General features: G+C 41.5%; 1 protein-coding gene and 2 long non-coding RNA genes across 34 annotated transcripts; 2 read left to right on the top strand and 1 right to left on the bottom strand.

Moving 5' to 3' along the window:
* The first annotated feature begins 19977 nt into the window (after nucleotides 1–19977).
* LOC146669408 (uncharacterized) lies at nucleotides 19978–24289 on the top strand. Its single transcript, XR_014911855.1, has 3 exons — nucleotides 19978–20232; nucleotides 20329–20460; nucleotides 24073–24289. It is a non-coding gene; the product is annotated as an uncharacterized LOC146669408 (long non-coding RNA).
* Nucleotides 24290–39694: 15405 nt separating this feature from the next.
* Nucleotides 39695–188736, bottom strand: magi1b (membrane associated guanylate kinase, WW and PDZ domain containing 1b). 32 transcript variants are annotated; one of them, XM_085405949.1, is made up of 40 exons: nucleotides 187889–188736; nucleotides 119722–119838; nucleotides 96575–96694; nucleotides 94662–94904; nucleotides 91579–91804; nucleotides 90642–90724; nucleotides 90024–90059; nucleotides 86752–86809; nucleotides 85717–85850; nucleotides 84496–84615; nucleotides 81699–81884; nucleotides 80917–81576; nucleotides 70345–70376; nucleotides 69211–69255; nucleotides 68735–68779; nucleotides 67649–67693; nucleotides 67175–67219; nucleotides 66809–66853; nucleotides 66558–66602; nucleotides 66062–66106; nucleotides 65193–65237; nucleotides 64296–64340; nucleotides 63751–63795; nucleotides 63385–63429; nucleotides 63134–63178; nucleotides 62684–62728; nucleotides 62229–62273; nucleotides 61947–61991; nucleotides 61427–61471; nucleotides 59132–59378; nucleotides 55125–55216; nucleotides 54169–54361; nucleotides 52346–52723; nucleotides 50487–50690; nucleotides 47838–47931; nucleotides 47655–47739; nucleotides 46652–46795; nucleotides 44502–44640; nucleotides 40358–41327; nucleotides 39695–40318 (listed from the first exon to the last, which is right to left on the bottom strand). In XM_085405949.1, exons 1-40 carry the CDS (start codon nucleotides 188196–188198, stop codon nucleotides 40048–40050), a joined length of 5862 nt encoding a protein of 1953 aa, XP_085262075.1. In that variant the 5' UTR covers nucleotides 188199–188736; the 3' UTR covers nucleotides 39695–40047. The 32 variants fall into 32 exon arrangements, with proteins under 32 accessions (XP_085262075.1, XP_085262099.1, XP_085262068.1 ...); XM_085405973.1 differs by having other exon boundaries at nucleotides 187901–188736; XM_085405942.1 differs by having other exon boundaries at nucleotides 39695–41327.
* Nucleotides 127350–129386, top strand: LOC146669407 (uncharacterized). The gene is made up of 2 exons (XR_014911709.1): nucleotides 127350–128247; nucleotides 128630–129386. It is a non-coding gene; the product is annotated as an uncharacterized LOC146669407 (long non-coding RNA).
* Nucleotides 188737–220931: the final 32195 nt, after the last annotated feature.

Genomic DNA, 220931 nt, shown 5'->3' with positions numbered 1-220931 from the left:
CAAAGTTTGGTCGCATGGCAACCAGTATTACTTGTCAGCTGGTTGCTGGGTGAACAGGCTGTGGGTCAGGTGGGGTTCCCTTTCCTTTTGTCCTGTTTTTTTCCTCTTTACATCACTTAAGTTTTAATCAGTGTTAAAGGAAACATAGTTCTTCTTAAGATGGAAATTAATTTGTGTACCAAATGTATTGTTGAGCACTCCAATATTTGTTGAGATATTTCACATTAAAACACATGTGATGCTAAATTCATGATCCCACACCTGTTTGCATACGGACAGACTGACATAGCTACTGTGACATCACCGCTGGCTTCTGAAAGTCTTGAAATGAGCGCTGGTTCTCAAAAAATGGATGTGACTTTGACATGGCATGGTCATTCACCAATGATGTGATTGACAGTTAGTTAGCCAATAAGCATGCTCTCTCTTATGAAGATAATTCTCCATTTTGAAACATGGTATGACCAAGATTTACAAAACATACTAAAATATTTTTTCAGTATAATCGAAAATGAGTGACTGACCCTGTCAATTTAGCAGGAAAGTGTTAAAGAGGTCGACACAGAAAGGCATTTTCTTGTAGACTTATATGTGACTTATAAGTATTTTTGCAGCCACAGCTATCGCCATCTGGTGGTCTTCAGCTGAAATGCAGTTTTATGTCACTTCTGCATTGGCTTCACTTTTCTACATTATTTTTTTTCTGTGTATGAATTCAACACATAGCATAGCATAACCAATGCATTGATTGAATAATCAAAATAATCAAATGATCCATGTATTTTCTTTATACTGCCCCCTGGTGATAGTGTATAGGCATAACATGTAGTCATAGGTATGAAAAGCTCTTTAAAGCTCCTGCTGACTACCCATGCATGATTATGCTGGTTGTGTTCATTACATGAATTCATTCAGGAGTCTTTGAGATATTACAGTGGACTCCAAAAAAAGTCCACTTGGCAAACATTGCCATCCATTAAGCCAATGTTTTACCATAGCCCAACAAGGCAGAAAATACATATCGCTATTTCTTGAGGAGTTATTTTGTTTGCTGAATATTTTGTGATTCCATTGCATACGTCTGTTTGTGCTTGTGATTTCTAAAATGGAAAAATGTCTCAAATAAATACCTCAGAGCTTCCATTTCTGTGGCCTGTACATAATATACATCAGTATAATCCACAGGCCATGAAACAGATGTATTCCTAGGAGAAAAAAATATGGTTTCTGTGGCTGCACACTTACTACATCTTTCAACATGAGACTACTTGGACTTCCAACAGTACATTGGTAAATAACCAGACACAGAGACGCATGGCTTCCTAAGACCTGCAGGCAAAGACGGGCAACCGCACACAAACACAAATGGGTGCACATGTTCAAGCTAAGTCACATGCTCTTATTCTTTAACTAGCAAAGCAGACAGCAGGCACTGAGAGTTTTACCAGGGAGGAATGGAGGGAGGGGGAGGTGATCCTGTAAATGGGCTTTTTAGGATAGTCTCAGGCAAGTTTATGTTGGGTGAGAGCTTGAGCGAAAACATTGTTCAACATCTGAAGTGCAATTAAGGCTTTGGTGGAGCTTTCACAGACCACAAGATAGAGGTCTGGATTCTGCCCAAGTCGTACAGCAGCTGTCAGCAGGTCTCTCCAAAATCAGAATGCTTCCCAGATTCTCTGGCTCTCTGTGGAATGGCAACAATAGACTTCATGCCAGAGACCAAATTAATCACTCCACAGATTCAAGAGGGGAGGGGGATAGTCATCAGAGGTGTAGTGCAGCACAGCTTGTGTAGCACTGTGACAAAAGGTACCATAGTCATACAGTAGGGGATCCAACCTCTGTGATCCTTTAAAATCCAAAAAGCTTTCTTTAATGAACTCTTTTGTTTACAGAGGAGTGAGCAAACAGAACCACTTCATCACTAAGTCTTTGTAGAAGGTAATCCATTCTTTCACACCAATATTATGATGCATCCACAGGGTGAAGAGTAAAGTCTGCAGTAGGAGGTTCTGGACAACTATGGTGTTATGATAAGAGTTTTAGTAGTTTGGTCTTATTCACGTTTGAGAATGCTTTTTCTCATGTGAAAGTGACTCTGCGTATTAGTACACACAACAAATGTTTCAGTCATGTGAAAAAGTAGGAACATCAGATGGAAATTGTTGGCTTTCAGGCCACCACTTCAACTTCTTTGAAGCCGAGTCTAAAAATAAAGACGGTATATCGAGACAAATTACATGTAAAACTGACATTTTATGGTGACTTTTTTATTTGACATGACACCAACTATGAATCACACCGATTATGAATCTTGGTGGTGGAAAAGTCTTGGTTTGAGGTTGTTTTGCTGCCTCTGGAACTGCAGCTTGGAGTCACTGGTTTAACTATGAAATCTGCATTATATCAGACAGCAATTTAAGAAAAAAAGATACTTAACTAGTTGATACACGGTTTCATACATCACAGTTGCAGACAGGCAGGCGTAAAGCCCCACTAGCAGCTGAACACACGAAGGCAGCACAACAAACTTGGAATCTTAAAGACTGACAACCAGTATTGATGAGGAATTTTGCAAGGTTAGTAAAGCTCCTGTTTCAGCAGCATTTAAGTATTCCATAGTTATCACACATGTTAACCTGGCCAGCACACATGCTAACGTTAGCTGTTTAACTATTAGCACTTACCTGATAGTCATTATTAAGATAGTTGGTAGTAAATTGATAATATTAACATGGGAGTTAGGCAGCAAATATTTTCCTGTCCACCTGTAACATCAAGAGATAGCTTTTAGACAGATATCAACACATGATCTTAAATAGTATATAGTAGCATACGTTGAGATGTTTGCACAGACCAATATTGTTCTTTAATCGTTCTTTTTTTTAAATGCATGCCTCTTTATTTCGTCATTGTTATTTTTGTCATTAATTTTGATATGTTCCCTTGTGTTGTGATATAGCTGAGGCTCGGGTGGTAGAGCAGGTCATTTACTAAACAGAGGGGCCGCGGATTGACCCTGGACGCATTCGTCGGAGTGTATGATTGGATGAATGATACTTGTTGTAGAAAGTGCATTGAGTGCTTAAAATTTGTAGAAAGGTGCTATATAATTCTTGGTATCAATGGTACTTAGTATAAAATCTAGTATTGTGACAACTGTATTAAAGATAATGTGCAGATAAATATCTGTCTAAACGTTGTGGTTAAATCGAAAGATTAAGGCGGTGTAAAGAAAATCCATGGATCACCGTGTTTGATTTGTTTTTTTCAAACAGAAGAGGACATCTTAAGCGCATTAGCATATCCACCCTCCATTTCACCAGAAAGCAGAAATGTGGAGGTAAAGTCAAACACTTTTCAGTGAGGTGTTATTTGTCTGTGAGCCTTGTTCAAAGGGGGATTCCTTGTCTAATTTTTCCACATGACTGTATGTCAGAAACTTGTAATTGTGTTTAAAGACACTGACACTAAAACCTGCATACTCTGCATCGCTGTATGGTTGTGGGATATGTATGGGTTTTCACGTTTTTGTTTTTTTTTCATTAACAAGCCACTCATCAGTCTGCAGTAAGATCCATTTCTCCTCTGCTTCATCTACTTCTTTGTCATATTGGATATAGTTTAGTGTTCTGGGTCAAGGATTCTATTTTGTGCCTGTCAGAGCTTGTAGAATAGGCTAGCCTAGGTCCTGCTGGCAAGGCCATCATATAAGTGGGTCATCTGGGACCTAGAGGAGCCAGCAAGCTCACTATAGCTGACAGGCACACAGCAGTGTGCACCAGTATGCAGCCAGATGTCAGGGGGAGTGCTTTACCACAGAGAAAATTTGCGATAATACAAAGAAATTTTCAATGAAAAGGGTATGAAAAAGGTCTGTGTGTGTGAGAGGGGGGGGGGTTAAGGGCTTATAATAGGGGTGCATGATTCTTCTACAAGGAGGAAAATTTAAAATGTCTTTGTAAATATAAAAATTCTCTCAACTTGTCACCTGAAATGTTTCCATCGCGGGGCCATAAATCCTGGTCTGCCTTAATCTAATCTTTCAGAGGCCATTTAGGATTAGCTTCATCAGCTAACAAAGAAATAATTTTTTGGCCAAATCAGATTTCATCAATCAATAATCGCATCATGGAATTAACACAGAGAGGTGAATGGTACCAAGGCCACAGTGACTTTGACTGACAGCATGAAAGTGGAAAATATGAGCACACACACAGAAATATCTCACTTGCATTACGTCATGCTACACACAAAAGATTTATAATGCTTATAAATGGAAGCAAAACTTTAGTAAAATAAAAATGTAGTATTTTATTTGCAAACATAAAAAAAAGAACTGGTGGAGTTAAGATATGAAATCCAACTCAAAGAATGTAGTTAAACATATTTCTCACAATACAGTAGAACCACAAAAACCTTGTTCTACAACTTTTAAACAATCCAACATGATGTATGCTGCACTGTAATTATGAAGCATAAAAAATGGTAAACAAAATGACAAATTTGGTATAAACAACCAACCAGCAATGCAGCTTTTCAAGTGCAAACTGCAACGTTCAATCTAAAAGAAAGAAGGAACCACCAATTTGTTGTTGTCAGCTTTGTCTTGGCTGCTCTTATTGGCTCCATATGCAGAAGCTGTGAGTCACCTCTTTAATGATTTCATGTTTTTCTGTTTTGTTTTTTTCCAACAGGATGTAAAGCAGAATATTCATGGGATATACACAAAAGGCAGCCATCTTTAAAATTAAATTAGAGCAGTCGTAGCAGGCTGATCCTGATTATATCTGGGATCAAAACTATAGAAAAAACCCCAAAAATCTCTGTGGCCAGAGGGTGGTGGATTAGATCTGGGCTTTGCTGTAATGTCATTAAAAGTCAAAAATCTGCAGCTCTAACACAAATGTCTCTATATGTTGTTGCACGAGCACGGACAGTCACTTTAATTTTGACTCTTGTTCGACACCTGGCCGTGCCGTTTTGACAAATGAAGATCTGTGCTGAAAAAACTGTTGTAGAAAAATTGGTCGTCTTCTATACTGTGCCTTTGTTTTGTGTACCTTTCTGTTTAAGACGTCAGCGGTACAGGTAATATCCCATTTCAGAGATCTAGGATTCCTTTAGATTAAATGCTAAGGAAACAGCCATTCCAGACAGACACAAAGGTAAGAGCACTGCACTGCAGCCGAATAAAAAATATGTCACATGGACATGCTATGACAGCTTGGCTCTTCGTGCAGTTCAAGTGAAACGTCCAAAATCTGCAAATGAAATCGCAGATGTTTCATACTTCATTGCTTCTTATTGCCTCCAGATACACAGGGGAAGGCAATCGATCCAAAGAGATCAGGACTGCCCACACTTGCTCTGCTCTCTCCGTCTTCTTTGTCGTGTTTTTTGCATTTACTCCTACCTGGATCACCCTGAGGTTCAGTTTCTATCCTGTTTAAGCGTTGGCGTCTCATAGCTGAGGTCACATCATCACACATTAGTTTGAAACTAGTTGTCATCTTATTCGAGCCTCACAGGTGACTTTTAATTCTAGTCGGTCTCTTTGTAAAATGCCTCTGGTTTTTGTTGTTGAGTAAATCCAGACATTCTGAAAGTGTGACTCATCGCAAACAACATACTCTATTATGGTACTCTCTTATTATGTGTAAGCGTGTTTTGTTGTGGGGGCCGTGAACATCAGCGAGCCAAAGTAAGGTAAAAATTCTTCATATCAATCTCATTGTGGCACCTGTTTCTTCATTTTTGAATGTCTTATTATGACAGGTATGACAAGTTAGACACAAAGACAAAGCTAAAAGTTAAAAGGCAGCGTGTGGAGTTAAGAGAGGTGGAAAGCTGCTCTGTTAATGGCTGTGTAGGCGGAGCAGGCCTCTGTTTTCGACATCAGACAGTGCAAATGTAACCATTTTCATAAGGAATGCACAAATATCAAGGAGTAGGGATGAAAGTTTAGGCTAAACCAAAGAAGTGTGCCACAATCGGCTAATGGTGGTCACATTTGGGCTGGCTTTTAATCTGCACTGCTGGGATCTCACGTCATTTCCCATATGAAAACGAGCAACACTGACGGGTTTTTGGCAAACAAAGAGAATTTGAACATATTCATGAGCAGCACTGTGGACGCAAATCAATTTACACTCCATTTAATGTGAAACCATATGAGAGGTAAGCCATTTTAGAGCATAAGACTTACATTAAGCCATACACTCGGTGTTGACAGGAGCCAGTCCACAAGAAAATAACTTTGGGAAGTGAAAGATGGAGACGCTTTGCCTGCCTCTGTCCCAGACCAAAAGTTTGTTCAGCTGTTATTAGAATTAGAATAGTGTTTCAGGTTTTTCTACTCTATTTCATATATTTGGGTTGCTATTTTATCAGCCGTTCTTTATTAGAATTGGAGAAAATTTTTCAGAGCTCTGAAAAGCACGTGTGGCATCATCCCAAAGTTAAATCTGTGACCTGAGCGGGAAAGCATGGGCCAGTGTTAGAAACACAAATGCATGTCTGCAGTGAACCATACAAAGCAAAAGAAAACCTCAAAGCCAGATTTTTTTTTACCACTTAAGCGCTTAGTGAGCAATTTTTCAGTAATTTCAATTGATCAGATGATTACTGGAGTGGTTTTTCAGATCATACTTTAATATTATAGCAGAAGCTCAAGCAACTGTGAGGAGAAAGCCTTGCTCCTCTGTCCTTCTCATGCAGGTTTCTGCTCTCTCCATCACTTGCTTGCCATCTGTTGGGCATCCTGCTGACACTATTTTAGCCCATTTCACAAGGGTGTGCTGACCACAGCCTTTGTAGTTTGTATACTAAATGCACAGCAGAGAGGGAGCCCTTTTGGACGTGTGGTTTTCTGAAACAAGCCATCTGCAACTGCTCTGCTCTCTGTGCATAGCCTGAGGAAAGAGGACAGACACAAACAAAGCAGATTCATATACTGTATGGCCCTCCACAAGGAATTCATTCTTTTTCTAGTCCTTACTTTGGCTCATAAAAATGCTTTTGTTTTGGTTTTTTTCCTCATCTCAATTAGAATCTCTGTTAGAAAAGTCCTTTACCTCAATATGAATATCTGCTTTAAAAAGAAAAACTGAGGCACATGAATGGTCAAGGCCATCTCTCGGCTTTCACTTTGTTCCTTTTTCAGTACTTATTTCTTTATTCTTTTCTCTGTATGAGCCCAGTTTTAGTATTGATGATGAATGATGGTCCATTATTGTTATAATTAAAGTTGTAGAATGGTGAGCAGTAGCACCAGGGAAACGCGATTAATGTTTGACCTCCTGGAATCAGCTGCCTCATATCTATAGTTCTAAAATATTTCAGGAGCTTGCAGTCTGGATTCAGATGTGCTGCGGGAAAACAGGGAAAAGTGCCCAAGTGACTAAGTGAGTGCACTATGGGAGGTGATGAGAAAAGAGTCACTGCTTCACTATTTATCCAGGAAAAAAACATCCACAGAGAACAGAAAATTACAAACCCTTTCATTTTGCAGCTGGGGCTTAAATTGAGTATCACTTGAAAACCACAGCAAGAAAAGATGTCATGCAGTGATTCCAATTGAGGACTTCTTGGTAAAACCAGTAAATAATTGTTTTATACGACAATAGCACATGCATAAACATGTCAAAAGTCACTGTGGAAAATCATTTTTATTGTAACACTGTCTCCCCAAAGACTTTGGCCTCTGGGGGAAACGGTGTTCTGTGTCAGAGTCAAAGCAACTACAAAGACCTTCTCAAGTCATTTTAATTCTAAAGTTGCTGATATCAGCTGTTAACTCTGTAAAAGTTGGTCATTCAAAGCCAAACAGAAAACTTGAGTTCCACAAAACTTCAGCCCACACTGAGTGAAGCAGCCACAGTTGGCTGCAGCTTTTTCTCTCTCATCAGTGTTTGCAAACTTCACTCAGAACACCCCCCAGAGCCCAAGTGGCTACACGAGGACCGGTCCATCAAATGAACAACAGATGAACCGAATTATACAATTTCCATCTCATTAGCAGAAAGCTCTTAACCTGGTTATTCCTCTAGTTTTGTTTTGTATCTGATAAGACAGTCGCTGAGTGCCCTGCAGGGTAAAGGGCAGATATGTGCCAGGCCAACTTCCCCTAGCACGATTACTAAGCTTCCATCCGACATTAAGGCATCCCCAAAGAGTCAGTTAAATAAGCTTTAACAGATTTATTTGCAGGTTTTCACATTTGTCCACGTAGCTACGGATACCGAGGGGAAAACCTGTACGTGGCAGCACAGTGTTGACACAGAAACGGGTCTTATTACAGTTTGCCAGTATTCATCTAAGTCTTCATTTGTTTTCCCACACTTCTGATGAAACGGCTCTGGAAAAACATTTACTGTTCTCAACATGAAAGCATGGATTTATCAAACACCCATATGTTTTAGGTCTGTCTGTTGTGGAATTTCACAGCAGTTATCACACAAATGTCCAGCAGTTAATTCTAAAACACTATCTTTGTGTCATTTCCATTACTTCACCCTGCAAGTATGAAATTCAGTCATCATCTCTAAGTAAGAAAGTAGGAGAGGTGCTGCCAGATGAAGCTGCACTTTCATACTTATGTTACTGTGTGTCATAAACACCATCAGAGAACTTTCCATACGGGCTCCATGCGGGGCTCCAGATACTGACATCAGCCACCTTCTTTCAGTCTCTGGTTTCAATAAAAGTGCAGAAATCAACTCAGAATTCCCCCTTGAATCCGCGACATCTGTTTTTCAATGCTGAGATAGGCATGGTCGTGCTCTGCATGCTTTGATGTTGTTAGCGATACATGACATGTCGTTCTCTTTTACAGGTTTAAACACCATCCAATAAACAGGAGAGATGACAGAGATAATTAGGGAGAAAAAAACAACTGAATTTCTGCTCAACATTTAGATTTAAAGCCATGGTTAAAAAAAAAAAGGAAATGGGGAAATGAACGCTCACATAAAAGGAGTAAAAATGTATCTGTAGTTAAAGATATACAGAATATACATAATGGAGTTTAATTTCATAGGCTCAGTGTTGTTGGATCTTTGCAGCGTCTTTTAGCCAGGCTGTCATTTCCAGCCTTTTAATCAGTGTTTATATGAGAATCTGCCTGTGCCTGATAAGGGTTGGATGTAGTAGCCCAGGGGAGCATCCTCCCCTCCCATCCTGCTCGCTGAATGGAAATCAATGAGATTACATCTTCAAACACAAAAAACGGACCATATTACTATACAACCACATCCCATGGTCAGAGGAACTATGGATACTACTCATCATAATTTTTCACAGGAGTCAACATCCACTGCCACCCACCCCAAACACCAGCATCCCTCAACACACCCCTTCGTAATTTGGCAGGAGTGGCGGCCCCGCTCTGCCGGGTGAACAAATCGTTTCCAGCTCAGGTCCCATTCGGGATGTTTGAATCTGAGAATGACGGGGGGTCCAGATGTGCTTTCAAAACACATTGTAAGCCTCTTTGTTTATGGAAATCGCAATCTTCTTTGAAAAATGCTGATGCAGGGTTTCTTTCTTGAAAATAATACACAGAATCAGTGACTGTTATCAAAACCTCCTTGGTTTAGCAGCAGAAACATCAAAATGTGCATCTGAGCAAAACACAAAGGGTTCCAACTCCACGTTTCACTGCAGTCTCACCAGTGAGTGAAACATTTTATTGCCGAGTTTCCCAACTGTATTTTTAAACGCTGTTAATTATGCTTTGTAAGTACCCTTCATCTCCTTCAGCTAACTCGACCCCATAAGGAGGAAAAAAATCAGAAAGTCCCCCCCAGAAACGATACTTTTCCCTGTTAAGGAATGAAAAAACAAACAGAAAAAAATCCTGTGAACCTGGGTTTAGTCTTCAAAGAGCTGGACTGTTAATCCTTGCTCATAAAATGTATAATATTGCAGTGTTTTCATTCTAAGCTAGATTGTGTGTCAGTCTGCTTCTAAAACGGGTGTGCTTGCGAAATGCTACCATATGGCAGTGTTTCTAGGAAAGTTGAATGAAAGGACATGAGATGAGCTCACAAGTGGAGAGGAGCTGAGCCATATGGTCTGTCACACTAAAAAAAAAAGAAAGATGATATGATAGAAGTTAACATTTATGGTATCCACTGAAATGCAAGTGCAGATAGATGCGAGTGTATGTGTTAGGACACATCACATTACATGTGTGCCAACACATGGAGGAAAAAGACGAAATCACTGGGTCAGAACAGCTACTATTTAACATCCTTTTTCTCTTCAGAACATAGACTCTTGACTAAAGATTGATATTGTTTTTCTGGTTTAAAGCCTTAACATTAGCTTCGTGGCTGCTGCACGCTTGGAGTTTTGGGGCTATGAATAAACATATTGGAGGAGAGGGTGTATATAACATCTATATTCTGTTGGCTTGTAACATATGGAGCTTTTAAAGAGTAGTTGCATGCCAGTCTGGTGAAAGCTATATCCTTGAGCCTGTCATTGAATCCTCCATTAGTTACACTCCAATGGACCCACAATGCATTGGGTGTTTCTTCTCCACTCACCTTTTTTCTCTATCTATGTGTTTATACACCACTCTGCCTTTTATCATTTGTTTTTAATAATGTCTGGCTCTCTTCCACAGTTGCTCGTTTATTCCCCAAGGCCACCACTGTAGATGGATCCACATGTTGATTTGGCCAGGTTTTACAGATGTCCCCCCTTGACACAACTCCCCCATTTAACTGGGCTGGGGACCAGTAACAGGAGTACACTGGGTTATGACCTGTGAGGCTGAGTTTATGTCTCCTCCTGGTTTCAAACCAGGGATCTTTTCCATGTAAGGCACATGTGTTAATCACTACAATACAAAGCCTCTGGAAAGAGTTTTTTTTTTTTTTTTTTTTTTTGCTTATGGTGCAATCATGATCAACTGATCAGGCCTGTGGTGGAAAAAAATGTCTCTGTTTATTGTTATATTTTCTCTTTTAAAGAAATATTAAGGTTTTGGAACTGACTCGCTCACACAACACACAAGTACAGAGCGTATACACACATACCCACAAAAAGGTGTCCATCTGTGATGCCATTACCTACATGCTTCTTTAGTTGTAACTCAAAAATCCTATTCTATGCAGCCTTGGGGAAAAAATCATTAGGGCAAATATGGGGTTAAGATTGTTGTGCTGACAGATCTTTATTTTTCAGTCAGATACATTTGAAAACATTACTGAGATTAACAATTGCTGGGTGTCATTTCTACAGCGTAGCCACCACTGGTTAACACCTGACAGCATATGACATCTAGTGCTACAGCACCTGGGGTGTGAAATAATTTATAGGATTTTCAAGTTTAAAGTCCTATAGGTAGAAATGGCAGGATCACTTGGGACCCGCCGTCTCTGCCTACGCCTCCTCTGACACGCAGGAGAAGCTAAACAGAAAAAAGTATCTCCAAGAACACAAGTTTGTGGATTTCCGTCATGACTGCCATACAGCTTGTAGATTTATTGTCCAATTACTTTACTTATTTACTGTGGCTTTTTAGATCTAGTTTGGGTATGAAGATTGATGAGGGTGTAATGCTTATTTTTTTGTAAAGCTGTTTATTTACAGCTGCCTTCTCATCTCCCACTGTTTTTGGAGCTCAGCATAATAATAATGTGTCCTAAAGTTAGAATGACAGTACGTGTGTAAATCCAGTAAACAAGATCAGTTGACAACGAACGGAAGAAAAGGGGGAGGAAAATGGGAGGATAGCAAGTAGGAGGCAATGAAAGAAAACAGGAGGGAGAAAAGGAAGGCAAAGAAGAATATTCTAATAAAGCACAACTTCAGATGTGACAATAGTCGATTTAATATGGTTATTTAAATCCAATACATTCACTTTGAAATAGGTAATTTATTCAATCAGTAACTACCGAGGAAACAAAGTGGATGAATAACAGACTGTATCCAGACGTTTCAAATGTCTAACATGAAATAAAAACAAGGACTTTTTCTGGTCTTTTCTGTTTCTTGTTGCCAGTAAGTAAAGATGACTTTATCAAGCTGTAACCTCCAGGACTGAAAAATGACACTAATGCCACTAGGGCGATCGTGGCTCAAGAGTTGGCAGTTCATCTTGTAATCGGAAGGTTGCCGGTTCGAGCCCCGGCTTGGACAGTCTCGGTCGTTGGGTCCTTGGGCAAGACACTTCACCTACTGGTGATGGCCAGAGGGGCCGATGGTGCAATATGGCAGCCTCGCCTCTGTCAGCCTGCCCCAGGGCAGCTGTGGCTATAACTGTAGCTGCCTCCACCAGTGTGTGAGAGTGAATGAATTGTTTTTTTGTCTGCTTATTTAGTTGGTTTTTGTTTTTTTGCCCTTTATCCCCGTCCCTCTTCTCCGCTGTTTTTTCCCCCTCTTCCTTTCTCCCTTTTCTTTTCCTCATTCAAGTCTGTCCCGTATCTAGCAAGTGAAAATAAAAACGAAATAAAACAAACAATAAAAGGTAAATTTGGTAAAGTAAATCCGTTGGGCATCTTTCTTCGCCTTTAGACAATAATTCTGATGGCAAAAGAACCAAACGGGACAGGCAAAAAGAAAAGAAAAAAAAGAGAGAGTGAATGAAGAGTGGAATTGTAAAGCGCTTTGAGGGTCTCAAAAAGCGCTGTATAAATGCAATCCATTATTATTAATGCCGAAGTGTGAAAAACTTCATTTCCGCAATGGCTGCTGGTCAGATGAATTTCAGTCAGATTTCAATTAGAAAGCAAACATTTTGTAGCACTGGAAACAACAAATCTAGATAAGATAAGATAAAACTTTATTAATCCCTCGGATGGGTTCCTCTGGGAAATTCGGTTTCCAAAAGCACAGCACCGACAGAAGTTACAGAGTTACAGAATATTATATATATATATATACACACACACACACATATAAATACAGAGACAAATATAAATAAAATATACGAAGGGGATAAATAGAATAAATAGGAATAAAAATAAAAATACAAGTGAATTGCACATTTCAAGTATTGAGGTCTATTGCACCATTGACTATTAACAAAAGTATTGCACAAAAGGTATTGCACAGTGAAGTGAAGAGGCACTACAGCTTAGTTGTTCTTACAACATATTTTAAGACACACAAACATGGAACAGGAACAGAAAAATAGAAATGTACAAAACGGGAACACGACTGAATAAACCTCCACTAAACTGGCACTGAGTGCCAGATGAAAGCCAATACTGAAAAAGGACACCATGGACCCATGTTTGGCATCACCTGGTACCAATCTGCAAGTCCATGTTTTAGACTGAACCCCATTGCTCCAGACTCCAGTAGATGGTTTGTTTATTATATGCAAGAAATGCTGTAGAACTTCATGTGTTTACAACCTCAAAATGAATCTGGGCTGCTATTCTGTCATTACAAAAACCTTCTGCCACACACTGAATTCCTTCAGATTTAAAACGGGATCTCCAGCTTCCTGACAAATACATCAGAACATATGTGCTCTGGGGATTGTTTGACCACAGCGTTGCTTGCGTGTCTGAAAATATTACAAAAACTACAAAAATGCAAAACTCGTTTGTAATTACACTGTTGAAAGGAATACAAGCATTTTTCTTTGTTTGTTTGTTTTTGTTTTTGCTTTTTGTCAGCACTTCCAACATTGCCCATGTGGAATCTATGAATCTCCATTGTGGTCATTCCCATTTTTAGCACTGCTGTAGTTAGTTATATAATGAAATAGTTTTAATCAGGCATATTCTTTCATGTTGTGAGGGAGAATAGCCACATATGTGCCTCTCTCTGTGAGAACACAGAAGACTCACAGGACTGAAATTGTGCATAACGAGCCGTGATCATCGAACCACAAACCACCAATGGGTTTTATCTGTCTGCTGCATCCATCAAGAAAACCCCGAACGAGGTCAAAAGACTGCCAAACACTACTACACTACTACGCATTAAACCTTTTTTTTTAATGCTGTAACCCCTATAGACATGGTTACTAGTATTTTCTTGTTTTTACCTGGTATTATTATTTCCGACACCCCTTGAACACACTTTGATTTTCCGTAGTTCAGTGAATGCAACAAAAGCACGTTGCTGGGCTTTGGAGTTGACGTCACGCCGCAATGCATTGTGGGAGCGCGGCACCATTTTCGGGGTCTACGAATCAAATCAAACACACTGTGTTGGAACGACGATTACAAGATGCTTAAAAGCAGCTCAAACGAGAATGGACTGTATAGAGACCGATTGCGTCCAGAGGCGAAGCGGCGGTACTTGCAGAAAATAGCGTGCATTGGAAATGTGGACCCATATGAAATACGGCCGTGGAGTAGAAACCCTGAAGACCAACCGCTATTGACGTAGCCTGACATATTTCATACCTTATCTGTGGAGTCAGCGCGTACAAGTCGTCATTCAAACAAAGGTAAGTCAGCTCGAGTACTGCGTGTGAAATGCGTTTGATTTCCCTGCAAACATTCACATTACTGCAGCATAAATTCATTCATGAGGGGAAATTACAGTGAGAACATGTGGAGGCTGTTAGGTGGATAACATAATGAGTTCAGTGCACTGATGTGACACTGTCCTGAAGGATTTAGTTATTCTGTATGGTTAAAGAAATTGCACTATTCATATTTATTATAAATAATCCTAATTATACATCTTGCTTCTATATTTGTATCCTGTGTCACTAAAAATACTTTTTATTTTAGTTTTATACATTGATTAATGACCTGCAGAATCTCCTTATCATATTAAGTGATTCATAATTGTCACTTTATGCTTTCTCCATCTCTAAAGTGATGACATCCTTGCATTACATACTTTAGGTTCATTTTCTGCAGGCAGGTTTCTGACAGAGAACAGACAGATTTAGACTATAACCTGCAGCGCTCTATAGATGGATACATAAAGAAATGCATAATTACATGTATGTGCTAACTTTCTAGACACTTTGTTACATTTATGATAAAGTAGATAAAACACATTTGTGTTGGCCTTGGCTCATAGTTCTTGTCTTTAAATGAACTTTGTCTGTGTGTGTTTCAGGTGCTGCTCTCTCAAAGACTGAATGAACCAGCATTGCAGCCATGGGTCATTGTGAGCATCACAGGGAAGGTTGAAGTCGCCCACTGCAGCTGTATGGCCGGAGTCGCAAAGACCTGCACCCACGTCGCTGCTCTTCTGTCTAAAGTAGACGGAAGAGTGTTGATCTGTGGCACAAGGACTGTTACAGATGAACCTGCATACTGGGTTTTGCTGGGTAATATTACCAAGATACAGCCAGAGGTTGGCCATAAGATAGACGACTTCTCTTCAGCTGCCCAAAAAAAGGCTCTTGATCAAAACATACACAGACCATCTGTAGTGACAGGTAAAAGGAGCCGTCCCCAAAACAGAAAAATCCCACCTGCTACTGTGGAGGAGTTGTCACTGCTATAATGCCATCATGTTTTATCTAGGGGTCTAGATGTATGCCTGTAGTGCACTGCTGTGTAAATAATTTGCATTTACTGAATATGTACTGACTGAGTCCTGCTGTTCAAAACTTGAATAAAGAAACAAAATAATTTTGCCTTTTTTTTTTTTTAATTAAAACCACTTTATAGAACATCACATCAGTTACAGTGTAGAATCCATGTCATTTACAGTTTACAAATGACAAAATGTTTACACCAAATCATGAGTGTTTACATGATATCACCCACTACTAACATTACTTTATTTACTGTAACTTTTGAAAAAATAACAGCACAATACTTAAGAACATTTAACAGGAGCAGGTTTCATTCTTCTCTGGTTTTATTATCACACTGTTCACCAAACGCAGCAAACCTTCACCATCTTATCCAGGAGGGTCACCTCTTCACCCTGACATGGAAGAAGTAATCTGATTGGCATGGTGGTTTGTTTGAAGCAGGTCCCTCGTGTAGCGCTGGAACTCAGTCATGATGTTTCATCCATTTCATCGGCTGGTTTGCTGCAATAATGCCAAATAATTAGCAACTCTATAAATAGACGGTAGTTCTGCAAAATCACTCAGTAGGATGTTTGTTCTAATTTGCTACGACCTCAGAGCGCATAGAAAATAAAACTAATAGGCTATAAAGAGTGATATGAACATATTTAGAACTTACCGGAATGAAAATGTCTGGAGCACCAACAGATATTTGGAGATGGAAGAGAACTGCACGTCAGCTCGTCTCACAGCTGCTCTCCAGGCTAGACGCCTTCGTTTGCTAACATCGATACACAAGCCGCTCATGTTGCTTCCAGGTTGGGAAAGAATGAAAAGATAAACCATTTTCAACCTTATTCTCTTGCCGGTCGTGCGATCGAACATTGCAGCCGACCACACAGCAAATACGAACCGTGGCTGTTGTGTGTGCTCCCTTTTCACTTGCGCTAGACCCCCAAAATGGCGGATCGGGCCAAAATCCTTTCCACGCCCACCCCCGTGACATCACGCTCCAAAGCCCTATTAAGCTAGGCAAAACGGAGCAAGACACCGAGAGCAAATAACAAGCTACACAGTGAGTCTTTTGGTATAAAATAAGTGTTATAAAGTATTTTCAACAGTCTCTAACTTAAAGTTATGTACTTTTCAGAGGCCTTTATGTGTTTTACTCTCGACCAAAACCAGGCAGAGCGTGTATTTGTTTCTTGGGAATTCCGGTGAGTTACTAGAGATGATAAGTTAGCAGGAAAACTTATGCTAATTTTACATGTGGTAAACACTGCAACAGTGCGAATTCCGTATTGTCTAAAAAAAGCTAAAACCAGTCGGAGTACTTGAATCGTGTGTGAAATGGAATGTCGTATTTTATTTTATTGTCTATTTGATTGGGCATCTTCACAAATGTGCAAAACTAATGCAGGATGCACTTTTCTTTTAGCCATAAATGTTGTCCAGTGCCTTTCCTGCACTTTGTAATTTCAGTTATAGGTTAATACATGTAAATAAGTTATTTAAAACTAGTTACGTTACAAACATTTCATGATGTGATTACATATGCCTTAAAAAGGGGTATTTAAATACAATTGATTGTAATGCTGTAAAGCAATACAAATGGAATTCGTAGAGACAGAACAATGTTAAAACAACAGTGTACTTGATTTTGAAAACTTTATGAGATCTCATTTTATTTAGAAAAACTGTTAAGAACTATTTTGTTTATTGCTCTGTACTGTATGTGCAGACTGGTTTTTTGTGATCCTGGATCTAAAGTGGTTCTGGATATGGATGGCGAGCCAGACCCTGTGAAAACTCTTGGCGAATCCAAAAGCAGTGTGGCCAGCTGTTCTGGATGCAGGGGTAGAGCTACAGTCTGAATTACTTCGAATCGCAGGATTTCAGATAAGCAAGAGCAAAAACTGCTTACTTCATACGGATTGTTTCTCTGGGAAACTATTGAACTCCCAATATCCTGCTCATCAGGAGTCAGGTCTAAAGAGACTACTTATTTTATTTTATTTTGTTGTTATTTTCAAAAGAGCGCTCTTCTCTGTTGATTTTCTGTTAATTTTCTATGCTGTTTACATTGGATTATTGCACCACTGTAACATTGTAATAAATCTGCCGGCTGTTCAACACTCAATTCTCTCAAATTTATTTTACTCCTCTCGAATCTAGTCTATAAGTTTAATCCTACTATACTAAGCAGGTGTTACAATGCCATCATACAATTAATTCCCTTCACCTTTTGCAGGAGCCGAGTCTCCTTATCTGTCAGTGCTGGTGGACCGTGCGAACAACATGCCCAAATATTAGCGAGCAAGAGAGTGTGGAAAAGCAAATGGAGCCGGCTGACTGACGGTAACACATTAACCAGGCTTAAATGAATAAGCGGATGTGTTATGTGTGACGATATGATGAACGGGGCCAGGGCTTTCTTTGGAGGATGTGTGGCTAATTCTTCCTTCCTGGCCTCACTACGGGCTGCTGCATTGTGTTAAGGCAGATTTCATCAGCAGAATCTGGCTTCCACCACCATAAGTGGAGGTATGAGACGCATTTTTGGCCTGAAGTTCAAGGTTAGCTGACACAAATCTTTAAAGCATGTACTTAAGGAAAAAAGAGAAAGGGAAAAGCTTCACACAAAGTACAGATAACCTTTAGGTAACCTTTATCGCTATCGAAACACCTACATATGGATGTGACCGCAAAGTTCTGTAAAAAGATGACTTATTTTTTTCAGTCACAGGTACAAGCGGAGGAGTGACGTTTTCAGCTTTTTACTTCTGTATTTTTGTAGTGCACACCCCAAAATATTTTTGCATTAGTCATCTACAAGCCACCTAACATCCTTGTTTCATTTCATCTCAGTGACAGCCACCTCTAAAGTGTGTTAGAACAGCATTCTCCGGGCCTGCTGACAGCATGTCAGACAAATCAGCAACCAAGGGAGAAAGATGAGTTCCTTGAGGAAAGGTTGAACTGATAAGAGCGACAAAAGCAGAAAGATGGAGTTGGGATGTGCAAGGGAGAGGACAGAGAAAGTTTATTTACACTTTGCTGGAGCAGGGATGAGCTCACAGACCAGCTGCATCTTACGGGGTGTGCTTGAACATGAGTGAGGGAGGAATGAGAGGGGTGGGGTGGGATGGGGAGTGGAGGGGGGTTGCCAGATCAAAGATCATCTCTCATTCCCCAGACTCGGTCCTGCAAATGCAGCAGGGAAGTGAAGCCACAAATATGGCATCCAAAGCCATGGGGTGAAATATATCTAGTCTGTGAGCTTCTTCAACAAGACCATAAACACAAAAATGGAAATGATGTGAACATGTGCAAACATGGCTTGGGGTCACAGACAAAACCAAAACTGGAACGGTTTTGTCAAGTCTATGAAATGAGCAGTTTGGTCTCAGAGTTAAAGAAAGCGTGCAGCCTCTGAATCGCACAAGCAGCAGTCTTTCTGCACTTCTAAATCTGTTTGAGAATACCCGATGAAAGAGTTCACCTGCATACAACTGCAAAGCAGTGCACGGTGATTGTAGCAGACAGAAAGAGGTGACAGCAAGTGTTTGTGGCCGGTTATAGTACCGGCCATTTTTCAGCACAGGCAGACAGGACATGGTTATTCGTAATGAGCAGTTCTCCATTCTCAGGCCCTGTGTGATATTCCCACAGTGCAATGTTGTTATTTCACATTCCACAAAGGTATTGTTCCATTTTTGTGCCGAGGTATACACCAGAGATTTCCCAGTAAGTGGTGTAATGAGCAGGGGTTGACAGGGTTTAACAGGAGAATTAGTGCCTGCAGAGTCAGTCAGTTGGGGGCAGATGAGGTCCAAAGCTGTGGGCTTTTGTCTCCATCAGCAGCTCCCAGTTACCCAGTCCAGGCACTACAGGGAACTACTGAGCCCCAAGCATTTGGTATTTGCTCTAGCGCCAGTATTACCAAGAGGTCTTTTTTTCCCTTTTTCTTTTTTTACATTTCCTCAACAGAAACTGGCTTCAAATCCGCTTAACCTTGTCTAAAATCTGGATCTCACCATAAACACTTCCTTCTGAAACCCAGTGGAGTGGGTGCAACACAGTTAAGCTAACCTCAACCCTTTGCACAAACACAAACACACTGTGAGCAGCCACGAAGATGTGGAAAGTCCGGTTATTTGAAAATCAGCTAATCCTATACACTGCCCGATGGGGAGAGCGGGGCTTCAAACCAAAGTCTCCCACAACTTTTCAGTCCAAATAGTCCAACGTACACTAAACTAACCTACACATCGTTTCCACCCTGATCTAAACGTCCGCCCACAAAGATGAAAGATAATTTGTCTAAATAGCTTCACTCCCGGGGTGGGAGGCTAAACTGAACCTGGTGGTGTGGCAGAGGACCAGAGAGTCAGATGAAAAGCTCCGTAGGCTGATAAGGAAGCCTGGCAGACTGCATGATGAGAAACCTGGCCTGTAATGGAGTATTGGCGATTTACCGGGTCTGCATGTGTGCAAATGGCTGCGGCTAGATTGAGCAACAAGACAAGGCCACCTACAGAGAGACAGCAATAGAGAGAGAGAGAGACAGAGAGCAAGAGAGAAAATCAGAGGAAGGGGCTGTGCAGATAAGACGGGATTAGATTGTGAGAGCAGAGAGAGAAATTGGTCAGCTCAAGCAGTAGTCTTTTCCGCTTTGTAAACTGCTCTCAGAAAATACACAATATCCTGACTGTGCCTTCTTAATCAACTGATTTAAGAAAGGAAAGGCTTCCCATTTACCTCAAGATAAGAAGGTAAAAAATATCATTTTTCCAACTCTCAAAATATTTCTTCATGTTCGTCTGTAAATGCAGCGCTGAAAAGACTTTTTATCTGTTTAACGCCTTCAGGGAGCAGAAGACACTGGGCTGGCCTAGGAATAAAAATAAAGACATATCTTCAAAGAGCATCTCAGTGGAGTCTTCGTCTCATTCTACATTTTCCATACCTTGTGGCTAGAATACACAAGCTCACAAAAAGTGGTAAGCATACAGTACGAGCGGGTATGAATTTAAGGAGGAAACGTGAGTGAAGGCGTGAATATAAAAACAGCTTTTTATGATCCCTGAGACGTTGGAAGATTGGAAGTACGGTGAACACGGAACAAAAACGTGCCGAGCAGGAGGAGGAAGAGAGGAAAACTAAAAGTGGAATAACATAATAATGTTTCCGCGTCTTCGCCGCCAGTTTATCCAGTGTTCTCAGCCTGATCGTACCCGCCTCACTGTTCCTCTGTTTACGATCAGGCCCCATAAATTCACACATAGCACAGACTCACGCAAGCTCCCACTCGCCCGCTGTTTGTGCTGCTGGCATCCTTTTACAGTACTGATAGTTTGAACACCCAGGGATTATGCCTTCATAAAACACTCCTTGTCTAATTAACAGCCTGAGAGACACATGAAAGGGAAAGGATTTTTTTTCCCCTGCCTCTTCTTCCCTTTTTTCTTTTTTCTTTTTTTTGCTCCTCTGGCCTACCTTTTCTGGCAAATTTGGAAAATACAAAATGATAAAAGACAAAAAAGAGAAACAGCTATCATGTTAGGATACAACATAGGAGATGTCCATCATTTGCAATGTACACTTGTAGTGTGGATTGCATGTTTTGTCATACTGTTGTACTCTGTAATCGATGCTCTCATTCATTTACTCAAACATTCATCTGCAGAGTCAGCCATATTATGTGCACTAGCTAAAGCTGCCTGTGTCAGCATCTGTGTGCAAAGTCAAGGACTCAAATGCATAACTTTAATACAATTAAAAACAGGTCACAAAGGGCGCCTGGCTCTACTTTAGCCAGGCTAAACACAGTTTCCACATTAAAAAAAGTTGTGTATTTTAACCTTCTCTGGGGATCTACTTGGTATTCACAGTTACCCTTGAATGGTCATAGAAGAAACTGTGGTTCTTGGCACCTCTACTGTATGTTTGCTTAATTTTTAAGCCCCCAGATATTGATACGTGGCTGCACTGCACAACCTCAACCCACTCCGTGTCATAAATAAGAAACTACAAAAGTGGATGAGACTTTGTTCCTCAGCATCCTCCAAAATGAAAATGAAAAATATATTTAGAAAAAGAGACTGCAGACACTCTGTAGAGCCACACTCCAGACTCTTTTCACCTGGTAAATGATGGCTTTCCTCACTTCAAAGGGCAAACGCAACAAAACTCGATGACCCTTAGAAGCTCGACTCATCATCCACGCGGGCGCTCTGCAAGTTTACCAAGCTGTATGGGTGTTAAACATCTGAGGGCTCCTGGCAAACATCATCAGCTCCATAGAGAACTCACTTACGCCCAGAGCCTCTCACGAGTCACACCCCATTAAGATCAAAGGTCAAACGAAAAAGCCTTGTAGACCTTGAGAAGTAAAGTAGCGTAGAGAATCACCACACAGACACACACAGAAAACATCCAGGGTTAAGTCTAGAGACTCCAAATCAGGAGGTCTGCTAGTGCTCAAGGGCCACTTCATCCCTCGTGTGTGTGTGTGTGTGTGTCTGTGCTTGAGAACGGGGGACGCTGACTCAGCGTGGAGCGGCTTATTTGACCGCAGTCAGTCTCGTGGGAGCGTTCAGAACATCAGGGGCCAAACTGCTCTGAGAGTCATGCGATAACCTCTGGTGACCTCTTTGTCTGACATCATCACTGACAGATAGATGTAAGCGGGGCGCTGGAGTGACTTCCCTTATATACACAAAGGGGAGATTTAGGGTGTTTGAAGGAAAAGAAGGACCTTGTGTCAGCTCGTGCAGTCAGGCAGTTTTCGCTCTAGTGTTTTTAGCGGTTTTTGTTTCTTTCACACAAGTGGATATAGAGCATTTTCACAGTGACAGCTCTAATAAAAAAAAGAAGGGAGAACAACCTCTAACTTGCTGCCAAAGTCAAACCCCAGAGTAGGAAGCAAAGCCAAAAAAACAAGTGCAACAGAATGTCTAATAATAACAAGGCCTAGCTACCGTAAACGCGTTGACATCACACTGCTGCTGTTCTTATGGGTGACTCTGTACCAGTGACACAAATCAGACCCCACTCCTTCACTCAGCAGACGTCACAGTGCTATTAGTCCCACAGTGCTTTCGCAGGCATGTGACATCAGCAGGGTGAAGTATGGGCGGGGAAATTTTGGGTTGGGTACACTCTTTATGAAGATACGATCTTCTGAGAAGCATCTCTGCGAGTGTTTTGCTCACTTTGTACAGAGCTGTCTGTACTTTCTGTCCACACACAGAGGGCCAGACAAATACACAGCGATTAGAAGAAATGATGCACATAGCGAGCGTCAACATAAGCAGAAATTAAATAAACGTATCCTTCCTGAGAGAACTGCTGTGTAAAAACATGCAGAGAGAAAAGCAAAAAAGGGTTTTTTTCTGCACAGCAGGCAGAGCAGAGAAATGTCCTCTGGGGTTCTTCCTCTTGAGAAGTCCCCATCAGAAAGTGGACAAGCTGGTCAATGGGGGTCACGGAGCATGCTCAGTGCTTCTTTCCCACAGAACTGCCTCAGTTTATATCCTGGCTCCTACATACCGTGTAATGCTGCCCAGAGAACTGTCACTTCCTTGAAACCACTGGTCAGCGAAGTCAGCGATTTTATAACACATTGTTGGCCCGAGTTTGCCTTGAGAATATTGCCAAAACACAAAACCTGTGATAAGTTGATAGCAGTGTCTTTCTATATTCGGGGGGGGGGGTCAGTAGTTATAAATAACCCCTTCCCGTGCGCCATTTACTCCCTCCGTCTCAAACTTGTGGCTCCGTGAGTCGCTCCAGTATGTATGTCCCCAGTCAGACATGCATGGGGAAGTACACGTTTGAGCTCACAGGCGTTTCACACAACACATCCGGCTCCGCCAGGTATGAGACAGACCACGTTCTCGTCCAGCCACAGCCCTGTCCTGTTAATCACCAGCCCACCACCCTTGCATTGTCCAACACAGGGTGGGATGTGGGTGTGTATTGGCAGTTACCTTTGACCCACTGGAGCAACTTATGCACACACCTTTCACAGTCTTCATTCATCCCTTGACTGCCGGGCGTCAGATCCTGGACACACACGTGCTTACTCACACTTACCATCAGAGGATACCCTGGAGAACGGAGAAGAATTCATGGAAGGAACATGGACTCTCTCTCCTTTACACACACACACACACACACACACACACACACACACACACACACACAGAAACTTGTCCAATGCTCGTACAACATGAGACGCATGCGATATCATCACTCAATAACTTTTATTGCTCAAGAAAATATCCTATGAATCAGAGTTTGCTGGCTTAAGATGCGGATTTCTAAACAGAAGCAGGAAGCGCTCCTGTTTGTTCTTCTGATCTTAGTACATGAAGTTTTTATGATTTCCCAACTGAAAGAGATCAGTCAGGATTTCTGGTACAAAACAGAGAAAAAAAATCCCCACCCCCTTTCCCAACTTTCTTACACCCCTTTAAAAACTATTGAGACATCCTGTGGAGGATAACCATACTCACACAAAAATGCACTACAGTCACACGGTTGCCAATAACAACATTAAATCCACAAAGAAATCGAAAATATTAAATGCAGTTTCTTTTTCTCCATAGCTGTGCCCTCTGTGATTCGCTGCCATGCCTCTACAACTGCACTGCGAGGATTTCCCGTGTAAATCAGTAACAGGTACCAGGGAGATATTTTCTGTTTGAGCCTCAGGTGACAAAGCTGATTCCTGAGAATGGCAAACTTAACAGTAAATGTGGACTTTCTCAGTCATTGACTGGCTATTGCCTTCTGTATTTTTACTGTAAATGTGGGCCTCTTACAATGGCAGTGATAATAAAACCACTTTTCACTCCAAAGATGAATAAACAAAAACTGTCTTCTCACTGCTTTAATTTGCTAATGGCTGTTATCAAATACAGAATTAAAAGGCACACATAATGCCCTCAAGGATAGTTGTCACAGAGATGCATTCTTATAAACATTGCCCCCTCTCCCAAATCACAGCGACAAACGATGTTCTCTGTGTTTGTAGAAATCAGAAAAGAAGGGAAGATTAATGAAGAGCGCCTGGTAACTCCTGTATTTTACCTGTAAGCCTCCTTGATTTATCTCCTCTCGCTTGAGGACTCAAACGGGCCTCTGTCTTTCAAATTGAAACTGAAGTTATTTCTTTTGGGCTGCAGCTGCCATAAAAGGGTGCACAGATCACTGGTCCTTTTAGATTATGGCCAGGACAACTCCTGAGATGTGAAACCAGCTTTTTAGCTGTTAAGTTCTGAATTCAGCAGCAACTTTGACTCCTGTGTGGTTCTGGTAGGCAGTCAGTCTATCAGATGTGATAACTGTATTTGATTTTCTGAAAATATCTGAAGATGGAAAAAAAAAAACCCACTGAACTGAAAGATGAATAAATATTTTGTAGAGCTGAGGGAATCTACGAAGTGTTGTGACTTTATTGTTCCAGGTCAAACCTTTTTCATGCTTGGAATTTTACTGGAGAAATATGAATCATTGTTCTGAAAGAATACAGTAATCTCTTTTCTATCTACATTTTAATGTTGCTGCCATTGAAAATAGAGAAAGTCATCTCTTTGCTCCAGGATCTTCCATAGGTATAACTTTACTAACCTTAGTGAGTTTGATTCACAGTTGTTGCTACTCAGTAATTAGCCAGTCATTCAGTTGCATATATAACTTAAGCTGACAGAGATCCGACTGGGATCAAAATGTTAAAGCTGTAAGTAACAATGCAATTTTTTCACAGGGAGTGATCCAGACCATGATGTTTAAAGCTCCCTATTTTAACTCTTTTTCACCTTTGGATGTGTATTAGAGGTAACTTTTGTCATATTCCACCCATGCTTCCTGAGCTAAATGACTGGTTCTGCATCAGAAGTTAGTGAAGATAATCTCTGGGCTACTCTTGGAAAAACCCGGAACCTCTTCCTGTGCTAAAACGTGTCACTAAGGGTACAGCGGAGGTTGTCTAATGTCATCTTTATGGGGTAAAGAGTCAACAGTTCAAAAAATCCTTATTCATCTTCTACTGGGCCGCTGTGCTGTCCATTTATTCTACCTTCAGTTCGATGTTTAGTTCAGATCTGTTCTAAGGCCGCCCTCTCTTTAAGCCAGCTTTCTCCCAATTGGGTGTCCCTCACAAATTTGACAGCATTTAAGGCTAGGTCACCTTTCACAATTAATGTGTTTTGATCATAGCTAACCCAATGTATTTTAAATATACGCACAGCTGTAGCTCAGGGGTGGAGAGAGTTCTCTACCAATCACAAGGTCGGTGGTTCAGCCTTGGATGCTCCAGTCTGGTTGTCTAAGGAATTTTACTTGGACCTCAAGTTGCTCTCCGGTGCATTCATCAGCAGTGTGTATGAATATATGTGTGAAAGAGTTAGATAAGTAAGCGTTTGTGTGAATAGGTTAATGAGGCATGTTTTACGGAGCACTTTGAGTGCTCAAAAACAGTAGAAAAGCACTATATAAGAGCTAGTCCATTTACCATTTAAAATTTTTATAGTTAGGTATATATGCTGACACAACAGCTTCCTTTCTACAGTTAAAAAGAAAAGAAAAAAAAATAACTTACTAGTTTATCACTAGATCTTCCCAGCTGTAAAAATCTACCTACTAGTTGGGATGCAGCCTGGTTTTCTGAAAGGACCGCCTTTGCGTGCCCACTCCAAAGAACCCAGTTTCCTCTGGTCAGCCACTTTACACCAGTAGAGCACACTGAGCAGGAAGTTTACAGCCACCACAGTCAACTCAAAGCATGCCTATCTTTGTTCAAGCAACCAAACAGTCTTTGTTCTGCGCAACAAAGGAGAAGCCTTAAAAACAGAGAGCACAGAGAGTGTCTCAGGACTGTTTGGTGCCATGATACAACTCAATACTGTGCAGAAAACAACTACAGTCTCCAGATCTCCACAGCCTCATCGTTCATTATTTCTGCTTTGTATTATGCAGCAAGCCATTCGAGGTCAGAACGCAGATGTATATCTGATTTGTGTTTTTCTTGGCCGACTGCAGCCTTATTAGCATGCTGTGGAACTTCTTGCAATTCCCTCTGTGGTGGAGATCAACTGTGTGTATGTATGTTGCACTGAAAAACCAATTTAATTTGTGTACACAGTATATATATACTGTATGTGTGTTGTATATGTTAATGCATTCCCAGATTTGCAGCTTTAAGTCAGTTATTGCCTTATGTTCTCTTAACTTTGTGTGGATTATGCATTCCAACTTTATCTCATTGTGTTTATGGGGCTCTCTAATACAAGCTGTCACTCCACATGAATCTTTGCTCTTAACCAGAACTCCCTACAAAATGGTCCTTACAGTGGAGCTGCTGTTATAATGGGAATAAAAACTCTGAAAGGGCCCATGAGAAATCACTTAACTTGTGTTGGCTCAGCATAATTCTGTAGTGGGTTCTGCTGATGACTGTGTGTCCGGTCCTCACAGCCTGTCGTTAACTCTGCCGTGTTAAAGATGAACTAGCACTTTGATGTAGTGATGCATAAAGGGCCATGGAAAACGCACCGTGCAGTGGTCGGGTCATAACTCAACTTGAAAGCAAACCATGTGTTAATTGTCCGTGAGTGTGTTTGCTGGATAGACGCACAGTGTATATAGGGAGGCATGCAATCATTCTTTTTCATGTAGTAAACACCGAATCGACCCACGCAGGCCTTCCAGCCCTCTTTGCAGCCTAAGCTAGAAGACTTTTATATCACTCATTAAAGGAAACAGTCTAAGAGGCCTTATACAACCTTTGGCATTTGGCAATCTGTGATTTGAGTTTGCAGAGCTTCCAAAAAAAAGAACATGTAGTGTGCTCAACTCCACTGATAAGATTCATCCTCTTACCCTTGTACAGTGAGACCAGTGTATTACCAGATGGTGTGTGTTCTTTAAAATCCAAACAGGTCAACGGAAAATGGGAAACCCTGAACCACCGAGAACTATGCATGCTTCAAAAAGCACTTGAATATCCAAACACAAGCAACAGTAGAGGGCGTCTCACCACAATATCACTGACCCAGAGTCAGCATTTGCCCCAGTGGAATCTGCTCACACTCTGTTGGACTGAATCAATACTGTGAACAAAGAAGCTTCAGACGGTCATCTCCTCTCCAACCCTGGCTTTGATGAATACAGTCAAACACACATACATGCACAGAAATTCCTTCGGTGACATATTGATCCGTTTCTCTGATGGAGTCCTTGGCCTCAGATGTGTGACACAGTGGCAGGGAACCCAAGGTTTTTATAATGGAGAACGGGGGCGGGAAACGCAGATTGCTCTTCTTTTCGAGCATCAGTCACACTCAGCTTCGTGAGTTATGGTTGGCGAGGCGACGGCATGTTGACACCATTTGCCACAAATCTGAAAACAGTCTGTTCACACAGCTTTGAGGGCATAAGACTGTGATGTCTAAAACTGGCCACAAGATGCCACTGTGGGACACAAACCTTAACTGATGATTTTCCCTGCTGAGACAGCATTTTATAATCAATGCTTATGTTTATGTTTGTAAAATCTTTTCATTTATAAATCGGATATAAAGTAATCTGTCTTTTTTCAAGACAAGTGGTGGGTTAATTCTTTTTAACAAGTGCAATGTAACCACAGTCTTCTGTAGCAACTACAGTATTTAAACGAAAGTCTTTTTTTGGCATATCCCACATTAGAAACCAAAGAAAGTTGTAGTTTTCACTTTATTTTTTTTCAATTGTTACCAATACATAAACTGTCCCAATTGATTTTCAAGAAAGCTGATGCACAATAGGATCAATAATTTATTGCCTGTCTATTTTACCTTCAGAAATCTGAGTTTCATGTCATATTTTTCTTATATATTCATATAAGACTAAGAGTTTGTGAAAGTCTAATCTATTTTTATTAAAGTTTAAAATATTCCAAAGGAAGCATCTTAAATTTCCCGTATTGCAGCGGCTGTTTTTGTTTACAATTTTAATTACGGTTATGCTTTCAAACCCTAACATACTTAACCAAAGAACGGGTTGCCAACCCAAAATTGCAACAACCCTGATGAACAACAAGAGTTTTACTTCTGCTAAGAAAGCTTTGTGATTGATATGTCCATCTTTTAGCTAGAAGTGATTCATTTTTTGAGTTTATCTGAAGCCTTGAGTTTAATTTTTATCATTGTGGATTATGGCAACATTGTACATTTTGGATCGTATCTTTACAAATACAAACAGTGTGTGTACTTGCAGTGCTGGCCTTGATTGTCTGAAGAAAATGTAAAAACTAATCTGCAGCTGGATATCCTTTTTTATCCAGGAATGCCATTCGTGGATAGTATGAGAGGAATCTTCAGCCTTGTTGGAAGTATGCTGCGCTTCTTTAATAATGTCAAGTTACCAGTCATAATATAATAATTGTACCAATTTAAATTACATGAGTCATTTCACAGAAGAATTAGTGGAAATGATTAACAAGTGTGGGATATGAGGATATTATTATTTGTTGCTCTCTAGGCCTGGATTTTATAACGGAAACCATAGCAACATTGTGCAGGTTATACGGTTACAAACACTGAGTCGTTGCAGCTCAACTCCTTATGAAAATGTGTGTAAGTAATTAATGTATTCAGCTAATCAGCCGAGTTCAGATAAGCAGCTTTTTTGACTTTTAATAAAACACCTGCATTAAAGATAAATTGCAGCTTAATAACTGCTCGTTAAAATGCATTTGATTTTTACAACATTTTTGCATTTTGTATGCATTTTCTAGAAGATATTGGGATTTTAGTGTTGTGCCTTTAAAATAAATATCCTTTTTTTCAAATGTTTAATTATTAAATACAACCTGATCTATGACAGACTAAGTTAGGTGGCAGTGCAAAATCTTTCACACTGCCAGAACATTGTGATTTCGTGTCCTCAGCTGCTTCTTCTAGCACTAAACCTGCTTCTCTTCAGCACTGTCTTTGAAGTGTCACAGGAGTGTTCTGGGAGTTTTCTGCCATCTCATCAGCAAAAAGGAAAACCAGCACTCATCCACTCAGAATAACAATAATGAAGCCACTTCAGCTGGATCCTCCACATCAGCCAGGTCAAACTGTAGAGCTCTTACTCCCTCTACTTATGTGGCCAACCGGTGTTGTTTTTTTCAGCCGAGGGACAAATTACACTCTGTGAGAGCTCATTTGAAGACATGACTGTAAATCAAGATTTTTTTTTCTTAAACAAAAACCCAACATCACCGAGACACCTAGTGGCCAGCTAGTGAAACGGTTTAGTGTCTATCAAGACCCTGAAATAGTTTATCACAACCTCATATAGCCTGAAGGAGCAGCAGCTGTTTGCAGGAGTTCTCATTAGGAATAACACGAGTTAGTCTTCAAACACCTGCCACCCCATTTAAACACGCCTGTCATAGCCTAATTACAAAAAAGCAGTCAGCCAGTAGGAGATCCAGATCATTTTAAATATTACAAATTCAAAACTTTGTGTCATATACAGTCCAAAAACGACTCCTAACCTAAAATACGTTTTTTTGAACTTTGGATTCCAGTGCTGTTCTTAGTGCATTGGTTTGATGTACAGTAAGTATTAGAATATTTGATTACAATGTAAAAATGTCAGCGGAAGAAATGTTTGCTTTTGCTGGAATATATTACAGCCCATTGTCCAAAAACAACTGGACCCTATACGAAAATTTACAAATTTTATAAACTCATGTTTTATTAAGGAGAACGTTAGAAAAAACATATGAAATGTTTAAACGTAGAAAATATCCCAGTTTACAAAAACATTAAACATCTTTGAATTTAATGGCAGTAATGTGATTCTCAACTTTTTTGAGATAAAGTCAGTAAAAAAAGAAAAAAGAGCAAGAAAAGTGAGCGGTACAAAAAAGAAACAGCTGGAGGGAAATTAGGTTAACAGGCAACAGGTCAATAACATGCTTGGTTGTAAAAAAAAAGAGCATCTTTGAGAGGCAGCATTTCTCAGAAGTGAAAATTGGCAGTGGTTCAAGAATCTGCAAAAAAAATTAATAAATAAAAATAAACATATCTTCAAATTTCAGAATAATGTTCTTCAATGTACAATTTCAAAGAATTTGAATATTTCATCATCTACATTACAAAATATCATGAAAAGATTATGAAAATCTGAAGAAATCTCTGTGCATGCAAAAAATCCACATTGGATACCCAATATGGAAATGTACCAAATGTCCCCAGGCGACCTCTGAGCATTGGCTCAGAAATCACTGTCCGTGAACATAATTTTCTATGCCATCCAAAACGCAGGTTAAAACTCAAAGATGCTATGATGTGAAAATGGTTCAGGAGAAAACCTCTGCAGTCAGTCAAATCCACACTCAATTAAAAAGCTTATTTTTGGTCCTCATAAACATAAAGCAACCATTTCGAATGACATGCAACTGAAATATATGAAATCAAAGATTAATTACATGGAAAATGTACATGTAATCAGATTACTTAAAGTCAACATTTAGGACATAAATGTAGAATTAGTTTTGGAAAATATGGATGCCCCATCCCTCCAACTGAAGAGGAGAATGACCATCTGGTCATCAAAATGACTATTTTTCCTTTTCCTTGTAAATCTTTTCCTTTTCCTACTCTTTTTTTTTTTGTGTGCCTGATCTAAAAACGTTGCAAATCACATTTTTGGCATCCAATTCATAAATGTGTTAACGTGTATTTTTAGGTACATTTTCCCAGGTTAAACATTTGATATGGTTTCGGTTTTCTATTGTAAATAAAATATGGGTTTTAGAGATTTAATTGCATTGCATTCGGTTTTCGGCAAATTTTTGAAAGCAATTTTCCTGCTACCCCGTAGTCTAGTGTCCTCCTCCACCTCTGGAGGTGTTCTGGGCATGTCCCACCAGAAGGAGGCCCAGGGTTGACCCAGGACACGCTGGTTATATCTCTCAGCTGGCCTAGGAAGACTGGGCAGAAACAGTTGCAGGTAAACAGTTTCATCACCAAACCGAATTACCAACTGTCATAAGATCTGAGTTGCTCATTTGTGGAACCAGGAAAACATTTTAAAACAGTCACAGAAGTATAAATTGTATGTACATGTGTTGCCTGAGCATTACAATAAAAAGATTTGGCATTATTTTTGGAAACAATTTTCCTGGCACCCCCGTAGTCTAGTGTCCTCCTCCACCTGGTTTCAGTCTCCACTCCTGACTCTCCTCTTCTGTCGTGTCCTACGTATGTGGTACTGTAACTAAGGCCAGAATTCTACTCTGCTTTGCTCACTTTCTCTCCAGTTACCTGAGTACCTTGTACTTGTGCTCGTCTTCTCCCTCCTTGAAATCCCAGTCTCACTCTGTCTCAGATACTTGCCAGTCTTGGAACTTGTGGGAAACTGGAAGCTTAGACTTTTTGCTGGAAGAGTGGAAATATATATATATATATATACATACATACATACCGGTACTTTTTCATTGCTAGATAGTGCCAATATTTATTTCTTCCATTTCCACCATACAATGATGCATAAAAATCACAAATCGGTGCATTAAAATTCACCAGATGGTGGAAAATTAAGTATCTGATGGTCAAAATTTCTTGAAAGACTGTAGGCCCTAATGTGTTTTCCTCCAAAGCTAAAGCCAAACCTACACTGCTGTTGCCAGGTGCTATTTATTAATGTATGAAGGTTACCAAAAAGAAGTATATTCAAGCATTGCAAATATACCATTTGGTATCATCTGCATGCCGAGTAATGGAATACAGGTGTTTGGTACTTGAATAAAGGGATTTAGCCTTGAGAAGTAGTCTCATCCAAAAGATGTTTAAGAACAAGCCCGGGTGTAGTTGTGAATTCAGTTCAGACACTTCACCCGTTGCCTACTGGTGGTGGTCAGAGGGCCCGGTGGCGCCAGTGTCCGGCAGCCTCGCCTCTGTCAGTGCGCCCCAGGGTGGCTGTGGTTACAATGTAGCTTGCCATCACCAGTGTGTGAATGGGTGGATGACTGGATATGTAAAGCGCTTTGGGGTCCTTAGGGACTAGTAAAGCGCTATATAAATACAGGCCATTTACCATTTACCATTTACCATATGAATTTGTATAACACTCAGAACTAATAAATCCAATGTAAAAGGCATTACTAGAACTTGTTCACCTCTATGTGTATGAATGAGAATAGTCTATCTCAGGTCTTTTTGTTTCCTCCTTTTCCAAATTCCTCACCCAGTTAGCAAAACTCTCAGTACTCCTTTTGTACGTTGCCAAAGTAACGCTCACTCCCTCTCTCCTCAGCTCCTTTGAAGCAACTTCAGAGCATCAATATTTAACCTGACATTGTCAAAACTAAAAAAAGAAATGATGCTGAAGGGAAGGCAGCGCTTTGAAGCATGTTTGCCTGTAGACCTGCGCCGAACATGACTGATTTCCTCTCCGAGTTTGTTGACAACACAGGCAGGCAGTGCGGATCATACAGTCGTAACACACACATTACAGTCATTACTGAGGAAGTGCTTGATTAAATAGCAACTAATGGGATTTGGTGTTAACCTGATGGATTGCTCACAATGGCACAAAACAGGAAGGCTACATCACATGCGTGACGGACTGTTCATGTGTCCTCCTTCTGCTGACAGGACAGGGCGGCCAATCTCACATGTAATACTGACAGAAGGACCAAGTTGCGTCCCGTGAGCTCATTGCAAAGTAAAACTCAAAGGTACCATGAACAGAAGTGGCAGATTTGACTCATACAAATGAGTGTGAATAGTGCGGCGCAGAGTAGAGGAGGAAATCTCGAATGAGTTTGCCGCTCGCTCTAGCTTCGCTCATTAAAGTTGAAAAATTAATGACCATCGACTATGTTGTCGTGCATATTCACCCCCCACAAACCAAGATGTTATATTACCTTTCAAACAAAATATTTCACAGTGAGCATCAGTAGCTGTGCACATCACCATTCAAATGCACTTCCCTGCACGTCAGCACTTTCAGAAGCACCAGACTTTCAGACTAGATACTGTGGCTCTGTTCAGAGTGCAAACATGTGGGCGTGAATGCATGTCAGCACCGCATCTGGATGAGGACATGAGTGAAGGTTACATGTAGGGCTACTGGTTCGAGCTTTGGTCTCGTGTGTGGTTTTAATCAGTATTGTCTAGTATTAATATTTCAGTATGCATTTCTCTTTTTTTTTCTACAGTTGTTCGGGGTCTATGACACACCCAGATGTGACCCCATAAACCTTTGAAAACAAATGCATAAGACATAATTCACGTGCATCTTTTGAATGAGAGAAATACATTTTCATGTGTGACAACTGATATCTGGAACATGAAGGTCCCAGACCTAATTTGACAAGGGCCAAATTGTGGGCAACGTTCTGCTAGGAAACGTTGGGTCCTGCCATCCACGTGGATGTTACTTTAACCCATCCCACCAACTTTATCTTAGCATTTTTGCAGACCATGTACACGCTTTTCATACTCCATATGCATACTGTGCATGCTCAAAATATGGTGTAGAAGAAAGTCTTCCTGAAGTAACCATGACCAAATGGCCTCACACAAAGTTTTTCAAATGAATCATTCAACAGTGCAACAGGAAAGCTGACATCTCCACATGCATTTCTTATGAAAGTATAACTATTTCATTGCCTCAGCTCAGAGCACCTTTCAGTGGGCCACTTCTCTTCTGAAAGGGAAGAAGACAATCTGAAAATTCTATTATTCTTTCCATGAGGTGTTAGCCATACCTCTGATCAGGGGAACTGCTTGCATTCAAGGGGACACAGACCTGAAAAAGACTTGACGCACGCTAACTGCACAAAGTGAGAGATTTATTTATTAGACACTCACGCATGGACACGTTTGAGCAAAGGAAAGCCAGAGGTGATGCCTCAAGGGAAGGCAAACGTTCAGTGTCTTGGCATTGCTGAAGGAAGGGTCATTCAGGGGACACGAACCCTCCACTTATGAAGTCACATATGGGACTTCAAGATCAAATCACAAGTGATATTTTGTCAACTTAAACAATCAAGACTTCCTCTAGATGAGCCCTGATTCTGATGCATGCCTCAGCTCTTGCGTGCTATTACTGGAGTCCACCGATCCTCTTTTTAAGAAAACAAACAAGTTTCAATATAATCACACGCCTCACCCACAGCAGCAACACTTGCACATAAATGAGTACTTACAGTGCTGTGAAAAAGTCTTTACATTTTGCTTTAATGGAGTCAGACTTTCTTGTACTTTTTAAAGCTGTCTTGAGCAACAGTTCTCCAGGCTTTCAAATCGTCTTTCAAAGTTTTTCTTTGGACATTGGTTGCTTTTACACTCATTTTCAGTCCAGTCTTCGGCCATTTTTCAGATGTAATTTCCTTTTTGTTGTTCATTAACCCTTTAAGACCTACCATAGAACCAAGGCCGCCAGAGCTTACTTTATATTTTTACATGCTGTAGTGCCATTTTAGGGAGCATTTCAAGTTGCTATACATCAATACAACTGTTATAGCCCACATTTTAATAATATGTATGCATTAAGTCCATAGTAACGACATAAATTGCAAAAAAGTGCAATAAACTACAAAAAAATTGAAAATCGTTTTTGATTTTTTTACATATATTTCTACTTGGAGAAATTTAAGAGGTTTATCCCTCAAAACTTTAAATACAAAAAAGTTGCAAAAAATAGTTTACAACAACAGGAAATTTATTTGGAGTGGCTTCATAGTTTTATTTTTGAGATACACCAATTTTTATATACTGCAGGAAAAACGAAAAAACAATCTTATGATGCAAATTTGCAAAGAAAACAGCATGTGCATCAAAATAAACTATTTTAAGCAGTGCAATTTGAGTTCTAAGCATCACAGAAACTATTCAGAAAAGCATAAAGTTAAACATGACTTATAAAAATACCAGTATAGGCTTTTAAGGGCTACAAGTAAAAAACTACATTTTCCGCGAAAATGACGTCACTTCCGGTTTCGGGCAGGTAATGGCGAACATGCGATCGTTTATGCTGACGTCTATTTCAATGTGGGAAGTGTTATGAACAGCTGATCGGATCGAAACATACTGAAAGTCATGCCTTTAAGAATTCGAATAGGAAAAAACAGCAAAGACCTGACACAGGACCTGAGAGACACACTCGGTGTATAAATGCTCAGTCAACAATCTCTTTATTCCATACAACACTTTGAGCATTACAAACGTCCAGACGGGAGATGTGGACAGGAGGGTGTCCGTCAGATCTCGAAGTGTCTAACCGTTTTGTAATTCTTATAGCTTCAGCCCCCTCCAAAGTCATAAAACCTAAACATCCACATTCTTTCTCTTTCAGTGAGCCTAAGTTATGACCTCGGCTTCCTGTGCAGTATGTTCTGTTCTTTCTAATCAGACAAATAAGGCCATGATTCTCTGAAAACAGTATTTCTTATAAATCAGCAGTATAATGCATCATAAAACAGTGTAATGATTTCACAATCTTTAATCCAAGGCATAATGTGGCCTGTAGCCGTATAATGATTCAACAATTCTTTGATTAGAAGTATAAGGTGGTATAAGATAGTATAATAATCTCACACAAGAAAACAGGACTGTTCAGGAAAAGGAAAAAAAACACCAATTATGTATAAACTAGCTCTACGCTGCTGATTATTTGACACAATGCTTGTGGATTTATTTTTTAACTGACTGATTACAGCTGGGACCAGGCTCCTCACACTTTGCTTTTGAATAGATAGCTTTAACTCTTTGAAAAAGATAAATAAATACAATTGTGAAACTTTTTCTTTCTTCTAAGTGAAATCATCTTGGTCCTCAGCACACAGCCAAAAATAACCCAGTGCTGTTGTTTTCGCTTCTCCCCCCAGCCTTCGTATGTGCACGTTTACAATTCTTGTCTGCTGTCAGCTTAAGGGAAGAGCCCGTTGCATTAGTGTTGCCATGGCAACAGGGCAGTAGAGGATCTCTAAGGTCAGAGCAAGAGCACCTGAAGCTTAGCTGATGGGAGAAAAGAGGCTGTCGGTGAACACTCATGTTGTTATTGGACATTTTATTACTGCTGCTTCCTCCTGCCTGACACTGACATGATAAATTGTCCCAAGACACGTGTTGTTAATCATTTCTGGGATAACACAAGAAATAAAACCAGGGGCTCTGCTCCTGCGTCAGATGATGGAGAGTGGAATAGGTCTTGATAAAGAGGGGGCAGAGATATTTAAAGAGAAGGGAGAAGAGATTTTCGGTGCTGGAAAGTGGATTGCATCCATTATTTAGGAATGGTTTCCTCTTCTGTGAGGGGACAGGGAAGAGAAATGTGTTTGCAGGATACAAACTCCAGCCCTCTGTATTCTGTAGAAATACTAAATAACACATGCTTCTCTAATAGGGAAAAATGTCGGCATCCAATGAAAACAATGCAAATCGTATAGCCTGCATTAAATATACTCAAATGGATATTTGCAACTTGGATTTTTGCACTTACTAAAAAGTGAGCCGAAGAATTTCCATGTAATGCTTCCACACTAGTGCACATCCCATAAATGTAGCTATGCAAAAACAGTTTCAGATCATTGCATCAAAAGGAGTGGAATGCATTGAGGCTCCCTTGAATTGCACAGAAACTGGGCCAGAAAAAAGCTCTGATATGTTACCGTTTGATCACGATGCTTTAACTCTGTTTCACATTTCCTCTTATGAGCTGCACAGATTGTGTCCACAGGGTAATCTTGAATGCAGATTTTTGAACATATGGCATTAAGTACCTTGGCATGTGCTGCAGGAAAAAGCAAACTTCATATGATGCAAGCTCAGAAAATCTTAAATTCTCCCCATATTTGTGTAAACATACAGTTAGCTCCATAACATTTCTTTTTCCTGGCTCATCTGTTTTTTTTCAACAGCAAAGTGGGCTTAAAAGCAAACGATCAATGCGACTGAAGTGCAGGCTTTCAGCTTGAGTTCAAGGGGCTTGCAAACAAACCGGAACGACAGCCATTTCAATAGTGAGCTCTAAAGCGATGGGACGATTGACTGACAAGGGGTTTCATAGACAGGTGAGGCCTGCTGCTGCCATTTCATTTCAGAGTTGATTCCAAGTCTTACATTTTGTAACTCTCAAAACGAGATTCAAAGTGAGGCTGACGCAAGAGACTGAATAAAGATAAATTTGAAGAAAAAAAAAAAGCAAAGAAAAAAAAAAGCCTAATATCGCAAAAATGGACGACACAGAAGACAACTGAAGCAGATGACTGCAAATTCTTTCCTCTGTAATGAAAATCATTCATAACTTTTAGAACACTCAGAGGCATATCACTGTAAAAGAGACGCCTTCGGAAATTGGAATACAGAGTTTCATCTAAAAACAAGCTTTGGACAGATGAAACCACATGATGGGAAATAGTGGGAGGAAAACAGTATGGAGAAGGAAAAAAAACATCATGATCTGAAACATATCACATTATCTGTCAAACAAGGTGGAGGCTGTGCGGGCATGTGTGCCTGCCAGTGGAGCTGGGTGACTAGTGTTTTTCCCTGACAGCAGCAAGTAGCAGGAGGAATTCTGAAGTTGCTCAGATTCATCCAAATGCTGTGAAAAAGAACAACAGACGTTGCTTCACATTTCAGATGGATAGTAATCCAAAGCATACTGCAAAAACAATCCAAGACTTTCTCAAGGCAAAGAAACGGGATATTATTCAACTGCCAAGTCTGCCTTGACTACAGCCACCTTCAGCCTGAGGGAGGAAACATTTGGTGACATCTATGAGTTTTAGACTTGAAGGATTTATCATTAAAAACAGATTTATTTCCTGTTTATTACCATAATCACCTTTGAGGTCTTTGAGAAGTTGGTGAAAATTCCTTTTTTCTTTTTGTAAATTAAAGCTGAAGTCGGTTCAAATGTTCAAATTAAATCCACTGTGGTGCAACACAAAAGGGTGTCATTGTCCTAATGTGTAGGGACAAAACTGTATGAGCATCTCATGCCTTAAATTAGAGTGTGAAGAAGGTAGATATGAGAGGTCATCCCGATTTCTTATCGCTGAATGTTAGGAAATGTTAAAGAGGTTAAAATGCACTTGTGTATCTTTCAGGGTTTTGTTTTTGTTTTTTATTGCCGTGGTGAAGTATATTGTGAATTGGTATTTACCGCTCACCCAGGGTGACTACTTGGTTTTTATCTAATCTCCACATTGTTTGTCCCAGCATCACCACCTTCCTTCTGCCGTCACCGTCCTGAAATAGACACGCAGCATCCCCGCTGTTTGTTCTGTATCAAATGACAAATCTCGCAACCACAAGAGTGGATGGAGGAGGAAGGGGAAGGACCGTAGAGGGCGATGGGAGAAAGAGGGCACTGAAAAGGCACAAATCAAAGTAAGCTGTGAAGAGGAGTGAAGGAACATTTTTAAGATCGTCCTTTTGGGCTTTGATGTTGGGGAAAGGACAGAAGCTCTTTGCTTTACTTTTCTTCAAAGGCTTTATCTATATGCATGCACTTTTGGCAGGGCTGAGATAACAATGTTAGTCTCCCCACTGTTTTGTTTTCTGCCTGGCAAAATGAGAGCTCAAAAAAAAAAAAAAAAAAAAAAAAAAAGCTGTTAGTGTACATCTTTCTTCCCATCCAATATCTGCATTTTTTTCATGTTACTTAAGCAGGTCAATCAATCCCAGAATGACTCCAATGGCAATAACAAAGGAGAAAAAAGATAAAACAACTGTTCATTTGTTGAATATATTATTTTATTTTAACATCATCATCATAGTTTAACTTTTTCATTTTCCCTTCCTTCATTTAAAATGATCACCTCTGAATGTACACATACTGCAAACTGTCAAAAATATACAAACAAATGCAGGCTTGTGCTATAGTCTGGTCAAATGTCTAAAAAACAGTGGCACTGGAAGGAGAGAGAGTACGAAGGCAAGAGAGAGAGAGACAGAGAGACAGAGCGAGAGAGAGAGAGAGAGAGAGAGAGACATTGAAACCGGTAAAGACATGCACAGCATCATTGTGAGCACCTGTTATGGTGACCCAGGTGCGCAGTACTTCCAAGGGATCTTTGTGGAAAAGTACATATATTTCATCATCTGACAGTGGGGCACACAAACTGCCCTCCACATATCAAACCCGAAACAAAAATGTTGTTTGTTAATGGAACTGTTGTTAGGCACATCATTGTTTTTTATGGTTTTATATTTTCTGGAAAAGTCTGAGTATCTGTAAATGTAGAATACTTTAACAAAACAAAGAAACAAAAAAAAAACAACAACCCCAAAACAAAATGAGAAAACAAAGAAAATCAAATATACAGTTTAAAAAAAAAAAAAAAAGAGGAAAAAAAAACAGCTTTCAAAACTACGACCTTGTTAGTAACTCAGTGTTGTTACAGTGTGTGTGTGTGTGTGTGTGTGTGTGTGTGTGTGTGTGTGTGTGTGTGTGTGTGTGTGTGTGTGTGTGTGTGTGTCAGCATGTCTACACAAGTTGGGTGCGTTTCTGTAGAACAAAGTGGTAGTGATGGTGAGTATTTGAGGTGTTTTGTGGATGGTTGCTGTGATCAGCTGACAGCTGTCCAATCAGATGCTCAGGTCTTTGGGATTCTCCTTGTAGGTCTTCTTGGGCTCAGGGAGCGTGGGCTTGGATGAGCGACTGGTGTTGGTCTTGTTCTTGACCGTGCTGTAGTATTGCGTCACTTGAGCCGCCACAAAATTGTCATCGTCCTCTTCATCCTCCGAGTCGTCCCTTCTGAAGCTCCTGATCGGGGATATGTCTCGTCCGAGACTGCGGGAGCGGTACCAAGGTTCAGGGGTGCTGTCTCGGCTGGGGTAGCGCTCATCCCTGTCAAACCTCTCAGTCGAACGACCCCTCAGCTGTGTGCTGTCAAACCTCTCAGTCGAACGACCCCTCAGCAGCGTGCTGTACTTCTTGTAAGCTGAATCTGAATCTGGAGTGCGTACTCTGGGCAGGGTGATGTCTCTCTGGTTGCGAGACGCCATGTCCTTCAGCAGGTTATCCCCCCCTCTGTAGGACCTGTCCAAGGTAGAGGCTTTCATCAGCAGGCTATCTTCTCCATAGAGGCGGTCTTCCCTGCGCAGTGGCGGTGTGACCTCCCTGTTTAAGCGGTCTAGGGCTGGGGACTCTCGCAAGATGCTGTCTTCCAGACGGAAGGTGGATTCAGGAGTTTTGATTGGCTCCTTTAATACAGGCTCATCCACAATAGGCTTCTCGGTGCTGCGGGTCTGTCTCTCTGGGGAGCGATACCGGCGGTAGGGGTCTGAGGATTGGGCCCGGCGTCTGGTGGGGGACTGCTGCCGAGTGCGGTAGGGGGACCGATGGCGATGAGGGGAACGATAAGGGGAACGGCGAGGAGAGCGGTAGGGTGAGCGACGGGGTGAGCGGTGGGGCGAGCGGTTGGGTGAACGGTGGCGGCGGTGGCGCCTGTCTGGAGAACGGCCTCGGCGCTGACCCCCATGTCGGTCGTCCAGGACGTTATCTGCACTGCGCGACCGGGTGTGCCCCTTATGAGGTGACCGATGGCGGCTGCGGTGGCGATGGCGGCCATCACTTTTCTTGTCATCTTTCTTCTTGGGAGTGTTCTTCCCTGTCGACTTTTTGCCCTTGTGTTTTCCCGTGCTGGTTTTCTTGCTGGGGGAGTGGTGGCGGTGGTTGGAATGTGTGTGCCTGCCAGTGCCGTGGGAGCGGCGGCCTGGCTCCTTCTTGCTGCGGGATGATTGTTGGGGTTCTGGTGGGTCGCTTGACTCTGATGGTGCACCGTTCGGGGGAAGAGTGTTCACTTCCGCAGCGTTTTGTACCCCTGAGGCTGGGTTGGCTGCGCTGATGTTGTTGGTGCTGTCGTCTGCAACACATTGGGACATACAAACGAGGGCAGGGGGATCAAACATGCATCGACACACTAAAAGCTTCTATCTGCTTTCACATTTATCATGCTGAGTCACTCAGACATGAAGCCGAGAACACTTTCAATGGAAGCCATTCTGATGTTAATACCAGCAAAGATGGCAAGTTGTTGGATGGCACAGCAGCAGCCAATGGTAAAACAGTGTAGCTTACACAGATTAAAAAAGGCAGTGACAGAGTTATGAAGCAGCCATTTCTTGAAGAAACCCACAACAAACCTGCTCCTTGGTCTAAAGGGGGAAGTCACCTCTGTGAAGCAGAACGCCGGCTTCTCTGGTGGCTGGACCGGATGCTGGTTACAGTCAGTGTAACTGCTGCTTCATACTGATGATGCTGCTAGATTTGACTCATTAGCCATGCTCTTTCATGTACTGTCAGGGCACGTTGTAAATCTTTAGAATAAATTAAATGGTCGTGATGAGATCCAGAGACTAGAAGTTGCTCTAAGTGCATTGCAGTTGCAGCGGGTGAAATTTAGCATTTTGCTAAGAAAAAACAAAACTGTATGGAGCGCTTCCTCTTGCTAAATCTTCAACAAAAGCTGCGACAACAATGCTTTGATCAATATGGCATTTTTAAGACAAAACTTTACAAGTGCTGAGATGGCAGAAGAACCATTCACTGTTCTAAATACTTCACATCGTCGGCCCTGAGATATAGTGAGTGGGAGTAAAACTCTGGCTCCTGTCAATTGAGTAAATAGTCTCCACCTGTAAATATACACTTTTTAACATTATAGCTTAGTTTGAAAATGTACTGCAAATGATTCTGGAGACCTTCAACAATGGATCATGGACAACTCGAGGAGAAGAGTTGACTCCCAAAGAGAACCACTGGTCTGAAAGTATCAAAACTAATTCCCAAAGATAAAATAATCTGCATTTTCACTTTTGACTTGTTTCCAACAGGTTGACTGCAACTAGGACATGAATGAAGTATCCAAAAGAACGGCTATGGCAGCGGTGACACTGGAGATGTAGTTGGGTGAATGGATTTGTATGCATGAAGCAGCGCACAGGCACGGTTGAACTGAAGCGACACCACGCACATCAGGACATAGAAGAAGAGAGAGAGGAAGACAGGAAGTGGGAGAGAGAGCCGAGATGAGAGGGGAGGACAGCTACAAACCGTGGTCTGATTTTGGAGGACAGAGGCCTCCCCCATCTTGTCATTTCTCATACATGCAGTGAGATGGGGAGCGACCATCCCTGAAGGAAGACAAGAGCCCAGCACAATACGAGAGGAAAGGGAAGATACACAGAAACAGAAAGGAAAGAAAAAAAGAAGAGCACAGTAGTTTAGAAAAATATGGAACCAACTAGAAGGAAGAAAAGGAGAATTATTCAGTGTTGATTCTTAATGAAAAAAAATGTGTTTATTTGATCATCGACCCATTCAGAATAAAGAGACAGTCCAGGAAGTTGCCCAAACCCAGTGAAGACCATCAGTTACAGAGTAAAGTCCCCTGGAAACAAGCGTGCACACATCGGACATAGGAGTTGCCACACCCACCCACAAACAAGCGCACACACACGCCTTAGACACGTTAATGAAGAAGCAGCAGAAAATCAAAAAAATGAAACAGTGAGACTGGTGCACAGACACACACACGCACGCACACACGCACGCACACACGCGCACACACACACACGCGCGCGCACACCAGCAAATTAAGCAGTTTTACAGTGCTGATAGAAATCAAAAGAAATACTGGCGAGACTGTCAAAGGTTGTGCCAACTAAAAAAAATAAAAATAAAAATAAAAATAAAGATTTTTAAAAAGTACAAACAATGATCCAAAATATACAAGTTCACATGATGTCACATCGGTGCAGGTTTTGACAGCACATTCTCAGCTCAAATAAACTTTACATTGATGAACTTTTCAAAACAGGCAAAATGTATCCAGTCAAAAAAAAGCAACAAAATGAAAAAGAAAACATTTAAAATGACTTGTGACTATCAAAACTAATCAATACGATTAGAAAAAAAGGAAAACAGAAAAGAAAGAAATGTTCCATAAATATTATGGAAAGTAGACAATAGAAGGGGGAAAAACAATTTACACTTTTGACATGTTCATGCAGCAATAAACTTTTATCCATTAATATGTGGCTTTGATTCATGGCTCTGTACACTGAACAAAAATACTTGTAAAAATGCCTCTTTTTTTTTTCTTTTTTTTTTTAAAATCATCACTATAAAAAGTTAATATAACTGGAACGAATCAACGTCTTTTTAAACGGGGATGGGTGGAGTCCCTATCTTCACAGCTTTTCCATAACACTGACAGTGGGTGCAAAAAAAAAGTCCATGGATGAGTGAGTAATGTCAAGCACAGTATAGTGAGATTTACTGAAAATGGCAAAGTGGGAAAAAAAAGTCTTAGACTGTCTTTTTCTTCGCAACACAGTTCTCACTTGGAAAGGAGTTCAGTAGCTTACATTCACCTTCAATAAATATCATAAATATGTTTGTCACATCCTATCCAAAGCTGTGAAAGGTCCCATTTTATCACGGGATGCCACGGATCAAGTTTTCTCTTCCTTTTAATGCTAAATTAGCATGTAATGAGAAATGAGAGACATCCATATTACTTCTCACCCACAAGAAACATTGATTTTCTTTCCTTTTTCTTTACTACTCAGGTCAAACCCTGTAAACAGTTTCCTTTTTTTTTTTTTTTCCATGTAGCACTGAAAATCAGACCCACCACCTTCCTGTTAAGTCCCAGCAGAGTGCTTTTGCTCAGTGCCCAGAAGGTGAAAAGTGACAGCGAGATGACATGACAAAACTGAGAGCAGGTGACAGCAGGAGGGGGTGAGAGCACCCACAGGAGCAGCCTCGACCCCCTCGCTCTCCCACGAAATCCCAAAAAAGCCCAGGAGTGACCGCCACCACAAAGAGACCAAAAGCGCGAAGCAACACCCCCCACCCCCCTGACTCCCCTCTCCCATCCCTGGTAGGTTTGCTCCAGGGAGGGGTGAAGGATCCTTGGGGAGGGGGAGCGATTTAGTTCCTTCACCTTCAACCCACCACCATCCGCTTGAGTGTCCCCTGGCTCAGGGTGTGAAGATGGGCGAGAAGGGAATGTTTTCGTAGATTGACCCACCATATTCAGGCACAGAGCCGTCACCCCTCTTGAGCACCAGATGGACTCGCCGGCCTCCATTCTTGATGAGCTCGATGGCTCGCGCGTGCTTCATGCCCTTGGTGCTCTCGCCGTTGATCTCCAAGATTTCGTCGCCGACCTAGTGGGAAGGAGACCAGGGGGGGACAAGAGTGACAGATGAAAATGGAAAAGAGAAGAGGTGAATCAGAGGGAAAGGTGAGAGACAGCAGGAGCCCAAATAAGGGGAGGAGACCGCAGAGCCACACGCGGTGCAAAAGAAAACAAGTGAGAGGAGGGAAGAAGGTACACAAGGAGAAAGATAAGGTTCAAAGGGAAACAATGACACGAAGGGAAGGGTGGAGGGGATGAGGAGGAGTTAATTATCAAATCTGCTGAATGGTAATCTGCACAATAAGAAAACAAGTATATATGGAGGGCAAACTGCATCAAAAAGCAGCAAGCGTGACACGGAGAGTCAGAGAGGGAGAACGACAGAGAAAAAACGAGAACTAGAAGAAACATTTTTGCTTCCTGATTCTTTGAATCCACTCCTCAGGTTATCTGTCAGTGCTGACTGCGTTAAGGGAATACTTCTCTGGCAGAATACGGATCTCTCGCTGACACCTCTCCCTGCCTCACAGAGCTGTGACTATTAATATCTCTGCTAACAAGGTGCACAAACACCAACGGCCGGGTCCATATATGCATATACTAATGTGCTAACGAATGTGCGCACACACACACACACACACACGCTCCCACACACTCCCTAACTGCAGCATATTAATATATATGAAAAACTATATCTCAGATTCTAACAGTGTCTGCCAACAGGCTCCCTCCGTGCAAACGCACAGTGAGAGAATAAATAAAAACACCTCACACTTCATCAAGCACTCCGGGGAAAGTGCTATTATTTATGTACAATTAATCAGATGGAAAGGTTAAATATTGCAGTTTCATCACAGCTTTTGTGGCATGTATGAATGCCACTTTACGAGCTTGTCGTGAAACATAAATTAAAATGTGCATATTCTGTTTGCGTGTCTTCATATTACAATCAGTGAACCGTCTGCATGGCGGAGCCCGGAGGTGACTGTTTGCGAGTCAGTGAAGCATGGCTTGCAGTAATTGGGGGTACATTATGCAAAAGCTATTATACTAATAAATAATATTATTGCGATGGCTGTAAGGTCTACAAGGCTGCCATCAACCCCCCCCCCCCTCCTGCCCCCAGCTAATCAATAAAGTCAACTGGCTTGTGCTGCACCTGAAGGCAAGGATTTATAAAATTATAATTGGTATTTATAACAACGGTTACAATCAGCAGTCGTTTTTCAGATATGCTGTTATGTGCACCCCCGACAAAAGATAATTTTATAGCGTTCAGGCAAGCTGACAGATTAAGGAATGAGAAAATTTGACAAATAGTTAAATTAAACATTCATTTTAAAAACACTCTGGATTACTAAGGAAAAAAAACCCCGGAAAGAGACGTAATTTTTCTTAGCTAAATTGCAGAGCTAATGTCTCGCACAGCTCCACCAAAAATAATGAAGTCCGAACATTTCTCATTAACATTACAATTATTCCACTAGAACGCTTTTTTCAGATGATTTCAAACTATGCTGACAAATGCCAAGACGACTATATTACAGAAAATTAACTAAAACAACCGAGGGAACTGTCCGCCGTTATTTCCAGACAATCTGTTGGCTGTTTCCAAAGAAAGCAGGCTGTTAAAAAATAAAACTTATTTGGAGGTATTCTAGCTACTGAGGGAATATTGGCATCCCTGTTGACACAGCTGCATATAACCTTAAATTGATAAAATTACATCACAGTTTTCCATAATTAAGTATAATATTAAAGGGGTACAAGCAGTGGTTACATTTCAATAGGCCGTCCAACATTTCCTGTAAAACAGCTCCATGTTATGTGGCTGCAAAAAAGGCTGTCTGTCATAAATTTGTATGGTCTAAATATGAGCACAGACGACGAGATTGCAGTGTTACTTGGGTAAGTGCTGTTTTTCCAGCACTAGTTCTTATGATGGTCAAACTAAACTTCAGTGTTTGGTGGCGTGACCCTTTCAAGACCCCGAGAAAACAACCTCTGAGCTTCTGCGTTTCCCATTTGTGTGTCCATACCATCATCTTTCCGTTGCGAACAGCTGCTCCGTCCTCGGCTAACCTCAGCACGTACAGGTCCATGTTGTACTCGCGGCCTCCTCGCAGGCTGAAGCCGAAGCCTTTGTTGTCTCGCTCCAGGTCCACGGAGTAGAACTCAGAATCCTGATGGAGTCAGACGCCATGTGTGGAGGGAGAGAGAGTAAGAGGAGAAAGGAGATGTTTGCATCAAAGTCACCTTTGTGATTCAGGTTTCAAGTGTGCGCATGTGTCTGCGTTTGTGCGTGCTTGTGTGTGCGTGTCTCCTTTGAAGGGGGATCCTATTTCAGAGGCAAGGGACAATTGCCACCTTCAGGCAAGTCTCACCTTAACAGTTGTGCTACGCTTTTCCCCTTCGTGTGTGTGCGGGTGTGTGCGTGCGTGCGTGTGATTGCGTGTGGACATGCATATGCTCAGGTGTAAGGACGCTGAATTATTGATGCTGTGGGCCCTGGCCTGAAAAAGTAGAGAGGGCGCAGACGAAGAGAGAGGAGGAGGTCTGGGAACCACACAAGGACGGGCAGACAGCCTCAGCAGCTCCTGTCTTTACGCCCTCCTAATCTCCTCTGCTGGAGGATCAATGCTATCTGTGAAAGCCATCTCCACACCAGCAGATTAATTCAGCGGTGAACAGAGTGGACTGAGGGGCTACTTTGAAAGCAAACAGGCTTTCCTTAATATGCACACTCAGATAACGCCAGCAGGTCGGCGTAAAGAGATAAATAAATAAAAATGCACTTGGTTTGTCCTTGGGAAGGTAAGTGGGTATATTAGTTGATAGATGGAGGGACAGGGGAGGGGATGAATGACTGTTTAGATATCGCGAAACAGCTGAATGGATGTATGAAGAGACAAATTTAGATTAGATGTGGGTAGAAAAGTTGATGGAGTGTAGAGGACTGGCGTGTTTTGATGGAGACATGAAATGGATGGGTGTCCGCATGACTGATGTAACTGCTAAGACTGCGGCGCCTCTCTTCCTCACCTGAGTGCTTGGGGGTTGCTGCGTGGGGGGCTGGGGAGGGGCGGCTTGCGGGGCAAATGACTCCTGTTTTGGTTTAGTGTTGGTCCTGAAACAGAAAAGGCGTGACATATGAGGCCTAAGCAAGGGGTCGCTCCAAAAGACATTTCATTATTAGGCAAGTCTGTTTTCTGCCGTGCTCCTCACCTGGCCTCCGGTGCGGCCTGTTGCTGAGCGGTGTGAGTAGTGGTTATAGTGGCGATCTTCTCTGCATTCGTCAACAGAGATGCGTTCGATGACTCTGCGGAGGGCGGAAGAAGAGCAAGTATATCGTCACATGAGATAACACACAAAACAAAAACAAAGAACGAGAATGATTGTGTTTTTCAACCAATGAGGAGACGGGGGAAAAGGCTTGTAATTGAATATGCTGTCATTTTGTATAGACATACTCTAACAGAAGCCTCTCCAGTTTCCTTGAAAGCCTGGGCGATATAATTTAATTTCACATGTGGAGACATTTCATTGTTTTCCTTGTGTCAACCCGACCTACAGGGTCCACCACGAGGCTCGAAACCAGTTTCCAGGCTTCTTTCACCACTTAGCCATGTTCCCGCACACTTGGGTAATACTGCGGTTTGTGCCATCAATCATTTGGTAAACGTCCAAAGGCTGTACATCACATTTAGGACTGAAACTAATCCTTTCTGCCTCTGAATTGTCAAGTAGGGAACATCTACGCCAGTGGCATTAGAGCTCGTGCTTACTCCGTCTTTTATCTCTGCACTGATCCACTCATTTTCAGTTATCAGTGAAAAACACCAGACAGGCCGTCATCACGCGACACCTGCTGCATAAAGAAACCTTTGTTTTATCTAACGACCTCATCCTTCTTGGCCATCTACCGGCATCCTACATTCGATTACAACTCTGCACCTCCCCTTCCCCAGTCTGCTACTCGCCATTCTTCTCATGGTCACTTCCCTTCTCACCTATTAATCTCCTTTCCCTCCGGTACTCCACTGGAGCCTGGTGGCTCAACCATTCCTTTGCCCGCTGCTCAAGATCTACAGTGTCGACCACTCGAGCGGGAGTGCAGGTGAGGTGAGCTTCACTTGAGACGGCAAAGAGGGGAACCACGAGGAAAACCTTCGACCACCCTTTCAGTTTTGCAGTCTCACGTTAAACTCCTGTAAAAACACTATCACTATCTTTCCCTCTGCCTGATTTGCATGAATCACTTCCTTCTTTTGTCGCCTCTCTTCATTCGTCTCTCCTCCGACTGCTTTCTCTCCGGATATTACTTCTATTCTGCGTGCGACCTACTGCCTGCTTTCCCCTTTCTCGCTTAACTAAATAAATAAGTAAATAAAACGTGCACAGAAAAGGAACTGAAGCGTTCTGTAATTCGTCTGTGGCTTTGACCACGCATTTGCCCTCCAGCCCTGAATGGCGTGAGCCGGGAAGGACAGCAGGTACAATCAATTCAAGGGAGGTAAAGAAAACGAGCACTACAGAGGGTAAAAGGATACGAGAGCTACAGATTACACTTAAAATACAACATGTGCTAACAATAAAAATCATATCACATACAGCACGTCTAGCTCTCTTTTCTCACACAGTGGAAAGAATGAGGAGGGCTTTGTCTGTGCTCCAAATTTATACTGCAGAGACATCAGCTCTGATGAAGGTATTAGTTTCTTGTACACGTATTACTGAGCAGCAGCAGGGAGACTCCCATGCTCGTTTCCTCGACACTGCAGGCGTACCGAGCATCAGCTACTACAAAACTCCATCTGTGCTCTCACACGGTGAGGGGGTTGAGCTGAATCAGACTTCACCTTTAGAGGAAGCTCTCGCTATGGCGCTTGTTCCCATCAGAAAGCTTAAAGATTGGACTGATCCACAAAGAAATTGGCGATGCTCAGCCATTTGTAAACGGAGGCAGCCAGAACAGTCATTCAGAGGCACAAGTTTAGAAACACAAGCCACCATCTCTGCCCGACACTCTTTCTGCCTCTGTGTCAGACGGCGTCTGGTTGTTTGACACATGCACATAAACACAAACCAGAACTTTTCCGATAAAGCATATCCAGTTATTCCTCGCCAGCGCCTTCTCTCTTGCTCTGTGTCTTCTTGGCAGAGCAATTTTGGCTCACTGTTCTCATCAACTGCTCTGAAGGGAGAAACAAAAAACCCTCTCCATCCATAAGAAGCGAGGCGGAAAGCAACGAGCGGCGGACAAATAGCTCCTATTCCTACCAGTGTGCAGGTTGACAGGGAGTATTGCCTTTCCATGAGCACACACACACGCACGCTTAATTAAATAGCATTTGTGAAGCACGCTAGGGTGATATGTCAGCACAAAACACAGAAAGTTCTCAGCTGCACAGCGCAACATACAATGCACACAAACTTTTCCTTAAATCCACTTTGACAGAGGAGACACACCCACATGCACAGAGGAAATTCAGCATCTCTCGGTGCCTGTCTCGCTCGCCCTCTCTCCGCTCACGCACGCATACACACCGAAATCTAAACGGCTCTTGCATGTTTTAAAAATGCGGGCACGCCAAAGGCAGGAAGCTAAAAAATACCAAAAAAACAAACAAAAACCCAGCAACCTCCCAAATATCCCCAAAGAATCACTCCTGTCAACACTGCGGAGGCGTTATAGTCACTTTGAAAGCCACTGAAGAAAGTGCACTTTACATAACGCCAAAGGAATACTTAATAACAACAACGACAACCCAGGAAAGTGAGAACAAGTCTCCTCAAACATAATCAGGAATCTAATAATAGCTGATATGAGGAAAAAATTCGGACCTGGTTTTGGATTCACTTTTCTCTACTCACCATCTCCAGGAATGATGCGTAGTGTAACTGTGTTTCCAGCCTCCTTGATGAGGTTGACGATGTCCGAGTGGGACTTGTTGGTGATCGAGCATCCATTCACAGCCAGGATGCGGTCGCCGACTTTCAACTTCCCGCAGCGGTCTGCTGGGCTTCCCTCAATGATGCGTCCTATTTTGTGGGGCATGGCCACACAAGCATTTCCAGCTATGGTCAGCATCGATGTGGATGTGTAATGCATGCGTGATTGAGTGTGTGTTTGCGCGTGTAAATGTTGGGGGATTGTGTTTGGTGAGAGGAGGAAAACGGGAGGGAAAAGTGGGGAAGGAGCAGAAGAAGAGGACCAAGAAGGGTTAAGGTTAATTGACCCGCAGCCAACAGTCAGCCAAGCAAAAGTCACTGAGAAGAAGAAGAGGATAATATGCAAGCACTGGAAAAGAAGGGTCAATTTAAATGTGCACTGCAAAGAAATAGGAGGATTTGTCTTACTATTTTCTCTAAATAGTTTTTCCAAACGATTCTCAACATCTAAAAAACTCTTGTTAAGTTAGAGCTCTGTTTCATCTACATCCCAAACACCTGCAACTGCAGAAAGTTAGACTCTGCAAACATACATCAGAGCTGACATCTCACCAGCTACCCTGAAGTCTCTCTGTTTGTTTCACTCTGCAGGCCGACATCAGTCACTACAGACTGACGCCCCCAATCACTCATTACTCTCGCCACCCTCTCCCCTCCTTACTTTTCATTATTATTCTTCCATCCTTCCCGCTGCATTCACACTTTTAATACACAACAAACTCATCTGATCCCAACCCGTTTCTGTCCCCCTGAATAAACCTGACCATCTAGGACTGTGAAATATCAAGAGCAGCGGAGAGATAAATCTTCCTTTACACGTTAACTGAAATGAAAGCTCATCTACTAGCCTATGCTTTCTGCTTTGGCCTGTGAAAAGGAGCTTCACTTTACAAAAAGAAGAAAAAAAAAGCCAATCTGTAAAGCTAAGCGTTCACAGACCTTTCCAGTGCTGTACACCCACACAGGGAGAGAAGAGCATGGTGCAATGTCCTTCTAGTGTAGGTAGGAAGCCATAGCAGCGAGCAAAAAACGTACCGGTACATGGAATACGAGTAGAAAAGATGCAGTGCTACGAGTTTGTAAAAGCAACGCTGAATCTGATTTACTTGCGTTGCTGTGCAATATCAAACAGAGAAAAACGACACCATTCACCAGCTAAGCAATGAAAAAGAACCTCACAAAAAAGAAGAGAAAAGAAGATAAAGTTTGAGTAAGCGAATATCTCTAATCACATGCTGGAAAATAAATAGAACCCATTCACGTTGATCATTTCCCCTATTTATCTTTCTTGCAGTGCTCATTCTCATTAAACTGCTATTAGGATTTTAGTGCCAACCTGCTCCGCACAAGCCATTTAAGTTCAGCTGAATAATACAAGTGGCTTTATGTAAGACCTACTTCACTTGTGATCAATTATGAAAGCCTTATGTGAGTGTGAGCAGCAGCTGCAGGCAAAGAAAGGGTTTCAGTGTCTTGGTTTGACAGGCTCAGATGAAAATGAGAAAGAAGAACCACTTCTTTGAAGAGTGTTGATATTGATCTGGTGGGACTGTAAATAGCCAGACTGTGCACTGGCTGTCAGGCTATTTAGCGTTCAGTGGTTTTTATAGAGGATTCAAAGGATTCCCGTAGTGCAGACGAGAAGATAAAAGGCCCCGGTGATGAGGCAAAAGCCAAAGTGTGATTCGGGTTTTTGCTGAGTAGAAGTGATTTTTGAAATAACAGCATGAGCCGCCATCAACGGTGCGCTGGTGGTGGTGTTTGCGGGTGCTCGTGCTTACCGAAGGTGGTGCCAGCTTCGGGCCTCGACACCGACGAGACGATGACGAAACCGAATCCTTCGTTCTCGCCGCGGCGGATCTCTACGTCGTAGGGCTGCAAACCGGATGAGACGACAGCGGGGGTGGCGATGGGCGGCTGAGAGGAGGTGGTGGCGGCCGCAGCGGCGACCACGGCGCTGCCGCCGCCCCCGCCACCCACTCCGCCTCCTCCACCGCTGCCGATGCCAGAGGTGGAGCCGCTGCCGGAGCTTACTGTGTTGAGGGAGTTCTGGCTGCCCTGTGGGGTGCGCTTCCCAGTATCTTCTGTGAGACTGGGCGCCTGGGTGCTGCTGTGGTGCGAAGACGCCGGCGATGGAGGCATGTCTCCCTCTGCTTTAACTAAAAATGGCAGGAGGAGGAGGATATGGTGAGAAAGATACATAGATGAGGTGCAAAGTGCAAACAGGAGGGTAAGAAAAACACAGATATAGAAGATTAACAGTAAAAGATCACAAGGGAGGTGAAACCAAAGGTGAGACATTCAGGAGACAATCATGTACAAAACAGAGTGAGAACCTAATGTAATGAAAGCAAAGCTGTGCAAAAACATATGACAACATCCCTAAACGTTACGTGAGCAGTACAGTATTAAAGGAGGCAAATAACAGATATTTAGCTCCTCTAGCACACCTAGTTTATCTTATGATTAAAAAAAAAGGACAGCTTTGGAAGAAGGCCTCTTCACCAATCTCTGCTCTCATCTGTTTCCAAGAAAAGATGAACCGAGGACGTGTTCTGCCTGCTCTATCTGGACATTTCATTCCACATTTCATTTCCTGTACAGCTGCTCAAGGAAGGCGCCTCATATTCTCGACGCTCCGAGGCAGACAGGGAGCAGCAATGCACTAATGTCTGGCTGCTGTCACTGGGCCGAAGGTTGGCCACCCTCTCCATCATATTTATGGGCCTTTTTTTTTTTTTTAAAGGAGCAGAGCTGTGTTGACCGGAGTGAAGTCAGCGGTGGGGCGTGGGTGTTAGCTCGTGGTAGCGGCTGACCACTTCCACACCCACACTAAATTCTAAAAAGGTGAAAGGTTGACCTTAGATATATATTAAGAAGGCCTCTGGGCTCCTGATGGAAGTATGACTGACATAAATGTGGCTGTTGGTAAAGCAGGGAGTGCATTTCTAAAACTGAACAATGTTTTACTGTAAGCAAAGCTGCAAAAACCGAATATAAATGAAGCCATCTCAGACTGCTCTCAAAACTGATTCAATACACATTAAAATTCACTGATAATTCTGAATCCTGCATAAAGGAATCTAAATAGAGAAACAAATGATGGTCATTTTTGGACTATTGGTCAACAAAGCTACTAGCTTAACTTGAAACTACTTGAAATTGGATCCTGACTGTTTATAAGAGGATGAAATTAACTGACTTAATAAAACATGTTCTGATTGGTTGCACTGTGGACGGATATACCCGTTTGTCTTTTGCAGTACACTTTAAAAGTTCTGCAGTATTATTTGTCACTGTTATTTGAAGTAAAATCAGTAGAATTCAATAATAAATGGACTGCCACATTCTTACGGTACTATTTTCTATCCATCTGTGTATTTTCACAGAACCACATATTGGTGGATGATGTATCAGAATCAGTTTTCCTTTCAGTATCTTACACACTTTGCTATGTGGACTGGAGTAAATGACCTACTCTACGTCCTGAGCCACAACAACCTGAGTGTATTCTTGGACTTCAGTAAAAACCCTCTCTTGGACCTCTTAGGAGGTCTTTAAAAAGCTTAAACTACTCCTCCATCTCGAGCTGCTTGCTTCTCACCAGCGTAAGTGCTTTTGCGCCGCACTGTGAGGTTGACATGGCCCTGCTTGGCAGCCTGCTGCATCAGCTGGACCACCAGTTGGTGCGACTTTCCCACCACCGCCGTTCCATCCACGCATATCAGCTCATCACCGGATCGCAGGCGTCCATCTTCATCTGCAGCCCCGTACTTGACTATGTGGCCAATGTAGATCTGAAACGCAGCAGACGAATGAGGTTGCCGTGCATTCGAAACCACGCGTCGACAAAGACTGCGCAGCTATACGTTACGCCGCACCTTTGCAAAATAAATGCATGGAAAGCGATCAAGCGGTATTCTAAAAAGAAAAAGTACGACATTAAAGTGCATGACATATAAAAATGTGTCGATTTTCTCAGCGGCCATAAACTTGGCATGCTGCACAGCTACAATTTAAACTTCAGCATTAAATCTTTACTATTCTCTCAAGCCTGTAACAGCAGTAACCCAAGCCAAGCTCTAAAGTAAATCATTATTTCTTTTTCCCCCTTCAAGAAAAGCAGGGGGGGGGGGGGGGGGAGACGCAGTGCAGGCTAGTGTAAACAAGAACAAACAACTTTGACTCTTTAAAGGAAAAGAAAAAAAGAAATGGTGTGTGTGCAGGGTTTTTTTTTCTTCCCTGACTGGTTAAGGCTACATTGGTCAGATCAGAGAGAAGCAATCACAGATATGAAATTGCTGAATTCCAATACACAAGCATGGACACGCACACAAGGGGAAGATAAGAACTGTTGTGTTGAGACTGTTGAAAGAAAATCCTATAGCTGCTGCTCCCACTAGTGCTGGGAATATAGCATCCTTTTCATCATTCAAGCTACACAATCTTGTCAGTTTATCCATTTCTTCGGAGATGTACGGTGAAAAGTGAGGAAATTGAAACGCAAACTGGAGAGATTTCAGCCGTGAGATTGAAAAAGATTGAGGGAGAGAGACTCACAGGCTCTCCTGGCTCGTTGCCTCCGAGGATCCTGAAGCCGAACCCCGTGTCCTTTCTCCACAGGAAAATGTCCTGCTCCTGGAAGTCTGGAACTGTGAAATCAACAAGCTGCCATAAACACTTATGCACAAGCACAGTTGGCCTTGTGGGATCTCTATTCCTGCACCGTGATGCCTTCAGACATTTCATTTAATACCCTCAGGTACACAATAAGCCAACCACAGTGTGAGCATAATGAATACACCTGCTCTTCTGAGACAATCAGATATGTTTGTTTATGTCAGCATGTAAATACTGTCATCATTTGTGTTCAAAGCTTTGTCACTGTGGTAGCACACTGCACAAAGACAGTAAAAAAAACAACAACAAAAAACGAGCCATCAAAAGATAAAAAAGATCTATTTTGGGCCAAGAGTATAATTTTAGAGCGAAAACAAACTGAAAAGACAGGCTGAGAAAAAAAGATATCGTGTCCATCGTTCCCATAATTAGAAACGATCAGATTATAATTCCCTTCTGATCGTTTCAGAGTATAGTTTCACTTTCTTGCAGCTTTTTGAGACAACCTTAGAGATGCTCAAATGGGCTACAGTGTTTGTCTTGTGAGGTGATGTGTGACACGCGATGCATCATTTGGCTATGCTGGAGTGCACCTTCCACCTGACCCCCCCACCCTGAGTATGGCTAGTCACAGCACACTCGTAGCCACGAGGCAACCGTGTGCGTACGCTAGTAATTCGAAAGGTGTCGCGATATAAAAAGAGGCATCGCACCGCAGCGAGTGACAGCTCATGGTTAATGTAGCAGGGGAGACTGAAGCGAGCTCAGAGCCCAGAGGACAGGAGGAGATGATTTGCATGCGTGTGGCCTTATCCCATTGTACATAGGAGCTTCTTTGCTTTAAATACGCGGCTTTGAATCCCCATATGAGTACGTGTGCATGCATTTCCATGGGCGCAGATGTGTTATGTGTGCAGACAAACATCTCTCAGGGAGATTTCCTTTTTTGCTCCAGCTGAAGCTGCTGCTGCCAAGGCCGCTAAAACCACTAAGAGAGGGTGGGATGGCAGAAAGCATAAGCAGTCTGCTTCCAATCTGCTCCTTCAGTCAACACTTAAAATCCCCACGGAGCGCAGCTATCTCTTCCAATCTATCACAGGGTTACTGTGGAGGAACCAGAGGAGGAAAGAGTCAAAGGCTAACTGTCGCAATCTGCACCCGCACTCAGGAAGGTCAACTGCACACGCTGCTCCTGCCCATTAATAGACCCATAAGTGATCCCCACAGTGAGGCAACTGGGCATGAACGGATCAATATTTTCCCAAGATAGACGGCCCTATTCAAAGCTGTGAGTGATGATGTTACAAAAAAGGAGATAATTTTTTTTTTTTTTATAACCCCAAAATAATCGTAATGAAGCCCAACAAAAGCACGAGCAAGCTTCCTCCGCTTTTACAGCAGGCTAATGCTGTGCGAGATTTTGGGACGTTTTCTTCCTGCAAATGGAAATCACTCCCTGCACGGTAAGTTTAAAGACCTTGATCTCGGCAGAGTTTTTCATTATAGTGAATGCTGCATGGAAAAATGTCTCTGCCCTATCCAAGGCCTGAGAACTATGGAGTGAGTTTTATGGAGAGAGCTCAATGAAGCGTGAGGAAGTGGAGGTTTTACACCTGCTGTTCATCCCGTGCTGTTCAAGGTATTTCGCCTTGTGACTCTATACCTCAGAGTGCTCAGCTTTCTCTTATATTTCTCTTTACATCCCCTTCAAATGTTTTGATCAACTCTCCTATTATTATTCTTTGTTTTTGCTTTTCTAACATTTTACCAGATCAAACTGGCTGGGCAATTTAGAAATCCCCTATTGGGATGTCATCATATGAGGGCGGGTATGTAGACAACATCCCTCCCACCCTTGGTTGTGGATTCTTTCACTCCATTTCTATTATTGTTATTCATTTATTTATTACAAAATCAAATACTATTGACTCAACTAATCATGGCAGCTTTCCAACAGGTGTCTGAACCACTGCCTACGCTCAGCCCTTCATTTTTCATTCTTCTTCATCTAAATAATGAAAATCCTCAACAAGTGCGCCTGGAAAACTGATTAGATCTTTAAAAAATAAATAAATGAAAGAATAAAAACCCTTTGCAGATGTCTCTCTCTTTTTTTTTTTAACTTGACAATGAATATGATGGTTATTCTTTTTAATTAGTGCAATCCCCTTGCTTTGCCAAGGCAGGGGGTGGGGAGGTTTACAATCCGCCAACATCTACTCCACTCTTGTACTAATTATACACCATGTGCCTCTTAAGGGAAGTCTAAAATAAAAGTGTGTCAGTGGTGCTGTTGTCTGGCACTGGGTGAAAGCGGCAACTAGTAATTTTAAGAGGACACAATCAACAACACACTGGAGGCCTACATGTCTACAGCTAGTAACAAAGTAGCATGCTAGCTCTTTTGGGAAATACTATTACTATTCAGTTTCTTGTGGAGTCTCAGTTTCAAAGATTGACACCACTTTGATAGCTGAATGCTAAATGTGAAAGAAAAGCCAATTAGCTTAGCTTGGGGGAAAAAAACCAAGGAGATGCTTGCCATGGCTATGCCAGAAAAAAAATACATGTACCTGTAGACATAAAGCTAGATTCTAGTAATTTTACAAGACAGCCTATATACAAATAAATGTAAACTGCTTTCTTTATTAGCTAAGCTCCTCATCTACCATCACGGACATCTATCAGCAGTTTTCCTTCAAGGCAGTGACGGAGTACATATGAAAATATGTAGGTGAATTGATTTTACATTCTACAATGTCCTCCCAATGTAAGGTTTATGCCCTAAATTAACAGTACTGATAACTTCCAAAATCTTTATTTATATTTATTTATTTATTTTTCTGTAATGGTAAATCCACCAGCATGCACAAGCTCTTTTATCTAAACCAGCAGTGGGGAACTCCAGGCCTCAAGGTCCGGTGTCCTGCAGGTTTTAGATCTCACCCTGGGTCAGCACACCTGAATCAAATGATTAGTTCATTACCAGGCCTCGGGAGAACTTCAAGACATGTTGAGGAGGTCATTTAGCCATTTAAATCAGCTGCGTTGGATCAAGGACAGGTCTAAAACCTGCAGGACACCGGCCCTCGAGGCGTGGAGTTTGACACCCCTGATTCTAAACCATATATTTAACCTCCTTGGACCTGGCGTCCACATATGTGGACATCGCATTTTGGGTTATTTAGACCAAAATACTCAATTTTGCTCTACAAGGGCCTGATATCCACGTACGAGGACATTATACTGCTACTGTTCTATCGAAATTTTAAACGAATATCCTCATATGTGGATCTCATTTTTCTTAGAAACAAAAATTAGGTAAAAAAAATTAATCTGGTAATTCTTTGTTTTTACATTCATTGGGTCCCAATCAGCCCAAATATCAAAGAGAAGTTAAAAATGCATGCTGTGGAAGAGTTCGGGTCTTAGGAGGTTAATGCCAAATGTCAATATTTTACATTAAAGAAAGCTGAAAAAATAGCAAAGCTCAATTATGCTCATTAATTTGCACCCCTGAACAGAAAAGTTTTACTGGTTGATCAGAACATCAGACTTTAAAAAAAATGTATATATAATTTCTGACTTCTCTGTGAAGTCCAGTGTGCCAGCTCAAATTTGGGTATAAAAATATGAATTCAATTTGTCATTTGCCTAATAAATAATAACAACAAACAAATTTCTTTGACAGACTCCTACAATATTTATGTTTTATCACAGGCGGTATAATATAGTTGTTAATCACTATGTGTAGTGGAGCATTTGAGCGCAAGCCAGTCTTTAGTAAAACATAGATCAATAAATAAATATAAATATCTGACCCAGCTTACTTACAAGCACAAAACGTTCCCCAAAATGAGCAGTACCACCAAGACACCAAGGGTCTGCACCGAGCCAATACCCCATGCTGCCCTCATCCAACCGCCACCAGAAATGAATATACTTACGCCTACTTTCATACATGCTCCTGGACTGGGCCCAAATCTTAAAGGGGTCCGGTTTTCTCTGGATGGTCCCGTCTCCTGGGGAGTCCTGGATTGGGAGTCCCGGCAAAGGCTGCGAGGGAGGTGGGGGCGCGTTGCTCTCACTGAGAGCGGGTGCCAGGGAAGAGTGCACAGGCGAGTCTGTGTGCGCGCTCCGGTGGCTGGAAACACTATGCTGGGAGCTGTTCTGGCTGTCCTTTCTTGACAACTGCTGTTGGAGAAGCAGATCAATATCATTTGACTGTTTCAAATCTTCTGCACAGGAGCATGGAAGCTGAACTCAAAAATGACTGACAGGAGGAGACAAAAACATTTAAAAAAAAAAAGAAGGTTATTGCATCGTCAACAGCGGAATAGAAAATATGAATCTGGGTTGTGGTTTGTGAGAGGAGGAACAGGGACAGCGGAGATGTGAATACAGAGCAATTCTGAATTAGAGTTCAAAAAGATTAAACATGGCTTCTCCTTGGGGTGAAAGGAAGCACATTCTAAGAGTATAATGTCAACCATTGTCGTATTGCTCCCTTATTTAACACAAAGAATAATCAAGCTGTTTTATGCAGAGAATTCTTTTAAAGCTAACAAAGAAGGAGAAAAAAAAAAAAAGAGGACCTCAATGGTTTCTCATGATTAAGTCATTCAGCTATGGGAGAAAACTGTGGAACTTACAAGAGTACATTGCCTATTCCTTTTGTTTAACAGAGTGGAATGTATTAAGAAGGAGCTGCATTCCGTGCTGTATATGGAGGGATAGTCACAATGAATAAAGCACTCCAGGGTTTTAAAAAGAAGAGAGGACTTTACTGGTGAAGGTAGAAATGTAAAACTGCTTATAAATTGCCACTCGCCCCTCAATAACATGCGCACTTAAGCATCTGTTCGAGGATTCGAGCTGAGTAAACCTCACAATCCCGAGCTCAGGCACAGATACGCTGCGAGTATCGGTAAAGATCCTGTTTGTCATCCTTGTCACAGCATCTCTCCTTTGCAAGCATCACATCGTCACCATTGGTCTGCAAATTCTCCACCGCTGCGAAGAAGCCAGCGACGTGAAAGGGTTACGGGGCAGAGCTCGTGAAAGAAAGGCCGATATTTTAAGACGGTAAGCGAAAATGACAGCAGTTCAGTCTCTTCACGTCACGTGACTGCACATTACTTTGGACGCCGAGGACAAAAATATACCAGGAAAGGGTGGAGGCAAGTGGATCGTCTGTTCTCAAATATCAAAGTGTTTGGCCTTCAAAGTGCAGTCATGTCTTCACACTCATTACTCGCTGAATCACTCTCCTACACCTCTGCAATTCATGTTTATATTCATCATCCTTGTTAGACATAAAATAAGCTTGATGCTTTAGGAAATATTAAGTCGGGGCTGTGGCTCCAGCTGGAATGCTTACTCTGCTGGTGCTGCAAATAACCTCACTAGGGTTTGTGGTGTACTTAAAAAAATAAAAATAAAAAAAATCAATAGAGTCATATACTTAATCAGAAATGCAGGTCGTGTTGATGCTAAAGTCAGACCTGAGGACTGATTCTCAAAAGAAAAAAAAAAAAAAAACCCAGGCCAACCAATCTGTGTTTTTTTCTTGTTGTTTGATGCACGGAAAGTCCAAATCCTATCCCCCTCTTAAATGAAAACAAATCTCCTATACTTGATGAATCTATTAGATTTTGACCTTCTGCAGTCATTGCGTTGTTCCTCGGTGGCCTGCGAGTAGTTTAATACATGGGTTTGTGCTGCTCCAATAACTTATTAAAGAGACAGAAGATGGGACGCGAGAGGCATTGGTAGGTGGGGCAATGAAAGCAAATCCTCACTGCTTCCTAAGACTCAGCTCAGTCCTGCTTAACGTGACGCATCACTGGTTTAGCACACATACAACTTCTTAACATAACATGCATTTAAAAAGCATACCCATCACCTCGATTATCTGCTATAGAAATCCCATCATAATCATATACCCAGCATTAATATCATCACACATCCCAACAATTTTCTTCCCTAGCTAACTGAAATCAGATAGGGTGGTCTCTATAAGTAGAAGCCAGTGGAAAATCATCCTGCAAAACTATTCTATACTATTACTGTACTTTCACTCAGACACAGCTAATAGTGACTTGATGGTTTAGCACTGGCAACTTTTCCATCACCTCTGTTACGCTTTCAAGAACACCATCACCATTACCTAACTAGCACCACCATACATGACATCAATCTCCCACCAAAATTCTGTACTGTATCTAAATTATATCACATACCCTTCTAGAGTAATCGTTGTATGGAGGAGCCATCGCAAAATCATCCTGGAAAAAAAAATAATGATAAAAAAATGAAAATTGCAAAAAGCTCCTGAAATATGTGCAGAAAGTGGTTTAGGCATTGTCTCAACAAGGCATCAGATGAAAAGCAGCATTTTTGGTCGACAATCTGTTTATATTATACTCTACACCAATATAAGGGCAAATTCTGGCTTTTAAAACAGCACACTTATAACTTGAATGATGGTCCCTATCTTATCCTTAAGGACAAGGCATCTAAAACAAATTGAACATTATAGCTCTGTCCTGCTATGGCACCAATAGTTTTTCTGCAGCACCCAATCAGCCTCAGATATCCAAACCTGTTAAAAACATTATGATTTTTCACATTTATCAGTGGGAAGTTGTTCATCAGCTCTATTATCTGCTGTAAGAATTCAATTACTGTTATCAACCCATCACCGTTATCCAAACCGGTCATTCCCAAAACCTTCACCTTCTCTAAACAAAGATCACATACCCTGCTTCCATAAGCTCTGTACCGAGGATCCATCTCAAAATCATCCTGCAAAACAAAATTGGCAATCACAGATTGAGTCTACAAAGTGCTTTAATAATCAAAGTTCTAAACTTCGAGCATTTTAGCCTCATACACTAAATGCAATGTTAAACATTATGTAATGCTAAAATGATCATCGGCACCTTTTTCGTTGTGTCATTTATCAGCCTAGGATTATCAAACCAACACCAATATCACAACTTATTTCTAAAGCCTTCACCCCATCTGAACAATATCACATACCCTCCTACTGTTATCTGTGTATGAAGATTCCGCATCAAAATCATCCTGCAAAACAAAACAAAGTTTAGCTCCTTGACTCTTTATTGAAGCCTCTTGATCTTGTAATATGTGCAGAATTTGGTTTAGCATTTGAAGGGCATCATCAAACGCAATGTTAAACATTATGCTAAAGATTATGCTAAATATTATGTAAGGTGGGATGCTAAAATCTACATATGTCATTCAGTATTAGTGGTGCTGTCACAGATATACACTATATCTGTCCATATGTACTACTAAATTAAGAGCAATAACTATATTAAAATATTAAAATTAAAATATTCTGTTGAAACTTCATGCATTAAACCCATGATCTTTGGCACCTTGCCCATTCCCTCTATTGTTTTTATAAGCACCATCTACGCACACAAGGTTATTCGCGAAAAGTTTCAATGTATCTAAATGACATCACGTACCCTTATTCTGTTATCTCTGTATGGAGGAGCCATCACAAAATTATCCTGAAAAATATATATTTTTAAATGGATACAAATGAATACAAAAGAAGCTCCTGAAATACATACAGAATGTGGTTTGGCAATAACTTGCTTAAATAAGCTATCTGGGTAGTAGCATTGGTTGCTTCCAAAAAAAAAAAAAAAAAAAAAATGCATTAATGTGTACAATACAATCATGAACACTGACTGTTAAATTATGTGCTTGTAGTGAGATAAATGTTCCTCTCTGTTATTGAGCCTGAAGGATGCAATATCTCCCCAAAATTAAAAGATTAGCTGTGTCATGCCAAGCTGCCAACATCATCACACAACCAAAGAGTAAATACAGTAAAAACATTATGCATTAACACATTTATCATTGGGAGCTTAATCCTAAAATCTTCACGTCATGTAAACAGCATCACATACCCTCCGAGTGTTATCTCTATATCGAGGACCCGGCTCAAAATCATCCTGCAAAACAATATTGGCAAACACATTTTCAGTTACATACAGTCTGCAGAATCCCTCTATTAATAAAGGCATTACATCATGCAGCATTTACACTGCTCTCCCAGGCACCTTATCCATCACCTCTCTTATGAGCTAAGAATTATAGAACCACCACCAATGACGGCTCATTCCTAAAACCGTCACCCCATCTAAACAATAACACATACCCTCCTAGTGCTATCTGCGTATGAAGATGCCACCTCAAAATCATCCTGCAAAAGAAATTGGCAAACATGTCCAGTCTAATAATGCCTGAATGACACTTCTAAACTGCAACAAGGCCAGTGTAGCACCCGAGCTCCATGCTATGGCTCCATGCTCATGTAATATGTACATTTATGTAGCACAGCATTAACAGTCATAAGTAGTTTGTTGAGTCACACATAATATCGTTCTGTGTGAGACAATTTAAGCCTGAATGCATTAAAATATGATCACTTTGTATTAACATTATAAGAATACCATCTCTATCATCTGCCCAGCACCAGTATGATTACACCTCACTCTCAAAAACTTTAAATGGCATCACGTACCCTTCTTCTATAATCTCTGTTTGGAGGAGCCATTGCAAAATTATCCTGAAAAATAATAATAATATAAAAATTAATACAAAAAAAAGCTCCTGAAATACATGCACAATGTGGTTTGGCAATAACTTGCTGAAATAAGCAAGGCTGTCTTTTAAAGCACATTATCTGGGTTTGGCATTGGTTGCTTCACAAAAAAAAAATAAAAAAAAATAAAAAAATCATTTTTGTGTACAATACAATCATGAACACTGACTGTTAAATTGTGTTCTTGTAGTGAGATAAATGTTCCTCTCTGTTATTGAACCTGAAGGATGCAATATCTCCCCAAAATTCAAAGATTAGCTGTGTCATGCTAAGCTGGCATCAGGCCTGACTATGTTTTTTTGTCTTTATGGGCTACAGAATTAACAGCAATTTAGTTTTTGTGTCGCACACAGACAACATCACACAAGCAAACAGTAAATAAAGTAAAAACATTATGCATTAACACATTTATCCTTGGCAGCTTAGTCCTAAAATCTTCACGTTATGTAAACAGCATCACATACCCTCCTAATGTTCTCTCTATATCGAGGATCCGGCTCAAAATCATCCTGCGAAGCAAAATTAGCAAACACATGTTTAGACTATAGGACCCTTTTATATTATCAAGAGGAGGGTTCTATTTTAGTTTAGCAACTAGACTTTTTGCAATGTATTCATGATTGTGTAACATAGGCAGATTGTAGTTTGCTAACATCTTGCTAAAATAAGCAAGGTCTTCCATTAAAAAGCATCATCTCAATGATGGCATGCATTGCCACACCTGAGAAGCTAGCATTTGAACTCTAAATGGCTCCTTCCTTTTTAACATGATGGTATCGGCCTCCAACAGGAATGTTAAAGTTTAACTCTGTCACCAGCAGGAATGACTCATGTTCACTGTCTTTATGCACTGTAACACAAGGAGTCATAATTTCTTTGAGGTGTGACACATAAATAGCCTCATACACTAAACGCAATGTTAACCTCCTAAGACCCGAAGTCTTTCATGACATGCATTTAAATGTTTTCTTTGCTATTTGGGTTTATTGGGACCTGATGAATGTAAAAACAAAGAATTACCAGATTTTTTTTTTACCTAATTTTTCTTTTTAAGAAAAATGAGATCCACATATGAGGACATTGGTTTTAAATTTCAATAGAACAGTGGCAGTATAATGTCCTCGTAAGTGCATATCAGGCCCTTGTAGAGAAAAATTAAGTATTTTGGTCTAGACATCCCAAAATGTGATGTCCACATATGTGGACACCGGGTCCTAGGAGATTAAACATTATGTAATGCTAAAATGATCATTGGCACCTTTTTCATTGTGTCTTTTGTCAGCTCAGGATTATGAAACCACCATCAATATCACAATAACTCATTGCTAAAACCTTCACCCCATGTGAAGAATATCACATACCCTCCTACTGTTATCTGTGTATGAAGATTCCACATCGAAATCATTCTGCAAAACAAAAATTGGCAAAGACATGGTCTGTTAGACACAGTCTACAGGGTCCTTCTAACAATATCAGAAAGAAAGATCTGCACTAAAACCAGCCCAGTTTAGCACTTGGCATTTTTGATATAGAGTCATGCTTGTGTCCTTTGTTATTTCAGCATTGTCTTGCTGAAATAATTTAAGACTTTCTTGAACCCGCCTTGAATATTATCTGTGAGAAGAATCCACATCAAAACCATCCTGCAAAAACAAATTGGCAGCCATGTTCTATCAGACAAAGTTCAAGCAGGCAAAGTTTAGCTCCTGGACTCTTTATTTAAGGCCTCTTGATCTTGTAATATGTGCAGAATTTGGTTTAGCATTTAATGGGCATAATCATGATGGTGGGATATGTTCCTCTAAAACCTAGATATGTTGTTCAGCATTGGTGGGGCCGTCACAGATATACACTTATACAGTGCAATACCATCATGAATGATAACTTGAACTGTATGCCGATCACAAGATGGAAGGTTTCCGTTTCATTTAGCCTGAAGGTACAGCACCCAAAGGGAGTCTTAGTGCGGTTCTGAAAAATGAGCAGCAGGCCTAAATTGGGTTCACTGTCCTTATGTACTACTAAATTAACAGCAATAACTAGAATGCAGGGCCTCACATAAACAGCATCTTGCATTAAAATATTCTATTGAAACCTCATGCATTAAACCCATGATCTTTGGCACCATGCCCATCCCCTCTATTATCTTTATAAGAAGACCACACCGTACCATCTACGCACACATGGTCATTCCCGAAAAGTTTCAATTTGTCTAAATGACATCACGTACCCTTATTCTGTTATCTCTGTATGGAGGAGCCATCGCAAAATTATCCTGAAAAATAAGAATGTGCAGAATGTGGTTTGGCATCGTCTTGGTGAAATAAGCACGTCCCTCCTTTAAAAGGAATGATGTGGATCGCTCTAAAACCTATACATATTATATTGTAATCCAATGCTGTCACAGAAACAGCTTTTTAAAACGATTTGTTTTTAATGAGATTGATAGTTCCTCTCTTAATTAACCTTGAAAAACATTGGGTTAAGCAGAACTTCAAAGTTTACCATTGTCCTACTAAGCTAACAGCCAGCTTGACTTTGGTTAACTGCCTTTGTGTACTACAGAATTAACAGTCACATTTACTTTTCTGACAACCAGACAGTTAGTAAAACCAGTATGAACATGATTATCACTGACAGCTTATTCATTGCTTTCATCCGTTATAAGAACACCATAGCCATTGTCATTCACAATACTTCCACCACCTCTGATTAATATCACATACCCTCCGAGTGTTATCTCTGTATTGAGGACCCGGCTCAAAATCATCCTGCAAAACAATATTGGCAAACACATTTTCAGTTACATACAGTCTGCAGAATCCCTCTATTAATAAAGGCATTACATCATGCAGCATTTACACTGCTCTCCCAGGCACCTTATCCATCACCTCTCTTATGAGCTAAGAATTATAGAACCACCACCAATGACGGCTCATTCCTAAAACCGTCACCCCATCTAAACAATAACACATACCCTCCTAGTGCTATCTGCGTATGAAGATGCCACCTCAAAATCATCCTGCAAAAGAAATTGGCAAACATGTCCAGTCTAATAATGCCTGAATGACACTTCTAAACTGCAACAAGGCCAGTGTAGCACCCGAGCTCCATGCTATGGCTCCATGCTCATGTAATATGTACATTTATGTAGCACAGCATTAACAGTCATAAGTAGTTTGTTGAGTCACACATAATATCGTTCTGTGTGAGACAATTTAAGCCTGAATGCATTAAAATATGATCACTTTGTATTAACATTATAAGAATACCATCTCTATCATCTGCCCAGCACCAGTATGATTACACCTCACTCTCAAAAACTTTAAATGGCATCACGTACCCTTCTTCTATAATCTCTGTTTGGAGGAGCCATTGCAAAATTATCCTGAAAAACAATTTTTTAAACACATGAACACAAAAAAGCTCCAAAATACATGCACAATGTGGTTTGGCAATAACTTGCTGAAATAAGCAAGGCTGTCTTTTAAAGCACATTATCTGGGTTTGGCATTGGTTGCTTCACAAAAAAAAAAAAAAAAATCAAAAAAAAAAAATCATCATTTTTGTGTACAATACAATCATGAACACTGACTGTTAAATTATGTGCTTGTAGTGAGATAAATGTTCCTCTCTGTTATTGAGCCTGAAGGATGCAATATCTCCCCAAAATTAAAAGATTAGCTGTGTCACACTAAGCTGCCAAAATCATCACACAACCAAAGAGTAAATACAGTAAAAACATTATGCATTAACACATTTATCATTGGGAGCTTAATCGTTAAAATCTTCACGTCATGTAAACAGCATCACATACCCTCCTAATAATCTCTCTATATCGAGGATCTGGCTCAAATTCATCCTGTGAAGCAAAATTGGCAAACACACATTACTCTGCAGGGTCCTTCTAATAAAACCTCAAATGAAAGTTATAAAAAGGGTCAGTTTTGTGCCTGGTCTCTGATGACAGAGTCATGGTTATGTAACATTTACAGAGTGTAGCGTGCGATCAACTTGCTTTAATAACAAGAGGCTTTCTTTAAAAGTCATGATCGGGATGGTTGCTCCAAAACTTGCATATATAATGTATCATTGGAGCTGCTCTCACAGATGTGTGGATCAACCATACTGTATGTAATAGCACCATCATGAGTGCTGGCTTTTCAACAGCGCACTGATAATGAGATCAATGGTTCATTTCATATTCAGCAAGAAGGACCCAGCATTCAGAAGGTCCAAAGCTTGTTGTGTCACACCTAAGCAGCCTCGTAGAGCTGAAATGTATTATGCAATAACACCAGCACTACTGGCATTTTATCCATAACCTTTACTATTTGCTGAAGACACCAGAACCATCATAAACCCACCACAGCCTAAAGCCGTTCTAAACATGATCACATACTCTACTAGTGTATTTTCTGTAAGGCTGATCCAGCTCAAAATCATCCTGCAAAACAACCCCCCCCCCCCCCCCAAAAAAAAAAACAAAACAAAAAACATGCTCAGTTTACAGACTCTTTCCCAGAACAGGTCAGGTCAGCACCTGGACTCTTTAAGAAGAGAGTCCTGCTCGTGTAATATGTGAGGAATGCCGTGCATTATTTTGCTGAAATAAGCAAGGGCTTTCTTAAAAAAAAAAAAAAAGGCATCATCAAGATTGTGTCATGTGTTGCTCTGAAATATGTTTTTGTTCTTCAGCATTACTGGTGCTTTGAAAGACGTGGGGATTACTCCTGCACTAATGCACTCCATCATGATTGCAAGCTTTTGAACTGTGTGCTGATAACAAGATGGATGGTTTCTCTCTTATTTAGCCCGAAGGTACAGCACCCAAAAGGAATTTTAAGTTTTTCCAGTTTAGCTCAGTCAAACCTTCTCCCCATCTTAAAAAAACATCACATACCCTCCTAGTGTTAACTCCGTATGGAGGATCCAGCTCAAAATCATCCTGCAAAATGAAATCGGCAAACACGTTTTGTTAGACACCGTCTACAGGGTCTTTCTGGTAATACCTGAAATAAAGACTTTTGAACTGTACGCTGATAAAACGATGGATGGTTCCCATCTCATCTAGCCTGAAGGTACGGCACCCAAAAGGAATTTTAAAGTTTAGCTCTGTACTGCTCTGTCACCTGCAGACTCATGTCTTTATGCACTGCATTATGTAGTGACATAAGAGTCATGATTTGATTTGTCACACATAAATAGCCTCATACGCCTAAACACAATGTTAATGTTAAACATTATGTAATGCTATAATTATCACCGGCAGCTTATCCACCATCTCTTTTATCAGCTAAGGATTATCAAACCAACACCAATAATATCATAACACCTCATTTCTAGAAACCTTCCCACCAACTAAACAATATCACATACCCTCCTACTGTTATCTGTGTATGAAGATTCCACCTCAGAATCATCCTGCAAAACAAAATTGGCAAATACATGGTCTGTTAGACACAGTCTACAGGGTCCTTTGAATAGTGCCACCAAGTAAAATTACTGAAAACATTCTGGTAGCTCACTGCCCAGACTGTCCTGTATTTATAAAACAAAGTTTTGGTTATTCATAGATTTTTTTAAAAGTTGGTTATAGATAAATATTTTAAAAAGAAAAATTAGTAGTAGATAGAAAAGCTCCTTTTTTTTTTTTTTTTACTAATATTTAACAGTTTATGTCTTACGTAACTGCTTTGGTGTAGTGAGAATGGCAATGGTGAAAGTCTTTAAGCTGTAAAACTTATGAAAATACAGTTAAAAGTTTCCTTCACATTTTCCAAAGCCAGATTAGATTGGAGTCTTTGCTAGGCCATTTCTGCCCCCCTCGCCTTATGTTTAACATCGCTTCTCTATAAAACTGTAAAATATCCTGCACCTTTAGTGGTGCCTACACAGTGGGGGGGGCTTACCCATGCTGTGCGCATCATGAGTGACGCTTGAACTGTACCACTTATGCACAGCTATGAGAATACCATTAACTACCCAACGCTAATACTACAGCACCATCATTTCAAAAGCACCACTGCATATCCTCCTAGTGTAATCTCTGTGTGGAGAGTCAAAATCATCCTGCAAAACAATATTGGCAAACACGCCCTCAGTTGCAAAGTCTACAGGGGTCTCTCTTTTAATAAAGACATTACAGGATGGAGCAGTCTCTCAGCTGTGATCATACATCAATGCTCACACTGCAAACTTAGCAGCAACCCAGCTCACGCGGTGCATCAAAGCTCCTCGTCCCATCCCCCGTCAGAAGGGGGGGGGGGGGGGGGGGGGGGCTGATGTGAAGCTACAGGAATCCGCCCCCGCGCAGTACAGTATCCCATGTCCACAAACCGACCCACAACATGAGCACAAGTTGCAGCGCACAGAGAGGAGTTAGAGATGAGGTGGGAAAGGGAGAGATGATGATATTGAAACATCCCTCAGAAAGATGCACACATGTGGTTAGAGGACTGAGGTGGACAGAGGTGGATGGATGTAAAAATTAAGATTAAAACAACTACTTACCAGTTTTGGGCTCTTCTTTGCAGGTGCCACTCCTGTGAAGCCAGACAGAGAAACAGAAGGAAAAAAAAAGAGAAAGAGAAAAATGTTACCAAAGGAGTTAGAACATTTATTTCACATTAAAATAAAGGGGAAATTTAAAAAAAGACATGGGTGGGGGAAAAAAGATTAACGCAGACTCCCCAACATTGTCACAACAGAGCAAATCTAGCTCTCGTCTCATTCTCTTTCCTTTCCTCTCTTTCCCTGCTTGATTTCATTCGCTCGCCCCTCCGTGGCTTACGTTTTGGAGGAGGGGGGGTGTGGGGGAGGTGGGGAGCAGGCAGCGCGATCTATCTGCATCGCTGCCTCGGCCAGCGTTTTGGCTTGACTGGTGCGGCAGAAGAGCGCGGCCAGCGCCGGGGGGCTAACCCAGCGCTCCCGAGACCCTGGCTACCCAACGGAGGCGCGCACAAGTGAGCGTGTGTTTGAGGGAGGACGAGTGAGAGTTAAGGGGAAAGACAGGATCCTGGAAAGCACCTAAAGCGAATAAAAAGAAGATTGTCAAAGAGGAGAAAAGCAAGCTTTGCTCCGGAGTTCCTGGCCGTAGCATTACCCATGGAGAAGGAGTCCAAGATATTGAACATTAAATTATAGGCAACCGTCAGTTCCCCTCTTACTGAGACCATCTTCCTGTGTCCGCTGAGCACCGCACTCCGCTGTCAAAGGCTCCAACATCTATAGGCAGTTGGCGCGTCCTCCCAGTCTTTCCCTTCCCTGCTGCCTTTTCCTTTTTTCCCTGTCCCTGTTCCTTTCTCTCTCTTCCTCTCTCTCTCTCTCTTACTTCACTGCACACTGTCCTCCCTCCCTCCCTCCCTTTTCTTCCCTCAGCATCATCACCCTCCCTCCCTCTTCTTCTTCTGTACGCTCCATCCCAGCCTCCCCTCCCACCCCCACATGCTGGTAAACATCTACGCAGCTACACATGCACTCTCACAGGCAGGCTTCTGACACAAATCAAGGTGTGCTTATGACAGCCACGCTGCTTCTGCCCAAGTGAGCAGTGACCAGAAAATATCGTTTGCAGCAAGATCGTTGTACCCGACAAAGCGCGCGCACAGACGGAAAAGACTGACAGATTACTGAAATACCAACACAGCTCAGCTCCGACCAGGTAAATGCGCTCCTTAAACACATCGCTCCCTCGGCTCTGCGTGAAAAAAGCAGCAGTGTGAAGTCACGGATATGAGAACGCGTGGAGGAGTGCGTGAAAGAAAGAAAATACAAGAAGTGTGGTTTTATTTCCCTCTACAACGTTACAGTTCAGCAGCGAGTGGAGTGCTGGCCAAACACAAGCTCCTCTGACATACAAAAGATGTGTTAAAGCACGCACAAGAGTAGGCTGTGCTTCATCTGCGAAAATGGGCCACTACTGTGTGTCAATCCTTTAGGGAAGATGAGAGGATAACATCTCACACACACACACACACACGCACACGCACACGCGCTCTTGTCTTCTTTATCTCTCAGACATCTGGGTTCATTCACAACTGACAGCTCCAGCTGTGTTGCGTCTGCAGTTCTTCCTTCTTTCCCCGCTACTCCCCTTTTCAAATCGATAGGAATCGTTCATTCAGAAGTGCGAAACAATCTGATATAAAAAAAAAAAAGTTAAAAAAAAAGGATGCATACTAGACATAATCCCACTGAATCCCAAGGTTTTCTCTTTGGACCGAGGAGGCTGTCAGTCAAGGACTCAGGACAGTGTTTTACTATCCTTCATCTGTCCACTGCAATTGATCTGCCGCTGCTCCCTCTCAGTGCCTCTTAGCGGCTCTGCAGCCACACAAAATTCAGAATTTCATAATGTGCAGCACATGTTTTTTGCTTGCTTATTTTGATTAACAGCTTTAAAAATTGAAAGACAAACTGAATATGTTTGTTATTTAAACAATAACAACATGACAGGCGTTCATTTTTGTGCTTGCAAGCTGCATAGCGATATTTCTAGTCTTTTAATGATGCTGTACTCTAATTAGTTGCAAGATACTCCACTAGGTGTTTTGACAAGCGTGCCACAACTTCCTCAGTCTTTTGTTGCCTTCGACTCAAACCTCACTTGAACATCAAATTCCAGTTTAATAGACTGAAATCTGCAAGTGCATGAATTCCATTTAGAGTTTATGCTTTTGTTTAATATTCCAACTTTTTGGAGAAACTACATCGGATAGGAAAACCTGAGATAAATCAATTATTGAAATAAATGTCGGTTTCAATCATAAAGCAAATAAAAACAGGGAAAACACAACTGTGCAAAGGTTAGCTTTACATCTGTGTGCGTCTCTCAGATCAGAAGGGATTGTGAATGTTTGGGCCAACTTCCGGTCCTAATTACACACACGAGGAGGGAAAGAGCATTTTTAGACAGGTGGGCAATTTGGCCTGGCCGGCAGACTGACAGCCTGAGTGAGAGAGCTCAGCTAAATCCTCAGCGCCTCCAGCTCTCAAATAATGGACCAGAACCACTGTGGGCCCTTTTGCTCATTTTACTCTGCTTAACAAATCTTAAACACAAGTGGCACGAGACTCTTTCGTAAGAGCCAATAATCCAACTACTAGGATTTTTCTTTTTTATGATTGAAGATATCAACAGAGCGGCGTGAATTTCAAAGACAGGAAAGTAATGAACTCTACTGCATCTTTGAGGACTGTGACAGATTAATTTAAGTAGCTTGAAGTAATACTTTTGTTTGATTGCCAGAGGAAATAAAACACCTGAAGTTGAGGGAAGATGACTTGGTTTTCTTTTCATATGAACACCCTGAGTTTACCACAACAAAGAATTTTAGGCAAAAACTAGCACAGTTTAAAGTAAGAACTGTTACTAACAGAATCAATATATAAAAATCGAAGCACTGACACACCAAGTCAAAATCTGTGTGCAAAAAATTCAGCAAAACAAGCTGCCAAAGGTGGGTACAGTCTGACAAAAGGCAGTACACCTTGTACACGACCCTGCAACAGATAGGAACTGTTGCACCAACCTGGCAACCCAGCAGTTACTAAACGGAAGCCATTACTAAGCAGATTATGTTGTCTGTCCACAGTGCGTGTCTGTGTGTATGTGCTACTAGGTCTCGGCGAGGAGTGATGGCTTCCAACAGGCAGGTCCATCTGTCACCGTGGCGACAGTGCCTGGTGACCGTGGGGAACTGACAGATGGTCTCTAAGCAACGCTTGTTGTGGTGAGCTGCTTTCTGCTGTACATTGAAGGAGTGAAAAGCTCATATCAGCCGTGTCCATCGGCATCCTGAGTGTGACAGTCATGCTAAGTGCAGCGTTACTGAGGATCCTTCTATGTGTGCCTGTGTGTAAATAGAGAAATTACAAGTGCCAGTGTGGCTAAATAGCAAAGAGGACCAGGTTGAACAGGTTAAAAAAAGAAAACGCAGTGGAAGGTAACAGGTTTTCTTATGGGGAAAGAAACTGTCCTTTTTTCCCTCTTTAAATTAAAAATGGTGAACTGGGGAGTGTTTCTCTTCTAGAACTTTAAATCTGGGGTGAAATCCCCTCCTCCCACAAATGCACACATCCGCCCAGGGGAGACCCCAGCGCAAATTATCTGCGGAGCATTGTCATGGAAACAAAAAGATGGTGCAATGTTGGAGATTTACGACTCGCCCAGTGGCTACAGAGGTGTGAAGACATGGGAGATTGGTATGGGCTCGGAGAGCGAGAAAGGCTCACTTCGTCCCCGCCGTGCAACAAGCAATGATTCACCAACTCGAGCCCCTAGCGAGCCAAAAAAACGAGCAGAGGTGAATCGTGGGCACCCGGTGGGCAGGCTGCTCCCACGATCATTGCTTTTCTGAACTGCAATGCTGTTCGTTATGGTGCCACTGGAACGTTCAGTCAGCAGAATTTTTAATGCGAAGTGGGCAAAAATACAACACTTCCTGCCCATACAGTGAATTGATTTCCTGCTTTAGTCTGTGCAGGGAGCCATCATCAGCGTTTATCTCTTTCTAATGGCTGTGAAGAAGACTGGAGACACTAAACGAGTCTTATGAATGTGCGTGCCGGTAACTCTGAGTTTGTTTATGTGGGTTATGCAGTTTCACATAATTGTGTTCCCGTCTATCAGTGTGCGCCCTTAAAGAAAACAGATCCGTGGAGTGCTTTTTGACAGGAGGCACTTACAAGCCATCAGTGCACTTGCCCACCATTACGCCAATAAGAGCCATCTACAGTGACAACGACCCACTTGGTGTTTTTACCTTCATACCTTCCTTAATCCTAAGGTTACCCTCCTTATGTTCCTTGCATGCTGATGGAAAACACATAGGGAAACTTGTATTTAAACTGTGATTGTCTTTAAGGGTACATGAAGTCACCTGCATGCTGCATAGAGATAAATAAGGGGATTTTGCCCTCTTGCTATAACACCAAGGCTTCGATTACAGTCTTTTGTGGACCCGGACATGCTGGAGACACCACATCTCCTGTAACTTCTCTGACGTCCGTTACCTGGTTAGCAGGCACGCGGATGTTTTCACTGACCCTTGTGGTCGCTTTCAAATGAGGAAATTTACATCACTCGGTCCCAAGTGAACTCTAGTGGACTTGTGAATGCTGTTTCTAGGATGATTTGTAAGTGAATGCTAATAGAGTTTTCCAAGGAGCCATGCAGTTAATCTAAAGTCTTGGACACGTCTTTGGGCCCCTCATTTATTCAAAGGAAATAAAAGAAAGTAACTTTACAGGCAGCGGGGGTTCATCAAATACTTTGACACATGAAATAATTTAAACCTCTTGGCTGTTTCACTCCTGTAACCCGTTGCTTGCTACGGAGAGAAAGGGTCCATATCTCACTTTGAGAGCAGAGACGCAAGAGGCCTGATTGCCAAGCAGGGACTGTTGTGTCACTGATGATTGATGAGTCATGAAGTAGAGGGAAAGAGAGGAAAAGACAGAGAGCAGAGCATCATGGGGGTTTCTACACTGCTCTTTCATCATCTCTCTGATCCTCTGACATCGTTCCTGCCACCAATTTTTTCCCCTTCTCCCCTCATCCACTGCGGCTCCAGTTAATTAAAGGAAAAGCCTAAAGCCTTGCCCCTACGGTAAGGGACTCCATGGGCTCTGTTATGCTTTACGGGTTTTTTGCTGGCTTGTTTTTAGGCCTTTTGTCCCCTTAGAGGAAATGGTCGGAGCAAATCAATGCAAAGTTGTTTTCACTGATTAGATTTATCCTATAATTAAACCTTTCCACAGTGGTTTAAGAGGTGTCTTTCAGCATGACAATGTCCTCATCCATAGAGCTCGAGGAGGTTACTGAATAGTTTGCAGACTATGATGCAAATGCTGGTAATCACATGATATACCTTTTACAGTCACCTGATCTCAATTCAATTAAATACCATTGAGTGACTTAACACGTGTTGCACAGCATTGTCCACCACCATCAAAACACCAAATGGGGGAATTGATTGATACACTGTATTAGTGGTTATTTAATGCTTTAAAAATAAGAAATTCAGTAACCTATTTTGTTCTGGACATAAACTGCTGTGGATGCTGGGAGGAGGCGGCACTGAGACAAGAGCACGCAGAGCAGAAGGGAGAGAATTTTCTCCTCTAATGTTAATTTAATTGGAATACCAGAGGAAAGCGCCATCAGAACATATCAACAGCCAAGGCATGTTGTTTTTAATTTGTTGGAAGAAAGTTTTAATTTGTTGAAGCTTCCGAATCAAGAACGTCACAAAAGCCACTGTATCCAAACCTTTATTATTAACCTTATGATATTTTTGTCCTTCTTCTTATTACTAGGACATCAAGCAGAGCTTTAATAATCCCTCTCAAAGAAAAAAACTACCAAGAAATACATGGAACTGTCAGCTTAACGACATTCAAATTACCATTTTCATTATTTCATTGTAATTAGTATAACAGATTTCCACATTTCCAAAACTGTCCCTTGTATCTGGGCTTCTCCACTGTTCACACAGTCACTTTAGCATTCACCTTGACCACAGTGGTGTTGAGAACTCCCTTTTTATGAGCCAGTTTAAAGTATTGTTTTCCTAAGTCGTTCCTCTATTAACACCTCCGGTTTCCACCATTCTTCCGCCTCCCCCTAGCCCGTGCTGCCAAGCTGCTTCCTGAGCGAAATGTGGGTAAAACCTACGCTTACATTATGTTGTCAGATTACAAGTAACAAGCTGTGTCTGTGCTGTTAGTCGATTACTCACACCCTCATCGGGCCTGCTTGTTTGCAACCCTATGCTCATTTGCGCTGCCATTAGTAAACTACATTAGGTTATTATTGAGCTGAAGTGGCTGCGCCTGTGTTTATAAATTTACACTGTGTTAATAGATTACCCGGAGGACTTTCCACTCCCATTGCTCCCATTTGCCCTGCTTAGTGAATCAGGCCCTTAATGTAAGTTGATTTTTCCTTTAATTTGTCATCCAGAGGTACGTATCCTTCCCCCTTCATGTACATTGGTATGACCAGTTTGCTGCTAGCCCAGCGCGCATTACCGTGCATTCCTGCCTAGATTTTCAAACAGGTAAAAAATGAAAGAAAATAATGCAACTCTGCATCCATGCTGAGACAAATAGACGTATTTTTTTTTCCTGAGCTGACTAATGACACGAGCTGCCGGAGCTGCTAGGAAGCTATGTTTCAGAAAAACTGCACCGAAACTAGTTTTCACTGACAAACAGCTATACAACAGGTGTATGCACTCCTATGGACAAAAGAGAGTGGGGTAATGGAAATTAGCATCTATGCAACGGCAAGACATCAGGGGCCAAAATGAATTATGCTGGTGCATCAGTGGGGGAAAGAGAAGACAGGCAGGGGAAAATGAGCCCATTACAGGAGTGTAATTAGACAAATGAAAGCACAATGGATTAGGAAACCTGACTGAGGTAATAAATCATTCCTGCGCGCTTATAGGAAGTACATGAGTGTCAAGTGTCTAAAACCCACTATTTAACCTACGAAGCACTGTTAAAGTGTCTCCACGCTGACCCATAGCTCTTCCTCCAAATCTATTAAATGAGGGAGAGAGGCAAGTGAGAGGGGGGGCATACTGTTGCACGCAGCGGCTTTAACGAGTTCGCTTCTTCGTGCGCTAGTCCTCAGGGATTGGCTCCCATCTTTACGTGGGCGAGCAGATGTGAATCTCCATCCTGGCAGTGGGGGAACAGAAACGGAAAAGGAGGGACGGAGGGGCGGAGGAGAGGTGGATTTCCACCAATTAAGGCTGAACCAGAGACTTTCTGCCTTTAATCTATAATTGGATGCATGATCATGAGACTGGCTGAGTGAATGCCTGTAAGCAAGCAGCGTTTGGTTGGAAGGAGAGAGACACAGAGAGAGAGAGGGAAGCAAAGAAAAGACGTATGTGTATTATAAGCAAAGCTGACATCAGGACCCCAATTAGAGGCCAGTGTGCTTTGCTGCTACTGGTGGAGTGATCCTGATTGAGACAGCAGTGAAGAGAGTGTGAGCAGGACAGTAATTAAGGCACCATGACTAGAGCCTTAGATGATGTGCTCCCCAGAGTGTAAATGTAAAAAAAAGAAATACACATGACAATCGAATGATGAGCAACACACACACACACACACACACACACACACACACACACACACACACACACACACACACACACACACACACACACACACACACACACACACACACACACACACACACACACACACACAAAATGTGCAGCCTAAACATGCTTAAAGACTCTAAAGGATGGGAAACGTGTGGGAGGAAGGGATACACAGTGGGACACTGTAAGCTTTGATGGAGAAAAAGGGACCCAGGTATTCGCTCATTCTCTTAAACTGATTTAGCCAGCCATAAGATCTAAACAAAGTCTACTCATCAATCCTGCCACAAAAAGGCCATAGGAAAAAATGATTTGTCCAGTGAGAACACATTGGAGATGCGATCAAAAATGGTGCTAAAGCAAACATTCAGCGAATCAGCAGAGAATTAATTAGGGGAAAATGAATTGTCAACTATTTTGTTAACTTCAAAGTGTCATTGCTCAAGTTATTTATCAAGACAATAAACATCAATAATCTGTGTCTTCCAGTATTGGAAAGGTCAGAATTTGCTTTGATAAAATTGAAAAAAATGATCAAAAGCAAGCTACACCTCACATCACGCTACTAGATTGGCGCTACATCATGCTCACATACCAGTATCCCTAAAAGAGCTGGAATTTAGTTTTTGGGTTTCATGTGGTTTATTCTTGACTAGCTAGCACCCAGGAGAGAACCACTGCTGTGCACCGGGTATTTTTAGTTGTCTTTGTGAGTTTATTCTGCAGGCTGCTGTCTGTTTAAATGAAAACTCATTATATATTGATTTCAGATTCACGGCCAGAAAAAACATCTGAGGATGTCTGCTTTATTTCCAGGAAACTTAAACTTACATTTTCTTTCCTTCTTTTTTGATAACTTTTATTCTTGCATAGACTTCATAGCTTCACAGCTCTCAGAATTCAATTGTTGGAAAGACATGAGATTTCTCAGTACTAATGTCAACATGACTGGAGTATTGTCATGAGAATTTCTGATGTCTTGCTTTTAGGAGCAGAAACATGAAAATCAACATAAAATGCAGTCCAAAGTCACAAAGACTGATTTAATTTGGAAAAAAAAAGTTTAGATGAAGAAGGTGAAGAACTAATCTAATTTGTACCTTTGCTGTCCTATTTCTACGTTAAAAGTTAGATATCTGATGTTGGAGCCATCAAGTCAGCGGATCACTTTCTAATAATAATCTGAAGGAAATGTGTTAGTTTCCTGCTTTTGTATCCACCCTTTTGTAAAAACTCTAGTGCAATAAAAGCCACCATAAAGCGCATTCAGTAATGTTGGTTCGCTTACAATGCTCCTCATACTTTATCCATACCATCCTTGTGTTTCCTCCAGTATCATTCTACTGTCATAGTCTGTCTGTGTCGATCGCAGCCAGCCAATGCATTTACAGAAGCCCAATTAAACTGACGTCTGTTTCCTTGACAGCCCATTAAGCTCCTGCCTGAGATGAGATGAGGCCGAATCGCTTTACGTGCTTGTGTACACAAGCGTGATGAGGAAATGCTACTCTCATTACCAAAAGCCAGAGAGGAGGGTAGAGAAGCCGTTTGGTCTGCATAGTTTTTGGAAGGTTTAGCCATTTGTTGAGAAGTCAGACAAACAGACTGTGGCAGAAAAAGATTGAGATACAACTTCAGAAAGAGGAAACAGAAAAAAGATTCCATGCGAGATTACAGTGCGAGCTGCCTGCCATTCATCTGACCAATTTCCCTTGGCAGTTCTGAGCACTTAACCTTATGACGGAGATAAACTGCATGCGTGTACACAGACACACACAAAACCTTTTAGTAACTAGAATTAATAAGCCCTAAAGCAAGCAAAAGGAGAGTCTGGCAGAGAAAATGGTCCAATTACTTGTATCACACGGGGCGTTTAGAGCGGCGGAGGTCTGCGTGTCTGAGGGGGGATTGGAGGGAAAATACTGAAATTCAATCATTTCAGTTTTATCCTATTCACAGTTGCTTTGTTTCCATTTAGTGCTCCTCTGCTACCGTGATTTTCAATCAGAAGCCATGACAAACGCTGAGTGGCGCATGGCGAATTACAGGCATTTACACGCGGCTGCACCATTTTCACAGCACTAACGTTGACCGGCTAGCACCGAATTTTTTTACGTTAAGGGCAAAATGTCGCGGGCTTATATCGAGGCGGAGAGCCAGGTGGGTGGATAAAAGGCATGCCGGCACAATTGGTGGCATCTTCAAAGTGATGATCTTGAACGTGGGACTACACTAAAACCCCAAAACACACTAGACATTCTCTCTCCCAGCAAACACAGCAAAAAGAAACAGAGCAGACTGCAAATGAACAGAGACACAGAGAGAAACTGAGTTTTTCTTTTTGAAAAGGAGCGAGAATATTCATACTCTGACCTCAAAACACCAACTAAACCTGAATTTCTCTCCTCTGTTTATCCCTCTTTCGATACTTCTCCCATTTAACCTTTTAGTCTTCCTTCTCCACTTCCGCCTGTCTTCCATTTCAGGAAAGCAGCTATAACTGGCTTGTCAGAGCCGATAACTGTAAACACCTCGCTCTCTCTTCACACTACACTACACCACATCCTCAAATGTTATTTCAACTTCCTCTGCGGCTCCTTCCTTACCGTAATTATCCTTCTATCTTTCCTCCTTTGCAATCTCTTGTATGCTTCCACCCTCTATTTGCATGAATAAATAAATGTGTGTCAATAAAAGAGCACGGTGAGCGGGAACAGCCTGTAAGGCAGAAGCCTATTATTTTTTTTCTGTCAACAGCATCAAGCAGATGCATGCGAAAGGTTTCTTTTGTTTTGCGCTGCTTCAACATATGGGCACATAACTCAGAAACTGCTGCATTTCTACTTGACACCTGCTCCCAACACGTTCCTCATCTCCATCTGCTGTCACAATTTACTAGACGAATGACAAATTTACCGACACGGCGAGTGAACGCAAAGAGAAGTTAGCCTTCACTCACCTCTTTGCACCAGCATGGTGACCTCACTGCCTTTGGGACACTTGCTGAGCAGGTCAACCACCTGGTTGTGGGACATGCTCTGCACATTTCTCTTGTTCACCTCCACGATGATGTCGCCCTCCCTGAGACCGCGGCAGCGTGGGTAGTCCACGATCTGTTTCACTCTTTGCCCCCCACCCCCGGGACTGTCAGCAATGGTGAATCCGAAGCCCTTGTCTCCTTTCTCCATGTGTACGGTGATGAGCTCTGGCTGCGTTGCGATGGATGAGGCCAGGGTGACTACATCACTAGGGTAGCCATGCTGGGAAGAGGTATCAGAAGCCACCTCTGTGGAGGGGCTGTGGGGTCGGGGGAGGCCGTTGACGGGGACCCCGCTGTTGGTTGGACCATTGTTGTTGTTCTGACTGCCGTGGCTGGACGGCGAATCGTAGCTGTTAGAGGGCTCCTGGCCGTTAACGATGATGGGCTCCTTGTTGTCGAGGATAGCCACTGAGGTAACCAGGCTGGTGTTTGGGTCGTCGGGGTCAAAAGGCAACGGATAGCCACGGCACAGCTCCAAGTTGACCATGGAACCAATTGGAATCGATTGGAAGATCTTCACAACTTGAGCATGGGTGTAGCCGAGCACACAGGTGTCGTTAACACTCACAATCACATCACCTTAAAGGGGTGAGAAAGAATGAAGTCCATTTATTTTTGTCAAGTAGAACATCCATCCATGCATATCCAATTCAGGGTCACCTGATGCAGCTACCCTTTGTTAATAAATACAGGATACTTACCAGTCTCCATCTTGCCATCAAGGGCGGCAGGGCCATCTAGGACTAGGCTCTTTATCTGCAGGAACTCATCTGGCTCATCCCCTCCCACAACAGTAAAACCAAACCCCCTACGACTCTTCTTCAGTTTGGTATTTATGAATGTCCCCTTCAGCTCAGATCGGTTCCTGGTAAAGAAAGGCTTCCCTCCTAAAAACACAGACACAGATAGCTCAGCTTTCACCACATTGGATGCCACAGCAGATACTCAAGAACTGGGTTAAGCAGCAGTTGGATTCAGTTTGCAAAGCCCTGGAGCTACTAAACCTCCTCAGGTAAAGAATTATTGCTACAGTGAAGAGCCTTTGCTCGCTTGTGTCAAACCATCTCTGCGCAACCATCGCAGCAGGTATCATTAAATGCACAACAAATCTTCTCTGATTGGTGTTTGTCTTGAACAGGCAAGGACAACTGTCACTGCTTGACGATTGCTCACATGGTGCAAACAGGTCAAAACAGACCTATTACAATAAAATGATTAATCAGGTTAAAGGGAATGTCTGTCCCGTTTGTAGCAACTGAAAATAAAATAAATTCATAATTATAATAAAGGTCAATCAAATGGACCAATATGGCAAGGCCATGATGATCCACTTGGTAAAAATAAATCCGCTTGGCATCTTTCTTGGCCTTAAGACAACAATTCTGATGGCCAAAGATCCAAACGGGACAATAAAAAAAAAAAAAAAAAAAGTTAAAGGGAATGAACAGAATCATAAGCATCAAGTCAAACTGAAGGCTTAATCCCATTTGGCAACTACATTAAAAGTTCATATAGAAAAGACTGAGTATGGTTGAATGACTTTCTTCAGCACATGCAACTCAGTGAAACATTGAGCAAAACCGGAAATAAGAAGCCCGAGTATAGACATGCAAAGCCTTTAAATCTGAACTCATCTACTGTTATCGCTGCTGGAATCAGTCCATATTAACTTTTTGATAATAATGATCATTTATTACTTATAATTTTAATTTACAACGTGATGATGTGATGGGACAAAAACAGTTTAGACAGGAACTTATTTCAAAATAGTATGACACCACTTCAGCTCTTTGAATGTCTAATATGCAGGCTGCTGTTTGCTTTCACTGGCGGTTTGGCATTTGAAGACACAACAGGCGCACCAGATATCTGTAGCCTGAATAGCAATGACATTGCTTCAGATGAAGGTCACATGACCGTCGTGTTCGCATAAGCGATGTCTCCGGCTTGTTTCAATCAGCTGCTGAAATCTCATCTGAGAAGACATCTGTATCACTCCACACTGGTTGTGAGGGTTTAACTGAGACACATCTATATGAAAAAAATTTGACAGTGATCTTGTGAAAGAACAACTGCTCAAACGACGACAACGACATCTAAACTCGATTCTCTTTTTCTTGACTTTGCTATCTAATTATACGGCATTAAGGATAAAGTTTATCTTTTCTACTAGGAATGAAAAACAAACAGATGAATACACAGGCACAGGCTGAGCTCCGCTTCTCTATTAAAGGACACGATGCATGCCAAACGCACAATACTTCGGATACACAAATGATTGAGGAGATGTTGGCAGAGAAGAAAATAAGAAGAGAGAGGATGATGAAGACTAAAGGAACGTCTGTGTGGTGACCTGCAGCACCACATTAGGTCATGGCAGTGCTACAGCTTACGCATTCAATGAAAAATGCATTACCCTTGGAGTCGGTCTGTGCCCTTGTGTTTTATTGTCTACATGCATGTGTGTTTTCATGCTCAGTGCCTTTTGAATTGGATTTTTTTCCCCTAGACTAGGGAAAATGTAACTAAACTGTGTGCTGATATGGGTGGCTTTATCCACCAGGGATCTAGAGATGTAAGAACAGACCAGGAAGCGGGGGGAACATGAAAAGCAAGTGTGTTAGATTAAAAGATTTCAAAAGTGATGTCTTTCTATGGAGTAATATGGAGTGCCGGCACAGTCGAGCTAGCAGGAGTTTGAGACTGGGGGTGTGGAGGGAGGGGTAAGACAAAAAGATGGACAGCACCAAGCAGTTAAACCAAAGCAGAAAGCTGGGTGGGACCAGACAAAAGGCAGCGAGACGACAAAAGGCAGCGAGACGGCAAATGTGCGCTATAAAATAAAGAGATCGATGAGGGAGAAGGAAAAGGCTGCCGACAAAGCAGCAAGAGAGAGTAAGAGGGAGAGACAGGGTGAGGCAGTTAATTCTCTGCCATGGCTGTGCTAATTAGACAAGCTGCTAGTGGGAGGCCGGTATAAAAGGAACTGGCAACCAGGAGAAGGAAACCCACTGTAACGGCGAGACTCTCTATTTGTGTGTGTTTGTGTGTCACTAAATGATGGGTGAAATCAGGCCATTATGTGGAACAACACAGCAGAGGTTTCCTGAGAATCAACACGTTGCCACGATAAACACAGGCAGAGGGACATTTATGGAAGGGCACTCGGCAGAGCGTGTCTTCGTAAAAATATGCAGACTGGACGCAATTTTGTTTAGTGCACGTGTCACGCGAGTTCAATTTGACTTATAAAAAATGCATGATGTGATTTATACAGAGAGCAGCTTTACAGTGTCAGTTCAGTTCTGGTCCTCCATCACGACAACTCAAACAGGGCCTGAGGCGCTGGCACAGGAAAACAAACTAAGCTGTAAAAGATGAATTTTGTTTAACTTATAATAAGTCGCTCTGGGTGACGCCGCCTGGAAACAAAAAAGTTATGCATAATCCTCATTTCGCTTGGTTGCAGGCTTTAGCTCTCTGAGGATGACAACTTACGTTTTTGTCCCATCGCGTTGGGCACTGCGGGCCCTGTCTGAGGGTCCCTGTAGGTCTCCTGGTGGTTGGCAGCATAGCTAGCCAACGGAGCCCCTGCCATCGTCGAGTCTTCGATCCATTCTGCAACAGCGAGAGGCACATGTTCTCGAGATGGAGTCTAGACAGGTGCAAAGTTGTCCTACTTGAACGAAACTGAGGCTAAGACAACACGTCCTGCTGTGCTGTGTGCTTGCAACAAAGCAAATGCAGCTCCGATGAAGCCGACAGAACTACTGTGCAGCGTGTTAATTACAGTGGATGAAAGATTGATGTGGAGCCTTCTACCCACTACAGATTCATGTTTCACTACTGAGCTCAGTATGAACACAAGCATTAATATGGTTTCGCATCTCTCTTCTCAATAAAACTGGTGGTGTGGGAAACCAGAAACAACTGATTCCCTTTTTCTTGACTGCCTACCACCTTTGATTAATCACCTTGCTAGCCTGCAGTTTGTCATAATATTCATAACAGATAGATGAAGTAAACACGTGTTTGAAAAACTGATTGGGTTGTTTTTTTTTTTTATCTTTTACAGAGAGATTCAACCTTCAATTGGGGGGAAAAAAAAAAATCAGCAGGTGAATCTAATGTTTTATGCTGAATGAGCAGAATGTGGAGTGCAATAGGAGAATTCCCTCTTGAGTTGACCTGCATTTGCAATTAATTTCACTGTAGGGTGTCCTGTGAATATGCAAAGAAAGGAGGACAAGAGCATCACTGAGCTACCCGTTGCTTGGTTTTGGGCAGCTGTCTCAGAAGAAGTGTTTGGGAAGAGTTCTTATTAGTGTTACAACTGGCAGCATTTTATTAAGTAACACAAAATTAAGGGTCTCCACTCCAGCTCTTAAGCAGGCAGGTGGGAGCCAAACTTACCTGTCGTTACCTTCGTCCAAAGCAAACGAGAATCAAAAGGTAGCACAGAAAACTGAAATTAACTTCAAAAAGGCTGCGTGGTGCAGCCGCAAATAATAGTTATGCCTTTATGGGAGGGCACTTAGCAAATCATAAGGCAGGAGCTGGCAGCAAAAATAAAACCGTAGCAGTAATAGGCATTGGCAGATAAAGTCACACTCGCTCATACTCACACAGACAGACACGCAGAGCATGCAGGCAACTCATTTATACACATGAATAAGAAAGAAAGAAAATGACGCCCCTGGTGGGGGCTTGTGAACGAACCTCGGATGTAGCGCTCACCTTCAGGTGGCTGCTGGCTCTGGGGCTGAGGCTGCTGAGGCTGCTGCTGTTCCAGCTGCCTGCGCTTCTTAGCCTCTAGCACCGGATTTTCATACTGGGTCTTCCTGTTGATATGACTTTGGGACGGTGGACGGAGTGGATGAAAAGAACATAAGAATACAGAACAAGATGTAAGGGGGGGTAAAGATCAGCAGGAGAGTAGAGCACAGCAGGGACACGGAGAAGAGGATAAGGTAACAGCAGAGCGGGAGAGGGTCAACAAAGGGCGAGGGGATTGGGGTGGGGAGTGGAGAAACATGGCGATAAGCTTTGATTAATACATGGTGGCACAATGCACACACACCCACGCTTACACAGAAACCTCTCTTTGAGATGCACATGACACAGCCGTGCCTACAAATCACATCAAATAAATCCTTTTGTGCTGATGGCTTAATTTCGCTGAAACCACAAACATCTTTCACATTACAGCCTGGGAGGTTTCCTACTAACCTAACTAGCACTGAAAAATGGAACCTGAAAGTGCCAAATTATACAGCAAATGAAGGAAACTGTGAATAATGTATATTAGAAAAAATATTGCAGAAACAAAGAGGGGGGGGGATGCCACAGCCTTGGGCCCACAGGTGCTGCTTTGAACAACATAAAAAAAAAAGAAAAACTCAAAAAACCCAGCATAAAACATATTTGTATTAATGCTGAGGCCCAGGGGCTTCACACAATATGAGATACGCACATATGTGCTCGCACAAACACGCTCGCTGCATATTTTTGTTCATTTATTTCCGAATGTTAATGACACAAACAATGGCCTACATTTTCCAGGACACAAAAGGACTGAAATAGCTGAAGCAAGAATCTGGCTGTGATGTCTTCCATTAGCAGTGAGGTTAAGAGTTTTTGTTGCTTGAAAGAAAAGAAAAAAAGAAATGTGTGGATGTACTTCTATTTATGCACACGAAGAAGAAGCTGGGAGCTATTTCTAGATTTTTCTGCGGCGTCAGCCTGTGCACTTACTCAACATAGTAGACTCCATACACTGGATCATCTATTTTCTCCCATCCTGGAGGAAGTTCTGTAAAGAAAAAAAAAAAGATAATGAGACAAAGGAAGTAAGTAAATCTTGACTTGCAGGAAGCCGTGTATTGAGCCATTTGTGGCAAAGCCAGGAAAGACCTTTTGCCACGCCATTGTAATCGGCCCGTCAGTCAGTCTCCGAGGCCAGAGCAGCTCAACAGCTTCACAGGCTGTCTGGCTGTTCTCACCTCTGTCCCCCTCACAATGCTGACATTTCCACCCATCAGATAAGAACAGAACAAGACCCCCATCGGCACAGGTGGATGTATGAATGCGGGGAGGGGGGTAGAGAGATGAAAGGCACATGAGAAGGAAATCGTGAGAAGGAAGTGGACAGGAGCACGGGAAGTGGGAAGAAATACAGGGAAAAAACGGCAATGAAGAAGAGGCAGCTAAAGTTATAAATGACAGGAAGCAGGTGGAAAATTCCAGGCTTAGAAACCTTTGTGCAAAATACATTGAAGCTAAATTCTGTGAGATGATTGGTTGGTTTCTCAATGAACGACTTCTCTTCTTTTCTTTCCCCTCATACAGAAGAAAAACAACATTCTACAGAATATCACACAGAAACACACGTCTCTAATCAGTGCGCTGGAAAGGTATGGTCGAAAAGTACCTGTCCTTGGCTAAACAAAGGCTCTTTAGTTTTCACATGGATCGCTAAGTGTCTGGTAGAGATTGTTGCAGATTTGACTTCACATTCGTCTCTTTGTGGGCAGAATTAAAACCTGCTTGAGTAGAACTGAAAGGGACACTGTTCACACTGATGTAAGGACACGTGTGCGAACGCTAAAACACGTGAAAAGGTGAAACTTAAAAGATGACCATAGAAAGACATGAATATGATGCCAATGTGCAATCATCCAGTGGTGCAAACTTGCTGCAGCGCAAAGCTGTTATCTTCAACTGAGCCATCTGATTCACTTCTCCCGCCTGATTACAGCAGCATTGATTACTGGCCATTCTCCACACAGATAATGTCAGACGCTTCTAATTGGCTACAAACAGAGATTGTCCGGTAATCCTCTCCTGTGACGAATAAGTTCTACATATTACCATTATAATTATTATTATTGTATATATATTTATATTTCTTCATACATTCTTATATATTTCTATACTGTGTATTTGTGTATTGTGTATTTTGTTGTACAGTTGTTTCATTTTATTTTATTCCTTCCTAGTTAAATTTACCCTTTTTAATTTTCATATTTATTTCCTATCTTATTCATAGCCTTTTTTTTTTCCTTTAGGTCACGAGCAGTTGTGTAAGCATTTCACTGCATATCGTACTGTGTATGACTGTGTATGTGACAAATAAAATTTGAATTACCCCCAGCCAATTTCTGCTCTGCCCTGCGTGCAAGTAGATGGTAATTACAATCATCCAACTTGGAGAGCTTCCCTCTGCTTTTTAATAAGGAGGACCTCGGCTGGAGTGGAATCAGCTGCAGATGCAGACACACAGAAACACGCCGCCGCGGTCTACATATTAATTTATCATTTGTAAGTGAAACCAGAGCCAACAGCTCCGTGCGTGTAAGCGGCTCGGGCTTCTGTGGGTTCCGTCTTTTTCTACACCTGCTGAAGTGCATCTAAAAGCACAAGCGGCAAAGAAGAAATGCAAGGTTACGGGAAAGAGATGTCGCGAGGGTGAACGTGCAAGGCGAGCACGGTAAATTATCATTTAGATGTTTTGAACTGGAACGTTAAATGGAATGCGGTCCCGCCTGGCGTCACGCACAAATTTGAATCACCCACGTTATTTCACACTGCACTAGTTCCAGTCCGGGAGGACCACCTGTGTGTGTGTGTGTGTGTGTGTGTGTGTGTATATAAGCGCACAGAGAGGACGTTCTGTGCTGCAAACCTACTGAAAGCCTGGTTTCGCTGTGTTTGCAAACACAGATGACAACAGCAAAGACAAAGGGAAAGTCGTCGCTCATTAAGCCGTGTTTTGCTCTCACCCAGTGTCCCTCTTCCCACTTTCTAGAACATATTGTGATTTCGAGGGGGAGACGAGCGTGATGAGTTACGCGTTTAACTGTTCGCATCTCATTCTGTTGATATAGAGCTGTGATTGATTTCTCCGGAGGAAGAGTCTGCCACAGAGAGGCACTTCTCGCGCACGTGGGTGTACGTGAGAATTTGGGCATGCGTGCCGGCGTTCATAAAAAGGCTTTCGTCTGCTCGTCTCCTTCAGGGGCAGGATTTAATTGCGGTTTCTGTGCCCACCTGCATCGGAGGGCGCCGATCGATAATTATTGAGCATGTTCATCCAGTTGAGGATGTCTTGTGGACAGGGTTGGGGGGGGTTGTCTGACCTGAAGATTTAAGCGCTGTTGATGCTTAGCAATTGGAGTGGGTTTAAAAATAAAGAAATAAAAGCGTGATAGATTCTCCGTTTTCCTTGGCAGCATCTCATCAACCTGTTTGGATCTGGTGTGCTCTCTTTTTCCTGCTTTTATTGCTTTTTGCTGGAAACACCTTCTGCTGCTCGGGAAAAAAAGTGCTGGAGAGACTAAATCGAAGCCGTTTCTCTGTAGTTGAACCCTTTCATATTACATTTAACCATTTTAAACAGTGCTAATATAGAATATATTTACTAAAGCAGTAATGACGGTGATGAAAACATCCTACATTCATACAGATTTTCATCACAGTATTAGATGTGGGCGTTTATATTTTTCCCCCCCTTGTATTGCACCGTGTACCCCCAAGTGAAGTCCAAACATGTCAATCATTATTCTGATATATTTCCTCTAATGGAATAATTCATTACAGGTGCATAACAGTGCGGGGCATCATCTCCAGACACCATTTATCCTGCACAGGTGGCCTCACCGCTCTGTCTGAGAGGCTAGTTAGTGTGCTGATGGGCATCAGAACAAAAAGACCTGTAGCTGTCTGGCTCAGACAGGCACATTAGGAAACCATCATTACAACAATCTTCTCTGGATCAGCTTTTTGCCTCTTATGTCTGATATGATGGCCTTCTGATGTGGGAGTGTTTTGTAAGGCTGTGTAGTGGGTGCATGGCTGGTGGCATGGGGGTTTGATGACAATTATGTTCAAGGCCGCATACAAACGCACATTTAAAAATCCCACGTACTAATGGAAGGGCAGACAAATGTCATGATGTGTCATTTCTGAATGATTAAAGTCACAGTAACCTAACTGATACATGTCAAAAAGATGAGAGAAGTTCCTACCTAGGTCATTATCCAGCTCCTCTGTATGTACCCCTTCTACTCAGTTGAGTGGACGGCACAGCAGCGCCACAGGATTGTTGTTGGGAAGGCAAAGGCAGGGGGGGTGGATTGAAGCAGAAAGACAAACATCTGTGAGTTAGGCGGCTGTAATAACAACATCTGGACACTGGGTGGCAAGATTTAACCAAAACCAGAGCAACAACCTCTGAAAAACCATGTTTACTAAAATCAGGCGGCACTAAAGACTGGATCTCTGAATGTGGTTTGACATCATAATGGAGTTGAGCTTGTGACCTTTTCTTTTTCTGTATACTGTAACAATAGACTACAAAATTGGGGAAGGCAATTAATGGAAGTTGTAGGTCTTGTTGCTCCAAGAAACAGCTGGAAGAAGAGCAAAGGTGGCACCAGCCAGTGGACTGCACACCATTTGCTGTGACCCAATACTGACACCTAAAGACTAAAAGGGTGAACCTCTCAGATGTGTTATGAGAGTCTGAGTTTTTGGGTGCGGTGTAGAAAAACATGCTCTAAACAACGGAACAAAACAAATGAAAAAATATCACCTCCTTTAGCTTACAGAAGATTTTGCACAAACATTGACAGACAGACACGTACCATCATCTTCAGATTCTTCCAGGGGTTTCTGAGGTTTGTCCAGGCACCGAGGGTCTATCCAGGAGGTCGTCCTTGTATTGTGGCTAAGCAGAACACACAAGACAGGCCAGACAAGACAAATTATTAGAGGGTAGCTAATAGACGTCGGAAATTTGACCCTGAAACAGGTGGAATGAATGATTTATAAAAAAGGAAAAAGTGACACACGGCACTTGATCATTAACTGAAAGCCCTGAAAGTCTGGTCAATATTGCTGAGAATAAACAGGAAACATTTAAATCTGAGCAAATTGGAATGCTTTTACCATGTTAATAATAGTAAAAAAAGAACATTATGATTGTTCATTTTAATGGGTGTAGAGAAGAATAACACAGCTGGAAGGATCCTAAAAAAAGAACAATATAAACGCAAGTAAGTTACAGTGGATATTTAAAGTTTTATGCCTCATATTAAGGAATTTCAAATCTATTAGAATCTGTTTGACAAGTAACAACAACAAGGAGTAAGGCATCATAGATGACCAGGTAATCTGTAATAAATTTCTTGCAGACTTTAAATTGGTTAAAGGTTCATGGCTGTAGGAGCGATGCAGGAGGAACTCTTTGGTATCCTGAATTATGCTTCATGTAGCCGCCGGTAATGTGCGCTGCATTCTTTAAACTTTCATGCTTCCTAAAGCCTTCGAGTACTCTCCACAGCGACACACGTCTGTCACATTAAGATGAAACCTGGATCTGGTTTAGACGGTGCAGACGATGGTTAATACAGAAAGAGAGTCAGCCATGAGAAAATGTGTCACGTTAGATAAAGTCATGTCCCATTTTAAACAGAGTTTAATCAAAATGAAAGGAAGCTTCATTCAGCCACATTGACAGTGAACACTGATAATATCTGATTTAAGAGTAAGCACTACTGGAATCCGACCTTTGGTACTTACTCTATAAAATAGACCTCTCCGTTCTCGGTATAGGCCATCTCCCAGTTGTCGGGCAGAGGTCCCAGCGGATCCTCTGGGGGAGGATGGCTCAGGTGAGTGTGTGTCTGCTGTGTGCTCTCCGTGATGGCCGGTGGTGAGGGGGTTGTCCCAGCGTAGGACAGGTCACTCTGGCGGGGGGCGAAAGGGCGCACCGAGTGATGAATCTCGTCTAATTCACTAGAGTCTCCTGGAGGGACAAAAAACCCAGAACACACACAGCCTGGTGTCAAAAATCTGTCAACTAAAGGACGCCAGTAACACTTTCAAGGAGCAACAAGTAGCTGTGAAAACAATGAGTTAACCTTGGGACAATGGTGCGCTCCATTTCAAGCTGGGATTTCCAAGCTACCAGTTGTCAACTGGAAAGCTCCCACCAAACCCAACTCAGCAATCCAACATGGCAGCAGTGCACGTAAACATGAGTGAAACTGTAAAACTTGCAATCTGCTGCACTACTGTTGTGCATCTGTGACTCGCTGAATGAGCCACACACAGAGCACTGACCGCACTTTACTAGGATGCACTCAATTAGGAAATTCCATTTGCTCTGGAAGATGGCCGAGGCAAATGGAACGCATCACGAGATCAACTAAAGAAAAATTTATTAACAACTGTCTTCAAACAAACAAGTGCTCCTGTTGATTACACCGTTTTTTTAAGTATCGTCACAAGATACAGCCTATTATGTAACCTTAAAGTCTGTGCGGTAATAGAAAAAAAACATACATTTCCTAATACATTAAGAATTATTGAAACATCATTTGAATGGGAGTTTGGAAGAATTCCAGTCATTTAGTGTATTTCTGTAATGTTTTAAATTTCCACAGGAATAAAAATATCACCTGCCTGAGCAGTCTGAATAATTTAAAGACTAAAATATTTGAAAAAAGTTTCATGAGGCTGTAAAAATCCACAACTAGATGACAAGAAAGCCTCATGTCAGTGAGTTTTTGCATCTACTTATTGAATGAAATCAGTTATGTTGCTATAGCATGTTTCCATTTAGCCCAATAACTTCCTAAAGACAGAAGTACTTTGGGCTTGTTTCTTTCCTCCTTCAGTAAAGAATGCTGAGTGGGCAGTTCACGCCTTGAAAGTGCTAGCACCTTGCTTCCTGCCGGTTCATTTCCACACTCACACTCGAGTGGCACTTGTCACACAATCACAGAGAGTTAAACAACTTCTGGTGCCACATTTGAAAAACACATGTCAGCCACAGCTTTAAGGCGGAAACTCCTTAAATTTCCTACTCACCGACTAACAAGGAAATCCCAAAAATTACTCCAGTTCATTTCTTTAATGTCAAACAAGCAGCACTGCTGTCATTTTACCAACTTAAACTTAATTTAATGGACTATTATCCCCCCAAAATCAATTTCACATATGGAATCTGCTCAGGTGTCTAATGCTCGCAGCCAGATGGCACTATTTTACATGTGTGGATGCAGATACGCAGGCAGCAGATGTAGTCAGAGCCAGAGACCACTTACTCACCAATCAAAGAAGTTCTTGTATTCTGCAGCCCCTCTCCACAGCAAAGGGCTCTTTCTCTCTCCACTTCTTTTGTGCTTTCTCCTACTTCTTTTCTGAGCTTATCCTTTTTCACAGTATAAAAACCTCCCCTGCTTGTTTCTTTCTCCCTTTTCAGTCGTTGCTTTTTTAGACTTGCCCTCTTTCTCAGTCACCTCCTCTTTCTATTTAATTTCCTGCTACCTTCTCTCCACTTCCATTCGCCTCCCACTTTATCCATCACCTCTCAAATGATTTTTCTCCCCCGCTTCTCCTCTCCCAAAAATTAAAAGTGAAAGAAAGTGATTCTCAGGCTGATCTGCAGGGTCTGTTTGCTTTGGTGTCCAAATCAGCTGAAGGAGCGGTGAGTCCCGTGAAACAAGGAGGAGTTAAAAACAACCACAGATGCTAGGTGGTTACAGGCAAAGTGTGAGAAAGAGGAAAGATCTCTTTGAAAATGCAGATAAGCATTTATAAGTGTCAGATGTGATGTATCACTTTGGGTCTTCTCTGTGAAAAGGCGGCAAATTTAATTTAGCTTTGGGTCTGCTGCCAGCCTTCTGGGTCCATTCTTTTATCTTCTGTCCAAAGTTGTATTCAAATGAATGTGAGACAAAAATGCTGCTCTTAACACCTGGCTTCAAAACATGGCTTACACGCATCTTGAGTGACCATTTGCTTTTTGATTTCAGGTGCCAAGCTCACACCCTACTTGAGAGAAGGACACACACATCTGTGCTGAGCTGGCCAGAGAAGATGAGTGCACTGTGTGGTGCCACAGCTTGTGTACACAGCTACCAAGGCGTTAGTGCGGGCAAATCAACTGTGCTTTGGTTTGGTATTCACATTATTTTATTTAGTATTTGCTTTTCTGGCTCCACTCATATAGTATTCAATACTATATTGGATAGAAATCAATTATCAGTTCCTCCAGGAAACACTTTTCAGATTAATATTTTTTATGGAGTTAAAATGAAATAAAAATGAACAGGAAATCATTTGAGATGCTTTAAAAGATCTTATTTTGTCAGATCACTTATCTGAAGTCTAACACCAATTTATGTAAAGGAGGGTTATCTGCAAGCAATCAAGTATTAATGTACTCAGTGTACACGCAAAAACAGTGCTCTGTCAGTGTTCCCTTCATGACTCAATAATGGGATATTCTCGTCTCATCAGTTTAAAATTTTAACCAACTATAGTTGTTATTCATTTAGAGTTATTCACTTCAGTCTCCCTCATGTTTTGCTAATCTGACTTGAGTAAATGTACCTTTGCAGATGGTTTAAACCGTGGCTCTTATTATGCATTTGTTATAGCAGAGGGTTATTTTCTTCAACATGGCAGCGTCCTGACAGAGCCATACATGGTCATTTATACACGTGCTGTTGTACTCTTCACTAAAAGCAAACAGCAGAGTGCTTCTTCAATGCACAAAATCATAGAGATACAATGCTCAGTGTTACTCGAGTGTCAATCTAAACTTATAAGAGACTCTCCGCCCATCCGATTTCCTCTCCTTCCTCCGCACGTACCTGTAAAGCTGCTGTTCATGTCATGGAGGTCCTCGTCGTCCTCCTGCTGCTGCTCTCCAGGCACTAATCCAGCATTGTGCATGTCATTGTAGGACTTGGAGCGTCGGGGAGTGGAGTGCTGTGAGCCCGGCAGGCTACTCCTGAGCCCGTCTGGCAGTGGGGCATCACCGCTGTTACCACTACTGCTAATCACTTTCCCACTGGGGGGCTGCACTGGTGGCTTGGGTGTCCCATAATAGTTACCTAGGTGATGAAGGAGGCAGAAGGGAAGATGGGCGGGGATCAGAAAGACACAGAAAAGAGTAGTGGGAGGGCATAAGAGGAGGGGTCGAAGGGCCTTTTGTGTGTGAGTGAAGTGTGTGTGTGTGTGTGTGTGTGTGTGTGTGTGTGTGTGTGTGTGTGTGTGTGTGTGTGTGTGTGTGTGTGTTGAAGGGGGTTTAGTCACAGTCTTTGTATACAAATTGTGAAGTTGAGTTTGTCTGTGGGAGAATGCTAATCTCCAAAGCAAAACTGCTTTTGTTCTTTTTTTGTGTTTAATCTCAAAAAAGTTTCACAAGCAGCACCCCCCCTCCCTTTTTTGTTTTATAACTAAACAGTTACTTTATTTCTCAAATCACTTTTTACTGCTATAGCTTAATTAGGCTGATATTTTCTAAGTCAACCTTAAACACCAGTTTCTCAGATAACAGATACTCTGACACATGCACAGCACCTGCTTTCCTCCATAAAAAATCCTCTCCATTTCTTCAGTGCCAGTGCAACATTTTGGTTTAACTGAAAAATTCAAATTCAAACACACAGAAAATCACTCATGCTCATCCAAAGAGTAACCAGGCAGAGGTAAAGAGACTGTACCATCTGCAGACCAGCATCTAAAGCCACAGTCTTAATGAGCGAATGGTGTTTGCTCCAAAATATAAGTAAGCTATACTGAGCTAGTCTAATTATTTTGCATTGGCTTGAGTACAATTAATCAACCATGCTCACAGACCTAAAGGATAAAATAATTAAATTCTAGAAGCCGATAGTTACAGATGATTCATAGTTTGAACTTTACATTATCAGAGGTGAAGATATAATAACAGCGAAAAACCTGCAGTCAAACATGATGGAATTATCCAAGAGGATAATGTTTCTGCTTTTCTGTAAGAGCAAAACACCCAGGTTTACACCATGCACAGACTGAAGAAGGTGGACTGATGTTTACATACTATAGTTTCAGTTGTCAGTTATTATACGCAGTCTCGAACCACATTTTAGATCCTAACCAAGCTTCAGACTTTACTCTCACACACTTCAGACCTGTCTGAGTTTGACAGGCATTTCAAAACATTATGTAATAGATATGATGGGAAAAGCAAACTACATGACGGTTAACTTGTCATGTTGCAGAGCTCTGTGTGTGCCCTCTGCTTAGTAAAGACACGGAGGCTTTTGTGCTCTCTGCAAGTTTCATTATGGGCGTATCTTTGTGTGGAAATAAATAAAGTTTAAAAACTCGCTCAGAATAAGAGTAAAAGCTGTCTGAGATTTTATAAAATGGGACTGTGTTGAACAAATGTTCTGTGTAGAAGTATACGCCTGTGCCTTTGTATCTCTTCCAGGAAACTGTTAGCTCAGTACGGTATCTAAATGTTATTCAGTTAATTTCAACCTTTACACTGTGTCTCTTATTCAGAAAAATAGCAAAAGCTCCAACAAACTACAAAACGAGTCTTCTAATACAATACAAGCAGCAGGTTTTAAAGTGATTTAAACCCTGTTTGTGTTATATTGTTGTTGGTAGAGATGGGAGGCTCGATCTGCTGGTTCTACTTCTAAGATTCACCTGTCCAGGTGTCTGCAGGACAGTGGGGTTTTTTTTCTTTTATAGTTGGCAAGGTCCAACAACTACAGCAACCTTTCTAATTTACCATCATATGTTCCTATCTCCAAGAGGGTCCCACTTTTCTCCAATTCCAGGAATTGCTCTACTGAGAGGAATTCGTAGTCCACGCCAGGAACTTCTCCTTCACGTGGGGCACGGGTAGTACCTAGACAGAAAAACAGAGAGAAACGTAAAGTTAGACGACTTCTTTTTTTCCCATTTCATTATGTGACATTTCATCACCTTGGGAATCTGAGTGCTATGATGTCAAATGAACTGCCATGTGAACCCTTTGGGATTTCCCACACACACTCGTTCCACCTTCCTCCCCATAATGCTAATCTTTCTGTTCCTATATCCTCTCGTTTAAGTTGTGCATATATATCCACATGCATTAGAAGCCTCCATCGCAATTGGTGCAGAGCGAGTTGCAAACAGCAGAGCCTAAAAAGAATGATTATCAATTGTCTGCTATGATGTTATTTCTCGGGTGGGGTGTGAAGTATTGTAGTGGCACCTCAGTGAGAGCCTGCCATATGTGCCGGGGTGGAATGGGAGTGTGTGTGTCTGTTTCTGAATTGGCATGCAGCCTGTGAAATTCTAGCACTTGCCTTTAATGGCTGCAGACAGTTGGCCGGTGTGGCACCAGCGGTAAACAGCTTTACACATGAAACGCTGTGTTTCTATTTAACCATTCAATGTTTGCCTGACTAATGCGATTTCCACGCTATTGTACGCGCCGCTCTGAAGTTCTCTTTAGCGTTATCTCACTCTCTACCTAATTGATTTTATCCTACTCCAAAAATCGAATTATTCTGGCACAAATAAAAGCATCCAGTGCCCATGGCAAAATATCTTTTTCTTCTATTTAGTGACAGCAGAGGGCTTTCCCTGCTTTGCCTTCTTCCCTTGAAACCCCTTTCTTCCATCTCCCGATCTGTCTTATCTTGCAATCATTTTGTCTCCAGTGGGCTGCTAAGCAATAAGCTGGTAAAAATAGATGTGTGAGAATACGGGGAGAGGCTCCCACTGCAGCCACGTTCGGTGACACTGGTGATAAATCACAGATGCGCACATCCTAACTCGAGCAAGCGTACAATGCACACAGAGAGTTTCCACGTCTGAAGATAATGAATCCCTTATACAAATATTCTTGACGTGCATCAACTCAATCATCTATTACAGTATATCGCCTATTCTATCACGGTTATATGCCATTGTATGAAGGACACAGACAGGGATAATCTTCTTGTGCATTACCAGAATTCGCAAGTAGCGCCCGCAAACATCTAATCGCTTGCGCACCAAGAGGAAATTGATTTAAAGTCAATCGGATACCAGTCGCTCTTTGCACGTTCCCAGGCAGAATTTCTTTTTGCCGAATGTCAACCGTAAAGAGTGCTCAGACAAGCCGGAGTGTCCAGCCGACTGTCAGTTCGCTTCGCATACAAAAGCGGCCATTGATTCGACTCCATTTAGACGGTGCTGCTCTTAGAAAACTAAATAGGAAGAATTGTGACCAGTGTTTCAAAGGGGGTGTTAAAAAAAAAAAAAAGGGAGAAAAAAAAGCAGAGCCTTGGCTTATACCCAGGGTTGAGACACTGTTATCGCTATAGGCCTAATTAATTCAATATCCCCTCCCCACAAAAGCTCCATTGACCAAACTGTGGAATGGTACGAGCAAGAAAGACAGGTTGAGAGCCGAGCATAGAGACTCCTGCGACTGTGCTAAGAGTTAATGTAATCCAGCTGCTGGTGCACACAACGAAGCCTCGGAGGGTGTTCATCTAAAGCTGGCTGCCTTGGGGCTTAATGGTTTCAGCGTATTCACGAGTTGAGTTGGGTAGGTGGGTGTTATGTAGAAAGAAAAAAAAAATTTTCATCATTAGCATTTCAGGAAGATGATCAAGGAAAAATGGTAAGACACTGGCAGTCACACTGTAATGCTGCCGCTGCATCAAAAACATCCCTCCAAAAAACTTAAAGCATTGCAGCCTGCAACTGTATGACACACACAGCAATGAAAAACTGTTTTTTATAAGGACAGAATAGAAACATTTAAGTCATTTATGCTTCTACAAGCATCCCGGGCCTGAGTTTCTGCTAATGAGAGGAATAATACAATGTGGGCAGGAAAGTTGCTAACTTGTGAGAGAAAGAAGTTTGTTTTCCAGTTACAACTTCTTTAGCTTCACAACTTCCTTGTCAAAAATAGGACCACATAGTTATGGCTCCATTAGAGAAAGCATGCACGATGTAAGGCATGACACGCCAGCATTTACATCACGCACAGTCGGTTGACCCTCTGAATGGTACTTCCTGTGGTCAGTTTTGGAAAGCATCGATAAAGCTGCTCACCTAAACTGTTCAACTTACATTCCTGCAGGATACTGAGCACTACCCATTAACACGTTGCATCCCACTTCAAGATACTGCCACACTTCCCCTGAATACTGAACTTACCACTAACTGTGTGGAAATTCTGCAAAACACTACATTTCAAGCAATGTCAAGTTTCTTTTTCTGAAGTATGCAGTGGCTGTGACTAGTCAATCCCAAACACCTTACCTAATATCAATAGCTTCAAAACATGTGTATACAACAGCCATCATAGAGGTTGTACACAACAAAATGAAGGAATTGACGTCTTTTTAAGAACAGAATTCATCAGCAATCCATTTATAAAATTAGTGAGAATAAAAAGGTCCAAAAGCGAACACATAACCTCAACCTCCAAACACAATCTCGACAGACCGAGTAGAAGGTTTTTAATTTTATATTAGATTAGTGTGTCAACTACCTTAATCTCGCACAGCTGAGCTAACACTTATTTTAGGTGAAACTGCAAAAAAGCCAATAAGCCTGTGTTTGAGGGTCAGCACGGAGGCTTGGGACTAGTTTTATTCAGCAAGGGGCTCTCTGCTGTGATTGGTGAAAATATAATAATGCATATCTGACTGAAGGGTATTTAGACCTGTCCTCACAGACACTTCACTACAAGGGCAACTATCACTGCTACTACTGCAAATGGAGTAAAAGAAGCAGTACTATAAGAAAAAACACTTGCCCATAGTGAGAGCAGGGGTCCGTGTGCATGTCTGCACACAGAGCAGGTCAACAGCCTCAAAAATACTGTCGCTGTCATAATGTGTGTTTTTTTAAAAAGTGTGGCTTTAAAGCTCTGCTGGTTTTTAATTTCTCCATTACCTGAAAGTGCTTTCACTAGAGCTTATATTTGTTTGTTAATATGTGTATGATTGTTGTTTAGAAATATGTACACGACTTTTATTAATTACACTTGTTCAATTGCTCTTTAATTCACATATCTAATCAATGGCAGTGCATTCGGGTGTGTAGATATAATCAAAGCAACCTGCCCGAGTTGAAACTGAGTGTCAGAATGGGGGAATAGAGGTGATTTAAGTGGTTGGTGCTGCCAGATAAACTCTTGTGAGCATTTTAGGAACTGCTGATCTACTGGGAGTTTCATACACACAACAATCTATAGGATTTACAGAAAATGGTCTACAAAAGAAAAGATTTAATGAGCAGTGATTCCCTGGGTGAAAAGTCTTTCTTGGCGTCAGAGGAGAATGGCCTGATTGTTTTGAGCTGTCAGGAAGGCTTAAATAATGACTTGTTTCACTTTTTGTATTCAGAATAGCATCTCTGAATTTGCAAAACATCAAATGAAGCAGATGGTCTAAAAGCAGGAAACCGAGGCTACATATTCACATGGGCTGGGACATGAGAAGATGGGAAAACGTTGACTCGTCTGATGAGTCTCGATTTCTCCTGCAACATTGCTGGGGTCAGAATTTGACATAAACAACACGGAAGCAACCGGTTCATACTGCTGGTGCAATCGGTTGGGAGATATTTTTTTTAGCACACGTCGGGCCCCTTAGTACCAACTGACCCATCTTCTGGTGGCTGCTTCCAGCAGAATAACACACCATGTCACAGAGCGCAAATCATTGGAAAGTGCTTTCTTGAACATGACAGTGAGTTCACTGCACTCAAATGGCCTCCACAGTCACTGATTTCAATCAAACGGGGCTCCTTTGGGATGTGATGGAACGAGAGATTCACATCGTGGATGTGCAGCCGACCAATCTGCAGCAGCTGTGTGATGCTGTCATATCAATATGGATCAAAATCTCTGAGGAGCATTTCCAGCATCTTGTTGAATCTCTGCCATAAAGAATTAAAGCAGTTGTGAAAGCAAAACTGGATTCAAACATGTACTTGCAAGATGTAACTAATAAAGTGGCCATTAAGTTATATGCAGTATTTTGTTTTAACTTGGGGCCCACTTGCAAGCAAGATCTTGATCACAATTAAACTTCTTAATTAAATAAATAAAATAAAAATACATTTGCATATCCTCCTGGTAAAACAAACCACTTTGTGTAGGATCAAGACTTTTTGCGCATGTTTGTGTGAACATATGGAGCTGTGCCTGACCTTTATTCCTTCCTGTCCGCCTGACTATCCGATTGTCTGTTCCTTCCCACAGATAAGAAACCAGCAAGCTGAGCCCAGCAGAAGGTTGACTCAGATACCCACAGTCAGAAGCAGTCTTCTGGCTCATATGTGAATGGCAAACATGCGCGCACACACACACACACACACACACACACACACACACCCACCCACCCCTTTTGGCCTGTAATAGTATAAACAGGTTTGAGAAGCAGACACTTCCTACTCAGTGTCCTTGTCATAATCAGCAGCTGTTCCCCCTCTGCCAGCCAAAACATGCATATGTAAGTGCCCGCACACAGACAGTGGGGAGGGAGGTGTCACCAAATGGCATGGTCTACGGATAACGGGGGTGTGGGTGGAGGGTAATCACCTAATGGAGCTTTATGCAACGATCTCCTTTGCAGCACACACATACACTCATAAACACCGCTTCATTATCATAACAGCTACAGAGGGGGCGCTGCCCTGTCTAAGCCGTGTACCACCTATGGCGATCGGATCAGACTCTACGAGGAGAGCAACTTAAATTCAGCACATCTGTACTTATTGGGTGCGGGGTGGAATGGATACTGGCCACCTTTGCTAAAAAAATGTTTTTGAAAAGTCAATGATCATATTGCTTCGATGCCCCTTAACTTATTGGCCAAATAATTAAGAAAAGTAAAAGCAGAAGGTAGACAAGAAGCAAAAAGGGAGACAGAAAAGATATACTGAAAGCATTCAGATGAGGCAAATAGTCAACATGGCACCCAAACTAGAACAGGTATTTCCACCCAAAAAATTTGATAAAATAAACAAATAGTGTAAATAAAAGTGGTACTAATGATTTTAACTAATATTGGATCAAAACATGGCTTATGGCAACTTAACTGTGTGAGAGCACAACAAGATGAAAGTCCTTTGAAAAGGAAGTTTTAAGGCTTTTGAAACATGAACACATTTATTATCGGCTTACTTTAGTATTTCAAAGCGTTCCGGCAAGGCCTGTAAAACTTCTGTGATTTTTAATGTTGCCATCCTCAACAGTTGGCAACATCATGTCCACTATCAAACATGGCCATGGCTGGCTTTATCAACTGTGAACCTAATTGTAACCAAGTGACAAACTTCACTTTGTACGTTGAGCTTAAAAAAAAAAAAAAAAAAAAAGGTAAAATACCATTTTCAGGTATACAATTGTTCCTGGCTAACAGAAGGCCCCTTCAGACTGAATTTCTCAATCATTTCAAAGTGAGGACATTCTGTCAATCAGACATGTGTCACCTTCACTATAACAATCTTCAGTAGTATCATCTGTCGTTTGTGAGATTTCATAGGACTCCGTCTGACCTATAACGCACGAGGTCAGATTTGTCAAACCTCGGCACCTTAATTCTGATACCAGATTTATGACTGAGGATTTCAAATTTTGAAATGGATCCATAAACTTTAGTAAATGGATTAGTCAACTATAACTGACAGCTCAACTGTCTGTAGTCAAATATATAATCAGTCATTTTCTGTTAGATATGAATCGATGCTGTCTTCATGACGGGATTAATTTAACCTACACAGGGATGCTGCTGCATCAGGGAGTGCAATTATTTCCCTGTTTGGTTTCCTCTATTTGGTGCAGCAGGTGTGGAATACAGTGGTTCCTCGCTGTTTCGATTGCTTTTGGTGCAATTTTGCACTTTTTTGGTGGTGGTGGTGGTGGTGGTGGTGGTGGTGGGGGGGGTGTTTTGTTTGTGGTTTTTTTTTTTTTTTTTTTTTTTCACAGCACATTGTGTTCTGCGTCCTGATCGACTGTAGACCATCTTCAGTCAATCAATCTCGTGCCGTGTCTCCTGTACAGAACAGAATCCGTCCAGCTTGTCAAATTTACATAAACCTTTGCTAGCAGAAGACAACAAACGCAACAGTGTTGACGTCAAAGGATTATAAGGCGCATTAAGTTAAACCAAACAGTCAGATAAGTCAAATTTTACTCATTCTTCTTGCTTCCTCCACTTCCGTACCATTGATTCATTAATGTTGAATTCTCTCGCAGCTGCTCTGTTCCCACGTTCTGGACCTGAAATCAGGGCTTGATCTTTGGTGTCATTCTATAATACTGGACTTGGTTTGAACTTTGAGAGCATTTAAACAAGAAACGTGTGAAAATGTCAACGCCTGTCTGAGAAAAGTGTAGAAAGTGTGCAGTGAGGGGTTTTACAGCCTTAAAACATCTATAATAATTGTAAAAAATAAAGTTAGCTATTTTGCGGATTTCACCTATTGCGGGTTATTTTTAGAACGTAACACCCGTGATAAACGAGGGACCACTGTAAACCCAGAGGAACTATTTCTGGAAACAAGTATCAGCAAGGCTTTGTCAAAACTCAGATTGAACGTCATTATTCTGAACTGTTGTAATGTGTGGAAGTTCCTTCCAGGAAGTTTGTTTTTCGGGGGGATTTTTTGTCAGGGAGTGAGCAAAAGCAACATACAAAAGGTATATGGTGAGGTCAGTGTGTGCCTCAACGTTTGTATTCGGTTGCATTTAGGCACCAGCGTTGATAACGCGTTCATCTTTGCCGTCTGAACAAAAATTAGATTCATCTCTAAAGAAGGCAGTTTGGACAAAGTGAGACTGTGAGAGAGGTTAGAAAGCAGTCATTTCTTTATTTTGCTGTGCTTTAAATCAATCATTTCTGTCAGTGAGCTGCGAATATCACAACAAGACACATGAGCACAGCTGTTATCTTGTGCACGCCAAGCTCTTAATGGGATAGTGTTCAGATGTGCCGTGCTGAAAGTGATGTGTAAATGTTCGTAACACACTCTTCCAGAAATCTATTTAGGGTGTGCATCCAGCGAAGAAGCCGCCACGTTCAGATAGTGTCAAATTAACCGAAATGACTGCACGTTCTTACAGCAAAAGCATTGAAGTCCTCTGACTTTGAACTTTACTACATTCTAATAGGCACAATCAAAAACGTATTCACTCACTACAACAGTATCTGCTTCAGGGTCTACACAGCCCATCACCGACGAAACTAGATCACTCCGCTCTTCATTCAAGAAACACTCCCTGTAATTCTTTCCATTTTCTCCATGTTCCTCTAGCATTACAATTAGAGGTTTCATAGGCAGATAAGCTCATGAACTCTGTGACCTCCCAGTCATCATCCTGAAATGTTTAACATCCCTCTTCCACTATAGCCTAAGACTCCACGTTCCTCCCTGCAGCAACTCCCCCAGCTCCTGACTCCAAAACAAGCCCATTGCCATTTTCTCGTAGCATTGCAACACTCAACATTAGTCAGCGTTCCTTGTAAACACTTGGGAAGATATTTGCAATGACAATTTTGTTGTCAGTGCTTTGAATTGAATATTGAATTGAATTAAGTGCTGTCAGGTTTCCAGTGTTGTCCACCTTACGGCTGCACTGAAAACTACTGATACTAGCTGAAGTTTTGTATAAGCCCCCCCTAGTTTCACTATATTAAAGTTGCTAAAACCTTAGTGATAAATTCCTAACTTGGTAAGCAGATAACATTTCAGGGCTTCTTATTTGAGTTGCTCTTGAACCTTTTCTTGAATGATGCAGTGTTCAAAAGTTGTTTATAACACTTTTAAATCAGCTATTTTGATCGTGTAAAGATCTGGATTGCACATGCATGTTTCTGTTGGCAAGTAAAAGTAAAAGAAACCTTCATAATTCTTGAACATCTGAAGTTTAATGTATTTACAAAACAAGTGAATGACGACTACTTTAGTGACCTTAGTAATAATCAGAATTTCGCAGAATCGGGTTTATCAGCAATCAAGGGCATAATGTTGCACGTGCACGTCTTTCAAACCACAATCAATAGATGACAGCAACTAGCCACGACCCTCACTGTGACCTTGGCCTGCCCACTTTGTCTAAACTGTCACTCGGCTTACAGCAGATCAATATCAGACTGCCTCCTTTTGTGCCAATGTCCCATTATCCAAACTGAACCGGGGTGTTCAGGGTTCATATTTTGGTTCAACGACGAGGAGAAAAATAATTTGATGTGTAATGGTGACACATATTACATACCAAAGGAAAAAAAAATCAAGACTTCACACAAGATGACTAACAATAACTGTCTCTTTCACAAATACACGGCCTAAGAATTTACATGGAATCTCATTACTTATCAAACAAAACATGCATGCAGTACACCTTATGATTTCCTGCTCTAAAGCAAAAAACTGATATAATGATCTTTACAAACTAACTTCAAGCACAGCTGACACTAGTGCCAGAGAAATCCAAGCAGCTCATCCATATTTAATTGATGGTAGACTATTTTGAGGGATCGTCTCCCCAAAGCAACCAAGTTGCCAAATAAGTCGGGACGCTGTGTGGAGACTGAATCTAATGTTTTATAATCATTTATAAATCACTCGTGTTTTAATTGGGAAAAAAATATTATTTTGGGGGGGGAAACCCAACTTATTAAACTAGGTGATATGTTTGAGTCCAATTTTGACAGAGCCATATTTAATAATAATTATTAACCACCTCCTCGAGAATATGCATGGTAGACTTAACTGTTGACGAGGCAGTCTTTCACAGCATGGTGAACACTTCCACACCTTCACCTCTAAAAAGCTCAACCTTCTATAAGACACTAACCAATTATTGTTACTGACCTGTTTCTTAATAATGTCATCAGCTGTAAAATGTCCAAATAGCTGCTGTTTTGATCATTTGTCTCCATCTCACCCTATCCCTAATATCCTTTCTCACCCCAGCCCTCTGCATGTCCTCCTTCACCGCATCCACGAGTCTTCCTCTGCTCTTTCCTGCCAGTTTCCTCTTCAACATCCTTTGTCTAGTGTATCCAGTACTCTGTTCTGAGCGCGTCTGAACCATCTCTTGCCTCTCTAACTTTATCTTCAAATTGCTCAACCTGAGCTGTCCCTCTGATGTACTAATTTCTAATCCGCTCCCTCCATCCCCTACCGGGTCGGCATCCTGTCCAAACCACACATCATAGCAGGTCTCACGACCATCATGTGAACCTTCTTTTTCGCTCTTGCTGCCATCCTTCTGTCGCAGATTGGCACTGGCACTCATCTCCACCCACTCCACCCCACCTGCACTCTCTTCTTTACGCCCCTTGTGGACTGTCCATTGCTTTGGATGGTTGACCCCAGGTATTTAAACTCTTCTACCCTCACCACCTCTGCTTGTTGCAGCTTCACTGTTCCACCCATCTCCCTCTCATTCACACTCACAGCTATATGTATTCTGCCAACGTTCATTCCTCTTCTCTCTAGTCCATGTCTCCATGTCTCCAGGCTCTCATCCACCTGCTCTCTCCTCTCACTACAGATCACAGTGTTGTCTGTGAGCATCATAGTCCATGGAGACTCCTGCCTGGCCTCATCTGTCAACTTGTCCATCACCACTGCAAACAAGAAGGGGCTCAGAGACTATCCCTAACATAATCCCACCCCACCTTGAATCCATCCGTCACTGCTGCCCCAGACCTCACCAATGTCTCGGTGTCCTTGTACATGTGAAGTGTCATCTTTGGGGTATTTTTATAAACCACTACATTCTGTTTTAATTATATTTTATGTAGTTTTTTTTCTAACCTTACTGGATACAAGGTTGGACACTAGGTTTAGCAACATTTGAGAAGTCAGTGCATGATATCTCAGTTAGATTTGAGAGTACAATGACACAAGAGCATGACAACACTGTTTAATTATTCTTCACTTAAACATATTCCACAACACTATGAAGGACAGAAGTCTATGAGGACTTGAACCTTGATGAATTATATAGGAGACAGAAGACCTAACATAGGAGATGTTCTAGTAGACAGTAGCTGGGCAACAACTGAGTCAGATGATAGTCAGTGACAAAGTAAAAGACAAAAGTAATCTTAGCCATATTTCCTTAACACAATGACATTAAGGCAGATGAAAAAGAAGTAGAAGGAGGCTCTACAGGCACGCACACAGCTTCTAAAAATAGCCACGTGTGATAAATCTGTTTATTTCCTACACTTGCATTCCCCCAGAGCAACAGAGGACCCTGGGCACATATCCCCCCAGGCCGAGGCCGGGCCTTTCATTTTGGTGGTGACCTACATTTAATTCCTTCCACAAGGACAACGCAGGGCTTGACTCCACGGATGACTTTGTCATCATAGCTGGGAGCTGGGAAGTCGCCCTCCTTGACATCTTTATTTGATCCAGTTTGAAGCTTTAGTTTGGCAAAAATCATTAGGGCATCTTCAGCCCGCTTAAATCTTTAAGCTGTCATGGTTTAAAAAGAGGCAAAAGAACCAGGCTGAAATATACTTCTTTGATATTACTATCAGCTGGTCTTTTAACTCTTAACCCCTTGGACGCTAACTTGGAGTAACCCTTGAGCTTTTTTCCAAAAGCAGTTTCAGTCATATTTCAGGCCTATGGTCTCTGCCTCTGCAGCTACCCTTGGAAAAACTCTGAAACTATTCTAATGATCATTAAATCATGTCTTTACTGATATAGCAATAAAGGGTATGGAAGGGTCTTCAAATGTTGTCCTTAAGGGGGAAAGATTTACAGCAAGAAGGTTCTTAGTGCAAATCTCAAGGTTTGAGCGTTTCTAGATGATGGTGATGATGAAGGTCACCATGGAAATATAAGGTTCAACTTAAAAAAAAAAGCAGTGACCCAGGTCAGGATATCCAAATAACACGATTATAATAGTTCTAACCTTGAAAAACTGTTCCACACAATTACTGTGTACCTGATATTTGAATTAAAAGACTTATAGGTCAAGCCTGTCCAAACGGCATTTCTTTATGAATTCTTTCACAACGACATCCAAGACAAATTACTGCCGCACACGTGCCGACTTTTTAAACATGTTTTTGCACGTGATCGATACCTGCCTAATCTGCAACAGCCACACCAGAAAGCAGAAGTTATTTTGTCACTGCTGATGACGCAACAGTATTGTTAAAAAAGCAACATGAACTGGGTTAATGCACACATGTCACACTGTATGGTTATAATTAGCAATAGTGTGCACACCGCAGCAATTTCTGTATAAAAAATTTGCAGCATCTATGTAAAACCATGATGTATTTGATTACACACACGCACCCTTTCAAAATAAAATAATTTTTGATCAATCACAACAATAAAGACATCTTTCTTTATTCAGTGCAATTGTTTAGATATCAGATATATCAATAAAGGATACTGTGCCACAGACAGGCACAAAGGAGTGTATTTGCAGGCTGTAGCAGTTCAGGTGAGCGGTTTAGGAAGCATGCAGAGGGTTCTTTCACGTAGAGATAGCATGAGAAAATACATTTAATGGTTTTTTTTGTATGGAGTCATTTTAAAAACTGACAGCATGATTTTTGTATTTTTGGTTTGTTTGTTTTTTTTACTGGAAACTGTCAAATTGACTCCAACTAATCTGTATTGGTGCTGAAAATAACTTATCAGTTTTGTAATGGGGCACTTCAGGGTATGCCCACACTATATCAACAGACACGCTATATCAACAGAATGACCAGTGTGACCTAAAAAACAAATGTCATTCAAACATCGAGGTTCAGAGAAACAACATACAGATTAGTGGGTTTCTGGATTTAGAAATAAAAGCAGCATATTAAAACAATCATTGTTTGTTTCAACACTTTCACCACTGAAGTGATCAGTGCTGTGAGTGAAAAGTAGGCCATCATAAATGTGTTTGGCAATGATTCATTATCATAATTGTTCTATTAATAGAGCCAGCTGTTCTTATTCGGCTTCTGTGCTGCCATTCAGGTCACTCAGGACAGGAGTTATTTGAAACGGTGCATTTTAAGTGGTCTGTGACTGACACATAGACAATGGCGCCACTCCTAAACTCTGACAGCATATTTGGACAAAATGTTGTTTTTCTACACGTGATAAGACACACACACAGACACAATACAAGGCACAATGTATTCCAGGTTATATGTATGAGCTAGGGTAGAGCAGAAGCTGTTATCTGCAAAAGTTGGTTAAAACTTTCATGACACGACTCAGTGGATAGTCCACAGGGACTTGTGATGTTCACTCCCTCTGCTTCCATTCCCTCCATCACTCCTTTCTGCTTCCATCACTTCTCCAGTTCATTGATTAAGACCACAGGCTCCACCCAGTCTCTGATCTGCTCATTTGTGATTTCTCTGTCTGCAGTACGCTTGGCAGTTATAACAGCAGCTTGTGTGGTCGGGCAAAACTCTTCCTGTTTCGCATTTGAATGGTGGAGAACTGTGGTTCTCCTCAAGTCTCACACCGGGTCCCACTGTAGGCCCAAATCTGTTTTTCTGCTCTAATGTTGCTGATGTCATACAATCCAGAAGTATAATTACAGCTTAATTCATTTTGGCTACAGCACTTATGTAAATGACCAGTGATACCGAAATCCAGATGTGAAGGATAAAGAGGATTCGCTTATGGTTTGCGTCAAGTAAAAGAGAAGACATTGTTTGTGCCTGGCTACTGAGATTAATACAATGCATGCTACCAATATTAACTCTTTCCCCATCAGATGCCTGCTAGATGTAACCTTTGTCCCTTTTCTCAACAGAGTGGTCCTATTTCATGGCTGCTTCACAAGTTAGTATAGTCAAACCACAACTTTATTGATATATATCAGGGGTGGGGGAACTCCATGCCTCAACGGTCGGTGTCCTGCAGGTTTTAGATGTGTCCCTGATCCAACACAGCTGACTTAAATGGCTAAATAACCTTCTCAACATGTCTTGAAGTTCTCAACAGGCCTGGTAATGAACTAATCATTTGATTCAGGTGTGTTGGCCCAGGGTGAGATCTAAAACCTTCACGACAACGGCTCTCGAGGCCTGGAGTTCCCCACCCCTGATATATAGTTATGTGCCAAAACTTGGGGGAGGTTGCCAGATGTCATCTTTATGGGGGTAACAGTTAACACTAAAAGGCATTCTGGTTAAAAATCTACACCAAACATTTCAGATTTTGGTCATTTTTTAGTCATAGGATGCTAGCAGCTGCAAATGAACTCTTGACCAGCTATCTTCTAGCAGCAATGAATAGCAGGTTAGAGAGGTCATGCAAGTTCATGTCCGTAAAACTCGATACACCAGGATCTTTTTAAAACATCTTCATAGACAAATATGATTGTCTTGACGTCACATGAGGCTGATTACCAGGGGTGGGCAATTCCAGGCCTTGAGGGCCGGTACCCTGCAGGTTTTAGATCTCACCCTGGGTTAACACACTTGAATCAAATGATTAGTTCATCACAATTCCTCTGGAGAACTACAAGACATGTTGAGGAGGTAATTTAGCCATTTGAATCAGCTGTGTTGGATCAAGGATACATCTAAAACCTGCAGGACACCGGCCCTCGAGGCCTGGAGTTGCCTACCCCTGCTTTATATGTAGCCCTTTTTACTAGTCTCCAACTCTTCCAATCAACTAGACAAGGCACCTAACACATAAACCTATGGGACACAAAGTGCCTATGGTTTGTTCTTATAACTGTGACAACATCCAGACAATTTATTTTTTAGTCAAACTCATTACAAAAATTCCATAATCGTTATAAAAGAGAAAAGCTTATTTTGGAAAGTATTTACGCATTTTGCTTTTGGTAGATTAAACACAAGACAAGAATAAAGGGGGGGGGGGGGGGGGGGGGGCACCACACACACAAGGTAACTATAGCCAAGTTTTCAGGGTTTTTTTCCTTCAAACGGGCCACATTTTGTTGATTCACTGTGGTTTATTAGAGCATCTGCTTTGATTAAATAGGTGCCAATTTAAAGAATACTGTATGTAGCTGGTGGAAAATGACAAGGAAGCAGCACGGATTATGGGCCTGCCTCAGAAATCTGGCTACAGTCTTAGACCCAACTGTTGTGCAGAAGCTATTACAAAAGCATTTCCCTCAGTCTCCACAATAAACATGCTCTCATGTCAAAGCTAGCCGGCTAGTCCACATTTTCCAAGAAGATACTGAGGCATGTCTTCATGGATAATTTTCAAGACGCGCACAAGCACACACACACACACACACACACACACACACACACACGTGGGGGGGTAGCAGACTGGCGCTATAGTCCAAAACCAAAACAGAGCCATCCACCATCTTGGCCAGAGCAAGCCTGCCAGTGTTTTTTTTCCCTTCTTTTTTCTCTTCCCCTTTTGGTGTAAGAATGCACGCACGCACGCACACACACACACACACACACACAAATGCAGGAGGGGTCACAAGCTGACTGGGGTTTGTCACCACGGCAGGGGGATAAGGCCATCTGTCTCAGTAAAGGGTTAATCCAACCAAAAGCACAAGCCACAAATTCCAGCATTTTCCAATCCTCACATTTCTGTTTACATTACATCTTTTTTGTTTTGCTTTATGTTTTTTGACTTTTTTTAGGTTTGAGGAGAGGAGCAGTTGCAGTCCATTGTCCAGGCTTTCAAACAGCCCCAACACCCCAAACAATCTCCCTTATGTGGTGATGATGGGCAAACAAATATTAAAAGGGACCATTTTTGTTGGGGTTTTCTAGACCTATAGTTGCTTTTCATTTGCGATTGACTGCTTTGAGTCAGGGGAGGTAGTTTTCGCCACTCTGGTTGGCTGAAAGAGGTATGCAAATAAGAGACAACGCACACATAAAAATACAAATACACACACCACAATCAGATCAAAGCAGGATTTCTCTTGACCCGCTATGTTCTCCATTCTTTCCCTTTATAAGAAATTCATTCAGCCCCATATGATTCCCATACAGATAGATGAGGACCAGGTTAAAAGGAGAGAGCTAATAAAATCCACTGCCAGTAGTGCAGTGTGAAGCTAAATCAGGCAGAAACCTGCCTGAAAATGCCCCTGCGCACACACTCACAGCCGGCCTTTGTCTTTTTTATTCCACCCATAAAGGAAAAAAGCACCATGGGCTAGCTACTACCTACAGCAATATGAAAATGGAAAAGAAAGGCTCTAAAACGATCCATTTAGAGGGGCGGGGTGGGAGCAGGGATGGGGATGGGGAGGGGGTCATCCAGACATGAGATCGAAGAAAAAGAAAAAAAAGAAAGAAAAGAAAGGTTGGGGGGGAGAAAGAGGAAGGATGAAAGAAAGGCAAAAGCTAACCGTAGCATCCCAGAAGCTGCAGACAGACAAACATACAGGCGGCAGTTTGCTGCTGGAGGCAATGGCTTCCAATGTGATCACACATGTCAACAGATCACACAGCCTTAACAGAGCCATCACAGGGCTGAAGAGCTTCCACCACAAACACACATACTGTACATTCACAAACAGGAAGTGACACTTTGCGCACACAAACACACACGGGGGCAGCGTGTCGGGCCACAGACAAAAATACACACAGACACGAGCATACCTGAGACAGACAGACACAGACACACACAGCTTCCGTTTGACCACAACACATCAGCCTCCATTACTGCCAGCGATGTGCCTCCGTCTCCCTCGCTCTGCTCCTCATACCTTCCGCCTGATGCACAGCCATCCCCATCGCCTGCCTCTCCATCCCAACCCCCAACCATTAAATCACAGCAACCCTAGGTGTCTCTTCTGCAAAGAAAACTCAAATCAAAATACCTCAATCAGGGAGCCTTTGAGGGGGGGGTGGGCTTCTGCTCCTTCCACTACAGTCCACAGAACAACACCACGTCAACAGGAGACAGGAGGAAAAAAAAAAATCCAATCAGGTGTAGATGAGGAATGAGGAGGGGGGAGAGAAACAACCCAAAAAACAAACAGTGCAGCTCCACCGTTCCTTCTCCTTTCCACCTTCTCCTTCCTTCTCCTGTGTGTCTGTCCTCTGTCCAGCTTTGTGATGCTAAGCTAACTTGAGCTAAGCTAAGCAGCATCCACACACTGACTTATAATGCGCTCCCGTCTCATACCCACACACACCAGCGCTGAGCTGAGCTTCAGTCTCTCTCTCGCTGACTGAGCCCCGCTGTTTTCCGTCTCGCAGGCACCCACATGCACCCGCCCACTTCCCCCTGCTCCCTCCCCTCCTCTTGGCTATTCACCCCTATTCTTTCTTGTTCTCATAGATCCCATCGGATCCCAACGACACCTCTTGTTTCACCGCTCCTCTCAGGACACTGATGTTCTTATACACACAAACACGTACGCTTGCTCTGGCTGTTGAACAAGTTCCTGGCAAGTCATCCTTGACCGACATGTGACGAGGAACCTTTTGCAGCAAATAAAGATGTGGAGTTAGGAGGTGAGATGAGAGCTGGCCACAGAGGAATGGACTGAAGTGAGACTGAGGCTGCATAAATATATATGTCAAACGCAAAAGAAGGAGCTAAATAGCCTAATTCCTACACTGCTGATATTTATAGAGGTTACAAGTCTGGTAGATAGATAAGCAAACTATAACACAACTAATCAACCGGGATAACTGCAGAACAATCCCAAAAGAACGAGTTCAAAGGTCCTTCATGTGAGAGTCAAGCTGAAATATGGACAAACAAGAAAAAACATATTTAAACTTTCCAAGTGGAAGAAGCTGCTATGTTGTGCTTTGTTGTTAAGGAAGGGGGCTGGGAAATGCAGTGCAAAGATATACAATGGAGTAAGGTCAAAGGTCAATAAAATCTGCATGCATGGAAATCTCACTTTATTTTGAGTGTGGTGTTGATGGACTGCAGAGCTCAAAAGTTAAATTTTAAAATGTAATGAAGGAGCAACTGCCATCAGGAAAAAAAAAACAAAGTAAATCACTGCTGGACACTTGCATTGGTGCGAGATTTAGCAATAATATTAGCATTTAATCTACAAGGTGTGCTGCTTCTTACGCTCCAAGGGACTTCATCTATCACAAATCCCCTTTATGGCAGCAATCCTTTGATCCTGATAATGGTTTTGTACCCCGGAGAAAAAAATAAAAAATAAAAACCATTTTGCCTATTCGGCAGTTACTGTTTCCTGCACAGTTGGCTTCATCTACCTGCAGCATGCTGGGAACCCCCCATTTTAAGTGTGCTCCAACTAATACAGAGATGCTGTTTTGTGACCTAGAGCCCTACCCCTGTGGTTTAAAAAAACAAAAGTCAGCAAAAACAGAAAATAAATCTGTACAACAACAATGTTCCTATGTCTGCATGAAGCTACACCCAGCAGCTGGTTAGCTAAGCCTTGCAGCCGTTTTTGAAATGAGCAGACACAAATACTGTTTTGGCTACCGTTTCCTCCTCCTCCCAGTTGTCGGGCTAAGCTAACTGTCCCCCGGTTCTATAGCTTAACTTCTGACATAAAGAGATAAATGTATTTCAGAAGATTCTTTTAATTCGCAGATGTCAGCAGGTGTGGTGTGGATGGACTACTGAGATAATGCCAATGTATAGTTCTGTGTCAGTACAAAAGTTGCACTCAAGTATGGCCGTGGTGTAAGGTGTTTGGAGAAGTCCAGCGCGTGGCAAACTTGGCTTTGAGAGATGGTTGAATTCAACAAAGAACTGGTTTAACAGGAAGGATTAGTTGTTGAACAGACATGTTCGAATACACTTAGGAGAGCTTCCCTTACATAGTGCGTGACAGATACCGGACACACGGATTATTTGACTGACATGCATCCTCTTCTCAGGAAAAAAAAAAAAAGCCTCAAGTTTAGATCTAGGTCTTGTTTTTACCTTGTAGTGCCTTTACTTGACTTCATTTGCTGCTTAGAAAGGGCACCGCCACTCTCAGAGCTTTGTGCATTTCTTTTGCTTTGTTGAGGTACCACTGTGTGATTGCATCTCCGACTGCAATTTTTAAAGTATGACTAGAGAGGCGGCTTGTGTGTCCGTTGTTGACACAGACGAAAACCCGCTCGTATTGGACAGGACAGTGAGCTCTGATCCAACCACAGGTTATACATCTAAATGCTTATTCATGTTTATGTTAGCTTGACTAGCTAGCTAGAATCAACACTGATTTGAGTGTGTTTGTCCCCCAATCTTTCCATCCCCTCTCTCTTTTCTCCTCTCTGCCCATCCCCCCCGCTTCTTGCCCTCCTCCCACACCCAAACTCCACCCTACCCCCATCTCGATCCCCACGGCTTCAGCCCACACCTCCCTCCAAGCCGTCCTCTTAGCCTATATACGGGTCGTCCAATTGTCTGCACTGCCAGTCCCGCAATTCATCATCACTCACACACACACACACACAGACAGACACACGCACGTGAACACAGACTTGTGCAAACCCTGTCCATTTGAGGAGCGATCCCCAAGCCATCGGCATCACAACAACTACAGCAGACAATACTGCTTACTTGCCTTGATGCAGGCGAGATCAGAGCTCCCTTTTCAAGGCTTGTCGACACAGAACGGCGAGATTTAAATATCAGGTATTAAACCCACAGAGCAACCGTCTTCTTCTTGCTACTGCTCCGATCGTTGTAACTGGCAGGGAGGAAAAAAAGAAGAGGAAGACAAAGACTGATACAGAAGGAGAACGGGAGCAGCAGTGGCAGCGGGAGGACGAGAGGCAGTGGTGTCATGAGTTGGGGGGGTCAGGAATGAAGAGGAGGAGGATAGAGGGAGTGGAGGGTCGGTGGGGATAATGGGAGACTGGGAATGTTTGACGTACAGATGGGATGACCACAAGGGAAGCAGATAAATGCCTCGGCAGATGGGGGAGGGTGGGAGTGCTGTGCTTCAAATATTAACAGGGTTATAGGGACAGCTGACTTTTTTGGACATGCGAGTGAGGAAACTAGTTTATGGACAAATGACAACAACAACAACAAAAATTCTCTTGCACTTCTTGTTAGTCATTTCTCCAACCATGTTTTAAAAGTTCATTTTTATCTGGTTTTTACCCCTTAACTATATAATTAGTCCAATTCCACTGTGCCTTTTTAAAACTGCTGGTTGGATGGTAAAATAGCCTCCAATCATTTTTCTATGAAGCGAGTGTGTCTAACTGTTTTTTCTGAAACTGAACATTAGGATATTTACACCAGCTGCTTATGTTTTTTTTTTAATAAAGCTACATTCAAGTTTAAGATATAGTGAAGTGGCGTATGGACAGCAGACAGCAAACACGCACTGAAAACTGTTACAAAATACTGTTTAATCCCTCCGTTGTTGTGTAGTTGTTTAGGGAACCAGTGTGTGTGATATTCTTGCCAATTTCCAGAATAAATCTTAAATCAATTTCTTTACCTTGCTAAGAACCAAAGCAAAACCTGTTTTTCCATGTTTTTTCTAGAATGCACTGACTTTGGAACGACGTCACTCCCGAGTTCCGACATTGGAGCTCTAAAGAATCTGGATCCTGGCGTTTTTCTCGTCTCCCTCACCCAGTCGCAGCAGATAGCTCCCCCTCCATGAGCTTTCCTGTTAAAACAGAGTTCTTCCTTCCCACCATTGCCAAGTGCTTCCTCGCAGCGGGCCACCTGATTGTTGCGGTTCTCTCTCCATTTATTGTACAGTGTACCTTACAATGTAAAGAACCTTGAGGCGACTGTTGCTGTGATTTGGTGCTATATAAATAAAACTGAACTGAGCTAAATGTCAAGCAGCTCACAGGTAATACATGGATTTTGACCTATAGTGCTCTGACAGTGACAGGAGGACTATAAAAGTGTAGAAAGGTTGATTAAGCTGCGATACAATTTTTGCCAAATTACACCAGACCTCTCTCTCCTTCTGTTTCTCCACCTGCTGTTTGCTTTAAAAAAAAAAAAAAAAAAAAAAATCACACGAGCACAGGAACATGTGAAAGCGCCTTGATCAAGGATCCGACCATTATAAACAAAGATAAACACTGACCTCACACAACTGCAGGTCAAATGCAAACACACCCATTTCACAAACACGTGCTTTTTGCTCTGACTGTGATGGGCATAAGGATACATTTAGTCACTGCCCCATGCAACATGACCTCAAACAACACAAAGAAAATATTAAGCTGTTGCAAAGCATCTCTGAATTCAATATTCTGGTAAAAGATGGACTCTCCACTACGAGCCATGACAATGAAAACTTTAGAGTCCTATTAAACATGTGGCCCGGAGAACACCTTCATGCACCGTTTGCTGCCAACAGCAGCGAGGTTTTTACTGGTGTGCCTCGGACCACTCCGTAATTAAAACGGCTGGCCCCTCCCACCCTCTACCAGTGTCTAGCTGACATATGGCAGTGGAGGTAATGCAGACAAAGTCAGATAGTAATTTGTGTGAGAGACCATGAATAAACTAATTAAAGAAAGCCAGCTGATAAGAACCATGAACATTTTCATCCTTTGGCAGATCCTTTTCAAATCCAATTCCAAAAGAATGAACTTAAAATCCAATATGGCGAGGACATGGAAACCATTTAGCTGTTGAATAACGCTGATTAACACTTTCATCGCAATTTGCATACTGTGGATTTTAATTTATACTAAAAAACAAAACAAAAAAAACAAGCAAAGTTTTTATTGTGGAAATTGTGAAATTATGTAATATTGCTATTGTGAGACTGATGGATATTACTAAAGATCACTATATCACTGCACCACAGATGCAAATATTAAAATGCTGAGTAGAGACATTTGCAGACAAGCCAATCATTTATGCAGTTTTGCTCTTTCCCCCTCGCTTATTATAAGTCAGGCATTCTGTAACCACGATAAGTAGGGATTTCCAACTCGAGCAGCAGGATAATGATTCACTATCCTCTGATTGGTCTAACTGGACCACTTTCAATGTCCTGTGCAATTCAAGGTTAAGTCAAAATTGGCAACAGGCATCAGGCATAAATCTACTCTAGGAATATCATCTGTCTATAAGAATGCTATTATGTTGTTTATACAATAACGCCACATCATTAGCACCAACACTGTATTCAAGTGGTTTTTTTCCTGGAGCAGAGAATGAAACTTCAAATGTCTAATTCCACTTTGAAGCAGTAGATATGAGAGAAATATGCGGCATTAGAAAATAAATGTGCTTTCAAATAACTGTTGCTATATCAACACTAAGAAAAAACACATCAAAGACACCAGGCCTCTATTCCTGGATTATCCAACCAGAGAAGATACTGGTTAGTGATAGAGGGATGCTGATGAAGCTACAGGTACTATATTTACTGCCTTTATTGATCCAGTGGTCATGAGATACTACTAGGCTATTCATCGTCTTATATGCTGGTAAAAAGAAGGCAAATCTACTTTTTGAGGTTTGCGAAGACATGTTATCTATCATCCAAGAGGCTTCTTAAGTAAAAAACAAAAAGGTGAATAGAGGTGGTGGCTTATGATACCAGCTATCAGCCACTTACAATGCAGTCTTAAGACCTCCTCCCAGGTTCTTTAACTCCAACACTCACACCTAACCTAAATGGATCTCAATAGGCAATATGATAGAGTGGGGCAAGGCCCTACATTGGTTTCACCTTTAACCCCTGGTTATGCTAATGACACCCCTTTCTTCACACCGTGGCTTATGTGATGACTCACATGATTGATAGGTCAGGACCACCTCCAAAGACCGCAATCCCCACTAGGGGTTAACGCTGCATTCCAGAAACCACAGAACTCGGGAGTGACACCACTCCTGAGTTAGCATGTTCCCAAAAACACGAAAAACAAGGTAGAGCGATCCAGGCTTTACTAGCAGTTCAGCAAAACACTTGTTTTTTGCACTTAAAAGCACATTCATGGATATGGCCTGGTCAGTGCTCTGAGTATGGCACAACAGTGGCATTACAGAGAAGTTTCAAAGTTCTATGTTCAATGCCGCCATCATGGACTGTTAACTCTGGGCTGCTCAAACTTTGTGAGTAGGACATCAGAGTTGAGAGGGTGTTCCTACTGAGAGCAGGAAAAAAATCCAACTTTCAACTTATTCAGGAACACACCATAAATGTGTGAATAAGTGAAGAATATTCTTGGATGAGCGGTAAAACGTCTTCACAAACTTGACCCTACACAGACTACACTCTCCATTGTGGAAACGGCAGATATTTTTTCCCTTGATCTAACTTGATCTAACGTTACTTGACAGGATGGGTGGTGCGTGCAGCATGCCTAACTTTGTGTCAACTAGTTGATGATTAGTTTGGAAAGAAGGCAGAAGAGCAGGATGAACAGAAATGTTGTGTGATTAAACAGATGAAGTCATGATTAAGGTTTTTCAGGAACAGGATATGAAGCAATCAGTCCTGCTAATTGCACGGCCAATATTGGTTTAAAGACAAACAATCAGGCTTAATTAGAAACAGCGGTAAAGGGTCTGTGTGAGGCAAGCAAACTCATTCATACATGGATCTAAAACTAATGAAGCCTGGATGTGAGACGGCGGTTTGCAATGACCTAAACGAAGAGTTTTCTGATTTTGTTTGGATGCTTACACAACACTGTCCCCTGGTAATGGTAATACGCTACTGCTTAAACAGTATTTAGGGATGGTTAATCATGTGCAAAAGACTGATCAATACTGATGTTCTTTAAGAATATCGTTGCTGATGTGAGGAAGAGGAAGAGCACTGGATAAATGACTGATGGTCACGTACCCTAGAATCTTCTGAATGTATACTGTATGTATGTATACTGTACTTGGACAGACTTTGATGTATGCGTTTGTATGATTCCTTTAATTATGTGTTTTGATGCAAGTCTCATACATTTCTTGAATGCATACTTATTAAAAAGAACGGAATGTGAAAGACACAAGAAGGATTCAGCAAAAGACATGTCATGAACTCACAAGGCACAGCGTGACGGTAGAGGTTGTCTCTGATGGTCTGCTGCAGTTCGTGGTCAGGCGAGGACTTCTGGAAGCGCTGGCTCAGATACTGCTTCAGGTCCTTGGTCAGCTTGCTTCCTGTGATTGTGAACACAAATGTATCAAAACAACTGAAGTAAAAAGCAGGCCAGCACACATAAAAACATCACAAGAGCCAAAATGACACTGTTAATCCACAGCGGAGCGTCAAATGACCACACCGCTTGGCTCCTGTGAAAAGAAATACACAGGTTTGTCCTGCAACTACAGTAAAGCTTGATGCTGAGCGAGTGCACAGCCGTGAATTGTACACTTGCCATCGTCACTGAGAGGGGGTAGCTGGCCGCTCACTCTCGCTCCAGCAGGCCAGGACCAGCCAAATCTAAGACTGCTAGCACCATGGCTAACACAGAAGCAGCCCTCCTACCGTTTAGCCATCTGCACCTCAGACACACATTAGGCAACTAAAGGGCAGCATGAGGGGAAAGTGTCCATATGTGTGTGTGTTTGCTCCCGAATCTGTGCCTGTGTGTGGTTATCATAGATACTGTCCACGTTAGTGGCAGTTCCACGCCTGTTCAAACGCATCACATGCAGTCTGAGAACATAACAGAAAAAAAAAAAGAGCCGAGATGTCTGCCGTCACCCTAAACAGACTGAAAAACTGGGTTTTATACTCAATTTATACTCGATGACAATTTCATGATCGAATTTTGTGACAAGACTCCTTCAGGCAACAACAAACATCTTATTTTCTTCATTAGTGTATGTCCCATTACTCATTATACAAAAGATGTATCTCCCATCTTTCCATGGCTGCCGAGACCATTTTTGGTTGTCTTGGGCAAACAACCAATCATAAAAGGCCCTGGTTTCTGTTTCCATGGAAACTGTGTGTAAGTGTGTATGTGTGTGTACATGCGTGCCGGTGTGTGTGTTTAATAAGATGATTGAGATTGTTACCAAAGTACAGAAGAGCATTCTGCATTGGTTAGCAGAAAATATTGTTTTTGTTTTTAATGATGTAAACCTACAATGGAAGCACACCATGCACAGGTATGGTGCGCCTGCCTTTTATTTGATTGTGACCAAATATTTTGTCTGTGATGCATGACAATATACATGAAGAAGCACAAAGTAGATGCAGAAACATATGGGCAAATTATCAAATTGTGGTTTGGAAGCAGTCGGGTAATTAAAATGTCAGCATAGAACACATTTAACTGTTGTTCCTCTGAATTTGCAGTTATTTTTCCTCATCTTCATTTTTCTGTTTTAAATAAAAAGTTCAAATTTAATATTTCTCTTAATTTGTATAAAAAATAAAAAAAAATTTTAAAAAAGCGTCTGTAGATCACACTCCTTACTAGGAGTTAATCCAACTCCATGTATTGAAATGTAATTGACTCCGTTATAAATAAACTGAGGTCTTCGACCACTGCAAAGGTGAACCGTTATAAATCAGTTTTACTAATCGATGATGCGTAAGCTGTCTATAAAAAGAGGTCAAGTCTTCCATCACTATCTGAGCTTGCTGTTGGGAGGGTATGCTGCTCCTGGCACCGTCCCATACAGACATATCACTCAGTTGTAATCCTCACAACAGGTCACAAGCTAACTCTCACGCCAACAGAGAGCCTAACGCACTCTCTGATGTGCTCATGTACACAATTACTAGAGGGCCATGGGTACTCCTTCCTGCCAGACTTCAGACTGATTGTGTAACCCAATGTGAAATTTGGACTGGACTCCCTGCAATATCACTAAAAGGTCACCCAAAGTGAATGATGGCACAACATAGTACAATTTAGGTTTTTCCTAGTAATGTTAACTCAATATTGTGGTATATTTTTAGCCATAAAGAGGTGTAGCCACTAATATGAATCAAGATCCAAAAATGCTGAATTCTGCAGTTCCAATCAGGCTCAAAACCAAGTGCTCATCAAACTCAGCAGCAGCTTTTGTGCATCATCAGTACACATTATTTTGGCTGATTAAAAGATGAGTCACTCTTTCAGATGAAGCAGGCCGGCTTAAGAAAGCTAGCACAATCCTTTTACGTGGTTGGTGATGGGTGTGCCATCAACAGCACCTCAAGGAGCAATTGCATAAGAGCTAATCCAGTTACATTGAGTCTGTCCTCCCCCAACTCTCTCTTTGTGTGCCATTATCTTGATGGAACAACGATGCTTTCGTAAAAATGAGCAGCCATCCTTCAAAGTCACAAAAGTATGAATAACAAGACCCTAAAGGACTGCCAGAGTAGTAAATGATAAGAAGATAATCAACATGTCCCAATGTAATTAAGTAGATAGCGCTATCTGTCATCCTTCTGCTCCTGTACAGAGCTGATAATTAAGGCTATCCACTGATCCCCACCTGGTGTCAAAATATGGCATTTAACAGTAAGCATTTAGGGGAAAGTCTGACCCAATTTCAACTACCTGCATAGACCAGGCTGGTACTAAAGCTCACCATTACAAAGAAGCTGCTTAAGCCTTTTTTCCCTAAAACTGAAATTACCTGCTAGAGCTCCATATTAAGACTCTATGCCAAAAGTCAAGTCCTAATATATTTCATCTGGCACATCTGAAAGGAACACAATAAAACAAAGCAAAATAAAAATACAATTAGGATTTGTTCAGGATACAAGATCCAGATGTGAGAAGCAAATCAAGTCAACTTAGATGTTACTTGCCTTGGAACTCAAGGCAAATACAAAATAAGGAAAAAACAAAACTCTGAATCAGTCTCTTTTCAGAAATCACAAGGCCCACAAACTATTTTTTATCTAAAGTCTGCATTTGGCAGCCAAAAGAAACATACAGCTAGCTAACAGTAGAACCTGGCTGAAGGAGATGCTGATAATATTTACATCTTTTCAAACTGTCGAGCACAAGCTTCCCATCACACGTTAAATTATTCTTTTCTTCTAATGTAGTTGGACACTACGAATTCTCCTGACATTTAAACCTTGAGTGGCAAAGTTAATTTTAAGGTCCACCAGAAAGGACAGTAGAAGTACAGCCAAACCCCCAATCTTCCTGCACACTGTGGTACTATTACTTCCATGCTTTAAACGCAAGCCAAATAAAAGCACACCATCTTGAACAATGTTCTACAAGAAGTGCAGGATGAGTGACCACTAGCTTTTCCTTGGCCGGTACTTAGATGTCTGCTGGGACCAAGTATGCATGAGGTTCGGGAGTCAAATGAACCTCTTTCTGCAGCTACACGATGTACTCTGTTGTTTCTGGTATGAGGTCAAATACCATTCGACCACATTTCCTATTGCCTTTCCCTTCCCAGCTGAGTACTTTAAAACCACTATCCTTAAGTGATCCAACAACGTGAGATTCTTTTGTGTCTTTTGCCTCCAAATATGTTTTGGTTGATGAAACGGTAGGAAAAAAAAAATCCACTGTTATTGAGTGGATAGTGTACCAGCAATCTGTCAGGTCAACATGATACCTCTCATGATCACCTCTCCTTAAACCTTAAAGACAGCTAGTCAGCTCCTTAAAAAGACTGCCAAGTATACATTTAAACCATTAACTGCTACCAAGGTGCTGTTTTGGTACCATCTATACAATGACACAGCACTCTGGCTGTGATGGCAAATAGCGCCGCTTCTGTATGTAAAATGAACATCTTAAAAATCTTTCAGTTTTAGTTTTGAGCTTTAATTTCAGATAGTTTTAATTCTGATGCCCTGATGATTTTACCTGTAATTCAGTTAACACAAAAACATCACCGAACTCTATGAACCTGCCATGATGGAACAAAGAGCAGGCAGGCAGCAGACTAGAATTCAGAGACCATTTAGCCCAGAGGCCACCCACCCAAATCATACTGCAAACACATAATTAGAAAAGACGTATCCCTAAAACAAAGCCCACCTGTTATAGATTTTCCATAATCCCACTGAAACAAGCGAGATTTTCTAACCGGAGACGTGCAATCTACAACAGAAGGGAGGTGAGCGAGAAGGTTTTTTATACAAAACAGAGAGAGGCAGGGTCTGTCACACAGAACGTGAACATCAGAGTAAGCCAGGCAAAACATCAAAAGAGTTTTTAGACATAGCTGAAATGTGGAAAGCCCCTCTACTTTCCAGGCATCTTCCCCCACTGAACCCAGCCCGGCACCCCTCGGCTGTGATCAGCCAGCCAAGTCCCTGCTCAGACATGCATAGCCAGCCGTGGCACCAGCTAGACCCTCCACTGGCAGTTGACATCTGTATTCACAGCATGGAAAAAGAAAACTTCATTGAAACTCGATCCTCCTTGCTCGCGGGGCAGCCTTAGTAAGAAAGGAAAGGTTTGACCGATTTCTGCTGATTTAGTAATGGGAGGAGTCACGCACCCGTTACACTCTAGACAAGGAATGGCATTGCATAGTGGGGGAGCCCCCAAAAAGCTGGCTCGATATCCAGCAACCTACAGCTACACGTTGGCTACATAACCCTGCTGCTGATCCTAAAATTAATCTTACATGTTTGCACAGTTTTAAAGTAGCTGAGGCTGTCCATTTAGGACTTGGGCTCAGGCCAAAATCCAAACGTACTTAAAGTTGATTACTTTTTCTGGAAGAATCCCATAATGGAAGTTTGACATGCTCTACATGTAATTCCAGACAAGTACTCGCATAAGAGAGTGTGTTTTTCCCCGCTCACATTACTCTCAATAACTTGCAGAAAACAAACTATCATTTCTAATTTTCTCCGATGTGGCAAGAGGAAAAAGATGTCAAAACAGACTGAGTGCTCATGCCACAGCTCAAGGAAACATAGCACTTATAGGCCAGTTGGTACATCTTTCTGTCCACTTTGATACAGAGTGAGAAACCTCGGCAGCCGTTGGATTGATCATCAGTTTTCATCGATGCTGCTTGCAGGTAGAACCCACCATCTGATGGTGATGCCCTCACCTGATTTTTAACATTTTGCAATAGTCTGCATTGTGATTTATCACCTTTTTGTTCAATTGCAAATTATGTCCATGAAGTTATTTCATAGCTGCAAAATGACTTTGTAAAACATATTAACCCTGGTACTAAAACCTGCAGTAAGATAGAGTTTATTTACAGTTGGACATCAGCATGCTGGTCTTATTATAACCATAAATTCCCCACCACTCTGACTTAAATGCATTTCCTGCACTGCTTAAAAAGGCTCTTTGTGCAGAGGCATCTAACGATTTTGACCGCAGGTTCGGTCTTCGCAGCGGGCAATGGTAGATGCAATCGTCCTCTTAACACAAAGCAACACAAAGTGACAAAGCAGAAAACACTGTCATATGCCAGCGAGGATGCCAGCCTGTTTTACACTTAGCCAAGCCAGACTTGGCAGTGCCACCATGTTTGGCTGGGCACTGGGTGTCGTATCGATGTAGAATACACAAAGAGTCTGGCACACAAGGTAACAAATAACTTTTTTTTCCTCCGTCCTCCTCTCACGAATTGTCTTTTGAACATCAAGGGGCATGTTGCCAGGCAAAAGCTATGATTAGACCTAAATCCTCCCTTTCTCTGGGCTGTTTATTGTTAAATTTAGTTCCTCCAAAGTGGGACATAACCGGCTTTAAAGTCAAATGGATTCATGCCATCCCAACTTGACCTACTACAAGTTAAATTTAGCTATGTACACAAGCTGCCCAGAGTCATGTCTTATATAATCACCTCTTAAGTGAGCAGTCCATCCATGGCTCTAGTTAATCAGATAATCGGGGCTAATCAGCATTTAATTGATTTAACTCAGCAGCTATCTACACTTAACATTTTCATCACCCCTGATCAAAGCTTAGCCATATGTCATAATGATTAAGAAACAGGCAGAGAAGTCAGAGAGAGCCGAATGTGACCCTCGACCAGTGACCTCTAGATAGTTCACATCCATATTATCACCGATAACTAAACCACCATGGTTAGGTCTGTGTGCACCAGCGGAGATTATGTAGATCCCTGCGGGTGAAAAACATGGTAAAATGAGGATGGCAGAAATACTTTCCCTTCTAAGTTTTTTATTAAGGTCGTTGTCAAGATATTACTATAATGAACAGCCCTTTGAAAAAGAACTCCCAAACCACCAGGCAGAGATTTCACATTCACAGAGCAGACAGGCATGTGTGTCTGTGCGAACAAGCCCGTCTTTGAACTCAACACTACCCCCTAGGTTGCTCTATTAGATGTGGCTTGCATCACAGCAATAGATGGGCTCTGTATCCATAGCAACAGCTGCCAGATGAGTACAGGCTGTGGTAAAAGGTGGTGATGGGAGACAGCAAGGCATAGTCTGCTGCCCCCCTCTGGACTATCAATGCTTTACAAAAATACAAGAAAAAGCAAAAAAATGGATCAAGAGCCACATTAAGAACAGTGACACATGGAACTGAGTTTTTAATGTAAATGTGCTGCTCGGTGCAATATAAAGAAATTACGACTTACTCTAAACGTATGCATGGCTACTTCACATGTAAAATATTGCTTGAACTGATAAAAATGTCAACAAAGAGACTGAAATACTACAGCTACAAAGACTTCACACTAAACAAGAACTAAAATGAAGTTTAGAGCTTAAAGGTAAAAGAAAATAAATAAATAATCTGCTGCAATAGTTACAAGATGAGCTACATGAACCATAAATCTGAAATGCCTATAGTGAGACATCGGTACTATAACCTCACGGACAAATTACCGATGCAAAACTGAATGAGGTGTGTGGATGCTAAAAAGATTAGTTGAAAAACAATGTTGAGATGTATACCTTACAGTTAACTGAAAAATGTAATCAAGTCTGCACATCAGAGGTACTGGGAACTCTGTGAAACTCAAAAGTGGTCTTTGCAGTGACTAACTGAAGTGAAAAGATCACAGACTGCCTTCAGCGCTCTGAGACGTGAGTTTAAGTCAATCTGTTGGGTTTGCAGTTTTGTGTCACGATTTCTTTAAAAAGAACTGCTAGCGGCCTCGCGTACGCAACCATGCGATTGTTAGACACAGCATTATGGATACTGTTGTACTCGTGCGTTTGCAACAAATCGCGTGAATGTGTGACTGAATGAGTTTTCGGTCAGAGGTAGGGGTACGCCGCTTCTCAATCAATGCCTGCATGAGGCAGCGGAGATCTAAATTGAGGACTAAATGCACTCAGATGCTGAATAATGTATCTGGATATGACTTTGACTGAATGACAAAGCCATCTGTTTTCTCAGAGGAAAATCCATTTTCACCAGCATTTTTGTTCCCCCTAACCAGCCCAGTATAGCAAGAAAAACATCAGAGCCCATCAGGAAACATAGGTTGTCCTCATAATGTCAGAAACGGTAAGAGTGTGATATTATACCCCTTTCGTCAAACTGACAGGTCATTAATTATTCATGAGCTCCGGAAGTTCCGGAGCTCCGGAAGTAATTAAATTATTCATGAGCTCCGGAAGTAGGAAGTAATTAAGTAATAAAAATATGATATTCCTAAAAATATGATATTCCTAAAAATATGATATTCATAAAAATATGATATTCATAAAAATATAATTGATTATTTAGAAAGTTTCTTATATATCAAAATAGCATTCTTTTATTTGTTTAAGCAATTAAAAAATTTTTTTATTTTTTTATGCTCAAAAAACGCCATCTGGTGGCGGGTCAGTGTGTGTGTGTGCGCGCGCCCGCGCGCGCCCGAGGCTGTGTGTCTGGGCGCGCGGGGGCGCGCCCGTGTCTCCGGACCGTGCTCTCTCGGGCTCCGTGCTCATGTGTTTAAAAATGTATTAAACCATATTAAAATTGTTTAGTTAAACTTGTGCTTTTGTAACGTTCAGTATGGCCACAAACACATGCTGCATGCCTTGGGGGAAAACTTTATTTCGATTTATATGCATTTGTAGATTTAGAATAAAACTCATACTCAGAAAAAACTCGCGATCCCCTAACCCTAACCCTCCTTAGAAACATAAGCAGGGAAAACTCCTTAAAAAACCCTCCGCGATTTCTCCAAAACCCTAGAATAACTTGTTAGCTACCCCTCTATTCCCAAAACCTTATATTCGATAACAGGGAAAATCCTTATTCTTTTTTCTTCAAAAACTTCCCTCTTACAAGCAAGCTCTAAAATTCAACGCACACTCTAAGTTCTACCTCGCTCTTAATCTCCGATCCACAACTTCTTGCAGAGCACAATTTTTTCCTGCTTGTTCGCTCCCCGCTCTGCTCCCGAATGCGCTGCTTACCTCGTTCGAAATTTGCGCCGGAGACCAACTCCCCCCCCTTACTTCGCCCCGCTGCCAATCACATAACTATTGCACCGCTCCCTTCGCACCCCGGTTAGCCAATCCGCTCCAGGTCCGATTTTTATGATCTCCCGCTCAGGTTAAGACTACCCTCGAGGTCCCAGAAGACCCCTGCCTTCAGCCATATCAACAACTGGAACCGCTCAGACTGCTTGCGAGTTCGCATAGGGAGCGGCCGATTTCAACAGCAACTTGCGTCTCTTTCCTTATCCGCATATCATTCGGTAAGTGTTAATCTTCCTCTCTAACTACATTTTTGCATTTTCCTTTTTACCATTCTGTCAATCCTTTCATTTAAAAAAATAAATAAATATCACAATGGTTTGTAACACGTACAATACACCATCCATCCATCCATTTGCCTCCACTTATCCTTTTTTCAGGCTCGCGCGGTGCGCTGGAGCCTATCCCACGTACAATACACTTTAAAATATATATAAGCTCCACTTTTAACTCCCGTAAAAGTTTATACATTACATGTCTACATCACCTATCATGGCCTCATCAGGTATCTCATATCATCTTGTTATTGTTATGTTATGCTCCTTTGATATTTTGCTAGTTTGCGTGTTTTAAAACTCTTTTTGTTTTTCTTTATATTTTTAGACCCAGATGTGTTAACCTGATCCCTGCGAAACACCAGCTCTGCGTGGATTTTGACCGCGAGTGACCGGATGTTGTTTCCGGCCTGAGGTTGCCTGAAGGCTCGTTTGAAAGATTGCGCCCGAGACCAACTCCGCCTCCAAGGCATGCCTACCTTTAGCTGCCACCAGTGAGATATCAGAGCCGGGCTCCACATATCCAATCAGGAGCACGAGCAAGACAGCTTTTGCAGACTCTCCAGAAATATACAAGTCCTTACCAACTGCTCTGCAACCCAGTGTTTCTGGTCCCCTCACTAACATCGCTTTTTGAGATATTTTTTATGAACCACCAAAAAAGCAATTTTACCCCACAGACTGGGTCTGAGGGCAGCAGCGGGGACAAATGATTGTAATGAAGCGACGGACATTTCATGGCTGGTCTTGCATAATCGTGAGTTATTATGTCATATGGTGATAAGTACATAGTTTTGCAAGAGGCATACAAGCACTGTGGAAAAAGTAATCATAAAACTGTTTTTGTGAACACCCTACGTTATGCTTTAAAAAATGTGATACATGTAATGTGATCATCAAAGAACATGATTTTTTTTTAAAAACTTTTATTCTTATGCTTTTAAAGTATGTCAGATTATCTTAAAACACTTATTTGTATGTTATAATGTTTTTCTTACACCATGTGTAATTTTTATAGACACCTTATTCATTGTATCAATGTGTAATTATGTATCTTTGATAAATAAATAAAATATTTAATCTTGTATTTGTGTACTTTCTGGTGATTCAATAAAAAATTAGTCACATATCGCTCTGATAAACACAGATGGCTGAAAGAAATGTTTGATGGAACAAAGGAAACAAGTGTCTTGCTGCTAAACTTTTAAGTCACCATGGTTTAAATGAGAAAGTCTGTATGTAAAACATGAAAAACTCCATATCAATGATATCTACAAAGGTGTACTCATTTCTTTGTAATGGTACTTTACTGTTCCAATGAAACAAAAAGAAAATCTCATTTTTAAAGTACATTTTTCGGCCATCCTGACCTATTTTCAGGGGCAAGAATGTTGATGTTAGACTGTGTTTTAAATCAGGTTGTGATCTTAAACTAACTATCACAGCACTGATTTCAGTTGTAATCTCAATTAGAATCCCAATTTGGCTTTTCTCCAGTCAGTGTTATGGTGAAATTTAACTTGTTCTTTTGTGTAATTGCACATGGCCCAGCAAAGGACCCCTTAGTAAACTGTACAGCATAAGTTTTCAATTCACTTTTGTCAGAAAACTTCACAGTATGAGAAGTTACAGCACAGTTTCTCCAAACGTGTGGTTCTTTTTCAGCCAGCGTGCTTTTAGAGCATCTACATTAGCTCATGTAGTAAAAGTACAATCAGTAAGTGTACTTTAACATTTGAGATTCCGAGTCACTCTTGCTTAGATCATGTGAACTATATCATGAACCTTTTTTTTTTAACCGCAAATCAGAAATGTTGGTAAATTTAAAAAGGAATTTAAACGTCAGCTTTGACATAGACACAGACTTTATTAATGCCACACTCAGGAAATTCACATGTTACACATGATTTAGCTCACCTGCTAAATCCCCAGAGCAATAACCACATCAGCATCATTAGCCTGAGTGTTGATCCTCCAGGTGAGTGAGTGGAGTTGAGAGTGTGTGTGTGTGTGTGTGTGTGTGTGTGTGTGTGTGTGTGTGTGTGTGTGTGTGTGTGTGTGTGTGTGTGTGTGTGTGTGTGAGAGATCAGAGGTGAAGCTGCTTTCTGCAAAGTCTCATCAACAACCAGGAAGAGTCTAAAAGCACTAAATATGAAACAGACCATTTACCATACCCAACACTGAGCTCCTGCACAGTCAGATGGAGTGAAACATAATGTCCCAGTGGTGTTCTGTTGGATTTAGCAGGTGAGCGTTGTTGCCAGTCAAAACCTTTTTGGAAACTCTTTACAAGAATCACTGTAATTATTTGTTTTACTTGAATCAAATGTATTGGTTTATATACCTGAAATAAAACTTTTTTTTGGAAACCCGTTACATCAAATAAAACTTTCTTGGAAAAGCATTGCAAGAATCAATCGAGTTATTTGTTTTACCCCATTCAAATCTATTGGTTTCATTACATCAAATTAAATAATTTTGGAAACCCGTTACATCAAATAAAACTTTCTTGGAAAAACTTTACAAGAATCAATGTAATTATTTGTTTTACTTGAATCAAATGTAATGGTTTATATACCTGAAATAAAACTTTTTTGGAAACCCTGTACATGAAGTAAAAGGTTTTTGATCTTGTAAGTTCTGGCTTTAATATTTTCAGCTGATAAAGTGAACTTCATACAAACTCTGTGTTAGAAAAATCAAACTGTGTCTCGTGCGGGTGTATTGTGACTGCTCCATCACAATGTATAATTTGACTTGTGAGGTACACACAACAAGGCCAACAAGAAAAAGTGAATTAGAGATTCATTATAAAATACAAAAAATAAAAATAAATAGTGCACAAATTTAAAACAAGCAAAACACCTATGCAAGAGTAACTACTAATGATTTACAAATACTTGTCATATACAACCAATACACTCAGAGAATTTTACCATATCAGTATAAAGCTCTCTGTAATTCCTGGACAGTTCGTGAAATAATTTAAAATTAAATCTGCACTTCAGTTAACTATTCTTTTTTTAACAACAGGTTTATGTCTTAGATCTACGGATACAGCTAAAACACTCTGCTTGTATAATGCTATATTCTCTCCCAGCTTATCCTTTTCTCACAACAGGGTGATTCCCAAAGTACGAGTCAATAAAACAATCACTCTAAAAACCAGAACAGAAAGATAAAGTTGCAAAATAAAAGATTAAGGATTGTGTTTTTATAGCATGTAGTAAACTATCCCCTTTTTCTAACACAGAGTTTGTATGAAGTTCACTTTATCAGCTGAAAATATTAAAGCCAGAACTTACAAGATCAAAAACCTTTTACTTCATGTACAGGGTTTCCAAAAAAGTTTTATTTCAGGTATATAAACCATTACATTTGATTCAAGTAAAACAAATAATTACATTGATTCTTGTAAAGTTTTTCCAAGAAAGTTTTATTTGATGTAACAGGTTTCCAAAATTATTTAATTTGATGTAATGAAACCAATAGATTTGAATGGGGTAAAACAAATAACTCGATTGATTCTTGCAATGCTTTTCCAAGAAAGTTTTATTTGATGTAACGGGTTTCCAAAAAAAGTTTTATTTCAGGTATATAAACCAATACATTTGATTCAAGTAAAACAAATAATTACATTGATTCTTGTAAAGAGTTTCCAAAAAGGTTTTGACTGGCAACAACGCTCACCTGCTAAATCCAACAGAACACCACTGGGACATTATGTTTCACTCCATCTGACTGTGCAGGAGCTCAGTGTTGGGTATGGTAAATGGTCTGTTTCATATTTAGTGCTTTTAGACTCTTCCTGGTTGTTGATGAGACTTTGCAGAAAGCAGCTTCACCTCTGATCTCTCTCACACACTCACTCACTCACTCACTCACTCACTCAACTCCACTCACTCACTCACTCACCTGGAGGATCAACACTCAGGCTAATGATGCTGATGTGGTTATTGCTCTGGGGATTTAGCAGGTGAGCTAAATCATGTGTAACATGTGAATTTCCTGAGTGTGGCATTAATAAAGTCTGTGTCTATGTCAAAGCTGACGTTTAAATTCCTTTTTAAATTTACCAACATTTCTGATTTGCGGTTAAGACTGTGACATGTTTTCACCATTTGAAAGCCAGAAGAGTGATCACTCTTGAAGCCTGGTTGCTGCAGAATACTAGGACTACTAGTACTAGTTCTAGTACTACTGCTACTCCACAAAGCACATTGTTCAGGAATTTCACAAATTTGCTTACGTCTAATGTGTTGGCTTACAGGTAAACTTGTTTTGCAGATGGATAGGATGAAAACTTCCAGCATCACATAATGTTTTCCGATCAGTAGGTTTGGAGTAAAAAAGAACTGGACATATATTTGTCTTCTTTGGGCTACTTTTATGTCAAGAAAGTTAACTTATTTAGAACTGTGATCAAGGATAACACATAAACCCTTGCAAATGTGATGGTAAAAGAGTCTAACATCTAGGTGTTACATGGTGTTGCAGGTGATAAAGATCCATAAACTACTTCCATTTGTTTAGAGGTGATTGCCAGTTTTGTTGGGATTTTTAGAGATACAGAGATCCTGTTCTGCTTTACTTTAAAAAAAAAAAAAAAAGGATTTTCAGAGCTGTTGATATATTAATCAGTGTTCATAGAAACATGGATCAACCCTGTTTTGACAGTGAGAGTGTTACATTGTGACAGTTTCCATAAAAGTCTGCAAATTCTCTGAACAGGTAGCCATGAAGCAGCCATTTTTTTAAAAGATTAATTAAACTTAATATTATTTGTATGGCCATATCACAACAACAGTATAGCCTTAAACCAGGTTTGGAGTAAAGAGAACTGGACATATAGTTTCTTTTTTGGGTTACTTTGAAGTGAAGAAAGTTAACTTGTTTAGAACTGTGATCAAGGATAACACGTAAAACGTTGAACGTTTCAATATAAAAAGTGTACAAACTCCAGAAAAGTGGCAACTGAGGTGGCAAAATTGCAGGCAATTTTCACTTAAGTAGAAGTACAGCTGCTAGTGTCAAAAACACTCGAGTAAAAGCTTGATAAAGTATCGGGTCAGAAATGTGCGCAAATTGAGGAAGTCAAAGTAGTAACCTAACTGAACCTTGTGCTATAATAAAAAAATAAAATAATATTAGTAGATAGGACTACAAACTTAGTCTGGTGGTAAAAGGCACAAAGGCCTCAGGGGGACATTTGGCAGCCAGGGTTAGAGCTCAGACACCTGGAGCCTGGGGGTTGGGGCTAACAACACTGACTGGTAAAAGAATCTAACATCCAAGTGTTACATGGTGTTGCAGGTGACAAAAAGCCATAAACCACTGTTTAGAGGTTGTTGTGGAAGTTTTCCGTTTAATAAAGCCTGCAGACAAGCGATGAGCGGTAGCTAACATTCTTTAATCAAGACAAAGAACAGAAATCAAGCTTGGTGAGGGACTGCCATCGCTGGGGCAGAGGGTGAGCAGAGTCTCTCACTGAGCCTAGCATGGCTCTCAGTTTTGTCTTTCCCGCAAAGAAAGTTTCACACTGCCTTGCTATCTTTTACAGTGGAGAAAAGACAAAAAGACTCTTCCTGTGGAGTTGTCTGCTTCCCCCCAACTTCCTTACCAGACCCCACTATCTGTTAAACTGTTTAAATGGAGTGTGAGGCAGACATGCTAAAACAGTGACCTAAAAGCATTACCAATAAACAATGGGATCAATACATAAATGAAAGAAATGCAGCTGATAAAAAAGCCATAAACTACTTTCATTTGTTTAGTGGTGATTGCCAGTTTAGTTGGGTTTTTTTTGAGACACAGAGAGTGAGAGATCCTGTCCTACATTACTTTAAAAAAGAAGATATTTTCAGAGCTGTTGATATATGAAGCTCTGAGCATTGAGTGTTGCATTGTGAGAGTTTCAGTAAAAAGCCTGCAAATTATTGCATTTATACTGGAGAGCAAAGAAAAATTAAATTCTACTTGTACTATGGAAAATCAGTTTCATAAAAGCTACATAAACAGAGCTGAAGAAGACTGCGTTTGTAAAACTAGCGGTAACGTGTGAGAATTATAAGTTATAAGACTGTTTCTGCTATCGATACAATTTGTGTTGTTAATCCTAAATGATTCACGGTGACAACATCATAAGAACAAGGTCATTTTACTCCACACACACACATTTGGAAAATCACATAGTTTGACCATAAAAATTCCCAGAATAATTAGTATTTGAGATTGCTGAAGCAACATCACTAAAGAAAAATATCCTTGCATGTCACTTTCGTTTAAAAATATAAAAAATGTGAAGTTTTTTTTTGTAAAACATAAAAACAACAAAACTTAAGACCTTAAGAATCTCCTTATGAATTTTGTGAATATCTAGATCATTGGTGTTTGGATTTGAGGGTCAACAGGGCGAACACTGAGGCTGGGTATTAGAAATACAACATGGCAACATGAGACATGTTAACTCTGAGAACACTAACATCTAGATTAAGGTGTGAGAGGTAAATACATAACAGAAGCTAAAAAGGACTTGCTTGTCTCTAGATGAGTTAAAATAAATTGAAAATAAACTGATTTGAACACGTTTGATGCATTATACAAAAAAAGGTTGATGATATAGTTCACATGATCTAAGCAAGAGTGACTCGGAATCTCAAATGTTAAAGTACACTTACTGATTGTACTTTTACTACATGAGCTAATGTAGATGCTCTAAAAGCACGCTGGCTGAAAAAGAACCACACGTTTGGAGAAACTGTGCTGTAACTTCTCATACTGTGAAGTTTTCTGACAAAAGTGAATTGAAAACTTATGCTGTACAGTTTACTAAGGGGTCCTTTGCTGGGCCATGTGCAATTACACAAAAGAACAAGTTAAATTTCACCATAACACTGACTGGAGAAAAGCCAAATTGGGATTCTAATTGAGATTACAACTGAAATCAGTGCTGTGATAGTTAGTTTAAGATCACAACCTGATTTAAAACACAGTCTAACATCAACATTCTTGCCCCTGAAAATAGGTCAGGATGGCCGAAAAATGTACTTTAAAAATGAGATTTTCTTTTTGTTTCATTGGAACAGTAAAGTACCATTACAAAGAAATGAGTACACCTTTGTAGATATCACTGATATGGAGTTTTTCATGTTTTACATACAGACTTTCTCATTTAAACCATGGTGACTTAAAAGTTTAGCAGCAAGACACTTGTTTCCTTTGTTCCATCAAACATTTCTTTCAGCCATCTGTGTTTATCAGAGCGATATGTGACTAATTTTTTATTGAATCACCAGAAAGTACACAAATACAAGATTAAATATTTTATTTATTTATCAAAGATACATAATTACACATTGATACAATGAATAAGGTGTCTATAAAAATTACACATGGTGTAAGAAAAACATTATAACATACAAATAAGTGTTTTAAGATAATCTGACATACTTTAAAAGCATAAGAATAAAAGTTTTTAAAAAAAAATCATGTTCTTTGATGATCACATTACATGTATCACATTTTTTAAAGCATAACGTAGGGTGTTCACAAAAACAGTTTTATGATTACTTTTTCCACAGTGCTTGTATGCCTCTTGCAAAACTATGTACTTATCACCATATGACATAATAACTCACGATTATGCAAGACCAGCCATGAAATGTCCGTCGCTTCATTACAATCATTTGTCCCCGCTGCTGCCCTCAGACCCAGTCTGTGGGGTAAAATTGCTTTTTTGGTGGTTCATAAAAAATATCTCAAAAAGCGATGTTAGTGAGGGGACCAGAAACACTGGGTTGCAGAGCAGTTGGTAAGGACTTGTATATTTCTGGAGAGTCTGCAAAAGCTGTCTTGCTCGTGCTCCTGATTGGATATGTGGAGCCCGGCTCTGATATCTCACTGGTGGCAGCTAAAGGTAGGCATGCCTTGGAGGCGGAGTTGGTCTCGGGCGCAATCTTTCAAACGAGCCTTCAGGCAACCTCAGGCCGGAAACAACATCCGGTCACTCGCGGTCAAAATCCACGCAGAGCTGGTGTTTCGCAGGGATCAGGTTAACACATCTGGGTCTAAAAATATAAAGAAAAACAAAAAGAGTTTTAAAACACGCAAACTAGCAAAATATCAAAGGAGCATAACATAACAATAACAAGATGATATGAGATACCTGATGAGGCCATGATAGGTGATGTAGACATGTAATGTATAAACTTTTACGGGAGTTAAAAGTGGAGCTTATATATATTTTAAAGTGTATTGTACGTGGGATAGGCTCCAGCGCACCGCGCGAGCCTGAAAAAAGGATAAGTGGAGGCAAATGGATGGATGGATGGTGTATTGTACGTGTTACAAACCATTGTGATATTTATTTATTTTTTAAATGAAAGGATTGACAGAATGGTAAAAAGGAAAATGCAAAAATGTAGTTAGAGAGGAAGATTAACACTTACCGAATGATATGCGGATAAGGAAAGAGACGCAAGTTGCTGTTGAAATCGGCCGCTCCCTATGCGAACTCGCAAGCAGTCTGAGCGGTTCCAGTTGTTGATATGGCTGAAGGCAGGGGTCTTCTGGGACCTCGAGGGTAGTCTTAACCTGAGCGGGAGATCATAAAAATCGGACCTGGAGCGGATTGGCTAACCGGGGTGCGAAGGGAGCGGTGCAATAGTTATGTGATTGGCAGCGGGGCGAAGTAAGGGGGGGGGAGTTGGTCTCCGGCGCAAATTTCGAACGAGGTAAGCAGCGCATTCGGGAGCAGAGCGGGGAGCGAACAAGCAGGAAAAAATTGTGCTCTGCAAGAAGTTGTGGATCGGAGATTAAGAGCGAGGTAGAACTTAGAGTGTGCGTTGAATTTTAGAGCTTGCTTGTAAGAGGGAAGTTTTTGAAGAAAAAAGAATAAGGATTTTCCCTGTTATCGAATATAAGGTTTTGGGAATAGAGGGGTAGCTAACAAGTTATTCTAGGGTTTTGGAGAAATTGCGGAGGGTTTTTTAAGGAGTTTTCCCTGCTTATGTTTCTAAGGAGGGTTAGGGTTAGGGGATCGCGAGTTTTTTCTGAGTATGAGTTTTATTCTAAATCTACAAATGCATATAAATCGAAATAAAGTTTTCCCCCAAGGCATGCAGCATGTGTTTGTGGCCATACTGAACGTTACAAAAGCACAAGTTTAACTAAACAATTTTAATATGGTTTAATACATTTTTAAACACATGAGCACGGAGCCCGAGAGAGCACGGTCCGGAGACACGGGCGCGCCCCCGCGCGCCCAGACACGCGGGCGCGCGCGGGCACACACACTCACTGACCCGCCACCAGATGGCGTTTTTTGAGCATAAAAAAATAAAAAAAAATTTTAATTGCTTAAAGAAATAAAAGAATGCTACTTTGATATATAAGAAACTTTCTAAATAATCAATTATATTTTTATGAATATCATATTTTTATTACTTAATTACTTCCTACTTCCGGAGCTCATGAATAATTAATGACCTGTCAGTTTGACGAAAGGGGTATAATATCACTCTCTACGGTACTCAATTAAGTGCAAATCAGATCTTTTTTGTGAGAGGTTGCTACACAAATTGCTTGTTTGCTAGCATGTTTCTTGAAAATCTTCACAGCTAAGTGAGTCTCAAATTAGGTGCATCACTTTGCAGCCGAGGCTGTGAAAGCGCAGAAGATGCAGGACGAGATATGGTCTTTTTGGTGCAGCGGTGAAACAACAAATACAAAGTTTGGTACTTTGACAGATGCACCTCGTTGAGTCCAGATCAGAAAAAAAAAAAAAAAGCATATCCAACACGATCAGGGTTAAGTCTCTGACACATTTTCAATCCTGTCTATATGGTTTCGTGTCCCAGAGCTGCTTGCCTGTTTACTATATTCCTAGATTGCTTTCATTGATTGCAGTCCTTCACAGAGGGGAAAGAAATCCTCAGAGGATTTACATCAGCATGTGGGGCGGCAAAAAAAGGCTGCAGTAGAGATATCACTTCCTCATCTGCAATCTGACAGTGGACTGTGAGAAGCACATCATGCAACCATTCACAGGTTTGAGCACTGTGTGTGTGCTGCATGCGAGTGACGTCGAGTTGGTATTTGTAAAGACCATTATTTACACAATATGAGCACCTGTCTGATGTGACAAACACCAGCAATCCGCTAGCCAAGGACTCAGACACTATAAATAATAACAACAGTGGCTGGATCCAGATTTGTGTGGGTGCTGAACAGTGCCATAAGTTCTGTGTTATTAATATTGCTTTGATGCCTCCTACATACAGTATGAGCCTGTGCGAACAAAGAGGCTTCCAGATTAGGCTTGTGAGTGAGAGGACCCATCATGCATGGATCTGTATATATTTACAGTCTCCATGATCACCACAGAACCAAAAAAAACAAAATAAAGTTAATATGCAAAGTAAATCAACATCATAATAACTGCTTAATTAAGAGGTTCATTTATTTAAAGCCAGGATTTACTCAGCTAACAATGAGATTATTGACTGACTGACGTAAAAGCCTCTGAGACAAGTATTTTGGAGAGGCAGAATTACAGCCGTGTCACAAGCAAACTAGTAAAGCAAAACACAAAAATGTAAACAAGTCAGGAAAACATCAAGTCATAAAGAAAATAATAAAGAAAAAAGAAAATCACAGAGAAATGGGAGGCTTATTGTAAGCGTGTTCATATTAAAGACAGACCCAGAGTGAGGTACGTCCCTCCTGCCTGTCTACAACTGTACAACCAGCTGTTGGGATTCCTTGTGTTCATTGCAGATTTCCTGGCTTCTAATTGGCCACATGGGGAAGACTCAGTTATTCTCTATGATTAAACAATGTCTGCCACAGTCGGCCTCACCTCGGAGCCCAGGGCGAGCTCATTAAGTCTGCCACCAGGGGGCACATGTCACTCAGGATCATTAAGTATGAGAGACTGTGAGTGCTGTGACTGTACAGCCTGTTTGCTGATTGTTGGCTGTGTTTGCTGATGCCTTCGGTTACAGGTGTGGCCACGAATAACAACTGTAATTACAACAGACACCTAAACAGATTCCCCAAAAGAGTCTCCTGAGCTGATCTGACAACATGCCGAGTTCAGAGGAAGAGGAATCCCACAGAGCGTTTTAAGTGAATGAGAATTTGTTTTTATATAATTAAGCCTGACCACCCTTTGGAGTCTATCCCAGCTGCCATACAGCAAGAGGTGGGGTACGTCCGGGACAGGTTGCCAGGATAATAAGGATAATTCCAGTGTTTATTACGTGATTATTATTATTGTTTGATGCACCCTTTTGTTTGCTTCTGCTAAATTGCTTTAATAAAACATCCTGTGTTTAAAAAATCCCCATCGTGGACATTCACTTTTAACTCTTTGTGAAACAGGTAAAACTTGTGTATCTAGTTAAGTGTTCTTACAGGTTTCAAAACCCAAAAACTTTTCGGGATTTAAATCAAATTGGAGATAAGATGCTATAAATGCAAACAAGCTGGTATGCATGCATTTTTGGGAATGTGTCTGCCAACAAAAAAGTAGACAAAGTCAGTATAAACAAGAAGGTTCTTGTCATGCAAAATGTCAGTTCAATGTCACGTGTGCCCTTTCTGTGCTGGGCATCGTAGATTTATGGATATAAACTTCTTTCTATTACATATCTTGAAGAGCAGACCACCTCTTCCGGTTCTGTCTCATCTCTTTCCCCTCTTATGCAATTCCTTACTTGACCCGCCTTACATCATTAAAATACTAATTTCCTTCCCTCTGCCACATCCTTTGAGCCATCAACATCTACATCCAATCCTCCTCTTCTTTTTCCATCCATCTGTCCATCCATGTCTCATGCCTGAAGAGGGCATGACTGACCCACTTTCCCATCGCACTGCTGACTCAAGACGCGCTCAAGATGTTGTGTGAACGCATTAAAAAAAAAACAAAAAAAAAAAAACAAAGGCAACGCAGTCTTGCTCATGCGGATGAACACTGAAACGAACTACATCTGCTGGCCGATCTAATTTTAGAAACAGGATGAGAACGCACACGCGCGCACACTTGGAGACATACAGTGTGAACGCGAGAAACACAAACTTATCCGATGTGCACCATGCTGATCATCACTTTGTCCACCTTTGTAACGCTGTGTGTTATTCTGTTGTGGAAACGCTGACAAATGTTATCTGAATACCATAGTTAAAAAAGAACAAGTATTAGAAAATACCTACTTACACACACACAATGAAATTTCAGAGTTGTGGGCTAATAGGGCAGCAGTCACTGCCGGTTACGTCTACAGTCGTTTCTGGGTCAGCATCAGGCATGGCTCATCCAGCCCTGCATCCCTTAACAGCTGACTCCAGGCCAGACAGGATGACACGCACACACACACACACACACACACACACACACACACACACACACACACACACACACACACACACACACACACACACACACACACACACTTACAACCAACAGGGACAGATGAGCATGAGCAGTGCATTGGGTATTAACAAGACATTTACTAAACACTCAGAAGCAAACTGTCATAGCAAACAGCAGTACACCAAAATTCATTAGTTAAAAAGTGAGGCGCTCTCATGCATTCAGCACCAAACACACACACACAAAAAAACCAAACTCTTAAGCCCGAGTGCCTGCACAGGCAGCAAGTTCTCATGCATCAATTACTCCACATCACACTCCTGCCTCGTGAACGCATGTGTCCTTGCACGAGTGCATCATGCATGTGTTCATCTGCTGCCCGTACGGTTATCTACGGTTATTTCCCAGCTGTATAACATAACGAGCAAGATGAAGCCCAATGAACCATGTGCTGCACTTTGTCTATGTGTGCGTGTGTACGGAGACACTTAAAGTGAATCTGCGTCTATCTGCGTATGTAACTCGAGTTGTTCTAACACACACAGAGCAGGAGGAGAATGTGCAGAATCCGACTGCACACATGCACGCACAGAGACATGTGTAGCACTTAGCACCACAGTATTACACCAGAGGCTCAGGCTGGAGAGAGCCCAGGTTTGAGGACACCAGTTCACCGCCTTAATCCACTGCAAAGGTCCAATTCCAAACCACGATGACGAAGCACTGACGAACAGGACACATCCCCCCAACGCCGCCGCCGCCGCCCAACACTGTGCTCTGCCCGTGTCGCAGCTTCTTCTCCACTGCTTCCTGTCAACAGGAAAAGCTGAACTGCTCGACTGGCTGTCAAATGTGAAAGCTCAGATTTTCCTTTAAAGTGTGCTTATCATGGACAGACCATTTCATAACCGTAATTTAAAAACTGCTGCATTTCTACCACCACCACGTTTTTCTTTGAAGGAAATTACTGGAAGAGGCCATAAAGTAAACACAAAGACATGCATTCAAGGCCAACACTTTCTCACCCTCTGAGATATAAATTACCCTGTGGAAGGAGACCACCAAACTGAGACGGTATGCCTTATCCAACTGAAAAAGAGCCTGAAGGTGGGGCATCATGGTACCACTTATCACAAGCAGATTTCATCTCTGCAGCTGGGGCACAGCTTCAGTCATGCCATCATATTATGCTTGGACTTAAAACAACTAGCATCTTCTTTTCCCCAGCATGTGCACAACTTAAAAAAAAGTAAAAAGAAAACAAATCCTACACCACACTGCCTAAGAATAACCCTTAAATCATCCTCTCACCTAATCTTAAACCTGTCAGCATGGACGCTGTCCAGATACCACCTTAAATCTCCCAATTTTAGAGCCAAGACGTGACCATGTGATGAATCTTTGTGATCAACAAAGACGAGAGAGAAAAGAAACTCCTTGAAAGTATTTACTCTGAAAGTGTCTTTAAAAGTTACTCTAAATATGTTACAAATCATCTCCACTATATAAAAACATACTTGAGAATATCTACAATTTGTTTGTTATTCATTAAATCTTTGTTGTTTAAAACTCTTTTGGAGCCGTCGGAGCGGCCATGTTTTTTTGCACACAATGCATTCTGCGATGATGACATGTATTGGTTGTCAGCAGTATGGGCGCTTTTGTTCAGCTAACCCGTTTTGTTTTTTTATAGTGTAGCAACGATATTAATTAATTTGCCTATTAGTGACCTGGTTACGACCTGGTAGACCAGCACTATACTGGTCATGGAGGCTAACAAGGGCTGCCCAAAGAACATCTGGATTAAGACATACGGCTTCAACGTTCTGGTGCACTGTGTTGCATGGAGAATCTGTAAAAACAACGATATCGTAATTTCACTGTATAATAAAAATTAGAATTATATTAATGGTTTTTTTTTCATGTGGTTATATGATACCATGGATAGTTGCTGCCATAAAATTGAGCTCTTTAAAACAAACGCTCTCAGTCGCCGTTGCCATTGGCAAGCAGTAGCCGCACAGACACCAGTAGTTTTCCCTGACTCTCTCGTCCTCGTGTGACGGATCGTTTTCATCTTCATCTAAACTAAGTGCTGGTTGACTATTTTCATCCTCTGTCTCGGTTTGCTCTGGTTCAAACTGGAAAGGTTGAACAGAAGCCATTTCCAGTGCGCTGCCAACTGTGAACTCGATGCGGTGCAACCGTATGACGTCACTACCCAGAGTGCATTGAGAAGTAAATAACAATGGCGGCCTACTGGTAAACTAGTTTTATATAAAATGTGCTTAAAAGGAAAACATTTGGAGTATTTTAATACCACATATATATTATCGAAAGCACAGTACATATTTTAGAGCAAACATGTCTTAAAAGCCGGGGTTCTTTTTAAGTTCTAGTTGCACAGGCCTCAATCATCCGCTGCATATACTTTATGTATGATTAGAATCGTTGTGTGATTGCTGTGTCTCAGTTTGCTGTAGTATAAGGAATAAATCTTCATGTATATAAAGACCTTTACAGCTACCTCACTTGAAGTTGAATTTCCTCCTAAAATAAACTTACGGACAGCCTATTTAATCCATTAAGCTGACTTTTCCTTGTGTTGCTGGCCAGTGGTTTAACATAAGTGGTTATGGTTCTGCTTATTATAATACATTTAACCCATATTCAGTTATTATCAGTGCAAACTGCTTAATAATTATCATATTCCTTGAGATGATTTAACTAAAATCATTTTGTGTTCATTTTTGGTAGAAACGTAACAAAGAGGCCCAGAGCATATGAGCGAGCAGAGTCGCATGGATGATGGATGATGTTTATGTTGTCATTAATGGATTACTTTTTAAACAAAAGGCAATCTATTATGAAACGGTGCCCTTTGAATTTCTGCAACAAAAATGCTGGAGCTAAAATACTTTCAGATGAAGGACACTCGGTCTTAATGCAGCCTGATAAGAGCAAAGTCGAGAGTCCTGCAAAGCAGTGAGCCACTCAGCCGTGGGAGAACATTAGTCAAACTTGAGGATGAAACAGAGTGGAGCATGGCAGGTCTACGTTATTGGCAGACAGGGAATCAGCGGGCTGAGAGCCAGTCATCACCATCAACTCTTTACATCGTGCACCATCACGTGTTTGAGCCGTGCAAAAGCATCCTAACGCGTGCAACTAAACGTCAACAGCTCATCTTTCACTGCGACGGCTCGGCAGGATAAACACTGGATCGATGCTAAACATCGCTCCTACGCACAGATACTAGGTTACATTTTTGCATCAGTGTGAGATATTGCAGGTCAGGTGTCAGCCTCCAGGTTTGAATCAGTTCATATCCGACAGAATTGGTCATTCAGTGATGTTAAGTGGTGCCTAAGTAGACATTTTCTACCTCAAGTCCATCCACGGAGCATTTCCAGATATTTGGTGAATGACAAGCAAAGCAAGGGACCAAAATTTAAGGTCTCAGCTGCATGTTTCATTAGCAACAGCTTAAATTTTAATTTTCATCTTTGGCTCTCTATGGATGAGGAGCTGTGCTAGCAGCCTTTTCAAAATTAGGGTCCGTGAACCAGTGAAGCTCTGGGGATTCTCATGAGACAGCCCAGTTGGAGGTAGATGGAGACTGATGGAGGGGTGATGGGGAAGAAAGGTACAGGCGAGGGCAGTGAGAAAGAGGTGAGCACAACAAAAACCAAGAATTTAAAGTTTTAAAGTGACTACTTCCATCTTGCACATGAAGCTGTGAACAGTTATATACTGTTAATCTCTGAAGACAGTCGAACTGGTTCAGGCTGGGAGGGCACTTGGTAAATCAAAAGTTAGCAGCAAGGCAGAGCAAGTGAAATATTTAAAGAGAACAATATCTCTAGTGCCAAACAGGATGGAGTTGCTGTTGGAAGGCAGTAAAAGTAAAATTGGAGGGAGAGCAGAGACAAAACGCAAAAGCAAAAAAAAAAAAAAAAAAAAAAAAGTGAAGGACAAGCAAAAACAGAGGAAGAGGAAGGCAAAAAGGCAGGGAGGAGAAAGCCTGGAAGGATGCCAGGAAAGGGAGTGTGTCACCGATGTGCCCCCGTTACTCAGGGGAGGATGCGATAGGTTGACCGGGAACGCCCCACAAACTTTACATGCCGAAGCTCCCGAGGTTCTCGTGTCGCTGAAGTCACCGATTGGACAAGAACAACTACATTACAGGCTGTGTGTGTCTGTCACACTGTTAACTGCTGCTCAGGCTTTACCTGACACACAGCAAAAGTTGACTAATAATTGACTCTGAATAAGAACTTGCTTTTTAACTCTGAAACCAGTGAGATTCAAAGTGAGAACAAGCATCAGGCTGCCACCTGGTCACCTGCCATTCAGTAAGATCCCCGTAAATATACTAAGAACGATATTTCTCCCAGTTTACTTTGTTATACAACAAATGACCCTTAATGACTTTTCATTCAAAAAAGATAAAGTTTAATTTATTCATGAATGTACAATAATAATCATTAAAGTGTCTTCAATTTAAATTCTTGACAGATTTCTTTTAGCAGTCCCAGATGCCAAAACTGGCTTCCTGGGATCTCTCAAACTGCACTGAAATTGAGAGATGCGTTCAAGGTGCTATAAATGTGTAGGCAAATGCTATATTCATGAGATAAATCAGTGAAAACTGCTGTATAATTCGCCTCTTCCCCTTTAGACAACTCCCCATTGACAGCTTTATCATGCTGCTGCCCAATGTTTGATTTTTCCGCGGTTCTGTGGCCAACCTTGAAAGCTCAATTCTCACAGAGACCCTGGATTTCATGAAGATCAGAAGAATGGGATAAAAAATGTACTAAATATCAGTAACAGTGACAAAGTGAGCATGGTTGCAGGCCTTGTCACTGGATACAGGCAGATACAGTCTAAATATTATCATAATCCCCCCACTGAAAGATAAAGAAGTACGGAAAAATCTGCTCATGTTCACGACTTCCTTTCATTCTTCTGGATACAATTCATGGAGTGAAGTAATTTCTACATTGTTCTTCCTGTCACAACATGTGGATTAAAGGAAGCGTGTTCTGCTGAAAAACTGCATTCGTCACAGTTTATTTTCAACTACATGTGCAGGTGTGCCACATGTGCAAGTCAAAAACAATTTCTCTTACCTGATCGCGTGGTTGAAGAAGAGTCATGGTCATTTTCAAGGATCAACAAGAAAACCAGGAAAATGAAAAAGAGAAAAAAAAAGTCAGGTTAGAGTTCATGCCGAACCGAACTTACAGTAGCTTCTTCAAAGATTCTGTCTCAACACATCACGTCATCAGTTATGCGGCATCGTGAGCAGCTGCGATACTAGTTTGCTGACAAAAATCCATCTTCAAAGTATTCAAAGCTGCTTTTGTGGTTGTTCTCACTAAAGTTGTGAAAACATTTAATTCTGTGGCAGAAAAATCGCCAACAAATTTATTAGAATTGCGCCACTGAAAGATGTTTTTTCCTTAAATCAGGCTAAAAGGCACCATATTCCTCAAAATTCAGAACCAGAATTGGAAAAAAATATAAATAAAAGGTTAGCAGCAAGACAGAAAGAAAAGTGCATCTTAAAATTTTAAAATAAATGTATGATAATGATTGTATTACACTAAGATTTAAAGTTGATGTAAATGGTTGCATGTTCTGTAATAGTGGCTTGGAACATCAGCATCAGTGGGATCTACCGTGGGAAAAAAACGTAATTAACTTAAATAACTTTGATTTACTATGATTGTTTTTCTCTGCACATTTGCACTTTATTGATTTATACAAGATGAATTTGGATTTTTTATGCTTAAACTCCCAGATCGTTATATTTGCCCAACCAGTTTTATTGTTTGCTGTGTACTTTTGATTGGCAAATATCTGCCATTTTGTGTACATATGTTCAATAAAGCTTTTTAGGGGGGGGAGAAAAAAAAAGTATTTTGTGATTTCCCCCCCCCAATGATTCTCGCCATTGTACAGTGTTAACTTACCAAGTTTACAAAACACTGGCAGTGGAAGTAGATACACCTATGGTATAAATTTTAAAATCCTAGGTGACTTCCTTCACACAGGTGACTTTCTTATCACTTTCACAATATTTTCAGAAAACCTGAAGTTGACCTTGAGGTTTCAGGTCACTGAGAGTCAATGTCGTTGAAGATTTTTTAGCAGATACACCTATGGTATCAATTTGACAGTCCTGCGTCACTTTGTTCTCAAGATAGCGCGTTCACAAACTTTGGCGTCCACGTCCAGACCAACAAAACCCCAAGTCAAACAGTGATCTTACAGTCTTTCTGTTATACTACAGTATCAATATACTTTGGGCACTATGGGATGGGAATCGATTTTGTGGTTGGTGAGATAAGTCTGGACCAAAGACTAACATACACCTGCTTAGCCGTACATTAATTCAGCAATCAGGCAAATGTGTAGCAACAGAGAAACTCAAAAGCACAGATCAGAAGTTGTAGAGGTTTACATCAACCATCAGAATGAGGGAAAATGTGATCTCTGTGACTTTCAATCTTTGTGACCTTGCTATAATTGATTGCAGCCAGATAAACTAGATTGAATATTTCTGACCTGCTGGGATTTTCACAGCTACACTCTCTGAAGTTTACCCAGAATAGTGCAAAAGCAAATATCCAGTCATGAGCAGTTGCACATATAGACAAACTTGTAGTACCTGTCCTACAATTGTTCTCACTTGCAATTTACCAACTCTGTCTGCTTGCGTGTTCAGAAGCTCTAGTAAAATTCATTGAAAAGGCCACGATCAGCAAAACTGCTGAGGAAAGTAATGTTTACACATAAACTGAGGTGTCACATGGGCCATAAGTGAGTTCTCATTATGCTGTGGTTCAACACAGCAAAGAATATCAGTGTCATTTCGGAAAAGCAGAATTTCGAGGGAGGTAAGTGAATAAAATCCCATTACAAATCTTCACAGCCTAAGAAATTCTAGCCTAGGTGAGCCAAGACAAACACTTAACGGGTCCCTGCAGCGAACGCCATCACAGCATGTCATCACTGCGGGCCCTGGCGAGCCGGAGGAACGGCAGATGAAAATGTGGGTCGTGCTGGAAATTGAATTTGTTTTAATTAGGTGGTGAGGGCTTATGGTGTTGATGTTAGCGCTCATGCTAAGTCCCGGATGCAGTCAGAAGAGTTAGCGTTAACTTGAGCAATGTGCGGGAGCCGGCCCCAAAGCTAACATTACGCAGAGCCAAGGCTGCTGAGGCTTAGAGCTGTGTTTACCTTGGAGTCTGGCTGGGCAAATGGAGAGTTATAACTCAGCAACGCTCGGCTCATAAAAGCTAAAGAAAGGCACAAAGATTCACCAGCATGAAGAAAACACAGTGGCACACCTAGAGCAATGACACAGTGGTGTTTAAACAGTAGCCGACTGAAGCGAAACCACTAGACATAGACAGGTCTTAAAAATCAAAATGAATCTGCCTCCCAAAAAGCAGAGAATAGACGTCGTTGCACTCACAAATCAAATCCACTAAAAACACTAATTAAAAAAAAAAGACCAAACAGAGGAGGAGGAAGAAAAATCAGATAGGGAGAGGTAAGTGCCTCGTTGATGAGAGCAGGTTATGAGTGTTTGCGATTTAAGCCTCGTTCCAGCAATTAATATTCTTCCAAACTGGGGCACGCTCACCAGCTCTGCCTACTCAAAAAGGTGGATCGTTAATCATCGTTTTGGAGGGGAAAGCAATCTTCCGCCAAAGAAAAACGAAATCTTCCGGCAACTGTGGGCAGGTAAGCCCCAATAAGTGTTGGGGTATTGCGACAAAAGACACAACACAGCTGATGAGAGATTGAAAACCAGGAAAGAGGAACAGACTGAGGGAGAGAGGAGGAGGGCGCCGACGCTGACAAGCCAATCTAGAGGATTCATCAAGCAGACGGGGAGACTGAGAGAAACAGACGAAGGAAAAAGGAGAGACAACCAGAAACACAAAGAGGTCAGGTATCATATCACTTGCCACACACTGTCCGTCAGAAGGATCCCCCCCTGCTTCCTCCGCCTCCTCTGAGACAGTCAATTAGTGGTTTAAAATGTTGTCAAAATGACACTGAGTATTAATCAGTTTATATAAATGAAAGACAACATGAAAGAAGCCTCAAAGAGTCGTATTTGAGTGAATATGAACTCAGGTCACCACAGGCTTGCTTGTACATAGCGGCTTCCAAATATTAACTATGGGACAACAAGGACCAAACCCCTCTTCTTTACCTCGATCTCACACTTGATTTCTCTTTGTAAGCACTGGGAAGAAACAGAAAGAGAAAAGCCCAGCACCAGTAACATATGGGAGAGTGAGCAATACTTCTGGTTTTCCGATTCTCTCCTCCTTTGCTCTGACTGTAATAACACGTTAACCTCTGGGGAACATCAGGTTGCACCCACGATTCATAGGTTTCTGAGTGTATGTGAAGTGGAAATGTGTGCAAAGTTCAAGGTCAGGTCACAAATATGTACCCAGAATTTGGGAAGTAAGAGGAAACAAATTGCTCCTCTTCAGGAGAAGTTTCCTAAATGTTTAGCTACTATTAGTGCAAAACCTCACTCGGGTCATCTGAACACCACAATGTTACGCAGGCTTTACAAGCTGGCTACTTTCCAGCTCAGAGGAGCGGATGTTTTCACTCTTCAGCCATTGAACTAAAAATACTACTATGTCTTAAATTAAGTCACTGCGTGGTAAAATACTAGCTACTGCTACCAGAAAAAGGACTTGCAACTTCGTTTCCGAGAATCGAAATGGTTTTGGTGACACAAAGAAAGAAACGCAGTGATGGTCACTTGTTGGGTGAGGAACAAGAGGACGAAAGAAGAGAAGGAATGCACAGAGGATGTGAGTCAGAGAGCAGGGGAGGAAAGAGAAGAGCTGAGGAAGAGGGTGAGCAGGAGAGCAAGCCACTTGTCCCCAAACAACTGAAACAACCCAAAAAACAGAGCAAGCATGGCAGCCTACCATGACCTTGCTAATGGAGTCTAATGAACCACTTTAGCAGATCCAACCATAGACACAAAATAAACATCTCCCTAGTGCACTTCTTTAGTTTATTTCTTTAGGGTGCGGTGGGGGTGGGACTTTAATTTGAGGTCAAACATGAATATGTGCCTGAAAACTTTGCAAAAGCTGTTTTCTTTTGTGTCAAAATCTTTCAACCAAGAACTATTAAGGAGCGAAGAATTAGTTGTCCATTTATATGCAAATGAGCTTCAATCAGTGACAGCTCACTGAAAAGGATGAATGCAGTGAGGTGTGGCTAACCCCCGAATCCACTGGAGAACTTATTTTTTTGGGGAAGGGGTGTGGATGAGATGGTTGGGTGAGGGACGGGAGGTGAAACAGAGCACACAGTGATGGAGTTCTCTACTGATGAACCAAGACTTATTCCAGGCAAAACAATAAGGCTGTTATTGTAAAAGTAGCGGGTCTAGGATGTAAATGCATCAACATGAAAATATTAGAGAGTCATATACACAACTGATCAAGGAACTGTTTTCTGCTGGTGAGATTTTTGTAATTAGTAGTCTTCAAAGGTTCAAGTGCAATAGCTGAATAGTGTATTTATTCATTTATTTATAACTTGTCTGCATATACTCACTAACTACTAGTTAAACTGTGAAGAGCGTGACAAACTGCAAATGGAGACAGAAACCTGTTGATTTCAGTGGCAATGCACAACTTTTACTTTTCGGTTTGCATTGCCGTTTTTCACGTTTCGCTACAGCTCTGTGATTAGTTAGCAAGTGTTTGCAGGCCAATCGATGTCTTGCATGCAAACTGTGGGTGACTGTGGAAATCTGCCTGCAACCAAAGCAATCAAGCAGTTTTGGTGCAGCAACATTTTAGCCAAACTACAACCAGCAACCACTCGCCAACCAGTCAGGGAATATATGTTCTTGACAAACCCTCCAATTTTCTGTAAGGTGTGAGTAGCTTGTGTGGATGGTCGGCAAGATATGGCAGTGCTTCATAACAAGTATTTGATTCTGTTAAACAAAATATGAAAAATAAGTGAAAGTTTTGTAGATGCTTGTCTTTTCTGCCCCATCAATTATTTTGCATTGTTATGTCAAGGTTTCTTTAGTCTGTATAACCAATTTTTTGTTTTGTTTTTTATTTGAGAGTGAGATGACAAAGTTTTTTTTTTCAGATTTTTTTTGCCTCCCCTGGTACAAACAATATAGAAATAAAAAAGAAACAAAAAGAACAGAATTTTCATAAATTATATCGCCATTGGCAATTAAGCATACAGCATGTCCATCAACATTGGTCAAGAATTGTACAAGTGGAAAAAACGTGGCAGCACGGTGGCACGGTGGTTAGCACTGTTGCCGCACAGCAAGAAGGTCCTGAGTTCAATTCCACCATCAGGCCAGGGTCTTTCTGTGTGGAGTTTGCATGTTCTCCCCGTGTTTGCGTGGGTTCTCTCCGGGTACTCCGGCTTCCTCCCACCGTCCAAAGACATGTAGCTTGTGGGGATAGGTTAATTGGATAATACAAATTGCCACTAGGTGTGAATGTGAGTGTGAATGGTTGTCTGTCCTTGTGTGTTGGCCCTGCGACAGACTGGCGACCTGTCCAGGTTGTACCCTGCCTCTCGCCCTATGACAGCTGGGATAGGCTCCTGAAAAGGATAAGCGGAAGCGAATGGATGGATGGATGGAAAAAACGTGTTCATTAAAAATCTATCACAGATTTTGAAAACAATTTCAAAACTGCATTTGCAGATGTCCCTCCCCCTCCTACCCTACCTGCCCGGTGAACCTCCCTATCAATTACAACAGTTCTCAACTCTTAATTTACTGAGGAATGCAGGATCACGAGACATGCAAAAGATGTAGTAACTTCACAGCATGCAGTCCCCCATTACAGCTAACTAAGCAAGTCAGCAGCAGCCTTTCATGACGTAAGATGGAAAAGGGAAAAAAAAAAAAAAACCCTGAGTGGAAAAATCACATCTGATCACATAAATGTTGGAAAAACAAACATGGATAAACATAACAATTTGGGTTCAACTCGCTCAGGAGGCAAAAGAGGTGTTTAAGAGTGTGTGTGTGTGTGTGTGTGTGTGTGTGTGTGTGTATTAGTTGTGGTCGCTCATTTATCCATGCGTGCGTGGTAAAGTATGCATTCCAGTGAGTGGGGAGAGAAGCACTGTGAGGCAAGAGATTGAGTGAGTGAGAATCAGTCACCGTTAAACCACATTACAACAATTAGGCAAATGTGCCCCCCCAACCCATTCCCAATTGTCGTAATACCCCCTCCCTCCAATGTTCGCACTCTGCCTGCAGCAGAGTCTGTATGCAAGGCTGCTGAACTAGAAACAGCTCTTCAAACAACCCTCTACCTCCTAACACACACGTCAGCTACCAATGGTTTGATGACCCTGTGTCTTTCCTGGAAACTGCATTAGCAACTTCAGCAACACGGTGGAAGCATCTGTCTGCACATTCTTAAACACTTAGTGGTTCAATTTAGGATTAATACAGTGGATTCCAACAAGTCAACAAATTGGTGAAAAACCATATAAAAACCAAACCACCTCCAAGGTTTAATCTTTCTTGGATCCATTTCCTTGATAGTTTTAACAAGTTGAAGATTTATCACGACAGAATATTGCACACAACATTAGGAGGGTTTTCAAGAACTTCAACCTGATTGGTCAGTGCAAAACTAAAGTTGGCACCACAAACCTGAGAGAACTGCTCATCCATAAACCCTTTAAGGAATTCTTCATAAAGCAGTTCAACATAAAAGCGTATCATTAAAAGCTCATTTGGCCACTTGATCATTTAGCCTTGTGCCTTGTTAATGAGTTCTTAGTCTGGCAGGTACTTAGGGTAGGAGTTTTTGATAGCCTGCAACAGCACCTCAGTAACGCAATGACTGATTAATAAATTAGTAAACAAGTGATGACAGACACAGCATGGTTTGTGGGACTGCGTAGAATTTTTAGCGATTTATCGGTGGCGCCCCATCACAGTGGCCTCCACGCAATCTCCCCACCTCTTGAACTGCCAGGTTTCAGAGAAAGACGCCAAGCTGGAAATAAGCTGAAGATAAAGATGTAGAAATATGTTTTTGGAAAGGACTGGCAGAGTGGTGCGTGGGCAGAAACTAAAAGAGATCGCAAACCAAACATGTACAGGAAGGTTTGGCAAAACACCAAGAGTTCCCCCCCACATAACTTCATGATGTTTAACAGCAACGAAAGGAAACAGAACATCAAAATATCAGAACAGACCTTTAAAATGACCAGCCTGGCAGGTCAAATCGGTCAACTCACAGAAGAGAAACCAGTGAAATTACTGGTCGGAGGTCAAGAAGAAAGGAAAAGCACTACTGAGATAGGAACCACGTTACCACAGCAAAAATTAACAAATGGTCATGTAGTCTCATTCTCCACAGTAATAGTTTTAAAAGAGAAAACCAATTCTGGTAATCATTTATTAGAATCCAGTCAACTGCAGCACAGTTTCACTGTAGCATAACAGTCACAAATTCCTTCTCTCCACAACATCCCAAAATCTAGGCCAACTTGAGTAAGAAAAAAAAAAAACAAAAACAAAAAAACCCAGAGTCCTCTAATTTGTTACCCAGTGACACAGCAGTGGTGCCAATGTAAAAGTCTGTGGCGAAATGCAACTGAAATCTGGATTTCGATTAATTACCACATTTGACAAAAGATAAAACAGTTTCTCTTATCTGTTTTCTAAAGTTCTAAAATCCTATATAATCCTTTTAATGCATTACTTACTTCAAATAGACTCCTGTGGTATTTCACTGGCTCAGTGGTCTGAAACCCTGCTAATAAGCCGACATTACTTTCAGACTCTCTTTGAATAAAAATATCACCTCGAGTCCTTTCCAATGTAAAATGCAAGCCAGTTTGAGAGCCGCTTCTAAATGTCATTTCCAAATCTTGGGGTTTCTAGGTGAGGTTTTGCATAACAAGACAAGTGAACGCCTGGAATCTTTATTCAGAACACACACGCACACAAAGGAGCGCCTCACAGAGATGTCACCTACAGTGCTAAGTGGTTGCTTTGTTACCCAATGGTTTGACACAATAATCCTTTGTAAAATTATCCAAATGCTAGAGTTATAGAAATAGCACAATATGCCATTTCTCATAAGTGTCATATGGTAGGGTGTGATTTGTAACCTTTAAGCAATATTTGCATGCATCTATAGCAACCCTCCTCTGAAGCTACAGGTAATATCCTTAAAATACATCAACAAACAGCAGCTATTAGAACTATTTAAATGTCATTTGAATATTTGAAAAACTCAGAGTAAAGAAAGTTTCTTTAAACTTTACTTTTGAAATTTCGCTAAGACTTTCACTTGGTGATCTCAGCGTTTTTTTGAGGTGTGATTTTTATCATTTTTATTGGTTATTACAGGGTCTTCATCATCATAATACTCATCTACTAATTTGTAGTTAGTAAGCATGTCTCTGACCCTTTCATTACAGTTGGGAAAACAAAACTTAAAGTCCTGTGATCTAGATCAATGCTCCGGTCCAAAGAAAACAAAAGGCGCCACACACACGTTTGCCAGTGATCACTCAGCGGCGACCACATTAGGCCATCAGCCTCATACTTGGCTAGCAGATCTATGCTAACAATGTAGCTGCAGGGACCTCGCAGAGGTAAAAAGGTCATTAGAAAACAGACATCAGACTGAATCCAACAGCTGTGAAGTAAAAAAGAAAAATCAATAGCTAACTGAGATGTATAAGGAAAGAGTGGTGAGCCAGAGGTGGAAAGAGCTCAGGGTGGCATGTGGTAGGGAGAAAGATGAGTTATACAACAAGGAGCTAGGGGGAAAATAAAATACAATTTAAAAAAAAAAAGCACCCAAACTGAGCCAATCAAATGCGAGATCAGGACAAAGAGAAGGTAGATGTGGGTGGGAGCCTGCTTCTTAAAAGTGAAAGAATAAAGAATATTACTGTCAACGAATTAGCTGATACGTCTTTCCCAAAAAGCTACGCAGCATCTGAAGCATGAAAACATGATGTTGAAAGAACAATTCTCACCTCTTAGAGTCACACCAAGAAGTAATCTGAATCTACTGTAAAACTGGGAAAAGCATGTATTAATGCTTCGATAAATGAATGAAATGAATGAAAACCTTCTATTGGTCATCAGGGCCGTGATTATTGCCAGGCTGAACCAATGTGTACACATTTCACCTTCTCAAGTTCCTCGTGCCTGAAGGACTGACATGCTGTGAAACTTAACTTCTTTTTGAGGAAGGTTTGGAGGAAGTAGCAGCTTTGATGGACCAATCATTTGAGGCACATGGTCTAAGATGTTTCATGACCACCTCTACGTCTACCAAACTGGTTAAATCACACACACAAAAAAGACACCCCTCCACAACACAGTTGCTTTTGGATTCACTGTAAAGTTATTTTATTATCGAACTTGGGGAGGGAAAAAAAAAAACAAAAAACAAAAAAACATGGAGAGACTAGAAGTTCCGATTTAATTAGTATGCTTTCGGTACACTCACACTCCATTATTTGAGAGGCTCAAAGAGGTCTATCAAAGCCAACGCTGGCACCGTTTGCAGTTAAGGAAACAATAACGACAGAGATAACGCTCTCCATTACAGTCAGAGCTGGAGGAATCCATCTCCAGATAACCTCCATTTGATTGGACACTTTAATCAAAAGGACCAAATGTCTGTATTCCAATCTCATTATGCAGCAGAGCAGAGGAGAACACGCTATTGAATTAGCTTCAAAGTCAGCCTGGAGCCTTCGTGCAGCATTGTGTCTGCACATGCAGAGTACTCTGCCATGACTCTTGCTTATTAGCGAGTACCGTCTGGCACAGAAAGGACCGAGCACAAAGTGCATCTAAGAAACTTTACCAGAGATGCATTTTTGTCTTGGATCACTCACTTTTAACCTTTGCATTTATTGTAAACTATACAAATTGAAGCTGTCACCTTTTATGCATTTACATGTCGACTACTCTACCCTATTGAGATGGCCATGTAGTGTTACTGAGACAAAAAGCAAGTTATAAAACATGAGCCTTAATTGCCAGCTTCTAGGTGCCGGTGTTACCATAAACAACAGCTCAGGGCGCCTGGAACACTCTGCGGCCATAAACAAAAAACGATTGAAGGCTGAGGCAGGGAAATCGCTGGGAGGACAAAAAAGAATGCTGCTGTCAAAGTTGGAAAGCTGGCCAGTAAATAAAGTTAGCTTTCATTCCTGTCCGCCACGCCAGGAGGCTAAACTTCAGTTTCTCAGATGTGTGAACTTAAAGGTTGGAAAGTGAAGATGAATAGTGCAAACTCTGGGGCTGCCTGAATACTTTTCACTCTAATGACACACTCTCCCATAAAAACTAATAAAAGAAGGTCCAATGTGTCTAATATCAACATGATAACATACTGATTTGTGTCGGAAAAATAGGAAACCCGACTTTTTCTTCTCCAATACTATATATGCAAACTGATCAAACACAAAGCAGAACTATTAAAGCCAGATAAGGAAAGCAGCCTAAGTAATGCAGTGTGCAACATTATAAAGCATCAAATACATCTCGTATATTGCTTGTGCAGATGGTCTGCCAAGGGGCTGCTGGAAAAAGGCCCCTTGCATACGCCTTTGTATCGGTGTGCAGTACTATGGGATTTAAGCTTTGCGAGCATATACTGATAACATAAGAAAAATGGTTACGCCAGACACCCTGCATATGAGTTTAAAATAGGAATCATTGCTTTTTGCTTCTACTTTATCAAATTTGGGATTCAGTCTTTAAGAATTTATATATCAGCAAACCAGTAAAGGATGTACCAGAGTTCATCTATTTGAGCAGTAAGGTGACAACAGACGGTGATTTTGACAAGGAGCACAACATCATGACTAAGGCTGCCACAAACGATTATTTTGATAGTCGACTAGTCACTGATTATCTTTGCGATTAGTCGACTAATCAGATCATCATCCATTAGACGTAAAACGTACAGCTTATAGTTATATAAGAGCAGCATCTGCTCTTATATAACTATCATTAGCTTACAGCTTTAAGTGTTTAAGGTCTGTGCTAACTAAAAATAAAAGGCAAGATGATAGTTTATTAAATTTTAATGAAATTTGCACATTGTTTCAGTGAAGTTTAATAAACTCCTTGCTATCTAAAATATAACAGGACAACGGAGTATATTCTCGAGCATCTCACACTTCTGATAATCAGCTGTCTGCTTGACGTTTATTCAGCTGAGCAAAAACTATAACTTTAATCTCAGCCAAACAGATTCACTCAGGAACAAATAAAATACTAAAACAAAAACAAAAACAAAAAAAAGCCAAACAATAACATTTTTAAGTTATCTAAGTGAGTTGTATATCATGTTTAACCTGAGTAGTGAAAGACCGCGGTGGGTTTGAAAACGATTTGCCGGGAGTCCGGTGTTCTCACGGCTCTAGTGAGCCTTACCCCCGGCTAGCTATCGAGCTAGTGGGTAACAGACGTCTCCGAAAACATCGGAGCGCTTTTGAAAATATGTGGTGTCTTGATAAACTGAGCAGATATTTGAGGTTTACACAGCTACATTCTCACCCGAAAACATTTTAAACGTTTATTTTGTGACCCAGAAAGAGTAATAAGAGTAATAATAAAACTAACTAGCTGCCGCCATTGTTGGAAACTGAGCAGGGCTGCGCTATGAATTCTGGGACACAGCTTCTTCTTTTTCTTCGGGGTTTAACGGCAGCTGGCATCCTTGTACATGCAGTGCTGCCATCTTCTGTTTCAGTCCGTTATTACACTCTTAAATCCTACTACTTATTCCTGCGTCTTTTGGGATCTTACAAAGCTTCAAACAACGCGTCGACTATTAAATCAGTCGTCGATAGTCGACATAATCGTGACTAGTCGACTAATCGTGGCAGCCCTAATCATGATAAGGTGATGTTTGGAGATCCACTAGCAAGAGCTCTAAAGTCAAAGGCTATTATGAACAATGTCCTTTGTCAGTGTTCTCCCATCTTTAGGTTAAACATCCTCACAAATGAGTCTCTCTGAATGGATTTACACTCACTTTAAGACAGACAGTCCTATGCCACGGAGAGGACTTGACGTGTCTGATGTACACTACCCAGCTCACTAGCTAGAATTGCTCTGTACAGGATGCCTTAAATGTTGCGTCTACAATGTTATTTTCTTCTGTCTGTATAATAAAATATATATATCAGTAGTATATCAAATTTCTCATTTCAATGAGCAATTGCAACATTCCTGCAAACCCTGAAGCAGATGCTAAGAATGCATGTGTTGGCCAAACTATGTGAACAGATAAGATACTCCAAATAAACTGTTACACTAACTACCCCTTTATAGATGTGAGGAGTTACTTTCCTGTCTAGCAATCTCGGAGGAATCTAAACACACTAATGGGAGGCACTGATGGCTACAGTCAGATGAATCACCAGACTTAAAAAATATGAGCAGAAAAAGGGACAGTGAGTAAGCTGAACGAGGTTAAAACAGAGAAAAATGCTCAAAATAGCAGTAAGGAGAATACATTAGTCTGTTAAACGTATCCCGCTTCGAGCACATTTGTCACAGGTAAAGAATATTCAACAAGCCTATACTTCAACAGCAACAGCAGGTGTTGCTGTCAGAGTATGGATCAATGTAACAGAGAACAAAATAAATGTTGAAGAGTCAAAATGTTCCAGAGAACTTTAAACCCCGAGTGTAAACCACTCTGCTCTGGGCAAGATGAGTGAAGCTGGACCGTCTCTGCCCATTCAGAAAATCAGCCACAGCTTTCCAAATGAAGCTCTTTAATTGGTCTTTCAGTGGGGACTGGGCATGGCTTTGTTGCCCCAATTCTCTCTGATCAATAGCATGACATTTCTGCTGTTCACTCTTCTAATTACATTTTGGGTCCAGGAGAGTTTTCATTCTGCAGCTGTTCCGATTTAGCTCCAGTAAAAATATCAAGAATAAGAACTGACAGTTTGATTAAAATATAATTTTGTGCCATACTATGCAAAAAATATTACTAAAAAAACTAAACTTTTGAGAAGCTTGGTTCTTTTCCTCAGTGATAACCAGTGTTACGGGCTTGCACTGAAAGTACAATGTGTTTCAAATGTTTTTTCAACCATCATGTAAACACGTGAAATGTCACAACTAGAGCAGGGCGATATGGCCAAAAATATTTATCACGATATATATTTGAAAATTTGCGATAACGATATAACTGACGATATAATTGATGCGAGACAAAATACAACTCCACAACATTACTAGCGCAAAAAAGACAACCTATCATTTATTTTCACTTAAACAAGAAGCTGGTTTTTATGTACATTAAAGCTTTATAAAAATGTAACAGTGCAAATGCAAATTCCTTGCTGAAAGTTTAACCAAAAGGCATTTCCAGTAGAAATGGGCTGACATATCCTGAGCATAACCATGTATAATATTCACTGAAGTTAAAAAGAGGTGCTTTGCAACATTAAACTGCAGTGTGCAGTACGTATTTTTCGGACCATAAGGTGCACAGGATTATAAGGCACATTAAGCAAAACAAAGCAGTCAGATAAATCAAACTTTATTAAACTCATTCTTCTTGCTTCCTCCACTTCTGTACCATTGATTCATTAATGTTGAATTCTCTGGCAGCTGCTCTATTCCCATGTTGTTGCAGTATATTAATGACTAACCTGGTATTGTGGATGGATTATCTCAGTTGTTCTCCTGACTGAAGATTGGTCCTTTTACAGCATCCTGCCATGCGATTGCATTTGTCTCTAACCATGAGGAACCTTAACGTTAACTTTTATAAGTGGAAAAGTGTTAGTGTTCGTCCTCCAGCTTCACTGTTTATGTTATGCTAACATAGCTGTGTCGCTAGCGATCACGTAGCACATAATTATATACCAGCTAGCCCAACTTCAGTAACCCTACAAACGTCACTGCTGTTTAGTTTCCTGTCTTCATTTATGTTGGAAGTGATAGCAGAGCTGTACGTTTGATTTTTTTCAGAAATCTCTCAGTCAGAACATGCAATATCATGCTTAGGTAACTAGCGAAACTAGCGAGCTAACTTCCGCTAGCTTCCTGCTAGCTTCTAACTCCGTTAAATGTAATGCATTTTGTTTTCATGGATGCCTGGAAGTTAAACTTCATAGTTACACCTGGTAAAGCAGCAATGCTGATCGTTTTATTAAAGATGAAAGAATTTAGACAGTTTTTAACTCTTAGTGATGCTGCAGTGTTCGTTTGACCAGAAGCATACGGAGTTTAGGACCCAGATTACTCCCAGATTTAAGAGCATCTTAGTCCGACAAATACGACAATAACGACGGCCGCTTGCATGTTCTGCAAAAAAATGTGCTTTGTCGTGTATCTGACGGACAAACACCAAACCAGTTCCACATCACTGAAGTTGCACCATTTTTACAAACCAATTCTGGTTCATCTGTTTCACTCAACAATCGGCCATGTACGTATGAAAACAAAGGCACTGCGCATGCGCGTTTTACTCATATTCTATCGCGATATTTCATTTTCCTATCGTTGCCTAACATTATACCGGTATTACCGTGAACGGTATAATATGGCCCAGCCCTAGTCACAACTACCTTAGGGCACCACACTATTCCACTGAAGTACATTGCATTCAAAAAGGCAAAAATCCTTTGCAGAATTGCACGACTGGAGATAACAAAAGGCTGCATAAGAAGTTTTTTCCATCTTGATCCTGCATTTAATTACATAAATTTATGGATGAGCATGAACCCGATGATGAATGTATGCAGACGTGCATAAAGGAAGGGACAACAGAAGAATGTGAGAGTGTGCGAGTTTTATATACAACCCCAACAACTCAGCTGACACAGCAATCAGAACTCGTGGGGACACCGATGACTGTGTCACACAGGTAAAGAGGTCAATTACAGATGTACCAGTTGCACTCTTCTTGGTTGATTCCAATTTCTCATTTTTTAAAAGTCTGACATAATCCAGCTCTTGCTGATCGTCGCAAATTTTATGTTCACGCTCATATCAAACGCTTCTTAGCATAAGCTCTTTTTCCCAAGTCATCAACAGGTTATCAGACCTTTTACCATATCTTAACTACTAGACAGAGCTTGAGACACAGCTTAAGAACTAATTTGCAGTATACACCACTTCATCTAACATGTTTTACATGTCCACACGAAAAGCTTGAACTACACCTCCAGAAAAATTGCTGACTGTGCTGAGCAGATTAGTCACTTTAAAATTACTGACATGCCAAAAAAAGATTTGTGAACCAACTGAATCTAAACTCCAGGCATCGAGTGCCGGTGTCCTGCAGGTTTTAGATCTCACCCTGAGTCAACACACCTGAATCAAATGATTAGTTCATTACCAGCCTCTGGAGAACTTCAAGACATGTTGAGGAGGTCATTTAGCCATTTAAATCAGCTGTGTTGGATCAAGGACACATCTAAAACCTGCAGGACACTGGCCCTCGAGGCCTGGAGTTGCCTGCCCCTGCACTATAGCCACTATATTTTATTTACTGGAAGAAATGTATCAGTCCCCTCGCCAACAGTACCCCTTTGTTTTGCTTTAGATCTTTATATTGCATATTCCTACCAACGGGCGTTGCTGACCAGCTAAAAACGGTCCGATTCAGGTCAGCTCACAATCAACTGATGGATCTCTAGGGGTGGACGGTCCATTTGTGATCTGTGATCAACAGTGTGCACAAACACACCCATTTATTTTCAATTAAGTGAGCCAAGAGCGCCAGCGTGAAGCATTAGTATCAAGTTCATGCTAAGTCAACCCTTTTCTCCTGAGACAAAAATCAAGCTTCATATTGACCACATTACATCACCGACCTCATGAGGCTCCAAAGTAATCATGTCATCATAAAGCAAAGTGGAGTGCCTTGGGATCAATTACAGTATCAATTTACAGATGAACACACACACACACACACACACTCTGAGCTTTATAGATGGTAGTGGTAACCTACTCCTGACCTCAGCTTGACTGAATGCAGTGAGCCACTGCCAAGTCTGCAGCTTTAGTCACAGCTGGAATAATAAGTCACACACTGCAAAGACACAGTCATCAAAAAGAATGCATGGAAGCCCAGAAAAGGAAAGATGAGCACAATATGCTGTGATTGGGGGGGGGGCGGGGTGTTAATGGCCTTCTTCATTGAGATCCCTCAAGGCGAGTATTGGCATTGACAGAGATGTTACACCGACACGTCTGGTGATTCCCTTTCATTTTTCCATTTCTTCTCCTCTACCGGTCCGGCTAACTCAGAAATGCTGAGGCACCATATGGCTGCATGCTGCGGCATGTACTACTGGGGAAAATCATTTGGATAGCCTCTGTGATTGGAGCGTCATATATATTCATTTGATATGTGGCAGAAAAGGAGATGGGATGGAGGGATGTGATCCTCTCCGAGGAAAGCTGCTGATGAATATCAAGATCCAACACCAGCAAGCAGGTGATGGAGTCCGTCTGAATTAGTTTGTTAACAGCAACTAAATCGTAGAAACAAGCATAAAGTGGTCGCGTGCAACTAAAAAAAAAAAAATTGGGATAGTGTACAGACGAAGCTGTAGGACTACTGCTATGTCTGGTCTCACGTTCCCCAACATAATAATGAGAGCAATAAATGTATTTTTGGAAGTGAGAGAACCTTTTATTAAGTACAGTCTCTCTTCACGCTCTTAAACAATAAAATCACCAAGGGAAGGGCAAACAACAGGATCCTCATCGCAACATAAACCAACTGTTTTTATTGGGAATGCGGGTTGAGTTTGCAAGCACAACAAAAAGCCACCGTTCTCAGAGAGAGGTCCTTTCAGCAATGATCTACATCCTTTGATTTATCCATTTATTTTTTTAACTCAAAAGCTAGTTAACAAAGAAACGTCAGTTAGATTTGGCAAAGTTACAAACTTCCTGAATGCATATCTCCATTTCTCTGAAGCAACTTTCAACTTGAAAGTGACACTGATACTTGAAAACTAAAACGTGGCAAACGGCTGCAAACTTTTGATAACAGAAAAATACGCGGGACAGGAAATTCAGCACAGGCTAACTTGCACCTTCCCCGTACCTGGGCATCCACATTTCCTAACCACCGTTCTCATCATAAATATAAGCAGGTGAAGTTTCTCTGCCTCGCAGCACATTTATTAGGCCTCGTCAACAATTACGTCTACTTCAGCATTATGTCAAGCAATAAGGCCCTCGTAAAGAATATAACACAGCAAGGCCTTCATTTCTGAAATGTTGCCACTTCGCCTTGAAGAGCGCAATAAACACAAAGTAAAAGCAGCTTAGCATAACAGTGCTTACAATATTGAGAATGTCCCATAAGCAGCAAGTTAGGAATAAAATACCTTAACAAAACTCTTTTTTTAGGAAAAATAAATAAATAAATTAACCTAATAACTGCTAAACAGCTTGTGAGGTTTCTCTCTGGAGGGGAAAAAAAAAAGAGCCAGAGGTCCGATCTTACCTTCACCTCAACTTGTCCGGTGCAAATCGTTATGTGCAGTGTGGGAATTCAGGAAGAGATCGGGCACTTTTCTGTCTCCTCAGCAAGTCTAGTGTGATTAAACCTGTATGCGAGTGTGTACAAACATGCACACATAAGCATGCACGCTCAGCTGTCACATTGTCTCGGTGGGAAGGGCAAAGCACGGGCATGACTGTATCATCGCCAAACTACTAAAAAGAAAAAAATTGGAGAAGCCATTCCAAATCTCAGGAGCCATCAGCCCATCAACACACGAAGGTGGGCTGATGTGTCACAGTTTGAACACAAAAAACATTCCCCCCCTTTTCTCAACATACTTTGTTAACTTATGTCAAAGGCTGGGAACATACCATTCTTTCAAAAATGGATGTGGCGGCCTGGGATCAGAGCACACATCTGTTGTTTGTACAGCTATTTTTTTTTCCAGAGTCCAGAGGCGTGGAGGAGACAAGGGGCTTTGAAAATGTTCTGCAAGTGTCCTAACAGTAGATGTGGAAGATCAAAGAGTAAGCAGAGGGAATTAAAACACATGTATGTATGCTGAAACCGAAGCGAGGCGGCGCAAATGGGAAGACAGAAACTGGCCGCATGTGTAGAGGATGACATCAGACCACCCACAATCCAACTGAGCAGGTCCGACCACATGCGTCGCATTCAGAGCCCTTTTCATCTGCTCCGTTTCACTCTGCCAAACTACCCCTGATTGCTCATTTTACATCCAAGCTTATAAAACTGTTTCTTGTTGCATTCCCGAGAGTTCACCAATACAAAGCCCTACCCAAGACAAAGTCGTCAACTAAACAGATCAAACACTAAAATATGTCCGGGCCATCAATGCTCCTTTTACTTTTCTTTTCTTTTTTTTTGGGGGGGGGGGGGGGGGGGGATTTCTATAATGCAGATGGATGTCCAGAGGAAAATAAATAGTTGATTGGTAGACTTAAGAAAATCTTGTTTGTCAAAACAAACTGCAGGCATGATTAATGCAAAGCTATTAGCCTGGTAAAAGCAATCCATCACAGCCTCAGAAGAGAAAGCGTGGAGAGAGAAGAATAAAAGTGTGAAACTTCAGACATGGATGAGTTATTGAGCAAAAGTGACTGAAGGAGAGGAGACCAACCAGGAGAGAGACAAAGACAGCAGGTGGAAGGGAAGAGCAGAGAGAGTGATTATGCACGAGACACGGGTAGTGTCAAATGAGACACACACCAAGTTACCATCTGCCTGCCTGCCACAATAGTGGGGTGCACTGAGTCCTCAGATAACCTCTCTTTCTAACTGAACCTCGTGGAGCAGTGATTCATCAGCCAGTCAGTCCCACACAGAGCGGCACACAATGCTATTTCCACTATCTTTGGGTAACACTGAAGAGGAACACAAGGGCCTAACATCTGGAGTCCTCTAAGTACTCTAATGAGAAAGCACCCTGACTATTTCTCAGCAATGCTTCAGGAGAAGTGGAGGAGCTCCAGGAAAGTGAGGTAGGTCTAGCTGTCCAAGTATCCAAACAAACATTACACTGAATACTTTCTTTTTTTTTACTAATCGTTATTCACTAACAGTCTTTCTGCACATGTTCCAAATCAAAGCATGAAGTGCACGGCTCTTCATCAGACACAGTTTGTCCATGACTGGGATTAGCTATTCAAGCAGACAGTCCACCACTTTTGGATGAATTATCATTGAAACCTGACGCTGATTACCTCGATCCCCAGACTTCTCAGCTAGCACCACCAACAGGTGTTTTTCTTAAATGCCTTCAGTAGACACAAGCCACGAAGACAGGAATGTGGTGAACCACAGCAACGGTTAGATCAAACCAGCGAAAAACAAAACAGTCATATTTGACAGTATTTGGACTCTTGCAGTATGTGCTCCAACTCCATGGTCATCTGGATGCAGCACTAGTACTAGTTTCAACATTTGGATCATTAACAAGTACACAAACATACCAAACTATGTGATAAACACAGTACCGAAGAACACCACTGTGCCAAAGTACACTCTCTAAGAGAGGCAAGCAGACTTGTCAATTTCCAACTATGGAACAAGGTCAACATGATTCGGGGAAGTCTTTTGTCTGTTCAGTCAGCATTTCTCACACAGGGCTCCCACAATCCTCTGAAAACCCCGTTTCCAAGCTGATTCCGACACTCCCGAGCACAAGTTGGCTCGTTCATATGCCACACTCCTGCCTCCTCAGGTGTGATATGAACTCGAAAGTATACTGAAATATGATATTTTACAGGCAGTCTGTCAATTTCAGGTGTTTCAGCCAAGTAATTCAACAAGCTTGCTAGCAGATTGGCTGTCACATTACTGGCAGACTGTAGGCGGGCTGAGGGTTCAGGTACCGGGGACAGGAATGCAAGGCATATGGTTGTGATTAAACCAGGGGCGGCAGAGTGCAGCGTTTACATTAGCATGCTGCCTATGGGGCTGTGCAGCTTTATGGAGGTGCTGTGCCAGTCACCGCGCTCACTCTGCTGTGCTCTGTGTTTGCAGAGGCAGAACTGAAAACTGAAATAAGAAGCAGCAGCAGTGTGTTTGTCTACCTGTGTGCTGTACAGACCGAGTTTATTCCTTTGCAATGACTGGCATCACAACAGTTTTGAGGTCTCCAGACTGCAATTATGTTTAATTTGTTTAAAACAAACAAACAAAAAACAAAACAAAAAAAAAGTCAATTTCGCTGGACAATTTATATTGGGGAAAAAAAGCTTTAAATCTGAACATCAATTCTTATTACAGTCACCAGAAAGGTGTTGACTTGCAATGGTTTGAAGGCAATAATCTTATACAGTACTGCCAAAGAAGGCCTTATTGTATCGACTTTGAACATAAAAGTGAAACGAGACCACCCCTGCATGAAAATTGATTCTATTACCACAGAAGGGCAGAATACAAGTGAATGTAACTGCAAGCCCGCTATAGGACTCAGACAGAAAGTAGAAATGACGAACAGACAGATGGAGGAACAGAGGGAGTGAAGGATTACACTCCTCCCCTTTGAGCAATGGGAGGGAGTCATTAATACAGATGAGCACTCGCATCTGACACAAGCGAGCATGAATCAAATCCGTCTTACACACACACACACACACACACACACACACACACACACACACACACACACACACACACACACACAAAATCCCTAGAAAGTCTCATGATCCATTTCATCAGCTATTCTGTGACACTGACATTGCTTCACTGAGGTTTGCTTTCTTCTAATATACTTCAGGCAGAAAAGGCGGATGAGCGTGTTGCATTCAGGTGTGAGCTCAGTGTGGGAAGAAAGAGCAATCGTGTCAAAGCAAGATTTACGTTAAATAAATGAATAAATATACTGCAATTACAGAGTGAAACACATGTTATAACAGGCCTACAGCCGACTCCTCTGAGACTTTTTGGTTTCTCGCCATAGTCCAGCTACTAATGACCAGTCGCATTTAAGCAGGCCCAAGAGGTTTTCAGGTAACAGTCAGTGGCTACCCAGACTATTACTAGCATGACACACAGAATCTCTGAAGTTTTGTTGTATTGTGGGTAATCTAAGAGCGTCATTTGGGTTAAAAAAAAAAAAAAAAAAAAGAGTCTACAACAGTCTCTATTTTGACATCAAAATGCCAATAAAATCATCAATCATAAAACAGCTTGTGTGGATAGTTTAAATGTGAAGAATAATTTTAGTTGCCCACCTCCAACACAGTACCAGCACAGATGAATTAAGAAAGAGCTAAAAATGAAAGAGTTCTGGCAGTTATCTGCTAAACTCTGCTGCAAGTTGACAGCAATACCTGCACGGGTGTCTGAAGTGAGCGTAGCATTTACTCCACTACTTTTTCTTCTAATACAGATGATCTATTGACCAGGTGGATCAGTGGGGGAAAATATTATGTTAAACAATGCTGTAAGACGGTTGTTGACCCTTCCCAGTGTGCATGAACATTTGGAGTGAATGTGAACTAAAATGATGCTTGCTATTCAATATAAAAAATAAACAATACCCAAACTGAGTGTTCAAAAATCTGTGGGTGTTTTAGTACCAACTTGAAGCCATAAGCAAGCATCTTCCCAAGTCTCAAGTCATTACTTTTATTTTTCAAATAACACCACAGTCCTATATTTAAATGAAGCCAATCCAGTTTTACATAAGGAACAGATTTCATTAGGCTTTTCTTTCATGATTTGAAATTGTATTTTGTCTAACATCCATCGGAAAGGACGGTTTAGTAACTGTCCTGACAGAGATTGGACACCATCTGGTGAAAGATGAGGGGCACGGTGCACCTGCAAAACCATTTTTCCTGCTTTCTATCACAGTCTTAGATGAAATCTTAAATGAAACAGCAGGTCGACGTCTTTTAATATCATTCCACTGTTTTCTTCCTAAACATTAGAAAGCATTTTAAGTCTTAAAACACAGCCGGCAGAGGTACTTCGGACAGCTGGATTACTTAAAACACACGAGTTTAAATGGATTGAAGTCGTATTGAAGTTTCTGTGCAGCTGCTTTTAACTTTCCATCCATCAATCGTCTTCCGCTTATCCAGGCCCGGGTCATGGGGGCAGCAGCCTAAGCAGAGAATCCCAGACCTCCCTCTCCCCAGCCACCTCCTCCAACTTATCCGGGGGAACACCGAGGCGTTCCCAGGCCAGCCGAGAGAGGAGTAATCTCTCCTCCCCTTGAAAAAGAGGCATCCATCCATAGCCCACACTGTAGGTACCAGCAGATTTAAATTAAATTTATGTAAGCAATCACATATCATATTAATGGAAAACATGCATATATAATCTCTCAAAGAGAATTCAAACCGTCAGTCCCTGTAGTACAACAACACACCTGAAGCCAAAACACGACTTTAGAATGATTTGTAGCTGCTGTATATTAACACAGTCCACTTTGGGCTGATTAGGCGGGGGATCGACAGCACACAACCGTTCCTTTGGCCATGAAATATAGAGGTAATATCTGCTGGAGGATCCTGACAGCTTAACGATTCAGTAAGCGCTGTCTGACAAACATGGAGTGTAACCACCCAATCCACCTCGCTATAATTCCTGTCAAATAAAAAATACATTTGAACAATGTTGTTCTGCTGTTTTTGCTTTATTTTTTTACTTGGTGATACTTGTATTGATGGTTTTCAGTGGTTAGGACTTAAGTCCCATAAAACTTTTCTCACAGTCCAAAAAAAGCCAAACAAAAAAAAGCATGAGAGGCAGTTATTGGCCTAGAGTGCTTCCATGTTTGCTTAACAAATGATCAAATCTAGACAATGCAAATTCCACAATGTCAACTGGCTGGGATTCTTACGCAACATCACCACAGCCACCATCCACCCAAGCCATGCATCCAGTGTCTTGTTTTGGCCTTGCTCTCATTCAAGGTTCACCTTCTGTGTGTAAGAAAACATGAGAGCTCCACCACAGTGTCAACAAAGGATCTGTTTGGTGTGGGAACACAACGAAAGCCAGGTGCCCAGGGACAACATAAGAGGGGCTAGGAGGTGGACCAGGAGAGAGTGACGAGTCTGAGTACACAAAGACAAAATGAAAAAGCATTTAAGACAGAAAGATCTGAAGGATGGAAGTAGTAGCACTACACTGGATTTATCCTCATGTGATGTAATTGTATTCATGGCAATATATGTTTGGAGGGAGACAGGAGCATGTGACTGAACACAAAGATAGACAGGGATGGAGATGAAAGGAGGAGGGGTTAAGAACAACAGAGGAGAAGGCTGATTTGGTTTTAACACTGGAATGAGTCTCGGGGGAGAGGAGGGAAGGAAAGGGGGCTCCAGGCCGCCTCAGAGCTGAATTCTCTGTAAGGTTTGTTCAAGCTGACCGTGGCAGACGAAGGAAACTACGCACGCCCAGACTTTATGACCCGTGTGGATTCTGTTCAATCAGTCGAGGAAACAGACAGATCCCAGGAGAGACTGAGCAAGAGAGCAAAATTAAGTTAAAATGGGTGTGAACTAAAATGCTAATGAGAGAAGAATGAGGCGATCCTTCATCCTCACGGTTCCCACGCCTCAGGCCTCAGAACTCCCTGACCTCAGCTGGTAATTTTTATTTTTAAAGTGTTAAAAAACGAAACAAAACTGGGATTTGCTTTTTATTAAAGCACAAAATGAGGAGCTACGGAGATGAGTTTTGGGCTGAGGCATTGTGGAGGCATCGGTGGAGCTGGGCTGGTCTGTGTGACTGCAGCCAAAACTGGCACTGGAGTTACAGTGCTCATGAAAAGGTAATGTAAAGATCATATTGACAGTGACAGATGTTGCCAGCTTGCAACTGAAACAGCTGGAGAAATTTTCCAGGAGAACAGATCACCCAATACTAGCCGGTCGTGTCAGGAGGGCTGACGTTAATGAAGGAAAAGCTCAAGCGACGTCTCTCTAATTGGATTCTGAATTATTCACAAAACAAGAGTGAGAGACTCTTTAATTCTAAGATAACAACTTCTGTTCTACAAGACGCTGCGCTGACACTGATGAGCATGAACAAACTCTCCTCCGACTCTTCGTCGAGACCTACGTTGTCCTCTGCCTGTCACTCATCCTACTATAAATAGAGTGATGGGCTCTGTGGTTAGCCTAGCTGAGCTGCTGAACATCAGGTAGGCTGAAAAACCTCCCTGTACAGCTGGCACTTAGCAGGGCAGAAACACATCAGAAATGGACCAGATGAGCAGGTACACACAAACACGCACGCTTAAAAAAACAAAACAAAACGCTTGTCTCTCATCCTGTGTCTGCTCCAATTCATCCAAGTGTCAGGCAGATGGGATGTGTATGTTTGTCTGGGTGCGTGTGTGTCGTCTTTTCCTGCCAGGAACTGAGTGGAGGTTAAGTCAGGATTGCCGTTTGAATGGGTGACTTCCCCACATATACTCGACATCTGAGGGACTATGTGCTTTTAATAAACTTCCCCTGGGAACGGTGACATAGAGCCAAGGCGCATGCGTTAAAGCCTTTGGTTGACATTTCATTAGCAAACAGTAGCTGAATACAGATCCATTGCTGACTCACATCCAGCAAGACACAACCGCCTTTGGAAAACAGTATGAAAATATAGAGCCGATCCTATGTTTGGGACAGCAAAGCAAAGTCACTTTTATGACCTTGTTTGTGCCTCCTGGCGCTCGATGATTTAGGCAACATTAAAGAGCTGTATTTAGACCGCACAAAAGCATGTGTGCCAATGCACGGTTGCCAGCGCTCACACATAGAAACACACACACACACACTACACACCCTGTGGTCAAGAGTCTGGCTACTTAGGGAACAAAGCAACACATTTTCCTCTGCTGTCTTTTACAATGGAGCGCAAAGTATGACATCATTTGTTTAAAGTTGCATTCAAACACAACTGGCTTCCCTGCAACTGTTTTCCGGTGGAAACTTTAATGCCTTCCCATAGTAATCTGCTTCCCTTCAACTCTTTAAAGTAAACACTGCCTATTTTAAAGCGCACCCTGTAGTTGCTATGTGTTCACTAATTATGATCCCCAGCAGCTCTAGTAATAATTACACCTCTATGCTAAAGATTAATCATGAGTGAAGTAAGTTGCCATCACAGTGTTTTCCAATGTTAATCCCTTAGTCTTCTCTCTTTGGCGTGGCACAGATGAACAGAGGCTGGGACTAAGGAAAGCCAGCCTCCCTTTTGGGGAACAAAGCTACAGGAAAGCACAAATTTCCAATCAGAACTGTCGAATAAGGAAAAGACAGAATGTAAGTAAAATATAGAGAGCTTAGAGCAGCAGTCTCCAAAATGCTGTAAAATAATTTTCAAACTTTTCTGTTTTGGTCAAGTGACAGAATAGCAATTTCATTAGGAAACAGTATGCACTGACACCTCAGTGGAAAATTCCAATTTTGGTGATGTCTGGCACATTCAGGTTCCCCTCTGCGAATATCAGTCAGCCCACCCCAAAGCGCTGAGTACTTCACCCAAAACAGACCATTCATAAGCTCAGAACCTGAATACTTCACCCAGTAGGCCATCTCTACTGGCCTTAATGTGCTTCTGTTTAAAAAAAATAACACAAATGTCCACAAAACAAGAGTGTCTAAGACCCAACTCCAGCCAGATGTGCACAGGCTCTTGTACCCTGCTGTCTGTGAAGAGATATGGCAGGAATGTGCTCTGTCCATATTCAGGCAGCCAAACAAAGTTATCTGCCTGCAACATCATCAGACTAAAAGCTTCTCGCTCTCCCAACCACTGTTTATCTACCGCTTTTCCAAGGCCCTGTGTGTGTCCGGAAACATTTTATTTAGCAAATTAGCCATGCCCCCGGAGATGACCGGAGCCTTGGAATTCAGGACCCCGTTGCCAGGGCAACCTAAAGGTCACCTGACACCAATCACCTCGGACGTCATGTTTACCGTGTTCAGATGAGCAGCTGGGATAAAAGTGGAGGGGACGAAGAGGGCTGGAGAGTGGCATTTTAACCAAAGCTAAAGCCACGTCGGCCTCATTTAAGTGCCGTCCACAGTGCACATGTGACGCTTACACTTTAAACTACGACAATTCAAATATCACGCCCGCCGCGGTTTGACTGCCCACAGGAATTTGCATTCCCCAGCATGATAACATGCTGTGGAGGGAGGCGGGGTGAAAACAGGGACGTATCTAGGCGTGGCCACATTTCCAGGAAGCGTAGCAGTCTTTCTAGTCTTTATCTCGCTCTTATAAGGCTTCTGTGACGGAGCACCTGCTGACAGGTGCCACGCAGGTATGCCGCAGTTTCACTCCAACCTGTCCAACTAGCTCAGCTACAGGAACAATGGCAACATATTACACACCACACACACCACCCCTCAGGGCAGTTTAAATTTGGAATTGTTTTCTCAGTTTTGCTCACTGATGAAAAACTAGTTCAGGATGCTGCTTACAAACTGAATCCTTACTGAGAATAACTTCTAGTCCGTCTTATAGACTAGCGTTCACTTATCCTGTTCCTACCACTTTCTTCCATTTAGCTTCACCCCCATCGCCCAAATAGTTTTGTACTGAACTTAATGTCTGACACAAGCCTGTCCCTCTGCTGTTTACTAACAGCAAGTCAGAGAGGCTGATGATGAACAGAGAAAACAGCCCCGACAGGCTGTAGAAGATTCCAACCATTCCTACCAAAAGGACAATGAACTGGCTGTCGGATGCGTGACACTAATAAAACACACCAACGCTCCGGCAGCACAGGCGGAGTCTTGAAAACGTGAGAGCTCAGGTTGATTTCAGACAGGTCTGGTGCTGTGTCTTTCATTTAGGTATCGGGGAATAAGCTCAAACTGCAGCCTATAAACCTTCGTACGTACGAGGCATTTTATTGTGAACTCTCAAACGGATATTGTCTTCAAAAAAAATAAAAAATGAAAAATGCAGAGATAAAATTGGGACATAAAAAAGGGAAAGTTATGCAAGGAGAATGTTCTGAATGCTCAGTCTTGACATGTACTGTGGCATCTTTTATCTGTCCAGGAAAACAATCTGAATAGAAACCAACCTGTGAGTCACATCATTTCATTATCATCAGCCAAAGACAAAAATAAAACAAACTCATGGCATGTGTCAGGTTTCAGATGAAAGCCCTGTAATTAGCAATGTTAGGCAGTCGGCAGCTTTTATAAACACACCCCTTCCGAATGTTTCATGTACTGTGAAACAGCGCCCTATCGATGAGTTAGGCAGGTCGCTGTGGTATTTTACCAGTCTCAAAGGGTATCTGGCAGCTCATTTTGCCTTTATACTTTCAGCCCATCCAAAAGAATGCTGCCATCTGCTATCACTTTGCTAGTGGACAACTCCCTTGCTCTTATTTTGACAGTTCAGTCACAACTGGCTAGACCCAGCCCTTTTCTAACTTCCTTGGCTCACTGGCCAGGTTTGCTGTTGTGACCGTCTTTGATATCTCCGGACTCTCTTCGCTTACAGTCAGACGGCCTCCAACTCCACCCTCTTGGACAGCAGCTGACAGTAGTCCTTGTTCTGCTCTGGGGACTTTTATCTTTATTGGCCAACATATATAAAAGAGCAGAAAAACACTGAATGCAGCTGGCAGGTACTTTTAAAGTGGAATGTTTTTTCTAACAGGTTTTATTTAATCCATGAGTCGATGCTGCGAGTTACACTCCAAATAGCAGTAGAACTCTTCAGTTTGTCTTTATTGGCTCTCATGCATTAAATACACCTCACACACTCACAGGCAGCATGACAATGCCATATACGGCAAATACCTTGCTTGTCATGATAAGCAAGGTAATGGCTTTGCTATGATAACATTGTTCAAATGTGTGTTTGGCACCTTCTTTGACCCTCAAGAGACTTGAGACTAACGCACTTCAACACTTGTAATAAACTCTCACAGTAACACTGTCCCCAGTTGTGAGAAGTCGACTCCAAGATGTTGACTCCACTCAATGTGACAGAAAGCGTGTACTACTTGTCCATAGTGACTCAGCACGCAACTAGGCCACAATCCAGTTCCAACTGTCCTCTTATCAGCCCATTTACATCAAGAAGATATAGAAATCAACTACCCCTGAAAAGAAACAGTGTGTCTGCGTGCACTCAGACCCAAGAGCCCCACAGGGAAATTAGATTTCTTGTCTAATTCATGAGCTCTGGAGCCCAGTAGAGCATGAGGACATGAAGGGCCTTCAAGTGCTCACCAGCAAGCTTCCCCCTATTTGTGCCAATGGGTTTTTAAGAAAATGGTGATTCTCAGTGTGTTAAACAGATTGGTGCAATACATCACCAGTATAGGAACTGTCATTTCACAGCAGTTCACGGTAAGGTGCATTCATTGGGAACATCGCAGAGGGAGGAGGAAGGGCTGGGGATCTCAAAGAGACATATTAAAAAAGCATGCTGATGCTGCACATTGCTGTTACAATGATGCAGTTGGCTGAGGAAGAGTCACTTCCAGGAGTGGTGAGAAAGAAATTCTGCTCAGCAGTCCGTATGGCACTCACTCACAGCGCATAGACTCATTTTTATGGGTTTTCTGCAAGAATACGCGTCACATTTGTATGAAGTATTTACGCTGAAGGCACAACTTTATCAACGCGCTCAAAGTTTTTATCCCCCTTCTTTTAAACGGGCCACAAATTTTTCTGCAACAATAAATGATATTAATTTGGAATCTTTCTAGTAATTCAGAAGTCAATTTGCAGCAGCATTGGCTGGAGTACTGACTATACTGTGGCCTGTAAAATAACTGCTACTGACACACAGCAGACACCTGAGAGACCAAGTTACTGATATGGGCCAGGCCTAGCTATGTAAACACTGCATTCCTGCACACCGCAGAGCACGGGGAAACTGTGGGAGGGGGTGTTTGTGTCTGTGTGTGTGTGCGCTCATGCAAAGTTAATGATGTCCATTTATTAAGCAAAAAGAAAAAAAGTTGTGTAATTATTTTCATGTACGTTTATGCAAGTGTATGAATTTCACCCCACAGAAAAGGTAGTAATGGGTCATTACTTAGCGACAAGAATGTAAACTGAACATACAGGCATGATAACACAGGTTTATGTTACCATTTATGTGTATGGGTATCTGATAAGGCTCGATGCAGTGCACACAACTGGACACTCGGCATACCATCACATCACAAATGTAACACTACAGTGGGAGATTTGATTTCAGAGAGTTAAGTGACAAATTTAGATGCCATGAACACACACACACGTACACACAGCTCTGCCCCAATTTGATAATGCAGTCTCTAGTAAAGACCAGTTGTTAGCTTGTGATGCCTGCATTTTACTTCAGTTACAACTACAAAAGTTTACAGCCTGTTTTCAATGAGTCTACATTGTTTCAGTAAAGTCTATATTCAAATCTGAGCAGTAAAACAAAGCTTATGTCAGTATTTGTTCAGTGCAGTGTAGGAAAGGAAACAAAGCCAGTAACACGAGTAGTGGATGGTGTGAAGCCTATATGTTAGCCTAAATAAGATAGAATGAAACATAAAAAAAAAGTTAATCAATACAAAATACATTTTAAGTAACCCTCTGCACTTTTTACTGACCTTGCAGTTGCAAGGACTTCACTTAGCTGTCATCGTGCATTTGTTAAAGGCATGCCTGGGGTGACTTATTTTTGCTGCATGAACCCATTATACTTTAAATACTACCTTTTTTTTTTTACTTTTAATTCCAGTATAGTGTACCTTATGAACCAGGATGTAATCATGTATTTGTTTTGCAAGTTTTGCATGTTGAGTCCCCCCTTCCCCCAGCTCATAACATAAAGTGGAGACTGAGCCTGACCAAAATAACTTTTGCCGACTAAAGCAAAACAACCTGTTGCATATGTTTGCCTGGTGTTTCATTGATACGAGTATAAAGTAACCAATTCCGCATCAAACAGCGTGTTGTAGGCTCCAGTTGTGTCAGACTGCTGTGATGAATCCATATCACACCTGCTTTGGGAGGTAGTGCAAAATCTACCTTAAGATTTAACTGAGTCAAATGCACACAGGAGCTATGGAGAAAAAGAAAAGACAAAGTCATGGCAAGGATGTGCACTCTGCCTTTAAATAAGTGGATTATCATAATTGTAAAGGTGTTTAAGTTTGCATATAAGTGCTACAATACCAGCCTTAAACTTTTAATTCCTACATCTGTCACGATCGTAAGGAACTTCTGAAGTTTGACGCACGTGTATAGAGGGTGGTGGAGTTCTCAAATAAACAGAGGTTTCAGACGTTAACATCTGTAACTGATGACGACAGCAGTGAGAGTAGATGGACACCAGTAACCTCTTAATTAAGACTCAATCCTTTTCCTGTCTTTGCTAATTAGTCTCCGCTTGTCTAATTAAGATGCCATCATTAAGCTGTTACAATTTTACTCACTGCCTGAGCAGGCCTGTTGAAGAAAGTGGAGGACAAAGACTTTATAACGTAGCTTTCATACCATATTGTGTACTGACCTTTAAGGGTCCATATGAATTACTGACCTTTATGTTCCACTATCACACACACAAATGTTCAGCATAACTTTGTGCTGCTACGGTGCCCAGCGACACAAAGACAACCAAAGGAGCCAGCCTGTCCCAGAGCTGTACTGTGCTCTCAAGGCCGTGCCCAATCACTCAGAATCAGATCAGATGCTATCTGCAAATTATTTGTATAATCACAAACGAAACCACACTTGCTATGACCACAGGGTGGACAGGAGTCCTTAGACAGACATTAGCTGTTTGGATGATAAATTGTTAGTTGCGTGACCCTCATCAGTGTTTTGTGCCTGGTTTACTCAAGATCGCACAGAGTCAAAAAGGTTTATTAGACCTTCCACCTTGTTAGTTTTTCTCTGCATGTAGCGGGCAAATTACAGTGAGAATTTAACAAGTCAAAATTATACAAAAGAATTCCCAGAACTACAAAAAAATAAATAATGAAATTAAAAAGTCAGTTTAACTACTCAAATTGAGGCCTTTTAACTGAAACAAAGTGAGCTCATCTGGGTCAGCGCTGCATGCAATTCCATCTGAGCTCATTAAGTTTTAGTGAGACTTTAAAATATCTCTAAATGGTTCAAAAACACATTGTTTCAGAACTGTTCTAGACATTAGTAGTCTGCCTACTTACTGATATTTAGAAATTCAGTAGTATTTCTAAATATCAGTTCATGAATAGTTTCACTGAAGTGTTTGATGGTTCTGTTGATATGTATTGAGCCACAGGACCCCTATATTCAAATTCAAGTGCATAATCCTAGCTATGGTGGCTGCTGTAGGACATTCATCTCTGGCCACCGTTAATCTGTATTGCATGCAGGCTTTCACTTCGCTGTTTACCTCAGCTGTAAATATGTCTACATTGTCAATATGCCGGGTGTCCACATCTCTGTGCTCTGGATGAGGCTATAAAACTTTGTGATAGGAGTCCAGTATAAACTGATAAGTAACTGAAGTTAACTTCTGTCCAATAACAGTGATACTAAGTGAGTTATTGAGAATATCCTGAAGTTTTCTGCTGGGAAGTGCAGCTGTTTTAGCTGCTGGTAGCTGGCGTTAGCTGCTGTTAGTCACACTAGTAAAACTTTCTTTCCAGCGGCTCTAACATTGTTGGACTCGGACACTTAAACTCTCATATGATGTGAGAATGTAATCAAACTGTTTATCAGAGTGAGAGTCTGACTTCAGGTCATTCAAGCCCCTTGCTGGCATGATGTGCTGCTGTTTAGCCGACTTGTTGTCAGCCATCTGGAGATCAGAGTAGGGAGGGCTAACTGCAAAAATATTGGGAATACATAAGCATTAGGGGTGCAACGATATTCGTATCGATATTGAACCGTTCGATACAGTGCTTTCGGTTCAGTACACATATGTATCGAACAATACAAAAATTTTAATTTGTTTTATCAACTTTCCTTCTGACGATGCTGTCTGTGTTGAGCGCTCAGTGGATCTGCGCTCGACAGTGCAGCATAGACGGAGTAGTCGAACGCAGATTCACTGAGTGCAGGGCAAGCTAGCGAGACAGAAGTTAAGCTCTCCTTGCAACATGGCAAATTGAACCTCCCCCACCCTCATTCAGATCTGGCGTTTGGAATTATTTTGGTTTTCATGTGACGTATGACCCTGAAGGTAAGCAGTCATGGACTAAAGTAAAACAGTATGTTGGATGTGCCATGCAATGCTCAATTACATGGGTGGGAGCTAGTGTGTTAGCGCAGTTAGCTCGTTAACGTGTTGGCCGTCCAGCCCCACGCACGGGGCGATCTGCGGTAGCTCGTTAACGGAGATTTGCCGTGTTGTGGCGTTAACGTCATTTCAACGAGATTTACGCTGACAGCACTAGTGGGAACACAACGAATATGACTGCACATTTACGCCGACATCATCCTAGTGCAAAGACAAGTGGAAGCAGACAAAAACAACAAGCATGCTACAAACGTTACCTGAGTCATTTAGACAGCCGTTAGCACATGAGTCTCCTTATGGGGACCTGATATGTTTCATATGCTGCTGAGAATATAGCCCAGAAGAAGCGGATAGTATAGCTTTTATTTGGGAAAGAGCCATTTCTCTGTAATAAACTCTCTTTTCCAAAGATGAGTGATTCCTCAATCAGATACAGGGCTTGCAATATCGCTAGCCCGACGTCCCGGGGCTAGCGATTTTTCCAGTCGGGCTACCAGAATCTATCTCTGCCCTGCCCGTCGGGCTTTTGTAGGAAGGAAAATATATGTCAATGCTTTTGCATTCTTTCAGAAATGTAGCTGGGTAATTATGTCATTGGCATCGGTGAGCCACTGTCAATATGTGACATATTGAAATCGCGTTTGAATTTGCGCTTGTTTTTTGCTTTCACTTTGCAATCGCGCGAACTGTGTATAGAGAGCGACAGCACTGATCTGTGAGTGATGATAATTTGTGCACCAATTCCTCTGACATCGTCTTATTAATCGTTAGCTTACTATGCAAACATGACAAGTGAAATCTCCCGCAGCTTAAACATGTGAGAGGTTGATCGTGCAGAGAATCGCTGAGCGTTATGTGAGTGTGTGTGTAAAAGCAGCAGGATATATATTTTAGTTCTGCTGAGCCAAATAAGACAGGTCAGGGTGAAGAAGTGACAGCCAAAGAAAAGCTTACCACAAAACGGAGAAGTTATGACAAATCAGACTATAAGGCAAAAAGAAAGTGCAGCTTTATGGTTTCATGGACAAAAGAATTTCTGTGGCTGCAATATGACGAGCTAAATAACCAGGGCTGCACATAAGTGGTCCGCAGGTGCGCATTCGCTGTCAAAATAAAAAACGCACACAAGATAAGTTGCAACGAGTGTTTGCATACATAAGATTTTCAGGAGGAGGACAGACATTTGTTTAGAACTCTTAAAGATGTCGAAGAAGCAAACTCCTTTAAGCAATTACTGTGATGTTCCTCCACCTCCAAAGAAATGTCAGGAGTCCGAACCACAAAAGAAGCACGTATTCTCGGAAAAGTAGTTGCAGGAGGTGAGCTGGCTTCAAACAAATGATGAACGCACAGAGATGTGGTGCGGAATGTGCCGTGAAAATTTAATAAATGACAAATTAAAAAGGCATGAACATTTTTTTTTGTATCGAAAAAATATCGAACCGTGACACCAAAGTATCGAACCGAACCGTGAATTTTGTGTATCGTTGCACCCCTAATAAGCATGTTTTATTGTGTTAGAGCAGCGGTCCCCAAACTTTTTTGCGCCACGGACCGGTTTATGTCCGACAATATTTTCATGGACCAGCCTTTAAGGTGTTGCAGATAAATACAACAAAATAAAATGAGTACCTGTACCAAAAAAAGAAGATTTATTCATAACACACGGGAAAAGACCCAGGGAAACAGAGTCAACAATAAAAAATAAAAAAAATAACAATAAAAACCCTGAAAACCATCAATTTCACACCTGAGCCTCAACTTTCACGGCCCGGTACCAAATGTGGCCTGGGGGTTGGGGACCGCTGTGTTAGAGCACCGACTTCAACTCAGAAGAATAAGCCTGAGGTGGGGAGGAAGAGGATGAGGTGGAAATGAACAAGGAGAAAAGAGACCAGTGGTGGAAGAGGAGAAAGACATTGTGAAAATATACCGGTGTTAAAGGTAAAACATACATTTTGAATTGTGATCAAATGCAATCACCCAGCATGTGTAATGCTGTAAGGGCATTAAAAATACCAGAAACTTGAGTTTCACTTGCTTCTGAAGTGACTGAGTCATGCCATGAATGCACTGCTTTAGGGGGATACACAAGCACAGCCGATGCAATCACACAATCCAACCAGAGGAAAGCAGATAGTTGTGATAGTTAGAGGACGGCGTCACTTGGCTGCTAGCTGCTCAGGAAGTTTGCTGCTGGTTATTGCTGAACATCAGAGCTACCCCACCATAATAAAAATTATCAAATCCACTTGGCATCTTGAAAGTTTCCAGCTAATTGTAGGAGCCACATGCTTTTCTAATCAAGGCTGCTTCAGCACCTGTTACGGTCACAATTTCAGATGGGACTGTCTGCATCTTCTTAACTCTGAATGTTCAAAGGAAAACAGCGGGATGTAATAATGGTTTTTGGGTTGCGAAAGCACATGTTATTAGGTAGTTTTCTTGACAAAAGGTTGCTTGTTTAAAAGAAATTTCAAACTCACTGCATTATTCTTCACATTCAAGACATTAGGCATGAGTTAGTGAGCTTTAGATGCTTTCAGGTCGGTTTTGTTAGCTCAAGACAAAAGCCAAGTCGGCTGCTAAGACAACCTTCTCCAGCTATAAACCACTGAATTAAATCTTTGTCTTTTTTGCCACGATCCATCACATTCTCACATCCCAGTGACTTCTAGCCACATGAGACACTCCTGAATGCTTTTCCATATGCTACCATCTGCAACTACTGAAAAATGGCCCGTTCAACTTCTCTTTTCATTAGGATACTTCTACAGAAAAAAAAAAGGAAGTTTTTAAAAAAAGGGTTAGGCTTGGGGAGGGGATGTCTGTCATAACGGTCTGCTCATTATTAAGCCCCACTATTCCCACGTTCAGATGACAATAAGTAGGGAGGGAGAAGAAATTAAGGCTTGAGAAGGAAAAGATAAAGAGAGCAAAGGAGGGGAATGGAGGCAGGTAAGATGACCAAAAAGGCAGCAGCTTTGAGAAGTGTTGTGTGTCATGTAAGTCCTAGTTCAGGAACACTAAGACTTTAGGGCTGTGAGCATGGATGCGTGCTCACAGCCGTGGCCAAACAGACTCAAGTCTAAATCCCCTTAATCAGGGCTGGACCGTTCCTTAAACTGTTTATACCCCCTTCTTTTGTCTACGTGTGCATGTGAATGTGCGTGAGTAAGCTTCCCAAAGACTTGACTTTAATGGGATTTGTGTAAACGGACCCCACAGCTTCAACCATAGTGTAATTAAAGGTAAAGAAAAGAGGAAACAGGTTGGGGAGGGAAAGGACCTTTACAGGAGGCTGAGAGGTAAAGGACAGACATTCTCGGTGCAACCACAACTACAACAAGCTGATTCGCTTTAATGACAATAATTAACTCCTTAAGTATCTCAAGAAGTTTAACGTGAGAAAGAAAAGTTACAGAGCCCCAACGTAAAATCATACAGTCTCTGTTGATTTAAAACAAGTTATAAAACCAACTTTTCAAGAGTCACCCTGCATTTTTTGTGGGCACATCAATTTGCTTCTAGGACTAGTCTCAACCATATTAATAATGCTCACAGCCACGACCGATCTCGTCATTTCGCTTCCTAGTTACGCCAGCTGGAGGCATAACCACATCTCATCTGAGCTTTACAGCAGCAGAGCTGACAGAAATACTTGGCCATGTCAGCCAATGTCGCACACAAACACACAGATGGGGATGCAAACAGACACACACACGCACACACACGTTCGCATTTCATCGAATTCCTGACACAAACAACAACAACAAAAGAAACAGAACTGATGTGACAAAGTTGGCATCTCGGTACAAAGTTTAGATAATATACATAAATATATATATATATATGTACAGATATACACACACACACACACACACACACACACACACACACACACACACACACACACGTGTGTGTACGTGCGTACATAAGCACATGCATACATACATACATGCATGAATACACATATGCTTCATTTATGCAACCGTAATAAAACGTCTTATTTAATGGAACATGGTGCAGAAAAAGAAAGACACATGATGCCGTCACACAGGTCACAAACCAAATTGCCATAGTTTACAATGCAATACTCCAGACTGTATGCAGCACGTGCAGAGTAGCATGACAGCTGAGCAGAGTCAACTAGCTTAGATGATTCATTGTTACAAACAAATTTAACGGACCCATTTATCAACATGATCTTTTTTTTTTTCTTTAAAATCTAGTACTGGTCGCGCTCTAGTAAAAAGGCAGATTCTGTAAGGCCAAGCAGTCTTAAATTTACAGATGTTTTCACCCATCAGTCCAGACACTAAAAATCTGCAATTTAAAAAAAAATACAAATAAAAAATACAAATTTAAACACTCAGCTTGAACCATATTGATATAATAGCAGAATCAGAGTATTAGTATCACCCTTTACAACCACCAATATGTGACTTTTTTGTAAAAAGGTAAAGAAGAGAAACACCCATCAAGCAAGTTATGAGTGTTGATGTTGTATAGTTTGTCTACCTGTATGCGCTCAGCAACGTCCCTATTGGCAACACATCACAAGTGTAAATAAACAACGTGTTGTGACAATAAAACTGAAAAACTATCTTTAAACTGCATTGTTGTAATATTTTTAATAACTCATAAATAAATATACATAATGATGACATATGTTAGAAAAACTGTTTGTGCTTCATGTCTCTGACAGAAAGCCAAAAAAAAAAAAAAAAAAAAAAAAAATCACCTCATCACCAGATTTTTAAAATCACCAAAATATCGGTGTCATTCTTAAAAGTCATATATGGGTCAGGCTCTACCCTGTACACTCCACGAAGAAAGCATTTTATGAAGATGTTCACCTACTCTGATGATGGATTATGTTAACCAGGTATTGGGAGAATTGGTAAAGAGCTTTTGGGCAGATTTGTCAACTCATCCCACACTTTGACTAGGTCAAGAGTTACTTCACTGAACCAAAGCAGCACAATATTAAGCCTGTGGTTTTCCCCTTCAGTGTGTATGAAACTCATGAGCAGCTCATTATTTCATGGTTTGACAAATGACTCTGTTACAAACTGTCAAGCAGAAACCACTGAAAAAAGAGCAAGTTAATTGGTTTGTTAGAACTGGTTTGGAGTTAGACTAGTATCCTGGAGGAAGTGGGTGAGCTCTTCACCTACTTCCTAAATAATAGCTACAAAAGTCACAACTCTGCCTAAAGGTTTCCATTTCCTGTGCAGAGGACACGTGATAAGGCAGTCAACTAAAGCTTAAAAGACCCAACGCTCCCGACATCACCTTTGTTTAAAAGTTTCGGAAACATTTCCCCCATCTCTACTGTACATTTGAGAAGGATGGATCAGGGCGGTCTTCAAAGACAACTTCCTCTCCCACCCTGCTGAACTACCATTAATTAGTTGCCCTTTCTCTTTTCCTGACAGGCTGTGTAACTGCAAATGCCAAGTGTGACCAATGCCCATTCATTGTCAATACAACAGACTACAATGCAAACAAGAGAGAATATGGCACATGCATACATACGTGCTCCTCTTAGTGGGATTATAAAAAGCGCTGCTTAAGTGAGACAGCATTTCATGGTCTATTTAGCTGGTGAGGGAGTGTTCCTCCAGTGCGTCTAAATGTAGAGATCAAGCTGAGCAAACTCAAAGTGTGCAAGATGCTTACACTGCACACACACACACACACACAACTCCTCTCATAGTCTCCTTTTCGCCCTCACCTGCACACACATTTGAGCAAATACAAAGACCCTGAAATTAACGCTGAAATTCCCTACGGCACACTATAAGGGAGGAAATAAAGTCGCTCCAAGCCATCAGCAGAGAATACAAAAGTAGAAAACGGGTGTGGGCAAAGAGGGTTGTTCAACACCCTGCTGAGAGAGAGGAAATAAACACTTCCATATGCGATCCCTGCCAGAAATGCTTGTGCGTGCACACACACACACACGCGCACACACACAGGGAGTCTGGAGTTAATGCAGTGACACAGTGTTGTAAATTTGAGCACGAGAGTCGTAGTTAACAGCTCGCACCTCCATACGAATGGGATGGAATATTTTCTGCTTCCAGGAATTTATAGCTGGTAAGGCCTCGTCCATCACGGGCAGCTCTGTGATATAATGAAGTTTGGAAAGAAATACACTGCTGAGAAGCTGTAAGACTGGAGTTTCCTGATTAGTCAGGTAGCAAAATGGCTGGTGAAGAGGAATCCAATCTTATTTCTTGTGTGTGTGATTGTGCCGACTAAAAGGAACACACACCATAACTCCTGCCTGGGGAAACCCGTGAACTCTGGGCCACTGTGCCATTGGTCATGTCCAGAAAACAAACATTAACAGTCACTTGCATTACAAACACTTCTGAGAATCGTCACTGGCTACACTTCCTAGCATAATACAATTACTATTATCAGTATACACTTCATCCACCCTCAACTTTAAGCCTAAATACAATCCCGACTGTAGATCATATACAGTATCGTTAAAGCGTCCAGCTTAAGTACTAACACCAGCGCGGGCACGACATTAATCTGGTCCCATCTCAAAGCCTCTCTGATGTGATTGTCTGTTCCTATAAGCATGTGTGTATCATCCATAGTTTGTTTACATATGTGGAGCAGACAGTCATCTTCTTAGGAAGATTAGCCATAAAGAAGTTCCAGGGTTGATCAGCTGGTGAAGTTTTTTTTATAATGTGCATGCTTTCTTTCAAACACAGCACTGTGTGTGTGTGTGTGTGTGTGTGTGAGAGCATTAAACTACATTGTGACAGAGTCATCAGCTGCTTGTTTCGAAAGGGTGAAGAGTTAAGAGTGCATGTCCATGTTTATAATAGTCCCTAATTACATAATCCAGTTATTCTCCCACAGCTTCAGTATACACTGAAGTGGACATCTGATGGTTTGGCCTCAGCAGTGGTTCTAAGGGTGTGTCTCCTGCAGTGTGTGTGTTGCTTTCTCACCGATACCCAAAACAAACATAACATAAAAAAACTCAGCAGTGGAGCTGGTTGCAGCTCCTTATCAGCTCAGATTAGAAATGCCCTTGCATGCTCACAGGTCTATAGAAAGTCCAGACAACACAGTATTCAGTATTGGAAACCCTCCCCCCTCCTCTTTATAGAGCTGGCAGTCAACATGAAAGTCTGAGTGTGTATCAGCGAGCCAAGACAACGAAGCAGTACCTCTCCTCACATCTCGCTTGATTAAAGTGAGAAAATGGCACAAGCTCCGGGTAAAATTAGGTGACTTAGATTTTACAGATGGCCCTTGTTGCCAAGCATATTTTCTCAATTAAGGCTGATTAGGGAGGGGAAATTCCCTGACAGCGTGAATTATTAAAAACTTGAAATGGAGTCTGATCATGTGACGTTGTACAGCGGTGACACCCGACATTCCCAGATGAATGAAGAAAACGAAAAAGGGATGGGGGTTCTGATTAGCCCAAAGTGAGAACAGAATCTCCTTCCTATCCTAATAAATCATTACAAACTAGAGAGAACGGGTCTGGACTTGTGCAGGTGATTCCCTAGAAAGTGATTAAAAAAAATTGACCAGTTACTTCCTGTTTACAGGAAGGAAAGATCTTAAAGCCTAAGACTCCACAGACAAACGACTGAAAACACAAGGGCACCAATCGCATCAGTTCCTTCACTTTTCCTTTCTATTCCACGCCCTCAGCAGGGCGACGCATGGTAGCGAGGCTTCTGCTGCTACAGCTCGACTAGATTTGCTTCTTTGCTGGAATCCCAAACATTTTGTTTACGCGCGTTTGACAATCCATTTCAGTTTGTTTTTGCTTCTTCACAGCAGCGCCACTGTTGGCATTAATCGGCATGTGATTTCATGGCTTATTTCTATCTAGTTGGTTACTGGGTTCAAGCAGCAGTCACGCTGCGAGACAGTCAGGCCTAGAATTTCACCACAAAAAAGAAATCGGGGTGTTAGTCAGCACATGAGCTGCCACATTTTACCTTTCGACCCCACTTTAGACTGTGTGAGAATACACAGACTGAGAATGATCGACGACTTCTTCTTCTTCTTCTCTCGCTGTTCTTGTATTATTGTTCCTTCTTAAACGAGTCATTTGGACACGACACAGAAGGGAAAACATGGGCGTGAACTATAAAAACTTTATTTGAACAGAGACATTGTAAATTATATAAATAACACTCAACAGCATAAAATGGCTGCTGTGAAGTCAAGCCAACAGAATTCTGTGATGTTTTGGAGTCACCGGCAAAGCTACCCACCCACCTCCAACCTGAACACAGGTATAATTTAGCTGGTAAGTGAAAACAAGACCTTAAAATCTGGAGTGTCAAAAATATGGTCCAGGAGCCAGAATTGGGCCAGCAAACACTCATTGGATGGCTTTGGAAAGGGAACTTTTGGAGTTTTAATTGACTTTATTTAGTTTTACAGCTTTACATATTAACAAAGACCTCCCCCGTGGCCACACTGTTGAAATAGCACTTCTTTAAATGTGTAGTTAAACTTCTGTATAGTGGCAAAGAGGACACTTTCACTGGTCTGGCCCATGTGAGATCAAAAACAGGCTTTCTGTGGTCCACAACATAATATCAGTTTGACATCCCTGTCTAAATAAATAAATAAAGTACATCATCTGTGCCACAATAAAGATGCAAAATTCCAAAGACACGTTTCTAAATTTAAAGACCAAAGCTTGAAAGTTTCAATTCAAACATTACCACTCACAGTTAATTTGACTTGATAGCCAAACCTCAGTCTGAAGTGAGGAACTAATCGGTGGAATATGATTGAGCAGCATTTGTTTAAAATGAAAATCTGCTCTCGGAGCACGCTATTGTAAATAAATCTGAGCACCCAGAGGTAGCAGTGGCCTTTAGCATTGTTAAAATAAGCCCTCTGCTCCTCGTCTCTAAGAGGATGTTCAGATATTCAGTACCAGGTTTCCTTTATAATAAAAGATGTTGCGCAACAACAGAGCACCACACCTTAAGAACAGTGCACGATGATGATCGGAGGACTGTCCTGAAATAAATGAGAAAAGCTACACATTTACCAAAGCAACCTCAGAGCAGACCCACCAGCACGGCCGGCGGCCTTCACAGGTTATCTACATGTAAGGTCGCCCTTGAAAAGAGTTGTTGCTCTTTTGTCCATGTCTAAAAGAAGTCTCTGCGTGTCCCGGGCTGACTTCCGAGCATCCCTTCAGCGGTTTGCGTTGCCACGCTGGGAGCCTGTCAGAGCGGCTCAGTGTCAAACCTCCCAGCCCCGCTGAGTCAAGATGACCATAAACCGAAGGCTAGAGCAGCCACACTGGCCGGATGCTCGCATTTTTGTAAGGTGCCTGATGTTCCCTTTCCTGTTAGGTGTTAAAAGAAGTGCTCCCTGTCGAGCCTGTTTGAGAAGTCATCAGGTAAAGTATAGGAAACAGACACATCTTAAGAAGGCCTAAATGAATTTAAAGTAGCACCTCTAAGCATTACTGCTCCTAGTGCTGGATGTAATTCTCCAGTAGGTTGGAATGTACGCAATATTTTGGACTTTCTTCACCATTTGTGCTTCCTCAACAGCTGGGAGAGTGAGAACACACAAAGGAAAGCTGAATAAACAACGTGTGGTTTCCATGTCCCTGAACCAGACAGGTGGCATTCCCTGTTGGGGAGAAAACCAGGCCCGGCTACTTCAACTTAAAAAAAAGAAAAAGCCATTCACAAATCTGCCAATTAAATGTGACATTAAACGGTTCCGCAGCTATTAAATGTCACAACTTCCTCAAGTTTTAGTATTCATTGTAAAGTTCTATGGGTTTATTTCAACTGAAAATTAACCTCAATGAATCAAAAGTTTCCATTTAGATGAAGCTGTTTAAAAAAAGAAAGCAAGAAATCAAACTTGGGACAAAACCCGTTAAACGCACACCAATAAAAGCGCAGAAGTTTTGCAGCCTCACCTTTTGTCTTACCTTGCCTGACAGTTTTAAACCTGGCGGGTCCTTTGCAGTTCTTTAGCACGGTGTATATGTCGTACAGGGGTAATCCCGAAATCGAGAGATTCTCCACTTCGAGCAGCAGCTCCCCTTCACCCAGTTTCCCACTTTTGTACACCACCGCATTGTGGTTCAGCGGTCCAATGTAGGCGAACTCTCCGTTCTCCGCGCCGCCACGCAGCGGCACGTTGAGCTCACCGCGGGCATCTTTGGACACGGAGACCTCGTTCACCCTGGAGGTCCAGTGGTTCTTCTTCAGCGCGGGTTTGGACATTGCGAACAGTTAACGAGCCGACGCCAAACCGGCCGGACTCTGCCACCGGGGTTGGGGGGGGAACACAGTCACAGCAGTCCCTGTCTCTCTCCTGCTCGTTAAAAAGTAGATTTGTATCCGAGGGACGCGCAGAAAACTTTCTTTCTCTCCCACAGAAACATGAGCGCCTCTGACAGTACAGGTCCCGAATCAAGCCATTCCTGCCTGCGCTGAAATCACTCCTTACTGTGCGGTTATTCTCATCACTTTTCTTAACATCCCCTCCGGTTTAATCCTCCTTTACTGTTGTCACCCTACATCTGCCACGCTCCCACTCACGGCTCGCGTCCACTTCTTAAATCCTCTCGGTTGTTTTCAAAACTCACTTTTAAAGGTTTTCCTTCCTCTCTTCCTGCTAAAAGAGACTTCACTCCTCCTCTGCCCGTATCCGCAGACCCCACTTTATCCACAGTCGACTGCGTCCAGAACTCCTTTAACCAGGTACGTCGCTCTGGTGCGTGGAGCTGAAAATCATTCCCACTCTGGTGCTGGGGATGTGTTGCTGTCCGTGCTGCGTTCAGGTGCTGTCGGATTTTTATGCGTTCACGAAGAGGTCACGTGAATAACCTGTGCGAACTCTTCACTCGTCCACAAGCCACAGATACTACAGGTCATTTCCCAGTGTTTCAGCTTGGTTGTAGTTTGAAATTTACATTTAAGTTATATGTAATTATGATGGAACTTATAAAAAATATGGTACAGTGTGTGTAATGCTCTGTGGTAATAATGTTCGACACCTTTAAATCACGACTGTAACCTAACGTAGCGCCTAAATTGACACTTCACTGTGGACTCAAGTACGCGACTTAAATAATTTATCATCGGGCACAAACTGAAAAAAATGACCCTTCACGTGTTTTCTTTAAAGACCTCTCTGCGTGATTTACAACATTAGTATTTACAGTATCAACATGGTCACGGTGAGTTGAAGTGCTGTCAAAATAACTTCGAGTACTGAATGTCAGACTCCAAAAAGGGTATTTGAACGCAGCGCTTTAAAGAGCGCATGCGTGCTGCTGTAGGGAGAAAGAGGTTTTTGGCTTTCCCTAAATTAGAGCCTGGTGTCAGTTTGTTTATTTCAGTCGGTTCAAATTAAATTAAAGTGCGCTTCCTGGTAAAATTATAGAATGTGCAGTATCCATCGAGCTTTGATATAATGAATCTGACTGAAATGCTGATTTCCTAACATAGTGAGTCAGAGGTTAACCCTGTGATCACACATACGTCTGGAATTCTTGTATTTCAGGTTAGACAGGTGTCAAACCATGTTTTAATGTTTGGCTGAAACCTCCCCTCTCTGCTTATGCAATCTCTTTACGCCTGAGACGGTACTATTTACATACTTAGTTGTATCCCTAGCTACTGTTTTTGTTAAACACAAATACTTGTTGATCCACATCTAAGAATCTGAGAGATGCTTAAAAATAATAATGGAGATGGACATATATAGATAGACTGCCTAATGGAATCACATGTGCCGGGCTTCTCACCTTGGGAGCGGCAGATGAACTTTTTTTTTCCAACCTAAAAATAACAGTAAAGCACTCTTAGTCCCAGCAGATAAAAAAAAAAAAGAGAGAAAACTAGTGGCCTGGATGGGACGGGGAAATAGTAAATGCACTTATATAGCTCAAACTGTAGCTTTCCCTCATCTTCATCTATTATTAGCTGCTCATACATGAAATGCACGATTAATATTTGTTCCGTTCAGTGCAGGTCCGTTTCCAGGGGAAATTCTCTTTGCAAGCAAGTGATGAACAACAAACATTAATATGGAAAAAGTACTTAAAACATGACACAGGGCCCAAGTGTCATAAATTATAAACACCTTCATTCATCCACAGTGCACCATTAAACTAAACAGCCCTAACATTGCATTGCTAACTATGCCATAAAAAATGCATTAACCAGAGGTAAGCTATTATGTAGTACAAGAAACAAAGTTTGTCCTTTTCCTGAGAGACACGGTTATACTTTTAGTGGTGCTGATGAACTTAGAATAGGAGAGGATAGAGGATAGCACTTCTTCTTTTGTCTTCCATTTGACCGTCTTCTTCAGTTTTTTTAAGAACACACTACGAAAACACTGGTTCAACCCTTTAGCCCAATGTTAAATGGCTTAACAAACAAACAAAAAAACGTTTCCCTGGAAAGGGTCAGGTACAATGACTGAACCGAACATGAGGGAAAAGCAGCTGATGTACAAAGAAACACTTTGGAAACATCCCTGACCTGCCACAGTAGGTTGGTTGGTATTGGTTGGCCCGTTGGCCTCCAGGAAAATGGAGTAGGGTTGGTTCATGGAAGTTCTATTCATGAAGTCAGGGTTAACTCTGAGATCATGTCTGCCTGAAGTCCAGTAAGAAGGAGGATGCTAAAGGGTTAAAAGAAGTTTAAGTGGTGGTGACTGGGTTTATGTATGCACGTTTGTGTCTGCATGTGTATATGTGCCAGTAACTTCTAATGTGACCTCCGTGGGGGTCAGCCAGCTCCTCTGCCAGCTTCCTGTCATACAGTGTCACCCAAATCAGATCGACAGAGGCAGACACAGTGCCACGGGCCCAAAGTTTCCTATTCCCTTTCCACACATCCATCACTCTGTATATGTCAACATCTTCTTCCTTAGCTTTTGCAGCCTCTCTCTATTTGACTGCCACGTTCTCTCTGCCTTTCACTCGCTCGCAAACACGAAGGAGCCACAAACCATTGGTGGCATCACAGTCATTGTTTCGGTATACCTACGCAGTCAGACAGCCATTCTCACGTTTGTCATTTTGCAACCGTGCATTATAAGTTCTAAAACACGTCCAGTTTCACACATGTAACACAAACCTGCTGATTATGTGCAGATTCTGTGGAGTTATTTATAAAAGTTATTACCTTGTCACTGACAGCTCTCATTAAAACAGGACTTGCGTACGCTCGCACTCTGCCGTTGTGCCCCCTTGTTATGACAGCATTTAAAGAAGAAGACACAGATAAGAATGGTTTGCGTGTCATAAACTATTATTAGCCACCGTATTCATTCACTCTGCGTGATGAGCTTAGCGATACCGCTGACAAGTAACGGCAGCTCGCGCTTAATGGCCAACAGTAATAAAGCACCCTTCAAATTTGACAGCTGTGCTCAGATGACTTTGGGACCGCTCTGTGGCAGACTTCCACTATTAGTAGCTTTCATTGTGTGCACAGCGGCCGAGCCATCCATCACTTCTGATTTTAAGTTGTGTAATGTGACACATGCATCGTGGACACGGAGGCTGCCCCTGTTGTAATTCAGCAGAAGTTTCACTCCCAGATGATTGCATAATGTAGGCAGAAACAATGTAAGTCTTTGGATAGAACTTTGAAACAAAACCAGCAATAAAAGGTGACAGATTAGCAAGTAAAAGGAGGAAAGTTGCAATCATATCGCTGTTGTTTATATCTCTATTAACATTAACAAGCAGGAGAGAAAGAGAGAGAAAAATGCTTTAACTTAACAATGGCCGCCACAGCTGTAGAAACAGAGTGGAGTGTATAATCTGACGGGGCCCACCACGCAACCTTTCAACACATTCCTTCCTGTAAGCGACTTCTCTTCTCTGGTACATCTCGTACCTCAAAGCTTCCTTCGATTTGAAAATTTCCAACAGCTTTCCCTCTGACATTCAACATCTCAATCTTTAATGATTTTGCTATCTTTGCACACTTTGTGTATGTGAATGAACTCCATATAAATTTTTAACAGAACTCCACATTTCTTTTTAATCCTTAGGATCTCTAATGGGTTAGCATGATCTCAAAATCCTAAGTCTGTAAAGTTTTTTCGAACCCGTTTTCTGTTTTGAGGGATGAATTCATCTGTGCACCATCCTCTATGCCAGGGGTGGGGGAACTCCAGGCCTCAACGGTCGGTGTCCTGCAGGTTTTAGATGTGTCCTTGATCCAACACAGCTGATTTAAATGGCTAAATTACATCCTCAACATGTCTTGAAGTTCTCCAAAGGCCTGGTAATGAACTAATTATTTGATTCAGGTGTGTTGACCCAGGGTAAGATCTAAAACCTGTGGGACACCGGCACTTGTGGCCTGGAGTTCCCCACCCAAGATACATGCCAAGAGGAAGAAAATGAGGTTCGGGGATGGAAACCTAGCAGCACATGCTTGTGTATATCTGAGCTGATTGCGTACTGATGTACAAGTTTGCACATCTGCATCATAATTCACGAAAACCGTGCAAACCTTCCCTGAGGTCTACATCACTGCATCATAGTCGAACCCACTGAGCAGCTCCCAGCATTGTACAACAAACGGGTTTTGTTCAGGTCACGTCAAAGCTGACCTGTGACCTTTCTGTGCTCATCACTTAACAAGCTCTGCAAATGAGGAGGATCATTTTTCTGCTTTAGATGTCACTTTAATCTGTTTTACCTCCGTGCTCTGATAATGCCTCATTCATCATAATAGCCACAAAGCATTGATGGCAAAGCGAGAGAGACGGAGAGCGAGGCAGGCCGAGAGGGAGTGAGTGAGAGAAAAAGAGCACAATCCTACTTTTAACTAAAGCAGAGCTGCAAAGCTCAGTGTTGCCCTGGAAGATTAAGGATGAATGGCTCAGCACAAAAAGGCCAACAGATTATCAACGGGGCTGCAGAGAGCTGTCATATCAAAGCTGGTGACAGGAGGGGAAGAGGCTGGGGAATCAGTACAGAGACTAATGAGTTACTTGGAATAGTTACTGTAAGCTGTGCTGTGCTGGAGCTCTACTGTACTAAAATGCACTCTGAATTGAGGTCTTTTTTTTACTAAGGGCCAGACAGGAGAGGAATGAGTAAATTGTCCACATTCAGCATATTAAGGAGCCTAAATAAACGTCAGCACATTCTCAAAGTTGGCTGTGATCCCAAGAAATAAAACACAGGCTGGATCTGGATGCTGCGAATGTTTGGCTCAAGCGTCACTTTGATATAGGAATAGCCCAGGCTTCCAACCAGTGTTTTTAATACCTGCAGGAAAACGTCGTCTTTAAATTTCTTGTGTGCATAATTGTATTTGGATGCAGGAATGGTTGCATTTAAGCCCATCTGGGTTTCGAATATGCATCGCTCTAAAGGAGATAATTCAGTTGGAAGGTGTGTTTTGTTTTGTCGCTACGACAAATACACCTCGGCACGCTCAGGTCTACAAATGAGTTTTACTCTTGGACACCCTGAATATAAGAACCTCCAGCTACTGTTAACTTGCTAAACACTACTACTGCCTGCTTTGATGATGCCTTCAGATGTATGCCATATGGGTCATCATGTCAGCACTCTGTGTTGCCCTCCAAAGCTCGTCCTGTCAGTGGGAACCCAGAGAGGATCATCTCCTTTTTTGGACTGGCAGCTGAGCAGAGTTAAGTGTCTTTTTCTTTTTTTTATCTGTAATTTCAGGACCTTATGAAGGAGGACTGACTACATTTAAATAAAGAGACCAGGACATTGGTGCATTTACTTCAAATTAAGAAGTTCTGCTTGTTGCGCTGACATTTCTCATTTAGAAAAAGAAAGTATATGTTCTGCACCAGTGCACATATGGTTTTATTGTATTGACATTATCCAGATTAAAGGCTGTCACTGATGCTACTCGCAGTTGTGTTTGGTAACAGTGAATTTTTGGTGTTAGCTTTAATTTAATGTTAGCAGTCACAGTTCCACAATAGACATTGGACTTAATTTGAGCTGTTACAATTGAGGAAAAAATCCTAAGTTCACCCACTTCCAAAGAAATGAACAGTGTCTATTTTTTATGGAAGTTTTATTTTAATGGATAGAGTGAAATAAGTATCTGATCCCAAAGATTTGCCATGTGCCCATGTGACACACAGGCTCAATCAAGCAAGCAATCAAATAATCCTGATCTCAACTTATTATGTGTCCACATAATCAATTTCTCCCATTACAACCTCTCCACCATCATGGGCAAGACCAATGAGCTGTCAACGGATGCCGGGTACAATATTGTAGACCTGCACACCAGCATGACAATGACCCAAAACATGCCACCAAGGCAGCAAAGCAACAGCTAAAGAAGAAGCACAATAAGGCCATGGAGTGGCCTGCCCAGTCTGCAGACCTCAATTCTGTAGAAAATTTGTCGAGGTAGTTAAAGTTTCGAGTTTCCAAGCATTGTTTTTGCTTGGGGATCAAACAATTATTTTACTTAATGACATGCAAATCAATTTATAACTTTCATGTAATATGTTTTTTCAGGATTTTTGTTCAGTATTCTGGGGGAAATAATTATTCTATCAAATAATTATTTCCCCCACCATTAGGGTACGAGTGGAGAACTACTCAGCTTCAAAACAATATGCAAACCTTTCTGTTCTGAAACTAAGCATGTCCTTAAAATGTTAAATGGAAAACAGTTTGCACTTATACAGGGCTTTTTCTTTTTATAACCTTAGCAGCAACACAGAGCATGTCACAGTATGATTCTCATTCACATGCAAACTCATACAACAATGATGAAGACAAAAAGGAAAAAGAATAATGAAAGAAATAAAGATAGAAGAAAAGCACAACATAAAAGCTTGGCGGCGTTGATGATGATATGCGCTGATGAGCTGGATATGACTGGGTCAGATCACGTGTGCCGTGTTAAAGCATAACTGAATAATTCAAAACAACATAAAGTCTGCACAGAACAAGGCTTTTCTTAGTGCTCTGCTACAGATCCCAGCACAGCAACCACACTGTCTAGAATAAAACAGAAGGAACTTAAGTGGACATTTTAGGGTCAGAGCCCAGCTGTACAGGCTGCTGATACTCTCTACTTGTGAATGTGCTGATGGGTGAAGCACAACCGTGAGGAACTATGTGTCTATCAACTAGCTTTGATATCCTGTGTTCTCCTGTGGTATGTTTCTAAGCCCGATAAAATACAGAAGAATTTGTGAAAGAAAAAGGCTGATTAAAGGGGTTGTGAGTGGAGAAGTGTGCAGATGGATAATTCACATTAGGACCATATGAGTCCCTCCCAGCTTGCCCTCGATGCTCCCCCTCTCTTGCCTTTAGCAACTGTTTTGTGTTTCCTCCTGATTTCAGATGTGATTACTTAAAGCCGCTTGGCCAGGCCACATGAGATGGCATTTGCTCTCCTCCACCTCCTTCTCTTGTGCTATTCCTCTGCCTCTTTTGTTGCTGTCTACTCTGTGCAGCGGCATGTTTCTAATTATCCCAGCCGAAGAAGGCTGCCCCGAGAATCAGTGGAATTAGTTTAAAGTAACTGATTCCCTGCAAGCGCAACATGAAGGAATATTTTCGTGGGGGCTATGTGGTATCAGCTCATGTAAATGAAATGTGCATTACAAACGTAAAAATCTCACAAGGCTTCACATGCAACCAAAATGGGAAAAAAGGGGAAATATTTATTGTTATGTGGACTTTTATCTTCATACTTTTTATTCTTTATTTTCTATATTTGCTACAGTATCTATTTAATATACTGTGCTGTGCAAAAGTCAAGCAACCCCTCATTTCTTTATATTTTGCTGGGAAAGTGGGTACTAGGGGCAGAGATGTATTGAAATAGGTTCAAACATACAGGAACACAGCTGACAGAGTAGTTACTGTTCTATTTTTGGGCCTGAAAGTCGGTATTTGGTACGACCAGCTTTAATCTTCACCACAAACTTGAGTCTTTTGGACAAGGTTTTGTGTCATTTCTTTAACTAGCCTTCAGGAATAGTTTTCCAGGTTTCTTAAAGGACATTCCATAGCTCCTAATGGATGTTGGCTGCCTTTTGTTCTGTTCTCTGTCAAGATGATCCCACTGCTTTAGTAACGTAGAGGTCCGGGGAGTGGGGAGATTAGTCCATGACCGATGGCGTTCCATTGTGAGTGTGTTTTATCCAGGTATGCTTTTACATGTTCCCAAACACACTGGCAGTGTGTTTGGGATCATTTGGGATCAGCGGCCAGATGTATCGCTCAGGTCCTGTGTCAGGTCTGTGCTGGATATTTCCAGTTTCTTAAGAACATGACTTTTATCTCCAATTGTCTGCTTTCCCCAGATTTTAAGGACACACAGCACACCAAGCTGAGATATGCCAAGTTTTGAGTCAATAGGTGTTTGGAAATCCCCTTGTTGGTGTAGAAATGCTCATTTAGACTTGTGTCAAACTTTGCTATCATTAGTGATTTTGTAGAAACAACGAAAAAATTGGAATAAATGATGTTTTTGGCCACAGGCTGCTCGAAACAAAGATACAATTTAAAATCAGTTCTTTTCCAAGTTGTCTATTATGTGTAGACTCAACACTAGTTCATCCCTAGAGTTAGATGTCTTTTTATACTTGAATGATTCATAGGTCGGCGTTAAGTGGCTTAAAAAAATCCTCTGAAAATGGTCCGATACATGGACTGGACTGAAAATTTTAAAAAAGCAGCCAATAGCCAAAGAACTACTTAAAAGACATTCAGAAAGCCTCAAGAAGTTTTCTCAAGACCATTTTAAGAATTTACGAGACAGTCCGACTTCCTTAGGAAAATATAAAGAAATGAGAGGTGGCTTTTGCACAGTACTGTAATTATTTTGGATCATTACCACCAGTCCAACAAGCTCGTTGTTGCTTGGAAAATGCATCACTTCTTGATACAGTTACTGCTCCAGTGTCAACCTCTGGAAACCGATGACATGACACTTTCATGGATGAGGACATCTTCATTGTTATATGGATCTCAGGAAAATGTCTTCTAAAAAAGCTGTATCATTAAAGACTTGGTGGACAGCTAGCCGTATCCCAGTGGCGATGTTCCCACACTTTCTCACACTCTCTTCCCCCTTTCTGTATTATACAACAGGATATTAGAGTAGCTAAAATGCAGATAAAAGTTCTTTAATCCAAAAAAAAAAAAAAATGCCACACCTTTTCCACAGAGTGACCAGAAAATTTGAGTCACTGAAAAAGTCAGTTTTTCTTGAAATCTGTTGTGAGTGATTTAATTTTAATTACATTTCTCACATGGGCTGTTTCCTGGTACTGATAGACTGTGTTTGTGCTAGTCTGTGATTTTATTCAAATGTCAGTGACTCCAAAGGACCTTTCTTCCAGTCTGCTGTCAGTGTGAGCCTTGAAATACCTGTCATGCTGTCATGTGGCACCAAACAAGGCTGCTATTGTGTCCAGGTGCTCCTTTGTTTGCTTGACCCTGCTGGGTTTACTCTCGATGACGAAAAACCGCGATACACAATGGGGAAAGAGAGGTAGGCAGCTACCAGTGGCCTTGGGATATACACCACGTTTGTTGTGACTATTCCACACCACTGCTATGTTTAGATTTGGTGGGAAACTTGCCTCAGAGTCCCAGGATTACAATGACTGATTGCTGATTTCACATGCCAAGCTTCAATGTTTAAGCTATATTTGGTATCAGCTTGCAAACTGTAACTGATATCCTGTTATTCCTACAGTAGGTGTGTAATGTTCACATTGTTGATGCTCTGCACTTTTCAGTATTTTATTCAGCTATAGACCCTCTAAACACAGCAACACACATGGGCAAAAATGTCAGGAGAGCCCCTGCACACTTAACACTGAATCCAGTGGAAACTGGATTGGGGTCTAGTGCACAATGAAAAGAATAATTTTTATATTTTCTTCACGTATTATGTCACTAATAGTATTTACCTCTGGGTGCACCAAGTTGGACTTAAATCCAGACTTTCAAATCTCTCTTTGTTGTTTAGAAACAATGGAGTCCCATCTATGAAAGCACATAGGTCCAATATTTTTCCACTGAAGTAGACTGACTAGCTGGAAAGACAGGGTCACAAATGAAAACATGTGTTCAGGTTATAAGGGTTCTTAAGCTGGCATGAATTCAGAATGGGGAACAAAGCCTGAGTGCTTATTACACTCTAATGGAGGAAGCATACGATCCCTTCTGTTGGAGTGCAGGTGGTTCCCCTCTTGCTAACTCAAGCAGAATGGACCTGCTCCATCAAATAGACAACAAAGCTTTGTTCCACAGTGCTGGAAACTGATCCAGAAAGGCTACATCTCTTCTATGCAAAAAAAAAAAGAAACAAAGTTGATCATTTTTCTGTCGCAAGTTGATAAATATGTACATTTCACAATAAAGTGTAAAGTCATTCTGCTCACTCTCTGGTAAGCATTAAAAGTCAGAGTAGTATATTGCAATCCAACAGCAAATACCAACTGATATATATATATAGACAGATGAAGACAAGCATCAATGGACCAACATGACTCCACTCAGCTGACCTGCCTGGAGCAGTGTGTGGCACTCAAACCATCCTCAGTCTGAAGCTCAACACACAGAGCCAGGCTTTGTGCCTGAACCCGGTGCTGATTACGGAGAGAGAGAAAAAAGATTGTTGTCATGGGTTCACTGTCTGGGGCAAAGGATGCCATTGATGATGATTATTAGGCTAAGAATGTCCTGTTGTCTCTCATCATGAGTTTTCAGACATGTTTCGGTGGGGGGGGGAAGAAAGATGTTAGCTGTATAATTTGTGGAATTACTCAAATTATATAACACTATGTCAACTGGAAAATGCTGGTGACACTTAAAGCATTTACTTTGCTTGCTCTTATTAATGGATGGAAGGCCACTGAGCTGCAGCAACCCGTTCTCACTCCCAAAGCGTAACATTTTACGCTAGGTGACAAATCGTCACCATATTACGTTTTCGGCTACCCACCACGTTCCTAAATGACGACCTCGGAAAAAGAGGAAATATGAGAACCGTCTGGACTGAACCTACACATGTTCGCTCTTTTTCTTCAAATCGCTTAGAAACACGCTATTTAACATCATTAAAGACCTGGTTAAGGTCAGGAATAAGGTTATGGTCAGGGCTAGGGATAAGGTTAGGTTTAGGGCTGGAATACAGGTCTGGAACGTCTACTACCGCGGGAGCGTCATTGCACTGGATTCCAGCCATAACCCGCCGCGTACCATAAGAACGCCGAAGGTCTCCTTTCGCGTTCCTCAGGAACGCCGCGGGACGTGACAAAACGTCCACATGTTACGCCTCGGGAGTGAGAACGCTCTGGCTGCAGACGAATCTTTGCTATGTACTGTGTTGAACCTTTGTAATTAAAGACCCAGTCATAATAAATTAAAGCTAGCACAATGCTAACCCTAAAGCATAAAGCACCTGTAACAAATTTTGGCGTCCAGCATCAAAGACAAACCAACTACTGGACAAAGTTATGCATAATGTCGTTGATGCAAAAGGCTTCTTATTTGTCAGATTTCAAAGTGCTGTTTAGCGTTCACTCGGACCATTTTCACACATTAAATCTGGACACTGTTAGGACACTGAGTTAGGACAGGTTGTTGTCCAAAATTATGTTTTCTCATCTGTAGCATACAACAGTCTGCCTCAGGCTATGTCCTCTATATCTCACTACTGCCTATTACACCTTCAATACAGAGCACACTGGTTATTAAGGTGGTATGGGCTCTAAGGCCTGATTTAGACTTCTGCAGGGAGTCTTTGCAGAGCCTACAATGTAACCTACATAACTGGCTGCTGTCGTTCCTGGCATTTATGCTCATGCTGGTGCATTACGTGTTAATTGCCTTGTGCGTGTGTCTCAGTGTTTTATATGTGGTGTGAGCCGACAGTAATATAACACGCGGTAACTTTTTTCCCTCCTGGGTCTCTGCCCTTTGTTGTGGTCAGGATTTTTTTGTTTGGCAAACATATTTAACCCTCTAGTTTTTCCACTTCTTTGTACGATACCTCACACCCATTCTGATAATTTCAGCAATCTACCTCAAGGAATTTGATGCCATATGTAAGTCCTTATATCAATGCTATGATTATTTTCCCTTATATTAAGTTGATTATTGACACTCTCAAAAAACTGAGATGAGAAAATAGCCGGAAAGGACCAACAGTGCTAAACAGGCCAGTCACAATTGTGCATGGGCTGCACTGACCGGACATGTAGTTACATTTCTAGGGAGGTGGATATCCAGTGAAACCGTAAGTTAGATCGAAGGGTTTCAGAGGGGTCTGCAGTTATGAGGTAGCTAAGGCGTAGACTTCCTGCTAGGACACAAAATTCCAGTATGCAGAGTGGACTGGAGGCAGGACACATGACAGTTTAATATCTGAATGAAGGGAGAATAAGATTTCCATTCTCACATTCAGCTCTGTTAGGCATGTCTCTAAACGTTCAAGGATGCATTGCTTGTGTGGAACTGTGAGTGCGAAATATTAACTCTGTTGTGTACTTTAAGTGGCTACTTGATGACTTTGTCTTTGCATACAGTTAGTTTAGCAGAGATTTGCCTCTCAAAATGTGTCTGCGGATATTAACTAGCAGAGGGAACATTTTTGTAAGGGTGTCAGTATGAGTGGCAACTTTCACAGTGCATGTAGTCACTCTGAGCAGTTGTTAGTGTAATAACATCTGTAGGGACAGCTTTAGGTTCATGTACTGCAGTTTGCAATTACAGTTCAGCTTTAGCGCTTCTTATTTAGGCCTTCAACAATAGTCAAAATGTTCTTCTGCTGCTGACGTTGAATGACAGTTCGGCAGAAGTCCAGGAGATGTTGGAGTTAAACTAGCTGTCCCCCTGAGATAGCGGCTGTGTGCTGCTGGGGTGAGAGCCAGAGGACCTGGGAGTGCCTGGCTGTAACTATGCTACATTTCTGTATGTCAGAGCTGTATAAGGTTTCACAGGGAGAGGCAGGGAACTAGTCTGGGAGAACATTCAACGGCAGGGAAGTCTACAGTCAGGAAGTGAACAATAATTCAAAACAGAGCTCCAACAGAAGAGGGCCTTCAGATATGTTGACTTTAAACCATGTCATCTATCCATGCATTCAGTCATAAAAGAAAACAAAACAGGCCTGCAGGAGCTTTCAGATGGAAACAGTACATTCTAAAGTATTTTGGGAAAAAAAGGAATATTCTTTGCATATGCCTGGAAAATGACAGATATATTATGCTAAGGAATCTCTGGGCATTTCAGCACTTCTTGTTGCTACTGGAAGTCACTGTGACTGACATGTTTCATCAGTGATGCTGTATTCCATGAAGAATAACACTACAAATGCTGCAAAGATTGTTCTCGAGCTACGAGAGGTGAGATTTAGTAACCGGATTTAGAAAGCTACGCTGTTTACCTGTTCCCTAAACAGAGCTGTATCTAATTAAGAACCTTTCCCTCTCTCTCATTGGAATTAATTAGAAGTTAGAAAAAGATCATTAAATTGAGCGGGATATTGAACTTCATCATCTTTTTCTACTTTTGACGACATATAACCTACTTAAACATCACCACAAAGGGGCTTCTAAGCCTTTTGAGTCCACTTTGACACAGCAATGCATGAACACACACACACACACACACACACACACACACACACACACACACACACACACACACACACACACACACACACACACACACACACACACACACACACAAAAACCCATCTTGTTACGCTTTTTTTGTGTGGCTGTGCAAACAAAGTGATCCATTTCAGTGAGCTGCCAGCAAAGCGTGAGCAGCTCTGTGGGTTGGGAGGACTCAGTTGTTCTCTGTGTTGAGTGGGATCGTCTTGGTCACACTGCACTGTGCTGCGTTTACTGTCCTCAGCAGGAATCTGCCTCACCCAGAAGCGGATTGGGCTTCAGAACTGCATGTCTTCAACGACTGATTCAAAGTGGCACTGCTGCTGCACCAACTCAGGGATGCACAGTGTGTGCGTGGGTGTCCGTGCATTAGCGTGCTTGTACATTCGCGTGAACTGGTAGATGGTGTGTAATTCAACATGTAGGTTTTGTGTCTGTGTGTGCTTCAGTTCCAATAAACACAGACAGGATGTGTCTGCATTAGCGCAGTTTGCTGAAATGTGAGTTGTTTAGGTCAAGGTTTATCACCATGACAACGTGAGAGACTGTTATAACTGCAGGAAGGTTGTGATGATTGTGTCATTTCTTGGAGGACTCTCAATTATTAGTACACATGTTGGCATCAGAGTTTTGCACAATTTAAAAGTTTTGATCGTAGTTACATCCCTTATATGTTTGGATACAGGCAGAATAATGCATGTTCAGAGTTTGACACCAGAAGGCTTGTTTTCATGTTTAAGACTTGCACATTCAAGCCTTATTGGACTTGGAACCCAATCGTGGTCCTTCAGGCAACAGGACAGATGTTCAGTACTGTCTCCAGATGAACTTTTGAAATTAAAAATATTTCCATATTCATAGGTTTTTGACATTTTGGTTGGATAATAATTTCTGCCCAAACAGATTTATTTTATGGCCAAACTGCCAGAGCGCAAAGTATTTCTGAACATGTCTAGAGGGCATCCTTATATGACTTTGATCTCACACAGACTGGGTGTCAAATTTTAGTCAAGCATGACTTTTATATGGAGGTGATGCAGAATGGTGCATGGTGCATACCAGGGCAAGTGAAAATGGACTGTTAAAAACAAGTAACTGACACACTAAAGACACTATTGCCTCTGATGCACTTTACAGGCATCTCCCGGAGAAGGAAAGTAGTATGAACATAACAAGGCCAGCAAAAGCCAATGTTGTTTGACCCTATGGGAAGGTTTTCAGCAGTTGAAGTAAATTTGTAGCTGTGCTGAAAATATTTTGGCATGACCTGAGGTCATTCACATGTCTGGCCTCTCATATATAGGAGGAAAGAAAATGCTTTATTCAACAAGATCACAGAATACAAAGCTGGAATACCATTATTATGTCATGAAACTTTTGTACAAGGCATGGAGGCTATGTCCTCTATAGCTCACATTTTGGAGTCTTGGAGCAAAGTTTTGGCCTTTCAGTAGAATAAAAGTCTTTTTAGTTTTTCCACATTTTCTTACCCTTCCGCCCTGTCAGGCTTACGCTGTGTCACTGGGGCTGTGGCTGGCGATTACACAGTTTATCTAATAAGCTTTTTGGGAGCATCTTTGATTCTGCTGTTTAGATTTCTGTACGTGAGTGGTCAGTACTCACATCTCAATACTACATTTTACTAGATTTACTTGTTCTCATCTTTTTTTGCCTTATTCTCCCACTGCCACCATCAAAGTAGAAGCTCAAGAAATGGGCAAACGAGTACTTTATCTCAGGCACTCCACCTTTAAGTGAAGCTTAAAGGCAGCCGTAGACAAACAACAGATGTGTAATGGGTGTGTATGAAAGGCTACCATGTGTGAACACCAAAAGACACCCTCATGGTCTGCATATTGCTCATGTTGTGGGGACCTAAATATTTTTATACACCAGGGACTTGTCTTCCTCAAGGGGATAAAAAGCAAGTCAACATGAAAACCTATTAAGTCTCAGTCAGGTAAACTATAGCTGAACACAAGTCATTTCCATCTGAAGACAAAATATTTAGCAGAATGTCTTTTTATTGGGACATTACACATGTATACATGGGAAGCCAGAGGTGGCGAGAGCAGCAGTGAAGCCCCACAGGACAGAGCAGACACCAATAGCAACTGATAGGACTCAGATTAAGCCAGAAACTGCATGAAAGGAAGAGCAGAGGTGGGTTTCAAAGCAGCTTGCAGATGTGCAGACACTCTTGGCAAATTGAAGTAGCTTAACTACCACATGACATATGCCTGCTGGATATGTAGGAATCAGCTAGGTATCAGCTGAACCAATAGCTAATGATGGCTACCACTGAGATCAGCTGATCTGACCAGATCAGACCAGTTCATGGCCTGCCTGAGCTAATGTTGAGCTAAGTTTTAGGGTTCGTTGTTTTCAGGTGAGTGGAATCGTAGATTTAGATCGGGGACAGTGTAGTGTGTAGTGTGTGTGTGTGTGTGTGTGTGTGTGTGTGTGTGTGTGTGTGTGTGTGTGTGTGTGTGTGTGTGGTAACCCCTAACCCCCTATTCATTTTACACCCCTAAGTGAGTGCATGTGTTTTTATGCATGTGGATTTTATGAAAAAGTCTACCATTAACCAAAAAGGGGTTTGCACCCAGATGTGACCAGACAGGTTGAACAAGTAAACAGACTGTTGTGTGTTGTGTGCATTCATTTTGTGAGTGGTAGATAGTAGTTATATAAGGCAGTAAACTGGGGGGCACAAATGCAATTGGTATTCCCAGGAGTTAATGAAAACCCAGAGTAAATGAGATCCCAGTGGACTGAGTTTGCTGTGAAACTGGTCATCAATGTAGATGCTCAAAGAACAGACCAATTCCTCTGAGGCCTGAAAAACTGTTTTCATTACAGGGGTCATTCAGAGTGTTATCTATACATTATCCGATAAAAATTTTAGGCTCTGCTGGGCCGTTTATGTGGATGCTGCTGGAGTGTGTTCATTTATAATTCAGCAGCCAGCTGTACTAGCTGTTTATAAGTTCAAGATTATCCTGGTTTTAAGATAGGTATTGGCTGGAGACTTCCCATTATTATTACACAGCACGATGGTTCAGTGTTGTAGCACTGTTGCTTCACAGTATGAAGGTCCTGAGTTTGACTCTGACACCATCTGGCTGGAGCCTTTCTGTGTGGTGTTTGTTCTGTATTTGCGTGGGTTCTTTCTCTGTATTCTGGCTTCCTCTCACAAAGGTAGTGGGGTTAGATTAAACTGGTCATTCTGAATTGCCTATAAGTGTGAATGCGACTGTGTATGGTTGTCTGTTTCCCTCTTGCCCTATGGTAGCTGAGACAGGCTCCAGCCCCCCTGGAGCCTGTCTCAGCAGAAGCAAATGGATGGATGGATGGATGGATGTTTGGATGGATGTTTGGATGGATGGATGGATGGATGGATGGATGGATGGATGGATGGATGGATGGATGGATGTTTGGATGGATGGATGGATGGATGGATGGATGGATGGATGGATGGATGGATGGATGGATGGATGGATGGATGTTTGGATGTTTGGATGGATGGATGGATGGATGGATGGATATTGCACCAAACAGACCAGAAAAACTTTCAGGGATGAAGTTTATGTCAGCATGCTAATATCCCTTTGGAATGAAGAGTAATTTGTTATGTAGTGCTACATCTCAAACATTTGTTGCTATTCTACCTAGATATGAAAAAATAACACAAAAATAGTCATGAAAAAAACATGACTCTTTCAATTATAAAGTTTTATGCATCAAGATATAATAATTGAAAAACAAATCTGGTCTAGCAGGTATTAAAATTATTTCAATACGAGCTCAAACGAACACCAACACATGACTTCTTACACCATGTCATCATTTATTTAACAGAAAACTGAGCCAAGCTGTGTTTAAAAAAACTAAGTGCACCTCCTGCTAATTAAATGCATTTTCAATAATTAATAATCAGCAAGTGTGTCTGCCTCTGTAAAAACACAAATTTGCGCTGTTTGCTGGTCCGGAGCATTCATCTGTATCTTAACACAAAAGAGGACCGACATGAGCAAAACCAACTATTGCTGTTTATAAGGCCATTACCAAACAATTTGAACTCTATATTTATACAGTGACAAAGATTATTCACAAAACATTCAAGACAGCAGCTAGTCTTCCATGGAGTCGGCATCCTAGCAAATTTACCCCAAGGTCAATGCAATGCTCAGAGAGACTGCAAAAAAATCCAAGAGCGATATCTCAGACTCTACAGGCCTCAGTTACCATGTTAAATATACCATTACAAGTCAAAAAAGACTGAACAAGTTTGGCATGTTTAGAAGGGTTGCCAGGAAAGAGCCTCTCCACTCTAAAAAGAACACGGCAGCATGACATAGCTTTGCAAAGCTGCATCTGAAAAAACCCATAAACGTCTGGAACAAGGAGGAGATGTTTGGGAGTAATGCACAGAGCCATGTTTGATGGAAACCAAACGCAGCATGTCAGCACCTCATACCAGCTGTCAAGCACGATGGTGGAGGGGTGATGAGTTGAGTTGTTTTGCAGCCACAGGACCTGGGCACCTTGCAGTCATTAAGCCGACCATGAAGTCTTCTGGATACCAAAGTATTCTAGTGTCAAATGTGAGAACATCTGTCTAATAGCTAGAGTTTGGCTTTAACACAGCAGCAAATCAACAAGCCGGAACCTGATGGAAATGCTGTGGACCTGGAGAGAGCTGCCCCCAAACTTTACTGAACTGAAGCAACGCTTTAAAACAGATCGGTCTAAAAGTTTCCAAATCATGGTGTGTACTTTTTTATGTCATGCGGTCCTGTATTTAAATCATTTTAGAACCGGATAAAGGTAAGATATTTTTTTAATCTGCTGATATGTAAAACCTCAGAGCTTCTTTTACCATTAATACATGTACTTATAGGAGAAAAATAACAAGCAAAACAACCAAAGAGAGAGAGATAAGGACAAGTCAAAGGAGCTTGCAAAGAAAAGCGTCTGGACTTCTTTAAGTTGCTTGAAGACGTTTCACCTCTCAGCCGAGAAGCTTCTTCAGTTCTAAGGTCAAATGGCGGACCTTAGACTCCCACTGGGTTTAAATCTGGGACTCTCCACCATTTGACCTTAGAACTGAAGAAGCTTCTCGGATGAGAGGTGAAACGTCTTCAAGCAACTTAAAGAAGTCCAGACGCAGGACAACATTCACAGAAGAGAGATGGTGAAACAAGAAGAGAAGCTGAACCTTTTAGAAGGCAAAAATCCAGATGTAAAACATGTGGAAAGAGGTGGGGGATGACAGGTGATAATACAGTGAAACCTCTGTAAAAAGTAAGAACACAGACAATGACATACAATGAAAAAGAGAAAGATAAAAAGATAATTATGAATGGCCATGCAGTCTAGATGGCCAAGAAGCAGGATCACAGACAAACACAAACTATAGCGTAGTTATAAGGCCTAATGAATTCAGACTGAAACCTGAGGACTAAAGAGCTAAGAGGCTTGAGAGAGAGCTTTTAAAGCACAAGATTACAAAAGTAATCATCTGGATGGAATAAACGCACAAATTAAAAGGACAAACAAGAGCAAGGTCTTTTAATGTGTTCATAGAGTTGATTTCAACACCAATAATCTGGGCTTTTATTTAATGTTGGTGTTCTGTGTCACACACATTATAGTTGAGAATAATGAGTGTATTATAGGATTCTGTCATCAGTTGCACAACACTGACATACTTGAAGTTGCTCATGAAGGTAATCTGATACTACAGGAGAGATAGTCAGGGCAGAATGTGATTATCCCATGTGATATCTTAAAGTCAACAGTGTTATCGTTGTAGCGAGGGGCTCATGCACAACGTGGGGAAAAATATCAAGGAGAACCTGATCTGATTTAATGATAGGATGTGTACAGTGCACACGTTACTGAAGTGTTTATCGGCTTTCCTCAGATGGAATGGTTCAATCCAGTTCAATAAATCACTGCAATAGTAGTTGAGATCATTTAAGGAAAACTTAAGGGTTTGGATTCACGAATAGCTTGTGTAACCCAGTCCTTGTGGTTATGTCTGTGCAAGAATGTCATAGAAACCATTATATCTATTGTTATTCTTTCATGTGCTATAAATTCAGCGTTTCTTCCTCATATTAGCTCTCTGTTTGGGGTCCACTCCAATCCAAAGGCCATTATGATGCCTTGAGTTAAAGACAAGTTATCCCAAATCCTGTCAACACCCTCTCAAGTGGAAATAAATTAGTGAATCTTTCTTGGACAAGAGAGGACCACATTCCCCTCTTTGTCCACAGCCTTGTGATAGGATTACAATGTGAACCAGTCAAGGGAGGATCACTGCATTTACTATGGAAGCTGTTTAATAAGATTGGCTTTATTGTGTCCCATCAGTCTGAGACATAAAGCTTTACTGGCTCATTCTTTGCACAATCTGCTTATGCACCGATGCAGCCTTAATTAACAAGCCAATGCTCTTGAAATCAAAGGAGGGAACCACATGGAGAAAGAGCATGAGAAAGGTTTGACCAGCAAGCTTTGTGTCTTTAAATATTCTAATTAGTTCTTGGAGCATGCAAAAATGGACACCCGGTGATGCAGTGCTGCTCTCTGTGAGGAATTCCTCCACATGAGAGACGATAACAGTCACATAAACCAATAGAACTCTTCTTTAGATCAGGTTTGGGAGTATTTTTACCCACATGATGGAGATGCAGTGTCAGTCTTCTGAATGATCCAAAACTTTGCCTCAGACTCATTAAAGTGCAATCATTTTGATTTTGTACAGATTCATCAGCTTTTCTGTTTGATATTTGTCCAACACAAGTGTATGCCTGCCACATGGTATTCCCATTGGTCCCAAATTTAGGCCTATTCTTTTTTTACTAATTTCTCATAATTTGTAGAGTTAGAACTCAAAAGCTGGACAAAAACAGATTAACAAAGGTCTACGGTAAGCTTCAAAAATGAACAGTCCAAAAGACAAAGACAGAATAAAATCTAACATAGACACAGAAAAAGACAACTAGGAAGGATGACGGATAATCCAACATGGAGAAAGAGTGAGGTGGGACCATTTATACACTATACAGTGTTGATTGGGAATGACAAACAGGAAAGGAACGAGACAAGGTTGAAGTTAATCAGGACTATCATAAAGAAGGAAGCAAAACTGACACAAGTCATGAAGGAAAAGCAACCAAAGTAAAACAGGAAATATCCTAAAGACAAATAGTAAACGGAAACAAAAAAAAAAAATACATTACACGGGATACAGGAGGAGGATAACATCAACACAGGAAGACGAAACAGGAAGAAACAGACATAGAAACACTGAGTACTTAGAGTTGGTTATTACACACACGTAATAACCAAGTATAAATGGAAACTGAAGGTACATAAAGACCAAGAAATCACAGCCACTACTAGAACAGTAAATCAAGCAAATACAACTCCATGAAAAATGAACATGGAAATTTGACAGTAACTAGAACTTCAATAACCCTGTTAGGCTACAACTCATTGTAGCAATAAATTCCAAAACACAGGAATGCAAAACAGAAACTTCTCCCAAGGGGAACTAAGTACCAAAGACGGAAATCAGATCCTCATCAATACCACAAGATACTAAACTCACATTCAGAATAAAAGAAGTCAAAACACAGGTCCAAAACTGTGACCACTGTGGAAGTCAAATACCTAGAAGTAATCACCAAGATTACTAGGGTGATACTGAAATCCAAACCAGAAACAAAACCTCAACTTATCAATAATCAAAAACTAGAACAACACTGATAATGAACAGAAAACTCTCAAAAAGAACCACAAAGACTCCAAAGCAGCTCAAAACCCACAGATGAAAAACCAGGGATCAGCGAGCCGGGACATAATTATGGTAATTATAGTAAACATCTGTATCTGCTTAACCTGTATCTTTGTCTTTGAGCACACATTTCTATCTCAGAATTTAACTGAAAGCATTATAGCATCTAACTACAACTTTATACTCATTTATACAACTTATTTTACAACTTATGTTATCTACAACAAAATTGGCTCTATTTAAAATATACTATGTACCGTGCTCTATAGAATGGACGTTTCACAATGTAATACTTTCAGCTGTCATAACACTGTTGCTTTAGTATTTTGAATATAGTCTCTATAAACAACTTATTACTTTAAAATCCATAAAAGAAGAAGATGATGCTGGCCCACAACCCTTACAATGTTCTCAACCACACAGGGTGAGACTCAAGTTTGAACTACATTGAAAAAAAGAATAGAATAGAATAGAATAGAATAATCCTTTAATTGTCTCACAAGGGGAAATTTGGTTGTATCAGCAGCAAAAAAACAAAAAACCCAACAAAAACCACACATATACAAACAGAACAGAAACACAATTTTTATTTACATCATGGACAATAGAGTACTGTACACTTATTAAAATTAGAGTACAGATAAGTGGCAAACCCAGGTTGTAGTGTGCAAACAGAGCAGGATACTGAAAGATGTTTAAATAGTTACGAATATTTAGAATAATTAGAAAGATTGTGTATTTTACCTGTGCCTTAAAAAGTAGACATGTAACCTCCGATAAGTTAGTGTATATATAAGCTGAGAAAAGTAATGTGCAGTTATAACAGTAGCAGTTGTTACAGCGCTGATGTAAACATTTGTGTTTGTTGGGAGCAGTTTTGATTGTGCAGTCTGACAGCTGCAGGGAGGAAGGACCTGCGGAAATGCTCCTTCATGCATCGAGGATGCAGCAGTCTGTCACTGAAGGAGCTCTGCAGTTCAGCAACATTTACATGCATGGGGTGGGAGACTCTGTCCATCAGAGATGTTATTTAACAGAGATGTTATAAAACTGTGTAATTCCAACACTGTTTACCGTTTTCCTCACATGCATCAGCATTCAGCATATTCACAAAGAGCGGTACATTACTGCACATTTCTTATTTTATTTATTTATTTTACAGGAATTTATTCCATAGTAGCATGCTAGTAGACTTGCTTTAGCAGTTTAGTATGTGGCTGCCATGAGATTTACCATATCATGCCTGACTTTCTTAATATGAAAAGAACAGAACTATAAAGTACACCGTAAGTATTTAAGATACTTTAAATTAAGCATGAATCCTTGAAGGAGAGTGGATTGGAGATGAAAGAGATTAATCTCTTCGTACGCTAAACTGTCTCACTGCACTTACGTCTTCATTCGTGTGACTGTAACCCAAGTCAGTCCCTTCAACTCGTACTGTAAAAATCTGTGAAATTTATTAGTGGAGAAGAAACGCTTTTTAGGCAAAACGCCTGCGTAACTGAACCACGAAACTGTTCTGGCTTTCAGACTTTATTTCAGCAAGCGAACACTCCAACTGACTCTGGAGCAGGACGGTGACAGCTCTGTCATGCCATTAAAAGATCAGCTCTTCACATATCCATTCATCTCTCCCTCGTCTCTCCTTTTACTGTGCCTATTGCAGGTATAAAATAATCCTCATATCCAGCCTATTAGTCACAGAGGATTAGACCCATAGTAGAGACAAGCTGAGATGAGAGGTGAACGGAGCAAGAGAGGCAGATTAAATGCCTGTGGTATTATGATGTAATGCTCAGGCCCCACAGGAAAGTGTCCATGGAACGTTTGTGTGTAGATAAAGGCATACATTTAGATGAACAGCAGTATTTTACTAAAGTAAAACACAGTGATGAAAAGATGAATTTGCCCCATAGCATCAGCTGTGTAGGATCGCAGTTTGCATGAATGCACTTTCAGGACTCTGTGCGTGTGGTTGAGAGCACATGTGTTTGTAAACAAATCCTCCCCAGTTTTCTGCAGAGGCCCTGATCAATTGCAGATTAGACCCAACTTTATTATCAGCGTGGATAGAGATCTCTCCACCTCCAACCCTTTCAGGAGCTCATTTGAAAGTCAAGACTCATTTATCAGCTTTTGATCTAATTAAACAACCTGGAGCTTAGATGAAAGCAGGGACAAGCCATTATCTGACTCCATTAGCCACAGGCACGGCATGAAAAATCACTCCCCCATCCTTCACAACTTCAAGCCAACTTTCTTACTCTTTCTGCTCCTGCAGCAGCTTTTTAAGAAATTTGATCTTGTTTTTATCTCACCTTTATTGCCTCTGCTTATAACTCTTTCCCTCCATTTACCTCTCATCACTCCCTTCGTAGCTTTCCCCTGAGAAACTTTTCCATCCTTGCTGACTTATTGCATTTAGACCTTTTAATTCTCGTCCCACAGGTCAGCCTTTGGATTATGACTTTATTGTCTGTCCTTACATCAACCTTCGATTCAGGCAGATGGCTGTAAATCTTCAGTTATGATTTGTTTTCCTAACATCGGCGTGTGTGTGTGTGTTCAGGACAGGAGTCACCTCCTCTCCATAACTAGAAAAATAGATCTTCATTCATCCCTCTGCTCAAGGGACTTCAATGACTGACACGAACATTTATGACTATTGATTGAAGCAGATCAAGAAAAGACCAGACTGAGCCAGAAACTGGATCAAGGATTGTTTTCCCCCCAAAACGTAGTTTTGCATGGGCACTGCGTTTGAGAGCATGTTGTGATCCGAAAGAGCTTTCTGTTTGCCAGGTAATGCATGGTGCATAGGTGTCAATTGGATCAACAGCCTGAGGAACAACACATGTAGTCAAATACCCTTTCACCCTGCACGGATTCAGCATCGCAACAGAATGACATGGGCCCTCCCTGCTGGTGCTTTTATGCATTGCACTATACAAATACCATGAGGGACCTTCAAAAGTGAACAGGTAAAGCAAAAGTAGTGGAAAAAAATGAATGTTTAAAGTTTTTTTTCGACAAATATCCTATGTACAAGCCCTGAGATCGAAAGGGGAACTCTTTACTTATGAGAAATAACTTTACTGCACTGCTGATTTTAACCTTGAAAAAGTAAAAGAAAAGCAGAATGTTTGTAATTTAGTTTAAACAATACCCCATCCCCCACCTCCCCAAGAGACATTATTAATATTACTTTGCACAGTTATACTGTCAGGAGCCATTTCTAATGTATCTAATGCCTCTCGTCTTGATTGCCTTCCCTCAACCACAGCAAAGCGCCGAGCATATTCAGTAATCACTGAAGACATCATGGAAGTCATTTTCAGTAGGCCTGCAGGCGTCTGGGAACATTACCACTGGGAAAATTACATGGCAGCAGTTTCCTAAGATGGGAGATGATGGGGGGACCAATTAGGATGGAAAGACATATGGCAGTCCCTCAGTCAGAAAAAAAAGCTAGGGAAATTTACTGTTAGAGTGTAATTAGCCATGTTTACTGTCCAAGCCATTAACACTAATTTGTGATGCTTGCAAACAAGCTGTTTAAGGTAATGGGGCCTCGCCTTGTTCAGTAGAGTTAATAATACTATTGCCATGCAATTACATGCACAGTTCAGCAAAGTGAATCGTGGCCTGGAGACGTGATTTCAAATTGCTGGACTCAATAATAGAGCTGAAATGGGTCTGTAATGGTAAGTTACACAGTCAATCCATCATCTGTCAGTTTGGCAGGCAGGTAAGTCACAGTGGTGGAAGAAGTCCATTACATGACAAGTCCTCCATTTAAAACCCCACTTATGCAACAGTAGGGTAAGAAAGGAAAGGACTAAAATAGGTAGACTTTTTTTTTTTTACAATGCTACTGATAGAGCACTGATCTATATTATGTATCTAACTGTTGTATATTTAAACACAACCCAGGGATATCGCTTATCAAAAGGTCACAGGCCAAATTTGAAAAGGTTACTACATCATCTAGTCAGAGCAACATTTTCACTCGCTGATTTGAGAAGGGGAGGCATAGCAGAGCTGTGTTTAGCACTGCTGTTATAGCGTGAAGGACTGTGGTTCAAACCTTTATGGTTTGGTTTGGTTCTTGTGTGGTTGGTGTTAGACCTGTGGATAAACTGGCAATCAGGATGGAACTCCCACTCTCCCCACCATCAGGATAGAACAATCCAGGTTTTCAGGTCTGTTAAGTTCCTTGTGAGTTCTGAAGCCCTCCCGAAGCTGCTCACGCCGCCATGCTCTTTGCGCTCCATGATGAGGGTCTCTAATGTGTGACATTGATGCTGGGTTTAGCCATGTAAACTCTGTGGTTAGTGAATGTAGGTGGCCATACACATGCTGGTGTAAAGCTGTAATCTTATTAAATGGTTTCGCAGATGTTTATAGTACATCTGGTGCTGCTGTAAGCAGTAAGAATGTGTCATTTTTCCATTTGCATCATTGACGCTAGAATGACAACTATTATACTACTTTTGTGCCTATGGGATGGTAGTGATTCTTTGTCTGTTTTGATTGATAACCCCTGATATTTAGCTGATCTCAGTAAATTAAAATTGGATTGAGAAACAAAAGTCTTTCAAAAAAGTTTGGAAAATATGGATGCCTGGAGCAGAGTTTACAATTCCATTTATCCATCATCTATTGATCTGTTCCTTTCAAACCAGGAAGAAAAATGCAACAAGGAAGAACTCTGGATTACAACACTTGAGGTTACAGCTTATAATTTGACAAATAAATAGCAAAAAGTTATGCAAACATGCAGAATTTTGTATCTCAGTAAAGTGGGTGTTTAATCCTTACCAGCAGAGAGACGTGGAGCAGTTTATCGATGAATAAGGCCTGTTCTGTTCAGGATTTTCACCAGTGATGATAAAGCAATTTAGAAGAAGTCAACCACAGTATATGGAAGCTCACGTCTTTCATGAGGAGGTTAGCCATCACAGAAAAGAGGCTATCGTGATGAATTCATATCAACTGTGATATTAGAAAAGGTGTATAAATGTGGATCACTTCTTACATTGCCATGGTAACTTATGATGCAAACCAAACTTGCTACGGAGCAGCTTAGAGATCAGCAGGTATGAAACCACCGGCACTACTGATCAATCAATTTTACAGAAAAATAGCATTACCATTCCTAGAAGATCCTGCAGACCTCTGGCTCTGACTACTGTGGTGGTCATAGGCTGCTTGTTAAGTTCAGAAACACATGAGAGAAGCTTGTTCGTACTAAAAAAAACACTACTAGGTTTAACACTACTAGGTTATTAGGTATTTGCATATGATAACTGCAGAAAAGTGAGAAAGACACAATTTGAGACACTGGGACTTGCATTTTTATGTTATGAATAATAGATATCCTAGAGTCACTAATTCATCCAAAGAACAAAGACAATCACTCACGGTGTTATCGGCCCCTTCCCTGTGCCATCCATTATAAATCATAATTGATGTTTAAAAAAATCCAGTTCTACAGATGAAGGCTGCACTGTCTCAATTATATTGATGGAGGCAATTATTGCAGTGATGCATGGTGAAATTAGCATGTTAATTGGTTATTATCACACAATCCAGTGCACTGGTCCCAAAAGACTTCTATCATGCGTTTGATGGAAGTTTTCCCTTGTGTTGAAGAGGGGAAAAGGCACAATACATAATGTTCAACAGCTGATAAATTGAAATAATATGAATTATACATGCAGGCATAATGGAGCTACATGATATTTTGACTTCAAAAGAGCATCTCAATCAAATTAGACACATTTTACTGTAATATGTCTGTGTCCTTGAGTAATATTATGCAATTATTTACCAAAACGCGAGCTGTAATGCATATTTTAAAGTGTAAAATAATTGCTAACTGCAGATGGCCACACTGAGTAATCAAATATTATTCAGGTTACAGCCAGAGCACAGGCTCAGTGAACCATTTGACCACTAGGTGGCACTCTGAGACTGTAGTAAAGCACCCCAAGCTGTCCAGATGTTATTCAAAACTAAAGGTTAGCTTCTCCCTTAGCGCTCACTCTGCTATTTAAAGGTCATCATTTGCAGGCAGAGGACAATCTGATGTAACATTTGTGTTGCTGAATCATAATCACTGTCTGCAGCCGGGTGAAGAGTTGATCACTATCACAGTTTAGATGACACTCTAATTTCTAGACCCTCGCAAAGTTTCTCAATGTAACCTAAGGTGAATGTGGTGAGAAGAGAAGGCCACATGACGTCAAAGTGTCATCTCTCCTGTTGTGTCCAGATAATAGGCCTCTTTAGGAGTTTTTCAACAGCATGAAAATGATTTTCATGTGACTAAATTGGAGCCAGAGTGTAAGCTCATGAAGGGATGAATCAAATGTCAGTCTGACAGGGGCTGCATGAGAGCAGATTTCTATCAGGCCCCGCAGTCAGAACAGATAGAACTGGATTGACAAGCATGTTTGTGCATATTTTATTGTAATCCAACTTCTCTATCTTCATTGGCCAACAGAGGTGATAGAGAGGCCTACGCAGAGTATGGCGGGCATGCACGGATGCACATGTGCACACTATCCCAGCGCTCTGCTCCTATTTGATGTGTGTGTCCTGAATCGATCCATAAAAAGTGAATGGTTTTGTACATGCTTTTTCTACAACAGCCACTCCAAGACTTCTCATTCTGGCTGAGACGGGGGACCGGTATTATTGATCCATCTGCAGTTCCCTGAAGGGCATGACTGCCAGAGAAGATGAAATCCTCTGTTCGTGGTCACATCTGGTCTGTTTCTGGCACGGCGCGGCCTATCGGCAGGCCACACATCAACTGGAGGCTTTTCAGGGAACTTTTAGTTTGATAATATTGAATAAGTTCAGCTTAGAAGTAACACATGTATGAACTAGTTTTTCAGCATCACCTATGTGTGTGTGTTTTTTCTTAATCCCTCAAGAGGGAGTAGCTAATGAGTCCATTATGGCTTAATGCACCACAAAGGTATATCTTATTTCCAGACTTGTTCTGTTCTTGTTTTTTCCACTTTAGGGGCTTCAGCCACTAGAGGGCCATTTAGAGGAAAATGCAAAGACTGCGTTAGTAAATACGTGGCTGACTCACTATTATTTACTTTTTAGTAGTGAAGGAGAATAATGCGCTGTAGAAAGCAGAGAAAGGGTGGAAATATCTGTGTTTTAATAATGTTCAATCTGACTGTTATGAAATCCAGTGACCCTGTTGATCTCTTATGTGTGCAGTCCATACTGCAGAGAAGAAAGGTGTGCTTGAATAGGAAATGCAAGAGCCAGCAGCTGGTAGAATTATAAAGAATTGAGACTTGGTGGACATATTTATCAAAGGAAAAAGTATGCTGCAAACAAAGCTGCTGTGACTCATTTTCCCAAGTACCACGAGCTAGTCTGGATGCTCTCACCTTCTCCCTCGATACGCTCAGGCAATGACAAATGCAAGTGTCATCTGTGACTATGAGCCAAAACAGCAAAAAGCCAGTCAGTTAATACCAGCAGAGGGGGAAATTCAGCCACACTAGTTGTGATGAATAGATACCATATATTCTTTAAGGTAATTTCGTGGCTTTCTTTTCAGTTTTCATTTTTCCACTCAGCAAATTTCTTCTAGGAAACTTCAGGCTGTTGGCGTCTCTCTGAGATCACACTTCCTCCCATTTCTCAACATTTACAGCTGCACACTACTACATGAAAACCAAAGGAAGAAACCAAGTGGGCTGCATTAAGACAACTACAAGATTCTCCTAAAGAACTTATTAAAAGATGTTATGATGTGCTATTTATTATATGCAATAGCACTCTGATTGACTGTGAGGCACCAAGAAAGTAAAGCACAAAATTTAAGGGGTTTGTCCTAGTCAAGTTTCAATCTTGATATTAAAATAAATAAATAAATAAAATAAAAGTTAAATGTTTATATGTTTACAGCCTCCAGGAAGTCAAAACTGGACCCAAAACAGTCATATATATGTGTGGCTGTCTGTTCCCTTACTCCTCCTACACGACTTAATCAATGTGGATGAAACTTATTATATAAACTGCTCAGGGTACCTCATTGAGATTAAAAATCTCATTTCCAAGAGAGACCTGGCATCATGGCAACAAAAGTCAAAATACACATACCACATAAGTATATAACATTTAAAACAAATACAATATCCCATACCAACATGTGTAAAATATACAATAACAGATATATACATCTACAGTGATATAATGAAGATGAAAAGAATAACTTAATAAATTGTAATGAATCTGTGTTTTTGTACATAAGCAGAGCAAACAAGTGCTGCAGACTAATGATACTAAAAGTCAAAATGCCAACAATGTAAATAATTTTCAGTATGAAAAATCATCCGTGGTGATTTGAGCTAATGTCAACATGCTCACAGTGACGATACAACCATGCCGATGGTAAACAGCTGGGAAGTATAGCACATTTGCTTGCACCAAGCACAAAGTGTAGCTGAGGCTGACAGGGATTGCGCTGTCTAAGAGATAAGACTGACTCAAAGTTAGAGTGGCTTAGTCCTGCATGTGTTGCACTAAAGGTCTCAAGGCTTAAGCTTTCTCATAAGTTAAAACAAAATTAGCCAAGTAGCAACCTAACTTGATCAGATACTGGGCAGGACCTAAGACAACTTGGAAGAGCAGAACTCATGCGTTTATAACGACTGTAGTCATTCTGCTGTATAAACAAGGTTTTAAACCCCCGGCAGGGATGAGAAAGCAGACGGGGGGAGAAATAGGAAGGAAAAGATGGGATGATGACATGGCTTTGCAAGGCTCTAGGGGGGTCAAAACACAAAGCGTGGTGCAGAAACAGGTGATAGGGATGCGTCCAGAGGCGATAAGGAAGGAAAAGTTTTGTGTGTAACGCAGGAGTCAGTAGTTTAGCAAACACTTAAATGCAGCATGGACACGGGGCAGCCTGACAGCTTGTCGATTCAGTGAATTTATAATGAATGTTCTTTTATGCTCCACTTTCTCTCTAACCTTTCTCCTCTCCTTTGCTCCCTTTATCTCACCTCCCCTCCTCTCTTCATTTAGAGCATCAACACCTCTCACCCACCCCACCCTGTCACAGGCTCATGTAGCCTATCATCCCGAGAGTAAAAACAAAGAGTTATACGAAAGGTGCTTAGTCGCATTTCTTTCTACCCCTGCTGTTGTGGTGTCCTAATGATGCAAATGTTAGGCCAGCTAATGAGCAGGAGCTATGTTTGGGCTGAAGCTCACCTTGCCGCCTCATGAATAAAAGCATCGTGTCAGAGTCAAGATGTGTGTTTCTCTCAGCTCTCAAACAGCGACTATTACAGATGGTGCTTTCTCACATTACATCCAAGAAAAGAAGACAACTGTTGTTCCATAACAGTGTCCAAAGAATAAGCTAGGCATTTGAAATGAAAATTTATTTAAACTATTAAAATGTAAGCAACCTGTCCTGTCTAAAAAACCTCGCACACGCACACAGAAGCAAGAAAAAGTATATAAAACTTCAGCTGGAACTCTGAGCAGCCTCTCACCTGTGCAAGTCACATAACCTTTTGACTCAGAGTTCATTCTGGCTGTCACCGGCGCACGCCTCTAAAGGGGAGTGAAACCAATAGATGTTAGCTCTGTGTTATTGCAATAAACCTCATGGCTGCTTGCATTTCTCTCCCTCCCCACCTCGTGGCTTAATCCTCCGTACTTTTGCCCTTCAGTTTTTAAAGACAGCCTGCGGGCTAGAAGTGCCCTTTGCTGACTTGTGGCTGACAGTGAATAAGTTCCCCTCTCGTCTCCTCCCTTTTATCTCTGAGATCATACTCTGAGTGGGTCAAGATCAATGGTGCTCCCTGCAAATCTGCCCAGACTCTGGGTGATTCTCATTGACCTTACACGGGGGTAACTGAGCACTCCTACTCTCATCCTGCCGCTAGCTTTTGCATCCACTCCTATGGAGAAATTCACCTCCTGCTCGCACTGTTTTTATCGAGAAACATGGAGCATACTGGCGCAGGCCGTTGCTAAGTTCTTGTCTGCCTCAAACCGAAATGTATCTGGTTGGAGATTTGCGGTCCTAAAACCAAACTAGTTTCTAATGCTACAGAAGGGAAAACTGTGGTTGGAGACTCAGGCAGAACCGAGATTAGGTTCTGTCTGAGGTGAGGGACAACCAACTTTTGTTGTCCCTCACCTCAGTCCCCCAGGTTAGGCTGTGAGGTGAAAATCCCCAAAATACAGGATATCATTCACATCTTAATTGTGGAAATGAAATCCAGAATTTAAAAAAATGAAAAAAAAAACAACTTACACATTCATCATGTTTTTTAAAGTGTTCCATCAAGACAACATAAGCACAAGAAGGAAAGAGTAAGTGGTGCGACTGCCATCCTCAGGCCCATGGATGAAGAGAACAAGTCCATCCAGATCCAGCTGGGGCTCTCATCCAATGGGATCCCAGTGAGACCACCTTCAACAAGATGGATGGCGCACGCCGAGCTTCAAACTGGGCGCACCCAGCCCAGACATCATTAGGTCCGGGCTGAATAAAGAGGTGGTGGCCCCTCGCCTGCTCTTCCCTAATAGGAGGCGCTGCCTGGCTGACAGCAGCCCATAAATAACCCAGTCGACGTGTCACTGGAAAAGAACACACTCACCTGAGCGTACTCACTCACTCACGGGCACCACAAGGGAGAAGCAGGGTGCAATAATACAAGGCCATACAGACACAGAATGACAACACGAGTGTGTGAAGATAGGTCTCAAATTATTTGCTCCCTAGCACATATTATGTGGTCTGATTAAAAAGATCAAACAGGATTTGTGCCACACTTTCAAACCACATTAGGGTGGCTTAAATTAGCCACCAGTTCATCTGTGTTTTTGTCAGGTCATCATAATGACTGAGCAGCGTTCTGGGGAGCTGAGGACAGAGCAATTTCCCTTTTTCTTTATTTCTTATGGGAAAAAGCAAACCTGCAATCATCCACTTAGGCTGTAGATGATGACTATTTGTCAGGTGTTCATTTCATCTGAGCTAAAGGTCCAAATCGTCACATTTTACAGCTTTCTTACAGACAATCACACATGGTCACCCAGCTGTAACCACGTTTCTTTTAAAGCCTCGAACTTTTTCCCTGCAGTCATTTTGATATGAATTCGTACATGTGTTAGTAATCACACTAATTACAACAGAACTTTAATTAATGTGATTAGCAGCACCGTAGTCTACCTACTATTACCTCTCAAAATGGCCATCATACAAGGACAGCTGTTGCGTTTGCGCTTTTTTCCCCTCCAAACGCGCCAAGCTGTTTGTCAGAGTTATCTGACATTTTCAGAGTATGTTTTTGTTTCAATTAGTCTTTAATTATTTTAATATTTAGATATTCCTCAATTAAGCAGGCAATAACGGCCAGCAGGAGCCAATCTGCTAGCCAGAATATAGAAACGAGCTATCGAAAAGTGGGGAAATTTTTATAATTTTAAGTAATTTTACAGCATCCCTCAA

This window comes from Rhamphochromis longiceps, linkage group LG5 (genome assembly GCF_057381845.1).
Source record: "Rhamphochromis longiceps isolate RC_006_pf linkage group LG5, R_longiceps_female_GT1.1, whole genome shotgun sequence".
Lineage (NCBI taxonomy): Eukaryota > Metazoa > Chordata > Actinopteri > Cichliformes > Cichlidae > Rhamphochromis > Rhamphochromis longiceps.
Note: the sequence above shows the minus strand (reverse complement) of the source record. Positions and strands in the feature narration are given on the sequence as shown.

Coding starts and splice junctions, on each gene's coding strand:
- magi1b (XM_085405942.1), bottom strand. CDS start 188,198: ATGTCCAAACCCGCGCTGAAGAAGAACCACTGGACCTCCAGGGTGAAC. Junction 59,379..61,426: donor ACAACGATTACTCTAGAAGG/GTATGTGATATA, acceptor CTTCTCCAACAG/CAGTTGTCAAGAAAGGACAG. Junction 46,796..47,654: donor AGCAACCCCCAAGCACTCAG/GTGAGGAAGAGA, acceptor TGACTCCATCAG/GATTCTGAGTTCTACTCCGT.